The sequence below is a fragment of the Esox lucius genome, chromosome 1 (genome assembly GCF_011004845.1).
Source record: "Esox lucius isolate fEsoLuc1 chromosome 1, fEsoLuc1.pri, whole genome shotgun sequence".
NCBI lineage: Eukaryota > Metazoa > Chordata > Actinopteri > Esociformes > Esocidae > Esox > Esox lucius.
In genome coordinates this window covers 772219-1025483 of record NC_047569.1, presented here as the reverse complement: position 1 = coordinate 1025483, position 253265 = coordinate 772219, and the positions used below count along the sequence as shown (strand labels likewise).

At 41.3% G+C, this 253265-nt stretch overlaps 4 protein-coding genes and 1 long non-coding RNA gene across 16 annotated transcripts; all 5 read right to left on the bottom strand.

The window, feature by feature from the left end:
• Positions 1-31853: 31853 nt before the first annotated feature.
• On the bottom strand, positions 31854-36908 carry LOC117595542. Its single transcript, XR_004576769.1, has 5 exons — positions 36811-36908; positions 36421-36560; positions 34137-34324; positions 32273-32410; positions 31854-31987 (listed from the first exon to the last, which is right to left on the bottom strand). It is a non-coding gene; the product is annotated as an uncharacterized LOC117595542 (long non-coding RNA).
• Positions 36909-40582: 3674 nt separating this feature from the next.
• On the bottom strand, positions 40583-75993 carry LOC109615937 (sister chromatid cohesion protein PDS5 homolog B-like). The gene is made up of 12 exons (XM_029118859.2): positions 75288-75993; positions 73639-73709; positions 73393-73536; positions 54561-54642; positions 54397-54445; positions 54083-54222; positions 53400-53519; positions 49379-49484; positions 48999-49157; positions 45303-45504; positions 40870-40984; positions 40583-40715 (listed from the first exon to the last, which is right to left on the bottom strand). The coding sequence occupies exons 7-12, from the start codon at positions 53456-53458 to the stop codon at positions 40694-40696; spliced, it is 663 nt and encodes a 220-aa protein (XP_028974692.2). The 5' UTR covers positions 53459-53519; positions 54083-54222; positions 54397-54445; positions 54561-54642; positions 73393-73536; positions 73639-73709; positions 75288-75993; the 3' UTR covers positions 40583-40693.
• A 14098-nt stretch (positions 75994-90091) lies between these two features.
• LOC105009135 (sister chromatid cohesion protein PDS5 homolog B) lies at positions 90092-157748 on the bottom strand. Its single transcript, XM_034296808.1, is given in 13 exon segments — positions 90092-90669; positions 91602-91753; positions 95084-95229; positions 98615-98709; positions 98789-98904; positions 113357-113497; positions 114095-114175; positions 134479-134605; positions 135443-135540; positions 135626-135712; positions 135922-136131; positions 148342-148468; positions 157650-157748. Coding segments are annotated over 12 exon segments (1479 nt in total). The 5' UTR covers positions 148450-148468; positions 157650-157748; the 3' UTR covers positions 90092-90551.
• A 143-nt stretch (positions 157749-157891) lies between these two features.
• Positions 157892-162506, bottom strand: n4bp2l2 (NEDD4 binding protein 2-like 2). 2 transcript variants are annotated; one of them, XM_020048006.2, is made up of 6 exons: positions 162406-162506; positions 160941-161999; positions 160567-160691; positions 158729-158817; positions 158529-158605; positions 157892-158346 (listed from the first exon to the last, which is right to left on the bottom strand). In XM_020048006.2, exons 2-6 carry the CDS (start codon positions 161963-161965, stop codon positions 158220-158222), a joined length of 1443 nt encoding a protein of 480 aa, XP_019903565.2. In that variant the 5' UTR covers positions 161966-161999; positions 162406-162506; the 3' UTR covers positions 157892-158219. The 2 variants fall into 2 exon arrangements, with proteins under 2 accessions (XP_019903565.2, XP_010864763.2); XM_010866461.3 differs by having other exon boundaries at positions 160941-161965.
• Positions 162507-163127: 621 nt separating this feature from the next.
• brca2 (BRCA2 DNA repair associated) lies at positions 163128-232287 on the bottom strand. 11 transcript variants are annotated; one of them, XM_020047982.2, is made up of 28 exons: positions 232158-232287; positions 228066-228148; positions 227510-227752; positions 213843-213915; positions 213628-213677; positions 213504-213529; positions 213311-213422; positions 212411-212472; positions 210613-210706; positions 209738-210517; positions 205592-209635; positions 204802-204900; positions 204634-204703; positions 203987-204480; positions 203547-203737; positions 202592-202776; positions 198882-199052; positions 196317-196445; positions 195849-196086; positions 190463-190618; positions 190136-190283; positions 186417-186532; positions 185801-185987; positions 185437-185603; positions 171977-172115; positions 165080-165348; positions 163966-164088; positions 163128-163809 (listed from the first exon to the last, which is right to left on the bottom strand). In XM_020047982.2, exons 2-28 carry the CDS (start codon positions 228115-228117, stop codon positions 163429-163431), a joined length of 8799 nt encoding a protein of 2932 aa, XP_019903541.2. In that variant the 5' UTR covers positions 228118-228148; positions 232158-232287; the 3' UTR covers positions 163128-163428. The 11 variants fall into 11 exon arrangements, with proteins under 11 accessions (XP_019903541.2, XP_034143963.1, XP_019903534.2 ...); XM_034288072.1 differs by having other exon boundaries at positions 228066-228137; XM_020047975.2 differs by having other exon boundaries at positions 186417-186529; positions 228066-228137.
• Positions 232288-253265: the final 20978 nt, after the last annotated feature.

Genomic DNA, 253265 nt, shown 5'->3' with positions numbered 1-253265 from the left:
CACTTTACCACCGTCATCAGCGGCTTCACCGAGCAGCAGCCAGCTCCCTTGCCACCCCGCTGAGCCTTCACTAGTTGAGACTGGGACCCAGCATGAGGTCAGGAGACAAGTTGCTCTCCCTGTTTTGAACTCCACCCCTCGGCGTCAACCCCGAAGGGTCCGCAGAGCTCCTGACATATTTGGTGATTGGATTGGTTATTGAGCACATCTGCCTGAGGTTGGGTGTAGGCGGATCGCTGCCCTCCTCAGAGGAAAAGAGTTCCAGTAAAAAGAAAGAAAACAAAAGAGTTAATGTGTTGTCAAAAACAAAAGAGTTCCCGTATTGTATAATTACAAAAGTAACTTATTTATGTTGAGGTTTAAAAATGTGATGATGGTATGGGCTTAATATAATTGTTACTGCCAACAGTCGGTAATTTGGATACTAAAATGCTACATAGTTATAGCATCCTGGGTATGTTTACTGCTAAGAACTTAGTTTAACAGAATAATTTTCCTTATTTTGCACTTGAAATCCTGCACCCCTGAGTAACTTTATGCTAACGTAGGTTTGAGCGGTTAAAGTAATACTTACCTTATTCTCAGAGAATGTATAAGTGTCATGTTTAGGACATTTGCTTACATGCGAAGGAGTGTGCAATATGCTTTAATGGACATTGCCTCTTCACCTTAACCTTCCACTGGAGGAGGGCCCTTCAAGGACTGAGGGAAATACGGGTTATGGTTTGGGATGTTTGTATAATGTATATTTTCTTGTGTACAGTGTCATGATGCTGGAGAAATTATAAAGGTTTAATCATTCTCCAGAGTGGGGGTAGTGTTGCAATCTCTGCCTCCCTCTGGCTGCTTGTTGACAAAAAGAAACGCGTAAGTGTGACGGGGTGGGCCTTTTGGGTTTCCGTAGTGTAAAACAAAATATAGCGAAGAGTCAGTCTGAGTTAAACTGTGAAAATGTGATAGTGACGCAGTTTATAGTCCAGTCGAATGCTAGCAAGCAAAGTGCCTTTTATGCTGTAAATGTGTAACATTACCACTGTGAGGAATAAAGCCAGAGTTAGTTGCTGAAATCAACCGACGCCTCACTGTTTTGTGCTTCGGCTCTGTTACCCTGGATATTTAGACCCAAGTTACCAGCCACAAGCCAAATTATCATGTTGAGACCAGCTCACTCCAAACTACGGTTCGGAGCACGAAAGCTGGGAAGGTAACACCTGTATCAGATGTACAATATCGCCACTATTTGTTCTGCGTGTGCCGCGTTGGAGGTGGCATTACAGCAGTTTTCCAGTTTTCACTAGGGGTGGGTACAGGGTACAAGAGGCGTCGCTAGGATCAGAATATATTCGGGGCTTAGCCCACCCCCCCGCCCCGCCCGGGACAGAAAGTACAGGGTTTTGAATGTACATGAGGAAAATGTCGATGTACATGCTAGCAGCCTACATGTCTACATTGTCACAATTTGCGAACGGATTAATAGATATGGGGCTATTTTTTTATTATTATTCTTTTTGGTCAATTTGAGATCCGGGGCTATTCATAAAAGAATGCCCAGGCCTAACGACGCCACAGCAGGGTATTATCTGCAGTGGAAAAAGAACCGAGGCGAGGCGTGTAAAGCAGTGCCACTGATATGAATTGACAAGGACAAAATCACAAGCTTGTTCATTTGGCAGCATGTTCGGTTGTGTTTGATGTCTTGAACATAACTTTTTCAGAACCGAGCTCTGGTTAGTACATATGCTATATTGCAATCTTCTGGAACACTGTAACATTTCAACTTTTTTGGAAAGGAAAGAAAAAGGTGCAGTGGTGTCTTAACCTTCTCCAAAGCTATATGCAGTGGCGTCGTTAGGCCTGGGCGTCCAGGGTTACAGCCCCGGATCTTTTCTGAATAGCCCCGGATCTCAAATTGACCAAAATAAATAATACAAAAATATCCCCTTATCTATGCATCTATAATTCTGATCACGCGTTATGACAATGTATATGTGTAGGCTGCTAGCATATATATATATATATATATATATATATATATATATATATATATATATATATATATATATATATATATATATATATATATATGTGTGTGTGTGTGTGTGTGTGTGTGTGTGTGTGTGTGTGTGTGTGTGTGTGTGTGTGTGTGTGTGTGTGTGTATACATATATATTAGGGAGAGGACGATAGACGATTTTAGTAAATACGATTAAGAAATTGTGGAGAAATTCCATAATCGGGATAATCGTACATCGGGATAATCCTCACTAATGACTTGAAAAAGTTCTGCCAGTCGCTCACGTTTCCCTGACTGATGCGAAATAAGCAGTTGAAACAATGTTGAGCTCAAACAAACCAATTATATCCTAGAAGACATGCATTCACGATGCATGCAGAAAAAACTTAAACTGCACATTGTAGAAAATATTAATAGAATATACATTATACACATATCTCTTTCGATTTTCTAATTATAATTTTGTTTATATTGTAGGCTAATTGTTAACGCTTTCCTACTGAATGTGACAGAAGACAAATACAATATTTGCGCGGGCCCTATCTACATGATCTGCACAACACACAAGACTCTTAATAAATTCTCAACGAATCGTTGTTTAAAACCTCATTGCCCGATGGGCAATTTCATAACCCTGCACTATACAACATAACCGGGAGCTGTTACAATTAATTATAAAAGGTATTATAAAGAATCGACAGATCAAATAAGCCTATCATTAGCTAATAAGGCACATAAAATATGCACGGAAATTCATGCAGCCACAGGTCAGCACCCGTAAGAAATGAAATCTATTTACACCTCTGATCCGCAGACGAGTGATTTGAAAAAGCTCTTGCCAGTCACGGAAGTGTTCCTGACTACTTGTTTTATTTAACTGGTGGAGCGCATATCACACTAATTGTATTGTATAGATTTTACAAAAAGAAAATCCTCCAAACTCTCTATTTCAAGAATGCAATCTTAAATTACGAAAATACAAAATTTTTCCATCAGCCCTTTATCAGTCTCATGCCGGAGGATGCAAGAGAGGTCTTAGAACCACTTGAATGTGCTTCACTGTCTGCCAAGAAAGTGTCCTAAGGTCAAGGTCTTTGTGGAATCACGAAATATACAGGTGCTGGTCATAAAACTAGAATATCATCAAAAAGTTGATTTATTTCAGTTATTCCATTCAAAAAGTGAAACTTGTGTATTATATTCATTCATTACACACATACTGATATATTTCAAATGTTTATTTATTTTAATTGTGATGATTATAACTGACAACTAATGAAAATCCCAAATTCAGTATCTCAGAAAATTTGAATATTACTTAAGACCAATAAAAAAAAAAAGGATTTTTCGAAATGTTGGCCAACTGGAAATGATGAACATGAAAAGTATGAGCATGTACAGCACTCAATACTTAGTTGGGGCTCCTTTTGTCTGAATTACTGCAGCAATGCGGCGTGGCATGGAGTCGATCAGTCTGTGGCACTGCTCAGGTGTTATGAGAGCCCAGGTTGCTCTGATAGTGGCCTTCAGATCTTCTGCATTGTTGGCTCTGGCGTATTGCATCTTCCTCTTCACAATACCCCATAGATGTTCTATAGGGTTAAGGTCAGGCAAGTTTGCTGGCAAATTGACACAAGGAATGCGACAGCTGAAACCCATGTCTTGCATACATCTGTGCGTGGTGGTACTTGAAGCACTGACTCCAGCTGCAGTCCACTCTTTGTGAATCTCCCCCACATTTTTTAATGGGTTTTGTTTCACAATCCTCTCCAGGGTGTGGTTATCCCTATTGCTTGTACACTTTTTTCTACCACATATTTTCCTTCCCTTCGCCTCTCTATTAATGTGCTTGGACACAGAGCTCTGTGAACAGCCAGTGTTGTGGAAATTTCTTATACAATGTATTCTGATTGTATAAAGGACTGAGTCCCACTGTTAAGATAGGTACAGGAATGTGTGGGACCTGGTATTTGCATAGGGGACATCTATTGTCTGTCCAGATGGAGATCAATGGGTTTTAGGACAGGATAGGAGAAGATACAACAGGGGGCAGTAAGGTCAGTTGGCCCCTTTGGGTAAACACTACAGTAAACATGGCAGGAAGGATAAGGTGGGGGAAGATAGCATTTGACTTGATAGAACAAAGGGAAAGGTGTTTAGACCGATGGCAGCATCTTACCACACCCCTTTTTCCTATGTGATATATACGGTTGAATGAGCTATATTAGTTAGAGGCTCCTCAGACGATTATGTTTGCGTAAGCGGTTGACGCGTCTCTCATAATAGTCTCTGTGCATAATAATTAATAAAACGGTTATGATGTACAAAGAGAACTTTGTTTCTGTGTCCCTTACTCCGAGTGTCGATACATGGAATTACCATCACAATTTGGGGGCTCGTCCTCGGTTACTGATCCTGTGGTCTCCTACTTTTCCACAGTACAGGTACCCGGACTTAAATTTCGAACTCGGGAGGTAAGGACACTTTCTTTTTGCGTTAGGGCGCGTGTATACTTGGGGTTAGGGCTCCTTTTTGCGTTAGGGCGCGAGCATACTTGGGGTTAGGGCTCCTTTTTGCGTTAGGGCGCAAGTGTATGTGTTAGGGCACATTTGAATTCTGCAGACAAGGTTAGGGCCTTGAACATCTCACTTACGGGCCGACGGGTCTATCGACGATGTTAGGGCACGTTGATTGAGATGACAGCGTTAGGGCGCTGGTATTTGTGTTGGACACATTTGGTTTGGATGGTTATGGGATTTGTTAATAGAATAGAGTTTGTTTCGCTGCGTTTGTTTTTTTTGCTGCTTTTGATGTTGGGTAAGCGTTGTGGTAAGTTTTCGGCGACGGTGTTTCTGTTTATGGTGTTTGGACATGTGGACAATTGTTCTTTGAGTGTTATTTGGTTTTTCGCGACTGGCTTTTTCGTTCGGTGATGGATGCGCGGCCTGTCGGGCTGCTTGGAGGTGGATGGACGTGGTAACGTATGGGAGTTGCAGGTGGAAGGCGTAGGCTGCGGTGTGTAGACAGTGTGGAGTGATGGAAAGCTTTGGGAAAGTTTGTGTGGAGTTTATTGATCTGTGTTGTAGTTTTTTTTTTTTTGCTCAGGTTCGATGGCTCGATCCCCTCTGATCGCCCGTCACCCCCCCGCTAGGCCTCCTTGGAGGTTTGCGTAGTCCCGACGTTTCCCTGCAATCGTAGCCAACCCCGCTGGAGGCTATGCTCTATGGCCCTTTTCGTTGTTTGAGTCAAGAAAAGTTCCATAAGTGGGGAGTTGTACACACCAGGTGTACACACCCGTAATCTCCTGTGTTTGCAGCTGAGACCAAAGAAGACTACAGACCCGGGGTTGAGGAAGAAACTTTGCTAACCGCTACGTTTAAAGTTATGAAGCTACCACTGGACATTCGACTGGACATTGGATTTGGGAAGATGCCTGTGCGAATCAAGACAACGGCTCTACAGACGTATTGTTCCCTCAAGAATTGAGACAGTTTCGGTTTCTCTTTGGCCTCGCCATGAACGATCCAACGGGAACACGCAGGAACGCTGTACCGCCTGAGGGAGGGGTGTGGACGGTCAGACAGGGGACCAGAGGGAGCATCAACCGGTGAGACTGTTCCTTAATACAGTTTTTATATGCTTTAGTAAACAATGTGGTTGTTTTTATAAGTCAGATTTGATGGTTTTGTGGAAGTTGATAGATGGATTTGAGAAAGTATGGTGACTAGAAGTTATATTTTGGAGTATTGCAGTCAGGGCGGCTGTAGTTAGAAACATGTCGTTTTTGTTCCGTGTCCTGACACCCATTCCCGTGCAGCAGTTGGACTGCGTGATGGAGTATAGCGTGCTCCTGTATATAATGGTTTTGGATGTTGAAGTGTGGTGTTTTGGTTAATAGCGACTGTAGTTAGGCTTGACAACCATTCCTATGCAGCTAACCTATTGCGTTGCGATTAGTGCTGGATTATAAGCGGTTGGACTGCTTGAACATCTGCAATTTAGGTTGGACTTAAATATGCAATTGAGATTGGATCTCATACTTTCAGTGCCTGTAGAAGGCTCCTGTAAATTGCCGCAATTGTTGGTCAGCTTATGGTTTGGATCAGTATGCTACAGAAGTTGTATATGCACGCGCCACTTGTGTTTGTTGTGTATGTGGTTATGGCCCGAGTCAAGGTCATTTGTCATTATCTGTTTGTGGTCATCATCTAGTAAATGCATTTGTCCATTTTGGAAATCTCTGTGCACGGGGGTTCCGATTGGCTGCATTGTATGTTCCTTGGTAGGATATGTGTTTTTGTTCAAGGTTGTTGTTACCTTGGAAGTTTTGAAATCGCAAGGTTTTGCTTTGTTTGGTGTCCACTGGGGTGTATGCGAAAGTACTGTCTTAAATTTAATAAATGGGATAGATTGGTAATTGGTATAATGCTGCTTCTCTAATTTGGTCCACTATGGGAACGACAGTAGTCTCAAGATGGGGTCTCTGGAATCATGGACGATACTAGACACTGAGGTGTGCTTTCATAATCATTGATTTTCTTAAATGTTTATTTCCTAAAATGTATCGTGCCTAACCATTAAATGAAGCTGGAACTTATCAAGGAAACCTGATCACCTTCCTCGGTAATAGCCAAGCTTATTTAATATGTAGTTTGAGAAGCACTTGAATGTTATATAGCATGTTTTAATAGGCATTCGAAATAGCCTGGTTTGTTCTGTCATGCTTGACCATGTTTTAATAGGTATTCAGGAAATAACCTGTTTTGTTGTGCTTTGTCATGTGTACGTTTGTAATTTTGAGTCAAACGTATTTATTGCGTTGATGATAATGTTTAAAACCGTAAGGCCTCAAGGGGGGTCTGACCACGATGTAGGTAAGCCTTAAGGAAAGTGGTAGCCGACTGTTGTGTGCTGAGCTGTTCGCTAGCACGAGTGGGTAGTCTGAAACCTAGTGATGAATTAGAATTGGGTACAGTGATTTTCTAATCTGGTAAAATAGTTGTTGTCTTACGAAAGGTTATCATATTGTGTTTTCGCTCTCCTTATATATTGTATAAGTGGTAGAATGAAGAATCCACCTGGTGATAGACTTGAACGTTAAGGAGACACGCTGTGTTCCATGAGGGCCGCATATGAATCCAATATAGTCATGGCCTATGAAGAGGGTTACACAGCCAAAGCAAGTTTACTCCCCACAAAATTAAATGACCTATTTTTTTTAAATGCTAAGTTGAGTTTGGTTAAATAATGTGGTTTCTCTTATTTGTATTTCCAATGATACCTGGGTTAATTCTTGTGTTTTAGGGCCTATGCCTGATGCCCGTTACTGGCTTTATAAATTCTAGCCTGGTACACTGATACATGGGGTTGATTGATGTGTCTGCGTTTAGGGTTCTAGCCTGGGGTATCATGGGGTTTGCTCACTGATTGTTCCTTGATTATAGTGACGTCATAAATCTGTATAGATAATGATAAGCACATTTTTACAAACTGCGAAAATATTAGATAGGTTGGACACTAAATCTAAAATCTTCAGTTAACGAACGATGTAGGCTAAGTTGAGAGGATGGTCTGGGGACCATAAACGAACATTTGGCCTTGCTAATGGCTCACCATATATGTGTGGAGCTCAGAGCTTCAGGAAGGGTGGGCAGGTCCACTGGGTGGGCAGGGCTTCCGCCACCCTTAACATTATATCAAGGTAGCATATTACTAAGGGTTAAATTCGAGTGTTCAGCCTGTTCTCACACGTGGTAATTTTACCAACACATGTTCAGTTTTGGGATGATAAAACATTAAGTGAAAGCAGAATAAGTTTTCCTTTTGGTTGCTTTAATGTTTACATTTATGGTTTCGAATCAAATTGTAGTAAGGGTGGAGACCTTGAGTCATCCAACATTGTTAATTGCTAGAACAAATTCGATGTCTTTGCATGAGATATGCATGGAAGTAGCGATTTTGGCTGACCGCCACTATTTTGAATGACGTAGACTTACATCTAAAATTGAGAAAATTCCCTAGAGTTTAGGAGGTAAATTGAGTCATGATGTTTGTTGGTCTCAAATTAGTTTGGCCATTGCCTGTGTAGATGCACATTTTTATGTGCTAATTTGGGAGTTCCTTCACACGAGCGACCATGTGTGTTGTACGGTTTTTATTTCCTTTGTTTTTCTTATTTTCGGTTGTTTTGGTTGGATATTCAGTTTGCGACGTTTACTGGATGTATGTTAGATTCCTCCCATCTATCGATTTCTTTTTAATTTCGGTCCTGTAATGGTTCTGCTTTCAAGCTTGAAGTCATTTTCTGTCCTGAAAGCAGGGGGGGATTGTATGAAATGATTATCTATAGTGGAAAAGAGTTGAAATTAGAGTTCAAATGAAAAAGAGTTGAACTTAGAGTTCAAATGAAAAAGAGTTGAACTTAGAGTTCAAAGCAAATTAAATAGGTACTTAAAGAAGTTACGTGAATAATCTAGTTTGTCAAATTGGGTTTTTGAAATGTATGTTTTATGTGAAATCTAACATGGTTATGGTTGAGTAGAATACATCTTGCCATTTTGAAATGGTGTAGCTAAGCAATACCTAATTTGATGGGTGTGTTACTGTTTAGTTAGTTTAATATTTGATTAGAAGTAATCATATTAATCTCATGCATTATGGAACAAGTGGGTAGAAACGTGCAGGGAGCACATTTTGTTATTCCTTACATGTTTACAAAATTTTGCCATGGTTTAATTGATATTGAGAAAATAATTCTGCATGAATTTATATTTTGGGAAAACCAAGTTGAGAAGTCTTACATAGTCAAAATTGTAAAAAGAGGTACAGACCCACTGGAGCACTCCACTCACTGACACAAAAAAAAACAGTTTGAGATGGATTTTAACTTGTTTGGACTCTTTAGAAGAGAAACAGACATTATCAAAATTGGGTATTCTAATTCTAATTTAAGTTCTGTCCTAGTAAGCAATCATTGGAAAGTTAATGGTGAACAGAGGTTTCTTTGAGGTGAATGAAGAGAAAAAAGGTTGTTTTACTATTGTCAATGCCTGGGGTGTTTCAAGATAACAACAGTGTCCCTTAGTGATAAGGTGACAATCCTCCAAGACCAGGGTCTGTTATCCTTAGGTTAGTAAACCACCCCCCACTCCAGGGAGAGCCCTGTGGTGATAAAGGAGTAAAAAGGGGGGGTCAGAGATTGAGAAGTTCACACTAAGTTTCATCTTGTAGAGAAATTAGGCTAAATAACAGTTATGTTAGCTGACCTTCAAGATGGTGTGAAATGTTTGATTTGAAATGAGGTATTTGGTCCTTTATGTGAAACAGTGGGTGAATTTGATTGTAGTTCCAATACAACACAATCAGATGTAAATTATATAGGTGAACTGAGAATTGTTCATGAACTACTATTAGAGAATGGTACTTCAATGTAAGTAAACTATCTTAACTGATGAGTTTTTGGAACAGTAATGAGATATGTGAAATTGTGTTCTTCTGTTCTTTGTGTTGGTTGTTACACCAACTATAGAAAAGAGTGGAATTGTTATTTTGCTACACTAGCAGAACAGAAGCACCAGAGATGTTAATGTTTTAATGATACTGTTATTGATTTCAACTGTTCTACTCTATTTGGAGAGATGGAGAGAAGAAGTAGAGAGATATTGGAAATATAGGGTTTGAGTGTTTGATAGTGTGTGGTTCTAATGTATCAGCGAGATGCAACAAGCTAACGTGATGGACATATGTGATGATGTACTGTGCAGTTGGAACTAATCTTCTTGAGGATAATTCACACATTCAGATACAGGACACTTGAAAGCAATTCAACAATAGAGGACTTGCTGGAGCCCAGAGAGAGACTGAGCTTGGCTTAAAAGGACAACTGTGAGGTGGCTGAGGTGAGATGGATCTCACAGACACACAGACAGACTGTCCTACTACTCTGGCTCGCTGCACGTCTACAGGATGCTGAGTTCCTGTGAGCTGGACTGACTCGAGTCCTGATGGTTCTGCAATGTGATGGAGAAGGCAACCTCCGACCGAGAGGATGGAGGCGTAGGAAAGATCTACTGCACAACATCATGCAACGCTGATTGGGTCCATACCAGGTACATCTCATCTGCTGTCCAGGTAGCTGAGAGAGGAACCTGGGGTCGACGACACGCTACACGAGGATTTCAGTGTTGAAAGGTTAGACGCAGTGAATTGAAGTCACTGAGGGAAAGTGAATTTTCGGGTGCTAGTAACCAGTCACTTTCTACATGGCCTTTAGCTCTAGAACCTTTAGCTAAAACTGGTCATCTTTGGAGTTCACAAGGGAGAACACACAGATTCTCCTGGCCTGGCTGAGAAAGCAGCTAGAATGGAGACAACTAGAGCTGTGTCTGCATTTGAGCCGTGAAGGACAACACCTTGGAATATACATCTGACTTTTTCGTTCTGTTACATCGACCTGTCAAAGAAATGGTTCATAACTGACTGTCTGACGTTTGAAGGAGCAGAACATTTGTGATGACTTTGGAAGAACATCCAAATGGAACCACGGAGAGGACTTTTCAGTGAATCGAGCAATTGGCATGAGAGGACTTTGTAACAGTGATAAATTGAAGGATGCATTCAGTGATAGGTGTTTATGATGATTTTAACATAAAAAAAAGTTTTGCTGTACTATGTTATGATTCTGTATGATGACAATGTGAGATCTTGGTGTCTATACGGAAGGTACTGATCTAGAAGAATGCAAAGGAGGATCCAGACAATTCAGATTTGTTCAGTTCTCTAATCACTAAGGATAATATTGACTGGGTCATGTTGTTAAAGAGTACTGTTTTGTTGCAGTCTACATCCTAATGAGTGAACGGTTTAAGGTTTGATACCAAGGTTTGACATGGTATCAAGAGGATGGATTGTTGTGGAAATTTCTTATACAATGTATTCTGATTGTATAAAGGACTGAGTCCCACTGTTAAGATAGGTACAGGAATGTGTGGGACCTGGTATTTGCATAGGGGACATCTATTGTCTGTCCAGATGGAGATCAATGGGTTTTAGGACAGGATAGGAGAAGATACAACAGGGGGCAGTAAGGTCAGTTGGCCCCTTTGGGTAAACACTACAGTAAACATGGCAGGAAGGATAAGGTGGGGGAAGATAGCATTTGACTTGATAGAACAAAGGGAAAGGTGTTTAGACCGATGGCAGCATCTTACCACACCCCTTTTTCCTATGTGATATATACGGTTGAATGAGCTATATTAGTTAGAGGCTCCTCAGACGATTATGTTTGCGTAAGCGGTTGACGCGTCTCTCATAATAGTCTCTGTGCATAATAATTAATAAAACGGTTATGATGTACAAAGAGAACTTTGTTTCTGTGTCCCTTACTCCGAGTGTCGATACATGGAATTACCATCACACCAGCCTCTTTAGCTATGACCTTTTGTGTCTTGCCCTCCTTGTGCAAGGTGTCAATGGTCATCTTTTGGACAGCTGTCAAGTCAGCAGTCTTCTCCATGATTGTGTTGCCTACAGAACTAGACAGAGACCATTTAAAGGCCTTTGCAGGTGTTTTGGGTTAATTAGCTGATTAGAGAATGGCACCAGGTGTCTTCAATATTGAACCTTTTCACAATGTTCAAATGTTATGAGATACTGAATTTGGGGTTTTCATTAGTTGTCATTTATAATCATTAAAATTAAAAGAAATAAACATGTATCAGTCTGTGCAGTATGAATGTATACATTATACAAGTTGTACTTTTTGAATGGAATTACTGAAATAAATACATTTTTGATGATATTCTAATTTTATGACCAACACCTGTATATCCCTACCGAACTGTATCCGTGACATTTTTATCTGATAGGCAACTCAAAACATCAGTTTAATTTGTTGTAAAATCAATACCCAAAACCGACTGATATCTAAAGTCGGCAATATCCAATCCGAAATATACCAGGGATGAGGGATAATCAGATCTTAATTTTTGTCATCTAATTAGTTTACCAGATAGAAATGTGTCTGAAAGACAAAAAGGCTGCATTAAGTCCGCTAAATTGTTTTAACCTGTCTGGCAGTGGCCATTGATGTTGCACCTGCATTTTATATTATAGCTGGGCTAGTCTCAGATTTCTCACGATCTACAATTTAGTATTTTCAAGACATTCCTATTTTAAAAGTATCTTTTAAAATATCTTTTAAAATAATTTATTTGTTGAATAGGAGCTTGAGCACGAATTAGGCCTACCTAGTCAGTGTACATGTGTAGGCTATAAATGTCTGTGTGGGGTGTCTGATAGTAGGCTATTTAAAATGAACATCCCTCAAGAGTGACAGTGCTTGTATATTATCTTCACCTCACACACAAAGTCAACAGTGTTTTAGGCTATTAATTGCGATGCAGAATGATACAACAATAAACTAGTTTTCCAATTCCTTTATAACAGTAGGCTAGTATAACCACAACACTTAATAGCTTACAAAAAAAGAGATTCCAATCATGTCTCCATTTCCCGCTATATGCAAATACCTGTCCATTCCGTTACCGCAGAAAATAAGCTGTTGAAACAATGTTCAGCTCAAAGAAACCAATGATATTTATCCTAGAAGACATGCAGCTACGAGAGATGCATGCAGAAAAAAAACTGTTAACAAAACTTGTAGAACATTTGAATAGGATATACATTATACATATCTTTTTCATTATAATTTTGTTTATATTGTAGGCTAATTGGTAAAGCATTCCTACTGAGAAGACAAATTTAATATCATTTTCATAGGCCAAAATAACATTGTCGATCTACATAACATAATGTGGAGCTGTAAGAATGAACTATAAAGTTATTATAAAGAATCAACATCAAATAGGCCTATCCTTAGCTAATAAGGCACATAAAATGCACACGGAAGTGCATGCACCCACAGGTCAGTACCCGTAAGAAATTAAATCTATTTTCACCCCTGATCCTCAGATAAGTGACTTGAACAATCTCTTGCCAGTCACCGGTGTTCCTGACTACTTGTTTTATTTAACTGGTGGAGCGCTACATTTCTTTAGATTAGATTCAACTTTGTCATTGAACAAGTACAAGTACAGTACAACAAAATGCAGTTAGCATCTAATGTGTGAATAGAAGAGGGCAGAAAATGTACTTGTATTAAGTATAATGTATGTTACAGATACATTATACAGTGACATATAGATGTGCAATGTATAGATGTGCAATGAAGGCAAATGCAGTACAAATGGCAATTCTAAATGCCACTAAACATCCTCTGCAATGTATTGTCAATGAAGCTGGCAACCATATACATTTAGAGATTTACATGTTTTTAGAGTATTAGTTAATTATAAAAAACGTCTTTGATATAATTTTATTGTAATGGCTTTTTAAATCCACAATAACAATATTTATGTAATGGAAGAATATCTGATCAGCCGTTTTGAGCTAGAAACCAGAGTTATTGTGATTTTTATTAATCGGGAATCGTAAATCTGGATTTTTTTTAAATTTTATTTTGGCCAGGATAATCATGGCATGAAATTCTCATATCGCCCCACACCTAATATATACACTGAACAAAATTATAAACGCAACACTTTTGTTTTGCCCCCATTTATCAAGAGCTGAACTCAAAGATCTAAGACTTTCTCTATGTACACAAAAGGACTATTTCTCTCAAATATTGTTGACAAACCTGTCTAAATCTGTGTTAGCGAGCACTTCTCCTTTGCCGAGATAATCCATCCACCTCACAGGTGTGGCATATCAAGATGCTGATTAGACAGCATGATTATTGTGGCCTTAGGCTGGCCACAATAAAAGGCCACTCTAAAATGTTCAGTTCCATCACATAGCACAATGCCACAGATGTTGCAAGTTTTGAGGGAGCGTGCAATTGGCATGCTGACTGCAGGAATGTCCACCAGAGCTGTAGGGTAAGTTGGTGAGGGAGAGAGGACTTACTTTGGGTGTGGTCTCCTCTTCCTCTTCATCCTGCTCCTCCTCCTGGCTCTGACATATCTCCAACCCCTCCTCCTCTGACTCGTTCTCTTTACTTAGTGATGTCTTTGAACGACCCGTGCGCCTGCTACATACAGGTCAATATACTACCCTTCTACACCAAGTAACAAGGTTTACGTTCATTTAGTCCAGTCAAAACAAAAAACTACTGAACAATTTCTTAATACATAGGCTTCTGAATGAAGAAAATGCAAAAGGACTTACACATTTTTCTTGGCTGGTTGTTGTTTGGGAGGTCTGCCTCGTCTTTTTTGCAGCAATGATTCTATAGAATCGTCTGTGGCTTCCGAGGCCTCCACTCTGGCAGCAAAAAACATATACAGAGGCAAAACGTCACAAGATATTTCCTCATCAACACCTTGTCATTACATTACACTTCAGCTTTACATGTTGCCTTGCCATCAGCATCGTGTCAATTTGACATCCTTGCTGCTACACAGAAACCAACAGAAATCAACTTGTGTAGCAGCTGATTTCAAAGGAAGCATTCCGTTGATGGCTTGTGGCAATGCCTTTAGGAGCATCTTCCGAGTTGTGTGTCCATGTACACCAGGGGCCAAAAACCCACAGCTCATGAGTCATACACAGCTTTTTAATAGCTGTGGCTCTCCATAGAAATATAATTACCCATTCCCAAGGTCAAATGGGGGAATATTCTCCTTCTTACACATACACACATGGAAATGTGTTTTTAGAAAGTGAGGTGACGGATCAGCCATAAAAGAAGGCGCCCATGAAGCAATTACATTTACAGAGAAGTCCATAAACATCTGGATTTTGTCACAAGCACACTGGATTTGAGGTAATACAATGCAGATGGAATTAAAGTACTGATTGTCTACTTAAAATGTAGGGTATTTTCATCCATACTGGATGAACCGTTTAGAAATGACAGCACATTTTCAAAATACACCCTGTCCAATTTGAAAGAGCACCAGGGACGTCACTAGACCTGCAAAACACTTGGGGCTCAGGTGGATCATCATGTGCAAAGGAGAGGGGTTAGCGGGTGTGCGTCACACAAGCATTTGCAGTGAAAACAAAGCACTAGTCAGCTGTCATTGCGTGTGTTTCATTAGCACCACCTAAGCTGCCTTTATGTCAACCCACAAAACAAAAGTGTTTTGACAATTGGCTTCATAGCTGGCTCTTATTAGACAGGTGTCTTTGTTCGCATCATAATTGCTTGCACAACAGAGCTGTTGTTGATTATCATTTGGAGTCGGTTGCTGGTATCTGGACTGAAGAAGTTTAAATGCATGTTGAAATGGCCATCCTGATGCAGATAAATCAAAAATAGATCAGAGACATAGCCAAAACATAAGGAGTGCTTATAACTGTCTGGTACATTAAGAAAAAAAACACGGGTTAGGTCATCAATAGATCGCAAATTATCTGCTATACCAAGCAAGACCTCTGTGGTTGACAACCAATAAATATTACGATATTTCAACGATCTGAAATGGATTCTTAAAATCCAGAAATCTATTTTATAAATCTATGCATTTGTTCTTTGGAGGCATTACATGAGTGGGAGGTTAGAGAGAAAGTACAAGCCATCTTGAGGGACAATGCTGATATTATCTGTTGAATTATCTATACCCATTTTTATAGAACCCACGACCAAGCCTCTGATGAAGTTGGTAACGTACTCTGGACGGTACTGACACATACGAACAAAATGACTCAAAATACTTGAGTCTGTAAAAAGAGTCAGACTTGCTATCACTAGGCTGACATAGCAGCAGAAGATGGTGGTGAAGGTTCCAAAGCCAATAAAGCAAGCAATGCTAGTTATGTCTGAAGAGGGCTCTGGCTAGCAATCAATGGCTTTATTTTCAAGGACCTGAGTGTCCAGAGCCCTTAAAAATCTAATACAGGGTCTTTGTCTATTTGGTTAACTTTTTCATGGTAGTTGATACATGTGGTTAATTATTGTTACAAGTGGATTTTTGGAACAACTTCCACTATTTCGAAAGACAAGTTTGAGCCTTGGCTAATTTGCCATTATTTTGTTAGTTTATAAATTAGGTACTTTTATTTAGTTACTGATATTTAAAAATATATATATATAATAAATATATGTTTTAGGATTGGTCTTCACTGTTTAAAATTAATGTTCAGTAATCTATCATGTGATTTAAAGGGATAGTTCATATTAATCATATTAATCCAAATATTCACTTACCAAAAGTTAGTTCGGAATGGACAGAGTCATTCTTTCCAACCATTCATTATTCAGCTCTGTCCCCGGCTGTAATTAGCATTCTTGGCAGTGGGGATTTCTTTAAGACTGCAAGGGAAGTTTAATATATTTTTTTAGATAGTTCATTCATTCATATACAGTAGTAGGCTAGGCTTGCGTCGTATGCAGGTGAAACTGTGCACGATGGCAGACAGTGCTAATACTGTTGACCTGATTTTAGCGAAGCCATTAATAAACGGGGGGAAAAAAATAGTAAAAAAAAATGTATATCATTCTGTTACAAAATAAATATTATTGTCTGGGGTCCAAAAGACCCCGAGTGTCACTACAAATGAAGACCATCAGAGGGTTATAATGTAGGCCGAAAATGAGCTTCCCCTCTTTGAAAGACCACTGATTCTTAGCATCATCCAAATTCATTACAGGAAACTGTTCGTCCCACTACAGCAAAGCTGCATTGCAAGCGGAAAACTACTCCAAAACACTTCAAACTACATTTAGCAATCTGTTGCGGTAGCATCAATTCTTTTATACTGCACAGTGACCAAACAACTGACGGAACTTGGTCAATCCAAACCAGCACTAGCGAACTATTTCCTATAGCCATTCACACAGCTTGTGTGCTTCTGCAATGACGTCATCAGAGTGGGAGTGAATTATAACCTCCAGAACCTACGCGTACTGAAAATTTCTCTAGCTTGCCCATTATTGTGTCTTTAGCTGGCCCATTATTGTGAATATCATGTTCAGTTCTATTTCTATCATTGTGGAAATGCCACATGTTTTGTTTGCAAAGAAAGGATACAAGGGACCAGGGAGAGGAGATTGGGTGTTCCCCTCGTTCACAGGCCTAAACAATGCATTTTGGATGTACAATCACGTTAAAGTGCCCATATTATGACTGCTTTTCCACAAGATAAAATAGGTCTATAAGTTCTATAAAACATGTTTCTGAAGTTGTTTGCTGGAAATAGCTTGTAGGAAAATATTTTACCTCCCTCTATTACCCTCTGTTTCAGTCCCTTTCAAAGTGTTGTTTTCTGCTGCTCATTGCATATTCATTAGCTGCTGCTCCTTTGCCCACGCCCACTCTAACTGTTACCATGGTAGCGGGGAGAGCGTAGTTGTAACGGTCTAACGTAATTTGCGCATGTTTTGCCCTAGACAACGCTAACATATTCCCGATTGTAAATATAATATTATAAAATATTAACAAATGCATTATTTGCGCAAATCCCCGAAATTATATCCGGCGGGGGATGTGTATTGCTTGACCGACTGAGTCTCCGGGTTGGTTAGCGTTACCTTGTACTATGTGGCAAAACACTAGCTAGCTAAAATGTTAGTTTGCCAAAACTCTTCTTGGTTAGTTCATGTAGAATTGCAAAATAAAGACAGCTAATTGTGTATAACTACTTACATGTCCCTCGTCTGCAGGTATTCCACGCAAAGTTAGAATTGCGCACTCTTTTAGCAAAAGTTTTTTGGCTAATCCTGCCTTGTACTGACTGAAGTTGGAGAAACAGCCCGTCTCAAAGTGGTTAGCACAAACCGACAATTTTTTGCCAACTTGTCAACATTGCCTTCAAAAATGAATTCAAGCCATTCCGCTCTTCTGTCCTCTGCGGCAGGGACGCGATGGAGTTTTCTGCTCCTCTTTACAGCCAACAACAGCACAGTTTAAGTGGTGCTTCGACATGGTGCTTCTTAATCAGTAACAACATGGAGGATATCAGAGAAAAAGTTACTGCTGCACCTGGTGGGTGGAGCCTATAGACGGTGGAATTTTTCAGACGGTTAAATTTTTCGGACTGTGATGTCACAGATCGAGGAGTTTTCGAACAGCTCACCCAGAGACTGAAGAAAGAGGACATTCAGAAACCCATATCTCACTCAAAACAGCATGGATGTTTTTTTTCTCAAATTTTTTATGCGTGTGGAAGCACCAGAGACACAAAAGAACACCCCAAAACCCAGAAAAATAGATTTTTTCATAATATGGGCACTTATAAACATAGTTGGCCAAAATACGTTCATCAGTTGGTCCAGCAATGTGTAGCAACTTAGATTACTACTTGAACCAGATAAAAAAAGAGAGCAGCCATACACAGATCGTCTTGGAATGAGTTCAGCTTCAGGGACTGGGTGATTCATGGTCTCAAGCATTTGAATCAATAGTTCCCATTCGTTGCAACAAAACATTCCGTTTTTGTCTTCACCTAATGTACTCATAACACAACATCTTTCCCCCTATAAATAAGCTATATTTACCCCCGTATAACATGGCCATCTTAAAGTGCTCTTATATATACTTTTTTATCATATTAACTTTACTTGTAAACAACTTTTCAATTTAAACACTTTTTTTTACAAACAACAAAGTTCAACCTGTCTAAACATCAAAACACAAACTTAGAATCATTTAAACATTTCCTATTATTTTTTGTTTTTTAGACATAGACGAACTTCAAGGTCCATGTTACTTCTTTGTTCAGCAAAACAAACTAAAGAGACTTTAGCAACTCTCAATCAACCTCTGAGGTGGCTGAACATGTCTCTTAGGTCTAGGCTGTCTTTCTGCAGCTGGCTATTTCGACAATTTGGAAGGTGTCGCAGCAGCTGGTGGTGCAGACACTGCTGTCAGACCACTGTCAGTTAGCTCCACAGATTCAGCCGTGTCCTGCTGAACCGTCTCTTGAGCTGTGGTGTCCTTTTCAGTCGGCTGTAGTTGAAGATCTGTGCGGTTCCTCCTCAGAGACAATCCATTCTCCGTCTGGATCCTGTAGGAGCATGGAGCAACTTCTTCCACCACCTGTCCCTTCTGTCGCCATGTGCCTGTAGAGATGTCCCTGAGATGCACCATGTCTCCCGGCATTGGCAGGTGTTTTGCCGTTCGATCATACAGCTGTTTTTGTTTCACTTTTGTTTCCTCCTTTACTTTTTTGACTTTGTGTGCACTTTTGGGTGTAAGCAAGTCCTCATTTACTGGTAGGTTGGAACGAATGTGTCTACCTATCAGCATTTGAGCTGGTTATAGTCCGTTCTGTAGAGGTGCACTCCTATAGATTAGTAGTAGTAGATTAGTTTTCTGAAAGTCATCTCTGTCCTGCGCCTTTGTCATCATGTTTTTTACTGTTTTCACAGAGCTTTCTGCCAAGCCATTGGACTTTGGATAGGTTGGACTCGATGTAGAGTGTTGAAACCCCCATTCTTTGGCAAAGGCAGCAAACTCGGGAAAAACTGGGAAAACTGGGGCCCATTGTCCGAAGACAGTTTACATGGGACACCATGTCTGGCGAAGAGGTAGCTGAGGACTGCTTTGCTTGATGTTGATTGCAGCGCTCTTCCCATCACAGTCAAATAGGTCAGTTCCCACCTTGTAGTAAGGTCTGTGGGGCACCGGATGAGTCATCAGCGGCTCAGCTTGTTGTTTTGGCCTGTGAGTGCGACAAAGTTCACATGACGCTGCTGTCTGGCTGATATCTTTGTTGATCCTCGGCCAGTATATAACTTCTCTTGCCCGTCGTTTACATTTGACTTCTCTGAGGTTGCCTTCATGTATCTTTTGGAGCATTTGTTTACGTAATGATGATGGAATAAATAACTTGCTCCCCTTCAACACTATGTCATCCACCACAGTGAGCTCTGCTCTGCCGTTCCAGTAATCTTGTATTTTCGTGGGGCAGTCCTTTTTGTTTTCAGGCCATCCTGTCTGTAATGTGCGCTTGAGTTCTTTCATTGTTTCGTCTGCATTTGTCTCTCTCCATATTTGTTCTGTTCTGTCAGCTGTTACTGGCAGAGACTTCACAATCATGTCCACATATTTCTGCAGTGTTCTCGCTGTTTGTACATTCCCCCTTATCCACTGCTCTAGACAAGGTGTCGGCGGTGTACATATATTTCCCTTGTGTGTATATCATGTGCACGTCATATTTTTGCAGCCTGATTAGCATGCGCTGTATGCGTATGGGACAGTCATTCAGAGGTTTGGACATGATGGACACCAGAGGTTTATGGTCAGTTTCTACTTCAAAAGCTTGACCATAGACATATTGGTGAAAACGTTCCCATGCATACATGCTCGCTGGCAGCTCCTTCTCAATTTGAGCGTATCTGGACTCGGCGCTTGTCAAGGCTCTGGATGCATAGGCAACAGGTAGCCACTGCTCGTCGTGTTGCTGCAGCAGCACAGGTCCCAGGCCGTACTGTGCCGCATCTGCTGAGACCCTTGTTCTCTTCTCTGGGTCATAGAACTTTAACACAGGCTCCTGTGTCAGAATCTCTTTCAGTTTCACAAAACATTGTTCCTGCTCATGGGACCAGATCCATTCATTCTTTTGTTCAAGAAGACTGCTGAGAGGTGCTGACAGCTGTGGTACAAACTTGGCAAGATAGGTGACCATTCCCAGAAAACGCCTGACCTCATCTTTGTTGTTTGGTCTTTCCATGTTGTTGATTGCTGACGTTTTTCTCGGGTCAGGCTTCACCCCCTCTTCACTGACAACATCTCCCACAAAGGTAAGTGTTTTCACTCCAAACTCACATTTGTCTTTGTTAAGCTTTAGATTCACTTCCCTTGTCTTGTCTAGCACTTGTCTCAGTCTTTCGTCGTGTTCTTCTTGATTCGACCCCCAGACTATGATGTCATCCATCATTGTCTGTACTCCTGGTATGTGCTTGAAGATCATATGAATAGTCTTATGGTAGCCTTCAGGCGCTGATAAGATACCAATACGGCAGACGAAGAAACCTGTACCTGCCCTCAGGTGATGATGCCACTACAAACACTCTTTTGACCAGATGGAGCTTTGTACACGCCTTTAATCCCAGGATTGGTTGTGCACTAGTATCCACGATCAGTAGCAATGCTCTGAACTAATGGCCTCTGTGTTTGAAGGTTGCAATGCATCCGCCTTTAACAGGAACACGTTCTCCAGTGTATGCTGTCACTTTTGTTTTTGTAGGATGGAATTTGCTTTTCACAGTCAATGTTTTGTAGTCCTCAAAAGATAACAGGTTTACATTGGCACCTGTATCTAACTTGAATGGTATTGTTGTCTCATTCACTTCGATTGGCACAATCCATTCCTCTTTTTCAGTTGTACGTGCCTGCACCACATCCACAATGAACTCCTCATCTTCCTCTTCTTCTTCCTCATCAACTGCATGAACTTTCTGTTTAGAAGCTGATTTGCAACATCTTGCATAGTGATTGCTCCTTCCACAGTTGTTACAGGATTTTCCAAATGCAGTACATGATTTTGGCTTGTGGCTGCCTCCACATTTACCACATTTGAACTCTGCAGATTTCTCTTTCTGGTCTTTTTGTTTTGTAAATGTTTTCTTTTTCCTCTGTTCTTTATGTATCGCATGCACTGTTGTTTCACCTCTCCGAAGCTCTTTTGCTTATGCTCAAGTGGTTTCTTCTGCTCTGCAGTCTCTCTGAGCAGGCTTTCTCTGACTACATTGTCCACTGTGCCACAAAAGATCCTGTCTCTCACTAGTGAATCTCTCAGGGTGCCGAATTCACATGTTTTGCTCAGAGTGTGAAGCTCTGCTAAGTACTGATCGAAAGGTATTGCTTGTTTTTGGTCATTGGTGAAAAACGTGTACCTCTCAAAAGTCACGTTCTGACTAGGCACAAAGTACTCTTCAAACTTTGTCATTAGCTCTGCTAAAGCCAGATTAGCTTCATCCAGTTGAAAGCTAGTATATATGTCCAAAGCATCTTCTCCCATAACATGCAAAAGGATGTGAGCTTTCAGTTTTTCATCATCACCCCCTGCTCCACTTGCTGTTAAATATATATTAAATCTTTGCTTAAAACGCTTCCAATTATCAGCAAGATAACCAGTCAGTTGCATGGATGTGTGTGGACTTAGCCTCTCCATTACTGCACGTCGGGGTACCAGGACTTCCCCAGCCCTCTCATGTTGCTGGTTGTCCTCCGTTTCGGGCACAAAATCCTCTTCTACTTGTTCGACCTGTCCCTCGCCCCCCGCTACACTTCCACAAAAAGTCTTCAACCTGGTCATATTTATGCATTTTCCTTGGTCTCTCAAGCAAGTAAATGTTGACTGTCCTTTGGTGAATATCAACGACAAAATAGGTAACTTGCTTCCTAGCAAGCAAATACTACCTTTTGTTAGCGAGGTAAAGTTTGTTTTATAATGGACATTCTTATTCGCCTAATTTAGGATAACAAAAAGTATGGGTTCTTGATCAGAAGGTGAACTACAATCCACACTTTTCAATGTATCAATCAAGATTTTTCATATTTTTTTGTTTTTCCAAAATATAATTTTTTATAATGATATCAAAATTCAATAGCGTTTCAGAAAAGTGTGCCATGACAACAAATGTGTTATATTTGGACATGTGGGGGGATGGGTTTAAATCTACGGCTTTTATTTTTTTAGAAGTATTTTTGCAATTTTTTGAGTATATCCTTAGAAATTCAATATGAATGTCCACTGAATGTCCATTATAAAACTAACTTTACCTCGCTCCTTTTGTTTACTGTGACGTATACACCTCTTCCTGAAAGAACCCATGGATTGATGCAAGTGTGAACAAAACTGACTGCAGGAAGACCTTTTTAGAAGAAAACAACATTGTCATGTTCTTTGAGTTAAACAGCACCAATAGTCTTAGTTTAGAGTGTTTTATATATAGTGTATGGAGAACTGCTTCTAAATTATTGCAAATGTGCAGAACACAATTTACAAATGTTTATTACAATGTGTAAACTGAAAATACAATTCACAAATGAATGTAACATCCACAAACAAATGTCTCATGATCTGCAAATACAAAACACAATCCACAAATATATTTCACTACCCATAAAAAACTATTTTCTAATTCTAAATCTCAAAGCAAGGATTTGAATGTATGAAAATGTATTTGCGACTATTCCTCACACCTTTGAACAGTTAAATTCACTATTTGCGGATCACATTATATTTGTGGATTGGTCCTATTTGTTTGTAACATTTTGACTTTAGTTTTGCAATGTTTTATGCTACCTAAAATCTACATTTGCACAAATTCTACAAATCATGATCTGTAAGTAGGAAACGTGGTCCACAATTGTAATTCAGAAACTTCAAAGAAACACGTTTGAAATTCACAAATACTTTAAGATCTGTAAATATGAAACACGATCCGCAATCGGAATTCACAATAGGCAAATTATTTTCATCAGGTGAAGAGGTATTTGTGAGTGACATTTGAGTTTGTGGAATGCATCTTATTTGTGGAATGGTTCCTGTTTGTTTACATAATTTTTATGAAAACTTTCCGCATTAGATTTGCAAAAACGATTTGTACGTGCAATCCAATGAGGCTAATATGGTTCTCTCTTCGCTAACTTTCTTTACACCATATTGCCCTGCGCTCCAGCCAATCAGGCACTTGCCTTTAGTCTTACGTTAAGTGTTGGTTCGAGAGCAACGAAATTATGTCTTTCCCGAAGTCCTGGTAAAAACAGCAACAATACAGAAAACTGGTAAGCTTATTGGAAGAAATGTCTTGATATCTACTGTAACCAACTAGCTATTTGTACGCTTGACAGATAATTGTTTGTTTTGTGTCTGACAAAAATTTAGCGTTGAATTGCTACGCTACTAGCTAGTTAACTGGGTATAGGCTTCAGTACTAGATAGAGTAGCGACACTATAGTGACACACGTCACTCTCAGCCGGATTTATTTATCCTCAAAGTTGCTAGCCAGCTATCCAACCAGCCATCCTATGTTGTGATGGTTTCACTTGTAGCTCTCGCATAGTCATTTACTTGTTTCTTTCTTTGCCTAGATGACAACGACACTTGCTCCTGGTTCAGCTCTTCGTTGCAAAACTACAGTACTTCAACCGAAGTTCAGTCAACATGGAAGGATGTCATGAAGGCTCAGCATTTTTGTTGACACTATAGCATCTATAGTGGGTTTAAGAAAATACAACAAAATGCAGGCATATGCAATGTGCATGTATCCATATTAAATAAATAAACTTGCCAGCTTCATTTGGACCACCACATGACCTAGCTGATTTTGATTGATTTATATACCATACTGATTATTATGTGTGTAGAGTACCTGTGTGGTTACATTGTTTAAAATACAACCTAATGATATTTACAGTAGGTTATGTACAACATACACTAAAGGATTATTAGGAACACCTGTTCAAATTCTCATTATTGCAATTATCTAATCAACCAATCACATGGCAGTTGCTTCAAAGCATTTAGGCGTGTGGTCCTGGTCAAGACAATCTCCTGAACTCCAAACTGAATGTCAGAATGGGAAAGAAAGGTGATCTAAGCAATTTTGAGCGTGGCATGGTTGTTGGTGCCAGACGGGCCGGTCTGAATATTTCACAATCTGCTCAGTTACTGGGATTTTCATGCACAACCATTTCTAGGGTTTACAAAGAATGGTGTGAAAAGGGAAAAACATCCAGTATGCGGCAGTCCTGTGGGCAAAAATGCCTTGTTGATGCTAGAGGTCAGAGGAGAATGGGCCGACTGATTCAAGCTGATAGAAGAGCAACTTTGACTGAAATAACCACTCGTTACAACCGAGGTATGCAGCAAAGCATTTGTGAAGCCACAACACGCACAACCTTGAGGCGGATGGGCTACAACAGCAGAAGACCCCACCGGGTACCACTCACAAATAGGAAAAAGAGGCTACAATTTGCACAAGCTCACCAAAATTGGACAGTTGAAGACTGGAAGAATGTTGCCTGTTCTGATGAGTCTCGATTTCTGTTGAGACATTCAGATGGTAGAGTCAGAATTTGAGAACAGAATGAGAACATGGATCCATCATGCCTTGTTACCACTGTGCAGGCTGGTGGTGGTGGTGTAATGTTGTGGGGGATGTTTTCTTGGCACACTTTAGGCCCCTTAGTGCCAATTGGGCATCGTTTCAATGCCACGGCCTACCTGAGCATTGTTTATGACCATGTCCATCCCTTTATGACCACAATGTACCCATCCTCTGATGGCTACTTCCAGCCGGATAATGCACCATGTCACAAAGCTCGAATCATTTCAAATTGGTTTCTTGAACATGACAATGAGTTCACTGTACTGAAATGGCCCTGACAGTCACCAGATCTCAACCCAATAGAGCATCTTTGGGATGTGGTGGAACGGGATCTTCGTGCCCTGGATGTGCATCCCACAAATCTCCATCAACTGCAAGATGCTATCCTATCATAATGGGCCAACATTTCTAAAGAATGCTTTCAGCACCTTGTTGAATCAATGCCACGTAGAATTAAGGCAGTTATGAAGGCGAAAGGGGGTCTAACACAGTATTAGTATGGTGTTCCTAATAATCCTTTAGGTGAGTGTATACCACAGTTTAGGGCTGTTAGGCACTCTGCAAAGTATAGACATACAAAGGTACAGTTAGGTTCAGGTAATAATCGGACACTGACACAAGTTTTGTTATTTTGCCTGTTTACCAAAATATTTTCTAGTTACAGTATAAATAAATAATGAATATGGACTTAAAGTGCAGTTGCTCAGCTTTAATTTGAGGGTATTCACATCCAAATTGGAGGAAGTTTTAGGAATTAAAGCTCTTCAATATCCCAGATAGCAAAAAATATCCGCACAGCTTCTTTTTGCCGCCGGCCCTAAGCTGTCGGCTATAGGTGCGTCCTGCTGGCGGGGATGAAACGTTTGCCGCCGAATATGTCAAGCTGCTTTTAAATGCAAGGCTACTCTCAAAATCGACCAGCCATGTTGGTTTGGACACACATTCGCATCAGTTCATCGCTCAATCGCGAGTTACTACAGCCTGCAGTTTGCTAGCTAGCAAAGTCATCGACTACCATCGTTTAAGTAAGTACATGTTTCCTTTTTGTGTAACGCAATATTATGTTTACATTGTTTTTAGTTCATATATTTAAAATGTGTAGTTATCTTTGTTCTTGCCTAACTAGCTAAAGTAGCCTTTTTTACGCAGTGTTGCTAGTACATGTAATTTTAACGAGCTATAGTAGGTAGCAAAATCTAGAAAGACTAAGTTTAACTTTTAGTGTTTTCTTTGTAGATATATTGATTGTATAAGTTAGTGAACTGTTGTAAGCTGTTGTAAGCAATTAAGCAAAATATTAAGTGTTTGTAACATAAGCTGAAACTGAAGGTGCAAATATGAGAACAGGAAACCCTGTTCAAGCGGTTGCCGGGGAGAGAAAGATTTAGCATGTCTGTCTTTTGAGAAACAGGACACAGGTTAGAGACACACACACATAGTCTGACAGACAAGACAGAAACCAGAAGGGGGCAAGAAGATGTTTGCATTATCCTTATAAGGTATAGAATTGGAATTGGACCAATGACACACTTGCTTTGCTAACTTAACGCCTCTATCTTTTGGGCGTAGTTGAAGTATAAAATGCTGTTTTGACTGTTGATCCTTAGACATTGTGCGGCGACACTTGTCTCCAAAAGCTTTTGTAATAAACAGTATGCGGTACGGTAATTGACCTGACTCCTGGTGTTTTATTCTCCTTTCCAACAAACCAACTCGGGGAAGTGTTGACTTCAACATCTTACAAAAATAACGATGTATATATGTTGTTTAAATGATTTTGTTTGCCTGAACAAGTATGCTGCTAGTCCAGTAGCTAGAGTGGCAAGTAAGTGTTAGCTAGCACATGCTGTTTTGCCTTTGTACACACTGTGGCTAGCACGTTTTGTGCTGTGTTGCTACTGTACTGGATTTAAGGTGATTATGATTTCTAATTCTCTGAACTGCTGTACTTTTTATGTTTGAGGAAAATTGTGTTCACTTGAATCACAACACTCGGTGAATACATTTTATTTTTAACAATTTCACTGTTCCACATTTGGCTGATAATGTTTCCCCCCCAATGCATAGCTACTGTATATTCCTAACGTTAACAATCCGGTTTTGTTCACGTTTTCTTGCAGATACCTTGACCAGAGCATAACCGGTTATCTTCACCCAAGAGACCTACTGTTGGTCAATCGTTTTGGCTTTAAAGGTAAATGCATTGTTAGTCATAATGTCTAGTTACTGGGCCAAAAGGAAAATAATATTGAAAGGAGTTGAGAGGGACAAACGGGACATTCACTTGAATCACTACATGCTACAGAAGTTGCATCGACTCCAGAAAACCAGGAATATGTTGAGCAATCTGTAGACTTCAGAGCTGGTATGTAAAATGTATTGCTGTGATGCTTAATTTGTGATCCTGTAACTAAACTCTACACTTTGTTAGATTTTCAAATTTCTGTTCCCTCTTTCTCAGAACCAGGTTTCTCCCCAGTAATCCAGACTCCACTTCACAGAGCCAAGAGTTTGAGTACAAGTAAGTGATGTTATTTGTGAAGTTTTTTGTCTTGGAAACTTTTGCTTCTATTTAAGATTAGGAATCATTTTATCCATAATCTGTTTTTCATTAGGGCACTTGACTTCCTGGATAAAAGGTGTCGAGGTGTGTTGTACATTCCATTAGCTTTGCACAGTTCAATTATTGTTTCATTACTGAATATGCAATCTCTGCAGTGAAATTAAAGCTGTTATGTTTGTTCCCCCAGCTCGTCAAGTACTAAGCTTTACACCCCCAGCAGCAAATTTACCCTGGCAGCATATGGGTGAAAACGCTGGAGGTATGTAATACATTGCGCTAAACTAAGTTTTACATTTAAGTCCAATTCATTAAATGTATGCAATTACTTCAAACATATTTTTACGTCAATGGTTATCAATAGGAGAAAGTCATCGCTTTGTTATTGGCCCTTCGACGCCCCGGCATCTCGTGTACAGCACACAGTTTTCAGCTATGAAGGTATATTCTAGGCCTATGTCTTATTGTCCAGTGTTTTAACAGCATTTTTTTATTTTTTTATGTACATTTCCAGAGACTCCAGAATGAAAACCAAGCCCTGAAGGAATGCAATGCACATTAAGTTTTTCTTTTTTGTGTGTAATGTAGGTTCAGAATTATCATATGCCTTTCATTTTGTTGCTTCGGATGACAGCCGCTCACTTCAAGAGCAGGTGAAGCAAGTAGGGACAATGTTGAAGACGTTTGCTTTAACTGGGCAATCAGGTACAACTTGCAAACAACACCTGTGGTTGTTAGTTTAATACCTGTACATGTAGTAGACCTAGATATAAATGTCATAGTTAAGTATTTGAGGGACCAGGACTGACTACTTTATTCTTTTATTCTGGGAACCCCTGTAGGTGCGTTACCTGAAAGGAGCATTTGACCGTGAAGGCAGAAAAAGGTGCCGCACAGCTGAGAGGGACCCACAGCTGACCCCTTAAACCTAGGACCCCAGCATCACTGAACTGGAACACTTTTTCTTTATCCTGCAGTCAGTAACATCAAGAAGCCAGAAGTGCCAGACTACACTCACCAAATCCACCTTGTTCACTGTGGATTATTTTAACTTTAGTATTGGCTTATTTCATTCCGTCAGTGCTTAACGATTCTATTATAGTTTGTAAATCCTATTTCATACCTGTTACTTGATATTGCACATTAACTAGTACCAAAATTCTACTTTCATTCCATCAGTGTGCTTAACTGTTATTCTATTAATAATAGCTTGGAAATACAATTTCATACCTCTGATACTTGATATTGCACATTAGCTGGTACCAAATATTCTACTTAATCTGTTTTTAACATCAGCATTTTTCATTCTGTCACAGTGCTTAACTGTTATTCTATTGTTAAATATAGCTTGTAAATCCTTGTGCCAAAGGTCAGCATTGCAGTTATAATGGTCTGTTCTACTACTGTTTTTACCTCTGTATTTTTATATAAATATATATGTCAAGTTTTGTTTCACAGATACAAGAGACACAGATCTTATTGCAGCACGGTGTAAATCTTGTGCTCCAGGTCAGCAATGCCATTATAATGGTCTATTCTGCTCTAGAGCTTTACTCTAAATTATTACCACTTTTCCTATTGTTAGAAATGGCTTGAAAATGTGATGTTATACCTCCATTTATTTGGTATCCTGCACATTCTTTGGTTATTAATAATTAAAACACCTAATGAAATTTGTCTGGTTTGATCAATCATTATTCTCGATAAACTGCATGCTATAAATATTATATATATATATATAAAAGCGGCAGATCGCTCGAAAATAACGTTTGCCGCGGAAGGTCAGCCTTCTGTATAACGGCGGTTGGCCCACAGGCCGGCTGCAGAACACAGGCGGTGAGCCGGCAAACGTGTTTGCGATTAAGACATTGACGCTTCTGTCTCTGGAGGACCGTCTCCGGTCCGCTGACTCATTGCTATCTGGGATGTAGCCTCCTCTTTTGCAAGGGACCAAAAGTAATTGGACAATTGACTCATGGACAGATGTGGGCTATTCCTTCGTTATTTCTTCATCAATAATGCTGCTGAAAGGTCTGGAGTTGATTCCAGGTGTGGAATTCGCATTTTGGAAACTTGTGAACCCACATCATGAGCTCAAAGGAGCGCTCAAATCAAGTGAAACAGGCCATCATTACCCTTCAAAAAAGAAATTCCATCAGAGAGATAGCAGCAACATTAGGAGTGGCCAAAACAACAGTTTTGTACATTCTGGGGAAAATAGAATGCACTGGTGAGCTCTGCAAAACAAGAAGGCCTGGATGTCTACAGAAGACAACAGTGGTGGATGACCATAGGATCCTTTCTATGGTAAAGAAAAACCCCTTCACAACATCTAGCCAAGTGAAGAACACTCCAGGAGGTTGGCATAACATTATCCAAGTCTACCATAAAATAGAAGACTTCACGAGAGCAAATACAGAGGGTTCACCACAAGTTGCAAAGCATTCAAGAATAGAAAGGCCAGATTAGACTATGCCAAAAAACATCTAAAAAAGCCAGCTCAGTTCTAGAACAGCATTCTTTGGACAGATGAAACTAAGATCAACCTGTTTCAGAATGATGGGAAGAAAAAAGTATGGAGAAGGCTTGGAAAGGCTCATGATCTGAAGCATAACACACCATGGTGGAGGCAGTGTGATGGCATGGGCATGCATTGCTTCCAGTGGCACTCAGCCACTAGTATTTATTGATGATGTGACAGAAGCAGGTGGATGATTTCTGAACTGTCTTTGGATATATTGTCTGCTCAGATTCAGCCAAATTCAGCAAAGTTAATTGGACAGACAGACTTTACAGATGTATAATGACCTAACTTAAGGCAGAAGCAGAGGTTTAACTGGGGGCTTAGACAAGGTGTGCCTTGCTGACTTGCTCTAGCAACTGTTTGTGATGGGTTTTGGCACCTGCAAGTTCAATCAAGGTGAATTCACAGGTGATTACCGTTCAAAAGTTTGGGATCACTGAGAAATGTCTTTGTTTTCAAAAGAAAATATTTAGTCTATTAAAATAACATGAATTTGATCACAAATACATTGTAAACATTGTTTTTTTTTTGTAAATTACTATTGTAGCTGGATAAAGCAGATTTTTAATGGAATATGTAAATAGGTGTACAAAGGCCCATTATCTGCAACAACCAGACCTGTGTTCCAATGGCACATTGTTTGCTAATCCAGGTTTATCACCAGTCTCAATGTCAACAGCGAAGAGGTGACTCTGGGATGCTGGCCTTCAGGGCAGAGTTGCAAGGAAAAAGCCATATCTCCGACTGGGTAATAAAAATAAAAGATGAATATGAGCAAAAGAACACAGACACTGGACCGAAGATTGGAAAAAGGTGTTATGGACAGACCAATCTAAGTTAGAGGTGTTCGATCAGAAAAAAAACATTTTTGAGACGCAGACCAAATGAAAAGATGCTTGAAGAGTCCATGATGCCATCAGTCAAGCATGGTGATGGCAAAGTGGAGGTCTGGGTGTGCGTTCATGGTAGTCTAATAAGAGATTTATAGGAGGAAGGTTATCACTCCATGGAGCCAATTTCCTCCTACAACAGGACAATTTACCTAAAGCAGAGCTCCAAACTAAGCATAGAACTATTTGGGGAAGAAATAGTCAGCTGCTATTCTGTCTATAATGGAGAGACCAGCATCTCAACCCTATTGAGCTGTTGTGGGATCAGCTTGTCTGTATGATACATAGGTGCATCAAGTCAAACCAACAGGGACATGTCTAAGTGACACCAACGTTTTCGCAGGGCTGTTAATATTTCCTGGTTGAAACAAGTAGCATGGAAAATGCAGCATGTGAAGTGTATGCACTACAGAATTTGAGGGGTGGCGAAGGCAGGGCCATTTATGAAAACATACATGTGGTATGTACTGAAATGTAACTTCTCTACCTTAGGCTTGGTCTACAGATTCACCTTTGTTAGCTGAAGACCTGACCAGGAGTGGTAATACTGTGTGCGCGCACTAATCATTTGGCGCCAGATTGGAACATATTTGTCTACTGTACTAGCCTACTATAAACCCTGCATACTGTGTCATTAGATTGTATTTTAAATGATGTAACTACACAGGTACTCCACACACAAAAATCAGTATGGTACATAAATAAATCAAAATCAGCTAGGTCATGTGGTGGTCCAAATGAAGCTGGCAAGTTTATTTATTTAAGATGGATACATGCACATTTCATATGCCTGCATTTTGTTGTATTTGCTTGAAGATTAAACACTGTAGATGCTAGAGTGTCAGCAAGAATGCTGAGGCATCAGGATATCACTCCATGTTGTCTGAACTTCGGTTGAAGTAGTTGTGCAACGCAGAGCTGAACCTGGAGCAATCTAGGCAAAGAAAGAAACAATGAAATTATTGTGCGAGAGCTACAAGTGAAACGAACACAACATAGGACTGCTGGCTGGATAGCTGGCTAGCTAACAAACTACTTTGACAAGGATAAATAAATCAGTCTAAGAGAGTGACATGTGTGTCACCACAGTGTCGCTACTCTATCTAGTAATGATTTTAGACCCAAAACAAACAATTATCTGAGTCAAGCGTACAAATAGCTAGTTGGTTACAGTAAATACCGAGCCATTTCTTCCAAAAACCTTTTATAAACAGCTTACCGTGTTTCTGCATAGTAGCAGTTCTCATCAAGATTTCATGAAACATCACACTTCGTTGCTCTCGAACCAAGACCTGACGTAAGACTAAAGGCAAGTGCCTGATTGGCTGGAGCGCAGGCCAAGATGGTGTAAAGAAAGCTAGTGAAGAGAGAACCATATTAGCCTCATTGGATTACACGTACAAATTGTTTTTGCAAAATTATGTAAAAAAACAGGAAACAATCCACAAACACAGTTGACTAACCACAAACACGTTCCACAAACTTTAATGTGACTCATAAATACCTCTTCATCTGATGAAAATAGTTGGGATATTGTGAATTCCGATTGCGGAGCGTGTTTCATATTTACAGATCGTAAAGTGTTTGTTTGTGAATTTTAAACGTGTTTCTTTGAAAATTCTGAATTACATTTGTGGACCGCGTTTACTATTTACAGATCATGATTTGTAGATTTTGTGCTGTTGTAGATTTTTATGTAGTATAAAACATTGCAAAACTTGAGTCAAAAAGTTAAAAACAAATAGGAACTAATCCACAAATATAAAAATATCCGCAAATAGTGAATTTACTGTTCAAAGGTGTGAGGGCCTCGCAAATAATTTTACATTGAAATCCTTCCTTTGAGGTAGAAGTAGAAAGGAGTTTTTTATGGGTAGTGAAATATATTTGTGGATAATGTTTCGTATTTGCAGATCATGAGACATTTGTTTGTGGATGTTGCGTTTTGGTAAGTACATTTTTGTATAAATATGATTTTTAGACAAAATATCCCTTTAAAGTAGAGGGTTCCCTCTGCAGTTCATAGCTTTCATTCAAAGAGAACCTTCATTTCTCATAAGCAATATTGGTATTGAAATTATCACTGCACCCAAATGAAATCAAAATCCGAGATTAGTGCCACTATCCAGCCCTAATGAATACTCACCATAATAATACTACAACAAAGAACAGTCCCAGAGATCAGGAACATTAAAGGGGGCAAGCGTGACCATAGACCGAAGACTTCACAAGCCAAACTAAAGAGGCTGCAAAAACACTAGCTAGCCTCAAAAACAGGATGGCCAAAAAATTAAACAGCTTTAGAGTTCTGGAAAAGGTATTGGGTATGTATGGCTGCCACTAGAGTTAACACATTTTTCTCCATAGATTAGGTAACTGCTAACTGCTTAAAGAGAAATTCTTTGTACAGAAACATCTTGTCTGCTCAGACCGAACCAAATGTATTGAAACTCATTGGACGGCACATTACCTTGATGCAGGACAATGACCCCAAAGTCACAATGTAGAGTAGGTATGGTGGTTTGATGGTGATTAGCTTATCATAGTCATTGCATTTAAAGTGGAGGTTAAAAAGTACACTTTTCTCACAAATTCTCACATTGTTAATATAAGCTGGCCAGCAAGCCACCGGCATGGTACTGAAGTCAGCCATCTAGCCAGCAAGGTAGTGTGCTCAGCAAGGTAGTTACCTTAAATGTGTGTTACTCCACTGAACAGCTGAAACATGCACTAAAATAAAAACTCTTCCTTGATACCAAAATAACATCATTAATGCCCATGCCAATTGTGTTCCCATATCAGGCTGGCTCAAGTTCATGGTTTATGGATGTAAATGTATTCAAATTAAAGCTAAAAGTTGCAAACTCTTAGTCATTGTCTCATTTCAAATTTAATATGCTAGAGTAAACAGACAAAACAACAATATTTTTGTCAATATCCAAATACTCGCCGACAACAATTTAAGTGACAGTCAACTAATCACCTTTTTGGCCTTCCGGTGATTGGTCCAATGCTGTAACAACTAGACTTGAGTCATTAGTAGACTATAAAACTACTTTGATGAAAACCCATAGGGTTTTTACCTCTGCTGCGACCTCTGGGGTGTCTTGGCTCCTCTCTGCACCGTGCCTTTCACCTCCATAATCTCTATGCTGACATCATCCTCATCCTCCTCTTCCTCCTCTCCCTGCTCCTCTTCCTCCTCTTCGTCAGTTTGAGGAGCAGCCTTCTTGCCACTTCTCCTGCCTTTGGTGGGTGTGTTATCCTTGGCCTAAACCATGATCAATATATTAATTCAAACCACCTTTCAAGAAACCCAAGAACACAACAGAGTAAACCTGTAACACACAGGAAACCATCAAACCACCTCAACAAGACCAACGGTGCTATTGTGAACATGGTTTTTGTTCCAAAAGAGATGCCAAATTGTATAATGCTAAACCTCTCTATGAAAATAAGGCTGACAGGGTAAAAAGGTACTTTGGGGGGCCTCCCCCTGCGAACTTTCTTGGGAGAGTTGTTCTGTTGATCTTCAGTCTCCAAAGTGGTGTCGGTGACACTGCTCTCAGCCCACAGCTCTTCCCCCTCGCTGGTAACGCTGGCGTTAGCTGCCACTTTCCTCCGTCCTCGTTTGGGATTGACCTCCTGGCCAGCCTTGTCCTCCTGGATGGCTCCCCGTTTGCGTCCCCAACCTGGCTTGCTGTTGCTGTCCTGAACAGCTGAACTTTTCATGACAGTGATGTCCTCATTCTCACTGTGGTCTACCTCTGTGCTGTCAATCCTGGGACAATCAGATAGTGTTTTATTAATTGTGTCTGACTTGTCACAGTGGTTGGACAGAATAAGACAAGATTAACTGAATGAGAAAAGGTAACGTTCCAGAACTCGCTTGGGCAGGAAACAAACTAGGAATCAGAGTTGAATTTTTTTTGCAGCTAAAGACTTTAACACAGTTGCTTGTTCTCACAAGGCAGATTGGAAAGATACATCTGCAGAGTTCAATCTTGATTTTAAGATTGTCGTTGTCATCTTGTATTCAGTCCTTAAAGCGCATTCACCATTCATCACCTCCTGGATGATGTAAATGCAGTGCCCGCTCTAGCCTTTTGGGGGTGTCATGGAATTTCTTGAACTAATGTACATTTTAGAAATGTCTCCTTTTCAAATCCCTGGTATGTAACTCTGGTCTTTGTGACACACAGGTGAATGATATCAGTAGATCATTGGGTTTCTGGCCATTTGTTAATCTACCTAAAACAATAAGGGTCTGTCCTTTGTTTTTCAGGAATGTGGCCGGCTGTCTTTTACGATGTTCCCCTATCCCCTTGGGGGAAGTAGGGGAAATTTGGGTTAACACCTAGGACAGGGAAGACATAACAGGGGCAGGAAGGAACAAATGTCTTTTTAGAGTGATTATGCAGTCTTATCCCCACCCTTTACTGTATAAATACTTCTGTGTTACTTTAGAACACTTTACTTCACAGTTTATTTTGTAATCTTTGACTCCTCTCTCCTTGCAAGTAAATAAACGCTAATTGTGCCAAGACAATTTTGTCTCTGTACTTACTTCCATTAAGAGTTCTTATCGATGGAATTTCCATATAAGGGACCCCCTCTCTGCCAACGGTCGGGGGCTCCCTATCGGCCAGTGGCCCTGTAGTGGTCAGGGGCCTTAAGGGACTGTTTATGTTGCTTATGCCTAGAACCTGTCCTGCGTGAATAAATCAATGTCTTTAGAAGTAGGAGCCTTGTGACAAACACTGTATGTATGTGTGATGTGGATGACTGACCAATAACAAACAATGTATCATCTTCCAGTTTTCCTTCAGGAGAACAAAATCATGGAAGTGAGAGAAACACTGCTCAAAAAGAGTAGGTTGATAAAACAGGAATTATGAAAATGGAAATGTCTAAGTGCTTTCATTAAAAATGTAAAAAACATTGTACGATTTAACATTGTAGGCTAACAGGAATGCCACAAACAGTTTCCTGTGTTGTAGCCCTGAGCAACCGGCCATAAGTCCAATAAGACTATAATGGCTGCATCAAGTCTCATCCACACTGTAAAATAAAACAAATCTCATCTGAACATAGATCCCGGTCCCATTGAAAGATCCATTTGTGGACACTTTCTGACCCCAAGACACAACTCACCTCCAGCTTTGCAATTCTCCAGCTTTGATCCTATGAGATTCTTTGGCCACACGAACCATCCTTCACATTCTGATTATGTATGAATTTACTTAGAGATTAAAAGGTGATTTTTATTAACGGGGGGACTTTCAGACTAATGTCTAATATCTATATTAGCATTTTCCATTTTATTTCTGATCTGACCTCAAGCAGAGCACGAATGGAGACACCCACCTCCCTTTGCTCCGTCCAGGGGAGCCAGGGTTGGAGTTGCTGCTGGCGTTGCTCCCCGTCTCCATGCGGCTCAGTTTGGTTTGCTTCCCGGCTGAGGCCAGGGGCTTGTTGACCGCCCCAAGCACGTTGGTGGCTTTGGGCTAGGGAGGGGAACCGCAATTAACATCAGCTGAGGTAGCTGGCCAACACATGGATGGAGTTACTGCAAGTCACCAGATAAAGTATACAGAGCAAGAAAAGCAGCAATAGAATTATAGATTTATGCATTTCTCCAAACTATTCAAAAGTATCTGGACAAAGGGGTTATATCTATCTGTTGTACTTGCTATTGAAGTCTATGAACGCTAAGGGACTATGGTCATCCAGTGCTTTTCTAGACACGTCACTTACCTTTCCTGAAGTGAAAAGGGACTTTATCTCTGGCGGGAGATAGTTTTTAGTATTGCTGGCATTCTGTAAGTGAACCAGAACATAGATGACGTAAGATGCTCTGGTGATGCTCTGCCAGACCTGTACAGCAGGAGCCATCTTTAGTTCCTTTTTGTGTCAGTCTTGTCTCTCAGCAAATTACAAACTTGATTAAAGTTGGGTGGTTGTCTTGGCCAGTCAAGAACATTCAACTTTCTGGGTCTGAAAGACTCCTTGGTACCTTCAGAAGTATTTTCCTCGGTAAGGTAAATTGCTGTCTAATGGGTTTGGGCATTTAGTTGTATCTGAGTAGACAAGTATTTTCTGTACATTTAGAATGCAAACACCTGCTTAATAACAGACAGCACTTATTTAAGGCTACCAAAAATATTTGGGCAATTTACTTAAGGCAACTAGGTACAAAATGTGCTGATATTTTTAAATGGTTTAACCGACATGGACGAAAATACAAAAAATATTCTGACAGGTCCTGGCTTGGGGCCTCTAGGTATCTCTATTCGCCTGGGGATCACAGCCAGGGCCTGATTGCAGAGGCGCCTCTAGGCAGCTCCGTGCTACTGTTTTCTGTTCTTCCCAATTAGGGGCCGCTGCACCTTGTCGTCTCTAATTCGGGACCCCATTTAAGTTGCCCTTGTTTTGCTTTTAGTTGTGGATCATTGTTTGTATCTTGAGTCCTGCCTACCTACGACTGTGACACCATCTCTAACCACAACGTCACAGTATCATTTCAAATCTATATTCCTGGATTACAAAGCCAAATCAACGTGTGTTTCACTGTTGAAAATACGGAAGGAATGCACTGTACTGTACTATATTACCAATGTGGATTGAACAAGAAACACCAAGAAGCGCTTGCTAATCATCTGGAAGCATTGTACACGTTTAGACCGTAAGAACTTGCATTGCAAGGCATGTTGTTACAAAGAAACCATTCTTGCAACCTCATCTGCTTGTTGTCTTTCTGCAAGAAAAGTTTCTCAGATGCAATTGGCTCTTCCACTCCCTACTTTTGTCAAATGTCTTCTTGACATTTATTATATCCATCTCACAACATATCAATTATATTTTGGACTTACTATTTCTTTTGATTGCATTACTCTTTATTTATATATTTTACAAACACTTACTTGACAGATAAATAACTTGAAATAAATCTTAGACAGTAGGGATATACATTTCCTGCAGCAATATATGTACTCCATTGCATCATCTTAGAACCACACAAGACCGCAATATTAAAGGATTTTTTTATAAGTTGAATATGTTTGTTATTGTAATAAGACAGTTTGATATTTATAATTAGTGACACTTGGAGAAAGTCTGGTAACTTTTAAATTAAAATGGATGGCTCTCCGTTCAGCTAAAATGAATGTGTCAAAATTAAGATTGCGTGTGTCAAAATGAACAGGCAAATTAACATAAAATAACACTTTATAGAAAAGGCTAGAAAACAATGACCAGATTTTCCATTTTCGAAACAATGATTTACTAATACAATCACCCGTTTTTCTATTGAAATAATATTTCCGTTTATGAAAATACCTTGTTAGATGATGAACTAAATAGCAGATCATCTAATAGTGTGTTACATGAATGGACTGGTTCGAAACCTTCAAAGAAAACGATCTTAGACACTGGCAGTATTACGATGTTTTGTTGGGGAGAAGATTTTTTTTAATTCTTTGAATACTTATCACAAGAAACTGAAGGCCAAATATTGACAAGTCAAGCTCAACGACTTCAAAAACATCAATTTGAAGCACTGCACGTTGAAGCAGAGGGATTAATGTTAACATCTAGAATGGTCTAGATTTATTTGGCCTAAAACTTTTGGGTTTCATAGGACAAGAATCATTGGTAAAGGAGTAGCTGCACTCCCCTGCTAGAACCTCCAAAGAAACTACAGGCCAAACATAGACAAGTTTTTGCAGTCAGACATGTAGTCCCAGAGCTTGATGAAGGGATGCCGGGGCTGCCATACAGTGGCAGTTGTGCAAGGCAGAACTTAACCCACATAATATCATATGTACAAGTGAAACACTATTACATCAACATGTGTTAGTGTGCAGGTGTCCCATAACAGTGTAACAACTATGTTAATAAGTAGGTACACTGAAATTATTGAGTGTCATGTAATCATTATGACCACACAATGTTTCATATTTGTCAAACATTACATAATCGTTTTTTGCACCTGTAAATTTCTTTTAAGATGGAACGCACTGTAACAAAATAAGCTGTTATACCAATTTACTTACTGTTTATGTATTTTTTTCACAAAACCTGCTTTTAATTCTTAATACTGCTCATACTTCTGACCTAGTCTAAAATCAAATAGCCTCTGGATTTAGCCCAGAGAAATGTATTAATTATTCCAACTCACCTGGCACAGCCAGAAGAGGACTGGTCACCCCTCTGAGCCTGGGTCCTCTCTAGGTTTCTTCCTAGCCACTGAAATTCAACACTACTGTTGTTTGCTCCTTGGGGTTTAAGGCTGGGTGTCTCTGTAAAGCACTTTGTGACAACTGCTGTTGTAAAAAGGGCTTTATAAATACATTTGATTGATTGACTGATTAATTGATATTACCCACCCCTACAGTAGCTTACTGCCAATTGTTTAAAACTGTAACAAAAGTAATACAGCCTCCAGAAGTTAAACAAAATTATCACAATTTTATAGTTTCTGCACACAAAACCAGAAATGTGAGTGAATATTCCAGTTGACCACAATAAAAACAGCACGGCATATTCACAAATGTCTACTTTGTCCAGCTGAGTGAAAAAGCGAGCAGGCAGGACAGGGTCTTTAGGGGATTCCAGACTGTATGTAGTGCTTTTGGATACAACAATGTTCATGGTCACATCACACACCGTGTATAGTTTCTGAGGAGTGGAAACAAAAGGTTAAAAACCACGTCTAGAACAGTCACTATCAAAATGCAACAGATGGATAAGAGCAGACTGGATTCATTTTTTTTTCTGAAGAGAGTGGAGGAAAGATAGAACTGAGAACTTTAGTTGAAAAGCCAGTGGGGCAGATTTGAACCTATGCTACAAAGGTGTAAAATGTGCAGCAGCTTAGACCACACCTCTGGTTATCAGTGCCGGGTTTCTAACCTTGGTAACTTAAAAAAATACAAATTATGCAATATAAATCGTTATGTTTCCTGCAAGAACAATGCCAGCTGGTGGAAAAGTAAATCATTATTATGACGGAAGCTTCCTCATTGATCTTGGCGTTATTAGGTGCCTGTCCATCTTTTGTTTGTTTAATGTTCTCAACCATCTTCCTGATGAAGGCATGATGATCTCCAGGAGAAACCAAAGGGACCTGAAAGGGACAAGAAAATACTTACATAATGAGCTACAATCCAGACACCTACTTAACTTTTCCCGTACTTGGGCATACAGAAATTATGACAGCCTACTTTGTGAGACTACTTCAGGTTAATTATATTGATATAATTTCAGGGGCAGTGTACAATCCTACCTCTAAAATGTACAAGATAATAACACGATTTGTCCCATCCTCCTCTTCCCATACCAAAGAAAACAGGAATATATTTGAGCGATTGAACAGGTTACTTTTATCTGTCAACAGCGGCATAATGAAGATCAATATACATATTTTCTATTAAATAGACACATTGACAGTTGGAGAGAAAAAACTTTATATCCCATACAAGATATTTGGATAATAGTATTTTACATCACCTTTTGCCCCCATCCAGGTCACCCAAAAGGTCACTGGTTCTATTCCCCCAACTACCAAGCTTGTCGTTTTGTCCCTGGGCAAGACTGTTAACCTCCCCCTTGTAACATTCCCCTAGGTTGTTGCTGTAAATTAGATTTGGTTCTTAACTTGCCTGGTTAAACAAGGATAGAAAAAGCAACAAAAAAAATCTGTACACTCATTTATTTTAGATTAAACAAGAAATGGTCATTTTAGGACAATTAAGGGGAACGCTTTCAGTCTTATGAGCTCCCCTAGTTTCAAATGGTGTGTAAAGAAAGACTCACTCCTTGATGTCTTTCTGCTGCTCAATGTCCTGCACCTTGACGTAATCTGGGTCATGTACTAGAAGATGGATGGCGTATGGCACCACATATTCAGGCAGCAAAGAGAACAGTTTATCTACAATACACATACACACACACACAACATTATAAGCAAATGCTTGTAGACCAGAGTAACTACTGTGGGGCAGGCAAAGAAAGGGTTTTAGATACAGTTGGATATGAGAAAGGATATCCTGGATTATCGGATCACTGTCTTATTACATTTACCGTTAAAACAAGAAATTCACTTGCCCCCCAAACAATGAGTTTCAAAAGCCGTACTATAAATTCTCGGATTACAAATAAATTCTTAAATGACAGAGTAAATAAATCTGTAAACGATCAAATCGAGGATCTAAACTCAATACTGCGAAATACATTAGACATAGTTGCACCACTAAAAACTAAAGAAATACGCAACAAGAAACTTGCTCCTTGGTACACCGACAATACTAGAGCACTTAAGCAAGCCTCCAGAAAATTGGAGCGAAAGTGGCGCTCCACCAAGTTGGAAGTATTTAGACTAGCCTGGATAGACAGTACAGTACAATACCGAAAATCACTCACGTCTGCTCGATCAGCTTATTTCTCCAACCTGATTGAGGCGAACAAAAACAATCCAAAATTTCTCTTTGATACAGTTGCAAAGTTAACAAAAAAGCAAAGCTTAGCATGTGAAGTGGGTCTTCACTTTAATTGTAATGAATACATGAACTACTTTGATGAAAAGATCGTCACCATTAGAAAACAAATAACTGAATCCCTAAATAGTTGTGGTCCTAAAAATCTCGGTTGTCCGGAAAATTTCCGGAGCCTCCCTGATCAGGTGTCAATGGGGACACTTGAGTTTTTTGATACCGTATCGCTCGACACATTTACAAAATTTGTAATGAGTTCTAAACCCACAAACTCTCAGCTAGACCCGATTCCTACAAAATTACTTAAGGAGTTATTTCCTGTGCTAGGTCAGCCAATGCTGAACATAATAAATTGCTCCCTTTCCTCCGGATGCGTAACAAACTCAATAAAAATTGCGGAAATTAAGCCTCTTCTAAAAAAATCTAATCTAGATCCCGACATATTAAACAATTATAGGCCAATATCGAACCTCCCGTTCCTCTCAAAAATCTTAGAAAAATGTGTTTCCCAACAACTGAATGCCTTCCTAAAGACAAAAAACATTTATGAAATATTCCAGTCTGGTTTTAGATCCCATCATAGTACTGAGACTGCACTCGTGAAGGTAACAAATGACCTTCTAATGGCCTCAGACAAAGGTTCCGCATCCGTCCTGTTGCTTCTTGATCTTAGTGCTGCTTTTGACACTATTGATCACTCCCTTCTCTTAGAGAGACTGGAAACCAATATTGGGCTACGTGGACATGTTCTAGCCTGGTTTAAATCTTATTTATCTGAAAGATATCAGTTCGTTAGTGTGGATGGCATATCCTCTGACAAGTCAAAGGTATGCTTTGGAGTTCCTCAAGGCTCGGTTCTGGGCCCATTACTTTTCTCACTATACATGCTCCCTCTGGGCGATGTAATCCGAAATCACAATATTAACTTTCACTGTTATGCTGATGACACACAGTTATATATTTCAATGAAGCATGGAGAAGCCCCTAAATTAGCTATTTTGGAAGCATGCGTTTCAGATATTAGGAAGTGAATGACAGAGAATTTCTTGCTCTTAAACTCAAATAAAACAGAAATGCTCCTTTTAGGACCCAAAAAACAAAGAGCGTTGTTAGCAGATCTCACTGTGAACCTCGACGGCTGCATGGTCGTATCCCAAAAAACTGTAAAAAACCTTGGCGTTACCCTTGACCCTGACCTCTCCTTTGAAGAACATATAAAATATGTCTCAAGAGTTGCTTATTTTCATCTTCGAAACATCGCAAAAATTAGAAACTTCCTATCAAAAACTGATGCAGAAAAATTAATCCATGCTTTCGTTACTTCTAGATTAGATTACTGCAATGCTCTTATCTCTGGTTATCCAGACAAATTAATAAATAAACTTCAATTAGTGCTGCACACAGCTGCTAGAATCCTAACTAGAACAAAAAAATTTGAACACATTACTCCTGTCCTGGCATCCTTACATTGGCTGCCTGTTAGGGTTAGGGCTGATTTTAAGGTTTTACTCTTAACCTATAAATCAATACATGGACTTGCTCCTACTTACCTTGCTGAAATGATCCAGCCATATATACCTACACGTAACCTTAGATCGCAAGACGCAGGCCTTTTAATTGTACCTAGAATTTCTAAACAAACAATTGGCGGCAGGGCCTTTTCTCATAGAGCTCCACTCCTGTGGAATGATCTGCCAATTAAGGTTAGAAATGCAAACTCAGTGCAAACTTTCAAGTGTCTACTAAAAACTCATCTCTACAGCACGGTTTATAATTAGGAAAACCCCCCCGTCTCAGTTTCCAAGGTGTTACGCTGCTATATTATTGTGCTGGGGGACATGAGGGATGTACTACTAACTTTTCTCAGTTTCCTCCAATTTAAAATTTTAGAAGGAGATGAGGTCCTGGTCCACACCTGCGGATTACCTGGTTTGGGGGGACCGTTGCTGTTCCTGTCCTTGTCCACCTGGTCATACTTCTGACCTAGTCTAAAATCAAATATACTCTGGATTTAGCCAAGAGAAATTTATTTATTATTCCAATTGGACTCTTAATATCTCACCCGGCACAGCCAGAAGAGGACTGGTCACCCCTCTGAGCCTGGGTCCTCTCTAGGTTTCTTCCTAAAATTCGACCTTCTTAGGGAGTTTTTCCTAGCCACTGAAATTCAACACTACTGTTGTTTGCTCCTTGGGGTTTAAGGCCGGGTGTCTCTGTAAAGCACTTTGTGACAACTGCTGTTGTAAAAAGCGCTTTATAAATAAATTTTGATTGATTTTTGATTGATACATTTTACTTCACATTAATTTTACTTCACTAGGCCTAAATCCATTGTTACGTCCCTTGTCAATCTCCCTGTTTATATGCCCATATGTACTCATTTGTTTTTGGTCTCCCTCTATCAACTTCTATGTTCTTTCTAGGTGATCCTGTTTTGTTTAACTCTATCGACCTCTATGTTCCTCCCAGGTGATCCTATTTGACTTCAGTTCATCGCCGTACAATGATCTGCCAATCAGATGCCACTTCCTGTTATTTAAACCCCAACTGTTCCTGCTTGGAGGGAAGATTGTTCTGTTTTGTGAATGTGAAAGAGAACTGTGTGTTAGGCCGTTGTTTCTTTTGGTTGAGAATGTCTGCAGGAGGGTAAAGTATGTTTTCTTTTGTTACCCATTTATTCACTTGTGATAATGATTAGTACTCTCCCTGTGTTACCTTTTCAGTTATATTTAACCAATTGTAATTTTTGTTCAACCCTAGTGGGAAGAGGTATGCACATAGGGGGCTGCAGATAGGCAAGATGCCCATGGGCCAACACATCACCCGTAGGAGTTACCTTGTCTATACACACTAGGTTAGGATCTGGGTGGACAACACCTGTATTTTTGTTGAGTTAGAGGCTAGCTGGTTATTAGGTAAGTTAGTCTAGTTAGCTGAAGTTTACTTATTGTTTCTTTTGGTCCCACTCAGCCCCTTTCCCTCATCTTATACTATGTGTTTTGAGGAGTACAAATAAACAGCTCCCCTTTTGTTTAACAATGGTACATGGTTGTCTGCCGTCCATTTACTCCCACTTCGTGTTCTTGTCTCTGTGTTAGTCCAATGTATATTTAAAGCAGGGGTGTCCAAACTATTCCACGGAGGGCCATGTGTCTGCAGGTTTTCACTCTCTCCTTGTATTTGATTGACTTATTAGGTTACCAAGTGGTTAGTTTCTACCCTCACCTGGTTTCTTAGGTGTGAACTGGGAACCAATTTATAGGAAAAACCTGCAGACACACAGCCCTCCGTGGAATGGTTTGGACACCCCTGATTAAAAGGCACGTTATGTTTCCCTGGCCTAATTGGGGTTCGTAACATCCATAGATTTGAGATCCCTGCAAAAGAGAGTCTGATCCAGTAACCCCTGAAAAACATCCATGCCATGGTTGAATCTACTTAAAGACATGGCGCAACACTTTCTGACATTTATTTGTTTTAACAATTCCATGGGCAACCCTGCTTATGTCTCTGCGAGCCATTCAATATAAACCCTATTCGTTACTAGTGGCAGCGCAGGGACTGGACAGGCTATTCCTTCACACAGACATAAGTGTATCCAGAAGTTTGTCTGCCCCTGGCTATGTTTCGCTTTTCTGCTGTTACCTACACTTTTCCTGCTTTGTTCTGAAGGTTATAATATTTGTTGGCTAACTATTTTACTTCTCAAAATAAAGAAATCTGGCTAAAATGTTTTCCTAAGTTGCAATTTCTTACCACTAACGGCAGCATGCTGTTTCAGATACTCCTGCCTGAGATTGTTTTTGACCAGACACTGGCGGGCATGTGCCCGCCGCTCCTTCATGGGCTCCTTGGCGCAGAGAGCAAACACAGCCAGGTACTCCAAGGGCAGACGCAGACAACACAGACCCCGGTGGAGTTTCTGGGCGAAGGCCTGGCGCACCTGGTAACACTCGTCCTGGTGGAACACACACAAGAACAGAAAAAATTAGGGAGGTACTATCTAAACTTGAAAAAAAAAAAGCAATTGTGGTCTGCCGCCAAACCTTTTGTGATCTTATGTATTCTAAGATGATAAGGTCAAATGGAACTATGTGGAGTTGCAAACGGTAAGAAATACATTCAGCCAGAGATAAGCAACTTAATGGTTGAAAAATTATTCTAAAAAACATCAGATGTATCAACTTTTATTTGTGGGAATAATTAGGACTCATAATTGGTTGTGGCCTTACATCTTAAACCAAAACGTTCACGTTTTGGAGAATCTATATTTCTCTCAATTTAAATTGAAAAACTATTATGTAGCGGTCAGGATACTGTCTGATAATCTGTTGCTCTGTAAACATATCTGGCCTAGATCACAACATACAGGTGCTAGTCATATAATTAGAAAATCTTCAAAAAGTTGATTTATTTCAGTAATTCCATTCAAAAAGTGAAAGTTGTATAATGTATTCATTCATTCCACACAGACTGATATACACTCACCTAAAGGATTATTAGGAACACCTTTTCAATTTCTCATTAATGCAATTATCTAATCAAACAATCACATGGCAGTTGCTTCAATGCATTTAGGGGTGTGGTCCTGATCAAGACAATCTCCTGAACTCCAAACTGAATTTCAGAATGGGAAAGAAAGGTGATTTAAGCAATTTTGAGCGTGGCATGGTTGTTGGTGCCAGACGGGTCGGTCTGAGTATTTCGCAATCTGCTCAGTTACTGGGATTTTCACGCACAACCATTTCTAGGGTTTACAAAGAATTGTGTGAAAAGGGAAAAACATCCAGTATGCGGCAGTCCTGTGGGCAAAAATGCCTTGTTGATGCTAGAGGTCAGAGGAGAATGGGCCGACTGCTTCAAGCTGATAGAAGAGCAACTTTGATTGAAATAACCACTCGTTACAACCGAGGTATGCAGCAAAGCATTTGTGAAGCCACAACACGCACAACCTTGAGGCGGATGGGCTACAACAACAGAAGACCCCACCGGGTACCACTCATCTCCACTACAAATAGGAAAAAGTGGCTACAATTTGCACAAGCTCACCAAAATTGGACAGTTGAAGACTGGAAGAATGTTGCCTGGTCTGATGAGTCTCGATTTCTGTTGAGACATTCAGATGGTAGAGTCAGAATTTGGGGTAAACACAATGAGAACATGGATCCATCAAGCCTTGTTACTACTGTGAAGGCTGGTGGTGGTGGTGTAATGTTGTGGGGGATGTTTTCTTGGCATACTTTAGGCCCCTTAGTGCCAATTGGGCATAGTTTAAATGCCACGGCCTACCTGAGCATTATTTCTGACCATGTCCATCCCTTTATGACCACCATGTACCCATCCTCTGATGGCTACTTCCAGCAGGATAATGCACCATGTCACAAAGCTTGAATCATTTCAAATTGGTTTCTTGAACATGACAATGAGTTCACTGTACTGAAATGGTCCCCACAGTCACCAGATCTCAACCCAATAGAGCATCTTTGGGATGGGGTGGAACGGGATCTTCGTGCCCTGGATGTGCATCTCACAAATCTCCATCAACTGCAAGATGCTATCCTATCAATATGGGCCAAGATTTCTAAAGAATGCTTTCAGCACCTTGTTGAATCAATGCCATGTAGAACTAAGGCAGTTCTGAAGGCGAAAGGGGGTCAAACACAGTATTAGTATGGTGTTTCTAATAATCCTTTAGGTGAGTGTATTTCAAGTGTTTATTTCTTTTAATTGTGATGATTATAATGAAAACCCCAAATTCAGTATCTCAGAAAATTTGAATATTGTGAAAAGGTTCAATATTGAAGACACCTGGTGCCACACTCTAATCAGCTAATTAACTCAAAACACCTTCAAAGGCCTTTAAATGGTCTCTCAGTCTAGTTCTGTAGGCTACACAATCATGGGGAAGACTGCTGACTTGACAGCTGTCCAAAAAACGACCATTGACACCTTGCACAAGGAGGGCAAGACACAAAAGGTCATTGTTAAAGAGGCTGGCTGATCACAGAGCTCTGTGTCTAAGCACATTAATAGAGAGGCGAAGGGAAGGAAGAGACGTGGTAGAAAAAAGTGTACAAGCAATAGTGATAACCGCACCCTGGAGAGTACTGTGAACCAAACCCATTCAAAAATGTGGGGGAGATTCACAAAGAGTGGACTGCAGCTGGAGTCAGTGCTTCAAGAACCACCACGCAAAGACGTATGCAAGACATTGGTTTCAGCTGTCGCATTCCTTGTGTCAAGCCACTCCTGAACAAGACACAGTGTCAGAAGCGTCTCGCCTGGGCTAAAGACAAAAAGGACTGGACTGCTGCTGAGTGGTCCAAAGTTATGTTCTCTGATGAAAGTACATTTTGCATTTCCTTTGGAAATCAAGGTCCCAGAGTCTGGAGGAAGAGAGGAAAGGCACAGAATCCACGTTGCTTGAAGTCCAGTGTACAGTTTCCACAGTCAGTGATGGTTTGGGGTGCCATGTCATCTGCTGGTGTTGGTCCACTGTGTTTTCTGAGGTCCAAGGTCAACGCAGCCGTCTACCAGGAGGTTTTAGAGCACTTCATGCTTCCTGCTGCTGACCAACTTTATGGAGATGCAGATTTCATTTTCCAACAGGACTTGGCACCTGCACACAGTGCCAAAGCTACCAATACCTGGTTTAAGGACCATGGTATCCCTGTTCTTAATTGGCCAACAAACTCGCCTGACCTTAACCCTATAGAAAATCTATGGGGTATTGTGAAGAGGAAGATGCAATACACCAGACCCAACAATGCAGAAGAGCTGAAGGCCACTATCAGAGCAACCTGGGCTCTCATAACGCCTGAGCAGTGCCACAGACTGATCGACTCCATGCCACGCCACATTGCTTCAGTAATTCTGGTAAAAGGAGCTCCAACTAAGTATTGAGTGCTGTACATGCTCATACTTTTCATGTTCATACTTTTCAGTTGGCCAACATTTCTAAAAATAATTTTTTTGTATTGGTCTTCAGTAATATTAAAATTTTCGGAGATACTGAATCTGGGATTTTCATTAGTTGTCAGTTATAATCATCACAATTAAAAGAAATAAACATTTGAAATATATCAGTTTGTGTGTAATGAATGAATATAATATACAAGTTTCCCTTTTTGAATGGAATTACTGACATAAATCAACTTTTTGATGATATTGTAATTATATGACTAGCACCTGTAAGAAAGATCCTGTCAGCAATCGAATAGCCTTTAGGCTACCAGAGAGACATTGCTGCTTAGCAAACTGAAGGCCAGTAGATGGACAAAGGGTTACTTGATAAAAACAACCATACAGTCTCAGAGAAGTTGAAAATATATAACTAGACTGATATATATATATTTTTTTTATATAATAAAAACAAACATGGCTACTGATGTCATACAACATGTTTGGGGACTTTAGTTTATCAATTTATATAACAACTATTATGTACACAACCTTTTTGACAATGTTAACTTTATCTATGTGTATGTAGTCCTCTTTTAAAATCAGCAGTGCGGACTCGGCTGTCTTCTCATCCTCCATCTTGAGACAGCCCAACCGAGAATCAAATGTCTCAGCAGAGTGGAATGACACCGGGTGAGTAAATGACAGCACCTGGGGGGAAGAGTGAAGAACATGGTTAGTAAATGACAGGACTAGAGATTTTTAATATCTCATCCATAAATAATGCACCCTACTCAGGGCAACCTCCCGAGTAGTGCCTTAGGGCATTAGGCTCTCCACAATGGAATTTCCTTAAACCACAGGGAAGAGTGCCCTTATAGAAACTTTCCAACACAAAATGCACTCCCTGTGTAAACGTGTGTGTGTGTTACCTTAAGCAGCTCAAGGTCAGCCCTGATGGCTTCTTCAGTTGGGACACCTTCCTCATCATCATCGGCTGTCCCCTGAATAGATTTGTTGACTTGCTTAACCAGGGCACTGTGTAGTAACCAACAAAGTATTAGGGAGCTTGGACCTAAGTTCAACAATGAAAAGCTAAGACAAAATAGATTCTGTGCCATAGTCTGGTGTAGAGATAACAGCCCCTGATTCCAAACCGCATACGCCTCCTAGCAACATACTGTTGTTTGGCCCCTGGCTCACCCAAGTATCTATGCCTTTCCCTTTGGTCTCACTCTACATACCCTTGCTGTCTCCCATTCAGTTTTTCTAACTTTCCTGTCAATAACATTTCCTTCCATTATGTTTTATAAAAGTAAACCAAACTAAATTGTAATATCTCTACTCTTTGCGTCAATATAAAACAAGGGAGCAGCTTCCATGTTCAGTATAACGAGAAGTTAATTATAGCAGCTAGTGCTTTCAAACGGTTGCATTATGTTAAACACACACTGTGTTTTATTGTAAGGGAAATAACTTTCTGAACTTTTGGAAATATTATGGAGATAAAATACTCCCAAAATGTTTTATTCACAGCATACATGATCCATGATTTATAAATACACAGTATACAATCAACACGTAAAACATAATCCGTAAATACACGGAATACAATCCACACATGTAAACCATGATCCGTAAATACACAGAAGTGAATCCATTGATTGTAAACCATGAATCGTATATACACAGCATTTAACTCACAAATGTGTAGTTGGAAACGTACAAAAAAGCACAATTCATACATTGAAGCAAATCAATGTGCTTTACAAAGAAAAAGATAAATATAAAAATACAATAGAATAAAAACATATACTAGAATAAAAACATGAAAAAAACAAGTTGGACTCTAATGACCTGAGGCGGACTCTAACCACCTTAATAATAAAACAAGGGGGACAACCTCATAAAAATAAAACATAGAATAAGAAAATAGAAAATGAATAAAAACATGTGGTTTAGTTTAAGCGCTCAGTCATAGGAACATGAAAAGATACGTTTTTAACTTGGACTTAAAAATGGATACGTTTGGGGCACGTCTACGATCTTCTGGTAGTTTATTCCAGTTATATGAAGCATAACTGCGAAATGCAGCTTTAATTTGTTTAATTTGGCCTCTGGGCTCTACTAGCTGACCTGTGTTCATGGATCTTAGAGCCCTGCTCAGTTTTTTAACTAGAACATATCAGAAATGTATTCGGGGCCAAAACCATTCAGTGATTTACAGATTAAAAAGCACCACTTTAAAATATATTTTGTAACTAACCGGAAGCCATTGCAAATATTTAAGAACTAGAGTGATGTGCTCTGTTCTCTTGGTCCTGTTTAACATTCTAGCAGCAGCATTCTGAATAAGCTGCAGCTGTTTTACAGTATTTTTGGGAAGTCCAGTTAAGGGGCCATTACAGTAGTCAACCCTACTAGAGATAAAAGCATGGATGAGATTCTCTTGGTCTTTTTGGGACACTGAGCCCTTTATTCTGGCTATATTTTTAAGATGATACAACGCTGTTTTGGTGACTGCTTTGATATTACGGGTGAACGTGAGATCTATCAGAACACCAAGATTACGCACTTGGTCCCTGATTTCAAGGGGCAAAGAATCCAGCTCTTTACTAATACTAGTTCTCTAATTTTTGTTGGGTTTAATTGCAGACTGTTTTGGTTCCTTCGGGTATTTACGTGCTCAATACAGTGAGTCTATTAAACTGTAGTTTTAGGCATATACACCTTGGGGAAGCAGAAGGAAGCAGAAGGAAGGAAGCAGGTGTTTTTCCAGGATAACCGTGTACTTGGCTTGATTCATGCGTCCTTCACCAAGACAAATCTGCCTGTTTCGAGCCTTTCTGAAGCATCCCCAGATCATCACTGATCCTCCACCAAATTTCACATTGGTATGAAACACTGTGCCTTGTAGGCCTCTCCAGATCTCGGTCTAACCATTAGATGACCAGGTGTTGGGCAAAGCTGAAAATTTTACTTGTCAGAGAAGATGACCTTACTCCATTCCTCTACGGTCCAATCCTTATGGTATTTTGCCTGGTTCTTCTTTGCTTCTCAATGATGAAGGGCTTTTTTCTAGCGTTGCACGACTTCAGACCTGCCCCTACTAGTCTGTTTCAAACCGTCCTAGTCATGCACTTCACTCCAGCTGCTGTTTGCCATTATTTTTGTAGGTCACTTGATGTCATCCTACAGTTGTTGAGTGACATTAGAATGAGTGGACGGTCATCTCGGTCAGTGGACAGTCATTTTCGCCCTCTGCTAGTCTGTGGCTTTGTTGTCCCCAATGTCTGTTGTTCTTATGAACTGCTGTCTTTGAAATTTTCAGGATGGAAGCAACCTGACGCTCACTGTATCCCTCTGCCAGTAAAGACAGAATTGAACCCTTCTTTCCCTCACGAGTTGAACGATTAAATTGAACAAGTCAGTCGTTCATCAGTTTTATTTAAGCTACTTTGGCAAAGGCTTGGTGTATGATTTAATGTGTTTATCATTACAATCAAATATGAACTACTACATTAGCCTAATTATTTAAGACCTACCACATTATCTGTTACAAACATGTCTTTATAATGCTACTGCCTTGGTGTACTTTTCTTTGCGAATGTAAAACAAACAGCTTATCCCAAGTTTTGTTAGAACTCCACTGCCAGTTGTTCAAATGAACAAAACATCTGTTCAGTTGATCAAAAAAACTGAAAAGGGCTTTTACTTAAGCAAAGGCTCAGTGTAAGATTTAATCTGTGTTTATCATTACAATAAAAAATCAACTACTACATTAATTATTTTAGAATACCATGTGTCCAATTGTTACAAACATGTCTTTATAATGCTAATGTCTTGATCTATTTTTCTTTGCAAACATAAATCTAACGGCTTGGTTGGGTAAAATTCCACTGCCATTCGTTCAAATGAACAAAATAACTGTTCAATTCGTTCACAAGTCTTTTTTACTTAGGCAAAGGCTCTGGAGTTGTTTTCATCTGTGTTTTTCATTACATCAGTAATCAACTATCTTTACTATTATAGTCTGCGTTCAATAATCAGTTATAAACATGTCTTCATGATGTTCCTGCTTTGATGTATTTTTCTCTGTGAATGTACATAGACATTGATCGGAAAACTGACCTGGAGGACCGGGTATGAAGCAAGTGAACATGTTGTAGAAATTCGCAGTCACAAGTTCGAATAAATGATACAGTTGAATGAGTCACTAGAAAAAAGGACTTGTGAGTTCTGAGTCACTAAAAAGATTTGTTCAAAATGAACAAAATCGCTTGCAAACTGCACATCACTAGTAGCTATATAGAATGTGTTACTTCACATAACAATCAACAAATGATTGGTTAACTGGGAATATAAAGCATAATTGGAAAAATATATTCTAATTGTTTGAAATAAAAATGTAACGCAAGAGAAAACAAGCATTCAGAGCTGAAGAAATCAATGTTCTTCTTGATGAGGAAGAGGCACCAGCACTGATCCATCAAAGACAGTAGCCTACTAGCAGCCTACAATGCAGGGTTAAAGTATATTAATTTTGAACACTTCATTATTTATTGTTTTACATATGTTTTTCCTTATCCTCTGTTGACAATTCCATTCACATCCACTCACACACTTATATAATTTGTCTAAATATATATATTTTTGGATAATTGTTATTTGTTCTATTGCTTTAATATTAACTGTTTGCAATCACTCCTTGCATGTCGAGGGAGGCGCTATTTCAAAAAAACAGTAAAGTGTCTGTTACCATGGACTAACGAGTGGTCCAGAGCACTCATTAATTAACGAGCAATGTTACATGCCACTTAAGTAACGATGCTTTTGGGAAACACAGATAAAGTAATGAGGCATTTACGTGCATCTTATGGGAAAATGTTGCATTCAGTCTACTGAGGAACCACTGAGACAACTGATTAAATGGGACAATGTGTGTGTTTGTACCTTATAGACTCTGTGTCTATGTGAACAGGAGCAATCCTCTCCAGCAGGAACTTGACCATCTCTAGGAAGGGGTTGCTTGCTGGGCTGTTTTGGGCTCCCAAGCATTTTAGTGATATCCCTCTGTGGATATTGGGGAGAGAGTCCAATCATGACAGAGATCACATATTGCATTCATTCAACTCAGTAGGAGTAGTTTCCCAATGCCGGTCCTGGGATCCAGAGGGTTTTCTGTGAACTCCAACACTAGTGATAGGGGTATTCAAAATAATCTATATGGTCTATATGGTGAGTTTTGCAAAAAATTATTTTGGAATCAAGTTGGTGTTCCTGAACTGCTCCAGCTATTCAGCATTATAGTTATACACATTTGCTGCGTTCATAAAAGCATGCAAGGGAACACTAAACATTTCCTTTTCTTATTTGCAATAAAATGCTAATTAATTACTTAAAAATCATACACTGTGATTTTCTGGATTTTTGTTTTAGATTCTGTCACTCACAGTTGAAGAGTACCTATGATAAAAATTACAGACTTCTACATGCTTTGTAAGTGGGAAAGCCTGCAAAATCGGCAGTGTATCAAATACTAGTTCTCCCCACTGTACCTCTGGTCTAAATGAATAAGACACTGTTAAGAGCACCAGACCTGGCACTACAATGTACTGATTACCCCACCGTCTTACCACACATCCTTCGGCCTGCTTGCATGAACAGGCAGGGCTGACCAGAGTATGCAGCTGTTTCATGATCTTCTCATCCTCCTCTAGCACCTGGACAAACTTCTTCACAAAGTCCTGTGATTTGCCTGGGTCTGGCAGATTTCCTATGTGAAACAATCAAATAAAAGAAATCCCATAAAGTGATCACAAAGATAAAAAACATGTAAAGACATAGAAATATCACTTTTATAATAATATTTCTAACAAAAATTATACTTTACTGCACAACTTTTTTCATTGGATTATTATATAATTGGACAGTTTTGGGAAAGACTTACGTGTGATGATCATGACTTTGGCAAACGCTGCTTTCTGGTAGGACTCACTCTGAAAGGTAGGCTATGTTGTAACTTTTGTATTCTTTATTGGATTATTTGAAATGAGATAGGGAATAAGGAAAAACATAACTTTCACAAAAAAAACAAACATTGATATTCCTTACTTTGGGCTGTTTGACCAGGTCCAGGAGATCTTTGACATGATTACGAAGAATGTTTTGACACTTCCACATCTCATTCAAAGCTCTGGAAGATACACAGAAAACAGGTCAAATGCATAATTCAACTCGGTGCCTACATAGCTATAGCAAAACCAGGTTAACAAAGAAATTACCAAACATATTACTCAAAATGAGATAAACATAGTCATGTTCATTAGTGACCAATATAGTCATGTCATGATCAATGGTAACCAAATTAAAAACAAGCAAGAAAAAGTAGGCCAGCCTACACGGGTAGACTGTGCTGTGCCAGGGAGAGGGCTTGAAGAGCAGCAATATATTTACTACAATAATATTTGCAATCTATATTACATCTGGCTTGGTTTATTGCTGTAGGTCAGTTCTTATGAAGGACTAAATGTGCCATAATATGAAATAAATAAATATATAAATAATTAAATACTTAAATAAATATACATTGCATTTGCATTGTGTACACTTATGCATCATCCGAATGAAATAAACATTTCATTTGGATGGTGTGAAGTTGTGCGTCATCCAAATGCAATGGGGCGGGACCTAACCCATTTGATAGAGCTGTCCACATTGGACTGTGTGTTTTATGCTTGGAACACTGTGATTGGACACTTGAGAAGTCTACTTACTGAAGTGGTTGTGTCTTTTTTGTGCCAGGCTGCCAGCACCGATCTATAGCTCAATACTTCAGAAAGGTATGAAAAATACAGATTTCATCGTAGCAATGTTTTTTAGTTGCCGATTTAAAAAATAGACGCATCATGCAGACTACGCATAGACATAAGCAATCTGACATGCCTTATCCAGAGCGGCCCTGATGAGATACTGAAATCACTTTTTCCTTTCTATTCTCCGTGAGTTGGGCTACTGGTAGGTTGTGTTTGTTCCACCATTTATGCAGGGAACACAAGCATGCAGGGTTGCCAAAATAAGTGCAGTGTGCAACTGAAAGATCGTTAACATCTATTGCCTGGTTGCTACTGTTAGTCAGTGGTCAATGTTGTCGCAATGTCTTTCTCTAATTGTGTAGCCTCCGAGAAACTATGCATTTGAATGGACTTACTGTTTATTTTATTTTTTTTAATACCAAAACTAGGCCAATTTAGAACATTAATTTGTTTAGAAAAAGAGCATGATATGCTTTGTGATTTTGGAAAACTTTATACTTTTTATTGGTGCCCACAAATTGTACCTAAAAACATCTAGAAGACACGTATCTGCCAATACTTGCTATATTATTCTGGGTTAATACAGGTTGTTAAAGGAGTGGAGTGTCAAGTTTCCACTAACAGTGTTTTCAGTGTGCATGGACGTAATGGAATGGGAACACCTCAATCATACTGAATGTCCCACTCGTATATTTCATTTAGATTGCGCAGACAAGGAAACAAGAATACAAAATGTTTATTATAATTACATTATTAAAAATATAAATAAATATATACACATTGCATTTGCATTGTGTACACTCCTGCATCATCCAAATATCCCAAACATTTCATTTGGATGGTGTGAAAGTTTTGCGTAGTCAAAACGCAATAGACATTTCATTTAGATGCTGTAAAATTGTGTGTTGTCCAAATGCAATAGACATTTCATTTGGATGGTTTAAACTTGTGCGTAGTCCAAATGCAATAGACATTTCATTTGGTTGGTGTGAAGTTGTGAGTCGTCCAAATGCAATGATGCGGGACCTAACCCATTTGATAGAGCTGTCCTCATTGGACTGCAATGGTTTATGCTTGGAACACTGTGATTGGACACTTGAGTACAAAACTATCCCATAAGCGCTGTCAATCAAGTAACACATGAATGAGTTTGTTTCCTTGTCTGTTATGGATACACATTTGGGTCACTTTGTGAACTTATTAACCAGAGAATCTACACTCACCTAAAGGATTATTAGGAACACCATACTAATACTGTGTTTGACCCCCTTTCGCCTTCAGAACTGCCTTAGTTCTACGTGGCATTGATTCAACAAGGTGCTGAAAGCATTCTTTAGAAATGTTGGCCCATATTGATAGGATAGCATCTTGCATTTGATGGAGATTTGTGGGATGCACATCCAGGGCACGAAGCTCCTGTTCCAGCACATTCCAAAGATGCTCTATTGGGTTGAGATCTGGTGACTGTGGGGGCCATTTCAGTACAGTGAACACATTGTCATGTTCAAGAAACCAATTTGAAATGATTCGAGCTTTGTGACATGGTGCATTATCCTGCTGGAAGTAGCCATCAGAGGATGGGTACATGGTGGTCATAAAGGGATGGACATGGTCAGAAACAATGCTCAGGATGCTCTCTGTCAAGACTTCAGTCATTTGAGGTGTGCATGAGCCTCTCTTCAGGACAAACTCACCCACACGCCTTTGTTTAGTACTACTAAAACAGAAAGAACAAAACAATAAGCTGTTAGAAATCGGCCTTTTCGTATAGTGGTTGTAATAATTAGCATACCCGTTTGTCAAGGGAGAGAGAAAGTATATTTATTGCAGCATTAGAAAGTCTTGTTCATGAGGTTACGGACCTGGTCTTCCTTACACAACCTCAATCTCTTCTCAGTCAATCTCTTCTCACTGTAATGTTGGTTACCAGCTAGCCTATACATTAAGGGCGTTTCTAACTTTTTAGAAGTCAACCCCCATGCCATATGGCCATCGTAAACATTCCTGTCATTAGAGCGCTACCTACTGAGAGATAATCTAAACAGAGAGGTTTCTGTTGTTCTCATTATCTAGGCACATTCACTTCCAATGAAACGTACATTCATATTGTAATTGTTAATGCTCAGATTCTACAGTCCCCCCTATCAAACATTTAAAGAAAACATTACATGTTTGATAAAACATTACAATTCAATTCCTAATGAAAAGAAAAGGCCCATACGCATATGTTACAAATGACTAAAATGAAAGAACAAAATGAGTATCTGACCAATCAGGTCCTATTGTTCCTCAAATGAAAATGAATGTAAACAAGACAATTGACACACCACACTCCGACACATAACTCAATGTATGACAGTCATCAATCCTGTCCCCACCTCAGATTATAAAGGTCAAGAAACATTGACATCAACAGGTTATTATCAGTGTTAACGGTGTTCAGCAGAAAACCAGACTCAACATGACATCATGATTAAAACATTTCCCCCAAAGTCCATTGAACAATCAAAACCCCCCTTGTCCGTATCATGATCCATGCGACAAAATCATACAAAAGACTTATGCGTATCCTGTTGTACCTGTGACAGATTTCAACCTTTAAAATAGGGAAAACATCTACCTTTGTCAGGGACCATCTATAATAGGGAACAATTCACTGTCCAAACAAACCATGATAGCCATCTTAATGTAGATAATTAAGCATCATCACAAATACGCCGAAGTCCAATATTGGGATTGTCATCGTATAGATTTTCCCACCTGTCTTGTGAGAAACAAACCTTCATACATATGAAATCACCATATCAGTTTATTTAGGAAAATCTTAGAGAAGTTAGTTTCCAATCAAGTGTCCTTCAGTTCTTGTCTTCAGTTTTCTTTGTCTTGCATCAGTGATGAAAGTTCCAAAATCAGTTATTGCAGTCAGTGTGATGTGGACCCAGCAATTTGCCTGGTTGTCCTAACAAGTCAGTGTAGGTGTATAATAGATAAGTGAGTTTCCAACACTTCACTTAATCAAGATTAACACCACAACAGTGTCTTCCACTGTGTTGGGACCCTGTGACCTTTCCAGTCAACTGGCCCGTGGTACTCTGACCTGTAGTATTTGGAGTCCATCAGGACTCAGGTGGATTCTCCTCATCTCGCTGTCAACAATACATCTATAAATGGAGTATGAAGCCAAGTGATCTGACCCTGGCATCGTTCTGCCATGTGAGTGGTCGGGAAAATTCGAAACAGATTCAACCAATGTGGTTGTAGAAGTCCTTCTTGAACATGTTGCTGGTACTCACACTCAGTTGTCTGTGTCCAGTCAGTGACGTGATGTATCATCAGAAAAGGGGTTGTGATGTCCTGATCTGTTGAAAGTATAACTGCAAAACAACGATTAGTGTGGTTCAACAGTCCATCAGGCTTTCATCCACTGGGTATGGTTCCGTCAACTCCCAACAATGAAGATAATAGATCAGTCCTGAAAACTTGTGGATCTCAGAAGTTCCATCATAAGAGTGAAGTGTACACTCTATTCAGACAAGTTTCCATAAAAGTCTATGTCAAAGTTCCTTTCCCATCCAGAACTGGCTTGGTTGTTTTATGACTCCTTGTGCTATATTAATGCCTGATAGCAGCTAGCAGTGGAATAAAATTGTCAGACTTGACTTTGCTTAGCCAAATCAGAAATGGTTAGATCTATACTATTCAACCATTAAAATGTTAGACCTTACATCAAACAAAACAATTTCCAAATAAACCAATTAAAAACATCCTGTAAATGGAAAATGTAAAACATAACAGATGCCAATGCTCCGTTATAACTATGCAAACAGGAAAAACTAATTTTTTCACAAAACTCCTTATAAATACCAATTTGATTTGCCTTGAGCCCTAAGCTCAACTCTTTCCAATCATAATCAATTATCATTTCATACATCCCCCCTGCCTTCACTTCATTAAGTCAATGGAAAATGACACCATGAGTGAATGCAAAACAATGACAAATAAGGCTACAGGAGGCGCCATCCTGAACCCACACTGGCCATCTTTTCAGGGCAGACATGAAAAATAGAGAATTGGTAGTAGGGATGGATCTATAATCCATTCGATAAGGAGTTGCATCCTGTATATTCATCAAAACAAAGTGAACAAGTTAAAAACACGAACATTCACTAATACAATGACATCAATGTGCAACACGGTCGCTTGTGCGAAGGAATTATAAACCATATAACCCATTAACAAATTTTACCACATAGCTAAACAGCTCTCAAATTTGTCTTTGCCACAGTACCATCACACAGGTCTGTGAAATTGGCTATCATGCATTTATAATATCCTGTAGTTTCTTGGCACATGCCTAACTAAATTGTTTGGCCCCCAGGGGATAAACTGTGCAACTAAATTGTAGGAGTCAAAAACTCCAGCCCATGTGCAGTGGTTTACCTGTTGCAACCACCAGGGTAATTGTATTAGCATAGCTAAAGCAAACAACTTTAGAATCTTTACAGGCAACGGCCAAACTACCTCATGAAAAACACAGTGTCTTGATTAACCTCCTAAATTTTAGGGAATTTGCAAAGTTAGATTAATTTTTATTCCAAATAGTGGCGGTCAGCCAAACCCTAAATCACAACTTTAATGCTGTATCTTTGTTCTATCATCAACAATGGGGGATGACTTTAGGTCTCTACCCTCACTTCAGTTGGTTTCAAAATCATACATTTCAACATTAAAGCTAATGAGAGGAAAATATATTTAGCTTTCACTTAATGTTTGTTTATCCCAAAACTGTATATGCTTTTTTTGATAAAATTACCATAGATGAGACCAGACTGAACACTCAAATTTAACCCTTAGTAATAGCCAGTCTGCCCTGCTCTGTTTGTTTATGGTCCTCAGACTATCCTATCAATTTAGCTGACATCCTTTGTTAACTGGAGATTTTGATTTAGTGTCCAACCCATCGAATATTTTCGCAGTTTGTAGAAATGTGCTCATCATTTTCTATACAACAACTCAACATTAGGGTGGAAATTAAGAAACTCTTAAGAATGGCAATCCAGACAGAAAACAGATGTATGACGTCACTAAAATCAAGGTACAATAAGTAATCCAAAGGAAACTCAATGTAGGCCCTAAACACTGTTACATCAATTACCTATTTGTTCATTAGTCAATTTACCATTTTAGAATTTCAACTCCATTAACGAGTATCAGGTGTTGGTTTTGAAAACAAGCATTATCCCAGTTATCGTTGGTAAATACAAATAAGAGAAACTATATTATTTAACCAAACTCAATTCAGCATTTAAAATACATCTAATTGTTATGTTGGGGAATAAACTCGCTTCAGCTGTATTACCCTATGACTATATTGGATTCAAATTCAGTCCTCATGGGACACTGCGTGTCTCCTTAAAGTACAAGTCTATCACCATGTGGATTCTTCATCCTACCACTTATACAATATAAAAGGAGAGCGAAAACACAATACGTTAACCTTTTTGTAAGACAACCTTGAGACTATTTTACCAGATTAGAAAATCATTGTACCAAATTCTAATTCATCATAGGTTTCAGATGTACCCACTTGTGCTAGCGAACAGCTCAGCAAGCAACAGACAAGTACCATGTGGTGGGCCTTGATTAAGGCCTACCTACATTGTGAGACCCCCTTTGCGGCCTTACGGTTTTAAACATTTTCATCAACGCAATAAATACGTTTGACTCAAAATTACATAAGTACACTTGACAAAGCACAACAAAACAGGTTATTTCTTAAATACCTATTAAAACATGTTCAAGCATGACAGAACAAAACAGGCTATTTCGAATGCCTATTAAAACATGCTATATAACATTCAATTGCTTCTCAAACTACATGTAATATTTAATTAAATAAGCTTGGCTATTACCGAGGAAGGTGATCAGGTTTCCTTGATAAGTTCCAGCTTCATTTAATGATTAAGTACGATACATTTTTAGGAAATAAACATTTAAGAACTCTGAATCAATGATTATGAAAGCTCACGTCAGTTCCTAGTATTGTCCATGATTCCAGGATCCCATAAGAGAGACTCCATCTTGAGACTACTGTCGGTCAGCCAGGTGGTCAAACAGAATGAATCTTCGTCCATTTCGATTGTCTCCTTTTGCGCCTTTCGACCAAGCGTGCCGCACAAGCCCTGAAAAGTGGGGCCAAAACGTCTCGATCGCCCCCTGGTGAGTGGTCCCAGTATAGGTCATAAATCCCGCCCTCCCCATGTTATTCAATGGGACGCGAGACCAACTAAACAATTACATTCCCCTTCAAATATATATTTTTTCCAAAGCTGGTTTCTGTCATTTACTGTAGTTTGTATCACCCTAATGTAAATTCAAGAGTTTGTTTTTAAAATAAGTTTGTTTTTAGTTAGTTATTTAATGCTCTAAAAACGGTGGTGTGACGTCGTGATTCACAGCTGTGATTGACAGCTATCTGAGCCGAGGAGCCACTGAATCTTCGGAGGACTGAGGAGATTGGAACTTTACATTTAATCTCTAAATTTCTATAATTGATATAATTTCACACGGACATAATGGGTTGTTCTGCAGTACATTGTGCTAACCGATCTGGCATTTCCAATCGATCTTTGAATTTTTTTCGGTAAGTTAAATTTATAAGCTATTTAATTAGTAAATAAATGTAATGGGCTAGCTAACGTTAGCTAAAAGACAACAAGCCTCGTTAATAGCCATGTTAATAGCTAGCAGGTGATCGTTAGCTAGAAGTTACCAATTATTTTTGTATTAGGCCTATTCTAAATTAAGGTTAAACATGATGTAAGTTAGGCTATAACATATCGTCTAGGTTTAACAAGCAAAGGTTGTACTGTACTTGGACTTGCGATTGATTACGGTATGCGCATTCTGCGAGGGAGAGTGAGGGCGGGGCACAGGGGTGGGGCCGTTGATTTCGCGGCTTTAGGGCTTTACTTCCTTCTCGCTACTGCGCAGAACTGGTCCCAAGAACGCTATCTGCGCAGACGCAAGTCCAAGATGTCAGCGCCGTATCAGGACACTGGTGGCTTCATTTTTCACCAATGGAAAAGAGCGAAAGGGCGTCGTCCATTATATATACAGTCTATGCTTTCGACTGTTGTCCTTTCTCGGCCATCTTAACTTTCCTCTGTCTTCTCTCTTCGTCTGTACCACACTCTCCATCTGTCCATATACAACTTCCTCGGAATCCATCTTGTTTAGCCGGAAAACGTTCTTTTTCTTTCTGTCCATTTTGAGTCCAGGCATCGTTGTTAATGATCCTTTTCGTTCTTGATGGTATCCTATTCGCGCCTTGCTTTTTAAACATGAACGCATCATGCGCGTCAGAGGCTGCAGTCCTCTTGTTGTATTTGTACAACTGGACGGCATTATATTTTTACTTGTACAAGTCACTGTATAATTGCCGAAAAATACAATATCACACACTAATCCCGAAAAGGAAAATGGAGTGTCATCATACTATGGCGACATGGAATACAGTTCAGCACTGAAGCACACCGGTCAACGCCCCAACAAATTGAGACGGACTGTCCGCACCCGCAGACAGATTCCACGCAATAAAAATCACGGCCTAGTCGGGTCGTCATATGGCTTGTTTGACAAACTAACGCTTTTTGCAATCTTGACAGTTCGTTCTATGGCGTAGTTTTATGACTCACTGTTCAGTTGTTTTCAGCAACCAGTAACCGGGAAAAACAACTTCTTCCTCGCGATTGCAAATCGAGCCCCTAAGCTCTCCAGCTGAAGTTCAGCAGAATCGTTAAAACATATCCATCGGGTCGCGGCAGCATCATGTTAGAAATCGGCCGTTTCGTATAGTGGTTGTAATAATTAGCATACCCGTTTGTCAAGGGAGAGAGAAAGTATATTTATTGCAGCATTAGAAAGTCTTGTTCATGAGGTTACGGACCTGGTCTTCCTTACACAACCTCAATCTCTTCTCAGTCAATCTCTTCTCACTGTAATGTTGGTTACCAGCTAGCCTATACATTAAGGGCGTTTCTAACTTTTTAGAAGTCAACCCCCATGCCATATGGCCATCGTAAACATTCCTGTCATTAGAGCGCTACCTACTGAGAGATAATCTAAACAGAGAGGTTTCTGTTGTTCTCATTATCTAGGCACATTCACTTCCAATGAAACGTACATTCATATTGTAATTGTTAATGCTCAGATTCTACAGCTGCATTAATTAACAAGTTGAAGGTTATGTATCACAGCATAGCCAGTAGCCTATCTGTGATAAACGAATTAAACAATTTAACTAATTAAATATCTTACAACTGAATAATTGATATACTCCAACACACAGACTAACTAGCTAACGTTAAGTGGAGAAGGTTTATCATAGTATCAACGTAAGAAAAAAATAGGGAAGACAAGACAGGGTAGGCTACTCCAGGGTAGGCCCAACTCGCTGAAGAATAGAAGGGAAAAAGCGATTTCGTCAGCGGATGCTCTGGATACAGCATGTCAGATTGCGTATGCTAATGTCTACTTGTAGTCTGCCAGCTACATTAAGGGCTATTTCATTTTTTGGAGGGGGTGTCGGGAGTAATGTGTTATGAATGTTTAATCCGATTATAAAAGGAAGTGAAGAACGTGACTTGATTTGTGGGTGAGGGAAAAGGGAGTTTTTGCTTGTTATTTCTTCATCCAAAGTAAACAAACAAACTAATGAACGATACCTGAGGGGTATTGCACAAAAGCAAGATAAGGGATTAAGCTGGGATTTTCCAGTAATCCTGGCTGAATTTAGCCTTGACTCGGAGGCTAAATTAATGTACATTAAGTTACTATGGAGATTTACACTTTGCAGCTAGCCTGCTCCGGAGCAGGCTAACAACCAGGCTAAGATTAATCTAGTGATTTATCGGCTAGTTCCTCCCTAAATCCTACTAGATATCAATGTGTTTTAGTCACTTCATGGTCCTGCATTAAAATACTAGATATTCTGTCATTTATCTAATTATGCATACTGTTATTTTAGTTATTATTGAAAACTGCTGTTCATTTTGCTGTCAGAGGTTTGATGAATATATATCTATGCAAGTATAGAGTAGAAATGTACTGTTGAATGAGAAAAATATCCATATATTTATTGCAGTTGATGAGATAATAAGTGTTACGTTCTGTCCTCCCCAGGAGGGGAGTGGGAGCCACGCCACTGCACAAGGACACCCTGCAGCCAGCAAAAGGGTATGGGGTCGTAGTGCGAGTAAGGACTCAACACACACAAGTACCGTACAAAGCAGGCTTTTATTTAGCCACGGTAATAATATCAGGGAGATGAGGAGAACTGGCGGTACCAAATCAAAGAAAGAAACAAACAGCCTCCCACCCCCTTACCTGTCCTAACTCCCACCCAAAACACAGAAGCTGATCTGGCACACTGTCAGGGCGCCCTACCCAAACTTACAGTAGGTGGCCCAGCCAGGTGTAACTAGTGTGCCTAGACAGGGGAGTTACCCTACGTGCAGGGATGTAGACTCCGGAGCAGGGCTAAACTACTCCTCACTCCCTGTAGAAACAAGAAGAAATAAAAATGTTAGGCAATGTATAAAGTTCAACCACACGCAAGTCAACCACACACACACAGCTCTCACTCCAAACCACGTAAAATCCACTTAACTACATCCACAAAAATCCTAACCACAAAACACTTCACAACTAACCAGAAACCACATACACAACCTTACGCATGGAGAGTGAGAGAGAGAATGACCAAAAACCAGAAGTACATATACTGCTCAGAAATGCATGATGGGACAGATGGTGAGTGGAAACAGCTGAACCGGGTAACGGGGTAGGCGGAGTCATTGATGAGCTTGATTGAAGAATATTGTCACCTGTACTGAGAAGACACATACACAGAACACTACAGGGATTTTGAACAGGGGACGTAACACGCCCACCACAAAAAGACACAACGAATAGTTAGTGTCACCAATCTGTACGCAACGTTCCCTGTAAACAATCACTCCGGCAGCGGAAGTCTCACCAGACTCGCGAGAGCGCGTCAGCAACAACGTTGTTGGAACCCTTAATATGGTGGATAGTGAGGTTGTATCCCTGCACAATCAACGCCCACCGCATCAACTGCCTGTTGCTGTTGTACATCCTGCTGAGGAAAACTAGAGGATTATGATCGGTGTAAACAACCACAGGTAAGGCACTAGACCCAACATACACTTCAAAGAATTGTAACGCTAACAGTAGTGCCAACGTCTCTTGCTCGACTGTAGAATAACGTGTCTGACAGGGTGTGAATTTCTTAGAATAGAAACAAACGGGCCTATCGATCCCTTCATCATCCTCCTGTATCAGAACTGCCCCTGCACCCATACTACTGGCATCGACTTCCAGTTTGAACAGCTTGCTGGGATCGGGTGCTGCTAAAACCGGGGAGGAACAGAGAAGAGCCTTAGCTGACTCAAACGCCTGTTGACACTCTGCAGACCACGTAAACTGTACCTTTGGGCTCAGTAATGAGGTGAGAGGAGCTATTACGGTAGAGAAATTCTTACAGAAAGTACGGTAATAACCAACCATACCAACAAATCGCCGCAGCTGGCGTCTGGTGGTTGGCACAGGATATGAAACGATAGCTTCCACTTTCCTAGCTATGGGACGTACCTCGCCCCTACCTACTTCCTTCCCTAAGTAGGTCACTGTTGCCTTGCCGAAATCACATTTCGCTAAATTCAGCGTTAGGGAGGCTGCTGCTAAACGACGGAACACATCCGCTAACGTGGCTACATGCTCTTCCCACGACAAAGAGTGTACCACGATGTCATCTAAGTAGGCCGTACATTTGGGCACATCTGCTAACACCATGTTGACTAAGCGCTGGAAGGTGGCTGGGGCATTGCGCATTCCAAACGCCATTACGGTATACTGCAGGAAATCGTCTGGCGTTACAAAGGCGGAAATATCAGAAGAACGGGCGGACAACGGCACCTGCCAATATCCCTTCAGCATATCTAATTTGCTGACATAAACCGCTGAACCAATGGTGTCAACGCAATCGTCAATTCTGGGCATAGGATATGAATCAGGTACGGTAATAGCATTTACTCGCCTATAATCCGTACACAACCTAGAAGTACTGTCTGGCTTGGGTACCAAAATACAGGGAGAGCTCCACGGACTATGGCTAGGTATAGCCATGTTGTTTTTAGTTAGATACTCAGTTTCCTTCCTCATTACCTCTCTTTTTCGGGCGTTAACACGGTAGGGGTGCATTCTGATGTGCGACGCATTCCCTACGTCAATGTCATGCTCCAACACTGTTGTGCGGCTGGGAACGTCCTGAAAGAGACTGGGAAACGAATGAATAAGGTGAATGAGCTCTTCCTGTTTCTTGTTGTCTAAATGCACCATTATAGACGGCAACACTTTCTTCATTTCTGAATTGTTTAACCTTTCACTGATCCTTATACCAGACTGTTCTTTTAAACCGTCCTCCATGTCATCCTCAGGGCAGACCTCTGCAACCAGCATCCCAGCTACCGGACCTGGAGCACCACATGGGCTGGACTTTGTTGGGCTAACAGGTTTGTTAACATTTACGGTGCGGTATTCTTTGAGCATGTTAACATGGCATAAGCGGTGAGGGCGCCTCCTCTCTGGGGTTCTTATGATGTAATTTGTTTCACTTATGCATTTTTCCACAGTGTATGGACCACAATAATGAGCTGATAAAGACGAACCTGGCACCGGTAACAACACTAGTACCTGATCTCCAGGGACAAACACACGTTTCACAGCCTTTTTGTCATACCTTATTTTCATCCGTTTCTGGGTGCTGGAAAGAGACTCCTTAGCTAGTTCACATGCTTTATGCAACCTTTCACGGGTCTTGGTCACATAGTCCAAAACATTACTCACTGTACTCTGCGTTGAACTCAGCATTTGTTCCTTTAACACAAGTAATGGTCCTCGCTCTGTATGGCCGAATATGAGGTCGTTAGGGCTGAACCCCAGGGATTCCTGAGTTGCTTCCCTAATGGCAAACAGTACAAACGGAACCCCCTCGTCCCAGTCTGACTGTGTAGACAAACAATATTTCCTTAACATGCCTTTCAGCGTTTGGTGTCATCTCTCTAAGGCTCCCTGACTTTCAGGGTGGTAGGCACTGGACTTCTGGTGTGTTATTGCCAAGGACCTCAACACTGACGCAAACAAAGAGGATGTGAAATTGGACCCCTGGTCCGACTGTAACACCCTAGGCAATCCGAACGTGGTAAAGAACTTAATGAGTACTTTAATCACTGCTTTTGCTGTTATCTTTCGGAGAGGGATAGCCTCTGGGTACCTGGTTGCACAACACATGATAGTCAGCAGAAACTGGTTTCCTGCTCTAGTTTTTGGGAGCGGGCCAACACAGTCTATGATTATCCTGTCAAACGGTTCCCCCACCACCGGTATGGGATGTAGCGGCGCACGGGGGACCCCCTGATTAGGCTTTCCTGCTAGCTGACATGTCTTGCATGCATTGCAATGCTTAACCACATCTGATTTCAGACCAGGCCAGAAGAAGTGCCTGAGGACACGGTCGTATGTTTTTCTGATGCCCAGGTGCCCTGCCCACGTATAATCGTGAGCCAGTGACAACACCTGCTGACGGAACGGTGTGGGCAAAACAACCTGGTAAACACATTCACTGTCACTATCAGTATTGCTAGCAGTCCATTTTCTTAGCAACAGTCCGTTCTCTAAACCGTACGCGGCATTGGACCCACTACTAGTACTTTTGCCTACCGCTTCAAAACACTTTTGAAGGCTCTTGTCGTTTTGTTGACACGTAATTACCTTGGACGCTGTGATAGTGTCCACTAAGCTACTTAACTCTAACGCACTTCCCTCAGGTTTACTCTCAACTGTGGGTGGAGGAGACTGCTCTCCTTTCGGCAACTGAACCGGGACTCTAACAGGTTCGTACAATGACGATACATCCAACACATCATCCATTTTCTTTGCCTGCGCGCAGGTCACAACACATGCAGGGAACACTGATTTATTTGTCTCTGGCTCAGTATAGGTGGGATCGGGTTTCTCTAAAACCTCCAGAACTGGGACGACCTAGCCCCCAGCTATGTCGTTGCCCAACAAAAATGACACCCCGTCAACTGGCAACTTTTGGACCACCCCTATACGGAACCGGCCAGACACAACAGACGACGACAGGTAAACCCAGTGCAATGGCACTGATATTGTACCCATTTCAACCCCTGACAACAACACATGTGACCCACAATACGACTTCTCAGACCAAGGCAACACTGTAGACACAATGACAGACTGAGCTGCCCCTGTATCACGTAACACAGTTATTGGTTGTTGGCCTGTTCTTTCCCCATTCAGGCAAACCCAACCCTCAGTAATAAAAGGGCTGTACACAGCATCGGGCTCTTTTGAACACACAAAACCAACGCTCTTAGGTGGAGACGGAGGAGTTTTGGACTTAGCCTTTAGCACTGGACACTCGGCTATCAGGTGACCTGGGCGGTGACAATAGAAACAAACCCTCTCAGTCCTACTAAGAGACGGGGCAGAGAAACCTCTGGTTCCACGAGGGGTCCTGGACACCTGTGACATACCAGACCTGGTCTCTGGATTAGGTGGGCCAAACACTTTTGTGTGTCAGAGCATATTCATCAGCCATTACAGCTGCTTGTTTTAATGTGGCCACTTTCTATTCATTTAGGTGTACTACAATCCTATCTGGTAGGTGGTTTTTGAAGTCTTCTAGCAGTATTATTTCTCTAATGGCAGCGTAGGTGGAGACTTTACTAGCTGCACACCAGCGATCAAACAGGGTCTCTTTCTCCCTAGCAAACTCCATAAACGTTTTGCCAGTGCCTTTTTTATAGTGACGGAAGCGCTGCCTATACGGCTCCGGCACCAGCTCATACGCCCTCAACACAGCAGCTTTCACCACCTCATAATCTCCGCTCTCTTCCAGGGACAGAGACGCCACCACCTCCTGTGCCTTCCCTGTCAGCCTACACTGGAGCAGCAAAGGCCAGACCTCCTTAGGCCAGCGAAGAGCCCCTGCTACTCTCTCAAAAGCGGAGAAGTAGGAATCCACTTCTGCTTCTCTGAATGGAGGAACGACAGCTATGTTTCTCCCAACATCAAAAGGCCCCTCTCTACCCACTGGTGAGGAGGGAGCTACTCCAGCAGCCAGCTCAAGCTGCCGTATCTGGATTTTAGTCTCTGTTTCTGCTTTCAGTTCCATCCTTCTGATTTCTCTGCTGGTCTCTAACTTTCTCAGTGCTAATTCATAATCTTGATTTTGTTTCTCTGTTTTGTCTCTTAGGTCAGCTTCAAGGCGGGCCAACCGAAGCCTAAGCATAGCGGTCTCCCCCGAGCCCTCAGGCTCAAAAGGAGATGGCTCGAACTTGGGTAGGGTCAAAGGAGACAAATCAGTTTCAGGAACCTTAAAAACATCGACCCAGTCGCTCTAACTACTGTCAACCCCCTTTCAGTCACTAAATCTGTGGATCTCTACAATTCGTCACTCAGCGTCATCCTGGACCAGGAGTGTTGCAACAACTTCATCTCCTTTTTCAAAAGAAAGGTTGAAAACATCCGCTCCATGCTCTCCAGTACCCCTGTCCTCCAGCCACCCGCTGTACCTGCTCTGTTGCACCCGACCACTCTTCTCCCAAGTCCTTCTGCCTCCCCTGTTACATCCACTGAATCCCATGGGACTACCCAGCTCCTCAGTTGTTTCATGGATACTAATCAACATGAGATTGATGTTCTCCTGAGGAAGATGAAGCCCTCCACCTGTGAACTGGACCCTTTTCCCTCAATTTTAATTAAAAGTCACTCTTCTGTGGTAAGTCCCATGATCACCAAGATCATTAATCAGTCTCTTCGGTCTGGCCAAGTCCCTGCATCTTTGAAAACTGCGGTCATCAAACCTCTGCTTAAAAAGCCCAGCCTTGACCCCGAAGTATTTGCCAACTACCGACCCATCTCCAACCTCCCTTTTTTGTCAAAGGTGTTGGAAAAGGTAGTTTCTGTGCAACTTCACAATCACCTCATTACAAACAGTCTTTATGAGAAGTTCCAGTCTGGCTTTCGCTCTGGCCACAGTACAGAAACTGCCTTGGTCAGGGTCACCAACGACCTGTTGATGGCGGCTGATGCTGGATCTCCATCACTTCCCATCCTTCTAGATCTCACTGCAGCATTTGACACTGTGGACCACCATATCCTTTTAAACCGCCTTCACTCTTCCATTGGACTTTCTGACACTACTCTGGCTTGGTTTACTTCATATCTCACGGACAGAACAGAATATGTATCTTTGGGTGGTGCTAAATCGGACACACACTCTGTCACTTGTGGTGTCCCTCAAGGATCAGTCCTTGGCCCCACCCTTTTTACACTGTATATGCTCCCCCTGGGTCATGTCATTAGCCGGCATGGAATATCTTTCCATTGCTACGCTGATGACACGCAACTGTACATCAAAACAAACCCAACCCCGGCTACAGCTCTCTCCACACTTTCCATCTGCTTGGAGGAGATAGAGACATGGATGGCGGATAATTTTCTGCAACTAAACAGTTCAAAAACGGAAGCCATTCTTGTTGGCACTCCACACCAAACCCGGTCATCTACCATCACCAGCATCACCTTCTCTGGTCACGATATCCACCTCTCATCCTCAGTCACAAACCTCGGTGTTAGAATGGATCCCCATTTGACTTATGACGCCCATATTAAACATCTGTGCAAAACCTCCTTCTTTCACCTCAGGAACATTGCAAAACTCCGCCCTACACTTACTCTCCCAGATGCTGAGAAACTTGTCCATGCCTTTATCTCCTCCAGGTTGGACTACTGCAATTCACTCCTCATCGGGATCCCAAGCAAGAATATCCAGCCGTTGCAGTACGTCCAGAACTGGGCTGCTAGGATCCTGATGGGGGTGCGGAAGCACCACCACATCACTCCCATCCTTAAATCGCTTCACTGGCTTCCTGTCCAATACAGGATTGAATTCAAAGTTTCCCTTCTGTCCCATCAGTGTCTCTATGGCACTGCACCATTATACCTCAAACAAATCATCACTCCCCTTTCTGCCTCACGCCATCTCCGCTCTGGACAGGCTAACCTCCTACAGCCTCTGAGGACAAGGCTGCGAACAATGGGTGACCGTGCCTTCTGCTCAGTTGCACCAGCTCTGTGGAATGCTCTCCCTGTTCATCTAAGGGCCCCACAGACTGTGGACTCTTTTAAAAAGGGCCTGAAAACCCATCTTTTTAGAAAAGCCTTTTTTGTTTAATTGTGTTATTTTAATGTCGCTGTTCTATGCTTTTAGGCTAATGCATTGTAGCACTTTGAGGTCATTTAATTGATATAAAGTGCATTATAAATAAAATTTATTATTAAAGGCGCCCGAGTCGCCACCCCCACACCGCCCTCCGGCCGTGCAGGCGAGAGACCTCTCAGCACCTCATGCCCTTCCCCAGCTTCCTCAGCTGCCTCTTGCTCCTCAAACTCTTCCTCCTCGACCTCCTCTTCCTCATCCTCTTCCTGTGAGGGAACTACACCTTGAGACAATAAATGCAGTGAAATGACTGCAACTATTTCTGCCTTGAGTGAGTGCTTGGAGACTGGGATGTTATAGTGAGCTGCTACCGCTAACAAGTCTGTTTTAATGAGCTGTGAGAAACCCTCAAGAGTAGGGTCCGCAATAAAAAGGTCCACCGCCACAGACGCCATCTTACACCGCACCGAGAACACACCACCACAGCACTAACAGGGAAACACTGGTAACAAATCAAAGACACTAAACAACCAGGAACGCGTCTCACCTCATCCAGTTGTGAATAGTTTTTCCTTCTGTACAACTCTGCTTCTCTCAAACGTGACTTCAAAGTGCGTATACTCATCCTGATGTTGTGATTGGTTGACAACATATGTATGCCCTGCATCAAAATAATTCATTATAATAGCGAAAGTATCTTCGGGAGTACTCATGTTTTGAAAATAGGCGCTTTTCCGTGTTTTTCACCTCTCCTTCCTGTTAAAAGACAGGCAGTCCTTCTGTCCAATCAGGAGGTTCCGTCCTCTGCTAGATAGGCCCTACCTTTTCCGTTAGAAGTTAATGTCGTTGTGTTTCATGATTTGTTGAAGTGTTTTCGTATTTGCTGTTGTGTTTTCCTATTTGCCGTTGTGTTTCATGATTTGTCGTTGTGTTTCATGATTTGTTGAAGTGTTTTCTTATTTGCTGTTGTGTTTTCCTATTTGTCGTTGTGTTTCATGATTTGTTGTTGTGTTTTATGATTTGTTGTTGTGTTTCATGATTTGTTGAAGTGTTTTCTTATTTGCTGTTGTGTTTTCCTATTTGCCGTTGTGTTTCATGATTTGTTGTTGTGTTTCATGATTTGTCGTTGTGTTTTATGATTTGTTGTTGTGTTTTATGATTTGTCGTTGTGTTTTAGGATTTGTTGTTGTGATTTGCACTTCAGGGCCACCGTACACACAACAGTTCAACAACTTATTCAATCAATATATCTACAACATCAATCTTGACTTCGGTCAGCTCGATCTGTCTCTTAAGATGCGTTGTGTAGAGATATCTAACTGTTTGTTAATTCTGTGAACAACTTTTAGTTAGCATAGCATAATTTTTGCTACTTTAGGCAATACTCACTATGTTACTAGGCACCTTATCAGGTAGCCCAATGTCAGGATCCTGTAACAAATTATATTTTCTATTAGTACCACTTCCCTGACTTCTTATCATGAACTTAACATTTTTGTCTTTCCACAAAATTGACATGATACCTCGAGCCTTCTGGAGTCCAGCGACACGGTCTCATCATCAGCAGAAGAGCACTCCACTGCTGTAGATGTGGCTTCCCTCTGCCATATTCAATACTTGTATTGATATTTTTGACAGGACATGCAAAGCCTATGATTTAATAAAGAGTACTCACTGGCAAATCATAGTCTGGTGGCTCCAAAAGTGTAAGGGTATTACCAGCCACTGCAAGGTAAAGCACAGTCACACAGTCCACATAAAATATATATGGATTTCAATATTTTCCATGTGCAGTATGTACCTTGTATGAAGAGGCCAGTATCCCTTGCTGGGCCAGAGTCAGTGGCTGTCCCTCCCTGGATCCCTTCAATAACTGGCTTTCCTTTATTTAAGTCCTGGGCCAGCTCCTCTGCTGTGGTGAAGTCTTGGGTTGGAGGGCCACCCCCTGTACCAGATATATGACTTATTTTTTTGTTGCTAAAATCAGCACAGACAATAAAATGTCAGCAAACATGTCACCTATGTTCTCCGCAAACAAGTCACTTACCAGCCTGCAAAATGTTCTTGTATTTAATCTTCACTTGCTGCCAAGTCCTTTTTTGGCCAGACATGTTTGTTCTTTAAGAGGAATAGATAGTGATAAAATAGATTAGATGGATAAAAATAGAGCAAATTATCTGATTATGGATTACATCAAATCAATTAGAAACAAAACATACATACACATAGATAAGAGTAAAAAGATTAAAATTTTATTATAGACATAAGATATTGATAGATCAAATAGATGCACATAGTGTTTGCAATTATTATTCCTGTTAAATGCATGTCCACTGGTCACATTTACGGCAAAGTATTTTTTTTTTGAAAATGACAAGTAACTCCTTGAATTGTAATTATGAGGGTTGCAGTGGAGCACTGGTTATTTGGACTACTTAGGCATTCAATCGGTCCGCTATTGTTTGCCAGGCATTCTCTCTTTGCTTTATTACAGCAGCTGTATTGCCTTTTTTACATATTATATGGTTTACTTCTTCATTAGTTTCCATAAGAAGCTGTTGTTCAGTTGGTGAAAAGTATGCCGGACGGGTTTTTTCAATTTTTGCATCGGTGATTCTGTGATTGATTTTGTGATCTTTTTAAGAATGCCGTGAACGTGCATTTATCCAAACTATATACACCTGGCTTGACATATCCGCGCGGTCTCATCCTGGCTCAGCAAACGTGCAACGGATTGAGCCAGGATGCACTGATTAAACTAGGTCAAGCCACGATTGTTCTGTTATCCTGGCTTTCTTAATTCTACTTTTGTGCAATACCCCCCTGGGGCCTGTTGCACAAAAGTTGAATGAAGAAATCCAGGAAAACTGAAAAAGCGCAGCTTGACTTAGCGTGATCCGCTCATCGCGGCTTAATCGGTTGCATGTTTGCCGAGCCAGGATGAGAAGGTGAAGCTATGTCAAGCCAGGTGTAGATAGTCGGGATAAGTGCACGTCCACGGCTTTCTGAAATAGACCACTGTATCGATCACAGATTTACTGATGCAGAGATGGAGAAGAAGCATGCGGCTTATTTTTCACCTGAGGAGCAGCAACTAATTATGGAAAGTTATGAGGAGGTAAAGCATATAATATGCAGAAAAGGAAATACGGCGACTATTATTAAACAGAGAGAAAAAGCCTGGCAGACAATAGTGGACCGACTGAATGCGTAAGGATTTAAAAATATCTACTTTCTAGCAAAGTTGAACACTCTGTTTTAATTGCTTTTAATATGCTTGTTTTATGTGTTTGTTTCAGTGCTGTATCTCGTTGTGTGCTAAATGTGCTGGTTGTACTGTAAGTGTCTTTGAGTATCCTAACATGTAAAGCACAATATAAATAACATTATATTATTTAGCTTACTTTGCCATAAAAGTGATCAGAGGGAATTAATGTTCCTCGGGAAATTTACCCTAAAGTAAATTTACCCTTAATTTCAAACTCTCATGCGAGAATATGTTTTACAACCATGTGCACAAATCTCTAGAAGCTATGTCTAATTCTAAATATCTTCCTACAATTAATGTTCATACAGAACAAATGTGACTGGGCAAAAAAGAACCTGGCAAGTAAAGATCAAATATAAAAACATTTTGCAAGCTGGTAAGTGCCTTAATTCTTAACAGTGTGCAAATGGTATGTAGAAATTACTTACATGATGCCTGCTCACATATTTTATCTAAACAGATTTTAGCTGTTAAGAAGAAGACTCATTTGTCTGGCACTGGGGGGAGGGGGGGGGGGCAGCTCCAGACTTCACCCCAGCTGAGGAAATGGCCCTTGATTTGAACCAAGGAAGGCCTGTGATGGAAGGATCTGTATGTAACAGATCCAGACACAGTACAGTATGACAGCCAGCCTGGCAACATAGTAAGTATGGGCTAATGGAAATCTGAATTATGCACAATTCCTGCTAATCAATGGGTGGTTTACAGAATTCACAAACTGTAAGATGTCTGAACAAGCAAATAGAGCTGGCAGAAGCACAGATTGCTGTAAGTAAAAGGACACTCCAGGATCTGGACCTTGGTATAGAAATCTAGAAGAGAACACTGAGGAAACTTGATCTGGAGATCCAGAAACAAGAAAAAGAAGTGACTTCAATCCACACTGTAAGCACATCTGTAAAACAATGTATTAATAATTTTTTTCTTTCTCTCTCCCAAGCTCCAAACTGACAAGGGACATGACTAAAATAAAAAGCTTAAGAAGCATTGTGGTGTTCCCTGTGTGATAAATGCACACTACACTATGCAAAGTTATTGGTTCAGTGAGGTGAGACGAAAATTGAGGTTGTGAAACCAAAGTAAGCTACTATAATATCGAATGAAACATTAGGCCTAATTAAGGAGTAACACAAACAATCCTTTATTAGAGAAGGACAAGACAATGAAATCACTCATCTGAAATAATGTATTGGTCTCTGACCAGCTTACCATTAATGTCATCTGGGAATATAGCTGCATTGTCCCACTCAATCTCGGGTGCCACTGCTGGACCCCTTTCATTTCTCAGACAGGCAATATTGTGTAGGACCGTGCAGGCTACAGTAATGTCACAGGCCCTGTCTGGGGTGACCCTTAGGTGGTGGAGACAATGAAATCGTGACTTAAGAAGGCCAAATGCCATCTCAATTCGGCCCCTTGTTCTTGCATGGGCAAGATTGTATCCTTGCTGTGCTGCTGTCTGAGGGTCTGCAAGGGGAGTGAGAAGGTATGTCTCACAGGCATAACCCATGTCTACCAGCAGAACGCCAGAGAATTCACCTGAGAATACAAAATGTAATCATTACAACTACACAAGTAAAACCTCTGACGCAATTGTGTTTATCAGTGAAATGTGTGTGGCCTACCTTGTGATAGTCGCTGGGAAATGGTACTGGACCTAAAAACTCGGGAGTCATGGACAGACCCAGGCCACTTTGCCTCCACATTGGTAATGATGCAGGCAGCATCACAGATCTGAAACAATGCAATGTTTCCTATTCAGTATACATGTCATGCACAGAATACATTTGGGCTAGTTGACAGTAACTAAATAATTTTTCCTGAACATTGATACTGTGGAAGGATTTTCTGTTGACATAATCTCCTTCGTGGGCCCCTGAGGGGCTCTTAATGCGGATCTGTGTGCAGTCCAGCGCACCAATGACATTAGGGAACGCTGTATACACGAGTATATCCTGTGACTGTTGTAATGTAACAAGTTTTTGTAATGTGTAATTCATGTTACCTGCAATCTTGTAGAAATCCTCTTTGATGAAGCACATTCTTCTGTGGCCAGCGAAGGTAATAAAGATGTGTGCCAAGGATTTCAGTGCCAAACACACTTCTGACACAACGGCAACTAGTGCCTTTATTCAGAATTTCGGCATTTCCCAGGGCATATAAAAACATGCCGCTTCTAAAAAAAAAGCATTCCATCTCCAGTAAATCGATACCTCTCATGCAGGTACTCGTCGGGAAAAGCTAAAGGGTCTGATCTGTCCCGGAACACCCTCTCACGTTTGAAAGCACGTCTAAATATCAGCGCTTCTTCATCCAAAACGTCATTCAGAAATGGGCATGCCATGGTGCAGGGAGAAACACAGGTGAATGGGACTTTATTGCCCTCATCACTGACTTCATTGAAATCCCTGTTGCAAATTCTTCAACCATTTCAAACCATCTAAACTGCAATAGTAGGATTTAAATCAAACTCGTCACAGCAATAGTGACAAGTAATGCATGTTAACAATAAAGTAGAAAACATTCAGAAGACAACGGAACGATTGTTAAAGACGTTTATTTCGGATCAGAGCTGCAGCTGATTTAACACATAAGACTCCAGGATTAATCTTAGCCTGGCTGTTAGCCTGCTCTGGAGAAGACATCTCCATGGTTACTTGGCTGGGTTTAATTCAGCCTGCTTTTGTGCAACCAAATCAAAGCTAAATTAATCCAGGATGACAAGTAACTTGGATAACCCGGCTTAATCCCTTATCCTGGTTTTGTGCAACAGGCCCCTGGACCGGGGAGGCATCATTTTCCACCATAACAATGTTTTCTGTCACAGTCAAAGCAGAGGACTGACGGATTGTTTTGGAAGTGCGCATTGAGGCCGGAAGTGGTGGTAGATTTTCAAAACAACACGCGTGCAGACAAAGAGTTAGCTTGTCGAGGTGACGGCGGTTCGGTACGGCTGTGTTGTGACTGGATCAGCGATGGCCGATAGTGAAGGGGAGAGTGGAGCTGCTATGGAGCATAGCGGTACAGGTAAGGGCAAGGCAAGTAAGCATAAGAAGCGGGATAGGGGAGGTACGAAAGGGGGTGGGAAAAGGCTGGACAGGGCAATGGAGGGAGAAGGGAACAAGAGACGGAAATTTGACAGTATGGGTAATGGTAATGGAGATAGCGGAGGAGAGAGTAGTGGGGAGGAAGAGCCGGGAGTAGATGAGATAGGTATAGGGAACAAGGTAGTGCTGACGTTTGTGGAGGGTGGGGGTGTAGGGGGGATGAGTCCAATGAAACTGACGGCTGCATTCCACAAGGAGGTGGGTGAGGTGGTGGGGGCTAAAGTGGTGAAGGGTGGGGATTTGGTCATAGAGTGTAAGGATAAGGAGCAGAGAAATAGGGCCTTGGGGGTGAAGCAGGTAGGAGGTCGTAAGGTAGGGTCGAGCCGGGTGGAGACTCAGACAGGTAAGCAATGGGTCAAAGGGGTGATAACGGGGGTGGCTTTTAGTGTTAATAGAAATTGAGGGTAATTTGAGGGGAGGCCGGCTTATGAAAGTACAAAGAATGTAAACAGCAAGGGATGGTGTTAGGGTGGACAGTCCGTCTATACTGTTGTGTTTTGAGGATAGTGTGCTGCCAAGTAAGGTTACCATTGGATATATGAGTTATTTTGTGAGACCGTATGTGGCCAAGCCATTCAGGTGTTACAACTGCCAGAGATTTGGGCATGTGGCTGCTGGTTGTAGGGAGGGGAAGAGGTGTGCCAGGTGTGGCGGAGAGCATGATTATGGGAAGTGTGCAGATGGTGTCCAGCCAACCTGCTGTAACTGTGGGGGTGCACATAGCGTAGCGTATGGTGGGTGTGTGGTAATGAAACAGGCTGTGGAGGTACAACAAGTGAGGGAAGAGAGTAAAGTGTCATATGCTGAGGCTTTAAGGCGGGTTCAGGGGCGGTGGGTTGAGAAGCCCACAGAGGTTAGGAATGAAGAGAGTCTGAGGGAGCAGGGGGAAGATAAACAGAACAGGCAAGTTGGGGGGAAAGGGGGGGGACTTGGTGGTCGTGAGTAAGAGACAACTGGTTACATTTATTGCGGGTGCAATAAATAGTACAGCTAAGATTGAAACTAAGACGGAGAGGATTATGCTTATAGTTATAGCAGCAGAGAGGCACCTAGATATGGTAGGGCTGACATGGGAAGAGGTACAGGAGGACCTCATTCAGCCAAGGCAGGAGCCATGTATCAGTGGTACATCGTTATGGTGGTCATCCTGCAGTGGAAGCTTGTTGGCTAATGGACAGGAGTTCAAGCAATTTCTAGTGGGTGGTCCAGTGGCTCCTGATGTGATATGTATACAGGAAACATGGCTACGGCCAAGGTTGGAATTTGTTATACAGGGATATGTGGGGATTCGGAGAGACAGGGCAGTGGGGGGAGGTGGGGGTTGTGCCACGTTTGTCAGAGAGGGAATACCGTTTTTGGGTGGTAGGTAAGGGTGTGGAGATGGAGTATATTGTGGCTGAGCTGTGGGTAGGAGGGGGGGTGATAGTGGTTGTGAACTTTTACAATCCCTGTTTGAGATTGACACAGGGGGACCTGGAAAAAGTGGAGGGGCAAGCCAGGCAAGAGGTGGGGATTTTAATGCACATTGTGGGGTGGGCTGCGAACGGATGGCAACGGGCAAGTTGTGGAAGGGCTTATGGAAGTTGCCATCCTGGTGTGCCTTAACGATGGTAGTGGGAATAGGATTGATGTCAGGACAGGGAAAGAGTCGGTATTGGATCTGACGTTGGCTTCCAGTAGGGTGGCAGGAAGTTGTGTGTGGGAGGTTTTGGGGGCCTCGACAATAGGGAATGATCACTACCCCATAAGGTGTACCGTAGGCCGGAGACTGGAAAAGGAGGAGTTGGAGAGTGGAGTGGGGAGGTGAGTGATCAACTGATGGGTGCTGGTGACGGGGGCAGGGAGGTGGATAGGGTGGAGGAGTGGGTGAGGACAGGAATAGTTGGGGCGGCAATGGGGGCTATACATAAGAGCTCTGGGAGGAGAGGGAAGAAGAAGGCAGTCCCCTGGTGGACAGATGAGTGTGGGAAGGCAGTGAAAGACCATAATAGGGCGTTTAGGGTGTTAAAAAGGACACAATTTCCAAAGGTTGATTAGGTATGAACAGAGTCAGGCCCTGCTGAGGAGAACTATTCAGCAGGCCAAGAGCGCATGTTGGAGGAAATTTTGTGATTCAATTGGGCGGGAAACACCAGTGGGGGAAGTATGGGGTATGATCAAGAGGATGAGTGGGGTGAGGAGGGAATGGGATTATCCAGTGCTGGGTGATGGGGATGAGGTTGAGGATGAGTGGGGTGAGGAGGGAATGGGATTATCCAGTGCTGGGTGATGGGGATGAGGTTGCGGTGTCGGATGTAGAAAAGGCAGAAATGTTGGCTAAGCTGTTTGTACGGGTACATAGCTCGTCTAACTTAACTGGGGATGAACAATGGGGGAGGGAAGGAACGGTGAGGGAGTATCCGGGGGCGATGGACAGGAGGGTGGACGTAGAGGGGGATATGAATGCACTGTTCATTGTGGCTGAGGTGAGGAGGGCTTTATATAAGATGGGGAAGACGGCACCTGGGAAGAATCAGGTGTGTTATGTAATGTTGGCCCATCTCAGTGATGGGGTGTTGGACAAGGTGTTGGGTCTGTTCAACAGGGTGTGGGTAGAGGGGAAGCTACCGGGGGCATGGAAGGAGTCGGTGGTGGTGACTATTGGCGAGCCTGGGAAGGATCCGACAAGACCGTCTAACTATAGGCCGATAGCACTGACGTCACATGAGTGGATTTAGGAAAGGAAGGGGTACTATGGACCCTGTTCTGTGTTTAGAGGCGGAGGTCAGGAAGGCACAGGTGAATGGGGAGGCAATGGTGGCTGTCTTTTTTGATGTGGAGAAAGTGTATGAAGGAAGGAGGGGCTGCTGATTAAGCTAGGAATCATGGGGGTGGGAGGCAGGACATACAATTGGATTAGAGACTTCCTGTTTGGTAGGTCAATTCAGTTGAGGGTGGGGACGGCGATGTCAAGGAAATTTGATGTGGAGAATGGAATCCCTCAGGGGAGCGTGTTTAGTCCAGTGCTTTTTTCTATAATGATTAATGATGTGTACTGTTGGGTTCAGCCGGGTGTTGGTAGGTCGCTGTATGCTGATGATGGGGCATTATGGAAGAGGGGTAGAAATGGGATGTATGTTGTCAGGAAGGTTCAGGAAGCGGTAGATGGGGTGGAAAGATGGGCAAGACAGTGGGGTTTTAGGTTTTCAGTGGAAAAGACAAAGGTGGTCATTTTCACAAGGAGGAAGGTGGGTGATGAGGTTAAAGTTAAATTGTATGGGAAGACCGTGGAGAAGGTTGAGGTTTTCAGGTTTCTGGGTGTCGTCTTTGATGCCAGAATGACGTGGGGAGAGCACATTGAGAGGGTGGTGGTGAGGTGTAAGAAGGTTTTGAATGTGATGCGCTGCCTGACGGGGAAAAATTGGGGGGCTGGTAGAGCTGCGTTGAGGACCATGTATGTGTCATTAATTAGATCGGTGGTGGACTATAGGTGTATAGCGTATGGGTCAGCAGCAGTGAGCACTCTGGAAAGGTTGGATAGAGTGCAGGCACAGGGGCTTCGAGTATGTAGTGGGGCATTTCAGACATCTCCGGTATCAGCACTGCAAGTGGAGGTGGGGGAGATGCCATTACACTTGAGGAGAAGACAATTGTTGATAAATGACTGGGTTAATTTGCAGGGACATGGGGTTTTGCACCCTACAAAAGAGGTGTTGTTGGGGTGCTGGGAACACGGTGGGAGGGAGATCATGAGCTTTGGGTGGGTGGGGGATGCCCTGGCCAGAGAGGTAGGTTTCGGTGGGAGGAAATTTAGGCCGACAGTGGATTTGACAGTGAGACCTCCTTGGGTGCTTTTTCCTCCAGTGGTGGATCTGGGTATTTTGGAGATGGTGCGAGAGGATCGGTTGGGCCTCTGCTTTGCCGAGGTGGTTAAGAGGTGCCTGGAGGGTGGGTACCCGGAGAGTGTAGTGGTGTTGGCTTGTTGTTGTCTATGAGGGGCCGTATAAGACATTATTCATTCTGGTACTATCACATACATACATTCTTCTTTCACATACATATATTTTCACTCTCACATGCATACATTCTCCTTTCACGTACATATATTTTCACTCTCATATACGTACATTCTCCTTTCACATACATACATTTTCACCCTCACATATATATTTTCTCCTTTCACATACATATATTTTCACTCTAACATACATCGTTTTTTGGAATCCTCCAATGGCTTGCTGCAAAGCGTTCGTCTCATCTCGGTCCATGCTGATCGCGACCTGAACAAGACTCTGCTCGAGTTTCTCAGCCAATCACAGGGTGAGGTTGACAGCCAATCACAGCGCGAGAAATGTTCTGCCATCCGTTTCTACTATACTCCTTCCGTTTCCAATAAACTCTCTCTCACACACACATACATTCTTCTCTCACATACATACATTTTCTTTACACATGCATACATTTTCTGCTTATATACATACATTACTTAAAATTGTGACTGCATATAAAAATATGTTCTTATTAGAGAAAAAAAACTATGTATGTTAGAGTGAAAATATATGTATGTGAAAGGAGAATGTATATATGTGAGGGTGAAAATGTATGTATGTGAAAGGAAAATGTATGTGTGAGAGTGAAAATATATGTATGTGAAAGGAGAATGTATGTATATGAGAGTGAAAATATATGTACGTGAAAGGAGAATGTATGTATGTGAGAGTACCAGAATGAATAATGTCTTATACGGCCCCTCATAGTTGTCTGTCTGTTGCGCACTTGTGCAATTGGGCTGTACGCTGCTAGCAATACTTGGCCCTCTTTCAGGGGGGTTGCAGTTGGTGGGTGTCCCTTTGGTTGATGCCTGGCAATGTGGGTGGATTGATTTCCTGCCTGTTGGGCACTGTCCGGGGCCTCCCCCGGGTAGGGCCACAGTGTCGCCGGACCCCCCTGTCTCAGTTCCAAGGTGTTACGCTGCTATATTATTGTGCTGGGGGATATGAGGAATGCACTTTCTAACTTTTCTCAGTCTCCTCCAGTTTAAAATTTTAGGAGGAGATGAGGTCCTGGTCCACACCTGCGGAGTACCTGGTTTGGGGGGCACGTTGCTGTCCCTGTCCTTGTCCACCTGGTCATACTTTTGACCTAGTCTAGAATCAAATAGACTCTGGATTTAGCCCAGAGAAATGTATTTATTATTCTAATTGGACTCTTAATATCTCACCCAGCACAGCCAGAAGAGGACTGGTCACCCCTCTGAGCCTGGGTCCTCTCTAGGTTTCTTCCTAAAATTCGGCCTTCTTAGGGAGTTTTTCCTAGCCACTGAAATCCAACACTATTGTTGTTTGTTCCTTGGGGTTTAAGGCCGGGTGTCTCTGTAAAGCACTTTGTGACAACTGCTGTTGTAAAAAGGGCTTTATAAATAAATTTGATTGATGATTTGATTGATTGGTGTTCACGGATTGTTCAAAGGACCCAGGGACGGGTTGGACGGGGGCAGCTTTTGTAGTTAGGGGAACGGGTGTGAGTGTCACTAAAAGGGTTACGGATCACTTGGCGGTTTACATGGCTGAACACGGTGCAGTTTGAATTGAGGTGGGTGGAGGACACGAAGCTGGCTAGAGTGGTTATTTGCTCTGATTCATGTGAGGTGTTGGTTAGTTTGCTGTCTTTCAAGTCCACTAGGAAACAGGACATTTGTGTCCAAACTGTGGATTGCACGGCACGCTACACATAATAGGGAAGCATCTGACTGGGTTGTGTGACTACTGTGGGGAAGTGGAGACGGTGGATCACGTGCTGAGGCAGTGCAGACTCTATGAGAGGGAAAGGGAGAGGTTGCAACAGGGTCTGAGGGCAGAGGGGGTGAACATGGTAAGTATAGGATCTGTGTTGGGGAGGGGGTGTTCGGGTGCTGTGGTTAGGTGTCTGTTTGTGTTCCTGAGAGAAACTGGGTTGGCAAGGAGAATTTAGGCCCTCCCTGGAGCTGACCCACACTCCTTTACAGTAGGTGGCGGTAATGCATCAATAACGTTGAATGCCAACCGCCGTTAAACCCCACAGAAGAAGAAGTGATGTGTGTGTTTTATCCATAACTAACAAGGAAACAACGGTTCGTGGGCTACTTGATTGACAGCGCTCATGGGATAGTTTGCACTCAAGTGTCCAATCATAGTGTTCCAAGCATAAAACACTGCAGTCCAATGAGGACACTTCCAACGATGTAAAACTTCACACCATCCAAATGAAATGTCTATTGCATTTGGACGACACTCAAGTTTACACCATCCAAATGAAATGTCTATTGCATTTGGACGACACTCAAGTTTACACCATCCATCCATCTTCTTCCGCTTATCCGGGGCCGGGGCGCGGGGGCAGCAGTCTAAGCAGGGATGCCCAGACTTCCCTCTCCCCAGACACTTCCTCCAGCTCTTCCGGGGGGACACCGAGGCGTTCCCAGGCCAGCCGGGAGACATAGTCCCTCCAGCGTGGCCTAGGTCTTCCCCGGGGTCTCCTCCCAGTGGGACGGGACCGGAACACCTTCCCAGGAAGGCGTTCCGGAGGCATCCGAAAAAGATGCCCAAGCCACCTCAGCTGACCCCACTCGATGTGGAGGAGCAGCGGCTCTACTCTGAGCTCCTCCCGGGTGACCGAGCTTCTCACCCTATCTCTAAGGGATCGCCCGGCCACTCTGCGGAGAAAGCTAATTTCGGCCGCCTGTATCCGGGATCTTGTCCTTTCAGTCATGACCCAAAGCTCATGACCATAGGTAAGAGTAGGAACGTAGATTGACTGGTAAATCGAGAGCTTCGCCTTGCGGCTCAGCTCTTTCTTCACCACGACAGACCGATACATCGACTGCATTACTGCAGAAGCTGCACCGATCCGTCTGTCAATCTCCCGTTCCATCCTTCCCTCACTCGTGAACAAGACCCCTAGATACTTAAACTCCTCCACTTGAGGCAGGCACTCTCCACCAACCTGAAGTGGGCAAGCCACCCTTTTCCGACTGAGGACCATGGCCTCGGATTTGGAGGTACTGATTTTCATCCCCACCGCTTCACACTCGGCTGCAAACCGTCCCAGCGCATGCTGAAGGTCCTGGTTAGAAGGGGCCAACACGACAACATAATCTGCAAAGAGCAGAGACGAAATCGTGTGGTCCCCAAACCTGACACCCTCCGGCCCCTGGCTGCGCCTAGAAATTCTGTCCATAAAAAAACGAACAGAACCGGTGACAAAGGGCAGCCCTGCCAGAGTCCAACATGCACTGGGAACAAGTCTGACTTACTGCCGGCAATGCGGACCAAGCTCCTGCTTCGGTTGTACAGGGACCTGACAGCCCTTAGCAAAGGACCCAGGACCCCATATTCCCCAAGCACCCTCCACAAGATGCCGCGAGGGACACAGTCGAATGCCTTCTCCAAATCCACAAAACACATGTGGATTGGTTGGGCAAACTCCCATGAACCCTCCAACACCCCGTAGAGGGTATAGAGCTGGTCCAGTGTTCCACGGCCCGGACGAAAACCACACTGTTCCTCCTGAATCCGAGGTTCTACTATCGGCCGTATTCTCCTCTCCAGAACCCTGGCATAGACTTTCCCGGGGAGGCTGAGAAGTGTGATCCCCCTATAGTTGGAACACACTCTCCGGTCCCCCTTCTTAAAAAGAGGGACCACCACCCCGGTCTGCCATCCCAGAGGCACTGTCCCCGACCGCCACGCGATGTTGCACAGGCGTGTCAACCAAGACAGCCCCACAACATCCAGAGACTTGAGGTACTCAGGGCGGATCTCATCCACCCCCGGTGCCTTGCCACCGAGGAGTTTCTTGACCACCTCAGTGACTTCAGCCCGGGTGATGGACGAGTCCACCTCTGAGCCCTCATCCTCTGCTTCCTCAATGGAAGAAGTGACAGCGGGATTGAGGAGATCCTTGAAGTATTCCTTCCACCGCCCGACGACATCCTCAGTTGAGGTCAACAGCTGCCCACCTCTACTGTAAACAGCGTTGGTAGGGCACTGTTTCCCTCTCCTGAGGCGCCGGATGGTTTGCCAGAATCTCTTCGAGGCCAGCCGATAGTCCTTCTCCATGGCCTCACCGAACTCCTCCCAGGCCCGAGTTTTTGATAGGACTCCTCCTTCAGCTTGACGGCATCCCTTACTTCCGGTGTCCACCACCGGGTTCGGGGATTGCCGCCTCGACAGGCACCGGAGACCTTACGGCCACAGCTCCGAGCGGCCGCTTCGACAATGGCGGTGGAGAACATGGTCCACTCGGACTCAATATCTCCAGCCTCCCTCGGGATCCAGTCGAAGCTCTGCCGGAGGTGGGAGTTAAAGATCTCTCTGACAGGAGACTCGGCCAGACGTTCCCAGCAGACCCTTACAGTACGCTTGGGCCTGCCGAGTCTGTCCAGCTTTCTCCCCCGCCATCGGATCCAACTCACCACCAGGTGGTGATCAGTTGACAGCTCCGCCCCTCTCTTCACCCGAGTGTCCAAGACATACGACCGCAGGTCAGATGAGACGACAACAAAGTCGATCATCGACCTGCGGCCTAGGGTGTCCTGGTGCCACGTGCACTGATGGACATCCTTATGCTTGAACATGGTGTTCGTTATGGACAAACTGTGACTAGCACAGAAGTCCAATAACTGAACACCACTCGGGTTCAGATCAGGGGGGCCGTTCCTCCCAATCACGCCCCTCCAGGTGTCACTGTCGTTGCCCAAGTGGGCGTTGAAGTCCCCCAGTAGAACAATAGAGTCCCCAGTCGGAGCACTTTCCAGCACCCCTCCCAGAGACTCCAAGAAGGTCGGGTACTCTGCACTGCCGTTCGGCCCGTAGGCACAAACAACAGTGAGAGACCTATCCCCGACCCGTAGGCGCAGGGAAACGACCCTCTCATTCACCGGGGTAAACTCCAACACATGGCGGCAGAGCTGGGGAGCTATAAGCAAACCCACACCAGCCCGCCGCCTCTCACCATGGGCAACTCCAGAGTGGTGAAGAGTCCATCCTCTCTCAAGGAGTGTGGTTCCAGAGCCCAAGCCGTGCGTAGAGGTGATCCCGACTACCTCTAATCGGAACCTCTCAACCTCACGCACTAACTCAGGCTCCTTCCCCGCCAGCGAGGTGACATTCCACGTCCCTAGAGCTAGTTTCCGTGTCCAGAGATCGGGTTGTCTAGGCCCCTGCCTTCGACTGCCGCCCGATCCTCTTCGGGCTGAGCCCGGCCGGGCCCCATGGGGGAAGGCCCGGCCACCAGGCGCTCGCATACGAGCCCCAACCCCGGGCCTGGCTCCAGGGTGGGGCCCCGGCTGCGCCATACCGGGCGACGTCACGGTACTCATAATTTTTTTCATCATTAAGGGGGGTTTGAACTGAATTTTACAGTGAAGTGAACTGAAGTTTACACCATCCAAATGAAATTTCTATTGCATTTGGATGATGCATGTGTTAACACAATGCAAATGCAATGTATATATATTTATTTATATTTATTATAATGTAATTATAATGTAATTTTTTTATTATTGTTTGCTTGTCTGCACAATCCAAATGAAATATACGAGTGGGACAATTAGTATTATTGAAGTGTTCCCATTCCATTAAATGAAGGCATTATTAACATACAAACCATTGTCTGATAGTTAGCATATGTTTTATTGTTGAGTGATACTCAGGAAAATAACACATCTTAGAAGGTTGCTCAATAATTATTCAGTGTAGTCTTTAACAGTACTACTGCCCTAAACAGTTTCTAAATAAAATTTTACCCAGTCGAAATCAGAATAATGCTCATTATCTATTTAGTAACATGGTGTTATGGGCTGCTGGGGTGTCAATTTTTGTTGTGCCATAATATACAATTCTGGAATTGTCAGTGCATACTGAAAAAATATGCATTAAGAAACCATACGGAGGGGCCTTTAGTGATATTTTAACTTGTGAAAAGGTTTAAATCTGTCATTTGATGCTATAGAAGTAGCATTTTTCACAAATTCAGAATTGCTGAAAAACCATTATGCCCGAGGAGATGGACTTATATACCTCTTTTCAACATACTATTTTAAACATGGTGAGTGTGGTGAGCTTGCAAATATGACAAAACTCAATAGCGCTACTGTGTGGTTGAAAAACAAATATTTGCAGTCATTATTGTCGTATCATCTTTGTTAACACATGCACCAAGTAGAATTATTATACCATTATCTTTGTAGGAGATATGTCTGTATATGTACAAAACCACACCCCTGGACATTTTCATCTGTCAATGGCAGCCATGTTTTTTGACATACTGGCCTGGCTGATATAACTTTTGAGAACCTTGGTCCCTAGATGGCAAATATCTAAATATGTGAAGATCGGTTTGGTTTTTCAAAAAATCTAAAATGTCAGAAAATGCATCATGGCGGACTTTATGGGACCCAATGGCAAAAAAAGATCATTAAGTGAACTGCTGAAACCCTAATAATAATAATAATAATAATGAACCAGAACAAACACAATAGGGTTTCACCAGTGAACTGCCGAAACCCTAATAATAAACTGGAACAAAAACAAGAGGGTTTTACCAGTGACCTGCTGAAACCCTAATGAACCGGAAAAAAACACAATAGGGTTTCACCAGTGAACTGCCAGTGAAACCCTAATTACATATGATAAATATTGTGATGAGGACACCTTGCCACTTCGCTATCTAAATGAAACAGTTTGTCGATTTGATACATTTCATTGTTGTTGGGGAGAACATCATTTTCATCCATCATCAGCTAGCTTTTTTCTGGCCAGTGTTATACATTATTTCATATCAATAGCTAAAAAACAGAATGTAATTTTAAGTCTGCATTCATATTAAAGTGCTGATTCGTCAATAGGTTGATTTAGGGCATTAAACAAGGTTATTTAACATGATAATTTTATATCCCTGTTTCCAAAATGGTTGGGACACTGTTTAAAATGTAAATAAAAATAGAATGCAATGATGTGCAAATAATGTTAACCCTGTATTCAAAACAAAATAGCACAAAGACAACATAAAAATCGTTGAAACTGAGATATTTTATTGTTTCTTGAAAATATATTCTCACTCTGAATTTGATACAATTCAGTAACATGTAACATTCAGTTACACTTCAGTAACATGACTTGGTATTAAAAGTTCATTCCAGAGAGAATGTCAGTATTGAGGATGGGTAGGGGTTCACCACTGTTTGAAAGACTGAGTGGTGAATTGTTGCAAATAGTGCAACAATTTAAGAATAACATTTCTCAAAATAAAATTGCAAAGAGTTTGGGGATCTCATCATCTACGGTACATAATATCATTAAAAGATTCAAAGAATCTGGAGAAAACTCTGTATGCAAGGGACCAAAAACCAATATAGGATGACCGTGATCTTCTGGCCCTTAGATTACACTAAATTAAAACAGACATGATTCTATAGTGGAAATTACTGCATAGGATTAGGAACTCTTCAGAAAATCACTGTCTGTGAATGCAGTACGTCGCTGCATACACAAATGCAAGTTAAAACTCTACTATGCAAAACAAAACCATACATAAACAAGATCCAGATTCACCGCCGCCTCCTCTGGTTCAACATATGATGCCATCCACATAACTTCTTTTTTGGGAAAGGCCTTGCTTATTTTAGCAAGACAATGCCAAACCACATTCTGCATGTATTACAACAGCAGGGTTTCATAATAAGACTCTGGGTGCTAATCTGGCCTGCCTGCAGTCCAGACCTGTCACCCATTAACCAACATTTGGCTTATTATGGAATGAAAAATATGACAAAGTAGACCCCGAAATGTTGAGCAGCTGAAATCCTATATCAAGCAAGAACAGGTCTCCTTAGTTCCCAAACTAAGGTGGTAAGGTGATGCAACACAGTGAAGAGGTGAAAAGGTGATGCAACACAGTAATAAACATGCCCCTGTACCCACTTTTTTAAAATGTGTTGTTGGCATCAAATTCAAAATGGGCATGTATTTTTCCAAAAACAATAGAAATTCCCCAGTTTCAATATTTGTTATCTTGTCTTTGAACTATTTTCAATTACATATAGGAATACATGATTTGCACATCATTGGATTCCGTTTCTATTCGCATTTTTTGCAGTGTCCCAACTTTTTTGGAAACAGGGTTGTAAGATGCAAAGACCAAGCAGTGCATTTTTGCTCTGCATTTCAAAGCCTGCTTACAGGACTGCATTTGTGGTGAATTTCCTGGCTCCACGGACAGTTCTGCCAATGCAGCTGTATTTCCCATTAGACTGATTTGCTTGGTTTACTGTATGTAGATACTGATGTTTGTTCCCAGCTTATCCTCAGCTAATCTTTATTGTCCCTGGCCTGATTTATTTCAGAGTCTGCTGGGTGACAGTCTGTATCTCTAACCATTACTCTATCTTACAATGGACCTCTAATACGGTCTGGGGAAAAAAGGACCATTGGAATTCTGGACCTTTAAGCCTGTTCCACACCATTTTTTCATTGCAACCATTAAATCAAACTAGTCTAATAAGAAGTTTGTTTTCTGTTACAAAATTATATCTTCTCATGTTTCTTGCTCCAATAAATGCTAATTAACTCACTTGATGGCGTTGTCATCCAATGTGGCGTAGAGGTAATACAGGCACTTCATCCTTTCTGTGGTGTGTAGGTTGTGAGGAACCATGTACTGAGCAAAAATGCGTTCCACCAACAACCTGAGTCACAAAGCACAATGACAAACAACGCTGTTATTTTTATTCACAGTAAAGCCCTAACAATGTGTGGCTCCCTCGCAATAAATACATTTTCCTTGAACCTTCGAGAAAAAAAATACCAGGAAGAATAAAATGTGGACACCAATTGTAGAGAATGCAGAGAAAAAGGAAGGCATCAGGGCTTGAACAACTACCAGCTGGGATGGGGATATGTAGCCTAGCAGAAGTAGGAAACCCCCGTCCACATCTAGTAATTTGAAATTATATAAATAAAAACACCTTTCTGCTCTACATTGGTTAGAAGTAAGATTTTGCACAAAGTGTGAATTGCTAATTGATACCCTAAGAATCAACCTGAAATTGACTGCCAGACTGTGTCAGTGCTCTGTTCTATTCAGATCACCTCTCAATGGTAAGCTAAACCCCACTTTAGCTACTAAGAGGAAAGGATTTGAGGGAAAAGGTCAGCTTGGATGTCTGTAATACAAGATCTTGTCAGTGTGCTATATTCAGTATCCAGACTGCCTAGCTGTGAAGTGCTGCTGTTGGCAAAGTGGAGTTGGTGGAAAACATCCTCTAGTCTTCTGTGTTAACAGCAACTTGTAATCACCACACCAATGCCATTGCACAACACACTAATAGGGTTAGCCAATATTCCTTTTCTACGGGCATGGTCATCAGGAATACAGTATTGTTTCAGTAATTCAAAATCAAACTGACCTGTCATATATGCTAATGGGCTAGATATGTTATCCCCTAACCTACCATTTATTCTGTTCTGGCAGATGTGTCACCCAGGTGCTGTGGATGTGTTATACAACAACCTATCATCAATGCTGTTCCTTTAGATGATGTATTCTACATGCTGTGGATGTATGAAATCACAACCTGTCCACAATCAAGTTTTGCTACTAGATGTGTTATACACCAACCTGTCATAAATGCTGTTCTGGTAGTATATGTGGAGCAGCTTGTCCTTGATCCAGGCAATTTGTTTGGAGGCTTCCTTCCCTCCCTCTGCCTGTAGAGAGTACTTCTTGTAGATCTGAGCCAGACCCATCATGGCCTCTTTACGCACTCTCCACTGAAGAGGAACAATATAACTTACTGAGCACACTGGACTGGCTAAGGCTAGTATACAAGAAAGAATAAAAACCAGGAAAAGGCATCCTGGAGACAGGATGAAGAAAGACTGCAAATACGTTCCGTATCTAGTGTACAAATTAAGTGCCCTATTCTGTAGTTCTCTTCTTACTCCTTATATAATGCACTAAATCGAGTAAGAGTGCACTACACAGGGAAGAGTGTGTAATGTCAGAGACAGCCCTCATGTTATAGACAACAGATGGAGGTTAACAATGCCCCCCAGCAGACAGACAGAAAGATGAAAAAAACAAGAATCTAGAACATAAGAAGTAGGGCTCCCTCACTTCTGAAATCAGAATTGAACCCGAGTATAAAGTAAATAACAAATGTTTTGGGTCCACATCCAGGACAGAAATTCAATACCACTCTACGAAATTATTGAAAAACCCATTAGTGTCAAAAGAGGGATAACTGAGGATTATTTTTTTTGACCCTCTGCTGATTTTGTAACTGGAACCTTCAGCTCCCTCCACAGATTTTCTATGGGATTAAGGTCTGGAGACTGGCTAGGCCACTCCAGGACCTTAATGTGCTTCTTCTTGAGCCACTCCTTTGTTGACTTGCCCGTGTGTTTTGGGTCATTGTCATGGTGGAATACCCATCCACGACCCATTTTCAATGCCCTGGCTGAGGGAATTCTCACCCAAGATTTGAGTCGAGTTGATGCCAAAGAGCTTGATTTTGGTCTCATATGACCACAACACTTTCACTCAGTTCTCCTCTGAATCATTCAGACGTTCATTGGCAAACTTCAGACGGGCCTGTACATGTGCTTTCTTGAGCAGGGGGACCTTGCGGGCACTGCAGGATTTCAGTCCAGCTGCCTTGAGATCATTGACAAGATCCTCCCGTGTAGTTCTGGGCTGATTCCTCACCGTTCTCATGATCATTGCAACACCATGAGGTGAGATCTTGCATGGAGCCCCAGACCGAGGGTGATTGACAGTTCTTTTGTGTTTCTTCCATTTGCGAATAATAGCACCAACTGTTGTCACCTTCTCACCAAGCTGCTTGGCGATGGTTTTGTAGCCCATTCCAGCCTTGTGTAGGTCTACAATCTTGTCCCTGACATCCTTGGACAGCTCTTTGGTCTTGGCCATGGTGGAGAGTTTGGAATCTGATTGATTGATTGCTTCTGTGGACAGGTGTCTTTTATACAGGTAACTTGCTTAAACTCCCTTTAAGAGTGTGCTCCCAATCTCAGCAAGTTACCTGTATAAAAGACACCTGGGAGCCAGAAATCTTTCTGATTGAGAGGGGATCAAATATTTATTTCACTCAATAAAATTAAAATCCATCCATTTATAACATTTTTGACATGCATTTTTCTGGATTTTTCTAATTTCTTTGTCTGTGGGCAAATGTACAAAATCAACAGGGGATCAAATAATTTTTTCCCTCACTGTATATTGGAAAAGGACATTCTCTGTACGTGATACTTGAGGAAAAGATTTAGCTACTTTTGCGGTATGCATTTAAATGTATTGACTTTTTTTTCATGAACAGCAGCATTCATTAGACAGTCAATTAGAAGTTTATATGGCCTTAGGGTGATTCACAATAACAATATTATTACTGTCAGGATGTAGGTTTTGAGGAGATACGAGTTATAATTCAATTTGGGATACAACAAACAACTATTTTGATGGTTGATTAATCTGGCGATTGCTACTTTGATTAATCAGAAAGAAAAAAAATACAAAAATTCCAGAAATAAATGCACTTGTTTTATTTAAAATAAATTAAATTTTTCTGTATTTTTCTTGTTTATACACAATGCCTTCATTATAACAACTGTAGGAAGTAGTTATAAAATAAAACATGTTGCAAAAACTAAAGGGTTATTCATAATATAATTTTCAAGACTGTTGGAAAAGCATTCCAGGGTATCCTGAAGCTGGTTGAAAGACTTTTGACTGATACTGTAAAAGTTCATGGAAATTGTAATGCATTTAAATGACTCAACGTTTCTGTTGAGGAGAAATATAGAACTCACCAAATCTGACACCAATGGATTAATTTATCAGTAACGGTGTGAATGCTTAGTTAGCTGGAGCTGCTCAACTATCCACACAATCTCAACGTGCTCAAGTATATCACTGATTTATTGGTAAAAAACTAGATGTTAACCAGCCTCGAATTCAAGATGAACTATTTTTCAATAAAAAACGTACCTCCACGTGCAAATTATTATGAATGACGAAATTGTATTACATCAACTTGCCATGCTGAGCGCTATTCATCTTCTGTCATCACAACTAAAATGTGTTTTCTCTTTAAATGCTCATGCAGTTCATTTGTGCTCCCATGCCATGAAAGTTCTGCTTTGCAAATTTTACAACAAACTGTTTTCATTGAATTCTTAAACGTGGTCCCAAACATACACAACTTCTCTCCATCTTTCAATTTAATTTTTTTTGCTGCGTCTTGCATAGACCCAACTAATCAATAATGACATTTGTTGCCAAACGTCTTTATTATCGACATTATCGATTAGTTGTTGCAGCCCTAAGTTCAATTTAATTAATTTCAATTCCAGCGTCTGCTTTGACTAACCATATTATCAAATTAAACCATTTTCACACTTGCCCCCATCCCACTGATGTGAGCAGTGCACTTTCATGTGAGATCCATTCATTGGCTATGGTTGAATAGGTCAATTTGACATTTTCTTATTAGCTCATATGGGAAACAAGGATGTCTATTCGGCTTGGTAATAATTTGTTTTATTGCACAACTTTAGAGTCAGCTGAAAAACAATAGTTTTTTCGGGATTTTATTACTTTCCTATCAACAAAACTGCACATTTGGAGATTAAAATAAACAATGCAATGATTTATGATTGTACATTATATTTAATTACCTGACCTCCCTCAGAAAAAGTAGCAGTGTGAAAATACATTTTGGATTCTCTTAAAGTGAGAAATGATGCTTGCTGAGAGACAATCTAGGGATGTATTAATATAAAACAGGGCTGGTCAATTCTAATCTTGGAGGGCCAAAATATTAAATATTTTCTTCCTAACTGGTAGAAAGAAAACTGGACTCAAATGGTGTCCCATGTCTGAATCAATCAGTGATCAGAGGGAGAGGATGAACAGGGATTTTGCAGCAGCAAACCATTTACCTAAAGGACAGAGCAATATATTATTCCTTTTGCTGCCTTGAATTGATCAAGCTAACTTTTAGTTGTTGGTCGGATATTCTAACCATTAGATTAAATTAGTAAATTGGACAGTATGGTTAGACAGCTGATAAAGAAACTCACCCTCTTGTCAAGTGTCCTCTCCCTCACAAAGTTCAGCAATTGGTCGTTGGTGAGCACTAAGTCTTTTTTAGCCGCCGTTACAATGGACACAATGACATCATGGCGGATTGCTTCTTCAGGGTCATGGGACCTCACCTACAAAAACTCTACAGAGGACAACAGAAGTCAGGTTACATTGCGGTGACAATATATGACCTGCAACCATTGAATCTTTGCACGAATTAACCAATCATCATTGATTCATGTGTGCCTCAAATTAATGTTTGAGATCTAAACAGATATCGATGCCTAACAGATTGCAAATGTATAAAACTTAAAAAGCCATCTTTGATTCAGGACACAAACAGCCCTATTCGGATTTAACTGTCCACCTGTCCTCACAATGGAAATACAATTCATGGGAGTGAATAAAAGAGAACAAAGTGTTTCCACTGGGTCTTTACCCCGCTACCAGGGCTACACCAGTGATTTATGCTAATGTTGGCTAAAGACTTTTCTGTTTCCACCATACATTTGGTACCAAGGACTTAAGAAGGGGTTCACGTGGGGAGGGAGGAGTAAACTATCAACGTGATTTGGGTTTCCGGTTACTAAAAATAAAAGTGGGGGGAACAAATATTTGATACACTGCCGATTTTGCAGGTTTTCCCACATACAAAGCATGTAGAAGTCTGTAATTTCTATCATAGTAGGTACTCTTCAACTGTAAGTGACGGAATCTAAAACAAAAATCCAGAAAACCACATTGTATGATTTTTAAGTAATTAATTTGCATTTTATTGCATGACATAAGTATTTGATACATCAGAAAACGTAATATTTGGTATAGAAACCTTTGTTTGCAATTACAGAGGTCATATGTTTCCTGTAGTTATTGACCAGGTTTGCACACACTGCAGCAGGGATTTTGGCCCACTCCTCCATATAGAACTTCTCCAGATCCTTCAGGTTTCGGGGCAATCGCAGGGCAATACGTAATTTCAGCTCCCTCCAAAGATTTTCTATTGGGTTCAGACACTGGCTAGGCCACTCCAGGACCTTGAGATGCTCCTTACGGAGCCACTCCTTAGTTGCCCTGGCTGTGTGTTTCGGATCGTTGTCATGCTGGAAGACCCAGCCACGACCCATCTTCAATGCTCTTACTGAGGGAAGGACGTTGTTGGCCAAGATCACACGATACATGGCCTCATCCATCCTCCCCTCAATACGGTACAGTCTTCCTGTCCCCTTTGCAGAAAAGCATCCCCAAAGAATGATGTTTCCATCTCCATGCTTCACGGTTGGGATGGTGTTCTTGGGGTTGTACTCATCCTTCTTCCTCCAAACACGGCGAGTGGAATATAGACCAAAAAGCTCTATCTTTGTCTTATCAGACCACATGACCTTCTCCCATTCCTCCTCTGGATCCTCCAGATGGTCATTGGCAAACCTCAGACGGGACTGGACATGCGCTGGCTTGAGCAGGGGGACCTTGTGTGCGCTGCAGGATTTTAATCCATGACATGGCATAGTGTATTACTAATGATCATGTAGTTCTGGGCTGATCCCTCGCCTTCCTAATGATCATTGATGCCCCACGAGGTAAGATCTTGCATGGAGCCCCTGACCGAGGGAGATTGACCGTCATCTTGAACTTCTATTTTCTAAGAATTGCGCCAACAGTTGTTGCCTTCTCACCAAGCTGCTTGCCTATTGTCCTGTAGCCCATCCCAGCCTTGTGCAGGTCTACAATTTTATCCCTGATGTCCTTACACAGCTCTCTGGTCTTGACCATTGTGGAGAGGTTGGAGTCTGTTTGATGGAGTGTGTGGACAGTTGTCTTTTATACAGGTAACGAGTTCAAACAGGTGCAGTTAATGCAGGTGAGTGGAGAACAGGAGGGCTTCTTAAAGAAAAAGTTAGCCGGAATGCTTACTGGTTGGTAGGTGATCAAATACCTATGTCATGCAACAAAATGCTAATTAATTATTTAAAAATCATACATGTGATTTTCTGGATTTTTGTTTTAGATTCCATCTCTCACAGTTGAAGTGTACCTAAAATAAAAATTACAGACCTCTATATGCTTTGTAAGTAGGAAAACCTGCAAAATCGGCAATGTATCAAATACTTGTTATCCCCACTGTAAGTAACAAATAATTTCTTCCTCAGTTTGCTTCTCCACCTACACTGGACAAAACACATTTTCTCTCAATGCATTTGCAGTGTGACACTGCAAATGCATTAACAGAATTTTTTTTAAATCCAGTATTACCTCTATATTTAAGTAAAAACGATAGTTTGTACTTAAATAGTTTAAGTAAACTTAAACTATTTAAACTATATAATTCCGATTTCATGAAAAACTGTTCGAAGACGCTGCTGCAAACAAAAAACCAGGCAAGCTCAGATGGCCCGCAATAAAAAGTGACAACCGTTGTTACTCTCCCTGGATTTGAACCCAGCTTCCCTACATAAGAGACACCGTCATTAACCACTATGCCACAGAGTATAGCATTTCAACATTAGATCATTTAAATCACACCGAGTTTCGATATGTCACTAGATACCATTAAGCAATGTTAAACTGAGTAACGTTTCTTATTAATTTTACCTCCACCACAAATAGCATCTATGATCTGTATGGATTTTATCACTGGTCGTTTTAACAGCTTATTAGCCATTTGTGAATGACATTGAATAAATAACAATATTGGCGACGATAACTGACATTTTTTGTCAAGTGAAAAGACGAGTGAATCATGTAGCCAACAAAGTTTTTGTCTATTCTAAACAAATCCTAATACATAATTTGAAAATCCACCAGAAATAGTCGCAAAATAACAGTAATCTGTTTTATTTTAGGCTTCCTATAACGTAGCTACTGAAGGTTGTAGCCAGTGAAGTTTTTGTCTGTCCTGAACAAATGCTGAGGCATAATGACTGGGATGGGAGTCAAACGTTGTTCCGTAGTCCGCGTCTCTAACCACTTCACTATTTAACAAGGGGTGGGTGGGTAGTTAGTCAGTCAGTGACATTTGCTCTTCTAGGCCGGCTCCACTTATGCAGTCCGGCAAAAACTAAATGCTGTTCTTTATAAACTCGGATGCGCAACTTTTTTGAAGTAATAGACTACAAACATAAGTCAGTCAAGTGTCCTACTATTATCAGGACGAAGACGCACATCTAGCTGGCTAACAAATATATACTATGCTGGAAAGATAATTTTAGGTAAGCTAGTAACTGGTAGGTAAATAATGACCAACATGAGCAGTAGAGTTGCACACCTGAAATGAACTGATTTCTAAATTGTTTGTGCATATGACAATCACAATCAGCTCAGAAAAAGCTCCAGCAAATGAATACTTTAAGATTTACAGGGAGGAAGGAAGGAAATTGAACTCTGACATAAGAAGTATTTAGATTTCAATGACTTTTGAAGCACTTGGTGATTTTACAGGTATTCCAGTACTGACCTTTCTAAGACCCAAAGTACTTCAAGGACCTTGTGCGAGTACTGATCGCAACTCTGAATCGGGCCCTGGCAAATACCTGTCAGATCCTTGGTTAAGTCAGGGTGATTCATCAGACAATGGCTGGCAAACTTAACACATTTGATTCGAATGGGAACATGGATGTCATTAAACCTGTAGGAGACAAAAGACGAACATTGTAAAATGACACAAAGATTATAACAAAATCCCATAAACATTTTAGGTAGCTTACCGTCCGAGGTAACACTGCCACAGTGGTTTGTTTTGTGCTGCAAGTTCAGAGTCCTTTGCACCGAACATTTTCGCCAGTAGTTTTACCACCTGTAACCGCTCGTCGTTGTCATTCCTCTGAAAACAAGAAACCAAGCAAACCTAGTTCAGCCGGCCCTCAATAGAAAGTGTTGCCCTCTCGAGATCCAAACCCGTGTCACCCATGTGAAAGGCTGTGTGGTTAACCATGGCATGGTGGGTAACCTAGTGATGGCCATTCGAGGCTTCATTGGCGTTATTTTAGCAGCAGGATATTATGATGGCAGCAGTCATTTTCATAATATCCTGCTGCTAGAAGAACGGTAATGAAGCCTCGAATGGCCATCACTATTGTCACCTATATTGATAGATAATGTGTCAATGTCCTTCACAAATGGCAAATAAGCTGTTAAAACAGCCAGTGGCAGAAGAGGATTTGATCAGGATAGACAAACACTTTGCTGACTAAAACGATTATCTCGTCTTTTCACTTGACGAAAAAGGCTGTTATCGTCACTTATATTGATACAGTAGTTATTGTATTAATGTCATTCACGAATGGCTAATAAGCTGTTAAAATGGCCAGTGGCAAAAGCCATACAGTTCATAGATGCCATTTGTGGTGGAGGGAAACATAATAAGAAATGTTACTCAATTTAACACAATGGTTAATGGTGTTTAAAGAAATATTCAAACTTGACATGACGTTAACGCGTGACAGATTTATATAATGTCAAGAGGCTATACCAATGCTCAACAGATGTCCAGCTTGGTGGCATAGTGGTTAAAGACACAGCCTTTCAGTGAGCGATCTGGGTTCAAATCTTGGTAGGGCAACAGCGATCAATGCTTTTTATTGCGGGCCAGCTGAACTAGGCTTGCTTGGTTTCTTGTTTATTCTGGTGACCTAGCACTGTTTTTTATTCTGGTGATATGGCAATGTTTTTAATTCTGGTGACCTGGCACTTTTTACCAGTACTGGTCACCTCATTAGTCCATGTGTCTTTCATCTGGGTTGGGACAACGAATATTTAGAACCTAATGGCAGTGATTCAGTGCAAATTAGAGAGCGAAATCTTCAAACCAGAATACAAGCCTGAAACCATTATACCCCCATTGGTTTCACTCCGCTTTTAGTTTACTCCCCATTCTAAACTATTGTGGTTTGCCTTTTCCGGGTCAAATGTAGTAGGTATTCATGATGGTTGCCTTTTAGAACCACTCACGCAAATTTGACTGACAATGAAAAGTATTTTGGCATCAGTGCAGCTTTTGCCAATAATTTCAAAGTGCAATTCTAGGGGTGCAATCTAAACACATGGTTGGAACAAAATGAATTAGAGCAGTAGAAAAACTGAATCTGACCCAAAAGAGAACAATATGTTGCCATACAACAGCAACAACCAATGTTGTAAGAGTTATGTTATTAATTATCAAAAACTTCAGTCAGACTGTGTAAACTGTCTAAGTAAGAAATATGGACACTCTTAAAGACCATCTCATTCATCTCTATTAGATTGATGTCAGTGGTGTACGGTGTTGCAGGAGTGAGGGAACCAGGCGCAGGCAGAGGTAGTCTGTGTCGATATTTTAATTAAACAAACACAGAGCAAAAACAACAATGATCTACAAATGCGGGGAGCAGAGGGGAAACATTTAAACACATACTAATCAGTAGATAGGGAGCTAGTGTGCATGATTAAAAATGTGACAGAAAACAAGTCCGGGATGTGTTCGTAAGTGATGGGAACTGAGGGTGTATGGAACTGTGGCGCTGCTGCTCAGTACAGTACAACGAAATGCATTTAGCATCTAACCAAATTGCAAATAGAAGAAGGCTGAAAATGTACAAGTATTAAGCATATGTATATTACAAGTGGAATGTATAGATGTGAAATGAAGCCAATTGCAGTACAAATGGCAAAACTAAATGTGCAATTAAGGCAAATATAGGAGGACAGAAAAGTTAGTATTGTGTATGTTAAGTTGTAAATAGTTGTGCAGGCACAAATGGCAATTCTAAATGGCATTCTAGGTGTGCAATCAAGGCAAATTGAAGGAGTAAGATAGCACATGCAACTGGGATGCAGAGATAGCAGCAATGAGGTCTCCATGTTAGATATGTGTATGTAACAACTGTAAAAATGCAAGTTCGATGGCATTAATAAATGTGCAAAAAGGCAAATTGAATGTGCAAGGTGCATTTGCAACTGAAATGGGATAGCAGCAGTGAGGTTCTCAATGTAGACACGTACCTGTAACAACTGAAAACTTTCATTATCAGACTTGGCAAGGCAGTGTCAGAGTAGTACAAAGGAAGTAGAGCAACAAGGTCCCTGAGAGGGGTGGGGTTATGGTTAGTGATGTGTCACAGAGTTCAGCTGGGTTACAGTGAATGGAACAAAACTGTTCCTGAGCCTGCTGGTGCGGGAACGAAGAGACCTGTAGTGCCTGGCCTGATGGTAGGAGGGCAAACAGTTTGTGGCATGGATGTAAAGGGTCCTTAATAATGCTGCAAGCCCTGTGCAGACACTGCTTGTGCTGGAGGTCTACGATGGCTGGAAGCTGGGCACTAGTGATGTGCTGGGCGGTTTTCACCAATCGTTGCAGGGCCTTCCAGACAGGTACGGAGCAACCGCTAAACCACACTTGGGCGCTGTTAGTCAGAATGCTCTCGATTATGCAACGGTAAAAGTACAGGCGCTGCTGCAACTTTTTGACCAGGGCTTAGGTGTAAAGGGTCCAGGTGAGGTCATTGGAGATGTGACCACCCAAGAATTTGAAGTGCCCAAGAATTTGAAGTGCTCAGTCCCATCAATGAGAACAGGGGCATGACTGCAGCCTTTAGACTTCCTGTAATCCACAATGAGTTCCTTGGTTTTCTTTGCATTGAGGGCCAGGTTGTTGTCCGCGCTTCACACCTCCAAGCACTTGACCTCCTCCCTGTAGGCTGACTCATCATTGTCACTGATCAGGCCTACCACTGTGGTGTTATCTGCAAACTTGACGATGGTGTATCAACCGTGTACAGAAACGCAGTCGTGGGTGAAGAGGGAGTACAGGAGGGGTTTCAGCACACAGTCTTGTGGAACCCCAGTGTTCAGGATCAGGGTAGAGAACGCAAAGTTTTCTAAACTGACAGACTGAGGTCTGTTGGTTAGGAAGTCCAAAGTCCAGTTGCAGAGAGAGGGGCTGATCCCCAGGTCATGGAGTTTGTTGACCAGACTTAAGGGGATGAGCTTGTTGATTACTGAGCTGAGCTTTATAAACAGCAATCTCACATAGGTGTTGGTTTTGTCCAGGTGGGTCAGGATAGAGTGTAAACCTGTGAAGATGGTTTCCTCTGTAGACCTGTTCCACCAGTAGGCAAACTGGTAGGGATCCAGTGCTGGGGGGAGGCAGGACATAAACTGGGCCAGAACTATTCTTTCGAAGAACATCATGATCGAGGGCGTGAGTGTGACAGGTCGGAAGTCATTCAGGCTAGATGCAGTCGACTGCTTCGGCACTGGCACAGTGATTGTGGTCTTGAAGCACATGGGGACAACCGCCTGGGCCAGTGGAGGTAAAGACCTTGGCCAGCTAGGCTAGGATAGGATAGAGGTGAATATTTGCTTGTCATGAAAAATCAAGCTAATCATCTTCGCTACATTTTCACAGATTGACACGAATGGTAAAAAAGTGTTTATAGCAGGCAGAACACCATCCAATCAGTATTCAGATAGCCATTTCTGAATTTTCATCAGGGCCGGGATATCGGAAGAGTCATCAAAGCCTGCTGAAAGATAATCTGAAAATGTGTTACAACATAATGGGTATGGCTGATCCATTCAATATAAATACTCATATTAAAGTGCATTGTGTAGAATCCTGCTCTAACCTTTACCTGACTGAATTTCAACAAGAACACAACTTGTCACCTCCTCTTCCCCTACCAAACGAGATCGGAATAGTATTAGCTAGTCCAGGGAGGTTTACGGTGGGGGTAAGGAACTGAAACTACCATTCAATGCAAACCAACACTTTTTAGTCGCAAAACGCAACTCACAAACAAAAATAGGACTTTTAAATGTGAAAAAAGATTTTGTAAATAAAAACATTATCTGTAAATATGTAATCATGTTTCACAAATATAAATACAATTTGTGAATAGATAAAAAAGGTATTTCACAAATAAAACAAATCTGTAAAACATTTACAACTGTTGCTTAACATTTACAAGTGTTGACCTCCATTTACAAATCTTAAGTTTATTTACGGATCTGAATTTTATATTTACAAATTTTTAGACACATTTTCCTTTGGTCGACAAGTTCTCCTGTGCGTGGTTTCAGTCTGAGGGCTCGTTTGGTGGGACTTATGGAATATCCGGACTGGAGCCTGGTAGATTGGTGTCTATAGGTAGCTAGGACACATTTTTCCTGAAATGTGAGAATAATGTTTATTTGTATAACAATATTTGACTGCATCACCAATGCGTAATACAATACCAAGCGTGTTTTCAACTTCAGGCAACAAACTTAAGCACAGTTAGTTATGTCTGCCTACATCTGGTTGGCTATCTAGCCAGCTAGTAGGCTACTGTAGCTTAACTCAAGTAATGACCCAACGACGCAACTGACTAGATATTGGCATGTTGTTGACTTGCACAGCTGCATTCGGTTCATTCAGTATGAGTCTTACACATCGTGCTAACGTTAGTGGTTATAAAAGGAAAACTATAAGCTTATGTCCTTAGAATGTGTGTAAGTATAGAGTGATAGTACACCAACATCATGGCCCACCTACATCTTTAATTTGTTAGAAGTCTATGTACTTTTTATTTGGCAAGTATTGGTGACCACTTGTAAACCTTTCATCACACATCCAATCAGAGATTGAATTATATCTACTGCAGAACACTCAGTGCACATCTGGCTCTCACAGGTTATTTGAGAAGGGTTCCCAAGATCCTTTAAGTTTAAAACAAACTGGAATATTGGATATTTTTATCAAGAGTAACCCTTAATATAATGTTTGTATTTCTCTTTAGTTCCCTCCTGCTGTAGCTTCTGTCAGTGTCCCCTCACAATATCCTTCAATGTCCCTCACACCAAACCTCAAGAAAATAGGTGAACACTCTTCAGTTCCTTTGCAGTATTTTTAGAATGACATTCCCTAATATTCTTAATATTAATAAGTGTTAAAGTTACTAAATGCATGAACTATACTATATTGATCTCTGCTGACTTCTACAGTACCTGAATCTCAGCGTTCTTACCATTTAATTGATACTGTTACTTAATTGCACAAAAAAGATCCATCAATCATGTGACATTATCCTGCTTCTCCGTCTTGCTTTTTTCAGCAACGTGTTTTAACAACCATCCTCTTTACCACCACTACCAAATTATGGCCCACCATTGAACTTCTAAATTAATATCTCTCCAAGTCATCAGAAACTAAGGATTAATTAATCCCTTAAACAGATCACAGATCAGAGCAGCTTGTTTCTTTTCTAAATAATAGTCCCTTCTCGCTTCATCCAATGCAGTTTGGCTTTCGGGCCCATCACTCCGCAGAAACGGCTAACTGTTACTTTTTAGAGACTGTTCGAGCAATGGTGGACAAGGGAGGTGTTGTTGGCGCTGTGTTTTTAGACCTCCGTAAAGCATTTGACACAGTTAACCATCAGGTCCTTATTGCCAAACTCTCTACTTTTAATTTTTCCACTTCTGCAATTAAATGGTTTGAGTCATATTTAACTGGTAGAACTCAATTTGTTTCTGTGAACACCCATTGTTCACTAGCTCTTAATTTATGTACAGGGGTGCCACAAGGATCAATACTTGGCCCGCTTTTGTTTAGTCTAAATATTAATGATTTGCCATCAGTTTGCCCTGATATTAATACAATAATATATGCGGACGACACTGTAATTTATGTGCATGCCAAGACAAAAAATCTGGCAGCCGCAAAACTGACTAAAGCCATGGACCAGATAACCGATTGGCTAAATCGTTCATGCCTTCAATTAAATGTAGATAAAACTGTGGGAATGTTTTTTACAAAAAGTCAATGTAATAGTGTGTCAAATATATCAATTTCGGGTCAAAACATTACTATTGTGCCACAATTTAAATATTTGGGCGTTATTATTGATTCTAATCTCTCTTTTAAAACACATATTACGAAAGTCTGCAATAGGGTTAAGTTTAGTTTAGCTAACTTTAGATATATTAGAAATGCCCTTACTTTTAATGCAGCCAAATTATTTATGGATGCAATGATTATGTCACATCTAACATATTGTCTGACAAGCTGGGGACAAACTAACAGCTCATCACTAAAGCCTTTGGCAACTATTTATAAAAAAACTCTTAAAATTTTGGACCAAAAGCCTAACAGTTCACATCATTGTATCATCCTTAAAAACCATAAATTGCTGAGCTGGGAAAATTTGATGAAATATAAAAACATTTGTCTGGTTTACAAAATTTTACATAATACCGCTCCGCCTCCTTTCAATTAATTTATAATTCAATATAATAACAGCAGTCAGAATACCAGAAGCACCAGAAGCACCACACGAGGCGACCTTGTAATCCCATTCAGAAAAAGTACATTTGGTCAATTATCATTTTCTGTTACTGCAATACATAACTGGAACTCATTGCCTATTACAATTAAAAACATACATATGTATTCGACTTTTGCAGCACACCTTAAAAATTGGCTAACCGACAATTACAACTGTACACATTAAAATGCTAGATGTGATGTGCGTACAAGATATGACATGATCATGCTTCTGTCATTTGATCTCTGCCTGCCTGCTTCAATGTTATGTCATGTATGTGCTTCAATGTGGCCTCTGCAATGTGGCCTCTGCATTTTTATTCTTTTTTTGTCAATTTTCACTGTTCTATTGCTTGACCTGTTTTTATGTCTTTGTAATTTGTGCTTGCTTGTTTGTCTTAATTTTGTGTTATCTTGTTTGTATGTCTAAGCTCTTGCTTACATCTGTTTTACTTGTAATGTATTTATTGATGTATGCCTATTAACAACTGGCTGGGGACTACAGCTGGAAATTAGCCGTAGAGGCTAAAGCTGCTCTTTTATTGAAAGAGGTTGTCCACATTATTATAAACCAATAAACTAAACTAAACTAAACTCTGAAAGAGGAGACCATAACATAAAATATACTGTTTAGTTATTTATATTGCTATTATTATTATAATTATAATTTTTTGTTATGAGCCTTTGTTTGACATCATGTTGTCAGTATGATTGTACAAAATACTCTGTATTTATTAAATCCCCATAAATGCAAATTAGTAATTACATACTGGAGTATCCTTGTTACAATAAATATAATGGTATATGTTTTATTGTCATAAGATTCACGGTTGTCTTAAGAAATAATGTTTCCTAAAGAAATGTATCCAAAAATATTTGCATACCCTCGGAGAATTGGTAATATATGTAAAATTTTTTAAGAAAAAATTAGTGAGCAGACAAGACACATTTGTTTTATTTCTTAAGGGATTCATATTCAACTGTAGGTTATAACAGAATGGCACGATCATAAAACAAAACATGGCAATAAAGAATAAAATGGAATGACCCCTGTTCAAAAGTCTGCATACCCTTAGTTCTTAATACTGTGCCCCCTTTAGCATCAATGGTAGCGTGCAATCTTTTGTAATAGTTGTCCACAAGGTCCCGAATTCTTGCAGGTGGTATAGCTGCCCATTTGTCTTGACAAAATGCCTCCAGGTCATGCAAAGTCTTTGTTAATATTGCATGAACCGCACGTTTGAGATCTCCCCAGAGTAGCTCAATGATATTAAGGTCAGGAGACTGTGGTGGCAACTCCAGGACCTTCACCTTTTTCAACACTAAATGTAATATAAAAAGTCACAGGTGTGGGAAATTACCCTTTAATTGCTATTGAATGGTATGTCAACTTTGGATCAGGGCCATTTCAGTGGTTTCTGTTATCATTATGATTTAAAAAGGAGCCAAACAACAATGTGATAATAAATGGCTTCATATGATCACTATCCTTAAATAAAATAATGTATTTTTGCATGATCAGTCATATTTTCAAAATCAATGCCATAATTGCACAATTTCTTCCAGGGTATGCAAACTTCTAAGCACAACTGTATAACCACTAAGATTAGCTAGATGTGCAAGACTCATTCTGAATTAACCAAATGCAGCTGTGCAAGTCAACAACATATCGTTATCAAGTCAGTGGTGCCATGGGGTTACATTAGGGTTGCCACCTTCAATGTGGAAAAACAAGGGACACCTTGCCAGCAGCCACAAACCCAGGGGACACTAATGAAGCGGGGTCTGGGGGTTCTCCCCAATGAGTGTCAGATACTTCATTCCCTGCATTCTGGTGAATTGATATGCACCAATTTGTTCTTTTATGCATCATTTCAAAGTACTCTGCTACTGTGAATATGAATGTAATGGAAATAGAGTAAAGAACAGATGCATCAATTATATTAAGAATTAAAACATCAGATCATAGACATGTTTGCTCTTTCAAAATAAACAATTTGGTATATTTGAAAGAAGCAAGAACCCACTCTCCAGGAAGGATGGGGTAGCCTAGTTTTTTCTGTTGCTGCTCCCATGCTCTGGAAGTCCCGTTCCACCATTGCAATTTTAAATAAAATTTAAAGACCTACCTTTTTCTCTTGCTTTTAGGTCAGTCTGAGGTTATATCTTGGTATTTGTCAAGTCCACTTTTAACTTATTTTTAACGTCCACTTACTGTTTTAATCTGTTGTTGGTTTTATTAAATTTCTTACATTTCTTATTGTATTACTTAGATTTTACATAATTTTAGTTGTCTTAAGCATGCAAAGATTATTTGCTTACCGTACGTCGTGCTTTACCTACAATTCTATGTTGATAAGTAGGACAAATGTGTCCGTCCATGGCAATCAAAACCCACCCAAAATGTTTGTTCTAGCGCCTGCACATATACCTCGACTGTAAAGCACTTCGGGTAAACTCCTGTTGTTTTTAAATGTGCTATATAAAAGTGATTTGACTTTCCACCAAGTGTCATTGGTGTTGTCGAGGTGCGTGAATAAGGAGCCAAACGCAGGGAGGTATTTTCAATATCTCTTATTTTCTTATCTCAAAAAAGGACACGCGTAATAAAACCAAGAGCGCAAAACAAGCGTGCAAACAGCTTCACAAACATTAACACCGAACATAGAACTATACCACACAAAGACACCCGGAAACACAGGAACTTATATATGCGATCTAATGAGGGAATGGACACCAGGTGCGTGCAATAACAAAACATGACAGCGCCATGGGAGGAGGAGCGGCGTGGCTAGAAGACCGGCGATGGTGTTCGGCGCGCGTCCTCCACGCGTGTCCTCGTTACACCTAGTGGGATATTGGTTAAATTTCTCTCACACAAACACACAGAGCTCGTGCGTGCGGAGATGTGTATCTTCTGCTTACAGAACTGTCCAGTCCGGATATTCCATAAGTCCCACCAAGCGAGCCCTCTGACTGAAACCACATACATGAGAACCTGTCAACAAAAGAAAATGTGTCTAAAAAATGTGTAAATATAAAATTCAGAAACTTTGTAAATGGAGGTCAACACTTGTAAATGTTAAGCAACAGTTGTAAATGTTTTACAGATTTGTTTTATTAGTGAAATATGTTTTTACATATTCACAAATGTTATTTATATTTGTGAAATATGTTTACATATTTACAGATAATGTTTTTATTTACAAAATATTTTTTCACATTTATAAATCTTATTTTTATTTGTGAGTTGTGATGAATATACGCACAGATTTTCTTTATATTTTTATGAATATTGAGACACATCTAACTCCATACAGTGACCTATGTGATTTCGCCAAAAGTGAAAAGTTCTGTTTAGCAAAATAAATACAAAAATACAAACCAGTCCTGGTTGAAATGAGAAGACAAGGTGTCACATCAACAAACAACTGTTTGTGTTTGCACGTTTGAATAATCTAATTATCGAACTGCACACACGAAGGCTTCATAGCTATATACACTACAGGTCAAAACATTTATCCCTCCATTTAATTCCAAATAGTACAAAGACAACATATCAAATGTTGAAACTGAGAAATCTTACATATTTTTGCAAAAATACACTGATCAGCCATGACTTTATGAAGTGAATAACACTGATAATCATGTTATCATGGCACTTGTCAGTGGATGGGATATATTAGGCATCAAGTGAACATTCTGTCCTCAAAGTTGATGTGTTAGAATCAGGAAAAACAGGCAAGCATAAGTATCTGAGCGACTTTGACAAGGGACACATTTTGATGGTCATTGTGAGTCAGAGCATCCCCAAAAGTTCAGCCCTTGTGGGGTGTTCCCAGTCTGCAATGGTCAGTACTTATCAAAAGTGGTCCAAGGAAGGAAAAGCAATGAACCGGCAACATGATCATGGGCGGTCAAAGCTCATTGATGCATGTGGGGAGCGAAGTCTGGCCCGTGTGGTCCGATCCAACAGATGAGATACTGTAGCTCAAACTGCTGAAAAAGTTAATGCTGGTACTGATAGAAAGGTGTCAGAACACACAATGCATTGCAGTTTGTTGAGCATGTGGCTGCATAGCCACAGACCAGTCTGGGTAACCATGCTGACCCCTGTCCATTGCTGAAAGTGCCTACAATGGGCAGGTGAGCATCAGAACCACGGAGCAATGGAAAAAGGTGGCCTGGTTTGATGAATCACTATTCCTTTTACATCACGTGGATGGCTGGGTGGTGTGCGTCGCTTACCTGAAGAACACATAGCACCTGGATGCACTATGGGAAGGAGGCAAGCCGGCAGAGGCAGTGTGATGCTTTGGGCAATGTTCTGCTGGGAAACCTTGGATCCTGCTATTCATGTGGATGTTTGACGTACATTGAAGTACCACCTACCTAAGCATTGTTGCAGACCATGTGCACCCTTTCAAGGCAATGGTATTCCCTGATGGCTTTTGGCCTCTTTCAGCAGGATAATGCACCCTGACACAAAGCAAAAATGGTTCAAGAATGGTTTGAGGAACACAACAACGAGTTCAAGGTGTTTACTTGGCCTCCAAATTCCCCAGATCTCAATACATAAAAGACAAAACCAGGACTGCTAATGTCTTGGTGCCAGATACCACAGCACACATTCAGAGGTCTAGTGGACCCCATGCCTCCACGGGTCAGGGCTGTTTTGGCGGCAAAAGGGGGACCTACACAATATTAGACATGTGGTCATAATGTTATGGCTGATCGGTGAACATGCCCATTTTGAATTTTTGATGCCAACAACAGGTTTCAAATAAGTTGACAGGGGCATGTTTACCACTGTGTTGCATCACCTCTTTTAACAATACTCTGTAAGCCTTTTGGAACTTGGAGACCAATTGCTACAGTTTTGAAGGTGAAATGTATTCCAAATCTGGCTTGATAATAGGATTTCAGCTGCTCATCAGTTTGGGGTCTCCTTTCTCGTATTTTTCATTTCATAATGTGCCCAATGTTTTCAATGGTTGACCAGTCTGGACTGCAGGCAGGACAGATTAGCAACCAGACTATTTTACTATGGAGCCAGGCTGTTGTAATACGTGCAGTATGTCGTTTGGCAACAAGGCTGAAAAGCAAGGCCTTCTCTGAAAAAGACATTATATTCTTGATGCCAGTAACATACAGGTTTTGGAGCAACATGTGCTGCCATCCCTAGTATTCAGTCGGGATGGCAGCACATGTTGCTCCAAAACCTGTATGTATGGTTCAGCATTATTGGTGTCTTCACAGACATGCAAGTCATCCATGCCATGTGCACTAATCCACCCTCATATCATCATGCATGCTGGCTTTGAACTATGCGCTGATAAGAAACCGGATGGTCCCTCTCTTCTTAAGCCCAGAGGATACTGCGTCCATGATTCCCAAAAATAATTTAAAATCTTGTTTCTTTAGCCCACAGGACAGTTTTCCACTTTGCCTCAGTCCATCTTAAATGAGCTCAAGCCAAGAGAAGGTGGCGCAGTTCTGGATCTTGTTTATGTATGGTTTCTTTTTTGCATGGTAGAGTTTTAACTTGCATTTGTAGGTGCAGCGATGCACTGTGTTCACAGACAATGGTGTTCCTGAGCCCATGCAGTGATTCCACTACAGAATCGTGTCTGTTTTTAATGCAGGACCATCTGAGGTCCTGAAGATCACGGCCATTCAGTACTGGTTTTCAGCCTTGTCCCTTGCATACAGAGACTTCTTCAGATTCTCTGAATCATTTAATGACATTATGTACCGTAGATGATGAGATCCCCAAACTCAATTTTACATTGAGAAAAGTCATTCTTAAATTGTTGAACTATTTGTCTTTCACAGAGTAGTGAACACCTCTCCATCCTCAAGTCTGACAGACCCATCCTCTCTGGAATGATCGTTTAATACCCAATCATGTTACTGACCTGTTGCCAGTTGACCTAATTAGTTGTGTAAAATTCCACCAGCTTTAGTTTTTAGCATTACACAACTTTTCCAGTCTTTTGTTTCCTCTGTCCTAACTTTTTTGTTACTGGCATCAAATTCTAAATTGGCATATATTTTTCACAAAAACAATAAAATGTCTTAGTTTTAACATTTGATATGTTGTCTTTGTACTATTTTCTATTGAACATAGGATTTAACTGATTTGCACATCATTGCATTTTGTTTTTATTTACATTTTACGCAGCGTCTCAACTTTTTTGGAAACAGTCCAGAGAGTGTGCTGATCATTCTATGATCTGAAGCCTACCGTCTTGTTCTTTTCATCTAAGATAGTTCTGAAATAGCCGCAAGATATGTTCTGGGTCATTTTCTTGCTATAGGATGAACCATTGATCATCCACTGCAGAGGGTACTGCATGGTGCTGCAAAATGCTGTAATAGCCGTTTTGGTTCAAGGTGCCACTCTGTGCAAGTTGCTGACTCTGGATCCAGCAAAAGAGCCCCAGACCATCATGATTCCTCCTTCATGTTTAACAGTTGGTGTCACATACTGTGGAACCATCCTTTGGCCTACTCGACGGTGTAAAAAAACCTGATAAACCCAAGTTTTCAAATTTTTATTAATTGGTCCATAAGACCTTCTTCCAGTCTTCAGTAGTCACAACACCATTGAGCCCCACAAGCTGGAGGTTAAGCTCAGGGATCTGGGTCTCGACCCCTCTATATGCATATGGATCCTGAATTTCCAGACGGGCAGACCCCAGGTGGTGCGGATGGGCAATACCACCTCCTCCTCACTGACTCTCAGTACTGGTTCCCCCCAGGCCCGTGTGCTGAGCCCGCTCCTGTACTCTCTCTTCACCCACGACTGCCTGGCAGCACACGTCTGTAACACCATTGTTAAGTTTGCTGAAGTCACCACCACCTGATCTCTGATAACGACGAGTCAGCCGACACAGAAGAGATAAGATCACTGACTTTGCGGTGTCAGGATAACAACCTCCAGCTCAATATCAGCAAAACTACAGAGATGATTGTTGATTACAGGAAGCAGCGGCGGGGAGACCACTTCCCCTTACACATCAATGGATTTGCAGTAGAGAAAGTTTGCAACATCAGGTTTCTCTGGGTCAACATCAGCGACGACACTAACATTGTGAAAAGGAGGCCAGGAAACGGCTCTTCTTTCGACGCCGATTAAGGACATTTGGCATGGATTTCAGGATACTCACCAACTTCTACAGATTCACTATTGAGAGAATCCTGACTGGCTGTTTCACCGCCCTTGACCGCAAAGCACTTCAGAGGGTGATAAAAACAGCAGAGTGCATCACAAGGTCTGACCTGCCATCCCTGCACGATCTCAACACAGAGAGGTGTAGGAGGTGGAGCAAACAAAATCATTACAGATCCCAGCCACCCATGTAAGCTGCCGTCAGGCAAAAGGTACAGGAGTATTCAGTCCAAAAGAAACAGGTTATGGGACAGCTTCTTTCCAATGGCTGTAAGGCTGCTCAACTCAGGAACCCTTCTTCCACTCCATCCAGAGTCCCATGTACACCTGCCACTTGTATAATGTACTACGGTGGTATAGTTGTGTAGTTATTATTATTGATTTGTGTTTTTGTATAGTGTTATTACTGATTGATTGTGTTTTTATTATTATTATTTTATTTTTTATTACTGTTACTTTTTAACTGCACTGTCGGGAGTAGGAAAACCAAGCATTGCATTGCCTTAACTTGTTATTGCAAATGAAAACCCTTTGACCTTGACCTAGTCCACTGGTGATACTTTATGGCTCAGGTAAGCCCCTTTACTTATTTTGCAAATCTTAGTAATGGCTTTCTTACTGCCGATCAAACCTGTAGCTCGAAGTCTTCTCTTCACAGTTGAATCTGAGACTTGCTTACTTCAACCAGTGTTAAGCTTGTGCTTCTAGATTAACAGTTAAAAAAAGATTTTCAGGGTCCCCATTTCAATTGCAAAACAAAAGTGTGGGTGTTAGTAGATTGTTAGTAGTTGGTCGGTAGGAGTGAATGCGCATTGCTACCTTCAGTTTGAACTCGAGTTGTGGGAGCACGGAAAGGAGTAGGTGGCTGTCAATGTCGTAGAGCTCCAGGATCAGGTCGAAAACGTGCTCTGACAGGTCGCTGACTGATGTCTTACCCAGCATCAGCACCAGGTTAAAGAACTGGGGGGAGAACAGCCTGGGTTACGAATCACACTCACTTTGAGTAGGCCAAGATCCTCCTTACTTTTTTAAAGATCCAAACGGTTACTTTTTCTGCTAATATGCCCTGTGCCATAGAAAGAAAGCACTTATCATAACCCATTGTGCGCATTTAATTACACCAACTATTGTTAAACCCCTGGTTTAAAGGCAATAGGTACGTTGATTTTCAACTGGGAAAAATGACAATCTCCACACTTGTTGACAAAATAAATTACATGGGCAATTACAAATAGCTGGTTTGGTTATTCATAAGGCTGATTTATAATGTTGAGCCTGTATTGTACTGTACTATGATATCAGTTGACAAAAAAAGGCCTGTGATCTGTTTTATATATGCAATTTATTAGCAAATCCTTTTTTTCCACTTTGACATCATGGACTCATTAAAAATGCTGGGCATGGCATAACCAGAACTCATGGCTGGGCAGTACTGGATAAGAATTGGAGTGAGACAGATGTCACATACACATATTCTAAGAAAGACAGACACACCAATGTTTAACTAGGACTTCAAGACCAGCCGTGTTGGAAAGACATCCTACAAAAACAACTTACGTTAGTGATGTATGGCTCGATTGCCTGAGCAGTCCTTTTCAGCAGGGCTTTAGCTAGGTTGTATGCCTTCTTGTTCAAGTTCTGTACAAACAACAGCAAAAATGAAAACACAGAAAGTACAGTTGTTTAAGGGTTAAAAATATTAAACTGGGGGTCATGTTAATTAAAGTGCTATAGGAAACGTTTTAAAAGCAACAGAAAAGGTTGCTAGATCAAATCCCTGATCTGTTATGACTTTTAGGTATTTTGAACCAGCTAAATCCAGAGTCAAGACATAGATGGAGATGGGGACTGTCAGAAGAGCCAGCAATTCTCCATTCCCACCTCATTCTGACGTCCTGCTCCTGGAGTACTTTTCTGAGAATACATTCGGTGAGTCAATCGCCATTTCACACTACCAAGAACTGAATGATCAGCATGTACTACATGCTGCATGTACTACATGCACTGAGTCAGTATCCATCTGCGTGAAAAGCCTAGGCCACGAGTTGATAATACTCCTAACTACACTATTAGCCTAAAAGCATTTATAGTGACATGGGTTCCTCACGGGATTTATTACAGAGCCTGCTGTAGCATTAAAGCCTGCAGCAATAGTTATATCAATACTGATGGAATCCGTATACATACAACTGTCATACATTGAACAGTGTTTGTTATAACGAAATACAAATATTTGTGGGAGACGTGTGATTATTTCAAGAATGGGTATCTGATGTACATAAATCTCCAGAGTGGTTTTTCAGAGGTGTTACATGAATCTGCAGGAGAGATAAATACAGGTGCTGGTCATAAAATTAGAATATCATCAAAAAGTTGATTTATTTCAGTAATTCCATTCAAAAAGTGAAACTTGTATATTATATTCATTCATTACACACAGACTGATATATTTCAAATGTTTATTTATTTTAATTGTGATGATTGTAACTGACAACTATTGAAAATCCCAAATTCAGTATCTCTGAACATTTTAATATTACTTAAGACCAATACAAAAAAAGTATTTTTTGATATTTTGGCCAACTGAAAAGTATGAACATGAAAAGTATAAGCACTCAATACTTAGTTGGGGCTCCTTTTGCCTGAATTACTGCAGCAATGCGGCATGGCATGGAGTCGATCAGTCTGTGGCACTGCTCAGGTGTTATGAGAGCCCAGGTTGCTCTGATAGTGGCCTTCAGCTCTTCTGCATTGTTGGCTCTGGCGTATCGCATCTTCCTCTTCACAATACCCCATAGATTTTCTATAGGGTCAAGATCAGGCGAGTTTGTTGGCCAATTAAGAACAGGGATACCATGGTCCTTAAACCAGGTACTGGTAGCTTTGGCACTTTTGGAAAATGAAATCTGCATCTCCATAAAGCTGGACTTTTGTCAACTGACCAACTCCATAAAGTTGGTCAGTTGGCACCCCAAACCATCACTGACTGTGGATACTGTAAACTGGACTTCAAGCAACATGGATTCTGTGCCTCTCCTCTCTTCCTCCAGACTCTTTCCAAAGGAAATGTAAAATTTACTTTCATCAGAGAACATAACTTTGGACCACTCAGCAGCAGTCCAGTCCTTTTTGTCTTTAGCCCAGGCGAGACGCTTCTGACGTTGTGTCTTGTTCAAGAGTGGCTTGACACAAGGAATGCGACCGCTGAAACCCATGTCTTGCATTCATCTGTGCCTTGTGGTTCTTGAAGCACTGACTCCAGCTGCAGTCCACTCTTTATGAAACTCCCCCACATTTTTGAATGGGTTTTATTTCACAATTCTCTCCAGGGTGCGGTTATCCCTATTGCTTGTACACTTTCTTTCTACCACATATTTTCCTTCCCTTCGCCTCTCTATTAATGTGCTTGGACATAGAGCTCTGTGAACAGCCAGCCTCTTTAGCTATGACCTTTTGCCCTCCTTGTGCAAGGTGTCAATGGTCATCTTTTGGACAGCTGTCAAGTCAGCAGTCTTCCCCATGATTGTGTAGCCTACAGAACTTGACTGAGAGACCATTTAAAGGCCTTTGCAGGTGTTTTGAGTTGATTAGCTGATTAGAGTGTGGCACCAGGTGTCTTCAATATTGAACTTTTCACAATATTCAAATGTTCTGAGATACTGAATTTGGGGTTTTCATAGGTTGTCAGTTATAATCATCACAATTAAAAGAAATAAACACTTGAACACTTGAAATATCAGTCTGTGTGGAATTTATTAATTTGAAAAATGTATTTGATGTTATTTCATTGGCATCTGGAAGTTGTTTTTTTGAATGATCAGATATTCAAATAGCCTGGTGAAGAAACACAGAGATTTTCAAACTCTTTACGCAAAACACATTGGGCTTTGTCTGTTCTTATTGAACTCCGGAAAAAAAGGTGATAAGTATGAGAGAATCACATGAGAGAGCCATGAACAAGGAAAGTGAGAGCGTAAAAGCGCTGGCTGAACAGAAGCAAAAAAAAGATCAAGAAAGTGAGAAGATGAGGAAAAACCAACTGGAGGAAGTGAAAGAACTGTCTGTGCTACAGACTCCAGTATCAACATGTCCTAAGGTCACATCCATATATCCTCACACAGAACTGCAAAAGACTGCTGAGAGTGCATCATTGTGGGATCCAACATGGGAGGAGCCTCCAGGCTAACCATTGGATGATAATGGTGATGATGAGGATGCAGATTATCATCTCAGGCCTCTGTGCAAGACAATGGTGAAAGAAGCTGTGTTCGAGACCACCTAAACCGAGACCAAGTCAAGACCAAGACCTAAGCAAATCGAGTCCGAGTCAAGTCCAAGACCAAAGGGAGGCGAGACCGAGACTGGAACAGCAGGGAAAGGGTCAAGTCTGAGTCAAGACCATAATAACACAAGTCTAATTTGAGACTATGATTATAGACAGATCATCACCATAATATGTCCTCAAATTGAATGGTATTTTTGTATTCATATTAGGGAAGTATGGTATATTCCCCATGAATACTGAATTAGCAGCAGGTTTAAATTGCTAATTTAAAATTGGCTTACTTTCACTGCATTTACATAGAAAAACCTATTCAGGTGTTTTTCATTGGTTTTTCATATCAGCAATAAATAACAGATTATAGCTGATTTCACTGACATGATCCCAAGCATGCAGAGAAGAATGAGGTACATGCACAGGTGCACACACTAGCTACGATGAGCACATGTTCATCATAGCTAGTGATAGACGTTGGCTGGAGAAAAGTAGATAGTCATTGGCTAGAGAAGCCAAAGGCAGAACGTGGCTGTATGGTGGCTTCAGAAGAAATACAGCGCCTGGTACCAAGTTCGAAATTGTCACAAATTAGGGGGGACCAAGTCAAAAACAGGTTTGCGAAAATTTTGTTTTGGGACTAATATTAAAGACATGTCACTTAACGTTTATAAATATATATATTTTTACATTCAGTCTATCACCAGTGCATCAAATGCATTATGTTCATAAACTTTCAAGAAGCTTAATGAAGTGAAATGTGCACAATAATATCAACATGAAAATTAACCAGCGCATACTTAACATGTAATGTGCCATCACAAACACTTGTATGACAATGATCAAAACACATACTCTGCCCTACCTGAAATTTAGAAGAGGTAACATTATCAAAACTCTAATTTCTATATTTAGCCTACTTCAGATTTTCTGAATTATACAAACATATACTATTAACTATGGCATAGGTCGTCAACCCTCTCCTGGGGACCCCCCCAGCCATTCCATCTATTTGATCTATCCCAGAGATAGCACACCTGAATCAACTATGTTAATTAATTAAGAAGCCCTTACCTGTTAAATCAGGTGAGTTCAGGGCTAAAACTAAAATGTGAGATAGCTGGGGAGTCTCCAGGAGAGGGTTGAAGACCAATGAACTATGGTTTTGTGCACATTTTTGTTAAGTAGAATTAAGTCATGTGCATAACTTAATCACATGGAAAACAACATATTTTAGGTCAGAAATCTTCAAATTGTCATACTGTAACACAGTGCACCATAACACATTTAAAACTAAACAGGTCCAGAGGGCTATTCTGTAGTATCCTTTTTATCACTCACCTCAACATCCACCCTACTGTCCCTCTCATCTCTCTGACACTGCTTATGGTTCAGACTCATTGATAAATAAGTGAAATAATACAATCAGCCATACATAGTGAACATTCCCATAAAATAGAAATGTCAGCTCTATTACTGCCAAGGTCGTCTCCTTTATTACAGAACATGATGAATAAAGCATTACTCTGTCAATAATGCCTAACGTTTCCAGCAACATTTTGCAAAGTTTCAGACATCAGCACGTCTTTATCTTATTCATGATCGGTTGTGTACTGTGGCAAAATAAAATGCCATCCCAAAATAAAGAAAGGGAAGTTATGAAGGAATTAATAACATTTTAAGAGCAATCCAAGATAGCCAGCGTTTAGTAACCCAATTCAGAGAACAAATGGAACAACAAGCTATCTCACAGCTGGGCTGAATTGGACTTTTGACGAACTGGCCTCTAACTGTTAATATCCCAGCATGTAGGCTAGCTAACGATTGAGGTTGTTCTAGCTAGCCTGTTCGGGATATTAGCGCTCCCGATGCTTGTCTAAAGTCCATCCATCCCAGTTCTATTGTATTCCAATTGAAGTTCGAACAAATAAAACTGGTCAAAATGCAAGTGAAATGGGCAAGCAACCTTTCATTATCTTTAAGGCGAAGTCAGACCGGGGTAAATTTGGTTTTATGTGAATATTCAGAGTTTGCTTGTTAATAGCGCTCCCCAAAAACGGCTTACAAAGACGACAGCGATATATAGAATCAGGTGAAGGTAGAGAGCAAGGTACATCCTTTGGTTTGTCTGTTTCGTTCTGTTTTCAAAAATCGATTTTACGTAACTTTCATTGGAGGTATATTACGCGGATAAGGCTAAGGGACAGTCTTAAAGGTGCATTCGGCAGAAATCATTATTTCAACATTTTCTTTCTTTTTTTTCTCCACACTTCTAAATAAAAAAGGTGTTATTATTTGTTTATATAAAAATTTTTTAAACACAAATAAGCTAAATCATTACACAGATCACTGACCTTCCTTGTCCCAATAAGCTCTGTGGCCAAGCAATAAGGCAATCACCCGCGTCACCCAAAATTTCTGTTATTAGTAGATGTCTCCAAGACCTGCCTAAAATAAGCATTAGTGATGTCCATCGAATTGTTGATACCTGGTCCCCTGCTCCAACAAGCAAGCGGAACAAGGGATTCAAACTCTACGTATTGAGTTATCTGCACAACTACGAGGGTAAGTAGTTTACTGTGGTGTGCCGGCCGGCTATCGGCTAAGCTAGTTAGCAAGGTGTTCCTTTTTAGTGTAGTATTAGGCAGGACAATAAAACGCATAAAAATTCACCCTAGCCTCAAAAACTGCAAAAGAACGCTGGCTGAGCTGGAACGCTAGCGCGTCCCCATAGCAAGTGAATTGAAACGAACCTTCGTTCAGCCTCTTCAACCTGAATGAAGCTTAACATTCCATAGCCTCAAAAAAGCACCAAAACAGGTCTCCTCTTTTATTTTACTACTGTAACCTTATTTCACAACGAAACTGTCACATAGGATGTAAACATCTGGTCCTATATGGTATTAATTGCACTTAAACCTGCGTTACGTGGAAGTATATAAAAAATAAATCGCCTTTTCTGACTATTTCTAGTTTAGTGTTTGAAGTCATTGAATGGCGCAAGCCATATTTTATTAAAAAGAGGATATTCTCCTGATTAAAATTATGTCCCACTTGTACCTTGAAACTTAAATGAGTCACGTACATTATATTTCTTTTTTTTTTTTCATACAACAGCATCACTCATCTTGTTGTGAGTTTAGGTGTTTACTAATGCTGATGAGTATTAGTAAGTAAACCGGAAACTGCAATACCGACTTCTAGACAAAAGCGGAAATTCGTCACTACGCTGGTGCACAGTCTATGCCCCTCTTGTAAATAGCTGTTTTTCCTTCTGCTTTAATTTCTCATTCTAAACTGCATTTTTCTAATAGCTCAAAACACATTTCAGCTAGAGATGTACAGAAAAGTTTGTTCCTTTACCTGTCCTTACAAAGTTACACCTCTTTTTTTGTAAAAATGTTTACCTTACATTACAACTATAACATACACTCACCTAAAGGATTATTAGGAACACCTGTTCAATTTCTCATTAATGCAATTATCTAATCAACCAATCACATGGCAGTTGCTTCAATGCATTTAGGGGTGTCTTGACCAGAAATGCATTTCTGGTCAAGACAATCTCCTGAATTTCAAACTGAATGTCAGAATGGGAAAGAAAGGTGATTTAAGCAATTTTGAGCGTGGCATGGTTGTTGGTGCCAGACGGGCCGGTCTGAGTATTTCACAATCTGCTCAGTTACTGGGATTTTCACACACAACCATTTCTAGGGTTTACAAAGAATGGTGTGAAAAGGGAAAAACATCCAGTATGCGGCAGTCCTGTGGGCGAAAATGCCTTGTTGATGCTAGAGGTCAGAGGAGAATGGGCTGACTGATTCAAGCTGATAGAAGAGCAACTTTGACTGAAATAACCACTCGTTACAACCGAGGTATGCGGCAAAGCATTTGTGAAGCCAAAACACGCACAACCTTGAGGCGGATGGGCTACAACAGCAGAAGACCCCACCGGGTACCACTCATCTCCACTACAAATAGGAAAAAGAGGCTACAATTTGCACGAGCTCACCAAAATTGGACAGTTGAAGACTGGAAGAATGTTGCCTGGTCTGATGAGTCTCGATATCTGTTGAGACATTCAGATGGTAGATGAGACCACTGTGCAGGCTGGTGGTGGTAGTGTAATGGTGTGGGGGATGTTTTCTTGGCACACTTTAGGCCCCTTAGTGCCAATTGGGCATCGTTTAAATGCCACGGCCTACCTGAGCATTGTTTCTGACCATGTCCATCCCTTTATGACCACCATGTACCCATCCTCTGATGGGTACTCTATTACAAAATATAGATACATTTAATAATTTCCTATTAAGAAGACATGTACCTCTGAAACCACATTTATATTTGTCACTGACCTTCCTTCACCAGAGGACAATCTGTGGATTTGCCATTTTCAATTTCATAAATTTTAGTAGCTTTTGTCCTTCTCTAATGCTATTTTTAATAGCTCACTATCCATATGAGCTACAAATAAACACACATGTGGTCTGTTCCTTTAACTTTCCTATCAATTCTCTGTATAAAATGTACTAACTACAATTTTGTTATTACAACTCAATTACCTAATTTACATGAACTATTTTTAATAGCTTCCAGTCCAGATGACATGGACCTCTAAAATCACTTGCATTTTGTTCACTGACCCTTCGGTGGACAATTTTCAATTCTGGTTAATTTACGGGACATCCAGATGTTTATGGAGGAAAATGAGAATAGAGTGAAGTTGGAATTGACTGTGAGGTTAGGGTTAGGGTTGGTTGCCTTGGCCGTGTGTTTTGGGTCATTGTCATGCTGGAATACCCATCCACAACCCATTTTCAATGCCCTGGCTGAGGGAAGGAGGTTCTCACCCAAGATTTGACGGTACATGGCCCCGTCCACCGTCCCATTGATGCAGTGAAGTTGTCCTGTCCCCTAAGCAGAAGAACGCCCCCAAAGCATAATGTTTCCACCTCAATGTTTGACGATGGGGGTGGTGTTCTTGGGGTCACAGGCAGATTCAAGATGTTTGATGTTCCTTTTTATGTATTGTGTTTTTTGTATTTTTCATTGTAACATCTCTGCATTACTCGTTTATGATCGCCAAGCTCTTTTTAGAATCCGAGAGATAGTTGAATTGCTGCTGCTAAAGCATGACTTGGGAGAGCAGATTACAGATCTCCCTCCCTTCTCATCTAATTTATCTGTAGACCTGCGTCGCCTACCCTGTGCCTATTCTCGTAAAAATCATTTTAAGAAATGCCTGAAGAGACGGGGAAAACGGGGAGGTGTGCTGGCGAGACTAAAAGCTTCCCCAATGTCCTCATATGCAACTGATCCTGGCGGTGGATGGTACCGAAGTCAGGTGTCTTCCAGATTCCAGATGTCGCTGGATCCGACCTGTCATTCCGTGTCTACTTGTTGAGGCTCCCCCAATCCAGCGAACACTGGAGTGTGTTGCTGCGCATGGCTCTGATTATTGCTAGATAGCTAGCAAATAAGAAGTTCATTCTCAATGAATTGGACTTCTTGTTTTTGACGGAGACCTGGCTCCATGATGGTGAGTTTACTCCTCTCTCAGAACTTCTTCCTCCGGTGTGTAATTTCCTTGGCTCCCCTAGGACTACTGGCAGGGGTGGAGGGCTAGCGTCTGTTCAATTCCACTTTCAAATGCCGGCAGACTCCTTCTGACAGTTTCGTTAGTTTTGAACTGCAACAGTTTGAGGTCAACCATACTTTTCCCGTACTGCGCGCGGTGGTGTATCGTCCACCTAAAGTCAATAAGGATTTTCTGACAGACTTTGCTGACTTTTTGGCGGCGATTATGTTGGATTCCGATCTTTTTTTAATTGTTAGTGATTTTATTTAACGTTTGCTGTGAAAATAGGCCTTTGATCTAGGATTTTACGAGTCTTATAGACTCCTTCAATCTTGTTCAGTCAGTCACTTATGGTTTGTGTCCATAACACTGAAATTTGTATATCAGATCACCTGCCTGTTTTGTTCACTGTCACAGTTCCCTGCTCTAAGGCTGAAAATTGTGTTCCTGCACGTAAATTGCCTGCCATTAACCCCTTAGGTTCGTTGCATTTTTCTAAAGTTTTTAAACCTTCAGGGTCTGAGGAAATTTCGGCCGGATTTCACTACTTGAACATTTTGGGTCCCAGATTCATTTCTGTAACAGATACAACCTATTACGATGTATCCTGGTAATCACAACCCCCTTGGCTACAATAAAAACACATAAAAACAGACTTTTGGGTCACCATTTAGAAAACTCATCTAATTGGAAATATTTTTCGGAAAACATTTCTGCCATTCAGCATAATGATTTGTTTTTAAAGCATTATAAAGTTTTGTGTCAATGGTTTTCCCTCAAATTTTCATGCCTTTACTATCAAATTACACTGTATTGGGTTGAAACTAATAAAAAAATTATAATAGAAGGCAAAACATATAGGCAACCTAAAAATATTTGGTTCTTCTACCTAGAAATAAAATACTATAAAAGAAATGTAATCACTTTTTACGTGTAATGACGGAGAATCACTAGTGAAGTTTGGACTTCTATAATTTATAAACTCAAGAACATCCTCATACTATGTTGACAAAAGAAATTTTTTATATCATATAATACAAACGATGTATTACGGTTCAATACATCATATATAGTGATGTACACCCTTGTAATCCCTATAGTCTTTACACATTAGCCTTTCTAAGATGCATGGTCATTGTCGTTGCCTGGTGAAAAGTTTTCTTCCTGCAGGCTGTGGTTCCCATAGCAACCCAAACTATATACGGAACGCTTCACGAAGGTGGCTACATAAAATATACATTGAAATCGGACGATTATGGCGATTCGATTTTCATTAATATTTATGCAAATGTGCACAGAGCGCTCCAATCCGCGGATCTGCGGATTGAGATCTAGATGACGGCTGTGCTCTTAGCGCTGATAATTTTACTACTCTCATTCATTCCACTTGCACTGATATCTCTGTTACGCCGTTCAAATCTAAACGACATCTTTAGAGCCTTGGCTAAACAACAGTACCCGCACTCTCAGACGTTCACTTAGACGAGCTGAAAGAAAATGGAAGAAGGATTTTCCTAGGAATGTTACGTGACTGCTGTAATATCAGAGAGCTGTTAAAGCTGCACAAGCAGAATTTATACCTTGTTTTTAACAATAATAATAGGCCTCAAAATCTCTTCAACTCTCTTAACCCTCTGATAAACCCCAGTAGCGCGGCTTATATTGTTCCATCAGCCAAACTGTGTGAGGATTTAAAAATATATATATATTGGAAAGATTGCTGCTCTAAAAAAAAATCCTGAATTCCTCTGCCCTAGACCCTTCTGCTCCCTCTACTTTTTCAGCTGTCTTCGTTCAGTTTGCGCCTGTATCACTCATTATTAACAAAGGTAATTCGTACCATGCGCCCCACAAACTGTCCCCTGGATTCCATTCCCTCTTTTAAAATATGTTTTTGATACGGCTGGTATTCTTATTCTGATTAATACTTGCCTTATTTCTGGGTGTGTTCCAGCTGCTTTTAAACATGCTGTAGTACAACATCTTATAAAAAATAATGAACCTGGATTAGGGCTGGGCGATATGGCTGAAAACCATATCACGATATCAGTGTTTCATATTGATCGATATCGATAATTATTGATATTTTTATGACCCATTTAAAATAAGGACCAGGAGAAAAATATTGTACGTTTAAACATTTTTATTTTAAACAAACTTCCTCTGATCATAATCTCTTCAAGTTAAGAAATGTCAACACAACCAAACTCAAATAATTAAAATGTAAACATAAGTCTAAAGTCACAATGAACACTTAATTATCTCTTAACATTTAAAGTGCAAAATGAAAGAAAATTAAGAAATGCTTAATAAAGTGTAATAAAATAGTGCACTGCAAAGTGTTAAATATAAACATAGAAAAACCTGAGAATTTAGTGCAAGTTTAATGCTAGGAAGTTCACTAGCTGTTAAAGTGTTTTAAAATATGTGCAGTGTTTTGTAAACAAATAAAACTGAGGTAGACTGAGGAACATCTGTAACAAAAAACAAACCTGACACAGTACAGTAACATTGTTTGAAATATAAAACCTGCAGAAATATGAACATGTAACTCTTCAAGTTATTCTTACTCTAATCATACTTGAAGTTAAACTATTCAAGTATATTTTCAGTCCAGGTTTTGTACTAGGAACACCAGTTGGTTGACCTTCTCTGGGTCTAAAGCTGCCCTTGTGCATGTAACAATATTACCCCCAGTACTAAAAATTCTTTCTGACGGGGTGCTGGTGGCTGGGATGCACAAGTACTTTTTCGCCAGCTGAGAAATTCTGGGAAAGTTGTGTTCATGTAGCCTCCACCAGTCCAGAGGGTTTGACTCACTGTCTGCATCAGGGCACATAAGGTACCTTTCCAGCTCACTCTCCACTTTTTGTTTTTCAGTGAGAGGCAAAGCATCCTCTTCTTGGGACTGTTTTTTGAAAAAGCTCCCCAATGACTTGCGTTGCTTTTTCACGCCCAGTGGCAGAGGTGGTTCACTGACAGCTCCTCCTTCTGCACCTTGGTCTGCTGCTCCCTCAGAAGGCCCTGCCTGTGATTGGCCCTGGTCTGCATCCATGATCTCAGACACAGCTCTGAATCGAATGGCCCCTACCTTCTCTGGTCTGATGTATTGGCCTTTAAACCTAGGGTCCACGAAGGTAGCCATGTCAAGGAGATCATCTGTGTCAGGGTCAGCATATTTCTCATCGAGATATGCCATTATTTTTGTCTTTAGCTCTTTTGTGAGTTGAGTGTCCCCCTCATTAACTTTCAGCAAACTGGAGCGGAAAAGGTGGAGCACAGGCTTCACGTACGAGACCGTCACATATGACTCCCCAGAAAGGGAGTCTGTGAACTCCAGGAGAGGAGTTAAGGCTGCATGCATTGACTCAAGGACGTCAATATCCTGCCACGTTGGGATCAGGTGCCTGTTGTTTTTGTCAGAAGACAGAACTTCAGTGATGGCCTTTTGTTGCTCTAGGACCCTTGCCACCATCTTTTGCCTGGTTCGGGACTCTGTTCGGGACTCTGTGACCAGCTGATGTGTCGGAAGATGGAGACGTTCCTGGGCTTTAGAGAGCGCACTCTTTTTTTTCCACGAGTAAGAAAAGGCAGATACCACTTTCTTGCACACACCTACAGCCCTCTCCACTCTTTTATCTTTTTCTGCAGCACCTTCAGAAAAACAATGCCAGACAGTGTCAATAACTGATAATAAACACACACACACACACACAGAGAAAAACACACAGATAAAAAAAACAGAACACACACACAGAGAGAGAGAGAGAAACAAGCCGTTAACACACACACACACACACACACACAGAGAGAGAAACAAATACAGTTAACACACACACACGCGCGCACACACACACACACACACACACACACACACACACACACACACACACACACACACACACACAGAGAGAGAAACAAATACAGTTAACACACACACACACACACACACACAGCCATGTCAGTGTGTAAAGCTGCTTCCATAAATCATTATAATATATTACCTCCCAATTACTGGCTAATAAAATAACCATAGGAACCATTGATAACGAATATTAAAATGACAAAGCTACTCACCAATAGCAGAGTGCAAACGATGGCCAAAACACTGCAGCAGTGTCCAGTTGTTCAGTGAAGTCGCCTTCACTACATTTGCCCCGCTGTCTGTGGTGATGCACACCATTTTGTCTTCAATCAGACTCCAGGACAACAGAGCCTCCTTCAAGCCTTCTGCTATCACTTCTCCAGTGTGATCATCGGGGAAATATGCAGTCTCAAGGCACCTGGTTTTCAAACCCCATTCATTGTCGATGAAATGAATGGTCAAGCTAATGTATGGCTCAGAAGTACGGCTTGACCACAGGTCAGAAGTTGTTGCAAAGTACTTTGCTGACAATATTTCTTGCTGCACAGATTCTTTGCACATTACATACAGCTTAGGAATGGCAGTCTTAGAAAAGTACTTTCGGCCGGGAAGAACATAGCGTGGGTCAAGCACGTGTATGAGCTTTTTAATAAACTGGCTTCTCGACGGTGCTGAGCGGAAGCATGTCTTTGGCTATATGATATGCAACTGCCTCCGTTATATCTTTGTATCGTTTAGATTCTTTGTCATAAGGCACTGATGCAGAGTACCTCTCCATGGTGGTTTGTTGTTTGTGCGGTGTTGCAACTGCAGATGTTGTTGGTTGAATACGGCTGTGCTCCAAAGGATGAGCGCGGCTAAGGTGGTAAAACAAGTTTGTTGTATTACCAGTCTTGGTGGGGACGACGGTCTTGCATAATTTGCAGACGACATTGTTCTGACTACGGTCAGACTTATAATATCCAAAAAATTGCCATACTGGCAAGCTGACTTTTCCTCTTTTATTTACAATTTCCTCGCTCGCTGCGGCACTCATTTTCTGCTTATCAGTCGCCGGTTGAATCCAGCAGACCAGCACGAGACAACAATATGACGCAACCAAACATGATACTGTTACATGATTGGCTGTTAGCGTGTCACTCCCCACTCTTTAACGTTGCAAGGTTACCTGAGAGCGAGTGGCTTTGTTAATGCAACCAAACTTGCTTTGCAACCCGTTTTCTTCCGACGAAAAAAAAAAAATATTTATCGAACGTTTTATCGAACACATTTTTTATTGATATCGATCACGTGTCTATCGCAATACATATCGTTATCGTTTTATTGCCCAGGCCTAACCTGGATCCTAATGTTCTTTCACATTTTAGGCCCATCTCTAAGCTACCTTTTCTCTCTAAAATACTAGAGAGAGTAGTTCTTTAACAATTGACAATGTTTTTAGAAAATCATGATACCCGGGAAAAGTTTCAATCTGGCTTCAAGCCACGTCATAGTACTGAAACGGCACCCTTAAGAGTTTTTAATGATCTCCTTGAAACTGTTGACTCAGGGAGCCCCGCTATTCTGGACCTGTCTGCAGCCTTTGACACGGTGGATCATAGGATTCTCATGAAACGCCTTGAACAGTCCATTGGCATCAAAGGAACTGTCCTGAAATGGTTCGAGTCATAGCTGACTGATAGGAGTTTTTCGGTCCACCTAGTCAAATTTTTATCGACCACGGCACCTCTCACTTGTGGGGGCCTCCAGGCTCCATTTTAGGCCCCATCCTTTATTCAGGATGTGTGTTGTCCTTAGGGTCCATTTTTAAGAAACACAATATCTCCTTTCATTGCTTTGCCGACAATGTACAAATTTACATGCAGATAAAAACAACATTTAAAGACTCTGTACAGCCTATCTTAGACTGCTTAAAGGACATTAAAATCTGATTGGCGCTAACCTTTCTTACTTTAAATGAAAGTAATACAGAGATTCTTGTGTGGATGAGGTAACTTGCTGGGTGATCCACTTGGTACCCTAGGCCCTCTAGCCTCTTATAGTAGACCGTTTGTTAAGAATCTCGGTTTTCTCTTTGATAGCTCCTTCAAACTCGATAAGCAAATTAGTCTAGTAGTGAAATCTAGCTTCTTTCAGGTAAGACTTTTGGCAAAAGTTAAGGTCTATCTTCCTCCCAGGGATTTTGAGAAAGTTATCCATGCATTTATTACATTTCGGCTAGATTACTGTAATTCCTTGTACCTGGGGGTAGATCAGAAAACCCTAAATCGGCTCCAGTTAGTACAAAATGCCGCCACTCGACTTATAACCAGTATAAGAAAATGGGAGAACATAACACCAATTTTGACCTCACTCCATTGGCTTCCTGTTCATTTCAGGATTTATTTTAAGATTTTAATGCTTGTCTTTAAGGTTTTAAATGGATTGGCCCCTTTATATCTGTCTGAACTTTTACATGATCATTCTCCAGCCGGAACACTGAGGTCAGCTAACTAGTTACTTCTAGTTGTCCCAAAAGCCAGGCTAAAAATTAGTCGGGATCGAGCTTTCGCGATTGGTGGTCCCATCCTCTGGAATAGCCTACCACTGCATATTCGAAATGCCCAAACTATATACACTTTTAAGTTATTGCTAAAGACGCACATTTTTCTTCTGGCTTTTAATCTTAACTGAGTTTGCATTAAGTGTATGTGCTGCTATTTTGTCTGTGTCTTCTGTGTATCTACGTAATTTTTACCTGTAAATTTCACATATTTTGTATACTTTGTCCTGTACAGCACTTCGGTCAACGACAGTTGTCATAAATGTGCTTTATAAATAAAGTTGACACTCCTCCTCCTTCAAACACAGTGAGTTGAGTTGATGCCAAGAGCTCGATTTTGGTCTCATCTGACCACAACACTTTCACCCAGTTCTATGAATCATTCAGATGTTCACTGGCTCACTTCAGATGGGCCTGCACATGTGCTTTCCTGAGCAAGGGGACCTTGCAGGTGCATGAGATCCACCGGGGGTGGATCTCATCCACCCCCGGTGCCTTGCCATCGAGGAGTTTCTTGACTACCTCTGTGACTTCAGCCCGGGTGATGGACGAGTCCACCTCTGAGCCCTCATCCTCTGCTTCCTCAATGGAAGACGTGACGGCGGGATTGAGGAGATCCTTGAAGTACTCCTTCCACCGCCCGACGACATCCCCAGTTGAGGTCAACAGCTGCCCACCTCTACTGTAAACAGGGTTGGTAGGGCACTGTTTCCCTCTCCTGAGGCGCCGGACGGTTTGCCAGAATCCTCCCAGGCCCGAGTTTTTGCCTCCACAACCACCCGGGCTGCAGTCCGCTTGGCCTGCCGGTACCCGTCAGCTGCCTCAGGAGTCCCACTAGCCAACCAGGCCCGATAGGACTCCTTCTTCAGCTTGACGGCATCCCTTACTTCCGGTGTCCACCACTGGGTTCGGGGATTGCCGTCTCGAAACAGGCACCGGAGACCTTACGGCCACAGCTCCGAGCGACCGCTTCGACAATGGCGGTGGAGAACATGGTCACTTCGGACTCAATATCTCCAGCCTCCCTCGGGATCCAGTCGAAGCTCTGCCGGAGGTGGGAGTTTAAAAATCTCTCTGACATGAGTCTGTCCAGCTTCCTCCCCCGCCATCGGATCCAACTCACCACCAGGTGGTGATCAGTTGACAGCTCCGCCCCTCTCTTCACCTGAGTGTCCAAGACATAAGGCCGCAGGTCAGATGAAACGACACAAAAGTCAATCATCGACCTACGGCCTAGGGTGTCCTGGTGCCATGTGCACTGATGGACACCCTTATGCTTGAACATGGTGTTCGTTATGGACAAACTGTGACTAGCACAGAAGTCCAATAACTGAACACAGCTCGGGTTCAGATCAGGGGGGCCGTTCCTCCCAATCACGCCCCTCCAGGTGTCACTGTCCCCCAGTAGAACGATGGAGTCCCCAGTCGGAGCACTTTCCAGCACCCCTCCCAGAGACTCCAAGAAGGTTGGGTACTCTGCACTGCCGTTCGGCCCGTAGGCACAAACAACAGTGAGAGACCTATCCCCGACCCGTAGGCGCAGGGAAACAACCCTCTCGTTCACCGGGGTAAAAATGGTGGCAGAGCTGGGGAGCTATAAGCAAACCCACACCAGCCTGCCGCCTCTCACCATGGGCAACTCCAGAGTGGTGAAGAGTCCATCCTCTCTCAAGGAATGTGGTTCCAGAGCCCAAGCCGTGCGTGGAGGTGATCCCGACTAACCTCTCAACCTCACGCACGATCTCAGGCTCCTTCCCCGCCAGCGAGGTGAGGTTCCACGTCCCTAGAACTAGTTTCCGTGTCCAGGGATCGGGTTGTCGAGGCCCCCGCCGATCCTCTAGGCACCGATCCCTTATGGTCAGATAATGAATTTGGAAATAATAAGAGTTGTATCTTTCAGAATAGAAGTAATGTAACACAGCACACTTGTTTTTAGATCTCTTACTCGTATGGATAGTGAGCTATTAAAAAAAAAGAGACGATTTGACAGATGAAGTCCATTAAATTTATCGAAATCTGAAATGGCATATCTAAGGGGCGTACCCTTGACAAAGAAGGTCAGTGAACAAAATGCAAGTGGATTTAGACGTCCATGTCATCTGGATTGGAAGCAGAGTTGTAATAATGCATGCATTTATAAAATGCAATTCACATAATTAATATTGATAAAAGAGGTGTACCTTTCAGAAGAGAGGTAAAGGAACAGACCACACCTGTTTTTAGGTCTCTAGCTCATTAAAACCTATTGTATAGAAGGATAAATTCTCATATCACCAAAATGTAAGAGAGCAAATCTGAAGGTCAGTGACCAAGATACAAGTGGTTGTAGGTCTGTCACCTCTATAACAATCTATTATAAAATGAAATATATAAGGTCTAACAACCAAAATATATGTATAAAATGAGTGTCACGTCCTGGCTGTGCCCCTAGCCATCTCTGCGCTGGGCTCGGGGCATAGCCAGGACAGGACAGGAGGTGGCCTTTAGCCACCTCTACTCCTTTTTGGTTTCCCCAATTGGAGGCAGGTGTTAGTCATTGCCTCCAATTGGGGAACCTATTTATGTTTAGTTTGTAGGCCCCGGGGCGTGGTTCATTTTGGTTTTGTTATCCTGTGTAAGGAATACCCACGTCACTGGTTGCTGCCTTTTGTTTTGTTGGAGTCCTTCTTTACTTTTTCATTAAATATGGATTACCTTCCCTACCTTTACTCTGCGCCTGTGTCCTTTTCATCCCACGACCGTGACAGAATGAACCACCACCAAGAGACACAGCAGAAATGGACGGTAGGGGAACTCCTCGGTTGGCCGGACAGCGACACCGAGGAGGAGGAGAACCCCTACTGTCCTCTGCGGCACACCGGGCCTCCACAGCATCCACCCCGGAGGAGACGTCGACCGAGGCGACGTAAGCAAACCTCCGTGTGTCCGTCCCAAGAATTTCTTGGCGGGGTGCTGTGGGGGCAGGCGGAGTGGAAGGACGCGGCCGTGCCACCCGTGCTCACGTGTGGGGTAGTCCAGGTGCCCCAGCCCTGCCCGGTGCCAGCTCCTAGGCGTCGGGCAACAACGCCGGTGGGGCCTATGAGGGCTTTCCCTGATGTAGGGAGATGTGAGGACTGGTGGGGCTATCGGGACCCGCCGTACCGGTTCTCGCAGCCAGCGCCCCCCGCTGCCCGGAAGCCGCAGCCAGCGCCGCCAGCGCCCCCCGCTGCCCGGGAGCCGCAGCCAGCGCCCCCCGCTGCCCGGGAGCCGCAGCCAGCGCCCCCCGCTGCCCGGGAGCCGCAGCCAGCGCCCCCCGCTGCCCGGAAGCCGCAGCCTGCGCCCCCCGCTGCCTGGGAGCCGCAGCCAGCGCCACCAGCGCCCCCCTGCTGCCTGGGAGCCGCAGCCAGCGCCGCCAGCGCCCCCTGCTGCCTGGGAGCCGCAGCCAGCGCCGCCAGCGCCCCCTGCTGCCTGGGAGCCGCAGCCAGCACCCCTGCTGCCTGGGAGCCGCAGCCAGCAGCCGCCAGCTCCTCCCGCTGCCCAGTGGCCGCGGCCGCCAGCTCCTCCCGCTGCCCAGTGGCCGCGGCCGCCAGCTCCTCCCGCTGCCCAGTGGCCGCGGCCGCCAGCTCCTTCCGCTGCCCAGTGGCCGCGGCCGCCAGCTCCTCCCGCTGCCCAGTGGCCGCGGCCGCCAGCTCCTCCCGCTGCCCAGTGGCCGCGGCCGCCAGCTCCTCCCGCTGCCCAGTGGCCGCGGCCGCCAGCTCCACCCGCTGCCCAGTGGCCTCGGCCGCCAGCTCCACCCGCTGCCCAGTGGCCTCGGCCGCCAGCTCCACCCGGTGCCCAGTGGCCTCGGCCGCCAGCTCCTCCCGCTGCCCAGTGGCCTCGGCCGCCAGCTCCTCCCGCTGCCCAGTGGCCTCAGCCGCCAGCTCCACCGGCTCCTGCTCCTCCGCCGGCTGTCGACCCTCCGCCGGCTCCCCCGGCTCCTGCTCCTCCGCCGGCTGTCGACCCTCCGCCGGCTCCCCCGGCTCCTGCTCCTCCGCCGGCTGTCGACCCTCTGCCGGCTCCCCCGGCTCCTGCGCCGGCTGTCGACCCGCCGCCGGCTCTCCTGCCGGCTCCTGTCCCTCCGCCGGCTCTTCCGTCTCCTGACCCTCTGCCTCCCCAGCCTGTCCCTGCGGCTCCGCCTCCCCGGCCTGTGCCGGCGGCTCCAGGCGCTGAGCCTCCACCGGTCCGGGTGTGGTCGTCCCGGTCTTGCGGTCGGGAGCCCGCGCCTTTGGGGGGGGGGTACTGTCACGTCCTGGCTGTGCCCCTAGCCATCTCTGCGCTGGGCTCGGGGCATAGCCAGGACAGGACAGGAGGTGGCCTTTAGCCACCTCTACTCCTTTTTGGTTTCCCCAATTGGAGGCAGGTGTTAGTCATTGCCTCCAATTGGGGAACCTATTTATGTTTAGTTTGTAGGCCCTGGGGCGTGGTTCATTTTGGTTTTGTTATCCTGTGTAAGGAATACCCACGTCACTGGTTGCTGCCTTTTGTTTTGTTGGAGTCCTTCTTTACTTTTTCATTAAATATGGATTACCTTCCCTACCTTTACTCTGCGCCTGTGTCCTTTTCATCCCACGACCGTGACAATGAGTGTTGTTTAAAAACACAAAACGTGTCTGTACCTATGATTTTCCTTTATGGGGCAGCTATTATTAGGTTGACACAAAATAAATTATATTTTTTAGTCACACTGAATCAGCGGTATTGCACTTTCAAGACGGTCCTTAAACTACTGAACAGACATTCGATAGCATTTTGTGACATTTTGGGCTCTGCTAAACAAAAAGTTAGATTTTTGATAAAATCAAAGGGTGTACCTTGCTCATCTCATCCCTTGGAAAACCCAGATTTGGTCTTATATTCTGATGGCTCAAGCATTGTGGAGGAAGGAGTGTAGAAGGAGGGAAGAGCAGTCACTACAGTGGACAATGTCACAGTAGTTGTGGCTCTAACAGAAGCATGTAAACAGACTGAAGGGAAAAGGTAACCATCTACACCGATTAAAGATAAACCTTTGTTGTAACACACGATTTCAGACAGATCTGGAAGAACAGAGGGATCATGACTGCACTAGGATCTCCTGTAAAGCACTTCTGATCTGTTTTCTATGTGCTGAATGCTTTATTGGATGTACTGAAGTTACCTATCCAAGTAGCAATTGATCATTGTTAAATGTATTTGGAGATGGGGGGGAAGCCAATACCACGAAAAAAGGATATGCAAACAACACAGCAAAAATCTTGTTCAGGGAAATAATTCCAAGATGGGGATTACCAAACCAGCTGGACTCCGATCAAAGAACACTGTTCACAGGGACAGTGTGTCAAGAAGATGCCAGATTGTTAAACATTGATTGTCAGGTATACTGTCTCATACTCACAGTCTTGTGGTCAGACAGAACAGACAGACTGAATTTTGAAGGACAGACTATCCAAAATGCATCAGGATGGTGGAAAAAAGGTTGTGCTATCCTTGAGCAAGACAGTTTTTGCTCCTGTAAGTCACTCTGGATAAGAGTGTTTGCTAAATGAGTCAAAATTATTAAAACAAAAGGCAAAAAACTATGTTGGGTTTTGTCTTAGACCAGCCCGGGTCATCTCTCACAGTTTCAATCTATTTTCTTCCTTTTTGTGCCTATTGAACATGTGCAAGTTGGCCTATACTGTACCTTATGGGCTGGGACCAAGTTAACCAAAACTGTGTCCAACAGCTCCTGGGAGACAGAATCCCCCTCACACACAATGGAGCTCATCAGGTCCACCATGTGCATTTGGACCTTCTGGTTGTGACCATTGCTGAAAGGATAGGAAGTGGGACAAGATGAAATACAATGTATGATATACATTGGATATCAAAAGTCTACACACCCTTATTGAAAATGCTACTTTTGATTGTGTAAATGCAAAAATCTCTTTAGATTAGTCTACAGATATTCAGTAGGATTGAGGTATGTCATAACAGACCTCAATCTGTGGACTGACCTAAAGATGACTGTGCCCAGGAGATCCCACAAAATGTCACAACTTAACTGAGCTTGAACTATTCCAAAGATCAGTGTGACACAATGGCCAAATCTTGGTGTTGATAGAGATGTATGATAGGTTTACAGAGAGCTCCTGGCCATGTCCAAAATCTAATCCAATTCCATAAGTAGCGCAGTACTTTTGACCAGGGCCCAAAGGGATGTAATGCAATTTAAGATGCACAGTAGATCATGAATCACAGTAATGTGAAATCATGCCAAGTGTGAAGACAGTTAACCATGAGGTCTACTGAATGACTCAGTAATACACAATGATTCATGATGCCCAATAGACCTCATTAATTCCAAACGCCAGTAGAGCACAGCTACAGAGTCTGCTTAAATATCTTGGTCACCAGCAATATATTCATGCAGCCTCACAACAAACTGAAGCATTGTCCTCCTGAGACTAACAAACCTTTCACTATTATCGACACACAATTGTTTGTTCTCAAGCAACTGAACTTAACTGAGGCAAATTGTGAACAGACCAGCCTGAATGTGACTTATTGCGACTAGCGTCTTGAGTCTTCTACATGTCTCGTAAAATGTAGCATAAAGTAAACAAGCCTATAGAGTCATTCCAGTGTTATGCAGTGCAAGTACTTACTTGATGACCTGGAACAGGGTCTGGTAAAGTTGAGTGAAGATATCATTACTGTCCTCCAACTCAAAGCAGATGTTTTATGATTTCACCCAGGCTATATTCTGACAATTCAAAGACAACACAGTCAAAACCCTTAATGACAATCTTGTGGAAAACTTTCCCAAAATAGTCTTAATGAAAGCTTACCTCCAGTAAGTAAAAGTATCTGTTAAATTGTGCACTTTTGGTGTCCTCCAGTCCTTTCAACTGACGAGTAATGAACATAAATATATCCTGAAATTAAAGACATACTTAGTTCAACACACTTACCAAGCCAAGAATACAAGAAAACAGTGTATAGTGTTCGTGAAACATGCAGTTCAGGTCAGTCTTCCTGACATTAAGTATTTCTGATGAAATATTAACAATCTCCCCAGATACTCTGTCATCATCGTTGTGAAGATTATAGTAGTGATACTGGTAGAGCTAGATTAGGGCCTTACTTTGGGTTTATCTGGGGATGTGTAGGGTGCATCGGGGGCATAGATCCTGAAGATGTCAGCCAGGCAACAGGCCACAAGTAGGCGCACATCCTTGTCTGGATGCTTTAGGAAGAAGTCGGAGGCCAAGTGGAGAGCCAGGTAAAGGTACAGCTCCTTCTCCTCCTCACTGTCCTGATCCATGTCCATGTCCATGAACGTCTTCACCACCATCTGGTCAGACGGGGACACAAACAGACATGAGAATGGGTGATTGATTAGTTGTTTAAATACAGATCAGGTGGCCAATCAGTAACAGAAAGGCGAGAGGGGTTGACTACTAGCAATGAGCTAACAAACTACCAAATCGCTTTCCTGTTTAGAAGAGTAGACCATATAAAGTATTTTATATGCATCTATGTCCATATGTTATATTTGGCAATACCAGTGAATTTGAGGAAAAAAAACTGAAAAAAGACCAGGGATTTGGAAACAACCTCCAAGCACCTACATTCAACTAGATCCCATTTAGGTAAATGGCACAAATCTGTTATGATTTAGTTTAACAACATTTAATCTGCAATTAAGCAGAAACCTATTCACCCAATCCCAAAAATGATTAATAACTAAGTCATATTAATAACAAGAAACCAGGCAAGCCTATTTCAGCCGGCCGGCAATAGAAAGTGTTGCCGTCGCAAGATTCGAACCGGGGTCGCCCACGTGAAAAGCTGTGTCATTAACCACTACACCACAGAGTTGTACATTTACTGATTGTCAGTATAGCCCCTTGTCTCTATCCTGAACAAATCCTCTTTTGGCATTAGCCGTTTTAATAGTTAGTTGGCCATTCGTGAATTACTTTGATACAGTTAAACTGACTAAAGTTTACCTCCACCACAAATAGCGTCTATGTATGGCGTTTGCCACTGGCCGTTTTAACAGCGTATTAGCCAGTAAAGTTATTGGTATCTACTAACTTAAGAATTGAGCAAGTGCTAGCAAGTCTATTTAATTTCACGGCATAAGAACGTATTTGTTTCTTTCATGGAAAACAACATACTTCTTTATTTCATTCGTGAATTACATTTATACAATAACTATCAATAAAGACGGCGATAACAAACAAAAGAAGCAGTCTTTAACCACTACACTACAGCATAACATGTTTCAGCAGTTGCTAGACTCCATTGAGGATTGTGTTAAACTGACTAATGTTTCATATTACATTTACCTCCACCATAGCATCTATGAACTGTATTGCTTTTGCCAGTAATAGGCTTACTAGTATCTACTAACGTCCTAGGAATAATCAAGAATTAAGCAATTGCTAACGAGACTGAAGATGAACTTTTCCATGCCAGAAACAGTCGCAATATAACCGTATACAGTTTCAGTTAAGGCTTACTATAACGTAACTACTGTATGTTAAGCCAGCAAATGTGTTTGTCTATCCTGACCCAAAACTAATGCACGGATGCGTACTTCGAAAATCCACCAGAAACATTTGAAATATAACCATAAACTGTTTTATTTCAGGCTTACTGTAATGTAGAAACCAGTGAAATTTTCATCTACATGGAATAATTCATAATGCATACTTCACGTCACCTGCGAGGAGATACGAACTTGGGGCCTATAGCTCACAAATCCGCTTCTCTTACCACTACGTTATTTAACAAGGGGTAGTAAGTCAGTCAGTGACTCACTCAGTAAGAGATGTTCGCTGTTCTTGCCCGGCACCGCTTACATGGTCCGGCAAAAACAACAAGAAGCCAGGCAAGTCTAGTTCAGCCTAATAAAAAGCATTGATCGTTGGTGCCCTCCCGAGATTTTAACCCAGATCACTCACAGGAAAAGTTTGTGACTTCAACCACTACGCCACCAAGCTATAGTGTCGGTATAGCCTCTTGACATTATATTATATTCACTCATTAACATCACGCCAAGCTAGAATATTTTGTTAGACACCATTAACTAGTGTTAAACTAAGTAACATTTGCTATTAAGTTTAACTCCACCACAAATTGCATCTATGACCTTTATGGCTTTTGCCACTGGCCGTTTTAACAGTTTATTAGCCATTAGTAAATGACATGGATACAATAACTACTGTATTCAAATAGGCGACGATAACAGACTTTTTCATCAAGTGAAATGACGAGAGAATCATGTAACCAGTGAAGTGCTTGTCTTTCCTGAACAAATCCTGAGACATAATCATAATCTATTATCCACCAGAAAGAAAGCAATATAGTAAACAGTTTAATTTTAGGCTTCCCATAACGTATCTACTCAAGGCTGTTGCCAGCTAGGTTGTTGTCAATCCTGAACAAATCCACTTTTGGGACTGGCCGTTTTAACAGCTAATTAGCCATTTGTGAATGACATACAGTGGATATAAAAAGTCTACACACCCCTGTTAAAATGAGATGTAAAAGAATGAGACAGATAAATCATGTCAGAACTTTTTCCACCTTTAATGTGACCTATAACGTGAACAATTCAATAGAAAAACAAATAAATCTTTGAGGGGGAAAACATTTAAATAAAAAACCCACACCCTTAAACTAATACTTTGTTGAAGCACATTTAGATTTTATTACAGCACTCCGTCTTTTTGGGTAAGAGTCTATTAGCATGGAATATCTTGATGTGGCAGTATTTGCACACTCCTCTTGGCAAAAGTGCTCCAAATCTGTACGATGTCGAGGACGATCTCTGTACGATCTCCTGTGCACAGCCCTCTTCAGATCACGCCACAGATGTTTAATTGGCTTCAGGTCTGGGCTCTGGCTGGGCCATTCCAAAACTTTAATCTTCTTCTGGTGAAGCAATGCTATTGTGGATTTGGATGTGTGCTTTGGGTTGTTGTCGTGCTGAAAGGTGAACTTCCTCTTAATCTTCAGCTTTTAACGGACGCCTGAAGATTTAGTGCCAAAATTTCCTGGTATTTGGAACGGTTCATAATTCCCACCACCCTGACTAAGGCTGGAGAAAATCAGCCCCAAAGCATGATGCTGCCACCATCATGCTTCACTGTGGGTATGGTTTTCTTTGGGTGATGTGCAGTTTTATTTTTGCGCCAAACATACCTTTTGGAAATATGAAAAAAAAACGTTTCCTCAGACCATAACCCATTTTCCCATGGGTGTGTAGACTTTTTATATCCACTGTAGATACAGTATCTATCAATCAGTGGGGATTTCTTTAAGACTGCAAGGGAAGCTCGGCATCCCCTATAATGTCCAAAAAGATAATGGTCAAATATGTACTATTGTGTAAACATTTTATTGATAAAAAATGCGTTAAAACATGTTCATCTCTAAAACTAGTTAGTTCAGAATCAGCTACAGGTCGGCTGACTCGATTTTCTTCTCATACAATCCCGCAGCGTCACAGTGCATTTCCCTGTTGAAGCCCAGCGTCCATTGACTTCAATGGGGCTGCTTAGAACAGTTTTTTTCAGTGCTCTGAAAGTAGACGGTGATTGGATAAATGCTGCGATTATGTCCCGCCCACGGACGCTCAGCGTCTCTGGGGGTGAATGAGGAGTGGGCTGGCCCGGACTCCGGGCTTCCGCGTGATGATTGGAGGACCTGAAGATCTGTCAAACTGCATCTCCTTTTGACTGACAGCGGTCTGTACTATAAGAAGTCACTGAAGCTATTTCGCGCTCAGTCCCATTGCGGATTTCTCAAATGTATTCGAAAGACAAACTGCTGCAATATTTCTTGATATTTGTTTGGCGAAATTGCTAGCCGATTTGCATCATACATTTCACACAATTATAGGCTACACCACAATCCTTGTTTCAGTTTTACAAAGTTAAATGTAATTTTTTTTAGATACCGTAATTTCCGGACTATAAGCCGCAACATTTTTCCCACGCTTTGAACCTCGCGACTTATACAATGACGCAGCTAATATGGATTTTTCCCGCTTTCAATTTTTTTTTTTTAATACACATTCTGTGACATACTCAGTTTTTTGGCGGCATGAAGCTTTTATTAGACCAATGAAATTGCCAAACGGGTTAAACAACTTTTTTGTTTACTGTTTATATTAAATTGAGCGCGCTCAAACTTCCCAGGTATGGTAGTCATTTTGTCACCCTCATCATGGCAAAGACACGGAGAAATGCATATGATGCAGCTTTCAAGTTGAAGGTGATTGATTTGGCTGTTGGAAAAGGAACTAGAGCTGCTGCACGGGAGCTTGGTCTTAATGAGTCGATGAGAAAACTTTGGAAACAGCAGCGTGAAGAATTGACTCAGTGCAAAAAGACAACTAAAGCTTTCAGAGGGAAGAAAAGCAGATGGTCCGAACTAGAAAATGAGCTCGAAGACTGGGTCAACACTCAGAGAGCAGACGGCCGAGGTGTTTCAACTGTGCAGATCCGACTGAAAGCCAAAACAATCGCCACTGCAATGAAGTTTGAGGATTTTAGAGGTGGACCATCATGGTGTCTCAGATTTATGAGACGTAGAGACCTGTCAATCAGGGTATGGACGAGTCTGTGTCAGCAGCTCCCTCCTGACTACGAGGAAAAAGTTTCAAACTTCGCAAATTCACTAATGCAAAGATAGCGGAGCATTCCATTGAGCCGCACAACATCATAAATATGGATGAGGTTCCTCTGATGTTTGACCAGCCTCTCACTCGGACTGTCAACAGGAAAGGCGAATCATCCATCACGCTGAAAACAACTAGGCATGAAAAAACACACTTCACCTGTGTTCTGAGCTGCACGGCATCAGGAGAAAAGCTTCCACCGATGGTGATTTTTAAACGCACCACAATGCCAAAAGAAAAATTCCCGAGAGGAATTGTTGTGAAAGTCAACAAGAAAGGATGGAAGCGACCGGGAGGATTCTTTCACAGGAACAAGGCATTGCTCGTTTTGGACAGCATGAGGGCCCACATAAGAGATTTGGTGAAAGAAGCCATCAAGAGGACAAACTCAATTCCAGCTGTGATTCCTGGGGGCACAACAAAGTATTTGCAGCCACTCGACATCAGTGTAAATCGTGCATTTAAGGTGGCGCTCCGTGTTCAGTGGGAGGCTTGGATGAGTATATGAGTATATCAAGTATTCATAGTCATAGGTTTGAAGATGAAATTATTTCAAATATTACATGCAGCATTAGAAATCATATTTGTTTTAAATATTAAACTTTAATTACTTACTTTAAAGTGCTTTAGCAAATCCTGGGCCATGGAATGACCAATGAAGTGTGATCCCAGGTACCGGGAATGCACCGTCATTCCAGAACCGAACATGTATGTCCAGCTGTTTCTTCTCGCTTGTGTGATTTAAGCTTTCATCAAACATGAGAACATAAGGCCCAGGTACCTTGGAGACGAGGTCTTTTTTTATATACTCTGCCAAGCCAAACCGGGTGATGTATGAGGTCTTATCTTTCCCGCAGGTAAAAGTTTTGGCTATGTCAGTGTCTGGGAACATTGCTCTGAAAAGTTCGGCAATTTCTTCATTCCCGTTGTAGGATTGGTGTTTAGTCACAGTATTCAACACCCACAGGACCTCCGCTTTTAGTGTTGTGGAATCTGAGCATTAACAATTACAATATGAATGTACATTTCATTGGAAGTGCATGTGCCTAGATAATGAGAACAACAGAAACCTCTCTGTTTATCTCTCTGTAGGAATGTTTACGATGGTCATATGGCATGGGGGTTGACTTCTAAAGACATGGTCTTAGTTAGAAACGCCCTTAATGTATAGGCTAGCTGGTAACCAACATTACAGTGAGAAGATAATGGAACATTCACCGTATGACATCTGTGCTGCAATTTTCCAATAAACGTGAACGAACTTCTCCCTCGATTTCTACATCGGTTCTACATTATTTGACCACTATACGAAACCGCCGATTTCTAACACTTTGGTGCTGTGAGCCGTATGGTTGGAGATTTAGATTTTACCAAAAAAAAAATGTTTTTTGTTGTCCTGAGAAGAAGCTGGCTGCGCGCACCCGCAACGGAGCCGGTCTTTGTTCCTGTTTCTTGCGAACAGATGAATGGTTGGTGAGTCTGAAATCCACACCATTTAACGAACAAATCGAGTATTTCAAGAGCACAGTTAGTGATAGGAGACCTAGTTACTCCCTGACTAGGCCACGAATTGCAATCGTGTACAATATCTCTAGGGGTGGATAAATTGGAGAGAAGACCTAGTTACTCCCTGACTGGGCCACGAATTACATTGTGTAACGTGCAAAAATCTCTAGGGGTGGATAAATTGGAGATTAACGCTAAACTGTATTTCGTTGATAATGCGAATTGCTTTAGGCGATTATACAGTGACTTGTACAAGTAAAATATAAGGCCATCCAGTTGTACAAATACGACGGGAAGAGGAGTGCAGCATCAGTCATGACGCGTCCATTTTTAAATAGAATGGCGCGAATAGGATACCATCAAGAACGAAAAGGATCATTAACAAAGATGCCTGGACTCGAAATGGACAGAAAGAAAAATAACGTTTTCCGGCTAAACAAGATGTATTCCGAGGAAGTTGAATATAGAAAGATGGAGCGTGTGGTACAGACGAAGAGAGAAGACAGAGGAAAGTTAAGATGGCCGAGAATGGACAACAGTCGAAAGGCGGTAAAGGAGCCAATCGAAATGGACGAAGATTCATTCTGTTTGACCACCTGGCTGACCGACAGTAGTCTCAAGATGGAGTCTCTCTTATGGGACCCTGGAATCATGGACGATACTAGAAACTGACGTGAGCTTTCATAATCATTCAATCAGAGTTCTTAAATGTTCATTTTCTAAAATGTATTGTACCTAACCATTAATTGAAGCTGGAACTTATCAAGGAAACCTGATCACCTTCCTCGGTAATAGCCAAGCTTATTTAATTAAATATTACATGTATTTTGAGAAGCACTTGAATGTTATATAGCATGTTTTAATAGGCATTCGAAATAGCATGTCTTGTTCTGTCATGCTTGAACATGTTTTAATAGGTATTCAAGAAATAATCTGTTTTGTTGTGCTTTGTCATATGTACGTATGTAATTTTGAGTCAAGCGTATTTATTGCGTTGATGATAATGTTTAAAACCGTAAGGCCTCAGGGGGGGTCTCACGACAATGTAGGTAGGCCTTAATCAAGGCCCACCACATGGTACTTGTCTGTTGCTTGCTGAGCTGTTCACTAGCACAAGTGAGTACGTCTGAAACCTAGTGATGAATTAGAATTTGGTACCATGATTTTCTAATCTGGTAAAATAGTATTGTGGTTGTCTTACAAAAGGTTAAGGTATTGTGTTTTCGCTCTAATTATATATTGTATAAGTGATATAATGAAGAATCCACATGGTTATAGTCTAACATTAAGGAGCCGCTGTGTCCCATGAGGACTGAATTTGAATCCAAAATAGTCATAGCCTTAAAAAAAGGGGTAATACAGTTAAAGCGAGTTTACTCCACACAAAATTAAATGACCTATTTTTTAAATGCTGAATTGAGTTTGGTTAAATAATATAGTTTATCTTATTTGTATTTACCAATGATAACTGGGATAATGCTTGTTTTTAAAACCAACGCCTGATACTCGTTAATGGAGTTCAAATTCTAAAATGGTAAATTGACTAATGAACAAATAGGGTATTGATGTAACAGTGTTTAAGGCCTACATTGAGTTTCCTTTGGATTACTTATTGTACCTTGATTTTAGTGATGTCATACATCTGTTTTCTGTCTGGATTGCCATTCTTAAGAGTTAATTTCCACCCTAATGTTGAGTTGTTGTATAGATAATGATAAGCACATTTTTACAAACTGCGAAAATATTAGATTGGTTGGACACTAAATCAAAATCTCCAGTTAACAAAGGATGTCGGCTAAATTGATAGGATAGTCTGAGGACCATAAACAAACATTTGGCCTTTTTAATGGATTACCATAAATGGGTGGAGCTCAGAGTAGCAACCTTTCCCATTACATCAGAGTAGCCTATTACTAAGGGTTAAATTTGAGTGTTTGGTCTGGTCTCATCTATGGTAATTTTATCAACAAACGCATATATAGTTTTGGGATAAACAAACATTAAGTGAAAGCTAAATATATTTTCCTCTCATTAGCTTTAATGTTGAAATGTATGATTTTGAAACCAACTGAAGTGTGGGTAGAGACCTAAAGTCATCCCCCATTGTTGATGATAGAACAAAGATAAAGCATTAAAGTTGTGATTTAGGGTTTGGCTGACCGCCCTTATTTGGTCAAAAAATGTATCTAACTTTGCGAATTCCCAAAAATTTAGGAGGTTACTCAAGACACTTTGTGTTTTTCATGAGGTAGTTTGGCCTTTGCCTGTAAAAATTCTAAAGTTGTATGCTGTAGCTATGCTAATACAATTGCCCTGGTGGTTGCAACAGGTAAACCACTGCACATGGGCTGGAGTTTTTCACTCCTACAATTTAGTTGCACAGCTTATCCCCTGGGGGCCAAACAATTTAGTTAGGCATGTGGCAAGAAACTACAGGATATTATAAATGCTTAATAGCCAATTTCACAGACCTGTGTGATGGTACTGTGGTAATGTCAAATTTGAGAGCTGTTTAGCTATGATGTAAAATTTGTTAATGGGTTATATGGTTTATAATTCCTTCGCACAAGTGACCGTGTTGCACATTGATGTCTTTGTTGGTGTTAGTGAATATTAATGTTTTTAACTTGTTCACTTTGTTTTGATGAATATACAACTCCTTATCAAATGGATTATAGATCCATCCCTACTACCAATTCTCTATTTTTCATGTCTGTCCTGAAAAGATGGCCAGTGCAGGTTCAGGATGGCGCCTCCTGTGGCTGTATTTGTCATTGTTCTGCATTCATACATGGTGTCACTTTCCATTGACTTAATGAAGTGAAGGCAGGGGGGATGTATGATATGATAATTGATTATGATTGGAAAGAGTTGAGTTTAAGGCTCAAGGCAAATCAAATTTGTATTTATAAGTAGTTTTGTAAAAAATTTAGTTTTTCCTGTTTGCATAGTTATAACAGAGCATTGGCATGTGTTATGTTTTCCATTTTCCATTTACAGGATGTTTTTAATTGGTTTATTTGGAGATTGTTTTGTTTGAGGTAAGGTCTAACATTCTAATGGTTAAATAGAATAGATCTAACCATTTCTGATTTGGCTAAGCAAAGTCATGTCTGACAATATTATTCCACTGCTGGTTGCTATTGGGCAATAATATAGCACAAGGAGTCAAACAACAACCAAGCCAGTTCTGGATGGAAAAGGAACTTTGACATAGACTTATGGAAACTTGTCTGAATAGGGTGTATGCTTCACTCTGAAGATGGAACTTCTGAGATCCACAAGTTTCAGGACTGATCTATTGTCTTCATTGTTGGGAGTTGACGGAACCATACCCAGTGGATGAAAGTCTGATGGACTGTTGAACCACACTAATCTTTGTTTTGTAGTTATACTTTCAACAGATCAGGACATCACAAACCCTTTTCTGATGATACATCACGTCACTGACTGGACACAGACAACTGAGTGTGGTCAGATCACTTGGCTTCACACTCCATTTCTAGATGAATCATCGACAGCGAGATGAGAGGAGAATCCACCTGAGTCCTGAAGGACTACACAAACTACAGGTCAGAGTACCACAGGCCAGTTGACTGGAAAGGTCACAGGGTCCCAACACAGTGGAAGACACTGTTGTGGTGTTAATCTTGATTAAGTGAAGTGTTGGAAACTCACTTATCCATTATACACCTACACTGACTTGTTAGGACAACCAGGCAATTTGCTGGGTCCACATCACACTGACTGCAATAACTGATTTTGGAACTTTCATCACTGATGCAAGACAAAGAAACTGAAGACAAGAACTGAAGGACACTTGATTGAAAATTCACTTATTTCCTTACAATCTAAGATTTTCCTAAATAACTGATATGGTGAATTTCATATGTATGAAGGTTTGTTTCTCGCAAGACAGGTGGGAAACTGTACGATGACAATCCCAGTATTGGACTTCGGCGTATTTGTGATGATGCTTAATGATCTACATTATGATGGCTATCATGGTTTGTTTGGACAGTGAATTGTTCCCTATTATAGATGGTCCCTGACAAAGGTAGATGTTTTCCCAATTTTAAGGTAGAAATCTGTCACAGGTACAACAGGATATGCATAAGTCTTTTGTATGATTTTGTCGCATGGATCATGATACGGACAAAGGGGGTTTTGATTGTTCAATGGACTTTGGGGGAAATGTTTTAATCATGATGTCATGTTGAGTCTGATTTTCTGCTGAACACCGTTAACACTGATAATAACCTGTTGATGTCATAATGTTTCTTGACCTTTATAATCTTAGCTGGGGACGGGATTGATGACTGTCATACATTGAGTTAGGTGTCGGAGTGGGGTGTGTCAATTGTCTTGTTCAAATTCATTTTCATTTGAGGACAAATAAGACCTGGTTGGTCGGATACTCCTTTTGTTCTTTCATTTTAGTCATTTGTTACATATGCGTATGGGCCTTTTCTTTTCATTAGGAATTGAATTGTAATGTTTTATCAAACATGTAATGTTTTTCTTTAAATGTTTGATAGGGGGGACTGTGGAATCTGAGCATTAACAATTACAATATGAATGTACATTTCATTGGAAGTGCATGTGCCTAGATAATGAGAACAACAGAAACCTCTCTGTTTCTCTCTGTAGGAATGTTTACGATGGTCATATGGCATGGGGGTTGACTTCTAAAGACATGGTCTTAGTCAGAAACGCCCTTAATGTATAGGCTAGCTGGTAACCAACATTACAGTGATGGAACGTTCACCGTATGACATCTGTGCTGCAATTGTCCAATAAACTTGAACGAACTTCTCCCTCGATTTGATACGGGTTCTACATTATTTGACCACTATACGAAACCGCCGATTTCTAACAGTGTGGATGTTGATCCGAAACCACTGTGTGTAGCACTGGATGCGACAGAAACTGAATCCTGCACCGTACTTGGACCGGGTAACGTTAGTGACGACGGAGCCGAACAAAACTGACGGATCGCCTGCACCCGCTGCAGGCCGTTAACAGCAACGATATGCTTTTCCGATTTAGCATGCGACTTCAAGACTTTTATGACTAAACTAGACAGCTCCAACGCCTTCTTACACAGAGTGCAATAGACTTGATAACGATTGTTTGCGACGGGCTTGAGCCAACTACTAAACGCTATGTCTTCGAGCCATAGATCGTTAAAGGTACATTTTCCCATTGTGATAGCAAGGATGATTTCAGTTAAACTAAGCAGTGACTCGGTATGATACAGTATGTTCGGAGTTCGTGCAGGTTTCTTTTGACAAGTCTGTTTGCTGCACTGCCGCATGGACCTTGTAGTTCTTGGACGCTGTGATACCAGTTAGATTCCTCAGACAAAACAGGTGAAACCAATGAATGCCATTGCCGGCGCCAGCGCATTGTGATGGAAGAACAAATGAATGGATGAGCATATAAATTTAAGACGTGGCTAAATGTAATTTATGACCTTTTATGGAAAATCCGGACGTTTTTATGACCTAAAATTCTTATTGTTACATTTAAGACGTTTTATGACTTTTTATGACCCCGCGGAAACCCTGCCGAGTGTCACTACAAATGAAGACCATCAGAGGTTTATAATGTAGGCCGAAAATGAGCTTCCCCTCTTTGAAAGACCAGCAGCCGCCACTGCTATCAATATAGGTGACGATAACTAGTGATGGCCATTCGAGGTTTCATTAGTGTGATTTTAGCAGCAGGATATTATGCTGGCAGCACTCACATTTTCTTTATCACAATAAAAGCCATAATTGAAAAGTATAAAACAAAATGTACGGACAAGATTGTTAACTATATTAACTTATATTGTTCAATGATGGCTTTTATGTTGAAAAAGAAAATCTGAGTTAGCACTGCTAGCATAATATCCTGCTGCTAGAAGAACGGTAATGAGGCCTCGAATGGCCATCACTAACAATAACTGACTTTTTTGTCAGGTGAAAAGATAAGAGAATCGTGAAGCCTGTGAAGTGTTTGTCTATCCTGAACAAATCCTGATATCCCCCAGAACCAATTTATTTTAGGCTTCCTATTACGTAGCTACATAAAGTTGTAGCCAGCAAAATTGTTTCTGTCTGAACCTCAAGCATAATGCGTTTGGACTGTTACAGGAAGCGAACGCAAAACCTGTTGTTCTGGAGCCCTACGCTATTTAACAAGGGGTAGTCAGTCACTCAGTCAGGGATGGACTCAGTAAGAGACATTCACTCTTCTAGGCTGGCTCCACTTACGCGGTCCGGCAAAAAAAAATTGTACTCAGAAATTATGACTCAATTGTTTGACTAATGAGGTGCCTTGTTCCTTGTGTGTGTTCGCCAAGCTTTCTCCACTCACCTTGAGCCTGCGGACCATTTCATCCTTAGAGATTCTGTCAGAGATTTCTTTCACCCCAGGCGGACAAGTGATCTTGTCATCTGTGGTCCGACCTTTTGAGTGAGCCATGCTCTCCTCTGGCTTTTAGCTAGCACAGAACCATACAAAACAAGTAAGTGGATGAGTATTCAATGTAAAACTGGCAAAAAGTGCATCTATCACTTGATACAAATAACATGTACAGGCCTAGTGTCTGTTTTAGCAATTAATATACAGCCAGTAATATATGGCCAAAAGTATGTAGAAACCCCAACTAATTACTGAGTTCAGGTGTTTCAGTCACATCCATTGCTCACAGCTTCATAAAATCCATCACATTGCCATGAAATCTCCATATATAAACATTTGCAGTAGCTCACTGACTTTAATTGTGGCACTGCCATAGGAGGCCACTTTTGCCACAAGTCAGTTTGTAAATTTCTTCCCTATTAGATCTGCCCCGGTCAACTGAAAGTGCAATTACAATTATGTGGAAGCATCTAGGAGCAAAAACAGCCCAGCCACCCAAACTCACAGAGTGGGGCAGAGTGCTGAATCACATAGTGAATAAACATTTCCTATCATCTGGTGCATCACTCAAGACAAGAGAGTTCCAAACTGCCACTGGAAGCAACATTAGCACACAAACTGTACATTGGGAGCTTCACGAGAAGGGCCGAGGGGTAGGGCTGCACGATTTGGATAAAATATTGAATTGCAATTTCTTTGACAAATATTGCAATTATGATTATGATTTGCAGTTTTCAAACACGGGTTTAGATAATCTCACTTAAAATTAGAGATCATAGCCTACATAATGTGCTATTAAACTGAATACAAATGTAATTAAAGTTCAGTGTTTTCTATTTTACACTTATTACCATTTTGAAGGTGCAGCCTGTGTCAATCGGTGTATCATTCGTTCTTTTCATATTCAATAGAGCGCAAAATCTAAAAATTTCATTTATAATACCAAAACACAAACAACAGTTTATTTTTCATACTTTTGATTTTGTTGTCTGATCAAAAATAGAAAATGAAAAAATCTTGTCACTGCCTGAACTTGATTTTGATAAATAATTTGTTAGAATTGTGTGACCCGGAAGTTACTGTCCCGCTAGCATGATTCAGTTTTGCTAGTGTGTGTAATGAACACCAGGACCAGAGTAGTGTGGGTCCAATTGCAGAAGTGCAATGGTAGTTTTTATTGTTTACGTCGCACAAGGGAGTAGGCAAGCACACAAACGATGAAGACAGGCAGAGAGTCGGAAACCGGAATATCAGTCCTTGAAGGCGAAGGCAGAGGCAGGGAGGAGCAGAGACGCGAAACCGAGAAGCAGGCAAGTAGGTCAGGATGCCGGGTGATCAATCCGTGGAGGCTATAGTACAGGACGGGAGAGACGGCAAGGATATCCAGGGGGCAGGCAGGGAGGTCGGTATTCCGGGAAGACAGTCCGTACAGGCAACGACACAGGTAGAGTAGGCAGGGAGATACACGACGGGGCGGACAAGCAGGTCAAGACGCAGGGTTCTGGAAACGAGGAGAGAGGACGGGACAAGAGGGCAGAGAACACAACAGGCTGGGAATCTACTAGGTAATAAGCGCGCGATAGAATGCTTGGCAGGTCCACTGGGAACAATACCTCACGCTGGAGGGGAGGAAGAGCACAGGTTAAATAGAGGGGTAAACAGGGCACAGGTGTTCGATATTCAGGTGATTGGGATCTGGAGTGTTGGGTGCGTTCATGCGTGCTGGGAAGTGAACTGGTGGCAGGTGCGGAGTGTGGCAGGGAGGAGTCGGACCGGGAGTGACGGGAAGACCTCACAGTGTGGGTCAAAGATTAGCGTCATGCTGGCAACATTAGAGATTCGGTAGCAACAATAAGAATTAGGGTTTCGTATTTTGCCTTGGGAAAAAAAAGTCTATAGTAAAAAATGATATTAATGATATTAAATTAATCTATTTTGCCACTTTGTTTAGTGTATATTGTAAAAATATAGATAAAAAAAGGAATATCAACATTCTAAAAAATATAAACTAATGACAAATGCTGTTTAAATGGTACTTCACATAGGCTGAATAATATTCATCCTATGTGTGCACAATGGAGCACACTGAGAAATGAAGATGGAGTAAACTATAGTTAATAAACCTTTCATGTATTAAAAATAAATGGATGAATCCTTATGATGTCATTCTTGTTAATTTGTTCGCGTTAAGTTGTTATATATGGGCTTTTATATTGCACTAAATCTAGCAACACTATACTTTACACCTCGTCCCCCATAGCAGCACATTATAATATACTGCACACAGGATGCATATTGCATCATACAGCAAAAACTTCTCTATACACAACAGTGAATGTAATGTAGGAAATGTTTTGGAGAGTGTCTACTAACAAAATAAAATGGGTTTTGGATGGGCACTGTGTACTACATCCAACAACACAATCTTTTCAACACCCTCTTCAGCCACCAAGGTAAAACCTTATAATATACTGTACATAGAAGACATATCCCTCATACAGAAAAAGCTATTCTATATGATACAGTGAATGTATTATAGGAAATGTTCAGGAGACTGTATAGAGTGAAAATATGCTAAACAAATCAAGGGTTACTATGTAATTGCAATAGTTGCAATATTTGCTGGCATTTTACTCAACCCATACCATTGGCCACAATGCAAATTTCTGTATATGAAAGACATATTGCCTCAGAGAAAAAACTATTCCACAGTTCTGGAAGAAAGAAAAAAAAGAGACCACCCCTAATTTTTCTTAAATCAGCATCTCTACATGTATGGCAGCCATTCCATTCCAGTGTCTGTTAAATTCCAACACAGGCACACCTCATTTTACTTAATGAGGTACTGATTAGGCGATTACCTGAACCAAATCTAATTTAACGAGGAAAAGTATAAAAACCACTGCTGTGGTCATCACTATCCTCTTGCAATAGGACCAGCTGGATGGCAAAACCAGTGCAAGTAGTACCTCAAAGGTTATTTGAATAAAAAAAAATTATTTTCAGCATGACAAAAGAGTTGAAACGAAAAGCTTTGAGTGAGGAAAAGAAGGGTTAAATCTGGCTTTACTTGCAGAGGGATACAGTGAGCGTCAGGTTGTTTTCTATCTCAAAGACGGCGGTTCATAAGAACCAGGTCAAGCAACAGACATTGGGGACAACAAAGCTACAGACTGGCAGAGGGCGAAAACGACTGTCCACAGACTGAGATGACCGTCCACTCATTCGAATGTCACTCAACAATCGTAGGATGACAGCAGCTGTGGTGAAGTGCATGGCGAGGACAGTTCGAAAAAAGCATGGCTGAAGTCGTGCAAAGCTAGAAAAAAAGCCCTTCATCTATTAAGAAGCAAAGAATGGAGTAAGGTCATCAGCTTCGCCCAACATCTGGTCGTCTAATGGTTAGACGGAGACCTGGAGAGGCCTACAAGCCAGTGTCTCGCACCCACTGTGAAATTTGGTGGAGGATCGGTGATGATCTGGGGATGCTTCAACATGGCTGGAATCGGGCAGATTTGTCTTTTGTGAAGGGCGCATGAATCAAGGTTATCCTGGAAGAACACCACCTTCCTTCTACTCTGACAATGTTCCCCAACTCTGAGAATTGTTTTTTCCAGCAGGACAATGTTCCATGCCACACAGCCTGGTCAATCAAGGTGTGGATGGAAGACCACCAGATCAAGACCCTGTCTTGGCCAGCCCAATCTCCAGACCTGAACCCCATTGAAAACCTCTGGAATTTGATCAAGAGGAAGACGGATGTTCACAAGCCATCAAACAAAGCAGAGCTACTTGAATTTTTGCATCAGGAGTGGCATAAAGTCACCCAACAGCAATCAGACAGACTGGTGGAGGGCATGCCAAGACACATGAAAGCTGTGATAAAAAAAATCTGGGTTATTCCACCAAATAACCGGCAATGGCCAAATATTGGGTTATTCCACCAAATAAGTTAAAACATTAGTATTTTGTTGTTGAAAAATTAATATGAATTTGTTTTCTTTGCGTTATTTGAGGTCTGAAAACAATGCATATATTTTTGGTTATTTTGACCAGTTGTTATTTTCTACAAATAAATACTCTAAATGACAATCTTTTTATTTGGAGTTTGGGAGTAATGTTGTCAGTAGTTTCTAGAATAAAACAAAACTGTTCATTTTACTCAAAAACATACCTATGAATTGTATAACCAGAGAAACTGATAATTTTGCAGAGCTGTATACGCCACAGTGAATGTATTGTAGGATGTGTTCAGGAGACTGTATAGAATGACTGATTATATGCAAAGAAATGTTGCTATGTATTTCCAATTGTTGCTGGCATTTTACTCTGCCCATACCACTGGTATGTAACTCAATGGATATGAAATATATATTGCCCTATACAGAAACAAATATTAGATACTATACTTATCAAGTGCAACACACGAAGAAGTCAATAACTTCTGGTTCGAAGAAATTAAATATAAAAATCAAGTTGGGGCCGTGACCAGTTTTTTTATTTAATATTTTTGATCTGAGCATAAAATCAAAAGTACGAAAAATAAACCGTTATTTGTGTTTTGGTATCAGATTCAAATAACAAATAGTTTTTTAATTTTCCAATTTTGGACTCTCAAATGAATATGACAAGAACGAATGACACTGACCCAACACTGAAGCTGAAACTTTTGCAGTGTTAACTAAAATAGATTATTCTAGGTATTTAAGTAATCTACTAAAATACCTACAGCACTGCAAGAAAAACAATTAAGGATGTACGATGCATGGCTGTAGCCTCGCATGAAGAGCAAATCATTCACCTTTTTGGAGCTGAAAATCCCATAAGTAGGCGGTTTGGATATTGCACATGTCAATAACGCAATTTCGATTAGATTTTGATTAATTACGCAGCCCTACCGAGGAGCTGTACACAAACCACATGTCAACGCCAAGCATAGGCTGGAGTGATGTAAAACACGCCGCCACCAGACTCTGGAGAAGTGGAAACGTGTTCTCTGGAGTGATGAATCACACATTACAATCTGGCAGTTTGATGGACGGATGTGTGTGTGGCAGATGCCAGGAGAAGGCTACCTACCGGAATGCATGGTGCCTAGAGTAAAGTTTAGGTATAATGGTATGGGGCTGTCTTTCAGGGATTCTGCTAGGCCTGTTAGTTCCAGGGAAGGGTCATCATGATGCCACAGGATACCAATACAGAGTACTGTCTCAATAAGGCTGCGATACGGTGACTGTGCTGGCCACTCCATTATAGACAGAATATCAGCTGACTGCTTCATAGTTATTGCAAAGTTTGAAGCTGTGTTTGGGTTATTGTCCTGTTGTAGGAGGAAATCCAATTAAGCACCGTCAACAGGGTATGGCATTGCGTTGCAAAATGGAGTGTAAGCCTTCAAGATCCCTTTCGCCCTGTACAAATCTTCCACTTCACCACCTACAAAGCACCCCAAGACCATCACTATGCCTCCACCATGCTTGACAGATGGCTTCAAGCACTACTCCAGCAAAAAAAAAAAATCTACACTATATTCCAGACTAATTTGATGTTATTTTAATAGGCTTTTTTTTTTTTTTTTTTTTAAACAAGAACATTTGAAAGTGACCTCAAACTTTTGAACATACACTCACCTAAAGGATTATTAGGAACACCATACTAATACTGTGTTTGACCCCCTTTCACCTTCAGAACTGCCTTAATTCTACGTGGCATTAATTCAACAAGGTGCTGAAAGCATTCTTTAGAAATGTTAGCCCAAATTGATAGGATAGCATCTTGCAGTTGATGGAGATTTGTGGGATGCACATCCAGGGCACGAAGCTCCCGTTCCACCACATCCCAAAGATGCTCTATTGGGTTGAGATCTGGTGACTGTGGGGGCCATTTCAGTACAGTGAACTCATTGTCATGTTCAAGAAACCAATTTGAAATAATTCGAGCTTTGTGACATGGTGCATTATCCTGCTGGAAGTAGCCATCAGAGGATGGGTACATGGTGGTCATAAAGGGATGGACATGGTCAGAAACAATGCTCAGGTAGGCCGTGGCATTTAAACGATGCCCAGTTGGCACTAAGGGGCCTAAAGTGTGCCAAGAAAACATCCCCCACACCATTACACCACCACCAGCCTGCACAGTGGTAACAAGGCATGATGGATCCATGTTCTCATTCTGTTTACGCCAAATTCTGACTCTACCATCTGAATGTCTCAACAGAAATCGAGACTCATCAGACCAGGCAACATTCTTCCAGTCATCAACTGTCCAATTTTGATGAGCTCGTGCAAATTGTAGCCTCTTTTTCCTATTTGTAGTGGAGTGGTACCAGGTGGGGTCTTCTGCTGTTGTAGCCCATCCGCCTCAAGGTTGTGCGTGTTGTGGCTTCACAAATGCTTTGATGCATACCTCGATTGTAACGAGTGGTTATTTCAGTCAAAGTTGCTCTTCTATCAGCTTGAATCAGTCGGCCCATTCTCCTCTGACCTCTAGCATCAACAAGGCATTTTCGCCCACAGGACTGCCAAATACTGGATGTTTTTCCCTTATCAACTATTCTTTGTAAACCCTAGAAATGGTTGTGCGTGAAAATCCCAGTAACTGAGCAGATTGTGAAATACTCAGACCGGCCCGTCTGGCACCAACAACCATGCCACGCTCAAAATTGCTTAAATCACCTTTCTTTCCCATTCTGACATTCAGTTTGGAGTTCAGGAGATTGTCTTGACCAGGACCACACCCCTAAATGCATTGAAGCAACTGCCATGCTATTGGTTGATTAGATAATTGTATTAATGAGAAATTGAACAGGTGTTCCTAATAATCCTTTAGGTAAGTGTAGTGTACTTCTGGCCATATAGTGTACAACTATGTATATTTTTTACCTTTATTTCTATAAAAACTAAAAACAATTTAATTACTAATAATCCCTAACTCCATAATCTGATATTTAATGATTTTGCTCCTCTGTTGTGCTTGCAATTTAGGCTCCACTTTATCCACAGCTATATCTTCATATAATAATTAGAGAAGAACAAAATAAGTATTTTTACATGTATGTTGCACAATAAGTTGATTAGGAATTTTCAATATGAGTCAATTTAACTCCGGTCAGCACATTTGCAAACAAAGCTACTTGGGAGCATGCCTTAATAGAACTGCAAACATATCTGGGAAGCAACGGCAAGAAAACATCTAACAAGGTATTGTAGTTTTACAGCTATAATGTAAAAAGCTAATACAAATGTATATAGACCAAGGAGTTATTACTTGGGTCCACAGCATTTAGCAAAGATCACAGACCTAGTTTTCATTAGTATGGTTGTGGTTCGGATCTGGACCATTTACTAAATGCAACAGTCGGGAAGCTGTGTAAAAAGCTGCGAGACATTTATACCCTATATTCAATAGAAAATACAGCTCCGGAAAAAACCACACTGTTATTTTCCAGAACAGCGTGCTGGGGTTACTTTTGTATCCCAAACAATTCTTCTGGCAGTTTGGGCAAAAATCTTTCTTGGTCTACCTGACCTTGGCATATTTTTAAAATATTTTTCCATCTTTATAAAGTTCCATTACCTTGTTACGCAGGTATTTTGACACTTTGCTGCTCCCCATGGCTCAGTATCTAGCCTGTTCATTGCATCCACATGATAGCTAACCAACTCATTATTTATATGCAGACACGTATTGCAATTGAAAAAGACACAGGTGTCGGAAATTCAACTTTAATTGCCATTTTCACCTGTGAGTCTGTAACAAGGCCAAACATTCAAGGGTATGTAAACTTTTGCCCAGGGCCATTTGGGTGATTTCTCTTATTATGATTTTAAAAGGAGCCAAATAACTATGTGAAAATAAATGGCTTCAGAGGATCACTATCCTTAAATAAAAGAATGTTTTTTTTGCATGATCAGTCATATTTTCTAAATAAATGCCATAATGCCACAAGGAAAATTCTATAATAGTATGTAGTGGCTTGGTTTGATTCTGGTGCAGGGACCTTAAATGTATGCAAAGCATCATAAAAACCAGCATATTATCAGGTCAACACAACTGATCTTTCCCCAATGAAGGTTATGGGTCCAGGAATGGTTAAGAAGACATGAACTACCTCTACAAAATCACAAATGAATGCAATGCATGTCTTATTTCATATACTTAATGACTACTTGATGATCTCTACTAATCCTAGGTACTAAGTAACCTTACTGGGGAGATTCTCCAAGCCACTCTGCATCAATGTCTTGTTGTTGCTTACTCTGGAGATTTTAGGCTTGGGTTTCTTTTTTGTAACAACTGCTGTAAGAAGGGTTTTATAAAATACATTTTATTTGATTGATTATTATGGTGGTAGCTTAAAGGCCAAAAACAATTTTATTTAATTATTTGTTTCCAGTAGCCCCAATATGTCCTAAAATATGGGGACCATGTTATTACTATGTTAAAACAATTCACTGTGTTAGGGTATTTGAAATAGAATATTTTAAAAGGCAATATTTTAAAAGAAATAAAAGCAATGGCAAATCTTTTTTTCTTTCTCTTTCTTACACAAGCAATCCAAAGACGAATAAGAACATGCTTTGCCTGTCCTTGCCACAAAGATGTTTAAGAAACTCCGTGTTAAATGACTTAAATGTAAATGTGCTGCAGTACCTTACCGAGGCAGCAGATACACCTCAAAGTTGGTAAGGGCTACCTGGTTGATCTGGCTAATGCCATATTTTTGTTACATTCTGGAATAATTTTGCATCCGATTGTTTTTAAATGATGGTAACATTCCGTTAGCGTATTGTAGAACCGCCCTCAACAAAAGAGGTATGCTACTGATCAGTGGCCACTCACAAATGGCTACTTTAGTTAGACAGGCAATGGCTCATTTTTAAATAGTTGTTGGCTAGTGCAAGTACAAAGCTGCAGTAGTCTTCCAACCGGAACGTTTTAACCCGCAACGTATTAATTGATGCATCTACTGCAAAAGTACACAAAATGAAGCAGTTGGCTAACTAGCTAGATAGTAAACCACACCAGCCATTAACGGTCAAATAGAAGTCAACATTACGGGACTGGCAGTAGCAGTGCAGGAGACTGATAACTGGAGCAAACTGGAGAAATGTCGTACTACTGACCAAGCTTTTCAAGTACATTATACTAGCTAGTTACAGTCAGACAAATCCAGATTGTTCACTACAGCACTCAATCGACGCTACACTTTGTAGGACCACAATACTCAAACTGATAATCGTGTTTTCATAAAATACTACCTTATTTGATGAATCGTAGCCAATCGTCTTTGCCTCATCCACTGTGAGCCTCCCCTCGGCTTCAAAATGGCGCCAATTTGTCCATTGCTGCACCAATCCAGGGTTGACCGTGGATACACGACATAAATCTTAAGTGGCATCGTAGTGGCCACTGCAGATACTTACGTAAATACAAACTCCCAAACATCTCGTTTAACATGAACTGTTCTTAATTGTTTATAACCCAAAAATATGAAAAGACACCAATTTTAAAAGTTTAGTGACAAGAATTTACAACTCAATCTACACAGATGACATCCATAAGAAAATATTTATTTAAAATTCTTCCAGTAAAAACAAAGTTTTAATTCTGTAAAATGCTGATAGTGTTTCATTTAAAAATAAAAAATGTATTACACCACTGCTTAAGAGTAATTGATTTTGGTCTAGATGTTTTTCCAAGGCAACAAGTTTTTAAAGCATTTTGCTTCATTGCAGAAAGTTCGGTATGGTAATATGCAATGTACAAATAAATACAAACACAATGCAAGAACTTGTGGTAGTCTGGTTGGTCCTTCTGTTTGTCTGCTACTATAAGGAATGTCTTGTGGGTCTAACAGGCTCCTGAGAGTTCATCACAATATCCAGGGACATGGGTAGCTCAAACCGCTCCAGCATTTGTCCTATCTTCTTCCTGGGCACACCATGCTTGTTTCTCCTGTAGGGAAAAGACAGTGTGTGTGTTGGAATATTTCTAAAAATATACTGTTTTTAAATATATCATGCGATGCATATTATATAATTATAATGAACGTTCTCGCCATGTGTAGTACATGGGCTTGATATTGTATGACAACAGTTTCTAATAATCATGGAGATTAAAATTATGGAGAGACTAACTTCTCTAATTCCATGGGATCAAATTTCCAGCTAGTGTGAGGCTCATGAAAATGAATACTGTATCCGGTTTCCATAGCCTGCATGATAAGCACAAGAGAGAATTAATTAAGTTGATAGTGTACTTCAAATGGCTAGATTTTCTTCAGCACTGAAAATTTGTCTACAACTCAGTCAGACAATGTAAATGAATAAAAACTTACCAGTTTAACATATGGCTTCATTTCCCAAGCTTGCAGATTCGTGTTATCAATTATGACTGGAGAACAGCATTTGTACATCGCTTCCTTGGCTAAAAAATACAAAGCATCGAGGCAGCATCTTTATTATAAATGAAGTAGTTTGGATTCAGCCTGCTAATTGGCTAAAAACTGTGGTATATTTATGCAGTAAGGAAAGATGGGGCATGGTATATGGCCAATTTACCACAGCTAAGAGCTGTTGGCAACCAGTTTATAATAGCAAAAGTAATCTCAAAATAATGTAACAGAGCTAAATAGTGTATCCAGGCATTGCAATATTGCATAACTGTCACAGCTCTTAGCCGTGGTATACATACCATATACCACACCCCTCATCAGAAAGCTGTTGTGTATCAAAACGTATGCTGAGGGTATGACTAAAACATTACTTTAAAAGTAACATTTAACCAGTTTATTATAGCAATAATACACAGTACCAGTCTACAGGACACACAATAGAGAAATACCCTTGAATGAGTAGGTATGACTAGGTGTCCAAACGTTTGACTGGCACTGTATCTTCACACATCTTGACATCGACTGTCAGCAGAGAATTGTGTCAATGAGGTAGGGCCTTAATCACAAATTAAATATGACAAAATTGGGAAGAAAACTTGGTAACAATATAACAGGTTGATCTTGCAGAAATGCCTCAGTTTTAAACATCTACTGTTGAAATTCCCTACCTGTTCAGAAAATACCTGAAAGTATAACAGCGCCTTGCAAAATGCTTGTGGACCGCAATTTTCAAATAGTGCTAAATTTTCTCAATGTGTTTGAGATAACGACGACTGACCCACAAGACATTCCTGAGATAACACTGTAGGACATTCAGCTTTTTGTTCTTTAGCCACTCACTATTACTTTGGCTTTGTGATTGGGATAATTTTACTGCTGAACCATGAATTTTCTCCCAAGCTTCAGGTTCTCTTGCAGAATTTTCCTATATTTTGATCCATCCACTCTTGATTTTAACACAGCCCCCAGTCCTTTCTGATGAGAAGCATGCCATTCATATGGTATGTTTTGAGCCACCCTCCATAGTTATTTCTGGCCAACCTAGAATACAGGGCAATTTTATGCAGAGCTCTTGAAAAGGTTGATATGGGTGCACAATTATCCCCTTCAAAGTGATTGTTGGGCTTTCTGTTATTTCTCTCAAACGTCATTGTTTGAGGGGCAGCCTTTTCATGGCAGTGACTGGATGGAGTAATGCAGCTTCCACTTTCTGATCCAACTGTGCTCAATGGGATACCCAAACAACAAGATAGTATGTTGTACACACTCCTAACTTGTGCATTTATATTCATTTATCTCTAAATTCAATACTGTGTTTTAATCTTCATTTTCCTTCAGATTCATAGGCTGACCTATGATCCTTCAACAGTGCAGTTTTATCTAAAACATGTGACAGCATCTTCAAAAGTTTACAGGTTGAGGCCAATGGTAACATAACTATCCTTCTTAGGCCAATTTCTTTCATTTGTTTAGAACAGGGAGCTTTCACATGACAGGAACTAAACACTTATACAAGCAACATATATATTTTTTTAAATCGTACAAATATTTCCCAATATAAAACCAATATCAACTGTCAAAGATTGAGGGTTTGTGCATATAAATAAATTATCCAACAAAACAACATTTCAATGTACCATTTCTAATTTAGTACATTTTTAGTTTGAATACTTTTTCAAGGCACAGTACTAAAACAATAGCCACAATTTTTATCACAAAATAGCCTGTCACTAGCTTATCGAAAACACTGAATAAACTTGAATGTGACGACACCTGCCTACCCCTGATTTGGTTCCAATGGTGTGCTTTCCCCAGCAAACTGGGGTCATAGAGGTAGCCATTGTCCTGGGAGAAGTAATCATCTGTACTAAGAACAAGACCACTGGAACCTGTTGACAGCAACTCCCTAGGGTAACGTACAAACAGTGGCTCAAAACGAATGCTTTTAAAACAGAAAAGTGCACACACAAGCAGTAAAAACATAGGTCTCAATTGCTGTTAATGTGCTAGGCTATTACAATAAGGCTTTACAAATACTGAGACATTCATATAGGCTAATGGTAAGTTTATCATCAACTACAAGTGTTTTAACAATTTAAACACTTGCTACAGACCTGTGTTTTTGTTTTCCAGTTGGTCCCTGATTAAAACATACCTGGCCCGTGTTGATTTCCCAGATCCTGGTGCTCCCCTCATCAGAATGAGAACCAGAGAAGAATCATAGTTATAGGTTGTATCTTTAGGTTGCTGGTGTTTATTCTCTTGCTGAGGTGGCTCAGGTCCTCTGTTAAACCTCTGCTGCCATTCAGAAGAAACTTTATGGTGATAACCCTGCTGATCATTCCAGTCTTCACACCAACCGTAACTCCCCCCATCTTGGTTAGAGTTGTGTATTGGAAAGCCATGATCACCCATGTCGAGAGACTTTGTGTACACATCAGGGACAGGGAATCTCTGGGAAGGTGGGACTTGCTGGGAACAATCTGGATTGGGATGATACTGATGGTCTGCAGGTGGTGGGAGTCTAGGGATTGGAGGTGGTGGTGGAAGGCAGTGAGGAGGTCTGAGGAACATGTGGTATGGCTGACTGTGGAAAGGTGGGGGAGGTTGCCAGTGATTTTCACAGGGTTGGAAATATGGTCCATATGAGTCTGGACCATAGTTAGGCCCTGTGGGGATTGGTCTCCAGGGATGATACGATTGCTTGTCATACCAGTGTGGGCGAGGCATGTGGTTAGGTTTATTCCAGTCATGACTTGCATTGAACCCATCTCTCGCTGTTGGTGGGTTGTGAGTGTTTACAGCAATGTTTCCATCAACACTGTCTTTCAGTTCACTGCCTTCAATGCAGTATTTGGGCTCAATCTCCTCAAGCTCTTTGTAGAATTCATTCAGTGTCTCTTCAATGTTATGTTTGGGACGTCTCATTACTGTTTTGGGTTTCAGAGGTCTCTGGACTGCCTTAGGAGGACGACATACAGGTCCAATAAAGGCAGTGCTGCTGGTACCCAGCTTTTTAATAAGTGTCGGTCTGTCTCTTATGCTTGAACCTCCATTAATTCTCACTGGCAGCATAGATCCTGTTGCAGAGGCTCGATTTATCTCCACTTTTGAACACTCCAGCAATTTTCCATTTGTTACAGTGGGAGATGTTGCAGAGTAGATATTTCCAAGAGACATCTAGATGGTGGATGAAAACCCTTGAGTCATAACGCTATAAAGGTAGGTATAGAGGAACTCAATAAACGAAATCCAAGCCACTGCTGTCTGAACATAATCCGTTTTGAGATAGCTAATACCTGGTCGCTAACTAGCCAGTGAAGCTGAATCGGCAAAAAGTGCGATACTATTTAAAAAAGCAATATTAGTGCACTCTATTAAGCAGCAACCCCTAACCCAAATTTAACAAACAAAAAAACGTATCAAATAACATAGCTAGCTATCCAACGTTAACGGAGTTAGCTAGCCAAATTACGTGTTAAAAATATATCGTTAATAGCCAACTCTACTAGCCGGCCGCCAAGCCAACAACATGATCTGCCAAAGCAATGCTTATCGCGCGTTAAGATACAATTCTGGTGTCTATAAATATTTAGTGAATTATTTAGTTTGCGACTTACCATAAATTGTCCTAATCGAATAAAGCATTACATGTTATACAATTTTGAATTAGCTAGGTAGGATTTTGTTTTCGGAAGTGAGTCCATCTTCGGGAGCATTTGCGCTGCACTGCCACCTACTGTTGTGGCTGTTTGATCACACCAGTAAAAACTGGTAAATTACACAGAACATAATTTCTAACAGTATAACTTTAAAATGTACACTTTAAAGACAAAAGCTCTAACATAAGAACAGCAAATGTATGCATCTCTGCCTTTATAGTTTGTCAGTTCCAAAGCCATTTTAAACACAGAAGCAGCATATCACTGTTCTTTTTCAAGAAAACAACCCTTGTATTTGCAGTTTGTTGCACTTGCTAGTGTCACTACTTTTGTCTGAAAAGACAAGATGCACCAAATCTTACCTAGAATAAATTTGCCTGTGATAGCTATCTGTAAAAGTTTCCTTACAAGCCAGAATTTTCAACACAACTACATGGTTGCACTCACACAGCAGTTCCAAGACTGCAAAGTGTAGACAAATCCTCCTAACCATGTAAACACTTGCAAGATTTTAGTTAGCTTGAATGGTGATGAGCATGTCAATTTGTAAGTCAGATTAATTATTATTTTCCTGCTAAATAAACATCACAATTGGATAAGTTACAATATCATTTTACTCAGCATTCAGAAAAACAGGGTTAAAGACAGACAATGTTAAAGTTTTGTTTTTAATTGTTTTTACTTGTATGTACACATCACCACATTTGTGATAAGACCAAAAATAATTTTTTTTCAGCCTGATGTTGGGAATAACTCCATATATGTTAACTTTTTTCAAAAAAAAAAGTTTTCAGAAACATTTTTTTCAGTTAAAATTCAACCTAGCAACAACCGGAAGTTGGACAACTATGTACTGTACACTTTGACACAAGGCACTATAACTTTCCAGATGGATACAACTAAACATTTTGGCTTAAAGAATGTGTTGTTCAATGAAACCTTCAAAGTAATACTTTCATCAAGGCCAATACGCTCACTCTGTCAAGTGTCTGTCTGTACACCATCGTGTAGGGCCTGAGTGTCAATCATGGCCAACTCTTCATCATCCACCCACTCATCCTCAAAAGGTTTAAAGACAGATCGAGGAGTGGGGGCCTGAGCTGTCTTTAGGATCCGGGGGGTCTCTGCTCTGCGAGGGGGGTTAAAGGTTTTGCTAATCCGTGGCGAGAGTAAGGCCATGGTACCCAGGGGGGAGAGTGGAGGGTGAGTGGGGATGCACAGGTAGTCCAGACCCCTTTTCCTTTTCAAGGTTTTTGAGTCTTTGTTGTTATCTCCCCCTGAAAAGCAGGTGGGTGGATTTCTGCCAACCCTGTTCAGAGGGGTAAAGGGGCCAGTGTTTTGTACAAACCGATGGGGTGTAATCTGGAAGACAACAATTATTTTTAATGTACTTGTGTGGTGTGATTTAATATGTAATGGTGACATGCCTGGATTACTGATTTATATGGTATTGTATGAGTACATAGTTGATTATATGTTTTTTTATGTACACAGAACAGTGGTCTGAAAATTACTCACAGTCCTTGTATCTGGTTTGGCATCCGCTTTCAAGCCTAGAGTCCTTGGTGGCAGAGCAAGAGACGGAACATGGCCTAACTTGGATAACTTCTCCTCTGCAATCCTGAAGAAGTTTTCCTGTTCCTATTAACACAACACAAAAATGTACACCCAATCACATTGGTTTGTTTCAAATATCCTTAAATTAGACAAAACATATTTTGATAATGATGCAGCGCATCACTGACACATCAAGTCTTGATTCCAAATTTCAACCCAGTCTGACTGAAGTGTAAATGTTGAGGCTTGTATCTAAGTAACAATACCACATAATTGATGACGTTTGAAACTTCAGTCGTAACAAAAAATATGTAGTGCACTCCAAACTGTCTTTCCAACCAGGGATAGGCTTTCTTTTCAATGAGCAAGCTGCTTTGTCTGTGTTCATTTGAAAGATGTCTTATTTCGTTATAAAGTCAACCTAGTACAACGAATCAATTGCAAAACTAGTTTACATTTACGAAAGTAGTTAACAGTATATCAGTAAGAATTTACTGGCGCTTTCTGCCACGGAAATTAATTTTTAAATTTGCATATAATGCACCTAAACAAAAACAAATAAGGTAAGCTGGTAGTTAGAAAAACAATCTCACATCAGTCACAGCGTTGAATCCAGTCTTAGGTTAAGTTAAAGCAGAAGTCAAATATTTGTATTTATTTATTTTGTATTTCACAGCATAAATAATAACATGGATGCAAATATTTTTTTAATAACTGAATCTGGAGGTAAAAGTAATTCTGAAAAACAAGTGAATTAATCTAAACTATCATCAAACTATTTGCTTGGAAGAGGTCAAACCCACTCAGCCAAAATATAAACAAGGGGAATATAAGCATTTAATAAGCCATAAGGCATATTTATGGTGTCACCACTGCACAGTAAGTTCACAAAGAATGGCACAATATACTGAAAGCCCTATATACTTCAGAAAGCCTTGATTTCCCTGCATATATATTTTGACCCAACAAGAATTAGGTAGCCAATTTCCCTATATTTCGCCTTAACCATTACTACCTCATTCCCGGTTGGATGAAGACATCATGAAACATTCAAACACCCTCAATCCCGAGCTACCTGCACACGTTTCCTGAGTTTAGCAGCTGCCTCCTTTAAATGTGGCTCCTTGGGGTTGGTGGAGAACATGGCCAGATCGCTGGCATACAGGCTTGGAATGGAGCTGCAGATAGGGGAGGAGTGCTGGGTACGGTGCTGAAGGTTAGTGAGGGCCACCAGGGCCCGAGGCTTCACCAGCTCCTCCAAGCCCTGTTGGGCCAGACTGCTAAAGCAGCGTACTTTGACAAAGTCCAGCTGGTCATCCACTAGATAAACCACTGGAGAGTAACCTGCAAGCACAGTATGTCAAAAACAGCTAGACATATCCACATGATGTCCTGTGTATGGCCTGACTGAGTTCAATACAACACAATGTCCAGCTATGTTTAAATATTTGCTGTATTCATATCTTTATTTTGTATACCTATATTGCAATGTTGTGGGTAAGTTATGTATGCCTACTAGCCTACACATTTGTTCCAGAGCTGAATTTAAATACTGTATTGTGTTTCCATTACTTGAATTTAGGTATTCACTAAAACACATTAGGCTAGTAATTGGTATCAGCCAATTATAAGCAAATACACTGCTCGAAAAAATTAAGGGAACACTTAAATCACATCAGGTCTCGATAAAGGAAATATATTAAAGATCAAAATCTTTACTGTACATTGTGTAATTCATTGAGAACAAAATGATGGTCAATGGAAGAAAATAATCGAAATCCCAGGCTGTTCCAACTGCATGAATTACATCACGGCACTAATAACGTGACTCAGTAGAGTACGGCTCCCACGTGCCTGTATGCACTTCCAACAACTTCTGGGAATGCTCCTGATGAGGCAGCGGATGGTGTCCTGGGGGATCTCATCACAGACCTGGATCAGGGTGTCAACAAGCTCCTGGAGAGTCTGTAGCGTTACTTAGCGGAGTCAGATGCACTGATACATAATGTACCAGTGGTTTTCGATTGGATTCAGGTCTGGGGAACGTGAGGGCCGGTCAATGGCATCAATGCCTTCGTCATCCAGGACCCGCCTACATACTCTGGCCACATGAGGCCTTGTCTTGCACCAGGAGGAACCCAGGGCACACTGCACCAGAGTAAGGTCTGATGATGCGTCTGACGTTGGCTAGCACGTGGAGGTGTGTGACCACTCTGGCAGTGCTCCTCCTGTACCTCCTTACACAAAGGAGCAGATACCGGTCCTGCTGCTGGGTTGATGCCCTTCAACGGCCCTGTCCAGCTCTCCTCGTGTAATGGCCCGTATCCTGGCATCTCCTCCATGCTCTTGAGACTGTACTAGGAGACACAGCAAACATTCTTGCAACGGCATGTACGAATGTGCCATCCTGGAGGAACTGGACCCCCTGTGCAAACTGAATGGGCTGCAGCTACCGCCTCATGCTACCAGTAGTGACAAGGACACTAGCAAAACACAAAACTAGAGAAGAATCTGTCAGGAAAGATAAAGAGGGAGAAATTGTCTGTGGCCACCACCGGCAAAACTATTCCCTTTTTTTTGGGTTGTCTTGCTGTTGCCTATCCAGTGCACCGGTTGTCACGTTCATTTGCACCAAAACAAGAGATATCTATTAACAATCGCTTATGCTTTCTAACTGGACAAATGTATATGCCTGAAGTTTAAATGACTTGGTGTTATACTGTGATGATTATGTGCTCCCTTAATTTTTCTGTGCAGTGTATATACATAAACCGTTCAAAGGTTTGGGGTCACATAGAAATGTCCTTGTTTTCAAAAGGCAATTTTTTTGTACATTAAATAACATCAAATTGATCAGAAACACAGAGTAGACATTATTAATATTAGTTGGAAACAGCTGATTCCTAATGGAATATCTACATAAATGTACAGAGACCCATTATCAGCAACCATCATCTGTGTTCCAACAGCATGTTGTGTTTATCACTTTAAAATGCTAAGTGATCATTAGAGAACCCTTTGCAGATGTTAGCACTGCTGAAAACTGTTGTGCTGATTAAAGAAGCAATAAATAAGCCTTTTTTCGACTAGTTGAGTATTTGGAGCATCAGCAATTGTGGGTTCGATTACAGGCTAAAAATGGCCAGAAAAAAAGAACCTCATTTTGGAACTCATCAGTAATTTTCTTTTCAGAAAAATGAAGGCTATTCCATGCGTGAAATTGCCAAGAGACTGAACATCTCACAACGCTGTGTACTACTCCCTTAACAGAAGAGCAAACTGGCTCTAACAAGAATAGAAAAAGGAGTGGGAGGCCCCGGTGCACGGGTGAGTAAGAGGACTAATACATGTGTCCAGTTTGGGAAACAGACGCCCCACAGGACCTCAACTGGCAGCTTCATTGCATAGTACCCACAAAACAACAGTCTCAATGTCAACCGTGAAGAGGTGACTCCTGGATGCTGGCCTTCTAGGCAGAGTTACAAAAAAACATCTCTCAGACTGGCCAATAAAAAAAGATTAAAATGGGCAAAATAACACACACACACACACACACACACACACACACACACACACACACACACACACACTGGACAGAGGAAGATTGGAAAAAGTGTTATGGACAAATCTAACTTTTAGGTGTCTGGATCACAAAGAACATTTGTTAGACGCAGACCAAATGAAAAGATGCATCTTTGACCATACGGTAGGTAAAAAGTACCCATCAGGCCAATCAAACTTGTGGGAGGTGCGGACTGTTACGCAGGCGACTGGGGTTTGATCCTCACCATGGACCTAAACAAATTAGACATTAGGATTTGTTCAGGATAGACTAGCACTTTGAGTTATATTACGATGGACGAACTGCACCAGCGACTAACATATTGCTCTCATTTTTTATTTACATAGCATAGTTCAAATGGCATAGTGGCGAGCTATTGAAGTGTCTATTTGTTTTCTAAAGAAACAAACCAGTCATGGAGTGATTTGAGTCATTGTTTTCATTATAGATACTTTATAGCTATTTGCTAACCTTCCCCTATATAGTGTAGTAGTAAGAGACTTGGACTGTCATGTTGGGGACCGGGACCTGATCATCACCATCATCGGCTAATTGGTTTGACAATGCAAGTAAACAGACACCACATCTCTACACAGGTATCACATGCAACAACAACCGCTGTTTAAAATAGCGTTGTGGTTAAAGAAACAGTCTGTCGCATAGGACACAGCGGATCGGTTCCAGCAAGGGCAACAACATTCCTTCCTTTTGATCACGGCCTGGCAGAACAAGGCTTGCCTGTTCTCTCGTTCGTACACTTCTCCCCCCTCTAGTCATGTGCCCTATTTTTGCCGGACTGCGTAAGCAGAGCCGGCCTAGAAGAGCAAATGTCACTGACTGACAGACTGACCCTTGTTAAATAACGTAGTGGTTAGAGACGTGGACTACGGAACAACCGGTCCCACATTCGCCTCCCGTCATTGAAACATATTATGCCTCAGGATGTATTCAGGACAGACAAAAGCTTCGCTAGTTACAACCTGCTGTAGCTATGTAATTGGAAGACTAAAATAAAACCATTTTGGTGGATATCAGGCTTGCTGAACTAGGCTTGCCATGTTTGTTTTGTAATTACACTCTGTAAGATTAGTTGCTAAAATAATACCTTATTTACTACATATGTTGAGTCTATAATGTACAATTACAGAACGAAAATATGTTTATATTATCATATTTATTATTTCCATATTGTTTGTACTTAATTTTGAATGACTGAATTTGCATTTGTTGAAAATAGGATTATCACAAGCAATTTGTAGGTATTTTGCACCACTTGAAGAATAATGAAATTGCTAACAATCCCCATAACTACAAAGAGAAAAAATATTTTGAAGTGTGTGCCAATTAACTGAAATTGCAAACCTGAACTTTTTCATGTCCTTACATAATCAGACCTATTATGAAGACATTCCAAATTGAGCTTAGATGCATCATGTGTCCTTTGATCATCCTAGAGTTCTCTACAACTTGACTGGAGGGACAAGTCTGTGAATGTCCTTGAGTGGCTCAGCAAAAGTCCACATTTGAAGCCAATTGAACATCTGGGAGGATGTTCCCAATAGTGCTGTGCAGATACAATAATTTAATGTAGAATTGCAATTTTTCTTTTCACAATATGGTATCGATACTCTGATCTCTAGAATCGATATTGTGACTGCACAGTGGAGTTCACTCACATCAGAACATGATGTGTTTTTAAACAATCTTGACACTCAGAAGTAATTCTTATGTAGCAGTTTTTTCAGTATGTAGTTTTAATTTCTCTAAATAAATATAATACAGAGCTAAAAGTTGATCTATGCAACAATTTTGCATAGCTTAAGTTTCCAAAATTACACACTGCTGCCTAAGTTATTTTTTATTTATTTTTATTTATTAAAATGATGATATAAGGTTGCTTGAGGTTTTGCTAAGAATGTACTTTTCAGAATTTTACACAGTTAAAGCCTTTGTGTTTACTGGTTAAACTGTTCTGAAGGTCAATCCTTATTATTCAAGTTCTAAGTAATTTCAAATTGACATCATTAGAGTCCATTGGAGGTGAACCTGTCAATGTATTTCAAGGCCTATCTTCAAACTCAGTGCCTTTTTGTTGACATCAAAAGAAATCTGCCAAGGAAAAAAGTGGAAGTAGCAGTTTCCGTACGCAATGCATTCCCAACGACAGCCGATAAGGCAGGGTCATTTTAAAAAGTGACCGAACATCTACAGAAAACATGCTCTTAAGTCCCTGCAGTCTCAGTTCCAAAGTGTTACGCTGCTATATTACGTTGCTGGGGGATATGAGGAAAGCCCTTTAACTTTTCTCAGTCTCCTCCAGTTTTAAATTTTAGGAGATGATGAGGTCCTGGTCCACACCTGCGGAGTACCTGGTTTGGGGGGCCCGTTGCTGTCCCTGTCCACCTGGTCATACTTTTGATCTAGTCTAGAATCAAATAGGCTCTGGATTTAGCCCAGAGAAATGTATTTATTATTCTAATTGGACTCTTAATATCTCACCCGGCACAGCCAGAAGAGGACTGGTCACCCCTCTGAGCCTGGGTCCTCTCTAGGTTTCTCCCTAAAATTCTGCATTCTTAGGGAGTTTTTCCTAGCCATTGAAATCCAACACTATTGTGGTTTGCTCCTTGGAGTTTAAGGCGAGGTGTCTCAGTAAAGCACTTTGTGAAAACTGCTGTTGTAAAAAGGGCTTTATAAATACATTTGATTGATTGCAGCATGTGGCATGTATTGAGGCCAAACGAGCTGCACCAATGAACGTCTCATCTCATCTCCATCCGCTAATCCGTATCTGGTCGCTGGGGCAGCAGCTCCAGCAGGGGACCCCAAACTTCCCTTTCCCAAGACACATTTTCCAGCTCTGACTGGGGGATCCCGAGGCGTTCCCAGGCCAGTGTCAAAATATAATCTCTTCACCTAGTCCTGGGCCTACCCCAAGGTCTCCTCCCTGCTGGACGTGCCTGGAACACCTCCCTAGGGAGACGTCTTGGGGGCATCCTTACCAGACGCCCAAACCACCTCAACTGGCTCCTTTCGATGCAAAGGAGCAGCGGCTCTAATCAGAGTTCCTCACGGATGGCTGAGCTTCTCACCCTATCCCTAAGGGAGAAGCCAGCCACCCTTCTGAGAAAACCCTTTTTAGCCGCTTGTACTTGCGATCTAGTTCTTTCGGTCATGACCCAGCCTTCATGACCATAGGTGAGGGTAGGAACGAAAATTGACCGGTATATCGAGAGCTTTGTCTTCCGGCTCAGCTCTCTTTTCTTCACAACGGTGCAGTAAAGCGAATGCAATATCGCCCCCGCTGCTCCGATTCTCCGGCCAATCTCCCGCTCCATTGTCCCCTCACTCGCGAACAAGACCCTGAGATACTTGAACTCCTTTACTTGGGGTAACACCTCATTCCCTACCCGGAAGAGGCACTCCATCGGTTTCCTGCTGAGAACCATGGCCTCAGATTTAGAGGTGCTAATCCTCATCCCAACCACTTCGCACTCGGCTGCGAACCGGTCCAGTGAGTGCTGAAGGTCACAGACTGTTGATGCCATCAGGACCACATCATCTGCAAAAAGCAGCGATGAGATCCCCAATGAACGTCTGCCTGCTCCAAACGAATGAGATGGCGTGTAACCAAATTGAAAGTTATTACAACCACCTACCATGTTGTGAAGAGGGAAAGTCCATGTATCATATGCAAATCAATATTCTGATTTGGTATTTACAAACAATATCTATCTGTAAAATATAATTCTATTGTGTTTTGTTTTTAAAATTCAGTTCGGGACAGTAAAAATCAGTCTGGGCAATTAGATTTCTAACTGACCTAAGACAGGGAATTCTTACTAGGATTAAATATCAGGAATTGTGAACAACAGAGTTTAAATGTTTTTGGCAAGGTGTATGTAAACTTCTGACCTCAAATGTATTTAGTTGTGGCCAACCATCCATCAGAAAAGCCAACGTTCCCAAGTCCCCACCTGATCCCAATTCTAACCACATTTTAGCCTAAACATAAAAGGAGTTTAAACAAGATAAGCAATTCATTATTTTAATTGTTTAACAGCACCGTTTAACGGTTAAACAATTAAAATAATGAATAGTTTAATTTTCTGTAGTTATAATAGCAATTTTATACATTTATTTTAGTGGGCAGGCCAGCTCAGCTTTTAAACCAGACACAAAGCTGAACCTTTTTCAGGTCAGCTGAAACTACTACACCATGCAGTCGGAAAAACTTCCAACATTAAACTAGATGTCCGTTTTCAAATACTGCTGGTGGAGAGTCATTGTCAGATTAATAGAAACTGTTCAACAACCAAATTGAGAAGTAAACAATTTTAAAAAATTGCAAAAATGAAATGTCATTTTTGGTGCCAACATTTATTTAAAGTGGTGTATGCTTATGTGTACCTTGTCTTTCTGTGATCAAGATGATGTAGCCCACCAAGTCCAGCTCTCCACACAGTGGTTGAAAGTCCGGGTTCAGGAGACTGCAGAAGGCAACCACCTCTCTGGCCTGAAAACACTCACATAACCACTCTGCAGAAGCCTGTGCAGTAGAGACAAAGATAACAGCATGAGGCAACTGATCTCATCAACTTCAAGTGTCAAGTAACAAGAAAAGCAGGCTGCTAGGGATTCCAATCGAAGAAGATGTGCAAGTAAGTCCATGTCTCTAACCATTATGCTACTGAATGATGAATAGTTACTAGGCAGAATTTCAGAATAATTAAAGATTATAACACTGATCCGCTAACCTGCGGATCCAGCACTGTTTGTCTGGACCTCAAATCTTTAAGCCATGCCTTTCTGTTAAATACATTCTGCAGTTAGTCAGGGCAGACTGGAACATAAACCTAGCTCATAACTTTTAACCCAAGTATAAAAGAGTGATGTCACCATGTTAGGTATATCATTTGAAATTAAATCTCAAGATAATCATATTTGTACCAGAGGAACAAAACAAAACACTAATTTCAGGGGAAAAAATACTATTTTGAGGGGGTAAAAATACTATTGAGGCCACAAAATACTGCAAAACAGATTGGATACAGCTTACGCTAAACTGACACACTCAAGTCTTTTCAATTGTCATGACTAGAAGGGATACAGGTCACGTAAAAATGCCATTGCTCTTGGGTGAGTTTAAAGCATGTCTAGCTACATGCCCCTCCACTAATACTGGCACCCTTAGCAAATATGAAAGGGCTGTGAAAAACAAAAAAAATTCTCCTCTTGACCTTTATTCAAAATATTAACAATTTATAACCTTTAAAGTGAAGTAAAACTATTGAAAGTCAAAAGAAGTTATTTAATCATTCATTTTGATTGAAGTAAAATAATTGAAAAAAGTTTCCAAAAATGCCCCAATCATTGGCAGCCCCTTCATATTTTACCTTTTAAAATTCACCTGAGTGATTAAGAACACTTAAGTGGTAAGCCATGACTTCCTATTTCACTGCAGGATAAATATGTGATGACACACATTCCCATAGTCATCCATCACCATGGAAAAGACCAGAGAATACAGATATTACAGCTGTGCTCATAAATTTGCATAACCTGGCAGAAATGATGCACTTTTGGCACAGATTTTGAAAATATGACTGAACATGCAAAAAAAAAGGATAGTGATCAAATGAAGCTATTTATTATCAACGTTGTTTGGCTCCTTTTTAAAGAATAATGATAACAGAAATCACCCTATATGACCATGATCAAAAGTTTACATACCCAAGACTGTTTGGCCTTGATACAGAGACACAAAGGGAAAAAACAGGTGAAAATGGCAGTCAAAGGTGAATTTCCCACACCTGTGTTCATTTGCAATTAGTATCTGTGTATAAATAGTCAATGGGTTTGTTAGCTCTCACATGGCTACACAAAGCAGGCCTGGGGGAGCAGAAAAGAACCGTCAAAAGACCTGTGTAACAAGGTAATGGAACTTTAAAAATGGAAAAGGATAAAAAAAGATATCCAAAGCCTTGCAAATGCTACTCAGTCCTGTTCAATCACTTGAAAATTCAGGGATCTCTTGATACTAAGCCAAAAGGTCAGAAAGACCAAGAAAGATTTCAGACAAAACTGCCAGAAGAATTGTACAGGATACAAAAAAAAAAAAACACAGGTAACCTCAGGGGAAATACAGGCTGCTCTGGGAAAAGACGGCGTGGTTGTTTCAAGGAGCACAATACGACGATACTTGACAAAAATGAGCTGCATGGTCGAGTTGCCAGAAAGAAACGTTTACTGCGCCAAAGCTACAAAAAGCCTGGTTACAATACACCCGACAACACCTCACAGCTTCTGGCACACTGTATTTTGGCGTGACGAGATCAAAATAAAGCTTTATGATCACAGCCTTTATTGAACAGAATACCATCCCCACAGTGAGTGGGGGGGGGGGGTGAGCTCTAAATATATTTAAATTTATGGCAAGATGAATGCAGCATGTCATCGGAAAATACTGGCAGAAAATTTGCATTCTTCTGCACGAAAGCTGCGCATGGGACGCTCTTGGACTTTCCAGCACGACAATGACCCTAAGCACAAAGCCAAGTTCACCCTCCAGTGGTTACAGCAGAAAAGGTTCTTGAGTGGCCATCACAGTCTCCTGACCTTAAGATCATCTAGCCACTCTGGGGAGATCTCAAAAGTGCAGATCAAGCAAGACGACCAAAGACTTTGCATGATCTGGAGGCATTTTGCCAAGACGAATGAGCAGCTATACCACCTGGGCCTAATAGACAACTATTACAATGGACTGCACGCCGTCATTGATGCTAATGGGGGCAATACACAGTATTAAGAACTAAGGGTATGCAGACTTTTGAACAGGGGTCAGTTCATTCTTTTCTTTGTTGTCATGTTTTTTACATATATTACCAATACTCCAAGGGTCTGCAAACTTTTGAACACAACTGTATGTGCACATTTTTTTTCTTGGGCTGCAAAAATCAGGAAAGAAACTGTTCCTGAGCCTGCTGATGCGGGAACAAAGAGACCTGTAACTGTGCCTGATGGTAGGAGGGCAAACAGTTTGTGGCATGATGATCTTGTGCACCCTGCGCAGACACCGCTTGTGCTGGAGGTCTACAATGGCTGAAAGCTGGGCAACAGTGATCTGCTGGGCGGTTGTTACCATCTGTTGCAGGGCCTTCCGGTCGGCTTTGGAGCAACCACTAAACCACACATTGGTTCAGTTAGCCAGAATGCTCTCGATTGTGCAGCAAAATAAGTTCACAAGGATCTTGGAGGACAGACAGGGTTTCTTCAGCTACGTCAAAAAGTACAGGCACTGCTGCACCTTTTTGACCAGGGCTGAGGTGTTGAGAGTCCTTGGAGATGTGAAGCTGGATACACCCAGGAATTTGAAGCGGGATACACGCAAACCCCCCTTAATGATGAAAAAAATATTGAGTACCGTGACGTCGCCCGGTATGGCGCAGACGGGGCCCCACCCTGGAGCCAGGCCCGGGGTTGGGGCTCGTATGCGAGCGCCTGGTGGCCGGGCCTTCCCCCATGGGGCCCGGCCGGGCTCAGCCCGAACGGGCGACGTGGGGCCGCCCTCCCGTGGGCTCACCACCCACAGGAGGGACCATAAGGGGCCGGTGCGAAGAGGATCGGGCGGCAGTCGAAGGCAGGGGCCTAGACAACCCGATCTCTGGACACGGAAACTAGCTCTAGGGACGTGGAATGTCACCTCGCTGGCGGGGAAGGAGCCTGAGCTAGTGCGTGAGGTTGAGAGGTCCCGATTAGAGGTAGTCGGGATCACCTCTACGCACGGCTTGGGCTCTGGAACCACACTCCTTGAGAGAGGATGGACTCTTCACCACTCTGGAGTTGCCCATGGTGAGAGGCGGCGGGCTGGTGTGGGTTTGCTTATAGCTCCCCAGCTCTGCCGCCATGTGTTGGAGTCTACCCCGGTGAACGAGAGGGTCGTTTCCCTGCGCCTACGGGTCGGGGATAGGTCTCTCACTGTTGTTTGTGCCTACGGGCCGAACGGCAGTGCAGAGTACCCGACCTTCTTGGAGTCTCTGGGAGGGGTGCTGGAAAGTGCTCCGACTGGGGACTCTATTGTTCTACTGGGGGACTTCAACGCCCACGTGGGCAACGACAGTGACACCTGGAGGGGCGTGATTGGGAGGAACGGCCCCCCTGATCTGAACCCGAGTGGTGTTCAGTTATTGGACTTCTGTGCTAGTCACAGTTTGTCCATAACGAACACCATGTTCAAGCATAAGGGTGTCCATCAGTGCACGTGGCACCAGGACACCCTAGGCCGCAGGTCGATGATCGACTTTGTTGTCGTCTCATCTGACCTGCGGCCGTATGTCTTGGACACTCGGGTGAAGAGAGGGGCGGAGCTGTCAACTGATCACCACCTGGTGGTGAGTTGGATCCGATGGCGGGGGAGAAAGCTGGACAGACTCGGCAGGCCCAAGTGTACTGTAAGGGTCTGCTGGGAACGTCTGGCCGAGTCTCCTGTCAGAGAGATCTTTAACTCCCACCTCCGGCAGAGCTTCGACTGGATCCCGAGGGAGGTTGGAGATATTGAGTCCGAGTGGACCATGTTCTCCACCGCCATTGTCGAAGCGGCCGCTCGGAGCTGTGGCCGTAAGGTCTCCGGTGCCTGTCGAGGCGGCAATCCCCGAACCCGGTGGTGGACACCGGAAGTAAGGGATGCCGTCAAGCTGAAGAAGGAGTCCTATCAGGCCTGGTTGGCTTGTGGGATGAGATCCGCCCTGAGTACCTCAAGTCTCTGGATGTTGTGGGGCTGTCTTGGCTGACACGCCTGTGCAACATCGCGTGGCAGTCGGGGACAGTGCCTCTGGGATGGCAGACCGGGGTGGTGGTCCCTCTTTATAAGAAGGGGGACCGGAGGGTGTGTTCCAACTATAGGGGGATCACACTTCTCAGCCTCCCCGGGAAAGTCTATGCCAGGGTTCTGGAGAGGAGAATACGGCCGATAGTAGAACCTCGGATTCAGGAGGAACAGTGTGGTTTTCGTCCAGGCCGCGGAACACTGGATCAGCTCTATACCCTCTACAGGGTGATGGAGGGTTCATGGGAGTTTGCCCAACCAGTCCACATGTGTTTTGTGGATTTGGAGAAGGCATTCGACTGTGTCCCTCGTGGCATCCTGTGGAGGGTGCTTCGGGAATATGGGGTCCTGGGTCCTTTGCTAAGGGCTGTCAGGTCCCTGTACGACCGAAGCAGGAGCTTGGTCCGCATTGCCGGCAGTAAGTCAGACTTGTTCCCTGTGCATGTTGGACTCCGGCAGGGCTGCCCTTTGTCACCGGTTCTGTTCGTAATTTTTATGGACAGAATTTCTAGGCGCAGCCAGGGGCCGGAGGGTGTCAGGTTTGGGGACCACACGATTTCGTCTCTGCTCTTTGCGGATGATGTTGTCGTGTTGGCCCCTTCAAGCCAGGACCTTCAGCATGCACTTGGACGGTTTGCAGCAGAGTGTGAAGCGGTGGGGATGAAAATCAGTACCTCCAAATCCAAGGCCATGGTCATCAGTCGGAAAAGGGTGGCTTGCCCACTTCAGGTTGGTGGAGAGTGCCTGCCTCAAGTGGAGGAGTTTAAGTATCTAGGGGTCCTGTTCACGAGTGAGGGAAGGATGGAACGGGAGATTGACAGACGGATCGGTGCAGCTTCTGCAGTAATGCGGTCGATGTATCGGTCTGTCGTGGTGAAGAAAGAGCTGAGCCGTAAGGCGAAGCTCTCGATTTACCGGTCAATCTACGTTCCTACTCTCACCTATGGTCATGAGCTTTGGGTCATGACCGAAAGGACAAGATCCCGGATACAGGCGGCCAAAATGAGCTTTCTCCGCAGGGTGGCTGGGCGATCCCTTAGAGATAGGGTGAGAAGCTCGGTCACCCGGGAGGAGCTCAGAGTAGAGCCGCTGCTCCTCCACATCGAGAGGGGTCAGCTGAGGTGGCTTGGGCATCTGTTTCGGATGCCTCCGGAACGCCTTCCTGGGAAGGTGTTCCGGTCCCGTCCCACCGGGAAGAGACCCCGGGGAAGACCTAGGACACGCTGGAGGGACTATGTCTCCCGGCTGGCCTGGGAACGCCTCGGTGTCCCCCCGGAAGAGCTGGAGGAAGTGTCTGGGGAGAGGGAAGTCTGGGCATCCCTGCTTAGACTGCTGCCCCCGCGACCCGGCCCCGGATTAAGCGGAAGATGATGCGATGCGATACACGCTCCACCTCAGTCACAGTCGTGAGTGAAAAGGGTGTACAGCAGATATTAAATCAAAACCTGACTGCCTCTGCCACACAGATTAAACTGGGCCATGGTTGGATCTTCCAGCAGGACAAGGATCCAAAGCACACCTCAAAATTATTAAAATGGTTCACTGACCACAGAATCAAGGTTTTGCCATGGCCATCCAAGTCCCCAGACCTAAACCCCAAAGAAATCCTGTGAGATGAGCTGAAGAAACCAACAAAAAAACAGAACTCAGATTCTGAAAGATCTGAAAAGGTTCTGTATGGAGGAACGGTCCCAGATGCCTTATCATGTGTTCTCCAACCTCATTACATGAGAAGACTCAGAACTGTAATTTTGGTAAAGTCGGGTTGCACAAAATATTAAATGAAGGGATATCAAAAATTGTAGAACACATGAGAAATATACAGGTGCTGGTCATAAAATTAGACTATCATCAAAAAGTTGATTTATTTCAGTAATTCCATTCAAAAAGTGAAACTTGTATCATGTATACATTCATTCCACATAAACTGATATAATTCAAGTGTTTATTTCTTTTAATTTTGATGATAACTGACAACTAATGAAAACTCCAAATTAAGTATCTCAGAAAATCTGAATATTGTGAAAAGGTTCAATATTGAAGACACCTGGTGCCACACTCTAATCCGCTAATTAACCCAAAGCACCTGCAAAGGCCTTTAAATGATCTCTCAGTCTAGTTCTGTAGGCAACACAATCATGGGGAAGACTGCAGACTTGACAGCTGTCCAAAAGATGACCATTGACACCATGCACAAGGAGGGCAAGACAAAAGGTCATTGCTAAAGAGGCTGGCTGTTCACAGAGCTCTGTGTCTAAGCACATTAATAGAGAGGCGAAGGGAAGGAAGGGATGTGGTAGAAAAAAAGTGTACAAGCAATAGGGATAACCGCACCCTGGAGAGGATTGTGAAACAAAACCCATTCAAAAATGTGGGGGAGATTCACAAAGAGTGGACTGCAGCTGGAGTCAGTGCTTCCAGAACCACTACGCACAGACGTATGCAAGACATGGGTTTCAGCTGTCGCATTCTGTGTGTCAAGCCTCTCTTGAACAAGACACAGCGTCAGAAGCGTCTCGCCTGGGCTAAAGACAAAAAGGACTGGACTGCTGCTGAGTTATGTTCTCTGATGAAAGTACATTTTGCATTTCTTTTGGAAATCAAGGTCTCAAAGTCTGGAGGAAGAGAGGCACAGAATCCACATTGCTTGAAGTCCAGTGTAAAGTTTCCATAGTCAGTGATGCTTTGGGGTGGCATGTCATCTGCTGGTGTTGGTCCACTGTGTTTTCTGAGGTCCAAGGTCAACGCAGCCGTCTACCAGGAAGTTTTAGAGTAGTTCTTGCTGCTGACCAACTTTATGGAGATGCAGATTTCATTTTCCAACAGGACTTGGCACCTGCACACAGTGCCAAAGCTACCAGTACCTGGTTTAAGGACCATGGTATCCCTGTTCTTAATTGGCCAGCAAACCCGCCTGACCTTAACCCTATAGAAAATCTATGGGGTATTGTGAAGAGGAAGATGCGATACACCAGACCCAACAATGCAGAAGAGCTGAAGGCCACTATCAGAGCAACCTGGGCTCTCATAACACCTGAGCAGTGCCACAGACAGATCGACTCCATGCCACACCACATTGCTGCAGTAATTCAGGCAAAAGGAGCCCCAACTAAGTATTGAGTGCTGTACATGCTCATACTTTTCATGTTCATACTTTTCAGTCGGCCAACATTTCTAAAAATCCTTTTTTTGTATAGGTCTTAAGTAATATTCAAATGTTCTGAGACACTGAATTTGGGATTTTCATTAGTTGTCAGTTATAATCATCACAATTAAAAGAAAAATATTTGAAATATATCAGTGTGTGTAATGAATAAATATAATATACGTTTCACTTCTTGAATAGAATTACTGAAATAAATCAACTTTTTGATGATATTCTAATTTTATGACCAGCACCTGAATTTGTTTTATGTTAAGAATTTATTAGCACCTCTAAATCTGAGGCCATGGATCTCAGCAGGAAACCGATGGAGTGCCTCCTCCGGGTAGGGAATGAGGTGTTACCCCAAGTAAAGCAGTTCAAGTATCTCAGGGTCTTGTTCGCGAGTGAGGGGACAATGGAGCAGGAGATTGGCCGGAGAATCAGAGCAACATTGCATTCGCTTTATCGCATCGTTGTGAAGAAAAGAGAGCTGAGCCAGAAGGCAAAGCTCTCGATATACCGGTCAATTTTCCTTCCTACCCTCACCAATGGTCATGAAGGCTGGGTCATGACCGAAAGAACAAGATCGCGAGTACAAGCGGCTGAAATGGGTTCTCAGAAGGGTGGCTTCTCCCTTAAGGATAGGGTGAGAAGCTCAGTCATCCGTGAGGAACTCGGAGTAGAGCCAATGCTCCTTTGCATCGAAAGAAGCCAGTTGAGGTGGTTCGGGCATCTGGTAAGGACGCCCCCAAGACGTCTCCCTATGGATGTGTTCCAGGCATGTCCAGCTGGGAGGAGACCTCGGGGTAGGCCCGGGACCAGGTGGAGAGATTATATTTCGTCACTGGCCTGGGAACGCCTCGGGATCCCCCAGTCAGAGCTGGCAAATGTGGCTCGGGAAAGGGAAGTTTGGGGTCCCCTGCTGGAGCTGCTGCCCCCACGACCCGATAGGCATAAGCAGATGAAGATGAGATGTTAAGAATTTATTTTATCTTTCAATTGGTTTTACATCATGTGTGCACGTTTGTACAGTCAGGTTAGGGACCAAACCACTGTTGAAAATCATGAAGCGAATAAAAGCCTTGCAAATGCATATAGATGGCCTAAAAGATTGAATAACATGTCCACACCTTTGTGTATTTATCAACAATAGAGTTAGGCCAAGAAGATTATTTGAAAGTAAAATTAATTATATGGCTAACCTTAAAATATTCTTATATAATACACTTTTAGCCAGTATCAAGTGTAGTTGTCCGCAGATGAAAATAATGTCCAAAATGTCCAGTGGGAAATATACCAAATAAAATAAATGAATTAAAAGCATATTAGACTAATATTGTGTGACCTACAGCTCTGGAAAAAATTAAGAGATCACTGCACCTTTTTCTTTCTTTTCCAAAAAAGTTGAAAAGTTGAGTGAGGAACAGTGTTCTCTTAATTTTAACCCTTCTGTTCCTCACTCAAAACCTTCCTTTTCAACTTGTTTGGAAAGGAAAGAAAAAGCTGCAGTGGTCTGTTAATTTTTCCCAGAGATGTATATGATATGTTGCCAAGAAAACAGCAAGCCTCCACTCGCTCTTACATTAAGACATTAGCTTTAAGTGTTTGGTTGTGTGACTAAGCAAAACGTATTTCAGCGTTACAACATATTTATATCCATACATTTTAATGGACATTATCTAATTAGGAAATAAGACAATAAAAAATTGTCTAATAATAATGTTATGAAATTAGTCTACATTACAGTGCATTGCAAAACAACTCTAAACTAGGTTTAAACAAGTGTCTCTTGGTCAAATGTCCTTCTTACAGCACTAAGTGTCATTGGCATTGGATAAACGTGCAAGATGCACCTTCAACCAATCATTGTGCGTCAGCAACACCCTCCTATTCAAAACACACATGGGTAAACATGACCCCCTGACGGTGCTTCTAATAGGTGTCAATGGCTAGGTGCTAAAGGTTGAAAGGGCAGAATTTTGTAAATAATTTCAATGAAAGATCAATAAACAAAGACATTTTCACACAGCTGGTTTTGCTCATACAGTCAGGTCCGTAATTAATTGGACATTTTTGCTCTGCACACCACCAAAATAGCTTTGAAAGGAAGCAATAAAGATATGCTTCAAGTGTAGACTTTCATTTTTAATTTAAGGGTTTTCTTAAAATTATTGTAGGAATTGTGTAGGAATTAATAAAATTTATATATGAGCCCATAAAATTGGGGGGCAAAAAGTAATTGGGCAAACAAACAATCATGAAATAAAATGTGATTTTTAATACTTTGTTGCAAATCCTTTACAGTCAATGACTGACTGAAGTCTGGAACCCATAGGGATCACTAGATACTGGGTTTCTTCTCTGCTGATGCTCTGCCAGGCTTTCACTGCAGTGGTCCTCGGGGTGTTCTGCCTTCCGTTTTGCCTTCAGCAAGCTCAATTGGACTCAGGTCAGGTCATTGACTTGGCCATTTCAGAATATTCCACTTTTTCACCTTACTGCTTTTGCAGTATGTTTCGGGGCATTGTCCATCTGTACTATGAAGCGCTGTCCAGTAAACTTTGAAGCATTTGGCAGAATCTGAGCAGATAATACAGCCATAATCACTTCAGAATTAGTCTGGTGAAATCTTCTCGATGGGTGAGATTTCTGGCCATCTGTGGTGGAGGGGTACTTCTTCACCAGAAAAAATAATCTATTCTGTCATTCACCACAGTTGTTTTCCACATTCTTTCGGCCTTTGGTTTTTACTGAGCTCCCCAGTGCATCCTTTCTTTTTAAGAATGTACCAGAGAGTTGATTTGGCCAAACCTAATGTCTTGGCTATCATTCTGATGGATTGGTTTAGATTTTTCATCCTAATAACGGCGTGCTTCACTGGCAGTGAAGTGCTGTAATACCTACAGTGGGGAGAAGTATTTTATATACTGCCGATTTTGCAGGTTTTTTACTTACAAAGCATGTAGAGGTCTGTAATTTCTATCATAGGTAATAGGTAACAAAAATCCAGAAAATCCCATTGTATGATTTTTAAATAATTAATTTGCATTTTATTGCATGACATAAGTATTTGATCACCTATCAACCAGTAAGAATTCTGGCTCTCACAGACCTGTTTTTCTTTAAGAAACCCTCCTGTTCTCTGATTATTACTTGTATTAACTGCACCTGTTTGAACGCGTTACCTGTATAAAAAGACACCTGTCCACACACTCAGACTCCAACCTCTCCACAATGGCCAAGACCAGAGAGGACATCAGGGATAAAATTGTAGACCTGCACAAGGCTGGGATGGGCTACAGGACAATAGGCAAGCAGCTTGGTGAGAAGGCAACAACGGTTGGCACAATTATTTGAAAATGGAAGAAGTTCAAGATGACGGTCAATCTCCCTCGGTCTGGGGCTCCAAGCAAGATCTCATCTCGTGGTGCATCAATGATCATGAGGGAGGTGAGGGATCAGCCCAGAACTACACAGCAGGACCTGGTCAATGACCTGAAGAGAGCTGGGACCACGGTTTCAAAGAAAACCATTAGTAGCACACTACGCCGACATGGATTAAAATCGCAAGGTCCCCCTGCTCAAGCCAGCGCATGTCCAGGTCCGTCTGAAGGTTGACAATGACCATCTGGATGATCCAGAGGAGCAATGGGAGAAGGTCAAGTGGTCTGACGAGACAAAAATAGATTTTTGGTCTAAACACCACCCGCCGTGTTTGGAGGAAGAAGAAGGATGAGTACAACCCCAAGAACAGCATCCCAACCGTGAAGCATGGAGGTGGAAACATCATTCTTTGGGGATGCTTTTCTGCAAAGGGGAGAGGACGACTGCACCGTATTGAGGGGAGGATGGATGGGGCCATGTATCGCAATATCTTTGCCCACAACCTCCTTCCCTTAGTAAGAGCATTGAAGATGGGTCGTGGATGGGTCTTCCAGCATGACAACGACCCGAAACACACAGCCAGAGCAACTAAGGAGTGGCTCCATAAGAAGCATCTCAAAGTCCTGGAGTGGCCTAGCCAGTCTCCAGACCTGAACCCAATAGAAAATCTTTGGAGGGAGCTGAAAGTACGTATTGCCCAACGACAGCCCAGAAACCTGAAGGATCTGGAGAAGGTCTGTATGGAGGAGTGGGCCAAAATCCCTGCTGCAGTGTGTGCAAACCTGGTCAAGAACTACAGGAAACGTATGATCTCTGTAATTGCAAACAAAGGTTTCTGTACCAAATATTAAGTTCTGCTTTTATACTTATGTCATGCAATAAAATGCAAATTAATTACTTAAAAATCATTTGCTGGATTTTTGTTTTAGATTCCGTCACTCACATTTGAAGAGTACCTATGATAAAAATGACAGACTTCTACATGCTTTGTAAGTGGGTAAACCTGCAAAATCTGCAGTGTATCAAATACTTGTTCTCCCCACTTTACATCCATAAAGTACATTTCCTCAAATTAAAGCTACAAGTCTGCACTCTGACCTCATGTTAATTATTTAATTTAAACTCTAATAAGGTAGACAGCAAAATAACTTTGTCACTATCCAAATACATATGGACCTGACTCTATTTAACAAGGGAGCCAATGTTAGTGGAGGGCCATGTAGCTAGCCATGCTTCCAACTCACACAAGAACAATGCCATTTTGACATGACCCCTTTCCCTTGTAGACATGACAATTGAAAAGATCAGTGTGACATCAGTGTGAGCTCTATCCCTTCTATCTTTTTTGCAGAATTTTGTTTGCTGATAATAGTATTTTGTTCCCTCAAAAAATGTAATTGTGGCGCCAAAATAGTATTTAGTTCCCTCAACATAATATTTAATTCACTCAAAATAGTATTTTGAGGCCTCTTCTTCATGTCACCTCTAGTTGACATTTGCAAGCAATATTACTTCTGGCTTGGTCTACTGCTAGAGGTGGTTTCAGACATTAAGCTGTGAACAGGAAGTCTCATTCATTTTCAAATACCTTTTGTCAGAGGGGGACAATTTGGACAATGCAGTCAACATGGGCATGCACTTCATCATACAACACCTTGATAACGCAGAACTGAATTTAATAGCTTAACAGCATAGTATATAAAGTAGCTACCTTGATGAACATGAGTTTTATCCCTAATGCATTATAAATAGTGTTATTTAACACGTTAATATTGCAATGCAAATACCCAAACAGCGTTCCATAATGGTGGATTTACTTCTGCATTTTAAAGGCCTGTAAAACGGATTGCATGCAGTGAATTTCCTGCCTCTGTGAACATTTCAGCCGATGCAGCTGTATTTTCCTTTTCGCGTGTTTGCTGGGTTTACTGTATGTAGCTACTGATGCTTGAAGCCAGCTTATCCTCAGCTAATCTGTCCTGTCCTAGTCCAGATTTGATACCTTGTTCTACTTTCATCTACTGTTAAATACTAAAAAGAAGGCTACATTATTATTGTTAAAAGCAATATCTCAGCAGTAAGAGCATCTGACCAATAACTGAAGGTTGCTAGATCATGTCCCAAATTAGCAAGGTGAAGATCAATCATCCTTGAGCAAAGGAGTTGAATTGCACCTATAATCTGTTTTTGGAGTAGAGCATCTACTAAATGACTAAAATGTAGTTAATTCACCTTGTCGCCCAGCTCTCTGATTTTGGATTATAAACTGGGAGGTTTGAATCATGAACGTCTTAAAGCTATGACGTATAACAAAATACCTAATTGCAATAACGCATCTCCGGGTGTTCTTGTATATTGCCAGTATAATATGGCCAAGTTCTGTATTCCGGGACAAAGAACAGTTGTTAGTTATGGCATATTGGCCATACACCACCCACCCTTATTGTGTAATTATACTGTCAGACATTAACTCATTATTACTAAAACACACCTGTGCTGTTTTCGAAGGAGTGTTACCTGTATGTTCTGGAACTGAGTTTTCTTAGTGGCAGTGAATTGGATGGTGGTGTTACAAGCTAGTTTCTTTCCCTCAGATGTAGAGAGTTGGTAGACCTTGTATCGGCAACCCTCCTTTAGCAAGGACTGTATATCCTGGGAGGGGTTCCAGATATTCAACATGTACACTGGTGGAAAGCAGAGGGTATTGGTCAGGTGAGGATCCAAACCAAGGACTCAACAGGACATAGTGGTCCAGCAACAAACACTACTGTGCTAATTTAGCCCAATAGAAAATAAACAGTTGCATTCTTTGCCCTTCCGCTCCCATGTAAGTAACCCTCTGTAGTATCTCATCTTTCAAAGCTTTGCTGAAGGTCCCTACCATTCTTGCAAGGCTGGGCCCTGGAGTCAGCCACACAAAGCTTCCAGACAGGGGAGACTTTTCTTACAGGGCAGCCCTCAGCCTCCACAGCCTGACGGATGCGTTCCTGCAGTGCAGTCTGCCTTCTCTCACAAACACACTGCCTGTATTTTTTTAATGCCTCCCGCTGCTGCTCACTCAGACAAGTCTAGAACAAAACAAACATGGTTTTAATTTTAAACTATGTATTGTTTACATTGTACACTTGTAATTCCTGGTAGAAATAAAAATACATTGATGCAAAAATAACAATAATAAAGAATCTGTTGAACATAAAGCATTGTGCATTCTAGAATAACAACTGGCTGTCAATTTTAACTTCTTGTATTTGTACAATTGTTTTGGATATTCACCTAATCACAACTGTTCAATGTCCGTGGGTGTGAAATAAAGCCCTATAGCAACTCATTGTGTACAATAATCACTTACATATGGTCAGTCATGGGTCCTTAAAACTAATTTAGAGGCCTTCCGAACATCGTCCCAAATTATGACCTATTCCCTATTGGGTTTTGGTGAATAGTGCATTATGTAGAGAAATAAGCCGCAATTTGGCTTGGTAACAGGTTGATTATACCTCCAGATAAACCGGATCATTCTCCACTGCTTCAAACAGCTCCTCTCCATCCAGCAGTTTCTCTATGTCTCGACTACACAGGGTCCTCTTACGGCTTCTTGGTTTATCCCAACCTGCTGTGTATTATAAACAAAGCGGAAACTGTGAAATATTAAACAATCAGAACCTGCAATACATTTTTAAAATTGCCGTATAAATTAGGTATACACCAACATACTGGCCAACAAATCGGTATCAGTCAATTATATATTAAATAAAATACAATCAGTACTATATTTTTGCTTTGAAATAGCAGATTATTTATGATAGTGTTTTTTTCTGTTTTTGGTTTGCTTGAATCGTGTTAATTAGGAGTTCTCTGGTCAGAGAAAACCTATTGTTGTTGTTATAAATAATTCAGTGGTCTCAATTTTAATCTGTTCCTCACTCAAAACCTTCCTTTTCAACTATTTTGGAAAGGAAAGAGAAAAGTGCAGTGGTATCATAATTGTTTCCAGAGCTGCATGTTGTCAATAATACAATGCTTCAAAAACATCTTGCCCTCAATGTATATCTGATGCCGCCTCGGTCTGTTAGTATAACCCACCAGACCATTTTCCTATACTCACCATATCGGAGGACCCCGTCCATTGTTGCTAGGCAACTATATTGTGTTTTTATTCTCTGTTGTTGATAAAATCTAATATATAGATTTACTAAAGATTACAAAATGTACATGTCCATGCATTGAATACAATCACAGTGACAGAATGTACTTATGTATTATATTATGTATGATTTTCTATTCATGGTGCTTGTTTGGGAGCTTTTAGTTATTAGAACATATATAAATAAAACGTTTGTATGACTGAATTTGCATTTTTTTAAATCATCATCAGAAGCAACGTGTTATTCCTTTCATGCCAGGGCACACAGATACAAAAATGGCAAAACATTGTATCGGCTGATTGTGTCAAAAAAACCTTGGTATCGGCAAAGACTATTGACAAAATAGTGATTATTTCATATTAATGATCAGCCACAAAATCCCTTTGTGGAATTAAAGTTTGTGTGAAAAAGGGAAGTCAAATTAACTGCATTTTTAAATGTTTATTGTTTAAACAGTTAAAACCTGAATATCTATGGGTAAACAGGTTTAGTACACTGCTAATTTTCTGAGATATTGAGTTTGGGGTTCATTAGCTGTCAGTTATAATCTTCAAAACTAAAATAAATAAACACTTGAAATATATCAGTCTGTGTGGAATGGATGTATACAATATACAAGTTTCACTTTTTGAATGGAATGACTGAAATAAATCAACTTTTTGATGATATTCTAATTATATGACCAGCGCCTGTATTTAGTTCCACAAGACCCAATGTGCGATTTAAGTGTTTTTTTTCAGAGCAGTGTATTTGTGTAATTTCCCACCAGTGGGGCTTCCACCAAACTGTTTTATGGATAAGTTTCTTTAGTATACATGAAAATAAAAAATTCTGAATCAAAATCTAAAGCTGGGGTGTCTAACTCTATCCATCCATCCATCCATCTTCTACCGCTTATTCGGGGCCGGGTCGCGGGGGCAGCAGTCTAAGCAGAGATGCCCAGACATCCCTCTCCCTAGACACTTCCTCTAGCTCTTCCGGGGGGACACCGAGGCGTTCCCAGGCCAGCCGGGAGACATAGTCCCTCCAGCGTGTCCTAGGTCTTCCCCGGGGTCTCCTCCCGGTGGGACGGGCCTGGAACACCTTCCCGGGGAGGCGTTCAGGAGGCATCCAGAACAGATGCCCAAGCCACCTCAGCCCCTCTCGATGTGGAGGAGCAGCGGCTCTACTCTGAGCTCCGGGTGACCGAGCTTTTCACCCTAAGGGATTGCTTGAGGCAGGCACACTCCACCAACCTGAAGTGGGCAAGCAACCCTTTTCCGACTGAGGACCATGTCTAACTCTAAAGATACAAAAAAAAAAAAATGACAAAAGCAGACATCGAATGCATAACCTCCCATTCCTCTCAAATCTTAGACATATTTCCCCAACAACTTTCCTGAACACAAATAACAATTATGATATGCTCCAGTCCGGTTTCAGTTCCCATCATAGTACTGAGACTGCACTCGTAAAGGTCACAAATTACCTTCTAATTGCCTCAGACAAAGGTTCCGCATCAATCCTGTTGCTTCTTGATCTAGGTGCTGCCTTTGACACTAGTTCACTCACTTCTTAGAGAGACTGGAAACGCTTATTGGGCTTTGTGGACATGTTCTAGCCTGGTTTAAATCTTATTTATCTGAAAGATAACAGTTCGTATGTGTGGATGGCATATCCTCTGACAAATCAAAGCTATGTTTTGGTGTTCCTCAAGGCTCGGTTCTGGGCCCATTATTGTTCTCACTATATATGCTCCCTCTGGGCAATGTAATCCGAAATCACAATGTCAACTTTCACTGGTATGCTGATGACAGTTATATTTCGAAGAAGCCCCAAAATTAGCTACTGTGGAAGAATGCGTTTCAGATATTAGGAAGTGGATGACAGAAAACCTCTTGCTTTTAAACTCAAGAGAAACAGAATTGCTCGTTATTTGGACCCAAGAAACAAAGAGCTTTGTTGGCAGATCTCACTTTGAACCTCAACGGCTGCATGGTTGTATCGCAAAAAACTAACAAACTGATGTAGAAAACCTAATCCATGCTTGTTACTTTCTAGATTAGATTACTGCAATGCTCTTCTTTTAGGTTTATTGATAAACCAATAAATAAACTTAAATTTGTGCTGCACACGGCTGCTCGAAATCCTAATTTTTTTTTTAACACATTACTCCTGTACTAGCCTCTTTACACTGGCTGCCTGTTAGGGTTAGGGGTGATTTTAAGGTTTTATTGTTAACCTACAAATCAATACTTGGACTTGCTCCTACTTACCTCGCTGAAATGATCCAGCCATACATACATGTACTCTTAGATCGCAAGATGCAGGCCTTCTAATTCTACCTAGAATATCTAAATAAACAGCCGGACGCAGGGCTTTCTCTCTTAGAGCTCCACTACAGCGGAATGTCTTGACAATTAAGGTTAGAAATGTAGACTCACTGCTAACTTTCAAGTGTCTACTAAAGAAAGTTAGATTTCTTTTGCATGGTCTATGATTAACTGTAGTCTGGCCCAGGGGTTTGAAGGTGACCAGAAAGGCTTGATACTGTCCACCCTTGCCGTCTTGCCAGGCAGGCTCTCATCGTCACTTGGATGCCCTTCCTCCAATGCGACTTGGGGGCGGAGTCAGTGGCTTGTTGTCGTCTCTGTTGCGTAAATAGTGCATTGGGCTGAACTCTGGTAGTACTCTGCCCTGATTCAGGGTGGTTGCGGTTGGTGGGTGTCCCTTTGGTTGATGCTTGGCAATGTGGGTGTATTGATTTCCTGCCTGTTAGGAAATCAATCCCCCAGATAGGGCCAACAGTGTCACTCGACCCTCTGTCTCAGTCCCAAGGTCTTAAATTTCAGCCTCCTTAAGGAGTTTTTCCTAGCCACTTGTTGTTAGCTCCTTGGGGTTTAACGCCAGGTGTTTTGTAAAAGCACGTTGTGACAACTGCTGATGTAAAAAGGGCTTTATAAATACATCTGATTGATGGAGCATAAAAGGTTTGTGATTTTGCTAGTTGTAATAAACTGCATGCACAATATGAAAAACTTAAAATGAGCACTGTATAAAGAATTGTCTGAGACTGAGCCAGAGTTCCCTACCGTCCTCCTCCTTCTCAATCTGAGCCTGGATCTTGGCACACAGGATCTCCCTGGCCCGGTTTTCGGCCTGTTCGTGTCGCTGCTGCTCTGTCTCCTCAGCGCGTTGCGAACGGAACACAAACCCTCCATCCAGCTTCTTCTCCATCCACTGGAGGTATAAAAAGAGAAATAATGTCTGAATAAAACAAAACTTTTTAGAAGGCCAGGAGTTGGGCCCTAGTTACACTATGTACATCCTCACTGTTAGGTACCCAGAGCTTTTCATCATTAAACTATAAATGGCCACTGATGTCTTTGATCAGAGCGAACATGTACGGCAAAACGCACCTGGGTGGGGTAGCTCCTCAACACCACAATGTCCACACAGCCTACTGGGCCTCCACTGCTGTAAAGGGAGGAGAGTGGGAGGAGGAATGGACGTGGGTCACGGTAGAACCCTAGCCTGATGTCCCAACGCGCAACTCTGGTACTGTTGGCTCTAATCTGAAATCATACATCACAGTAGTGTTCATTACACACAAAACCAGCTTAGGAAATTGAGTAACTTATGCAGAGAGAGAAAAAGTTGGATCTATAATTTAATCTGACTGACATATACAGTTAGGTCTGGAAGTAATTGGACATTAATGGTAGTTCCTGAACTGAAGTGTTTTTGTGTTCTACAAAATGTGTAAAGGATTTACTGGTTTACATATTGAGTTCATGAAATCGTACAGAGTCCCTGTGAATAACAAAAGGAAGAATGTTGGTTGTGTGGGAAAAGAGGATTTTTTTTGGAAAAGATTAATGATGTGTTGAGGTATATGTAAATCTTTGTCAGGATGGGGGTAGATGCAGACCAATGAGTTTTAGGTCAGGATAGAGAAAGACAACAGGGGGTAGGAAGGATAAGGAACATTGTTGTTTTTGTAGTATGACCATGCAGATTCCTACCCCCACCCATTCTTGTATAAGTATTGAATTGACCTCCAAATGCCTCAGAGATGCCTCACGGTTTATTATGTAAGCTTTGACTCTTCTCTCCTTGCAAGAAATAAACTGCACATTTTGCCAAGAGAATGTTGTCTCTGTACCTATTTCCTAAAGAGTTCTAATCAATAGAATTGCTATAACAACTGATACAAGTTTTGTTATTTTGGCAGTTTACCAAAATATATTCCAAGTTGCAGTTAAATAATGAATATGAGCTTAAAGTGCAGTCTATCAGCTTTGAGGGTATTCACATCCAAATTCGAGGAAGGGTTTAGGAACTACATCTCTTTAATATGTAGCCCCCTCTTTTTCAAGGGACCAAAAGGACAATAGACTCAAAAACTGTTTCATGGACAGGTGTGGGCTATTCCATAGATATTTCTTCAATTAACACTAGAACCGCCAAATGGCAAATAAAACTGCAATTTTGAATACTACAACCTCCTCCTTCCATGACCTTTCCTAAAAAGTGTATATTACATGGTTCCGTTGTCAGAATTTCTTTTTTTTTTACCCTGTTTTGCAACTTAACCTGCCAACAGCCCACGACACTTAGCATTGGTACCCAGCAGCTAATCACCCTTCACTGAATGCAGGACGTCAACGGATGAATGCGTGATACTCCCAGATGAATGATCAGATCGCATAGCCTATTCATCTTTTTCTAGTAACTCCTCTCGGTTTTTTGATTTTATTCATGTCACCTATAGACAAAACTTGCATGTCAGTAATCTAAAAGACTAAAGCTATGCATTGGCATTGAAAATCAACTTGATTAGAAACGCCTGGGAGACTCCTGCAAAGACGCGCCGTTCACATAGTCTATACGTTTTGGTCCTCGTCTTTTTCCAAAAACTCTTCTCATTTTTTCAAAAAGTTTTTCATGTCACCTATAGACAATTCATGTCACCTATAGATTGGCTGCGCAATTATTTTGTAAATGTAGGGCCTAATAAACAAAAGAAAATGTATTATCATACTATATCATATGATGAGATCTTGTCATCTTCTCATCATCTTCATCTCATCTTCATCCGCTTATCCGTATCGGGTCGCTGGGGGCAGCAGCTCCAGCAGGGGACCCCAAACTTCCCTTTCCCGAGCCACATTTGCCAGCTCTGACTGGGGGATCCCGAGGCGTTCCCAGGCCAGTGACGAAATATAATCTCTCCACCTGGTCCCGGGCCTACCCAGAGGTCTCCTCCCAGCTGGACGTGCCTGGAACACCTCCCTAGGGAGACGTCCTGGGGGCATCCTTAACAGATGCACAAACCACTTCCACTGGCTCCTTTCGACGCAAAGGAACAGCGGCTCTACTCCGAGTTCCTCACAGATGGCTGAGCTTCTCACCCTATTCCTAAGGGAGAAGCCAACCACCCTTCTGAGAAAACCCATTTCAGCCGCTTGTACTCGCAATCCTGTTCTTTCGGTCATGACCCAGCCTTCATGACCATAGGTGAGGGTAGGAACGAAAATTGACCAGTATATCGAGAGCTTTGCCTTCCGGCTCAGCTCTCTTTTCGTCACAACGATGCGGTAAAGCGAATGCAATACCGCCCCTGCTGCTCCGATTCTCCGGCCATTGTCCCCTCACTCGCGAACAAGACCCTGAGATACTTGAACACCTTTACTTGTGGTAACGCCTCATTCCCTACCCGGAAAAGACACTCCATTGGTTTCCTGCTGAGAACCATGGCCTCAGATTTAGAGGTGCTAATCCTCATCCCAACCACTTCGCACTCGGTTGTGAACCGGTCCAGTGAGTGCTGAAGGACACAGACCATTGATGCCATCAGGACCACATCATCCGCAAAAAGTAGCGATGAGATCCCCAGGACAACGAACTGCAACCCCTCCCCACCCCGACTACGCCTCGATATCCTGTCCATAAAAGTTACAAACAGGATTGGTGACAAAGCACAGCCCTGGTGGAGGCCAACCCCCACCTGGAACAAGTCAGACTTACTACGGAGAACCCGAACACAGCTCTCACTTTGGACATACAGGGATTGGATAGCCCTCAAAAGACCTCCTCACCCCATTCTCTCCCGCAGCACCTCCCACAGTATCTCCCGGGGGACCCGGTCATATGCCTTCTCCAGATCCACAAAACACATGTAGACAGGATGGGCATATCCCAGGGCCCCTCCAGGATCCTTGCAAGAGTAAAGAGCTGGTCGGTTGTTCCGCAACCAGGACGGAATCCACATTGTCCCTCTTCAATCTGAGGTTCGACTATCTGCCGAACCCTCCTTTCCAGTACCTTTGAGTAGACTTTCCCAGGGAGGCTGAGAAGTGTGATACCCCTGTAATTGGCACACACCCTCTGGGCCCCCTTTTTGAACAGGGGAACCACCACCCCGGTCCACCACTCCTTAGGCACTTTCCCCGACTTCCACGCAATGCTGAAGAGGCGTCATCCAAGACATCCCCTCCACACCCAAAGCTTTCAACATTTCAGGACGGATCTCGTCAATCCCCGGAGCTTTGCCACTGTGGAGTTGTTTGACTACCTCAGTGACTTCTGCCATGAAGATTGACGGTGCTCGCCCATCAGGCTCCAGCTCTGCCTCCACTAAAGAGGGCGTTAGTGGGATTGTCGTTAGTGGGATTTAGGAGTTCCTCAAAGTGTTCCTTCCATCGCCCAATTACCTCCTCAGTTGAGGTCAACAGTGTCCCATCCTTACTATACACAGCTTGGATAGTTCCCCGTTTTCCCCTCCTGAGGTGGGGGACGGTTTTCCAGAAACACCTTGGTGCCGACCAAAAGTCCTTCTCCATGGCTTCCGCAAACATCTCCCACACCCGCTGTTTTGCCTCTTTCACAGCAGAGGTCGCAGCCCTTCGGGTCTGTTGGTACACTGCAACCGTCTCCGGAGTCCTCCGGGATAACATGAGACCTTGTATTCTTCAAATTCATTTTTTTTTTTACAAATTCAGTAATTCATAATGTTTTAGACTATTCTATATGGTTTGACCCAGTAGATGAACTGATGCTCTGGCTGGATGGTGATGCTGCAGAGGAGGATGTGTATGCTAATGACGTGAAATGGCGTTCGGCTCTGGCTGTAAATGTTCGTCTGAAAGGCTTGGCGGTTCTAGAGTTAAGCAGGGAAGTGGTCTGGAGTTAATTCCAGGTGAGGCATTCACATTTGGAATCTGTTGCTGTGAACCCACAACATGCGGTCAAAGGAGCACTCAATGCAAGTGAAATAGGCCATCCTCAGGCTGCAATTTCTTTTTTCCATCAGACATAGCAGGAACATTAGGAGTGGCCAAATCAACAGTTTGGTACATTCTGAGAAAACAAGAACGCACTGGTGAGTACTGCAACACAAAAATGTCTGGATGTCCATAGAAGACAACAGTGGCGGATGATCGTAGGATCCTTTCCATGGTAAAGAAAAACCTTTTCACAACATCCAGGCAAGTGAAGAACACTCTCCAGGAGGTAGGCATATCATTATCCATGTCTACCATGAAGAGAAGACTTCACAAGAGCAAATACAGAGGATTCACCACGAGGTGCAAACCATTCATAAGCCTCAAGAATAGAAAGGATTAGACAAAAAAAATCTACAAAAAAGCAAACCCAGTTCTGGAACAGCAATCTTTGGATAGATTAATCTAAGATCAACCTGTAACCGAATGATGGGAAGAAAAAAGTATGGAGAAGGCTTGCAACGGCTCATGATCCAAAGAATTCCACATCATCTGTAAAACACAGTGGAGGCAGTGTGATGGCATGGGCATTCATGGCTTCCAATGGCACTGGGTCACTGGTGTTTATTAATGATGTGACAGAAGACAGAAGCACCCAGATGAATTCTGAAGTGTATAGGGATAGATTGTCTGCTCAGATTCAGCCAAACTCAGCAAAGTTGATGGGAAGGCACTTAATTTTACAGATGGACAATGACCCAAAACATACTGCGTAAGCAACCCAGGAGTTTTTGTAAGGCAAAGAAGTAGAATATTCTGCAATGGCAGAGTCAATCACCGGATTATGAAAATGGTTGCAATTCCTAAACGTTTCATACAATATTTTTGTTCAACCCCTTGAATTAAAGCTAAACGTCTGTACTTCATTTGCATCTCAGTTGTTTCATTTGAAACCCATTGTGGTGGCGTACAGAACCAAAATAATGAAAATTGTGTCAGTGTCCAAATACAGCTCCGGAAAGAATTGAGACCACTGCACCTTTTTTTTTCCCCTTTCCAAAAAAGTTGAAAAGGAAAGTTTTGAGTGAGGAATAGAAGCATTCAATTTCCAGTGGTCTCTTAATTTTTACCCTTCTGTTCCTTACTCAAAACTGTCCTTTTTTCCTTTTTTAGAAAGGAAAGAAAAAGGTGCAGTTGTCTCTTAATTCTTTCCGGAGCTGTATTTCCAGACAAAACTGTATATGAAATATATTATATGCCAGAATCTTGCAGTAGCCTAGTTGACTTGGAAACATGATTTTCCATTTAAAAATAAAACAGTAGCACTAAAATGGTTACACTGACGATAATGCCCATTGTGGTACAACTATTTGAGACACAACGTGTGAAATTGCACACTGTTTTGGTGGCTAGACACAAACTTAAAATCGTAAAATGTACAATAGGCCTCAGGATAATTTTTTTTTTTAAATAAGTAAAATGAAAACAAACGTTTCATATTAGACAAAAGAAAGATGTTACCTCCCATTACAGTCCTCTTTCTTACACTTCGTACTTTATGAACATCCTATCCTTTTACCTTAAGCATGAGAGAATCCGGGGCCTCTAGTGGGGAGCAGGCGTCCTGAGATCCTACCAGCTCGGCCCCATGGACCACCAGCTTCCCACCCACCCTCAATCGGCCACGGTGTAGCATGGCTGTCAGTGGGAAGTCTAGCTGGGTCTTGATGGCATACCAGCCATCCGTCAGCAATATGACGGCTACAGGGGATGACTCCGCTGCACTCTGTGGCGTCTTGGTCTCACTCCAACTCAGCCTGTGATGCAAATAGGGTTAAGTTAACTCATTCACTAAAACACACTAATATAGAAAAGGAAAGATACTCTTAAGCTGTGTGTAATATCTTATTTCTGACCTTTAGAGGAAGATGTAACCAAGAAGCAATTGTATGACAACAATAGATCTATGGCATTAAGTCTTTGTGGAAGTCAATCTTGTATATTTGGTTAAATGGACAAAATATATTTTAATTTACTATTTTGTTACCTGGTAGGGTTGTGGCCTTTAGTGACAATACCACAGACGCAAAGCACCATGGTCTTGGCAGCGTTGTCGTCTCTCTCCATGATCTTCCTCAGAGCTGACCGCCTGCTGTGGTCCACCTCCACATCATACCTGACAGACAGACACAATTAATCAAGATGAAAACAAACATGCCACATGCTTCAATATCAACCTTTAAAATCAACCAATATAAACCTTGAACATCAAACCAGAACTGGCCTAACTATTCATGCTGAAGCCTATAAGTTTCACCTCCCCTTGTAAAAAGATGCTCTTCATGCTGCCAGAACCTCATATCTCCGACACAATCAAAACCTCCAACACAAACTCCCGGACCTCCACATCATCCACTGTGCGCGCAAACTCTTTTCTTCAGTTCTTTAAGGACAAGATTACTCACATTAACGCTTCCTTGGCTAACCCATCTCCCCCAGTTCCTTCTTTCACTGATAACCACCTACCCTCTCCTGTTATACAAACCCTCCTGAGCACCTTCACCCTAGTCGACTCAACATTTATCACAAAACTTATTGTATCGTCAAAAACAACTACTTGCTCCCTGGATCCCCTTCCTGTCACTCTCTTTAAAGGCCCGCCTTCCAGCACTCTGTCCATACATCACTCAAATAGACAATCTTTCTCTCTTATCATGGCATCGTCCCTTCCAGCTTTAAACATGCTGTTGTCACACCCATCCTAAAGAAACCTGGCCTGGACACTACTAACTTCAATAACTTCCGCCCCATCTCCAACCTTGCCAAAACCCTGGAAAGGACAGCTGCCAACCAACTTCAATGCCACCTCCTCAATAACTGTCTGTCTGAGCCTTTTCAATCTGGGTTCCGACCACTTCACAGTACTGAAACTGCCCTCCTCAAAGTTGTTAATGACCTTCTTGTCTCTGCTGTTACTGACGCCCTCAACATCCTTATCCTGCTTGACCTGAGTGCTGCCTTCAACACAGTCCGTCACCAGATCCTCCTCAGCAGGCTCAAAGCTTTAGGTGTTGGGGGAGCTGCACTTTTCTGGCTACACTCATACCTCACCAACCGTACTCACAAAATTTCGGTCCATGGTCATAATTCTGACTCAGCTGTAGTCACACAGGGTGCCCCCCAGGGTTCCGTTCTTGGGCCCCTACTCTATCATCTATATCCTCTCCCTTGGTCAGATCCTCCGTCACCTTAAATTGGACTTCCACTGCTACGCCGATGACGCTCAGATCTACCTGAGCACTAAATCCCTCACCAACCCTCCTCTATCTCATATTAAAACTTGCCTCCCAACAAAAAAAAACCTGGTTGCAGCGGAACTTCCTCGAGCTTAACAGTGACAAAACTGAACTATTACTACTTGGTACAAAATCCACACTAACCAAAGCCGGCACCTTCAACCTCACTATTGATGACACGGTTGTATCTCCTTCCCCTCATGCACCCAACCTCTGTGTCATACTGGACTCCTCACTCAGCTTTGAAACACACAAAACAGATAGTCAAATCCTCATTCTTCCACCTCCGCAATACTGCCAAGTTAGTCTTCCCTGTCCCGCTGCTGCTGAAACCCTAATAGATGCATTCATTTCTGTCCGTCTTGACTATTGCAATTCTTCATCGCTCCATAAACAACAACTAGTTCAAAACTCAGCTGCAAGACTTCTCACACACTCCAAATCCTGGCAGCACATCACCCCCATCCCACAAGTACTTCACTGGCACCCAATCTCTAAATGCATTGACTTCAAACTTCTTCTACTCACGTATAAAGCCCTCCACCAGCTTGCTCCACCCTAACATTATTCCCCAATACCATTCCTCCAGGTCACTACGCTCGGCCTCTGCTGGCCTCCTTATCATCCCTCAGTCCAAACTGCAGAGCTTTGGAGACAGGGCTTTTTCAAGGGATGCTCCAAGACTTTGGAATGCACTTCCACAATTCATCCGTGACTTTAAATCTGATGCCATCTTCATCTACCACCTCAAGTCTCATCTGTCCAAACAAGCCTACCGTTTGTCTCATTGGTCTATCTGTAGTTGTTTGTTATGTATGTATTGTAAAGCGTCTTTGGGTCTTTGAAAAGCGCTATAAAAATGTCATGTATTATTATAGAACAAAAAATTTTGTCAGCATTAGGAGATGACTTTCTACTGTGGTCAACAAACTGATCTTCCATGGCACTTTTCATATAATCTAAAAGCAATATAGGGAAAAAAAAGACATACATGATAATACAATTAGTTCTACCAAAATTTTTTTGCAGGTTATCTACACAAGTCTTTCTTCAAACTCACTGCACATAGTATGTTGCATTAACTCCAGCCATACAGAAAATGCAATTAAATTGTCCTGGACACAAAGGAAAAAAAGTCTAAATATTAGCACATTTACACAATCTTCATTCAACATAACTGTTAGCTATTACACAGTATGAGATGACCTGTTGGTAGCTTCAGTCCATGGCGTTGTATAAATGTGTACTTGGACACATTTATTCAAGGTTTTATTGAAGAAAGTCCCAGGGAGTCCTGGCTAACTTGCTACCATTACCTGTATTTAAGTTGTAGGAGCACCTGTTCAGGTGTCAGACATAGGCTGCCCATCACCTGGGGAAAGGCCCTTTCCATGCAGGCCTTTTTCCATACCACCCAGCGGTAGTGGTTGAACACCCAGTCTTCACTGATCAGTTTAGGGTCCACGCCAGGGCTGTCACACAAAGCTCTGGAGAAGATATTAACATTTAAGAATTTTATGAGTTTTCCATCAAAGTACACTATAGGACAAAAGTTTTAGAACACCTAAATTTTTCAGTTTTTTATTGAAATTCACAGTTTATAAGGCCTTTTTCTACTCAACATTTGGAGATAGAAAATAAAAAATAGAATAGTTTTGTTTAACAAAATGTAATCTAAAATGACCCATGAACAAGCCACCTTTTGCAGACATTAAACTCAAACACACTTGGTGTTCTTTCTACAATGGAAATCAAATATTGTTCTGAAAGTTATTCTCAACACTGTTGCAGAAGTTCCCACAAATATGTTGCACTTGCAGTTTACTTCACTTTCACTCTGCTGCTCAGTGTATCCCAAAACAGTAAACAAAACATGGTGTACTTAACCGGGAGTCACTGGTCAACCAATCTGGAGTACCTGATGATCAGATGGAGGCCTTTTTATTTGCCTCGAGGGTTTACATCTATTGTTGTTACTGTAGTCTACATAACCCTGGATGCTAATGCTACGCTAGCAATGAAAGAACTGCAGGCTGCAATCGACAGCAGACGTAACACCCGGATGGTGTTTTTGTGATTGCAGGGGATTTCAACCATTCAAATCTGTTTTTCCAAAAATCCACCAAAAAACATTCCGAAGGCTTACAAAGCCATTCCCCTCCCCCAACTGGGACAGTCAGACAATCTTTTACGGTTTTTACTTCTCATTAAACATGTGAAACCATCAGTGAAGACAGTCAAACTGTGGCCAGAAGGGTCAGACTCACTTTTACAGCACCAGTTTCAACATACAGACTGGAGTTTGTTTGCCACTCAAGCCACCCTTGACTCCCATACATTAAAATATGTGCTTCCTCATATTACATCCTGATTACATCATAATAAAGACCTTCCCCAACCAGAAGCCATGAATGAACAGAGGTCAGACAAATGCAAAAGGCACACAACGCTGCTTTCAGATCTTGTGATTCGAAGGTCTTGAGCTCATTCAGGGCCAACCTGAAAAGGGGCATCAAGATGGCTAAAAACAACCACAAACGGCAGATTTAGGAGCACTTCAACAACAATTCCGAACCCCACGCACATAGCAGGGCATCCAAGCCATAACAGACTAACGGCCTAAGATCCCTACCGCCACAGCCATCGACATCTCCTTCACTGACAAGTTAAACAGGTACTACACCAGCTTCGACAGGGACAACAAAGAGCCAGCCATTTAAGCTGAACTCCCCCAAAACGAGCCTTCCCTCAGACCATCCACCACAGATGTGTTGTCTGCACGGAGCAGGGTTATTGCACACAAAGGCTGCTGGTCCTGATGGCATCCCCGGGCGTGTGCTCAGAGCATGTGCTGGGCAGCCGGCCAAAGTCTTTACTGACATTTTCAACCTGTCACTGGCGATTGTCCCAACATGTTTCAAGACCGGAACCACTGGGCTAGTGCCGAAGCAATAGACTGCATCTAGCCTGAATGACTTCCGACCTGTCCCCTTCACCCCCACAGCCCTGGTCAAAAAGGCACAGCAGCGCATGTACCATTTTAGGAGGCTGAAGAAAGCCCAACTGTCCTCAAAGATCCTTGAGAACATTGACCGCTGCACAATCGAGAGCATCCTGACTAACGGCGCCACAGTGTAGTTTAGCGATTGCTCCGTAGCCAACCGGAAGACCATCATAGACCTCCAGCGCAAGCGGTATCTGCACAGGGCGCGCAAGAGCATCAGGGACCCTTTACATCCATCCCACAAACTGTTTGCCCTCCTACCATCAGGCAGGCAGTACAGGTCTCTTTGTTCCTGCATCAGCAGGCTCAAAAAACAGTTTCTTCCCATCTACTGTAACCCTGCTGATCTCTGTGACCCAGAGAACTGTGACCCATTTGCATTTTTACATCTTTCGTTTCATTGAAAAGCACATGGAACTGCTTCTATGTATGAATTGTGCTATATAAATAAACTTGCTTGCATGCTACTAACCATACCACCCCCACCTCTCAGGGACCTTGTTGCACTACGTTGACACTGCCTTGCAAAGTCTGATAATGGAAGTTTTCAGTTGTTACAGGTACGTGTCTACCTCGGGAACCAAACTGCTGCTATCCCTGCATTTCAGTTGCACAATTTGCCTGTTTGCATATTTAGAATTGCCATTGTACTTGCATTTTTACAGTGTCAAAAATGTCTACCATGAGTGTTTGTTTCTATATTTACATTTTTTAATATTTCTCTTTGTAAAGCACATGGAATTGCTTCTATGTATGAATTGTGCTATATAAATACACTTGCTTGGTACCTCAGCAACCTCATTGCTGCTATCCGGGTGTCCATGCTACCTTACTCCTTCAATTTACCTAACTCCTTCATTTTGCATCTAGAATGCTATTTAGAATTGCCATTTGTACCCGCATAACTATTTATCCCACTTGAAACACACACCATACTTAATACATTTTCTGCCATCTCCTATTTTAACTTTTGGTTAGATTTTAACTGTATTCCGTTGTACTTGTTTAATGACAAAACTTGAATCTAAAAACCAGCTCCATGGGGAATATGTCTAGGTTCAGGGTGCAACTCACACTGTGCAAGTTGCTGACTGGATCCAGCAAAAGAGCTCCTTCTCTATGTTCGACAGTTGGTGTCACACACTAAGGAACCATCCTTTTGCCGACTCAACGGTGTACAAAAACCCTGTGTGATTTACCGAAGATGTCAATAAGACCTTCCAGTCTTCAGTAATACACTGACAGTGTTTCATGGCCCAGGCAAGCCTCTCTTATTTTGCCACATAAGCAAAAGCTTTCTAACTGCCACTCTAACAGTCAAAGCTGCAGCTTGAAGTCTTGTCTTCACAGCTGAAACTCAGACTTTCTTTCTACTTTACTTCAACCAATGTTAAACTGTCTTGAAGATGATGTTGTTGTCCTGTAGGCTTTCAGAAAAGTGCTTCTGCTCTGGTTTTGCATCTCGTCAGTTTCCTCTAGTTTCCAAGTGCCTTTAGATGGTGAAGGAAACATTTCTGACACCTTGACCTTCTTTGCAATTTCTCTAAAGGAAACACCTATATAATAACGTTAAGGCTTCATTTACCCCCATGGCTGTAGAACAGCTGTAAGTTGTTTACCCATTACTTGATCCCTGAAAAGGCCTTTTTTAATAACTAAACTTTTTAATTTCAGTTTACTGTTTACATTTGTACCGTTTCAGGTCATTCACTGGACTTAAAACACTTACATTTCGATAAAAACTGGAAAAATGGAGGTGGTGTTCTAATACTTTTGACCAGTATTGTATAGTGAAGTAGTTTATACTGCAGCATAACCTATATACTGAAGTTAATGCAAGTTATGATAAACAAATAATCTAAACAAAAATTGCATGTATTTACTATTGCAATGCACATTTGTTCTATCTTAACAATCAATAAATTAAAACCTGGTGATTTAACAGTCAAAGTTACTGCCTCCAATACATATTGTTTCAGAACAGGTTTTGATAAAAATATATTTGCATTGTATTAACCGTACCTGTAGAACTCATATTTTCCTGCAGTTCCATCGTCACGTGGGATTAGCCAAGCCCCGTCCCCCAGCTGAAGGCGCCCCTCTATAAATGCCTTGCTACTGAAGTGGTGTCGGCAAACAAAGCGGAAAGCCTCAGCATTCTCAGAGCTGATTTCCGCAACATGCAGATGCACACCATAGCCAAACAGCTGAATCAGATGAAGCACAACTGGATAAATGTCTGGCCTACACAACGATCACACTTCATTTAGTCTACAGGAAAGCTCCCCACTATTCAGACGCAAGATCATACTAAGATTCACAAGCCTTGTTCCAACTTGAGGATTATTATTATTATTGTCATTATTATTATCATCAAATTAAGACAATCAAGACTTTACCATTGTGATTCCCATAAGATTCACACTTTATTCACAGTTTCATAAATGTGTGCCTACATCTCTATCACTCATTTCCTATTCTCTAGTGTCTGGAGCATCTTCGGCTCTGTAGTCATAGCCCATTCTTGTGTCACAAGGCCAGGCATTTGATATAATGCCTCTGGCCATAAAAAACATAATATGGCTGATAGGGACCACTGGCCTTGGGGCAGCAGACACATAAATGGGGTGTGTCGACAGCTGGCTGATAACATGACTCTTCAGATTTCTATAAGTATAATGGTGGAACAATCGGATGGTAGAACGACTATCTGTGATGGATTCGGTTTGGCTACATGTATTTTAATGAATTAACTTGTCACAGAGTGTAAAAGACTGAATATTTTTAAGAACTCAGGAATGCACTTGTCCAATCCAGTACCTGTTCATCTGTCTTTGTTGGTATGTATAATTTAGGTTAGGAGTTTAGGCAAGTATAGGTTAAGGATATCACACTAAATATTATTCTTTAAGGGCAATGGTATCCTGTTTAGAGAGTTAGGTTAGACGTGTTATAGTATGTGTGCGAGTTACAGTACCTGTTCTACTGTGTGTTGTTCAGGGTGCTGACCCCTAACAGCATTCCTCAGGGTCCGCCTTGCCAACCCAGATGTTTTGGCCAGGTACAGGCTGCCAGGGAGAGGTCTAATGGTCTGCCGCATCTTCTTCCTGATCCTTATGTCCTGCATGTCTCTGGCCAGTTGCAGGCATTGTGTGTCTTGCGCCACATCTGCACACACACCCAAATGGATAACTATTTCACTATAAGCTAACCCCACAAAATCATGTCAGTAGTCCTGATTCAAAAACTTTCATGCTATCGCTGTCAGATATCTGCATGTTCTGATTTAGTGCACACACTCGGTGCCAAGCCACTGAATATAAGCAATTATTTCTGTTAATCACACAGTCACACCTTGTTATAATGTCAAAAATCCTATTAAAATTAGTAGATTTGTTACAATAGCCATAAGGGTACCTGTGCAGTTGGGGGCTGGCTGACAATATTTAGACTCCTTTGCAGTACCAGCCTCTACTCCTCGTCTACTCCAACCATCCCTTCCTGCTTCGGTTTCCTCAATACGTTGTTGGTTGAGTTCCGGAACGGACTTATTAGCCTTATCGTAACTAGTGTCATTGACAGGTATGTGGTTATACTCAGGAAGTGGGACAGATGATTCAGTATGTAAACCTCTTTCAAAGACCAAGGGAGACGTTTTATCTTCTGAAGACTTAGAGAAACCCTCAGTGGTTTCATGGTTGCCTTTTCTGAATGGAGGAACAAACACAACCGACGCTTTAGCCTTGTCCTGACACCCACTGCTCCTTTGTGGCTCAGGCTGGATATTCTTCCAAAATGGGGGAACAAATACAATAGTCTTGGAGCTCACTGGTTTAATGTCTTTCGTGGTAGAATCTGATGTTATTTGCGGTTCATTCTTATTGAGCCTTGGTGCTACAAGACTCAGCTTACTAATGGAAAAGACAAACACGGCTGATGGCAATATATGTTTGCAATATGTGTGTTTATATTTTGTGCAAAGGAAATACATTTATGAATGCAAAAATACACACAGGTTATGTACTTCAACCCATTAATAAATGTGCACTGAACTGATAACCTACCGATATTGCCTAGTGACATTAGGTTGCAGAGCCACATTATATTTGAACACTCTTCTGTCTTTAAATGTACCTAACACAATAAAAGAAAAACCATTGATTTACATATTGGCAATGTTAGGTTTTCATTTGTACAATCATGTTACTTATGGAACGGGTAGACAGTCTTACCATCTGAGCTGCTTTTAACTTGGCTGAATGACGAACGTCTATTACAATCCACAGTTCTATCAAATTCATCCAAGAGTCTTCGTTTAAGAGGCGGCTCGTCTTATTGAAAAAAACACCAATTAATAAAAATTTTGCAAATACAATATAATATTGTAATATATTGGTAAACACTAGGATTCCAACGCAAATGAGTCATTTTGGTAACAAGTAAACTATTGATTACCATAGATTAGTTATTTATGATTGAATACATTTGTAACAAAAAAAGCACCCAAACAGGATTATTTTCAAATAACTAATCCAACTACCATTTGGATATAACCAGTTTTCAGCCAAAGTATTAAGAACAAAGACCAGAGATACCTATGATTATCTGAAGTACCCCCCAATTTGAAATAAAATATAGGAAAAATCCTGGTAGTAATTTCTCAGTAGCATACCCTCAATTGGCAAACCTAGTACGCGCGCACGCACGCACGCACGCACGCACGCACGCACGCACACACGCACACACGCACACACGCACACACGCACACACGCACACACGCACACACGCACACACGCACACACGCACGCACGCACGCACGCACGCACACACGCACACACACACGCACACACACACGCACACACACACGCACACACACACGCACACACACACACACACACACACACACACACACACACACACACACACACGTAACCCCAATTCTAACAATCCTGAATTGTACTTTTTCCCTACACTAAACAAGTAAAAAAAAAATAGAGATAGAGATATATAAAGAAAACATACCTCTTATCTTTACATCCGCTGCCTGCCTTTTTCCGGTTCCACTTCTGACCGGAAAAGTTCCCTTGCAAGACATGGGGCGAGCTTGTTCTGGCAGTCTAGGACTCTGATTGGTCAAGTCTTCAGCCTCTAACAGAGCCTTGGGACAGTCCATGGCCTTTTTAGCAAAGCAGCTTTTCTGGGTTACAGAACAGCTACTGAGCCCTAGAGACTCCAAGTTTGATAAGGAAGACTCTTTACATACTCCCAGTGAAGACAGATGAAGTACTTTAACACTGGTTTGAATCACTTTGGGGTCTTTCAGTCCATCTGCTTTGACCAGCTCACACTGACTGTGAATTGTGGGATTAGGGACCTTGAGTCGTCTTTTCTCTTCAGGACTTTTGTGAAGATTAGTATAACAGGCAAGGGTATCATCAACACATTCTTTGAAATTAGCACTTGGTTCTTGAAGAGCATTTTCTGAAACAGACACACTTTTACCACTGGCTGTGCTAAAACAAGGGCTTCTTACTGGATTATCGCCAGACCCACTAGGAGAATATGCAAACTTCACATCTTCAAAGCCCTTTTCAGAAACTGACACCTCATTTCTATGAGTTGTGCTAAAACTTGAGATTTGATTCTGTTCCTTTATTGGAATATTTTCCACATCCACTTTTAGACCGTTCTCAAATTCTGCATATTCAACTACTTCCCATTCATTTAAAAGAGACTCTGGCTTCTGTAATGCCCAATCACAGCTCTTTTCTACTCCACGGATGCCAGAAGAATTTGATTTGTTCCTTGCTCCATGTTTGATATCTGTTCCATCTTCAGTGAGTAATGGAACTCTATCTGAAACCCAAACATTCTCAATGGCATTTGTGCAACTATCATCCAGGTTTTCATACAGAATGCTCTTGGCCTTCAAAATACCTTTATCAGAGATGTGAACGTTCTTTCCGCCTGCTGTCATGAATGCACAATAGCTTTTCCCTAGACTGTTGATCAGACTATCAGCAGACTTTATTTCAGAATTCTCTTGTTTTGCTGCAGCACTAATTAAGCTGTCCATATTGGAATTACAGTCATTGAAAAGAGCTTTTACTTGCTGAAGGGCCTTAACTGATAAAGTTACTCCCTTACCACTAGCGGATTTAAATTCACAATGTGTCTCTGGTTGATCTTTGCTTTTCCATTGAGATGGCTCAAATAAACTTGAGTTGTTTGTGAAACCTTTCTCCAAGTATTTGCAATTATCAAGGTTTTCATTCAGAATGCTCCTTGCCTTTAAAATACATTTTTCAGAAACATGCAATTTCTTTCCTCCAGCTGTTATAAATCCACAACTGCTTTTCTCTTGGTTGTTCTTCTGAATATCAGGATGTTTTTCAGGTGAATTCTGCGGCTTCGCATCTGCATTGACAATGAAATCACAGTCCGTGAAAATCCCCTTTGCTTGCTGAAGGGCCTTAGTTGATACGATAACTCCTTTGCCACTAGCAGTCCTAAATTGACCATGCTTCACTGGCAGCTCATGAATCAGATTCGTATGACAATCTGTGTTGAGGTCATCAGTACTTTTCCATTTAGATGCCTCAAATAAACTTGATTCTTTTGTGAAACCTTTCTCCAAGTATGGGCAATTTTCATCAAGGTTGTCATTCAAAATGCTTCTTGCCTTTAAAAGACCCTTTTCTGAAACAACTTTCTGTCCACCAGCTGTCATAAAGCCACAATTGCTTTTTTCTGAGTTGATCACCACAACATCAGTCGGTTTTGCAGCCCAATTCTCCTGGTTTATTTCAGCATTCACAATGGTATTACATTCCATTGCGTGCTGAAGAGCTTTAGTTGATACAGTTACTCCCTTGCCATTGACGCACTTAAATCCGTTTTGCTTCTGAAGTGAATTCTGAATTGGAATGGTACAATCTACTCTGAGCATTGATTTAGAAAGTTCCTCTCCATCTACATTACAATCACTAAAAAGAGCTTCAGCTTTGAGCAGTGCTCCATAGGGGACACACTCTCTCTCACCACTCGCAGTGCAAAAATCACACCCATTTTGCAAAGAATTGTTAACATTAATTTGGGAATTATCCAGTTCAAGCATTTTATTCTCCTGTCCTCGAATATCATGTGATGTGCCACCCCTGTTCAACTCATTTTTTGCTGTCATAGGAATCTTTGCTGCTTTGCTACAAGGTTTCTGAAATCCAAAGTAACTTTTCTGCTTAATATTCTGAATTGATATATTTGCATATAAACTGGGTATTTTCCCAGGCTTAGAGTTGTCTAATTCGTCACAATCATTCAGGAGAGTCCTTGCCTTAAGTAGAGATGCTGGAGAAACATAAACTCTTTTTCCTCTAGCAGTAGTGAAGCCACACTTGTTTTTCTGCTCTTTTGATGCACAATCTGAGATGGTCCCAGCTTTCGCACTGGCAGTCTGGAAATCATCATCATCAGTGTGTTTGTGAGAATTAGTAAAATTTACTTCCATCTTGTCAATATATTTGTCACACAGTTCATTGACGTCACCTTTCTTTTCATAGCTGTTTTTGTTGTTTGAAGTAAAACTGCTAATCTTGTTGTTTGAATCAATTTCACTTTTACATTTAACAGGGGAGGCTTCAACTTGTTCTGTATTTTTCACTGCACATGCGTTAGTGTTAGTCTCATTTACTTCCTCCAAATCTGCAAACAAAGCTTTAGCTTTGCTCAGACACTTCTCTGAAACAGCCATAGCATTACCCTCAGCAGTTTTAAAACTTATGCCACATTTAAGATGTTTGCTATCAGACTGCTTTTCACTGGTGTTCTTTTTCATATTGTCCAGATGTTTTCTGGTTGTGTTTTTTGTCAACAGACCAAAGGAACTTTTAGCAATTTTTTCAGAGCTAGAACTGTGAATAGAAAGAGCTCTTTTGAGAAGTACATGTTCTATGGGTTTCTCAGTTGAACTGATAGGTAATGATTTATTATCACTACTAGTAACTTGGCAAATTCGCTTGCACTGAGAAACAATTGTATTTTTTTCAGGGGTGACCATCTTCAATGATTGCTTCTCTATGTCAGAGTTGAAACTGTCATTGAAATCTATGCCAGTGAGAAGGTCCGGATCCAAGTCTTTGTCTGATGACGCTGTTGAGACAAAAGTAGTATGCTTGGCTGATTTAAATTGTGTAAACTCAAATTGGCTGTCTGCATCTTCCAAAAGACTGCATAGTTCTGATACATCAGCTCTCTGTGAGGCAGTCAACAGACCTTTGCTCTCAAAAGTCATCTTGTGTGTGTAGGGGTCAGGATGTAAACATGATTCATCAACAAGCATTAATCCAGATGACATATTACCTTCCTCATTAAGGCCTATGCCCGAGCAGTTGACTGCCACTCTTTCATCGTCAATTTGCTTAAACCGTTTTTTGGCTTTCTCCAGACTTGCAGAAGAAATGTGTATCTTCATTTTCGAGTTGGTTTTGAAACCACAGTCAGGTTGCAAGAAACCTGAAACACTGCCACATGGAACACAAACTTGACCATTGAATTTCACACTGGATTGTTTTGACACTGTGGCACCGTTGAGTGGACTAATGAAGTTCATTTCAGTGGTCGGTGGACTTCCTGTTTCACAAGATAATGCCTGTTTCAATACACTGGTGTCAGTAACTTTTGTAATGTTTGTAGTATGCATTACATCCCTGGTGACATAGTTAGGAGTTTTGGGGCCAGATTCTAGTTTAGTCAGTTTTCTTTTAGTTTGTTTCACTGTTGAGAGACCGGCTGATGCGGAGAAGCCATTTTGAATAGCTTCTTCTCTTCGGCTGCATGGTTTGCTAAATTCCACTGCTTGACTAAAATCTTGTGCAAATACCTTGCAAAGCTGTGACATATCAAAAACAGGGTCCTTGGTCGGGGCTTGAGAAAAAATCTTTTTATCAGTTGCACTTTCCTGGTGTACTAGCTGATTGTTCCCATCCATGCCAGTATTTTTAAGATTACCAGTATTTAACTCTTGTTTATTTGGTATGGTTTCATTATTGTTTATGTTCTGATTGTTACCTAAATGGAAGGAAAAAGCACATGAATCTGCATGTTAAATAGTCTAATCCAGTAGATACTTAAATACTGACATTTACAAATGAGGAATCAAATAAATTCTACCTTTGGGAGGAGTGACATGGGAGGTAAGTAACATCTGAGAAACAGAATGTTTTCCTTGTTTTGACGAAGGTTGATTTTGGACACCGTAAACAAATGTTCTTGTTTTCCTGGCGAAAGTGTGTTCAGGAGAGCTTCCAACAGCAGAACGTTTCAACTGAAACCCATCTGGATGGCTGGAGCCTTGGACAGTTTTCCTCGAAAGCGCAGACTCCACAAGGACAGTCCGTTTAGAGGAACCAGGTTCCGGCTGCAGGCTTCCAGTAGAGTCAAGGAAAGCGCAATCCATAGCACCATGTGCAATTATGTGCTTCATAGATGAAGTCCCTTCATAGTGAAAGGTATCCATAAAGTCAGATATTTCAGATAGGCTAATTGGAGTCCACTGAGAAATCCCCAAATCCCCAGATTTTATTTCAGTCCTGGACTCTGAAGTAGCACTTGTGTCACTGTATTCTCTTCCTCTCTTGCAAGACACTTTTTCATGTTCCATATTATCAGTAGGTATGTGCTCCTTAATTGAGCTCAACCTGGTTGAGACACTTTGCTTTCTTTTGATTCTCTCCTTAGCCCTAACCCTTCGTAAAGCCAAACTGCTGTTGCTGAAGAACATAGACAGGACATCTTCAGCTCCATCTAGGACACTGGCCACAGTGCTGCGGATTTCTCTATCCTCAAAGACATTTGGTATGGTCTGTTTCCAAAGGCCGCTTTCGTCACCAGGTAGTGTGTCTTGTGAGCCAACGGACATTTCAAACACACCTGTTAACTGGCCATCTCGTCCTGTTAATATTTCAGAAAAAAACACTGTACTTATATGTTATCCAGTGTTCTACAAAAGGTTTGTCTACAAATGTTACAGTTTAACAAATACTCACCAACTTGTTGACCAAGAGGTCTATTATTTATTTCTAGTGATGGTATCGCACTTTCAGACTCCTTGGAGAGCGAGGGGAAAAGATTTCGCACAAACTGAGAGAGAGCGAGAGAGAGAAAAGAAAAATAATCTTCTAAACGTCTGATATACAAAATGCCCTGACCATGAGTACTCAAGTGCAATCAAAGGGGCCAACAATGGGTTCCTGAAATATGTGGTGGAAATTGTTATTCCTAGTACAATGAACTCATACTGCTTATTCTAAGTATAATCCTGTAATTTAGTAAGGCCCTTGTGTGTTTCGGCTCTGCTCACTTGTACAGGATGTGCCTACAGCAGATAGCTATAGCTTCGGCTAACTTCTCAAGGGCTGTAAACATCTTATCTTGGTAAGCCGAAGTTCGCAGAGCAGCTGGTTAGACATGTAGACTAACCATGCATGGGAGGGGGACACAGTGGGCTGTACTGAATGTATATAGGCCTGAGGTCAACCTTCAACAGAGAGCTCTTGACCTGACTATGCTGTTGTTAACTGCTCCAGATTTATAAATCTTGAATAAAGCTTTAATTGTGAAAATAATCTAGTCTCTGTGCATTTCCTATTTAGTGATATCCACAAAATGTAAATACTTTTTATCTAAGTCAAGTAAGGTTATAACACTGGTAACACTATTTGGATAGTCATCTGTAGAAGCTTTATTGACTATCTAAAACGCTAAACATCAATATCTCGAACATTAAAGGAAAATTGCTATTTTTGAACCTGGGGCCTATTTACAGATTATCTAGCATGATCCTAGTTTATAAAGACAAGAGCAAATGTCTCCTAGTGAGTGAGTGAGGACTGCCATGCAAGGAACCCGTGTTCGAGCCTCACAACAGTCAGAACAAATTATGCAATTAGGATTTGTTCAGGACAGACAAAACCTACGCTGGCTACAACCATCATTAGCTATGTTATAGTAAGCCTAAAACAGAACTGATTGACTTGGATAGAATAACTTTCACAAATGAAAGAAAAAAAAAAACGTTGCGCCAAGAATAGAAATGGCTTTGGCAGAAGATTTTGTGGCAGATTTTTTTGCTCAGATGATCAGCATCAACGATGGAATACATGACCGCTGGCAAAATATTGCAAAATAAAGCAAACTGTGAGGACATTACTCTGCCGAGTGGCAGTGGAGACGTCTGTCCCTAGAAGCAGGCAAAGATACAGAATTCACTCAGATGAGAATCAATATCTTTCATAGAGAACAACACTGGGGTAAGCTAGGAGTTGCACAGTCTGTAAGCACCCTCACCCTGAGGAGTGAGCCTCTCACAATCTGTGCGCCAATGTCGATTGGGTCTCTGCATTTTTCCCGACAAGATTGTGGGCGGAGGAGCGGTGCTTACACAGGGTAAAATCAACTTAACCACAAAGATAACATGCTCGGAGCAGTAAAAAGATGCAGCATGAATTGCCATGACCGCAAACCTCAGGTAAAATCCATGCACCTTTCATAGTATGGGTTAATGGGGAAGTTACACCCAATGTCACCAAGTTTCTCCTGAAGTTACCTGATAAGTCAGTTGCCTCACTTCATAGTACACTCCTCTGATTTTAACTGTAGCAAGCATTAACCTTTTGTTTTTGATAGTTTGTTAATATTCTAAATCAGTAGCGCATCCACAGATGGTAATTCTGACTATTCAAATCAAGTATAACTATAACATAAGATATTATTATAATATTAGTATATCAATTAATGCAAACTTAACATACAGACATTGATTCTTTGTTTTTATGAGATACTTACCATAACCTGGTCTCCAGCAGAAGGTTTTACTGGGCAAAGAGGTCGACTTTCCACACTTTTAGCTGTAAGAGAAGTTCAGACAGAAATTATGTTTTACTTTAACTATTTATAAGAAACATATAAAATGATCATTTCATACAGGTCTTGGCATTAGGTTTGTAAGAACATGAAACCAGTAGGTGGTGTTGTTCCAAGTGCAGAGTGTGTCGGTTTAATCGCAGGAACAGGCAAAACTCGTCGTCAGTAACAGGCAAGGTTGGTGACAGAACAGCAGATCAGGCAAAAGTACAGGATGGGACGAGACTAATAATCATTTGTAGGAAAAAACAGGCTAGGTCAACGGAAGGGCTATCAAAAGGATTTACAGAGTAACAAGCTTGCTAGAGTCGTAGCATGCAAACAATACCTCACAATGAACCTGAGAAAACGAACTGAATAGGGTGCTAATAAGACACGTGTAAACAATAATACAGAAGGACAATCTACATCTAAAAACAAAAAGGACAAAAACAAAACAGAACAGGCTACATTCAAGAAGAGCAACCAAAAAAAAGAAACATAACAGAACCTCACAAGGTTCTGCTTCTCAGGGGTAACTCACTGCCATCACATAATCATTTATACAATATTACTAATAACACTATCAGTACCATATTATAATTAATTTCATATCCCATGAAAAGGAAACACAGAATCAAACAGGTGGAGGAAGGGGTGGTGGGTGGGTTTGCACCCCGATTCTTGTGAGACCAGCGCACATCAGACTGAGTGAGTGACATATGTAATCTGATATTGTGATAGGATCAATCCCAGAAGTCGGTTGATGTCGAAAATACACCAAATATACAATAAACAAACCAAATCCAAATTAATGCAACATCATACTTTCATCATACTTACTTAAAATAATTGTGGGTGACATAACAGGTGTGTTAAGAGAACTGGTCCAGGAAATATCAGCGTCTAACTCTGCACCCAGACTTTCAGAAATACGTTTTGCAGAGTGTGCCTGCTAAAATAAAATGTCCGTCTTCAATAAAAATTCAATGGAACTTTTTAAACAGTTTGGTTCGAAAGTCTTCCATGTACTTACCATTTGGTTCGGCATGTCAAGCAGCCCTGTAAATGTGACAAAAATAAATTAAAAATTAACAAAACAAAAAAAAATGTACAAACATCCACATGTACAAATACTGAAAAGTCACCAGTCTGCTTACCAAAATGTTCTCCATACGAAGTTGTTCTACATGGTTTACTGGAAGTCTCACTGAAATCAGAAGCACTGATGACATCAGCTATCATAAGAGCAGGTGTTCTGACATCCCAACATCAGGAACCAAGTATTGAGCTAGGCTTTGAAATATTCAAAAATATATGTCTTAAATGCCAACCTAATATATCCAGCACAAAACAACATGATAGATATTCTCACCTGCCTACTGATGTTCCAAATAAGCAAGGGCTTGTGTCTGTTATTCCGGTTCCAGAGGTTCCTGAGCAGCAAACTGGAAAAGAACAGAGTACACATTCAAGCAGCAAAGACACCAGAAGCACCTATGGCCCTCCAACATACATGCAAAATGAATGTCAACAACTAAGCTAGTCTGTATACTTACTGACCTGTGTGAGAGGTAATGAAGGTAAACTATTAGTTCCCGCGAGTTGAATTACAACTGAGACTAGAGTTGATACGATTAACACATTATTATCAGCACTGACATTTTTGCATAAGCTGGTGATAATAAAATCATTTTTGGTGATAATACAAAACCCCAGGGAGAAATGGAAATAAAAACAGGAATGCAAAGATTCAAAATTCAATATAAAATAGTATAAAGACAACAACATATCAAATGTTGAAACTTTTTCGTCTCTTCTTCCCTTCTAAACTGAAAATGCTTGTTGTTCCTTGAAAAACATGCCAACTTTGAGTTTGATGCCAGCAAAAAAATGCTGGGAAAGGGGCACCAAAAGAATGGAAAAGTGGTGTAATACTAAAAAAAAGAACCTGGTCAAACAATCTCAACTAATTAGGTAAATTGGTAACACGATTAGGTATAAAAAAAAAAAAAAAAAAAGAGTAACCCAGAGAGGTGAGTCTTGTAGAATTAAAGAAGGGGAGGCATTGTCCAAGTGAAAATCTTCTCTGAGCTCAAGCTCATTTTACATTCCTGTGTTCTGACGAATCAAAATGAGATTATTTTTGGGAATCGTGGATGCCACGTCCTCCGGGCTAAACAGAAAAGGACCCTAGTTAGCAGCTATATTTTCTATTCAATATTAGGTCTAAATAATTTGCACATCATTGCGTTCTGTTTTTAATTACGTTTTACACAGCATCCCAACATTTTTGAAAACGTGAACCTACAAAAGTGTGCAGCTTTTATGAAAGTGCATGTCAGTTTTAAGAACCAAAACTGCAACAGCCAATCAGAGCCCTTTCCATATCCCATGCTGCATTGTCGCTTCACTTCATAGACTTGTGTAGTTTTGTCCTATAATCCTTGTCGCCTCGAACCAGTAGAAAAGATTGAGGAAGAAAATGCAGCCCCAGAAATGAAGGTGTCATTTGTTTTAATGCTACTTTAACCAAAGCAGCACTAAAACAAATGACATCAAGCAGAGTGATGCCATGCGCTTGTACAGTCAAACTGTTGCAATCACGTGAGGTAATACAAGCAACTTATTCCACCTTTTAAACAAGAAACCAGGCAAGCCTAGTTCAGCCCTCTGTACACTTACTGGGTGTCAGTATAGCCTCTTGACATTATATGATTTCGTCACATTTGAATATTTCGTTAGACACAATTAACTATTGTGTTAAACTGAGTAACGTTTCTTAAAGTTTCCCTCCACCACAAATACCATCTATGCCACTGGCCGATTTAAAAGCTTATTAGTCGTTCGTGAAAGAGATTGATACAATAACTACTGTATCAATACAGGTGACGATAACTGACTTTTTCATCAAGTGAAAAGACGAGAGAATTGTGTAGCCAGCGAAGTGTTTGTCTATCCTGAACAAATCCTAATATCCACCAGAACTGTTTTATTTTAGGCTTCCTATTACATAGCTCCATAGGGTTGTAGGCAGCCAAGTTTTTGTCTGTCCTGAACATCAGGCATAATGAGTTGACTATTACGAGAGTCAAGTGCGGGACCTGTTGTTCCGGAGCCCGTGTCTCTACGCTATTAAGAACGGGTAGTCAGTCAGTAACATTGAGTCTTCTAAGCCAGCTCCGCTTATGCGGTCCGTCAAAAAAAGGCATGTGATACAGTATGAGGAATGCATGGAAAAGAAAAATGAGGCAGACTCCAACAAGCATTGTGGCAAGCACATTGCCCAGGGGAAACAATCAATTATGGATTAGTTTGCACAGGCAATACAAAATGAAATTACAGATGCCATAATGTACAAAACTGCAAAAGACAGGACCCCAATTTCAACAGCTGAACCAAGCGTGCCGCACAAGCCCTGAAAAGTGAAGCCAAAACGTCTCGATCGCCCCCTGGTGAGTGGTCCCAGTATAGGTCATAAACCCCGCCCTCCCCATGTTATTCAATGGGACGCGAGACCAACTAAACAATTTAATTACCCTTCAAATATATTTTTTCCGAAGCTGGTTTCTGTCATTTACTGTAGTTTGTATCACGCTAATGTAAATTCAAGAGTTTGTTTTTAAAATAAGTTTGTTTTTAGTTAGTTATTTAATGCTCTAAAAACGGTGGTGTGACGTCGTGATTCACAGCTGTGATTGACAGCTATCTGAGCCGAGGAGCCACTGAATCTTCGGAGGACTGAAGAGATTAGAACTTTACATTTAATCTCAAAATTTCTATAATTTCACACGGACATAATGGGGTGTTCTGCAGTACATTGTGCTAACCGATCTGGCATTTCCAATCGATCTTTGAATTGTTTTCGGTAAGTTAAATTTATAAGCTATTTAATTAGTAAATAAATGTAATGGGCTAGCTAACGTTAGCTAAAAGACAACAAGCCTCGTTAATAGCCATGTTAATAGCTAGCAGGTGATCGTTAGCTAGAAGTTACCAATTATTTTTGTATTAGGCCTATTATAAATTAAGGTTAAACATGATGTAAGTTAGGCTATAACATATCGTCTAGGTTTAACAAGCAAAGGTTGTACTGTACTTGGACTTGCGATTGATTACGGTATGCGCATTCTGCGAGGGTGAGTGAGTGCGGGGCACAGGGGTGGGTCCGTTGATTTCGCGGCTTTACGGCTTTACTTCCTTCTCGCTACTGCGCATAACTACTGCGCAGAACTGGTCCCAAGATCGCTATCTGCGCAGACGCAAGTCCAAGATGTCAGCGCCGTATCAGGACACTGGTGGCTTCATTTTTCACCAATGGAAAAGAGCGAAAGGGCGTCGTCCATTATTTATACAGTCTATGAGCTGAACAAAGTGACTTCAAGAAGGTGGTTTACACTCTGGACAAGAAATACAAAATGCCATCAATAAAACATTTCTCCCTGAAACAACATTGCCAGCCCTGTATGCAAAATGTCATGACAAAATGACATGCTACAACAACTGATTTGTGGTCCAGGACAATGGAACCCTACATGTCAATGACAATGACCTATATTCATGCAGACTGGAAGCAGCGCAGGAGGTGCTTGCTGACTGCCCAGAGGACCACATCGGGGGGGATAAAAGCCCAGGGACTGCAGGACTCCCTAGAAGCGCAGGACCAGCCATCGAATAAGCAGGTGCGCATCACCAAAGACATTGGTCCAAACATCTTGAAAGCCACCAACCTAATTGGATGGACGAGGCAGCAGGGTTTTGGCCATGAACGTCGCCTAGTCATTAACTTCGTAGGCCTATGTTATACAGTTAAATGTATTAAAAACTAAATGTTAGAGGGCTACATTTTTATTAGGTATTTGGTGAAAAAAATCTGAAGTTACAACCAATATAGTATTGAATTTGTTATTAGTTTGAAATACTATTGAATTTAGAATCAGTCTTTCACGTCAAGGGTACATTTTATCAATTCAAGTAAGGAAATGCATTTAATGTTTTAAAGTACATTCTGTGCTATTTTACAACAGAACCCTCCATGAAAAGATTCCTGAGTAGAATGAGCTATACCAAATGTGTAAGAAGGTGGTCAGCACCTTTTCATACAGCTGGAAAAAGGTGCGTAGCAGCCAAGAATGTAATAACTACTTTTAATGTAATAACTGCCAACAAAATGTACATGACATTTTTTATGTAATACAATTTCTGAACCAAAAACATAACTTTTTGCCCACAATGTAATAAGTACTTACATTATTGGCTTGCTTTTACATTATTGGCGGGGTTAATAAATAAAAAAAAAAGTCATAATTGTAGCCGATAATGTAATATATTTATATCACTGTGCTTTAGTGTCAGACTTCAATTCCATAACACTGACCCTTTACTATTGCTTCTTTCAAATAGCGGCACAAAAACCTGACCAATCCCGACCCCTGAATCTTAGTCCTAGCTCCGAGAAAACACACACAAACACACTTTTGTTTGCATGCAGTTATACAATGTTTTGTCATTTATTTCGGGTATTTATTTAATGTATGTATTTCAAACTATACGTTGTAGGTAGCACAGAGGCCCTATCAGAAGGGCCAAAGATACAGGAAATGAATAGACACAATCCATATTCATTACAAACAGCTGTAGATATTTGTTTTGTTATGAAAGTTAGTAAAAATAAAGAAACGTATTAAGGTTCAGTGCCGTCAGAAATAATCAACATTGTAGGGCAATTTTGTTCAGAATTTCATAGATTCCTGGCCAGTTGTTAATGAAGAATGAATTGAACGCTTTGATTAATAACTAAAAACAAGTATATACTCCCAAGCATTCATATTTTACAGAGGGGTCATGGTTCGCTCCATAAGGATGAATTGAACATTTTGTAGGGGAATTTGCAGGATCAATAACATTCCAAACCAAAATTCCACAGTAATATGGGCTTATATTATAAAATCTTATAGATAAAAATGCCTAGTAGCTAAGTTACCAAGTTGGAAATGTTTTTATAGTATTGTCAGCTTTGTGTATTTAGGGTTATTTATGGTTAAGGTTAACACTAGAAATGCTAAGACTTTCAGACGAACATTAACAGCCAGAGCCGAATGCGGTTTGTCATCATGAGCATACGAATCGGCACTATTAGCATACACATTCACCATCCAGCCAGATATAGTTTCTCTCTCGCTCCTAATATAACAAGAAACCAGGCAAGCCTAGTTCAGCCAGACCGCAATAGAAAGTACTGCCCACTTGAGATTCGAATCCGGGTCGCCCACATAAAAGGCTGTATCGCTAACCACTACACCACAGAGCTCTATGTTCGATGGGTGTCAGTATAGCCTCGTGTCTATGAACAAATCCTCCTTTCCCACTGGCCCTTTTAACAGCTAATTGGCCATGTTGTTGTTCACAACAGATTCAAACGTGAGCCTTCCACGTGAGAGGCAGGTCTTTAACCATAACGCCAAGGCATTACACATTTCACTAGTCGCTCAACAATATTGAGCATTGTGTTAAACTGAATAATTCTAAGAATTTAGCAATTGCTAGCGAGACTGACGTTTTACTTTTCCATGCCAGAAACAGCTGCAATATAACTGCATACAGCTTTAGTTAAGGCTCACTGTAACGTAACTACTGTAGCCTATGTTGTAGCCAGCAAATGTGTGTTTGTGTATCCTGACCCAAAACGCATGCACGGATGCGTACTTTGAAAATCCACCAGAAACAGTTGCACTATGACTGTAAACTGTTTTATTTCAGGCTTGCTATAATGCAGTCACTGGAGGTTTTAGCCAACCAAGTTTCCGTCTATACAGAAAAACTCATAATGCGAACTTCGCTTCGCCTGTGAGGAGATATGAACTCGGGACCTATAGTTTGCAGGTCCGCTTCTCTAACGACTACACTATTTAAAAAGAGGTAGTCAATAAGTCACTCAGTCAATCACTCAGTAAGAGACATTGACTCTACTTAGCCAGATCCCCTAACGCGGTCTGGCAAAAACAGCAAGGTGTAGCAATACGTTTGTTGAACTGGTAATTGTTTTTATATTTTAGATTCACATTTGATGAATTAGCCTACACAAGAATGTAAGAAAGTAACGTGATACATACGTTGAATTGTCAAGTAGCCTATATTGTTTTTATTAGGTTTCAATAATAGCCTAATTAGATTGTAGAATGGTCATGGAAATCTTTTCATTCAAAATCAAGACTATCATTCATCGGGGAGTATCGCGTATTCATTCATTTACGTCATGTATTCAGTGAGGGGTGATTAGCACCTGGGTACCATTTGGTTACCAACCCTAAGTGCCATGGGCTATTGGCGATTAAGTCGGAAAACAGGGTAAAAAAACAACAAAAAAACAGGTAGTCTCTAAATAGTTTTTCATTTGTGAGTTAAGAATTCTGACAACGGAACAATGTAATATACGCCTATTTAGAAAAAGTCATGGAAGGAGGTGGTTGTAGCTTTCAAAATGGCAGTTTTATTTTAATAACCTCAAATTCCAATTCCCGTAGGTATTTGGTGGCCCTAGGGTTAAGAGAGGTCTCTTAGAGGCCCTAATGGGATGTAAAGGCATGATTATTAAAATTATGTGGTTGACACTTACACTTCACATGCTATGTCATAGCATGTTCAAAATCATATATCAATAACCAGCTGCAATAATACAATTAAGATATTGTTTTAGTTCATTTTGTGAAATAGGGTAAGAATTTAGAGAGGTCTCAGAGAGGCCCTATTGGAATATAAATGGAGGATTATCGGACCACAAAACAAGAAATGTAACTCTCATTCACACTATACATTAGGGATGCACCGATAAGAAAGTTATTGACTAATACAGATAGCCGATGTTCATAACATAATTGGCTTATGCCAATGTTTTGACATTTCTGTAACAGTCATATATTAAATCAGAATGTTGCTTCTTTTGAGGCTTCTAATTTCAGCTCATTTTAATTATACAATTTTTTTCCCCATATAAATTTACTTGAATAAGAAAATACTTATCAGGCCACCAATTTGACATATGGTGTATATTTTTTTTTATGAAAGCCATGCAAAGGGAAACCCATCTACAAAACCGATACATTTCTTTCCAGCAACGGAGGTAGTCTATTTTACCTCAGATTTGTATGACTGGGGTACAAGCCTTGGTGGCATTTAGTAAATAATTCTGAGGTAACAGTTTCAATAAGAACATATGATCTGTGATTTCTTTACAGATTAGTGTATTAAACATACAATACAGGCTAATGCAGTAGGTTAATTAATAATGCACGTGCCTAACTAATTCAAATTCTTAAGATTCATCCATTACACATATGTTATCTGAAATGAGCGGGGAAGGAACATATACATGTTCCTTCCCCGGTCATATTACAAACATACGAGTTCATAACACAGTTTATTACAGTAAGCAACAAAAAGAACAAACTTTAAAACTTTTAATTGTATACATCCGTTTATTAACACCATCTGTATTATGGTAAACGTATCCGTACCATACCGTTCGGTACAGGACATTTGGTTTGATACGCTATAGTAAACATGCTGCGTTACCTTTTTGTGTAGAACTAAAATTCCAAACTCAGTTTCCCCCCGGAGACAAATCTTGGAGCCGTAACTTAGCAACTGAAGTAGTCGATGCAGCCTCTTAATAATGGCGAACGGAAACGACAAGCCAAACCTTTGTGTGCCTTCTTTTGTTCAGGGAACTATGGCCAATAATAAGAATAAAAATAAAATAATAAATAGTAGTGATGTTTTGCATGTCTTTTTACACTGTATTGAATCTGACTTAAAATCTGAGATACTATCCATTGTGCATTCAGACTGAGCATACTCATCGGGCTTACATCAGAGCTACAAATGTCCATTGTAAACCAGATAGCCAAGTTGACATAAGCCAGAAGCATTGCTGTGTGTAGCTACAACGTTGTACATTTCTGGTAAACACACATCAGAAAATAACGCCCGTTAGGCAGTAGCACGGTTCAATATGCTCCATCAGCCTTCAAAAACCAACATCCACCACAACTGAGAAAGGTTGGTCATCTAACACAATGAATACCATTAATTTCTCTGTGAAATCTTTTGCACTGTGAGAGCTACTTTTTCTAAATGAAGATGCTGAATAGAGTTCAAAATGTAAGAATTTTGTTAAACTGCCTCTTGATATTTCTGTAGGACATACAAGTGGCAATTCTGTTGCCCTGATCCAAAACTATTATGTCCACACTGCCAAAATGTTTATTGACTAAGTGTGAAAGCTCTCATCTTATATAAAACAAAGCAGCATGGCACTATACATTTCATTGACACGTGTCTGGAGAAATGTTGCAAAAATGAGGTACGCATGACGCTTTTTCAGACAACACAATCGGTCGTAAGTAAATCATCCATTTTAAAGTAGTCGGCTGATAGAGATTATATATTTTTTTGCCTATAATCGGTCAATACCGATTGCTGGCCAATTAATCAGTACATCCCAACTTCACATAATAGCAAGTTCTACAATAATTAAACCTATTTTAGAGAAAACCGTTTAGACAGTTTTAGTTTTGTAAAATTGCATTAGGGTTATAATCTCAAAGGGTCCCCATTTCCTCAAATGTTATTTTCACTTCATTTTTACATAACAAATAACTACAGTTGTTTGTAATGAGTACGGATTGATTTTCTTTATTTTCTGCTAACTACAACATATAGTTTGAAATGGTACTGAATCCCAAAATAAATGACAAAAAATGTAAAACTGCATGCAACTAACAGAAGAGTTCTAAGGAACATGCTGACAAAGTTAGAAATGTCTAACAGCATCGGGTCATGTCAAAACACTATCCACCTTAGAAAATAGCCTTTGAACATCAGATGGATGTGATCATGCAATCTACCATGATTTCCCACAGTTAATGACAAAAAGAAATTACCTTGGAGAGAATCAGAATCTGAAGCTACCTAGTTATGAGCCCTCAAAGATTGAAAAATAACTATTTTGAGTCCTGTGGCCGAGGGAAACCAACTCAACAGCGCCCTACACTGGGGCTTGGTACGTAATGCACCCCACACTCACACACCTGCCTTCACTAATGATGTACCTCCCTCTATTTAAGTTTAGCTGGCCCAGATCAAGAGAGGGAAGGCAGCAATGAGGGAACCGGGACAATGCCTGCTATAGTCGGTGGCCTCACATGGTGGGATCAGAGACAGTGAGGAAAAAGCAAGAGCACTCCATTATCTAGATATCTTTTGTTTTGAGTAAAGCAAGTACCTGGACTCTTTTCGGTAGCTTTTGCAGTTTATTTCTTGCCTTTGTTTGATGACTACTGGCCTGAAGCCTCGTATGTTCCACTGTTTGCTGAAATATACGCCAAAAAGAACCACAATAACTTGGTCTCTAGCACCCCGCTACAAGTGTCAGTGCCGGGAAGTTGAACAGTCACACTATATTCTTTTTTTGGTATAGCTATTAGACAGGGCCTCTAGGTTAACTCTCTCCAGTGTTGCCATAATTACATGTGATATTTTACAGAATATAACCGATATTACCTCTACACCATTGAAAATGGAGGTGTAGAGTAATAGCAATGCGTTAAGTTATGACAAAAAATGTATTCAAATATCTATTCAAGGAGAGAGAGACATCTTTAATGGCATCTTGGCTACTTGAAACAGGGCATCTCGGCTACTTCAATATTTATTGAGCCTCTTTGCACTCTGAAATTTCTCATTCACATCAATGGGCCATTACAGCTTCATATGGAAAAAAAAAAAAAAGACCAAAAATTACTCCTTGTAAGATTACATCTTTCCTGTCTATTTGTAATGCTGACCTGTAAACTACAAACCATTTAAAACTAGAAATCTGTAATAAAACTAAACAAATCTCAATGACTATTAACCTAAACCTAATTCACAAAACAAAATTGATGTTAATGGATAATTTAGAACATTCTATGAAATAGTATTTGAAGTGGAGAGGACAAAATCCTACCTTCATAACTGTTAGAAAACCATGTCTTATCATTCCAATAGGTCCATTTTCAGACCTCTCAACACTTCTAACAAATAACCCAGAGTACAAATAGCATGCAATCCTTCAAAAACAACAACTGGTAACATTTTGAACTAAAAGTAAGTAAGGCAAAAGTAGCTTAAAAGTAACCTGTTACAGTGGGGAGAACAAGTGTTTGATACACTGCCGATTTTGCAGGTTCCTTCTTACAAAGCATGTAGAGGTCAAATTTTTATCATAGTTTGTCTCATCCCTTCAACTGGGAGAGACAGAATCAAAAAAAATTATAATCACATTGTATGATTTTTTTAATAATTCATTTGCATTTTATTGCATGACATAAGTATTTGATCAGCTACCAACCAGCAAGAATTCTGGCTCTCACAGAACTCGTTACCTGTTTAAAAGACACCTGTCCACACACTCAAACAGACTCCAACCTCTCCACAATGGCCAAGACCAGAGAGCTGTGTAAGGACATCAGGGAGGAAATTGTAGACCTGTACAAGGCTGGGATGGGCTACAGGACAATAGGCAAGTAGCTTGGGAAGAAGGCAACAACTGTTGGCGCAATTATTAGAAAATGGAAAAAGTTCAAGAGGACGGTCAATCTCCCTCGGTCTGGGGCTCCATGCAAGATCTCACTTCGTGGGGCATCAATGATCATGAGGAAGGTGAGGGATCAGCCCAGAACTACACGGCAGGACCTGGTCAATGACCTGAAGAGAGCTGGGACCACAGTCTCAAAGAAAACCATTAGTAACACACTATGCCGTCATGGATTAAAATCCAGCAGAGCACACAAGGTCCCCCTGCTCAAGCCAGCGCATGTCCAGGCCTGTCTGAAGTTTGCCAATGACCATCTGGATGATCCAGAGGAGGAATGGGAGGAGGTCATGTGGCCTGATGAGACAAAAATAGAGCTTCTTGGTCTAAACTCCACTCGCCGTGTTTGGAGGAAGAAGAAGGATGAGTACAACCCCAAGAACACCATCCCAACCGTGAAGCATGGGGGTGGAAACATCATTCTTTGGGGATGCTTTTCTGCAAAGAGGACAGGACGACTGCACCGTATTGAGGGGAGGATGGATGAGGCCATGTATTGTGTGATCTTGGCCAACAACCTCCTTCCCTCAGAAGAGCACTGAAGATGACAACGATCCGAAACACACACAGCCAGGGCAACTAAGGAGTGGCTCCGTAAGAAGCATCTCAAGGTCCTGGAGTGGCCTAGCCAGTCTCCAGACCTGAACCCAATAGAAAATCTTTGGAGGGAGATGAAAGTGCGTATTGCCCAGCGATAGTCCCGAAACCTGAAGGATCTGGAGACGGTCTGTATGGAGGAGTGGGCCAAAATCCCTGCTGCAGTGTGTGCAAACCTGGTCAAGAACTACAAGAAACGTATGATCTCTGTAATTGCAAACAAAGGTTTCTGTACCAAATATTAAGTTCTGCTTTTCTGATGTATCAAATAATTGTCATGCAATAAAATGCAAATTAATTACTTAAAAATCTTTTCTGTATTTTTGTTTTAGATTCTGTCACTCACAGTTGCAGAGTACCTATGATGAAAATTATGCTTTATGCTTTGTAAGTGGGAAAACCTGCAAAATCGGCAGTGTATCAAATACTTGTTCTCCCCAAAGTAAATACCCAAGATAATGTCACTAATCTACAAATTTGTTATAAAAATAGTCATGCAGTCTTGACTATTCGGGTCTGCACAAAGCATACAACTACGCAAATTTTTTTTTTTAAAGTTACATTTTGGGAGTATTAAATCAAGCAACTTCACACAAATATCTATAGGTTGGAACCACATCAGACAATTCTACTGTGGAATTCTTTAGTTACTGATCCTGCAAATTAATCTTCAAAGCGGTCAACGCATTTATGAAATGGCACCCATGTTTCAAGAAAGATTCATTGGTATTGTTATTGATCCTGCAAATCTAAAATTGTCTGATCTTGTTAAAACCTATAGATATTAGTGTGAGGTGGTTAGGTTTAGTACTCCCAAAATGTTACCTATTGTTATTTTTGTATGGTTGCATGTTTAGTGCACTCTCAAATAGTCAACATCAATTTTCATAAGTATTTAATGAAATTATGATCATATCTTGAGCTTGGGAAAAGATGCAGCTTAGCCACTTCACCCATTTCTTCAGAAGTAGCCCCCAGTTGACATACACTAAGCACAAGTCTCAAGGCCCAAGCTTTCATATTTTTAACAAAGGTCATGGGTTGTTCAATATGGATAAATCGAACATTTAAGGTTAATTTGCAGGATCAATAACAACAACATTCAGCCCCAATTATTAAAATGTTTAATACTTTTTTTTTTTAAATTAACCCAGCCAATTGTAATAGCCAGCCGATAATCCATCCATCCATCATCTTCCGCTTATCCGGGGCCGGGTCACGGGGGCAGCAGTCTAAGCAGGGATGCCCAGACTTCCCTCTCCCTAGACACTTCCTCCAGCTCTTCCGGGGGGACACCGAGGCGTTCCCAGGCCAGCCGGGAGACATAGTCCCTCCAGCGTGTCCTAGGTCTTCCCCGGGGTCTCCTCCCGGTGGGGCAGGACCGGAACACCCTCCCAGGAAGGCGTTCCGGAGGCATCCGAAACAGATGCCCAAGCCACCTCAACTGACCCCTCTCGATGTAATAACTTAATACATTATGGGACAAAGTTTTTACATTATTGGTTTAGAAATGTTATTACATTATTGGCATCTACAAGGCTGCCCTGGTGAAGTCACGAAAGGAGCTCAAAACAAGCTCAAACCTGCCAGTGCAATTCAAAGCTCGGACCCCACTAACAAAATGTTTTCCCTGTGGAGGGGGAAACAACTGTGAGCAAGTTCATGTAGGCAAAAAATGTGGCCTACATGAACGAAAAGTACTGTATGAAGGCACAGACAAGATTGGAAATTAAGATGAGGCTGTATCACCAACAGTGGAGAGGCCTACAGTGAACACAGAAATCCAAGAAGCAACTGCAATTGCACCAGAAGAGAAAAGACCCAGGAAGTCATTGGGGAGCATTTTCAAGAGAAGCAACAACTGCCCCCACAGTCTCACAGAGGAAAGCACTGAAGCCAGTTAAATTGCTATGTGGTTTCCTCTTTTGTAGACAGCAAAGAGGATCCGGGTAGCTTGGTGAAAGCAGCATCATATCAACTTTTCAAAATTGAGCAAACTGGCACAGAATTATCTGTGCATCCCCACCACAAGCTTGCCACCTGAGAGAGTTTTTAGCATAGGCAGAAACAGTTATATGCTACCAATCATGCTTGAAACTTAAGTAGTATTCTGGCTTGAAACCATGAGTAAGACAGGCCTGAAGGCCAGGTTGAACAGAATAATGTGTTTGCGTTATTTTGCAAGAGAACAGAAATCAAATGACTTTTTTTGTTGCTTATATTATTTTATGATTACATTTAGCCCATTATTTAAGAGAATGGCATGTAGCTTAGTAATTTTAATAAATAAAGATGTGAAAATGTTTGACTTATTTTCCTTTGTCTATGCCAAATAAAATGTAGCATAAAACAGATGTCAGCTGAATCGGTGGCGTGATGGATGAGCTAATGTGACGAGATTTAAATTAGCTAAATATTTTAATTGATGACCAATACCTTTCTATGTATATACAGGTACATGTTTTGCTCCCACCTAGAAAAACCCAGAAATGTAGTCCTTGCTTTGATTAAAGCAGAACGTTTACCACACTCCTAATTGAGAAATATTGTCAGCAGTAATTCCATTAGAACAATTAAGTGATTATCATGCATTTGTAAACTACTTTGATGCGACATTTATGTAGAAGGCTTTAAGTTGCTTGAACAAAATAGAAAATGAAAAACAATTAATATTTGGATGGAGGATGTGTCCATTTTGATTGTCAATACCAATTTATCTCAGAAAATAACACTAAAGGAGTTTTAGAATCTTGTGAGGTCAACGATGAAATTGAGAATAGTCCATTGTAAAAATGCAAATACATTTTCATTACCTTGATCAGGAGGAAAAGGTTCCTTATCTATCAATGACTCAGGAGACTGCAGTTTTCTGTGCCTGAAGACCTTTGGGGTAGAGAACATATCACTACTATCCAGGGTAGAAAGTATTTTGAAACTTCCATCTTGTCCACATGATTTTGCAGTGCTGGAATGCTCTCTCTCAGTATCACCCTGATCCTTGCTGGAAGCTTTCACAGTTAGTTCCTCAAACCAGTTTGGGTCCAGAGGTCCCAAATCTGCATGGATGTATAGGAGACAAGAGTCAAGTATTCATTATATAAAATGTAACATTGCTGGCAAATATATCAACAGACAATATTATTACATTTTTATAATTCACAAAATGAAATTCTGTTCGACTGAGAGCAGAGGGCAAATGAGAAAGACATGAGGGTGCTAAAATAGCAGTAGGCTGGAATCTAACCCGATACTGCAGCAATATATACCAGAAGCACCAGCATAGACTGCAGGACAACAGGCCACAACAACATAACTTCAATGAGAAAAGGAGATGTAAAATAAAAAATGTCTAGCTAGCCAGCTGGTTACCTTGCCATATTTGATCTTTGACAGAGTCAAAAATATTTCTCCTGGCGTCCATCGCTGTTGGACTTGGGTCATCTGTGGAAAGCCTGTAATTGGTCAATTACTGTAATAATTTAGATAGCTAGGAAGAAAGTTATATACAGGATAATACTACAGTGAAGTTAGCTTTATATTGAAGATTCAGACTTTGATCGTCAACACATCGTCAATGTAATCTGCCAGAAATGAAATGTTCTAAATTGCCTCAAGATAGGGAACAACCAACACTTGTTTTTACCTATCTTTGTCATATGTACGTATGTAAAAAGCGGCTTTCCACCGCTGCGAGGGTTAAGAGACCACTTATATAAACGTTATATTAAATAAACGTTATCTGTTGCCCGTCAATGAAAAAAACCACAGCTGAGCCTTTATAACTTATCTATATAACCATTAAATATAGCTTCAGGGACATCGGACCTACCATGAACATGATACCATGAACTTTAGTTTAACAATTTAGGAAATTCTTAATATTTATTAAGCAGATTTCCATTAAATATTTTCAATAGCTCTGACCCAATAAAACATTAATCTATACAACCAACACATACACCTTCAGGGAACACTGCCCTACCATCAACATAATTTAGTTATACAATATTTCAGTTAATAAAAAAAATTTAAAATTAAAAACACTGGCTCAGACCCAATAAAACATATCAAAATAACAAACAGACGTAGGTTCAGGGACTGATCCCTACCATAAATATCCTGTTCTTTAAAAGTTTATTTGGGAATATATATATATTTTTTTAAAGTATTTTTTCATCAAAAATAGCTTGACCAAATAAAACTGTCATCAAAGTAACCAACTCATACAGTTTCAGGGAGCTCTGCCCTACTTTTTTCATTGGTAAAATTATTAATGGTTTTTATGTACACTACCCTTCAAAAGGGGTCTTGCTTTTGAAAGAAAAGCTAATTTTGTTTTACATTAAAGTAATATAAAATTGATTAGAAACACAGTGAAGAGGTGTATATAGGCCCATTATCACAAACTTTCATTCCTGTGTTCCAATGGCACGTTGTGTTTGCTAATCTAAGTTTATCATTTTAAAATGCTATTTGCTCTGCAAATAAAAAAAGCCATAACTCAACCTGGCAAATAAAAAGAAAAGATGGGCAAAGAAGACAGACTGAACAGAGCAAGATTGGGAAAAAGTGCTATGGACAGACAAATTTAAGTTTCAGGTGTTCAAATCACAAAGCAGAACATTCGTGAGAGGCAGACCAAAATGAAAACATGCTGGAGAAGTGCTTGAAGCCATGTGACAAGATAGTGGAGACAATGTGATGGTCAGGGGGTACTTTTGTAGTGGTCAAGTGGGAGATTTGTACAGGGTAAACAGGATATTGAAGAAGGATGGCTATCACTCCATTTTGCAACACCATGCCATACCCCTGTGGACGGCGCTTGACTAGGGCCAATTTCCTCCATCAACAGGACAATGACCCAACAGGACAATGACACAGCTCCAAACTATGCAAGAACTATTTAGGGAAGAAGCAGTCAGCTGGTATTCTGTCTATAATGAAGTGGCCAGCACAGTCAACAGATCTCAACCCTACTGAGCTGTTATTGGAACAGCACGACCGCATGGTACGTAAAGTGCCAAACAAGCCAATTACATTTGGGGGAGGTGCTTCAGGAACCATGGGGTGAAATTTCTTCAGATTACATCAACAAATTGACAACTAGGTCTGCAAAGCTGTAATTGCTGCAAATGGTGGATTATTGGACAAAAGCAAAATTTGACAATAATTTCAATTAAAAAACATTATTTATAACCATCAATCAATCAAATGTATTTATAAAGCCCTTTTTACAACAGCAGTTGTCACAATGTACTTTACAGAGACACCCGGCCTTAAACCCCAAGGAGCAAACAACAGTAGTGTTGAATTTCAGTGGCTAGGAAAAACTAACCTTAATATTATTAATGAATAAATACATTTTCTATTCAAACTCATTTAATCTAAGTGTTCATGGAAAACAAGGAAATGTCTAAGTGACCTCAAACTTTTAAAACAGTAGTGTAGTTCCTCACAGAATATATTCTAGTCAGAATCAACAACAGTACAGCTTTGGTGTACAACAAACAGACGGATCCACTCACTTTCCCTGTTGCCACTGATGCATTGAAACCCAGGCTTAGATATCCTCTCCAGGGGGCTCCCTTGTCCACAGAGAGATGTTACAGATTTGGGAAAAGGTTTAGCAAGGTCTGGTTAGGTATTTTCACTACATCAGAAAAACCGTTGTTCATCACAATGGAGATCCAAGCACCTTTCTTGGTTTAGACTCATTCACACACCAGTAGCCACAGACCCCCCTGTATGTGTTTACCCAGATAGATCTGATCCAGCCCAAGTTCAACAGGGTACGCTTGGAGGGTCTGTACATGCCTTTAGTGGACCCAGTGGCTTCTAGTGGATGTAGTTGTCCTAAATCTAAGGCCTTTGCAAAAGGCTTAAAAGAAAGCAAAACTGCAAAAGGAATCAGAAATGAACAAATTCAAAAAACAAGATGTGAAATTATGCTAATTGCAGGCTAATTTATATGAGCCGGTTTTATTTATAGAATTCATACTGTGTCAGAGTGATTGATAGTGTTTGGTGAAGAATAGCATTAAAGCCACCCTGCGGAGAAAGCGCATTTCAGCCGCCTGTATCCGGGATCTTGTCCTTTCGGTCATGACCCAAAGCTCATGACCATAGGTGAGAGTAGGAACGTAGATTGACCGGTAAATTGAGAGCTTCGCTTGCGACTCAGCTCTTTCTTCACCACAACAGACCGATACATTAACCGCATTACTGCAGAAGCTGCACCGATCCGTCTGTTAATCTCCCGTTCCATCCTTCCCTCACTTGCGAACAAGACCCCTAGATACTTAAACTCCTCCACTTGAGGCTGGCACTCTCCACCAACCTGAAGTGGGCAAGCCACCCTTAACCAACTGAGGACCATGGCCTCGGATTTGGAGGTACTGATTTTCATCCTCACCACTTCACACTCGGCTGCAAACCGTCCCAGTGCATGCTGAAGGTCCTGGTTTGAAGGGGCCAACACAACAACATCCGCAAAGAGCAGAGACGAAATCGTGTGGTCCCCAAACCTGACACCCTCCGGCCCCTGGCTGCGCCTAGAAATTCTGTCCATAAAAATTACGAACAGAACCGGCGACAAAGGGCAGCCCTGCTGGATTCCAACATGCACTGGGAATAAGTCTGACTTACTGCCGGCAATGCGGACCAAGCTCCTGCCTCGATCGTACAGGGACCCGATTATATTGATTAAAATGTTATTGGGTCAGAACTACTTATAATGTTTGCCTGAAAAATGCTTTAAAAACGATTAATTTCCTAAAATTTTAAATGTTATAACTAAATTATATTGTTTGTATGGCACGCGTTCCAGATTCTTTACTTGTTGGTTATGTGGATTAGCTGCTGTTGGACCTGGATCATAACTGTAGCCCCTGTGTTTATCACTTCAATGTCAACTAAATAGTATCTAGCAAAAAAAAACATTTTATTCTGCTTGCGATAATTTTTTCAACCAGTGTAGGTAATGTTAGAGCTAGTAGCTAACATTAGCATATTAGCAAACCAGGTAGCTAACATTAACTAACCGGGACAAATGAAACAATTAAGTAACAATGACCTGTCAACACATGGAACAGACACGGATAGAGATTTATCATTATCAATAAACACATAAAACGTCCAGACCGAGTTTAACGGATTACTATAATGAATCCACGATATTATTATGTCGACGGCATATCAGCCTTTACGTCTTCAGCCAACTAGTAGCTACCTTAGTTCGCTAACTAAATTAAAGTCAGTCGGTCCCCCTGAGCGAATGATAGCTGCAGTAAGAAGATAAACTTAAAAAAAACGTATTTCACATTCCTTAGACAGTTACTACAGTAGTTAAATCATATTAACAGCAACAACATCTAGGACTCACAAGTGATTACGGGCAGAAGACGGCTAAAAAAAAGCACGAGCTAAATAGCTACGTTGAATGGAAAAGATGGAAAATATTACCATACAAAATTTGGTGTTCCTTACCAAAGCAAATAATCAACATAAGAATGCAGACTATAGCTAATGAGCTAAGAAGATACCTCCATATAGCTACAACATCCTTAAACCATTTGTCAGAATTTTCAGCAATCCCCGCCAATACCACAATTAGCCGGGTCGAGTGAAAATGACAAGGTTCACAACCAATCAAGACGAGGCTTTCAACCGGATTAGGCAAATCTCTGCAATCTGAAAACATGGCATGGATTTTTGAGTTTTGTCTTTTTGTACATGGGCTTTAGCGAGGTTCGCAAGCGAATCATTATTTTGAACTACTATTTTATGGAGTTACTTTTGTTTCAATTAGAACAAACAGAAGTATTAGTATTAATACTAATACAAAATAATTAATATTGAATGCAAGACAAACTAAAAAGCCAAATCAAACAAGATCAAACATGTATATATTGCAAATGACATCTTTTGAAATGCGAAAACAAATTGTTTGAAAAGTAATGCAAATAATTATTTGATAGGGAATATATTTTCTTGATAACGCGAAAGGGGTTAAAACAAATATGTTTTTGGCTGCAGTTTTTTCCTATTTTTGGTTACGTGACCCTGGATTTTGCTCTCGTTTAATTTTTTTGCGCTTGTGAGTTCTTGACACAAATTTCACAGTGGGCGGGTTTAAGAGAGGAAATGCATCTCCAGTGGTCAACCAGACTGGGCAACATCAGCGGCTCCAGGCCGTTTACGTTGTAGGCTTGCTACATTAATAGGTAGAATGGACGCACGTGAAATAAGCGCAACAGTATGTAAACAACCTAGCCCGGATATATTTGCCTAATAATTGTTTATATGTGAGCATTTTTTTCATTTCAGATTAGAAAAGGTTCAATAGTTTGTAGCTATCCAACCAGCCCAATGGCACTGGTTAGATGAGCTAACTACCTTTATAACAAGGAGGACATCAGGAAAAATCTATGGTAAATTGTTTTGTGCCTTGTAACAGTAGGAACAGTTAAATAACTAGCTATTTAGGGTTCTATTGTCTGTCTGTTTAGGAGGTCCAGATGACCAAAACAGGTGGCTGGAGTGGAGGAGAGTGGTGACAGGCAGATGTGGAAGTAATGTTCACATACCACATGTATCTCATCCTCACGGAGTTTATCTATAAAAGATGATACAAGCAGCCTACAATTACTTGGATAGGCAGGAAGTGGAGGTGCCAGAATCATTGTGGATTGTGTCTAGTTTATAATAGGCAGCATATTGAATAATATTAATGTGTTAGTTGTGTCCCAATTCTTCACCCTTTTTCCAAAACAAACTATACTTGTGCACTTCCTTGCATTCATTTTGCAATAATAGGAAGTCCCTCCTGTCACTGCTTAAACACATATTGTTATAACTTAGGAGGTTGCAGGAACACACCTTTGAGAAGAAATGGCCAAATTGGATGTGTGCTCTCTCCACCACCTCTATGTCTAGCCCAGTAGTTAAAGTCAAAAGTGATATACAAGCAGCATGGTAGAGTTAACATCTATTAGATTTATATTTATTCATATCCTTCCCCAATGACACAAGTTTCTTTAAGGGGGTTGGTGATCTACAATATGTACTGAAATACTGGTATTTATTTTGTGAGGGGGAAAAACACCACTTCTTTATTTTATTATTTGCTCCTTACCAGACATTGTGGCTCTATTTTGTATTCAAACTCTCAATCAGACATGAGTGGGACAGCTAAATAACACCACTGCTATGTGCAGGCAACCCCGGCAAATTCTTCATCAGATACCTTCCTGTATTTGAGATGCTGCTAGACAAGCTGCCATACATCAGTCAGGTGAACATGCTCTCGTATGTGAATTTACAACAAAATGGAAAAAACGAATGTGTTGCCCTGAGCCTGTTCTCCATGTTTAGTTTAGACTCTGGGCTCTACTAGCTGACCTGTGTTCATGGATATAAGAGCCCTGCTCGGTTTATATTCTTCAAACATATCAGAAATGTATTTGGGTCCTAACCATTCAGAGATTTATAAACTAAAAGCACCACTCTGTGTGATGTGCTCTGTTCTCTTGGTCCTGGTTAACATTCTAGCAGTAGCATTCTGAATGAGCTGCAATTCAGTCTTTTTCGGGAGTCCAGTTAAGAGGCCATTACAGTAGTCAACCCTACTATAGATAAAAGCATGGATGAGGTTCTCTTGGTCTTTTTGGGACAAAAGCTTTTGATTCTGGCTATATTTTTTAGATGATAGAATGCTGTTTTGGTGACCATTTTGATATGACTGTTAAATGTTAGGTCTGAGTCTATCAGAACACCAAGATTACGCACGTGATCCCTGGTTTTAAGGGCACAATAATCCAGCTTTTCACTAATACCTGTTCTTTTATTTTTGTTTCCAAACACAATAATCTCAGTTTTATTTAATTTGTATACAATTTTGGTTCATCCAGGTATTTATGTGCTCTATAGAGTGACACAGAGAGTCTATTGAGCTGTGGTCATATGGTTCGAGAGCCATATATATATATATGAGTATCATCGGCATAGCTGTGGTAGTTAATGTTGTTGTTTTGTAGAATTTGGCCCAGAGGTAGCATATAAAGATTGAACAGAAGCTGTCCGAGACCTGATCCCTGTGGTACTCAGCATGTCATAGCCACCCTATCAGATTCATGATTACCAATGGTGACAAAGTAACTCCGGCCATCTAGGTAAGATCTGAAACAATCAAGGACTGTCCCGGAGAGTCCTACCCAATTTACTAGCCTATCTATAAGTGTTCTATGATCTACAGTTTGAAATACTGCACTGAGATCTAATAGAACCAGAATTGTCATTTTATCAGAATCAGTATTCAGACGTATATCATTTAAAACTTTAATCTGGGCCGTTTCAGTACTGTGGTGAGGTCGGGAAAACTTGACTGAAATATGTCTAAGAGACCTCTAGAGGTCACAAAATTGCTGAGTTGATTGAAGACAACCTGTTCATTATAGATGCATCCAGTGTTCTCTTTTTTAATAGGGACTTAATGGCAGCTGTTTTTAGAGACATTGGGAAAATGTCAAACTGTTTCTTCTAGGGATTTTTGATCAATTGTATCAATTGTAAAAATGCGACATAATAACCAAGTTATGTCTTGGTGGTCGTGGTGACGGTACAGAGTCCTTGTTAGACTGTGTAGTTCTGATTTTCCGTCTAATACTTATAATTTATTCACTAAAGAAACACGCAAATTCATTACATTTCACTGTGGACATGAGTTCTGATGCTATCTGCTTTATTGGGTTTTAAGCTTGTCAACCATGACAAATAGAGTGTGGGTATTGTTGATATTTTTGTTCATCATTCCCAATAAATGTTGCTGTCTGGCCCTGCATAACTCATTGTTGAAGCAACCAAGGCTTTGTTTATAGATTTCATAGTGAAATTGAAGTTAGTTTTCCTCCACTTACGTTCCGCTTTCCTACATTCTCTTTTCAGGGCGCTAACCAGCATGATGGTTCTCCATGGTGTTTCAATATTCAATATTTTGGCATTAAAATGATCCAGGAGTACATCAACTGACTCAGCACTTATTGTTGGAGAGATAACTATGGCTTCAATAAACTGAGCATTGGTACTCTCATTAATGTACCTTTTCTTAACAGAAACTGAGTTTACTGGAACATTTGGGGTGATAAGTGAATAAAAAAAGACAGTGGGGACAGTGCCTCTCGGATCGCAGACCGGGGTGGTGGTCCCTCTTTTTAAGAAGGGGGACCGGAGGGTGTGTTCCAACTATAGGGGGATCACACTTCTCAGCCTCCCCGGGAAAGTCTATGCCAGGGTTCTGGAGAGGAGAATACGGCCGATGGTAGAACCTCGGATTCAGGAGGAACAGTGTGGTTTTCGTCCAGGCCGTGGAACACTGGACCAGCTCTATACCCTCTACAGGGTGATGGAGGGTTCATGGGAGTTTGCCCAACCAATCCACATGTTTTGTGGATTTGGAGAAGGCATTCGACTGTGTCCCTCGCGGCATCCTGTGGAGGGTGCTTCGGGAATATGGGGTCCTGGGTCCCTTGCTAAGGGCTGTCAGGTCCCTGTACGACCGAAGCAGGAGGTTGGTCCACATTGCCGGCAGTAAGTCAGACTTGTTCCCTGTGCATGTTGGACTCCGGCAGGGCTGCCTTTTGTCACCGGTTCTGTTCGTAATTTTTATGGACAGAATTTCTAGGCGCAGCCAGGGGCCGGAGGGTGTCAGGTTTGCGGACCACACGATTTCGTCTCTGCTCTTTGCAGATGATGTTGTCGTGTTGGCCCCTTCAAGCCAGGACCTTCAGCATGCACTTGGACGGTTTGCAGCCGAGTGTGAAGCGGTGGGGATGAAAATCAGTACCTCCAAATCCGAGGCCATGGTCCTCAGTCGGAAAAGGGTGGCTTGCCCACTTCAGGTTGGTGGAGAGTGCCTGCCTCAAGTGGAGGAGTTTAAGTATCTAGGGGTCCTGTTCACGAGTGAGGGAAGGAAGGAACGGGAGATTGACAGACGGATCGGTGCAGCTTCTGCAGTAATGCGGTTAATGTATCGGTCTGTCGTGGTGAAGAAAGAGCTGAGCCGCAAGGCGAAGCTCTCGATTTACCGGTCAATCTACGTTCCTACTCTCACCTATGGTCATGAGCTTTGGGTCTTGACCGAAAGGACAAGATCCCGGATACAGGCGGCCGAAATGAGCTTTCTCCGCAGGGTGGCTGGGCGATCCCTTAGAGATAGGGTGAGAAGCTCGGTCACCCGGGAGGAGTTCAGAGTAGAGCCGCTGCTCCTCCACATCGAGAGGGGTCAGCTGAGGTGGCTTGGGCATCTGTTTCGGATGCCTCCGGAACGCCTTCCTGGGAAGGTGTTCCGGTCCCGTCCCACCGGGAGGAGACCCCGGGGAAGACCTAGGACACGCTGGAGGGACTATGTCTCCCGGCTGGCCTGGGAACGCCTCGGTGTCCCCCCGGAAGAGCTGGAGGAAGTGTCTGGGGAGAGGGAAGTCTGGGCATCCCTGCTTAGACTGCTGCCCCCGCGACCCGGCCCCGGATAAGCGGAAGAAGATGGTATGGTATGGTGTAGTTTTACGACTCACTGTAAAAAAAAAAATCTGCATCTAGTAAGTGGGAAAAACAACTTCCTCCATGAGATTGCAAAATGAGCCCCTTAGCTCTACAGTTGATTTAAGTAGAATTGTTAAAACTTCTCCATCGGGTCGCTGCACCATAACTGCAATAAATCAGCCATTTTGTATAGTGGTTACTTTTGTTAAGTACGCACCTGTCAAGAGTCAAGGGAGAGAGAAATGTGTTTATTGAATAGAATTGCAGTGCATATAGCCTCTTGTTCATGATGTTTCAAAATGTATCTCAAAGATCAACATTGCAATCTAGAAAACAAAACAAAGTACCGTAAGTCCATTGGCTAATTACTGTCGGGCTTTGACAGAAAATGACTTCCTCTGTATGGATAAACGGATGTTCTGTTGTAATCTAGGCATAACAAGCATACATTCATACAATTCCACATATTTTTCCACCATTTCAAATTACAATGTAACCGCCAGTAATTCATATAGATAAGGCTGTGTTCTCACATTCCTCTGACCATAATAAATGGTCACACACTCACATTCTAGTTAGCTTCATTTGAAATACATTTTTACTTTTCAATCACTACGCACTCTATGCACTTAATTTGAGCATTAACAACTACAATATGAATGTACGTTTCATTGGAAGCAAATGTGCCTAGATAATGAGAACAGAAACATCTCTGTTTAGATTATCTGTCTGTAGGTTGCGCTCTGATAACCACAGGAATGTTTACATTGACCATTTGGCACTGGGGTAACTGTCTTGGAAACCTGATCTTTGCTAGGTAGACACACCCTTCAATGTATTTCAGGTACATTGAAGGGTGTACAACGAAGTACAACGAAGTTGCTGGAACCCTTTAATGTTTGTACGTTTTATTATTATTAGGGGACCAAGTACCGTAGGTACAGTACACTATCGTTTTTGTTGGTTTTATTATTATTATTATTATTTTTCTCCGGGCCCATTTTCAGAGGCCCGTAACTCGGCTATATGTGGCTCAATTTGCATGAAACTTTGCATACTTTTTGCCGGCCATTACTATACCTATACACCCCATGGTGGCGCTGTAGCACTTAGTCAAATGTTGAAGGTTTGAGCATGCATATCTCATGAACTGAATGTCATAGAGTCATGCAGCCAAGTTCCATACATGCCCCTTCTCATGTTGACCAAATAAGTCTCTGGGGTCTTTCAAATTTGCCCCTTGGATTTTCCTACATTTTGAATTTGGTGAAAAACACATTAACGACATCTCCTCCGAGACCGCTGAACGGATTTGCATGCCGTTTGGTGTGAATGACCTTTAAACCATTATCTTTAAATGTTATATAAGAAAAGTTTATATCTCAAATAGTATGGCCTAAATCAGCGTAAATCATACTCATACTCGTAAATGTGTCTGTCAGGAATGGACAGAAAAAGTCCCATACAGAAATACCTCTTGGGGGCACTATAAACATCACCAATGTTTTCACGATTTTGCTGTTAACAAAAACACACTTAAACGACATCTCCAAAACCGCTGAACAGAGTTGGTTGACAATAGGTGTAAAGGACCACAGGACCATTGTCTTTAAGTTTTAGAAGAAAAGTTGATATCTCAAACAATATGGCCTCCATTTTAACTTTTGTGAAAAACCCGTTAATGACATTAACGGATTTGCACACCGTTCGCTGAGATGGACCCTGAGACCAGTATCTTCAATTAAATTCTTTGGGATTTTGATATCTCAAACGATGCGCGCATAATTGGCTAATTACTTTTACATGGGTGTGGCATTTTGTCAGGCTATATATCCTGTCAGGAACATCCGAGACTTACGTCCTTTAACATAGCACTACACATCAGGTCCATGGATGGACCTGTGCAGTTTTAACCAAATAGACCTTAAGGGGGCGCTACAACGACACTGAAAACTATGAGCATTTATGAACTGTAAAATACACACTTTAAGGACATCTCTTCGGTGACCACTGAACGGATTTGCATGCTGTTTGCTGAGAAGGACCCTGGGACGAGTATCTTCAATTGAATTATTCTGAATTTTGATATCTCAAACGATTTGACCGCAATAAGTGAATTAGGTAAAATTACCTAAACACCATCCACTCTGATATCATGGAACGGATTGGCATGCTGTTTGCTTGTGAAGGTTCTTTGGACAATGATATTTAAATGTTCTATATGAAAAATGTATATCTCAAACAATATGGCAGCATTCAGTCCCCAAATTTTGTGTTATTCTCTTTCTCCATGGCAGTGCCTGTCAGTCAATGCAGAATGGGTGGGGTGTTGGGAGCATGACAGCATTCAGTCCTCAATGTAATCTTTTTGTTTATATTGAACTATTATTTTGAAGGAACTCTTATTTTAGGAAGAGCAAATGTTAATGGTTTGTAAATCTCCTTGAACAGTAAGTTGGTCTTGGCAGTTGAAATTGCTGCTGCCATTAGCTAGATTCAAATGCAAACCATCTTAAGGTTTAGGCTATGGATGATAAATGCCTGTGTAAATTCTAACCCTATTGAAATTATTATTCAAAAGAGGTCAATTTTATAATTTTATTTTCCTCTTGTAAAGAAAACCTTCAATATTCGTCAATTAATAAAAAATTTAAAAACACTAATATTTGAGGGTATTCCGGGTAATACTAAAGAATTTGTTTCTATAGTATGTGTCCAATGAGGTTAGTTTCTTGTTAAATGTTACACAAATCATATATTATTGTACACATAGGTATATGTTTTTAGAAGATATTTTTTCTAATTTCACTTGGTAAGACTTTACTTTTGCAGCCGGTCAGGTTTTTTGCCATGTGACTTCCTGTCAATTAAGAATCAATGACCTTGTCATGTCCAATCCCATCGACAGCTTAAATTGTTCGTTAGGTCACACCTGCTCCCTTTTACAAGGTTTTAGTATTTCGGAAGATTACGAGCTTTCCAAGAGTACACAACTGTGTTTTCAAATCGTAAGTAGGCCTGTTGGGTTTGTGGGTAAGTTTCAAATGAAGCTAGGTATTGTAATTGAGATATTAGCCTATTTGGAAAATTGTTGTGGTATATTTTGGAAACGTTTATAGATATAATAGGCCTAATTGTCGCAACATTTCCTGTCAAAGGTGATCTAATGTAGCCTGTACACTGGAAATGGAAACTGTTAAACAAGCTAATGGAAAGCAACATTTTTGAAAACGGTATCTTACGAAGGCGGACACTTCATTAGGGACTTTCCCACTCCCCATTTCGAAATTGCATTATTGTCCGCCTCTTACGAATCAGGACAACGTGCTTCAGCACCTGGCAGTAATTTCACAGTGGCAGGCAGGCCATGGCAACAAAAAAATACTCTGAGCCAGAGGGTATCAAACTCTGACACCTCGCTTCTTTGTTTCATAATCGTTTCTGGTACTGATATGTGCAGCTAGACTTCTTTGCAACAGAAGCTGCTTGCGCGTGCGTTTTCCTGAAGTGAAGTAATAGCCTATATCGCATAGTAAGGAGAGTTGGATTGAGCTAGTTAGCAACCTAATTTCTCACAATGTTGCGCACAAGCAGGTAAAGCATACATTGTCCGCTCTCTCATTGCTATAGCAAGTTCGTTCCTGTTTCAAACAAGGTATATGGCAGATAAAGACCAAATATCTTACAACTATTTTGTATGCGTTATTGTAGCTAGCTAATTTACTAATTGAGCTACATGAATTTCGCTTGCTAGTTGATTAGTGCTGTGCTGGAGAGCTACGCTATAGACAGCTAACAAAGCTGTTTTAAGACCTGTTATAGATCGCTCATCTAGCATCTGTAAAGATGAAATTATCTAAGAGATTGACGACCGATATTAGGACGTTTAAGGAGAATTATCAGAGGGTCATGTGTATTGTAGCGTTTCTTCTGAGATGACATCTGTGGTGGAGAGGAGGATGATGGTCGGCCAACTTTGGATGCTGGCTTGTTGACTTGCCCAAACTGTGGGTGACTGCCAGGTGGAACCTTTTGAGAGGCATTGGTTTCTCGTGCAGTAGGCCACAGTCCCTCGTGTAGACCAGCCAGGAATTTGAGATGCACAGGTCAAGGATGTATCCGAACAGGGGAAAGTACCATCGCCTTGACTTGGCTGGGGTTCAGCATGTGTACCAGTATGTCAGAAAGATCAATGCCTCCCATATGCTGATTGTAGGCAGGAAGTGTCCCCAGTGACTTCTGCTAGCATGGGCTGATAATCAGGATCCTCAATTTTGTCATCGCTCAGATCAGCATCAGTGTCTTGAGGATTTTCTGGTAAGGGCCAGAAAAGTGGGGGCCTTGCACCATAAAATGTTTTAGGGTCCATCTATTATTTGTAAACAGAAAGGAAAAATCACAGTTACAAACCATGTACTATTATAATGCTAGTAATATGTTTGTATCCCAACATGTCTATATAGTCTAGATATTTACCATATTTACAGTACTTTGAAAACATCTCAGAAATTGTGAAAAATCTCACTGATACATAACATATGTTATTAAAACAGTAAATATTTTAATGTTTTTTTTTCATAAGAAATGTAAATTTATTATCTTAGTACCACTATTATCAGTAACTGACAATATGTAATCGTTAGATCAAGCAGTTTGTCGCATGTTGTTGCTCTGTAAGCTGAGGTTTGTAATTCTGGCGATGTGGTGCAGCCTTAACTTAAAAAACAGGGACACAATTAATTTTAACAGCATATTGTGGTGGCTGTCTATCCCATACTGCGTCTTCGCCGATGTGCTCCCCTAACACAAACATCCTCTGAACCGATCCTTTTTCAGACAATGTAAACAACCTCAAGCAGTTTGATGGGCTGTGATCGTCTGGTACTGCCTGATGACTGCCGAATGACCCACTCTGCTGCCTTGACGACCCTCACGGTTCCCTCTGATGGAATCACCAGACCGCCATTGTTTTTTAAAGTCAGCAGGTGGTAGCTCTGGTCCTTGATGGCAGATGCAGCATCTGTCACCAGGCTGGAACGGCAGACATCACACGACAGCTTCTTCAGAGCCCGTCACACAACAAATCCTGAAATTTGAGTTAATATAGTAATCATAACTTATAACAATAATCATTAATAAGCATGGGGAAATTAAGGGAACACTTCTCTTTTTGGACTATCGTGAGATTGTTTTTCCCCAGATTTTGACTATTGACACTTTTGGTTAAAGGGAAAATCGACTTTCATTTAGCCTTTACCTGAAATGTACACGAGAGTGTTGTCCAAAAGACCATCGAAGCGGACGGGAAGGTAGCTGTGGTCATGTACTAGGGATGGAATGTCAGCAAACGGGGATGGAAGATCTTCTCCTCCTGCTGCAGAGGACATATCTACAGCTGACAGGCTTGTAGAGGTGTCGATGACAGCTGGTAGGGACTCTGTGTCATCCTGTGCCGTCACATTGCCTCTGCATGGTTTAACAACCCCACACCGGGCCATCAGCTTCCTAAAGATGTACTTGAACTGGCTGGCGTTAGGGTTGTTATTCCAGCCACTGTAAAAAGATATGAGTATAGTACACAGATATTCAATACATGCTTTAAAATGTTTTATGGTTAAAAATAAACTGTAAAAAATAGACAAATTAGAACTAGCCACCCCTGAATGACCTTTCCACATAAAATAAGTTGAATGACATTATCATACAATTCAGACTGTATCAGTGATGATAAATTCTGCAAACAAATAGTCAAACACACAGGCATTTTTCTAAATACTCAAAATGGTTAGGCATTGTGTATGTCTTCAGAAAACACATTTTACCAAAAATAAAAAAAAACATGGACCTACAAACTGAAAACAACACAAGCATTTGCTGACACTGTGTCACTTAGTGTTGCGGCTGGTAAATATAAATGATGAAGCTGAACCTGTAGGTCAGGACATATCGCGGTCCTTCAAGCAGCACAGGTACCATCGACATCAACGTGTGAATGTTTATGATGAAGCCCGGGACAGAGAGGAACCTTCAAAAGCAAATACTGTATTACTATGATGACCCTGCCAAAACAGGACACAAGAAAGCAGGAACGCAAACTAACAGAATAGGATGACTAGTAAAGCTGACTAGTTTGCATCCCTGACCTTAAAAGTATAATCAGTGTGAGGTTTAGGATCATTAAAATTACTTTTAGGACACTAAACCTTTTTGAATCAATTGACAACATAACATTCAGACAACAATACATACCATTTTGACACCGGCATCTGGGGAGAAAAAAACTGAATACAAGAGAACTGGAACTGAAACATTTGCAGACAGCAAACAAATTGTAGCAAGATATTATTATTATTATACTATGTACCAAACCATGAACTTGATGTAGACAGAAAAGAGCATCTTATGAACTCGATGCAGACAGGACCGAACATCTTACAGGACAGAGAATCATGTGCAACTTTGCTGGTTAGCAGCTAAACTGTAACGTTAGCTGCTATATGTCCCACTCAAAGCTTATTGTTATTAGCCAGCAAATAACTACAACCACATCCACAAATATTGTAATTTAGACAAAAGATTAGTCGTCATAAAATCGTTATTGGTGTCAGTAAAACTTTTATAATCGAACAGCTCGATTGTGATATCTGCCTTGATAACGTGCGCAAGTAGCCGTGATACACAACTATTTTTAGAAAAGAAAAGCTGCAATTTCAGCATTTTCAAGCATTCAGAATTATAGCCACGTTAATAACGTTTGTAAGAAACCAAACCGTTTGTAAATCCGTCAAGGTTTCAGCGAGACAAGAGTATTTGTGTTCGTGCTGATCACTCACCTTACATTAGGTACCACAGAGCTTGCCAGAAAGCCTGCCTGTGACAAGATGGCCGGAAGTGACTGCGCCATAAGACATCTAGCCTTTATATATGATGTCTATTGGGTTTATAGCTATTAGCTAGCCATCTATAATAATCTTTGTACAACAGTACACTTTAGTTCCGTTACAAACGTTTTGTTGCCCACTTTATCTCAGCAAAATTGTAATGGCTGGGGTAAAATGTACATTTGGAGAAGATAGAGAGATGTAAGGACAACCAGTAGCCCCTGTGGTGTAGTGGGGACGTCCCTGTTCTGCAATATTCTGACCCAGGTTTGATTCCCCTTTGAGATGTTCCATATTTTGTATTTCAGAAATGTATAACCACTTTTCAGCCTTCGCACAACAATATATATCCCCTCTGTAATACCATGATTCTCATGTATTTAGAATAATTGTTTTACGTGATCCTTATATACTGTTATTGTTTTCCAAAGACACAAATCAGCCATGGAGTGATTGGAGTCATTGTTTTCATTATAAGTAGGATGTATAGCTATTAGCTATATAGTCTTTGTGCAAGACTACTCTTTAGTTCCGTTAATAAATGTTCTTTTGTCCACGTTATTTCAGCAAACATGTAATGGCTGACGTAAAATTTGCATTCTGCTGTTTAAATAGTGTAATGATTAAAGACAGTCTGCCACATAGAAAACCAGAGATTTAAACCTGCCAGCGACAACAATATATATCCCTCCTAATCAGCTGAACTAGGATTGCCTGGTTCCTTTTCTGGTTTCATGGTCTTTTGTTTTGATTTCCTCTCCTTCGATTGGACATCCTGACTACTAGCGGCATTGGGCATTTTTAAATTTTTAAATAGCAAAACATTTCTCTAGTGAGAGCATGCAATGAGATGCTTCCTGTGCCCCGCTTGGCCCCCTGAAATGCTACTCGCAGCTTTAAATAATATTATTATTTTAACCATTATACAAAACAGCTGATTTCTAATATGACGCTGCTGCGACCCGATGGACAAGTTTTAACGATTCTACTGAACTTCGGCTGGAGAGCTTAGGGGTAGGAAGAAGTAGTTTTTCCTGGTTACTGGAACAACTGAACATTGAGTCGTAAAACTTTGCCATATAACGACCTGTCAAGATTGCAGTTGTACAAATACAACATTCATACAGCAGTCATGTTTAAAAATAATGGCGCAAATTGGACACCACCAAGAACGAAAAGGATGATTAACAATGATGCCTGGTGTCGAAATGGACAGAAAGAAAAAGAACGTTTTCAGGCAAAACAAGATTGATTCCGAGGAAGTTGTGTATGGACAGATGAGAATGTGGTACATACAAAGAGAGAAGATAAAATGAAAGTTAAGATGGCCGAGAAAGGAGAACAGTTAAAAGGAGACAATCAAAATGAACGAAGATTCATTCTGTTTGACCACCTGGCCGACCGAAAGTAGTCTCAAGATGGAGTCACTCTAATGGGATCCTGGAATCATGGACGATACTAAGAACTGACACGAGCTTTCATAATCATTGATTCAGAGTTCTTGAATGTTTATTTCCTAAAATGTATCATATCTAACCATTAAATGAAGCTGGAACTTATCAAGGAAATCTGATCACCTTCCTCGGTAATAGCCAAGCTTATTTAATTGAATATTACACATAGTTTGAAAAGCACTTTGATGGTATATAGCATGTTTTAATAGATATTCAAGAAATAACCTGTTTTGTCATGTGTACTTATGTAATTTTTAATCAAACATATTTATTGCGTTGATGATAATGTTTAAAACCGTTAGGCCTCAAGGGGGGTCTCACGACAATGTGGGTAGGCCTTAACCGAGGCCCACCGCAACTGTCTGTTGCATGCTGAGCTGTTTGCTAGTACACGTGGGTACATCTGAAACCTAGTGATGAATTGGAAATTGGTACAATGATTTTCTAATCTGGTAAAATACTAGATGGGTTGGACACTAAATCTAAATCTTCAGTTAACGAATGATGTCGGTTAAATTCAAAGGATAGTCTGAGGACCATGTCAGCTTTTTTAATGTGTGGGAATTTAAATTTCATATTCTTTGAACAACACATTTGGCCTTTCTAATGGCCCACCATAAATGAGTTAAGCTCAGGGCTTCAGGAAGTGGGGCAGACCCACTTGGGATGGCCCCTACCAACCTTTCCCAGTATATCAGAGTAGCCTTTTACTAAGGGTTAAGTTAAAGTGTTCAGTCTGGTCTCATCTGTGGCAATTCTACCAACACAAGTATATTCAGTTTTGGGATTTTCAAACATTAAGTGAAAGCTAAATATTCTTTCCTCAATAGCTTTGATGTTGAAATCAAAACCAACTGAAGTGAGGGTAGAGACCTAAAGTCATCCCCTATTTTTGCTGAAGCAATCAATAGAACCACAGATGTGGTCAAAGAAAATGCATAACATTTTTGATTTAGGGTTTGGCTGCCACTATTTGGACAAAAATTTAGGAGGATAATCTAGACATTGTTTCTGTTTTTCATGAGGTTGTTTGGCTATTGTCTGTAAAAATGCTAAATGTGTAGGCTGTAGCTATGCTAATACAATCACCTTGATGGTTGCAACAGGTAAACCAGTGCAAACATGTGATGCAGTTTTTCACTCCTATAATTTAGTTGTGCAGATTAACCCTAGGGGGCAAACAATTTTTTCAGGCATGTGCAAAAGAACATTTCAGGTATGTGCCAAGAAACTACAGGATATTATAATGATATGTGTAATGATAGCCAATTTCACAGACCTGTGTGATTGTACTGTGGTAAAGTAAAATTTGAGACCTGTTTAGCTATGTTAGAGACATTTGTTTATAGGTTATATAGTTTATAATTCCTTCACACAAGCAACCGTGTTGCACATTGATGTCTTTGATGGTGTTAGTGAATGCTCATGTTTTTTAACATGTTCACTTTGTTTTGATGAATATACAGGATGTAATTCCTTATCGTATGGATTCTACACTCACCTAAAGGATTATTAGGAACACCTGTTCAATTTCTCATTAATGCAATTATCTAATCAACCAATCACATGGCAGTTTCTTCAATGCATTTAGGGGTGTGGTCCTGGTCAAGACAATCTCCTGAACTCCAAACTGAATGTCAGAATGGGAAAGAAAGGTGATTTAAGCATTTTGAGCGTGGCATGGTTGTTGGTGCCAGACGGGCCGGTCTGAGTATTTCACAATCTGCTCAGTTACTGGGATTTTGTCTCCAAAGCTCTTTTGGGTTAATGCACACATTTTCTGTGGCATAAAGCAAGATGTACAGCCGTGAAAGAAACATTAGTTGTACTCAAAAACTGTCTCGATGCCATCGATGACGGCATACCCGTCAACATGATAAGGTCCAAACTTTTTTTCACCTCCCTTCAAGGCATGCTGAATAAAGATGTTTTTTGTCTCAGCCAAATACTCCAAACATTGAATAGAGCCACTCAAATGGGCTTTATATTGTTGCCTATCAAGTGAAAGAATAGCTATGGAGCCCTCAGTCATAAAATGAGTACAATAGAATTTCATGCAGACTGATGCGATTGTAATACAACTCAGCGAATCAACGCCTGCATTGTTGATTACTTTCGTCTCTGAACTTGAAATGTCCTTCATGCGAAATGGACACTTCATTGTCACAATACATTTCCATCTCTTCCTGAAAGGCAAAGGTCTGATGACGAACTGTTTCATACCATGCCATAAACCTTTCTGTCACGGATTGACATTTGGTCAGCCCCAAACATTTCAGGACAGGACAGGGATAAGGACCAATGTAGAACACACAGAACTGAAAAAAATGCAGAAACCATCCATTAACAGATGTTTCAAAACCAAGAGCCTATGGCATTTCTTGGGTAAGAAACTTGCGCTATCAATGTATTGCTAATCAAAAGTCTGATCAATAAAACGCAATACACTCACCTTAAAGATTATTAGGAACACCTGTTCAATTTCTCATTAATGCAATTGTCTAATCAACCAATCACATGGCAGTTGCTTCAATGCATTTAGGGGTGTGGTCCTGGTCAAGACAATCTCCTGAACTCCAAACTGAATGTCAGAATGGGAAAGAAAGGTGATTTAAGCAATTTTGAGCGTGGCATGGTTGTTGGTGCCAGACGGGCCGGTCTGAGTATTTCACAATCTGCTCAGGTACTGGGATTTTCAAGCACAACCATTTCTAGGGGTTTACAAAGAATGGTGTGAAAAGGGAAAAACATCCAGTATGCGGCAGTCCTGTGGGTGAAAATGCCTTGTTGATGCTAGAGGTCAGAGGAGAATGGGCCGACTGATTCAAGCTGATATTCAACTTTGACTGAAATAACCACTCGTTACAACCAAAGTATGCAGCAAAGCATTTGTGAAGCCACAACACGCACAACCTTGAGGCAGATGGGCTACAACAGCAGAAGACCCCACCGGGTACCACTCATCTCCACTACAAATAGGAAAAAGAGGCTACAATTTGCACAAGCTCAACAAAATTGGACAGTTGAAGACTGGAAGAATGTTGCCTGGTCTGATGAGTCTCGATTTTCTGTTGAGACATTCAGATGGTCAGAATTTGGCGTAAACAGAATGAGAACATGGATCGGATCCATCATGCCTTGTTACCACTGTGCAGGCTGGTGGTGGTGGTGTAATGGTGTGGGGTATGTTTTCTTGGCACACTTTAGGCCCCTTAGTGCCAATTGGGCATCATTTAAATGCCACGGCCTACCTGAGCATTGTTTCTGACCATGTCCATCCCTTTATGACCACCATGTACCCATCCTCTGATGGCTACTTCCAGCAGGATAATGCACCATGTCACAAAGCTCGAATCATTTCAAATTGGTTTCTTGAACATGACAATGAGTTCACTGTACTGAAATGGCCCCCACAGTCACCAGATCTCAACCCAATAGAGCACCTTTGGGATGTGGTGGAATGGGAGCTTCGTGCCCTGGATGTGCATCCCACAAATCTCCATCAACTGCAAGATGCTATCCTATCCATATGGGCCAACATTTCTAAAGAATGCTTTCAGCACCTTGTTGAATCACTGCCATGTAGAATTAAGGCAGTTCTGAAGGCGAAAGGGAGTCAAACACAGTATTAGTATGGTGTTCCTAATATTCCTTTAGGTGAGTGTAGATCCATCCCTATTACCAATTCTCACTCGTGAAGGTAACAAATGACCTTCTAATTACCTCAGACAAAGGTTCCGCATCCGTCCTGTTGCTTCTTGATCTTAGTGCTGCTTTTGGCACTATTGACCACTCCCTTCTCTTAGAGAGACTGGACACCCATATTGGGCTACGTGGACATGTTCTAGCCTGGTTTAAATCTTATTTATCTGAAAGATATCAGTACGTTAATGTGGATGGCATATCCTCTGACAAGTCAAAGGTATGCTTTGGTGTTCCTCAAGGCTCGGTTCTGGGCCCATTATTGTTCTCACTATATATGCTCCCTCTGGGCGATGTAATCCGAAATCACAATATTAACTTTCACTGTTATGCTGATGACACACAGTTATATATTTCAATGAAGCATGGAGAAGCCCCTAAATTAGCTATTTTGGAAGCATGCGTTTCAGATATTAGGAAGTGGATGACAGAGAATTTCTTGTCCTTAAACAAAAAAAACCCAGAAATGCTCGTTTTAGGACCCAAAAAAAAAGAGTATTGTTAGCAGATCTCACTGTGAACCTCGACGGCTGTGTCTCTGTAAAGCACTTTGTGACAAATGCTGTTGTAAAAAGGGCTTTATAAATAAATTTGATTGATTGATTGAGATCTCCAAATCCGAGGCCATGGTCCTCAGTCGGAAAAGGGTGGCTTGCCCACTTCAGGTTGGTGGAGAGTGCTTGCCTCAAGTGGAGGAGTTTAAGTATCTAGGGATCTTGTTCACGAGTGAGGGAAGGATGGAACGGGAGATTGACAGACGGATCGGTGCAGCTTCTGCAGTAATGCAGTCGATGTATCGGTCTGTCGTGGTGAAGAAAGAGCTGAGCCGTAAGGCGAAGCTCTCGATTTACCGGTCAATCTACGTTCCTACTCTCACCTATGGTCATGAGCTTTGGGTCATGACCGAAAGGACAAGATCCCGGATACAGGCGGCCGAAATGAGCTTTCTCCGCAGGGTGGCTGGGCGATCCCTTAGAGAGAGGGTGAGAAGCTCGGTCACCCGGGAGGAGCTCAGAGTAGAGCCGCTGCTCCTCCACATCGAGAGGGGTCAGCTGAGGTGGCTTGGGCATCTGTTTCGGATGCCTCCGGAACGCCTTCCTGGGAAGGTGTTCCGGTCCCGTCCCACCGGGAGGAGACCCCGGGGAAGACCTAGGACACGCTGGAGGGACTATGTCTCCCGGCTGGCCTGGGAACGCCTCGGTGTCCCCCCGGAAGAGCTGGAGGAAGTGTCTGGGGAGAGGGAAGTCTGGGCATCTCTGCTTAGACTGCTGCCCCCGCGACCCGGCCCCGGAAGAAGCGGAAGAAGATGAATGAATGATTGAGATCTGGTGACTGTGGAGACAATTTGAGTACAGTGAACTGATACGCATTGTAGAAAATTAATTTATTATTATTATTATTTATTCACTATTTTATTAGAAGGGTTTTGTACTATGTATGCTTGATCAATTAAACATATACTGAAAGACATGACTCTCTCTCTGTCTCCAACTTATAAGGCCAGTGTCTTGTGTTCAGGGGCAGTGATGAATGGAATGTCGGCTGAGCAGGGCCTTGGCTCCTTTTAGCAGTATGAAAAACAGGCCTCTGCCGGTGCGATAAAACCGCCATAAGAAACTGTTCTCTAGGAGGAAGCTCTTAAACAGAGCTCTATTCCTTATTGGGAAGAGCATAGTTATATATACAGTGGGGAGAACAAGTATTTGATACACTGCCGATTTTGCAGGTTTTCCCACTTGTAACTTACAAAGTCTGTCATTTTTATCATAGGTACACTTCAACTGTGAGTGACGGAATCTAAAACAAAAATCCAGAAAATCACATTGTATGATTTTTAAGTAATTAATTTGCTTTTTATTGCATGACATAAGTATTTCATACATCAGAAAAGCAGAACATAATATTTGGTACAGAAACCAATTACAGAGATCATACATTTCTTGTAGTTCTTGACCAGGTTTGCACACACTGCAGCAGGGATTTTGGCCCCCTCTTCCATACAGACCTTCTCCAGATCCTTCAGGTTTCAGGGCTGTCACTAGGCAATATGGACTTTCAGCTCCCTCCAAAGATTTTCTATTGGGTTCAGGTCTGGAGACTGGCTAGGCCACTCCAGGACCTTGAGATGCTTCTTACGGAGCCACTCCTTAGTTGCACTGGCTGTGGGTCGTTGTCATTCTGGGAGACCCAGCCATGACCTATCTTCAATGCTCACTGAGGGAAGGAGGATGTTGGCCAAGATCTCGCGATACATGGCCCCATCTATCTTCCCCTCAATACGGTGCAGTCGTCCTGTCCCTTTGCAGAAAAGCTTCCCCAAAGAATGATGTTTCCACCTCCATGCTTCACGGTTGGGATGGTGTTCTTGGGGTTGTACTCATCCTTCTTCTTCCTCCCAACACGGCGAGTGGAGTTTAGACCAGAAAGCTCTATTTTTGTCTTATTAGACCACATGACCGTCTCCCATTCCTCCACTGGATCATCCAGATGGTCATTGGCAAACTTCAGACAGGCCTGGACTTGCGATGGCTTGAGCAGGGGGACCTTGCGTGCACTGCAGGATTTTAATCCATGACAGCGTGTGTTACTAATGGTTTTCTTTGAGACTGTGGTCCCAGCTCTCTTCAGGTCATTGACCAGGTCCTGCCGTGTAGTTCTGGGCTGATCCCTCACCTCCCTCATGATCATTGATGCCCCATGAGGTGAGATCTTGCATGGAGCCCCAGACCGAGGGAGATTGACCGTCTTCTTGAACTTCTTCCATTTTCTAATAAATGCGCCAACTGTTGTTGCCTTCTCATCAAGCTGCTTGCCTATTGTCCTGTAGCCCATCCCAGCCTTGTGCAGGTCTACAATTTGGCGTCTGTTGACTGAGTGTGTGAACAGGTGTTTTTTATACAGGTAATGAGTTCAAACAGGTGCAGTTAATACAGGTAATGAGTGGAGAACAGGAGGGCTTCTTAAAGAAAAACTAACAGGTCTGTTAGAGCCGGAATTCTTACTGGTTGGTAGGTGATCAAATACTTATGTTATGCAATAAAATGCTAATTAATTATTTAAAAATCAATGTGATTTTCTGGATTTTTGTTTTAGATTCCGTCTCTCACAGTTGAAGTTTACCTATGATAAAAATTACAGACCTCTACGTGCTTTTTAAGTAGGAAAACCTGCAAAATCTTCAGTGTATCAAATACTTGTTCTCCCCACTGTATATAGTAAATGTCCAGATTGATATATCTCAGTAGTTAGTGTAGGGTATATTGTGTCAGAATGGTGATTTATGGCCCTGGGGGACGGGACTTCCATATTGATGTGACAGGTGGGCGGGACATCCGGTTTGTAGGGTGGGACTTCCGGTATGACGTATGTTAGGGTGGGACTTCCTGTATGACGTATGTTAGGGTGGGACTTCCGGTATGATGTATGTTAGGGTGGGACTTCAGGAGTGACGTATGCATGTCTGGTGACTTTGTGATTTATGATTACATTGATGTGTCAGTGTTTGATGTTTTACAACGCCTGATGAGCAAACCAGACTAGTGTTATAACAGGTGGGTTATGATTGATGATGAACAAATGGGGCTTAGGGTTCCGGAATGTTAAATTCCCAGGCAGTAAATAAGTGTTGTGTCAGCGGTAAGGTGTACAGCAAATGGTGTTCGACAAATATAAAACCCTGGTGTTTTATCTTCTGACAAGTGTTGCAACAGCTGGCATACAAACGGTGTTTGTTAACCTTTCATGTTTTATGGGTTGACTGGCGTGGTATGTGTATTTAAACACGCTGACATCGGGGTTGGTTATTCAGTCTTGCCTGAGCGAACTTACCTACACATTACATAACATGGAGGATTGTGCTGCTATCAATGTTTTGGGTGAAACACCGGTGAAAGCTAACAGCTTAAACGCAGCTCAGCAATTTGGTAAGAAATTGCAAATGGACCGCAGAGATGCAATCAACATGCCAGCCCCGAAGAAACCGATGCAGAGTTTAACCC

Bases quoted from the DNA above. Each gene is read 5' to 3' on its own strand.
- brca2 (XM_034288072.1), bottom strand. From the start codon at position 232,200: ATGTTGATTATTTGCTTTGGTAAGGAACACCAAATTTTGTATG. The intron at 228,138-232,157 runs GTAATATTTTCC...GGCTTTCCACAG, and splicing joins GGAACACCAAATTTTGTATG to ATGACCCAAGTCCAACAGCG. The intron at 213,423-213,503 runs GTAAGTACATGG...ATTTTATTTTAG, and splicing joins TTGACATGCCGAACCAAATG to CAGGCACACTCTGCAAAACG.
- n4bp2l2 (XM_010866461.3), bottom strand. The intron at 158,606-158,728 runs GTAAGTTTTTAT...CTTATCATGCAG, and splicing joins TGAAGCCATATGTTAAACTG to GCTATGGAAACCGGATACAG. The intron at 158,347-158,528 runs GTTAGTCTCTCC...TTTTCCCTACAG, and splicing joins GATCCCATGGAATTAGAGAA to GAGAAACAAGCATGGTGTGC.
- LOC109615937 (XM_029118859.2), bottom strand. From the start codon at position 53,458: ATGGTCAAGTTCCTGCTGGAGAGGATTGCTCCTGTTCACATAGACACA. The intron at 49,485-53,399 runs GTACAAACACAC...GTTACTACACAG, and splicing joins ATAGACACAGAGTCTATAAG to TGCCCTGGTTAAGCAAGTCA. The intron at 40,985-45,302 runs GTAAGAAATTGC...TGTGTATTGTAG, and splicing joins ACAGCATGCTGCCGTTAGTG to ATAAACTGTTCTCTTTGCTG.